Here is a 274905-nt window from a genome sequence, read left to right on the forward strand (position 1 = left end):
CAATTCTAGTGTGTTTTGGTGGAGTCATCTGAATGTTCTATATATAGTATTACGTCATCTGCAAATAGAGTTGTATTTTATCCTTACCAGTTTGGATGCCTTTTATTCCTTTTTCTTGTCTGATGGGTGTGGCTAGAACTTCCAGTACTATGATTAAATAAAAGCAGAGAGACTGGACATCCTTGTCTTATTCTTGACCTTAGGGGAAAAGCTCTGTTCTTCCCCGTTGAGGGTGGGTTTTATATAAGACCTGTATTATATTGAGGTATGTTCCTTCTGAATCTACTTAGATAAGCGTTTTTACCATGAATGGATGTTGTACTTGTTGAAATGCTTTTTCTATATCTATTGAAATAATCATATAATTTTTATCCTTTTTCATATTGATGTGATGAATTACATTGATTTTGTGAATATTGAACCACCCTTGCATTCTTGTTTAATAGTATGCTATTTAATCTCCATTTATTTGTGTTCTTTCCATATTTTTTCTTGTGGTTGATTTCTAGTGTCATAGAATTATGGTAAAAAAAAAAAAAATCCATGGTAGGATGTTGATTTTTTTTTAATTTGTTGAGACCTGTTTTGTAACCAAATAGGTGATCTATTCTAGAGAATGTTCCATGTGCATTGAAAAGAATGAGAATTCTGCTGTTGTAGGAAAGAATGTTCTGAATATATCTGCCAAATCCATCTATTCCAGTGTGTCTTTCAAAGCCATTTTTCCCCTGTTGATGTTCTGTTTGAATGATCTGTCCATCTGTCCAAAGTGGGGTATTAAAGTCCCCTACAGTTATCGTATTACTATCAATTACTCCCTTTATGCTTCTTATCAGCTGTTTTACGTACTTGGGTGCTCCTGTGTGTGCATAAATATTTACAATCATTATATCTTGTTACTGGTTTGTTTCCCTTATTTTTATATGGTGTCATTCTTTGTCTGTTGTCACAGTCTTTGTTTTAAGGTTTATTTTTCCCAATACAAGTATTACTACCCTGGCTTTCTTTTCACTTCCATTTGAATGATAAATGCTTCTCCATCCCTTCACTTTGCATCTGTCTGTGTCTTTAGGTCTGAAATGAATCTTTTGTAGGCAGCATTTAGATAGATCTTGCATTTTTAAATTCCATTCTGTCACCTTACATCTTTTAATTGGAGCTTATAGTCAATTTATATTCAAAGTAATTACTAATAGCTATGTATTTACTGCCATTGTTGAATTTATTGCATTCCTTGCTCTCTTCTCTCATGGTTTGCTGGCTTTCTTTAATGATATACTTGGATTCCTTTCTCCTTTCTCTCTTTATTTTTTGTGTACCTATTACTGGTTTTTGATTTGTGGTTACCATTCAGTTTGTATGTAATATTCTGCATATAGGAGTCTATATTAAAGTTTATAGTTGCATGATATGATGAGTACTAGGTGTTTTACGCAATTAATGAATCATTGAACACTACACCAAAAATAAATGATATACTCTATGTTGGCTAATTGAATTAAAACAAAAAAAAGTTGATGGTCACTTAAGCTTGAACCAATTCTTTACTCATCTCTTCCCCATGTTTTAGGTTTATGTTATCATACTTCACATCCTTTTATTTTGTGAGTCCCTTGACAAATTTTTTTTACAGATACACTTTTTACAGGTTCACTTTTTTACTGCTTTTGTGCTTCCTACTTTTCTTATTCTTACTTATGGTCTTTTCTTCCCACTCAGAGTGTCCCCTTTAGGAATTCTTGTAGGGTTTGTTTAGTGGTGCTGAATTCGTTTAACTTCTGACTGATTGTGAACTTTATAATCTCTCTTTTTCTAAAGGATAGCCTTATTGGGTAGAGTATTATTGTTTACATGTATTTTTCTTTAAGCATTTTGCACATAACATGCCACTCCCTTCTGGTGTACAAAGTTTGAGCTAAAAAATCTACTTATAACCTTATGGGGCTTCCCATCTATGTAACTATCTCCTTTGCTCTTGCTGCTTTTAAATTCTGTCTTGATTACTAAATTTGCCATTTGAATTAGTAGGTGTCTTGGCCTGAACCTCCTTGCGTTGATTATTTGTTGGGGGATTTCTGACTCCTGGATCTGAACTTTCATTTTCTTACTCTGATTGAGGAAGTTTTCAGTCATTATTCCTGCACATAATTTTTCTTCCTCCTTTTATTTCTGTTCTTCTTCTGGGGTCCTTAATGTGAATGTTACTATGCTGGTAAAGTCATTGGCTTCCTAAGTCTATTCTCATTTTGCAGAGTTTTTTTTCTTTTTGTTTTTGTTTTCTCTCTCTCTCCTATTAAACTTGATTATATTATTCTGTCCTTCAGGTCATTGATTTGTTCTACTTTTGCTAGTTTACTTTTTCCACCTACTGTATTTTTCATTTCATTTATTGTGTTCACCTGTGACTGCTTCTTTTTTTTTTTTTTTTATCTCTTTGTTAAGGGTCTCACTGATGTCATCCACTCTTTTCTCAAGTCTGGTGAGTATATTTATGACCATTACTTTAAATTCTTGATGAAGCATATTACTTATTTCTGTTTCACTAAAGTCTCTTGCTTTGGTTTTTTCCTGTTCTTTCAGTTGGAACATATTCCTCTGTCTCCTCATTTTGTTTAACTTACTGCGCCTGTTTCTGTGTGTTAACTCAGCTGCATCTCCTGCTTTGAAAGTAGTGGAGTAATGAAGATGATGTTCTATAGTGCCATGCAGTGCAGTGTCTCCTATTTACTGGAATCTGGTATTTCAGGGGTATCTCCTATGCATGTTGCTTGTACCTTGCTATTGTGGCTGAGTCCCTTTTTCTTCAATCCAGTCATGTGCAATCATTCTTAAACAAATGAAGCCTGAAGAACAGAAATAAATACCTTTGATGGGATCATTAGTAGACTGGAAATGGCCATAGGAAAAAGTAGTATGGAAGTGTTGAATCACTATATAGTACATTAGAAACTAATATTACACTGTAAACTAACTGAAATTTTTTAATTAATTAATTTATTTATTTATTTTTAAAGATTTTATTTATTTATTTGTCAGAGAGAGAGAGCGAGAGAATGAGCCCAGGCAGAGAGGCAGGCAGAGGGAGAAACAGGCTCCCTGCCAAGCAAGGAGCCTGATGTGGGACTTGATCCCAGGATACTGGGATCATGACCTGACCCGAAGGCAGCCGCCTAACCAACTGAGCCACCCAGGCATCCCTATTTATTTATTTTTAAAGATTGTATTTATTTATTTGATAGAGAGAGAGATCACAAGTAGGCAGAGAGGCAGGCAGAGAAAGAGGGGGAAGCAGACAACCTGCTGAGCAGAGAGCCCGATGTGGGGCTTGATCCCAGCACCCTGAGACCATGACCTGAGCCGAAGGCAGAGGCTTTAACCCACTGAGCACCCAGGTGCCCCCTAACTGAAATTTAAATAGAAACTTGAAAAAGAAAAAAGGAAAAAATAGAATCAGTATGCTTAGATAGGTCAAGAAGCAATATACTCAGAGTTAGGTCTAAGCAATGGATAATTCAGCTTTTATTGAGAACTGATGAAGGTAACACATCACTACCTAGTAATTTCTAGGGAAGAACCATTATCACTTCTAAACAAAAGTGATAGTGCAATGGAGTGAGTGAAGTTAAATTGGGCACTTACATGCAATCATTACATAATCTCTGAGGTTTATATTAGGCATTAATAATTTTATGTAAATAACATTGCTACATTATCTCCTTTGGAGTATATTTGTATTGAAAACTTTATGTAACTGTGGATTTAAAGTGTTGACTCAATTGAAGGAAGTAACAGACTCTAGGGAGTAAATGGAAGATGTGGGCATTCTTATTAACCCTAGAATTACATCTCTGCCCCTACTCCTAAGGCTGTCTAGCTGGGAATGTCAGGTGCACACTGCTCTCTAGACATAGAACTGAGATTGGAAAATAGCAGTATCTGGAACGTAAGCACTAGGGGAGTGCACAAGATAAGGGGCAGGCTGAGCCTTGGGGACTGAGCCAGGCCTCCTGTGGTATTAAGGCAACTTCATTAAGTTTTACATCCCATGGTAGGAAAGAACCTGGAGAGGGTTTCAGGAAGATTATCAGTGTAAGTTCAGGGTTAAAAAAAATAAAATCCTATGTGAAAAGGTTACACAAATTTGGAATTGTTCAAGCTGAAAAAATAGATGGCAATAAATATTTTTAACATCATTAAGTAAAAAAGAAAATGATGACCAGCTGGTTGTTTTCCAGATGACAAAATTCAGAAAAAGGTTTCAGAATATAATGGAACAGATTGAGTATACATTGTTACACATCTAAATGGGCTGCCAGAGAATTGTGGAAACAGAAGCAATTCTTATTAGCTCTGGGTGATTTCATCTTTTACTAAAGGCCAGAGGATATATAAACTAGATCCCAGTCCTTGATTAGAAGATGTGTCCTGGCCTGCATTCTGTTAATAGTTTGCTTTTATTTCATCAAAAAATTTGCCAACTATTTTGTTCATCTATAAAATGCAAATAGAATAAAACCTCTTTCCAAAACCATTCACTTCAGTATCATTTTCATAAAGAAGTTCATCTGTCAAAGAGTATGTCAATACTAACAAATCAGGAGTACTACATTATAAGAGGTTCTTACCTCTTAAGCATTTTCATGGCACACAACTAAAGGATGATGATACTGTGTTCCTGCTCTGGAAACATCCTACTGATGTAAATAGAATCACTACTTTGTTGCCATGTTCTTTGAAAAGAGAAAATGTTTTTTCCCTAGACAACCAGTCCCTATTTCACAGCATTTAGCTAGCTGACTTTCTAGACAAGTTTCAGCTATAATATCTCCTTAGTGTGTTCAGAAGACCAACAAGCATTTATCCAGTAACTGTTGAGGATAACTGTTTCTTGCACAAGAAGAAGAGGAAGAGGAGGAAGGTTATAGACCCACTCAGGTTTCACTTAGTGACTTTGTCTCTTAAGAAATGTGATGAGCACTGGGTGTTATACTTAGCTAATGAATCACTGAACACTGCATCAAGGACTAATTATGTACTAAGCAGTGGCTAACTGAACATAATAAAAAAAATAAAAATAAGGGGTGCGTGGGTGGCTCAGTGAGTTAAGCCGCTGCCTTCGGCTCAGGTCATGGTCTCAGGGTCCTGAGATTGAGCCCAGTATCAGGCTCTTTGCTCAGCAGGGAGCCTGCTTCCTTTCCTCTCTCTCTGCCTGCTGCTCTGCCTGCTTGTGATCTCTCTCTGTGTTAAGTAAATAAAATCTTTAAAAAATAATAAATAAAATCTTAAAAAATTAAAAAAAAAAGAAATTTCTCATCTTGTTTTTTGTCAGTCTTCTAAAATTGTTGAAATTGGAAGGCCCATTTCAGTTAATAAGTAATATCTATTCATATAGAATCCAAGTGTTTTTCAAACATGAGTGTTATTAACCTCAAATCAATACATGTTTTATAAATACATCTTAAGACTCTTAGCCAGATTTTTTTAAATCACAAATTCTGATAAAATGGACAATTGTGCAAGTTTTACAAATCCTATACTTGGCTCAAAAAAATCTATTCAACCCTTATCCTTCCACAGTAATGAGAATAATATATCAAAAGGACAGTAAAGGTGAAAGAAAGTCATTAAACTTCAACATGAAGCAAAAGATAAGATTTATGAAATATTCATAAACACTACAAGGAGCATTGACTGGGAACAAATGATGATGAGAGGCAATAACTGAAAAAAATGTAGAAATAATTTAGGAGAGTTTAATTGAATATTTTTCTCCATTGCTATCTATAATTACATAGTGGCAAGTAAAGGATATTAACAGTAAATCTGGTTTTATTTACCATATTCTTTTGTTAGTCACCATACAGTATGTCCTTGGTTTTCGATATACTGTTCCAAGATTGATTGTTTACATATAACATGCAGTGCTCCATGTGATAGATGCCCTCATTAATACCCATCAACAGGCCAACCCATCCCTCCACCCCTCTAAAACCTTCAGTTTATTGCTGGGAGTCCACAGTCTCTTATGATACATCTCCCCTTCTGGTTTCCCCCACTTCTTTTTTCCCTTCTTTCTCCTAATGTCCTCCATGCTATTCCTTATGTTCTACAAGTAGGTGAAACCACATGATGGTCTTTCTCTGCTTGACTTACTTGACTCAGCATAATCTCCTTCAGTCTCATCCATGTTGATGCAAAAGTTGGGTATTCATCATTTCTGATGGCTGGGAATATTCCATTGTATATGTGGATCACATCCTCTTTATCTGTTTATCTGTTGAAGGGCATCTTGGCTCTTTCCACAGTTTAGCTATTATGGACATTGTTGCTATGAACATTGGGATACATATGGCCCTTCTTTTCACTATATCTGTATCTTTGGGGTAAATACCCAGTAGTGCAATTGCCAGGTCATAGGGTAGTTCTATTTTTAATTTTTTGAGGAACCTCCACACTGTGTTCCAAAGAGGCTACACCAACTTGCATTCCCACCAACAGTGTAAGAGGGTTCCCCTTTCTCCACATCCTCTCCAACATTTGTTGTTTCTTGCCTTGTTAATTTTGGCTGTTCTAACTGGTGTAAAGTGGTATCTCAATGTGGTTTTGATTTGACTTTCCCTGATGGCTGATGATGATGAATATTTTTCATGTGTCCATTAGCCATTTGTATGCCTTCTTTGGAGAAGTGTCTGTTCATGTCTTCTGCTCATTTTTTGACTTGATTATTTGTTCTTTGGGTGTTGAGTTTGAGAAGTTCTTTATAGATCTTGGATATCAGCCCTTTGTCTATAGTGTCATTTCCAAATATCTTCTCCCATTCCATGGGTTGCCTCTTTGTTTTATTTACTGTTTCCTTTGCTGTGCAGAAGCTTTTGACCTTGATGAAGTCCCCAAACTTCATTTTTGCTTTTGTTTCCTTTGCCTTTGGAGACATGTCTTGAAAGAAGTTTCTGTGGCCAATGCCAAAGAGGTTACTGAAGATTTCTACCTCAAATTGAGGTCTTTCATCCATTTTGAGTTTCTCTTTGGATATGGTATAAAAGAATGGTCGATTTTCATTCTTCTATATATAGCTGTTCAATTTTCCCAACACCATTTATTGAAGAGACTCTTTTTTCCATTGGATATTTTTTCCTGCTTTGTCGAAGATTATTTGATCTTAGAGTTGAGAGTCCATATCTGGGCTCTTTGCTCTGTTCCTTTGGTCTGTGCGTCTGTTTCTGTGCCAGTGTTATGCTGTCTTGGTGACCACAGCTTTGTAGTAAATCTTAAAATCGGGCAACGTGATGCCCCCAGCTGGTTTTCTTTATCAACATTTCCTTGGTGACTCAGGGTCTTTTCTGGTTCCATACAAATTTTAGGATTGTTTGTTCCAGCACTTTGAAAAATGCCGATGGTGTTTTGATTGGGATGGCATTGAAAGTACAGATGGCTCTAGGTAACATAGACATTTTTATGTGTGTGTGTGTGTTCCAAAATCCATTGTTTATGCACCACACCCAGTGCTCCATGCAATACGTGCCTCTTTTTTTTTAATTTGTTTTTTATTTTCAGCATAACAGTATTCATCATTTTTGCACCACACCCAGTGCTCCATGCAATCCGTGCCCTCTATAATACCCACCACCTGGTACCCCGACCTCCCACCCCCCCCCCACCACTTCAAAACCCTCAGATTTTTTTTCAGAGTCTATGGTCACCAAACTGTGGAAACAACCAAGATGCCCTTCAACAGACAAATGGATAAGGAAGATGTGGTCCATATACACTATGGAGTATTATGCCTCCATCAGAAAGGACGAATACCCAACTTTTGTAGCAACATGGACAGGACTGGAAGAGATTATGCTGAGTGAAATAAGTCAAGCAGAGAGAGTCAATTATCATATGGTTTCACTTATTTGTGGAGCATAACAAATAGCATGGAGGACATGGGGAGATAGAGAGGAGAAGGGAGTTGGGGGAAATTGGAAGGGGAGGTGAACCATGAGAGATCTGTACCCCAATACGTGCCTCTTAATACCCACCACTAGGCTCACCCAACCTCCATCCCCCTCCCCTCCAAAACCTTCAGTTTGTTTCTCAGAGTCCACAGTCTCTCTTGGTTTGTCTCCCCCTCCCATTTCCCCCAACTCACCTCTCCTCTCCATCTCCCAATGTCCTCCATGTCATTCCTTATGCTCCACAAGTAAGTGAAACCATATGATAATTGTCTCTCTCTGTTTGACTTAATTCACTCAGCATAATCTCCTCTAATCCCATCCATGTTGATAAAAAAGTTGGGTATTCATCCTTTCTGATGGAGACATAATACTTCATTGTACACATGGACTATATTTTCTTTATCCATGCATCTGTTGAAGGACATCATGGCAGCATAGACATTTTAATAATGTTTATTCTTCTGATCCATGAGCATGGAATGCTTTTTCATCTTTTTGTGTCTTCAATTTCTTTCATGAGTGTTCCATAGTTCCTCAAGTATAGAGCCTTTACCTCTTTGGTTGGGTTTATTCTAAGGTATTTTATGGTTTTTGGTGCTATTGTAAATAGAATTATTTCTCTAATTTCCCTTCCTACAATTTCATTGTTAGTGTATAAGAAAGCAACTGATTTCTGTGCATTGATTTTGTATCCTGCCACACTACTGAATGCTGTATGAGTTCTAGTGATTTAGGAGTGGAGTCTTTTGGGTTTTTCACATAAAGTATCATGTCATCTGCAATAGAGAGAGTTTGGCTTCTTCTTTGCCAATTTGGATACATTTTATTTCTTTCTGCTGTCTGATTGCTGTTGCTGGGACTTATAGTACTATGTTGAACAGTGGCGAGAGTGCCCACTCTTGACGTGTTCCTGGTATCAAAGGTAAGGCTGTCAGCTTTTCCCCAAGGAGAATGATATTCGCTGTGGGTTTTTCATAGATAGAATTTATGAAGGTGAGGAATGTTCCCTCTATCCCTATACTCTGAAGAGTTTTAATCAGGAAAGGATGCTGCAACCCTGTACCATTTTATGGGTGCATTTAGGTCATTCACATTGAGAGTGATTATTGAAAGATACGATTTTATTGCTATCATGTTGCCTGTGAGGTCCTTGTTTCTATAGATTGTCTCTGTAAAATTTCTGTTCTATATCACTCTTGGGGTCTTTCTTCTTTTGAAGAACCCTCTTAATATTTCTTGCAGGGCTGGCTTTATGGTCACATATTATTTCAGTCTTTACTAGTCTTTGAAGCTCTTTATCTCTCCATCCAGTCTAAATGACAGCCTTGCAGAATTAACTATTCTTGGCTGCATGTTCTTCTCATTTAGTGCCCTGAATATGTCTTGCTAGTCCTTTCTGGCTTGCCAGGTTTCTGTGGACAAGTCTGATGTTATTCTGATGTTCCTCCCTCTGTATGTAAGGAATCTCTTCCCCATAGCTGCCTTTAAGATGTTTTCTCTGGTTTTAATTTTGCAAGTTTCACTATCACATGGTGAGGGATGAGTCTGCCCTCCTTGATCTTGGGAGAGAGGGGTGTCCTTTCTGTCTCTAGGACAGGAACACTTGTTTTATTCTCCAGATGAGGGAAATTCTCAGCTCAGATTTCCTCAACTATATCTTCTGGTCCATCCTCTCCCCCCCCCACCCCCCGCCCCAGGGATCCCAATAATTGTGACATTGGAACTTTCCATGGCATCATTTTTTCTCTAATTTTGTTTTCATATATTCTAAGCTGTTTGTTCCAGGCTTCCCTCTGATCCTTCTTTTGATCAGTTTGTCTTCTAGATCACCAATTTGATCTTCTGCTTCATTTACCCTAGCAGTTAGAGTATCTAGATTAGATTGGATCTCATTGATAGCATTTTTAAGTTTTGCCAGGTCAGCTCTCACTTCTGCCCCTTCTGCCCTTAGAGAATCTATGTTGCCATTAATGGTTTTCTCCATCCTAGCTATTGTCTGCCTAACTGTTACCCTGCAGTCTCTTTCTGACATCTTGCTTATGTCCATATCCATTAGTTCTGTGGCAGAGGTCACAGTCTCTGAATTATTCCTCTGTTGTGGGTTCCTCCTCCTAGTCATTCTGGTGAGAGATGGTTGAGGGAATGTACAGAGTCCAAACTATTGACCACAATCCAAGCAAAATGCAACCATTTCATAGGGACCTTAGGGCTCTTGGCCTCTTGTTCTTTCAGCCTGTCTTCTGTGGGGAGGGGCCTGCCCCGCTGTTACTCAGGCAACCCTGTTTGGGCAGAATTGCCTTGCCCCCTGTGGTGGGGAATGGGTTCAGTGAAAACCAGTTGAGGGGAGGAGCTTTTGTTCTCTGGCGGCTTTCCCTGGCAAGTTTCTGTGTCCCTTCCAAGAGTCAGAGCAGAAGTGACTGTGTCCAAATTTCTGTCTCAGAACAGGGAGATTGCAGTCTGTTCTCCAGAAAGCCCTCCAGATCACACTGACTCTGTTCTTGTCTGTACTGCTAAAAACCACAGCGACCTGGGTTTTGCATCCCACATCAGCACTCCCAGCCCTCGCTTCCAGGTCCAGGCACATCTCTGCCCTTTGTGCTTCTAAAACCACCAGCCACCCCCAGTTCACATACACACTCCTGCAGCTCCAGGTTTCAGTGTGGGGGGCTGCCCTATAGTCCTCTTCCCGTGGCTACCAGTCTGCGAGTCTGTGCCTAGGCTCCAGAGTGGGACTCTTTTGTGCTCCTGTGCTATTTCATCTTTCTGGCACCAGCACTCATGGCAGCTCCCTACCCCTTCCATTGATATCTGTTCACAGAGTCTCAGCTTCCTACTTCATACCTCAAAACCAAACACCGGAGATATACGGTTGGTATAGATCCCGATATATCTTCTTACATATCAAGCTGATTTCATGGTTGTTCAGAGTGGTCGGCAAATACACAGCTCAATTCAGGGAACCAGTTGAAATAGGGTCCCCTACACCTCCGCCATCTTGCCGGCTATGTACCGTATTCTTTTTTTTTTTTTTTTTTTTTTTAATTTATTTGACAGAGATCACAAATAGGCAGAGAGAGAGAGAGAGAGAGAGAGAGAGAAGGAAGCAGACTCCCCGTTGAGCAGAGAACCTGATGCGGGGCTCGATCCCAAGACCCAGGGATCATGACCTGAGCTGAAAGCAGAGGCTTTAACCCACTGAGCCACCCAGGCTCCCCTAGGTACTTATTCTTAAAGGCAGTATTAAGTAGTAGGACATTGACTGCTCATAAAGAATGAGCCATGCTTTCAGAATACACAGGGACTGAGATACCTGTTAAGTTTGCTCAGATTATTTAAACCATAGTGTTCCCTTATTGGGTAGTATAAAGATGGCAGGTGTAAACAATATAGCCAATATTGCTACTACTGAGTTATTAGATACTGACTTCAAAACTACACCTACCCAGAATACAAAAAAAAAGGCATATTTTTTTTATAAATTGCATTAAATTTTCTTTCAGAAATAGATAAGATAGACATAAAAAGTTAAGCAAGCCAAAACAAGGTAACCACCCAAATCAATTCTTCCAAAGGCTATTGAACAATATGAAATAATGGAAAGTACATAAAGAATGGGATACTTACATCCCATCCTAACCCTGCTGCTCTGGGCCTCTGTTTCTTCATGACCTTCACTGGAGTTGTTGTTAGAATAAGGATCCACAAAGAAACTTCAGGCTGTAAAATTCCATGGCCATAGACACTGTTGTGCTAAAGTAATTAACATTGGTTCTGAGTTTTCTCATTTACAATGACCCCTTACAACTATCTTATGAGACTAGAGTTAACCTTCCATGTGTCCATAATTGTAGAGAGAAGACTTGAACTCAAAACCAGTGAAGTCAAATCCCATGTACCTCACAATGCCTCACTCTGCATACCTGGCATCTCTTAATAATATAATGTCTGATTTCAAAGCCCTGATGTGATCCCTAAAATGCTAATCAACAGAATGAGGGTTTACAAACCCTTCACACTGTGTATATGATCAACTGTAACTTTCCTGACAGAATATAAACTTGTAGATGGAAACTCCCCCAACTTCTTTCTATTTAAACCCAAATTTGTCTACACTCCCCATTTCAGTGGCAATCCTATCATTCTCTTTTCACATTTTCACTTCTCAATACACTTAATAAAATGTTCCAATTCTGTCTCCTTACTTTCCACCTGTTAAAAAAATTTACATACAATGTTACATTAGTTTAGGTGTACAATTTAGTGAAGACAAGTTTATACATTATGTAATGTTCACAAGTATAGACACCATCTGTCCCATTACATCTCTTTTGCAATACCATTGGCTGTATTCTTATGCTCTGCTTTTTATTCCTGTGACTTATTCATTCCATAACTGGAGTCCTATATTTCTCTCTACCCTTCACCCATTTTGCCCAACACCTTCCTCATCTTCTCTCTGGCAACCACTCATTATTCAACCCATGACAATCTGGCCTCTATCCCCACTGATCAAATAAAACCTTTTATATTAAAGACCACCTTTGAGCGGTTAACCCCAAACTTTTATATTCACCTTTGACCTGCCTCTGAGTTTGATTATGACATTGCCTCAAATCCGTGGCAAATTCCCCAAAACCTAGTGGTCTTCCAGTATTGTCCAAGTAAATGATGGAATGAACAAGTTATACAAACCAATAGCCTTAGGGTCATTCTTGACTTCTAACTCTGCCTCACCCCTCCAGCCATCACCAGATCCCAGAAATCTGATGAGTCCCTTCCCTTCTCTTTATTTTCACTATAAAAACATGAGAAGTCTTAGCTACCATTGTCTCTTCCTTCAGTTACTGAAGTGGTTACCCAATCAGTCACTTAACATCTGCTCTTAATACCCTCAAACAGAAGGCCAAAGTGGTTCTCTTAAAATGTAAATCTTAACTACATTCACTTTTCCCAAAGTATAACCACATTGTCCTATTGGTCTTAAAATGCAAATGAATCTCCCTTTTATTAACTACAGTGCGACATGATTTGGCCCTTGCCCATCTCTCCAGCCTCCATTTATAACACTGTTTCCTCTCATCCTCTGCATTCCACCACCTCTGTCATTTTGTTGTTTGTGCCATGCTCTCCCAGCACAGGACCTTTGTAAAAGCTGTTCTTTTGTCCTGGAACGCTCTTTCATCTTCCTCTAAGTACTGAATAACTACGTGTTTTCATCTGTCAATGATGTCATGGATGTAGAATATTACGAAAACAATAGAGGAGATATAGAACCTCTTTTGGGAGGAAGCCAAAGACTTCCTAAAAGTCCTGGGCCATTAGTCTGATGCATAACAAAAGTGAGTCAGGTGAAGGGGTAAGAAAAAGCATTCCTGGCAAGGGAGTAATATGAGTAATGGAACAGAGATATTGGGGTTGTTGGCACCAAAAGTTAAGGGAGAAGCTGAAAGGCCTTGGAGGGGATCACTTCACATAGGGCTAAAAGGGTTAAACTGTCTGTGTTATGTAGCCTGTGGGGGGAAGTCTTAGAGGATTTTAAGAAAGGGAAAAGTATAGTAGATTTGCTTTAAGGTTGGTGAGCTGCCAATTGTCACCCATTAGTTAAAGAAACTCAAAGACTTCAGTTTACTGACATTCGGACCAAGTGGTATTTCACAAGCCTAGTACATCCATGTAACCTAAGGGCTTGTTAACACACAGATTGCCTGATCCTCCTATCAGAGTTTGATTCACCAGATCAGGGATGGGCTCAAGAATTTGTATTTCTAGTAAGTGTTCAGATGCTATTGATACTGTTGGTCCAAGATATATGCTTTGAGAATTCGTGCACTAAACCCTATCACTCAATAAATAGGGCCAAAGAAGTTTGAGTATAAAAAGCCAGTAAAACCTCAGGCATACAAACAGCAAGACAGTGGTGCCTGGGTGGCTCAGTGGGTTAAAGCCTCTGCCTTCAGCTCAGGTCAGGGTCCCAGGGTCCTCCTCTCTCTTTGCCTGCCTCTCTGCCTCCTTGTGATCTCTATCAAATAAATAAATAAATATTAGAAAGAAAAAAAAGAAACAGAAAAACAATGTATTACCTAAAAATCATTTTTATTTAGTTGGGGAGCATTGTTTTTCTTAGTAGCAAACACAACATTGGGCTTCAAATTAATCTCCTTGATTTCCATCCCTTACCAATAAAATATCGTCATTGAACCAGATGAGCTCTAACATCTCCTCTTAGAAACTTCTACAAACTTAAAATTGGGCTTCTTAATTGTATTTTGCTAAGGTTTTTGTTATATTACTTTTTGCTCCTTAAATATATATGTGTGGGTACAAATAAGGAGGGAGAAGTCTAAAAGATTCCTGGAAAGTAGGTACTTAAGACTGAGGTGTTTTTCATGACTGACAAAAAGAGGCTGGACTATCATATTAAACACACACATTATGAAGGATGGTCATCAGTGAAATGCCAAGACAAAATTATGTGATTTGCTAAAATTCTTGAATTTTGAAATACTTAAAAACTCAATTTTTTGAGGCATCCTAAATGATTCTTCATCTGAAACATAACCCAAATGTTATTTTCCTTTTAACAAACATCTCAATATCCTTCTTCACCATCTTATTAGCTAAGATTCCCATGGTGAGACAAATTTTCAAGTACCACACAAATCATAAACAGCGTCCAAAGTCGATGGAGTATTACTGGGTCATTTTCTCTCCAAAAGTAACATAAAAAAAATGTTGTAATAGGATTTTACATAATAGAAACTTTATTATTTTTTGCTGCTTGGCCCAGTTTCACTCCTTTTAAGTTGATTGTTTAAAACCATCATATCTCTTTGTTAAATTTTTATTTCTTACTGATTGTGTATTGGGAATTAAGTAATATCCAATGTTATCACTGTACATTTTGATTTTTCTTTCCTCCACATAATTAGGTGTTAATCACATTAACATTCTCATTTAGATTATTAACAAATGATATTAACCTTATCATAGCTCTAAAATGTGAAAAAAGAGATGCAAGACCGGAGAAACTCTGATGTGGTTGGAGACTGGAACCAGAGGCCCAAGCACAATCTGTTCTCTCTCCCTTCCTCTCTGATCTATGCTCTTCTTTGTGCAACTTCATTCTGGCCTACTGCAAGAAGGCTTTCTCCATGCTGTGGGAACAGGGCCACAGTCTACTTGCTAACCTAAGAGGAAAAAGGGTTTTCTTCCCTCCAGCTCCAATCAAATATGTGGAATGGACCAGAGTGTGCTTGGTCAGGTCACATGCCATCTCTTGGTCCAATCACTTTTTAGCAAAGGTCACATAGGGTTATGATTGGCCTAGTCTAGGCCATGTCCCACACTTATACTGGAGTTCACCATAGAACTGTGCTGTGCTGGCAACAGCAGTGCTCCAGAACCCTTTCAGTGGACTTGTTCACAATGCCCCAGGATTACCTTGGCAGAGTCTGCTCATGAAAACACCTGGTGTTGGACCTTAGCTGCCTCCTCAGTGTTCTCTTATTGTGCTCTGAGAGAGGTCCACATTGAGATCCTTCAAATCCTTAAATGCACCCAAAGCCTGGAGTGTTGGAAGTAATGTTCCACAGAAAGAATCTGTCTACATCCAAGTTTCCAGAATACTCTCCCAAAGTAAAATTTAGGCTTCATTTTTCTCCACATAGGCAAGTGGATTCTATTTTTCCAGTCCAAGATTAGTACATCTGATGTATTTCTGGAAGAGCATATTAGATATTAATGCCATGCTAAAATTCCAGGATATTTTTAAACATTGTATGTCTTTTAATATGCAAATATATTTAATAAAGACTGAAGGTAGCAACATATGAGTACTTTCAAAAATGCTTTAACTTGAGGTGCCTGGGTGGCTTGGTGGGTTAAGTCTCTGCCTTCAGCTCAGATCAAGATCTCAGGGTCCTGGGATCAAGCCCCACATCAGGCTCTCTGCTCAACAGGGAGCCTGCTTCACCTTCTATCTCTGCCTGCCTTTCTGCCTACTTGTGATCTATCTCTCTTTCTGTCTCTGTCTCTGTCTCTCTCTCTGTGTTAAATAAATAAATAAAATCTTTAAAAAAAAAAAACTGCTTCAACTCATAGCAAAGGTATTATCTTTAAATCAAAACCACGAAAGGTATCTTGCTGCTATTAATGAAAGTAACAATGAAACAATAGAGAGGAAAACACTAAGAAAATTGATGACCGCCTTCAGAGATGATGACAGACTACGCCAAACCCAAGGGCAGTGAAGGCCAACGGTACGTTCATTTCTTTGATGTGTTCAGCAATGAGATCAGATAGTCAATTATTAATGGTAGTACTGAGAAGAAAGGCCTTAAAATTCCTTAATGGTTAAGCATTATTTGGTGTCGTGTTATCTCAAGTTGATTTTGTGTTGATTGCTTAGCCTCTTATTACTATACTAAATAATCATGAATTTCTAAAGAAGAATTCTAAAGAATTTCTTGAACTACATGATGGAGGAAAACATCTCCACGTGCCTCTTTGAATATAATTTTATGTCCAGTTTGCAAAATTGCTAACAGATACATCATCCCACAAAAAGGCAAATTCTTCCAACCCATCTTTTAATGATGCAATATGAAGAATGCGTATTGGCCTGTTAAAGACTTCATCAGGGATGCCTGGGTGGCTCAGTTGGTTAAGTGTCTGCCTTCTGCTCAGATCATGATCCCAGGGTCCTGGGATCAAGCCCTGCATCAGGCTCCCTGCTCAGTGGGAATCCTGCTTCTCCTTCTCCCACTCCCCCTGCTTGTGTCCCTCTCTCACTGTCTCTCTCTCTGTGTCAAATGAATAAATAAAATCTTTAAAAAAAAAAAGACTTCTATTAACAGCAGTTAGATAATGTCATTAATGCTCTATAATATTAAAATAACTCACCATTACTAAATTTTTCTTTTTGAGTGGCCCATCTTAATCTTTATCCTTTAGTATTCATTTGCTATACTGCATGCCTTAATAAGTTCTAAACGGTGCTCTGGCTTTTATGCTTATTGTTATTTGGTGCTCTCTCATTAAGAAGTAATACAACACTAGTGCTATCTAGTTGTAGTTGCGATTTTATTTCTCCCATAATGAATAACATTGAACATCTTTTCATTTGCTTGACATTTGTATGTCTTCTTGGCCAAAACATCTGTTCAAATAGCTTGTCCATTTTTTGCTACATGTTTTTATTATTACTAAGTTACTTACAGTGGGTATATGTTTCAGGTACAAAACTTAAAATATTTTCTCCCAGTGGCTTGTATTTTCACTCTTAAAAATGCCTTTGAAGAGTGGAAGTTCTTAACTTTTGATAAAATTCTATCTATATTCTCATATTGATCATACTTTTGGTGGTGTATATGAGAAAGCTTTGCACTAACCCAGGGTCACAAAATTTTTTGTCTGTTTCATGAGTTTCAGGCTGTACATTGGTATTCTGCAAAGTTAAAAAGTTCATTTCTTTCATATGACTTTCCAATTCTTCTAGTAACAATTGCTGAAAATCTTTGCTCCACTGAATTGCCTTTGCGCCACTGAAAAGTAGTTACTCATTTTAGTGTGGACCTATTCTGGAATCCCTGTTCTGCGTTATTGAACAGTTCCTCTTTGTGGCAATATCACATTAGCTTGCTTATTGAAACTTTGTAGTATGTCTTGAAGTCAGGCAGTACTCATTTTCAAATTTGTTCATCTTTTTCAAGGTTGCTGGGGCTACTCTAGTATCTTTGCATTTCCATGTAGATTTTAGAAACCAATTGTAAATTTATAAAAAAAAGTTTGACAAATTGCATAAAACTGTAATGGGAGATTAGGATTGGGAGAGAAATGGAGTATTTCTTCCCCCTCAAGAACACAGTCTAATTCTGCATTTGTTCAAAGCTTTTAAAATTTCTCTCAATGTATCTGACAAGGGGTGTAAGAGAGGTAAAAAGAGGCATGATGAAAACACAATAAAGGGAACACTAGACACTGGCCAGTCACATCAAGGACTTCCAAAGGGCCTGACATTCAAACTGAGTCTTTGAGGATATGCACAAATTTTCTAGTTGAAGCAGAAGACGTGGGAATGGGCAAAGCATGGCAGGCATTGTGTAACCCTGCCATCATTTGCACCTGTGTTCACAGTCCTAGAACAGCTAGCCAATACTTGAACTACAGTGAACTAAAGGAATAAAGTCAGAGGTACAATTTATAAACATTAGAGTTCTGCCATGTGAAGACCAGACAAAATGAGTTATGTGAACTCTAGTTTCATAAAAGTTCATATAAAGAAAAATAACAGGAGAGTAAAGTCATACACCCCATAGCAAAATGGGCACTTAAATCCAAAATGAACCTGCACCACTGCAGTCAGAACCATGTTCACATTGCAAGTGGTAATTTGGTTTTAACCGAATTCTGGCACATTGAATCAGTGCTCTTAATTTGATCTCATCCAGAATTATAGCTCTAAATACTGTCTATCTATAGGCTATCTCTTCCAAGATTATATCACTACCGTAGATATTTATTCTGATCTCCAATTAGGTATATGTCCCAATAGGCATCTCAAATAGAATACCCCCAAATAACTACTTTTGTTTTCTTCTCTACCTGTGTCCCTCCAACCTGCCCTTCCCCAGATCTCTCCATCTCAGTAAATGGCGACTGCACCCATTTGTTTGCTCAGCCATCGGATCATCATTGAGCCTTCTCACTCACACCCATAATTAGATCCATCCACAAATTCTCTACCTTTAGCATATACTCAGAATTTTACCACATCACACTATCTTCATTCTACCGTGCTGGTCCAAGTAGTTGTTATTCCCTGCCTCCCTGTCCCTTGCCACCCCTGCAGTCTCTTCATTAGATAATCCTCAAAGCGATCTATTTAAGTATGTCATGTCTGATTCAGAAGAGTGTGTATCATATATATATATATATAAAATATTAAAAATATATAATACATAATGTATAATATATATTATATATATTATACACACTACTATATATATTATATAATATAAATTATATAATATATATAATATTATATATTATAATATTAGCGATCTATTTAAGTATGTCATGTCTGATTCAGAAGAGTATCATATATATATAAAAATATTAAAAATATAATATAGTACATAATGTATAATATGTATAATATATATTATACACACTACTATATATATTATATAATATATATTATATAATTATATAATGCATAATATATACACATATATATGTATATATACATATGTATATATGTATAGTTATATAATACATATATACATATAATATAATAATATAATATATATTATATATATAATAATGTGTATATATATTATATCTATTATATAATTATATATTACACACATGACCCTGAATATATACATACATAATTGGAGTCACTTATGTAAATATGTAGTTCACTGCAAGGCCCTTTGTAATCCCTCCTTAGCTCTCTGAACTGTGTCCTCCTACTCTCCACCATTCACTCTGCCCTAATGCTCCAGCCACACAGTCTTCTTAATATTATTAATGTTATTCAAACAAACCAAACAGCTTTCCGCCCCACTGATTTTTTGTTCTTCACTGCTTCCCTCATGTCCCTTTGGTCTCAAGGAGAACCTCGTTGGCCTTATCTAAAATTTAAATGTCTCACTCACTCCCTATCTCCCTTCTCAGCTTTATTTATTTTTGTAAAACTCCTGATTTACCATATACTGTGTTTATGTATTTCTTGTCAGTCAGTCTCCCCGACGATTCAATGAAGGCCTAGATTTTTGTCTATTTTATTCACTGCTGTATCTCCATTGCTAACATCTCTGACACACAGAAGCAGCTCAACAAATACTATTTAACTTTAAAAAAATTTTTATGCAGCTTTTGATTACATACTAGCAGTTGGAAAAGCATATAATTAAAATAGAATTCCAGAATTCATTAAGCAAGTATTTATTGTGGCTTGAAACCAGAAGGGGGCAGCAAAGCTTCACCAGCTCAGTAGGTGGCCACCATGTTGGGTCAGCAATTCAGAAGGAAAGGCAGAAAATTAGACCCAGCTCACGCTAAGAGTCTGAGTTGAAGAGAGTGAGATAAGAGAGCTGGTTCCGACTGTGTCCCCACCAAGAAGTAGGGAAAGAGGCAGGAAGAGAGGAAGATAGATCGTTTCTAGGGTATGAAGCCCATACTGGGGGTCTGTGGAACGAATGGCTCCTTTGATAGGAAACCAAATTAGGTGTCACAGAATTAGGCAAAGTATCACAATAATGTCACACAAAACTGTTAGTAGTGGGCACAAAGAGGTACCCCTCCCAAATACAAGCCAATTTATCTCCATAGCCAGAGTCTAGAATCGAAATATACCTACCTCTACAAAGACAGATGGAGAATTATGCAGGTCCCAGCACATGTGGCACCTCTTCCCTGAGAGCCAAGTTTCTTTTAATCATTGAAATGTTTGACATCTAGTATTTTGTTAAGTAAAAACAATAATAGCAAGTCCTTGGGTCCACAGTGTTGCAGAAGAAAACCAGATACTGGTGCCTCTGCACTATCAAAATAAGTCAAAATAATTGTAGCCACAAATGGTCAGAAAAATACAAGGACTTTTCTCATTATTCACTCAGACTCTTGTCATTTACCCCCTGAAAAATCCTCATTCCTCCAAGGAGGGGGGAAAAATGTACCATAGGGGTGCCTGGGTGGCTCAGTAGGTTAAAGCCTCTGCCTTTGGCTCAGGTCATGATCCCAGAGTCCTGGGATCGAGCCCCTCATGTTCCATTCAGCATCCTTCTTGTCTATCTTGCATGAATTAGTTACTCGGCTTAATATGGAGGCTGTTAAGCATTTGAAATGTGGTTAGTGTGACTGAGGAACAGAATTTTAAGTTGTATTCCCTTTTAATTAAACTACATTTAAAAACTCATACTTGATTCCGTTATTGGGAAACTTTTAAATTGTATTCCCCTTTAATAAACTACATTTAAAAGCTTATGCTTGATTCAGTTATTAGGAAACTTTAAAGTATGTTTTGAGTAACTTGAGTTATATGAATCTACTTTTGAAGATGATATGGAATGCAAATATATACTTATTTCCAATGAAAATTTAGCATCTGAACTAAGATGTTCTATAAGCATAAAGCACAAACTGAAGAATGAAGACTTAGTATAAAAATATGTAAAATATTCTATTAATAGTTTTCATGTTGTTTGGTGAAATGTTAATATTTTATATATCTTGAGTCAATTAAAATATAAAATTCATCTATTTCTTAATGTGGCTGCTAGAAAAAAAAGGAAATTGCACATAAGTTTTATTTATTTATTTATTTTAAAGTATTTATTTATTAGAGAGTGCATATGAGCCAGGGGAAGAAGAAGGAGGAGGCTCAGCCTGATGTGGAGCTTGATCACAGGACCCTGAGATCATGATCTGAGCTGAAGGCAGACACTTAACCAACTGAGCCACCCAGGTGTCCAAGGTCTTATAATTTTATTATACAGCACCACTGCAGTGGAGAGTCTTACTGCTGAAACTATGGTCTGCATATCAGCAATAAAGGTGTCAGCCAGGAACTTCTGAGAAATGCAAAATGAAAATCTGCATTTTTTTTAAAAACCCCCAAGTGACTTATTCACTCATTAAAACTTGAAGTGCATTGATCTAGACTGTAGCCACCAATTGTCACTCATCCACTCTTCCTCTGTATCTCTGGCATATGGAAGCTGTTCAATCAATAGGATTTAATTTTAAAGCAATTCTGCAGCTTCTCATTACACTCTAGCCATTTTCTTCAAAAGGCCACTGTACAAGACCCTGGTAAAGATATCTGGCAAACAGCACTGATCTCAAGAAATTGTTGCCCATGCTTCCCTTGGCCTTCCCTGCCCTTCTGCTATCCGTAACCTAATCTGAACTCCATGTTCCCTCCACCTGGTAGAATCATAGATTCCTACTGTGCTGGAACTACATAATGACTGTGTAGGTAGGTTCATAGTCCTGAGAGCAGAGCCTGAGACAGGGATTTCTGTTCAAGTGTTTTACTCACAGAGTGAGCTCAGATAAAAGATGAGTGTAAGAAGCAGAATAGGGGAGAGGAAAATAACACTGTATTGTATGGTTGGAGGCTTCTGTGATGTATCTTGCATAACTGACCACCCCAAAGTTCAGGTATACAGGCAGGCTAAAGAACGTTGTTTGCGAGACTTGTGCTACAAAAGGGATCATGGGAGCTTGATTGGTTGCTATAAGCTGGCCTCCAAGTCAGAATTTGCCCTTCAGGTATGGAGGCCTAGATCTATAAATTTTGCTTTGCATCCCCTCTGGCTCCAGCCTGGGTTGGCCCCTAGAATGGAATCTGGGGACGGGTGGTAGGGGGATTGGGGGGAGGCAAACATACCTAGCCTGAGCTCCTTGAAGATGTAAAGACACAAGAATGCAGCTACCTACAAACTGCATATAGGCAAGCAAATGTTTTAACTTCAGACCCCATCACTTGCCCTATAAATATGGCCCTTATGGGGTGGTCAGATGGAAGAGTCACCTGAGGGAAGGATGCACCACCAGGCCTCTGAATCAGAATTCCAGCCTCGTGGTCTCCATGGGGCATCCCCTACTGATGAGGTTGGATCCTTTAGGTATATGGTTTGATGTAACTCTGACTTATTCTCCTTTACTGCTTACTATTGCCCTCATCTATAAAGATTTCCTTTATTTCTTTCTGTTCCTTAGCGGAAAAGCTTTCAGTTTTTCTCCATTGAGAATGATATTTGCGGTGGGTTTTTCATAGATGGCTTTGTGTTCCTATTAGATTTTTATAATATCAATAAAGAAGTGTTCCCCTTTGAAACTGAGAGTATGACTGCCGTTGATTCAAGACAGAAAATGCATTCTGAGGACGGTAAGTCTTGCTGACATGGTATGATTCCGAAGCTGGCAACTCAGTTGCACATTCAAGAAGCCATTCCTTTGCTTTATCCTGAGTGAGAAGATGAGAGACCCCTAAAAATTTTGCAAATGCAGGAGGCCCCTGAATCTCCCACCCTTTGGGGCATATGAATCGTAACATGCTTGCCTCATGTTTATCAGATCTAATTAACATATCATCAATATAGTAGACTAATGAGAAATTTAGCAGAATGACCAGATGATTAAGGTCCCTTCAAACTACTTTAGAAGAGGAGTGAGAGAATTAACATAGCCCTGAGACAAGACTACGTGATGTATTCATATGCAAACTGCTTCTGTTCCTGCTTCTGATGTGGGCCCTCCCAAAGGATATGTTCAGTTAATGGCTTTTCCGTTTAAAAACAACAACAACAAAAAACCCTTCAATCATTCCCACTTCTCTAAGCCTTTGGATCCCTTCCTCTACAGATGGCCAACCGGGCTCCAACATCTCCAAAATATTTCCTGCATGTCATTCCAGAAATGTAGTATAATCATCACTTACTTCTATTGCAAAGGGCTTAAATCCTTATCACAGGAGAGTGCTCCTATGTCATTAAACTGCCCTAGCCAGTTGATCATCCTACCCTCATGATTCAACATCAGGATCGATTCTCAGGCATCATTTCCTGGTTGGGTTTAGTATGTGTCGTCTAGGAGCTGTAGCACTTTGAGCGCATAGTCTCTCCGCTCTCTCTCTCTCTCTCTTTTTTTTTTTTTTTTTTAAGATTTTATCCAGTGACTTGGCAGAGATCACAAATAGGCAGAGAGGCAGGCAGAGGTGGGAGGGAAGCAGGCTCCCCGCTGAGCAGAGGTCCCGATGCAGGGCTCCATTCCAGGACCCCGAGATCACAACCTGAGCTGAAGACAGAGGCTGAACCCACTGAGCCACCCAGGCGCCCCAATTTCTCTGCTCTCTTAAACTTAGCTACCACTTGCCTGCTTAAGAGATGCTGAGATTTTATTTTCTGGTGGCCAATATAAAACACAGGGCAGATTGTCAGAAGATTGGGGGTTCTATAAGGCATCCACCTCCTTTGAAGTTTCTGCATGGGCTTCAAGCAAGTGGACTTTTATTTTCAAATACAAAGAATAAGCCAATTCTGCAGATTCAGAACATTTAAGGGGATCCAGGAGTTCATCTTTCTCAAAGGTTCTCATGTACATCTACCCAAATACCCTCTTCCCATGGCTGACAGTCACACTCCTATCTGGGCACACTGACTTAGATCTAAAACACTTGCCAGGGTTGAGAGTTCAATCTTCTCTGAATTTCTACTACTTTTACAATTAGGTTCTCAGCTATGTCATCAGCGTGTGGATGTGGATGATAAGAGTCTCTTTCAGTGGTGCCAAGGAGGCCCACTGATCCTCATTCTTTGTTGTATATGGTTGATGAATAGATATGTTTTGTTATCTCTTAAGCATTGCTCGCACTTAGTGAGAGCAACCCAGTGTCAGTCCTTATAGTTATCTCCCCACATTGCTCAACCCACTGATCACTGAACCAGGTGACAGATCCCTTTTCAGCTCTATCCCATCCCACTGCGCCATGGTGAACCATTGCTAAGTAATGTCTTAGCAATTATTCCACAGCGTCATGCTAGGGACCATCAGACTCTACCTACTATCAGTGTGATAGTATCCTCACTTAATTATCTTAAGTATCTCACTTAACTGTCTAGCTGCAGAATAATCCAGAATGAATGAGGAAACTATAGAAACCCATCCTTTGATGTCTTTGAGTCTGCAGCCCATCCTTTGAGTCTGTATCCTAAAACCATTTCCCAGAGCTCAAAAATGCTTGTCTTACTCTATTTCCCTGGAAGCAGAGCCTAAGGCAGGGATTTTTATTCAAGTGATTCTTCGGGAATACTTTGAAGAGAAGAAAGAGGGAAGGAAGATAAGACTTGCTCAAATGGCACCAGAGAAGTGATCCTACCCCAAGATTTGCCTCTCGACCACATGCCAGTCAGTCATTGCTTGAAGTCTCTCCTGCCTTGTGTCAGGGATTTGGGGTGGTGGTTTAGACAGCCATCCAGGCAAGGTGGCGCCCATTTCCCTGAGGACTTTCCCTGAGGCAGGAAGGCATCTTGAGTTCTCTTGACACTGACAACATCTCACAGGTGAATGGACCAGCCTGTAAAGGGAATCTAGACAGGCACCAATAAACAGCATTTATTACAAGGCCTTTAAAAATACCTACATCAGGGGTGCCTGGGTGGCTCAGTGGGTTAAGCTTCTGCCTTTGGCTCAAGTTGTGATCCCATGGTCCTGGGATGGAGCCCCACATCAAGCTGTCTGCTCAGCGGGGAGCCTGCTTCCCCTTCTCTCTCTGCCTGCCTTTCTGCCAGCATGTGATCTCTCTCTCTGTCAAATAAATAAATAAAATCTTTTTAAAAAAATACCTACATCAGTGATTTTTAAAATTGTTCCCCTTTTGTATTGTATGCTCCTTTAAGAAGCTATTGGCAGCTGCGAATCCTCTCCCCTTAAATATATGCATGCATTCAGATACTTGCATATATTAAAAGGAGGTTGACAGATAGGTTAAGACTCAAAGAATTTATATGACTCACCCAGAATTTATGCTGCAAGTTAGAGCAGAATGAGATGACCAGACAACCAAAGTTATAAGCACCAAAACTTTTTGATGAAAAAACGTGTATAATATATAATGCACGATTGAGGTATTAAAGCCAAATAACTGACAAGTTAACCATTGCATAAATTCACAGATATGTTAAAGCCATACATGAGATCTTTGGTTTCTTGTATTTGAATATTGGTATTGTAACTTTAAAACAATCATAAAGATCTACTTAGAAGGAGGGGGTATTGTGCTAATGGAATTAGGGGAAAGGATAAACATTAAAGTATCATCGGGGCTCTAAAGTGCCTTGTTTTTACCAAAAGCACAAATCTTAATGTTTTTTTTTTGCTTCCATCTTCATTAAGAATAGCTAAGTATGAATTAATGTTTACAAGCTCAGATATTTTAAGAATACCCATAAATTTTATATTCCCTGTCCTCTCATTGGGGGTGGTATAAAATACTAAGATAGAAATATTGTTATAAGACAAGAAATCTTTGGTTTTTATTTTATTATTTTTTTTTTTAGACAGTGGTGGGGGTTGAAGGGAGAGAGACAATGTTAAGCAGGCCAGTGTCCAGCATGAAACTCAACACAGGCCTGAATATAACAACCTCAGATCATGACCTGAGCTAAAACCAATAGTTGGATGCTTAACCAACTGAGCCACCCCAGTGCCCCAAGGAAGTTTGGGTTTTTTTAAAACATTTTAAATAGGTTTTATTCTGTGTTAAAGTAATTTTTTATTATGGAAATTTATTGACTAGTCCTTTAAAAATGGTTTTCAGATGTCAACTTGCTACTTTGGGAGTTAATGGGTGAAGATAGAGAAAACACACATTATATTCCTAAAATATTGCTGATTTCAGTGACAAATTGAGCTCTTCAGGATCTTAACATGTCTAGTGTGATGTTTGACCTCAAAGTAAATAATTTACCTGTTTTTAATAGGTAATACAGATTTAGGAAGAGGTGATAGATTCAGTTTCAGAATGGTGATTGAGGCCCAGGAAAAATGGTTCTAGTTCTGGCATTTAAAGTTCTAAGCTCTGGAGGCGCCTGGGTGGCTCAGTGGGTTAAGCCTCTGCTTTCGGCTCGTGTCATGGTCTCAGGGTCCTGGGATTGAGCCCCACATCAGACTCTTTGCTCAGCAGGGAGCCTGCTTCCCCCTCTCTCTGCCTGCCTCTCTGCCTACTTGTGATCTCTCTCTCTCTGTCAAATAAATGAATTTGACATTGAATAAAATGAATGAATTAAAATCTTTAAAAAATATATGAATGAAAATGAATGAATAAAATCCTTAAAAAAAGAATAAAATGAATAAAATCTTTAAAAAAATAAAGTTGTAAGATCTGGCCAGCTATAAATAACATGCATACCTAGTGGCAATATTTACAAGCATATTATATACACACACTTGACTCTTGTCTTTTGTAGCCTTACATACCTCAGGCTTACGCTGAGTTCTTTAAATTTTACCTTTGAGGATGCCCACATGTGTAATACAGTAAAGGCTCTATTCTCTGTAGCACTTTTCAGAAATGACCTCCAACGCAAGCTTGTCCTGCTGAAGGATGCTCTTGGGAGACTGACCATCTCATCATTTTGTTTTGCAGCAAATCTTTAGGAATGTTCTTGGGTTGTTCTCCCCCAATTACCTCTATCTGGTGGGTCAACAGGCCCAGAACCCTAGGAAGCAGAGGCAAGTCTTTGCATTGAAGGAATCCTTACTCTGCACCGGCGGCATCATCCATAGCTAAAGTCTCCATGGGGCACTCTCTTACTTTAAGAAGCTGTTGCTACATCTGGATGGGTTTTGTGATACCTCCTGTTTTTTTTCTAGATTGTTTCCATCTTAAGGAAATGTACATCCTCTAAAAGTGCCAATTTTATCTTTCCACCAGTCTTACTGCTTTCCTATTACAATGAACTTGCATATATAAGCGAATCATATGTGCTTAGTATTGAGCTGAATAGTAAGGAGTTAAAAAATAAAGGTACTGTTTTTTCAAAGAGCCTAGCACATGGTAATGTTTAGTGAATCAGCTCGATATATGTTATTTTATCTCCCAGCAGAGAAAAGCATTCATTTTTTTTCCATTACTAGAAAACAATTAAAAATAATTTACACTTCAAAATTATAATTTTAAACACTTAGACCCAAGGTAGAGATTTTGTAGTGGGCACTTATTTATTTCATCAGTCTGAACTTGATCATTTCTTTTGTCTCCAATTCCTATCATGTTTGCTTCCTTTGGACAACATTTTCTGTTTGATTTCTTGTAATTCCCTCTCTTTGTTCACCTTGGCTCCTCCCTGGGCTCTTTCTGAATTGTAATAATAATGCAGAAATGAAAGGTTCCTGTCCTAGAACAGGCACAGCATTTGTAAGAGAATTTCTCCTGTGTGCCCCACTGCGTTAAGCAATGAGAACACCTGCAAAAAAATTAACCTTGAAACTAAAAAATCATTTTTCTATGTATTTGTGGCTGAAAAGTCATATTTCTAAAAGGCTGAATCCAAACTCTGACTCCATTTAGATATCAAAAGCCTAGCTCTAAAGAATTGCTTAAAATTATTTTATTTGGGAAGTAGTTTTGAAATAAATGAATAAAAAATAAGAATTTTTTTATTGTTAAAAATTTTCCTACTTGACTGTAACACAACTATTCACAGAATATGGCTACATTTCTTCTAAAAAGTGGTTTATAATCCTGAGATTTCATAAATAAATAAAGATGTTGATAATATTTTATACTAAACACTAATTAACTGACTTAAGCCAATTTGATCAATCCTAATTATTAGATACTTTTGGTAAATAGCAATAGTCTGGTTCAACAGACATAAGTAAGGACTCTTCTCCTCCCCCAAAAGTCTTGCTACCAGATGGAGTATTTCAATGAAAACAAGTCTCAAGCCAAAATTTCTCCAGCTATAAATCCTAGAGGAAAAAAGTGGGCCAAAAGGAAAAAAAGTGACAGTGGAATAATATCCAGCCTTATAAAGGAAGGAAATTATGACATATGTTATAACATGGATAAAGCTTGAGGACATTATGTTAAGTAAAATTAGCCAGTTGAAAAGATAGAAATACTGTATTATTCCACGTACACGAGGTACTCAGAGTAGTTAAAATTATAGAGATAAAAAGTTGAATGGTGATTGCAAGGGACTGGGTGGGAAAAGGAATAATAGGGAGTTATTTAATGGGTACAGAGTTTAAGTTTGAAAAAAAACAGAAAGTTCTGGAAGTGGATGGTGACGATGGTTGCACTCTATTATGAGTGTATTTAATATCATTGAACTGTCCACTTAAAAATCATTCCAGTGGTAAATTTTGTTATGCATATTTTACCACAACACACACACACACACACACACACACACAAAAATGGGGACAAAAAATGACTAACCTATTGTGTAAACTCAATGACATCAATGTCTTCTGTCCTTTAAAAAGACTTTGTGCTTGTCTTCTGTCCTTGTCTTTCTGTCCTTTAAAGGACAGAAGAGGGTGCCTGGGTGGCTGAGTGGGTTAAGCTTCTGGCTTCTGCTCAGGTCATGATCTCAGGGTCCTGGAATCAAGCCCCTCATAGGCCTCTCTGCTCAGCAGGAAGCCTGCTTCTCCCTCTCACACTCCTTCTGCTTCTGTTGCCTCTCTTGCTGTGTCTCTCCATCAGATTAAAAATCTTTAAAATAATAATAATAATAATAAAGGACAGAAGAAAGATTCACCAAGGCAAAGGCAGTAATGTTCTAGTTATAGGAGTCTGTCAACTTTCCAGTAAGATCAGATAAGAGACACTTCCAGAAGTACCTATACACATGACCCAGTGTCTTCCATAGGCTTAGGGTTAGGGTACTCTCAACAGCATAGTCTCCTGGGATTAGAAGATTTTTATAAGCTGTTTATGCAAGCCTGGAGGTAACTGTGAAGTGTTTTGTTTTGCTTTGTTTTGTTTTTGCCAGTTTTTACACTTTAAACCTGACAACATGAATAAAGAATCATTTCTAACATCTATATACTAATTTTCAAAATTTCTGGTGTGGATCACTGATAAAGCTAGTCATTCTGATGGATCTTTCACACATCTCAGGAAAGTGGATTCCTTCTTAATTTTCTCAGTCATTAGCCAGTTGTGGTAGAGTATAGATTCAAACTAGTAGGCATATTTATCACACTATTTCTCTACTTGAAGATCAATTGCCTTACTAGTTACTGGATTGCCCGTCATTAACTTTTTTCAAATAAAACATAGGTTGTTATAATGCAGTTCTTTCTGGGTATAAATTGTCTACATTTCTTACAACCTCTCCAAATAATTCATCCCCTCCACCCCTCCTAATTTCCCGGATTTCTTACTTTCCCCTCCAGTCTAAGGTTAGAGTATTTTTTAGTGAATACCCTCTATAGTAATTCCAGTTTAACATTCCTCCCAAAAGTACTCTTTACCCTGGGGTGGCTTTGAGACACAGAAAAAGAGCCTGATTTTCCTTCTGTGTGGGAGGAATGAGAAAATGTCATAAATATCTCACGGTTTTTTTTTTTTTTTTTTAAATATTCCATATGATTCACCATCTCCCACTGTCCTCAGAGATTGGGCCCTAGTACCTGGAAGGTCCTTTGTTGGTGAGTTCTGGGAGGTGTGAAAAGTTAGAGCTAGAAACTAGGAAAACACTAAATAGCTCTATAGAAGAAACATTGAGAAGCAGAGATAGAAATTCCTGAGGAAGGAAGGTCTAGGAGCACAGAAACCAGGGGGTCTCAGCTGAGACCTGTGAGATGGGAGTGTCTAAAGAGGAGTCTAGTGATGGTGTGGCCAGAAGCAGAGACTTGGGAAGGGACAGCAGAATCAGATTTTGAGGGGCACCTGGGTGCCTTTGGCTCAGATCATGATCCCAGGGACTTGGGATCGAGCCCCGAAAGGTCCATATCGGGCTCTCTGCTCAGTGGCGGGCCTGCTTCCTCCTCTCTCTGCCTGTCTCTCTGCCTACTTGTGATCTCTGTCTGTCAAATAAATACATAGGATATTTTTTTTTTTAAAATCAGATTTTTGAAAGAGATATGCTGGGGTGGGGATTAGCGTGATCTTGCCAGGATCCGCAAAGCTGCAAAGTTTGCAGTATGCTTGGTGAGCTTTGCCTTGTAGAAACAGAAAAGAGCTAACGGAGAAGAAGACAGACAGTTGACCTCTGGGTTATATAGAGATGTGTAAGATGCCTTAGAATTCAGCTCTGTGTATGAAAGATTGGGATTTGGAACATCATCTAGGACAGTGGAAAACATGGAGCCATACTCTACATATAACCAGGGATATTACAGCTAGCTGATAACTTTATACTAAGTACCAGAATAGACACACAATGAATCAGTAAAAGGAATAGCCTAGATTTACCAAAAAGCAATAAACACACATGGTTGCTATGTAATGTTCTTCCCTTAGTCATTTTTCAAGTAAACACTTAAAGCTTTGATACCTTAAAAATTTATTCTTTTTTTCTCTACTTTTTTAGCTACCCATTTCTATCTTTTGAGGCTATCATGCCAAAAGTACACAGCAGAAATAGGAAAGACACATATACCAAAAAGAAAGAAAAGAAGGCACAGGGCCGGCCAGAAATGTAAAATATATGCTAATAACCCAAAGAACACACACAGCTTGAAGAATGCTGTTTCGAATCACAGTCAGTATCCATTTGGGATTTAAGGTTTCCAAACTGAGGTCTTGATAAGGATTTAACACTGTCTGGTTTAATAGTCACCAAACTGGAAGAGTACATAGAAAGTACATTACCAAATTTCAGAGGACTCAGAAATAAAAACAGCTAGAAATAGAATCAGGATTTTTGGAATTTTCTTAGCTATGTATCAGAAAACCAGTATGATGATGACAAGCTATATAGTTGGCTGGTTGTATGGAGACCTGTCTTTGGAGCCCCAGACCTACATTCCCATCTGCCTGCTTGACTTTTCTTCTTGGATATCTTTATGAACAATGTTAGATTTCCTATATCCAAATTCACCACCTTTCTTTCTAAAGCATGGGTCTCTTAAAGTAGTCTACTTTTAATCTGAATGCTACTACCATCTAGCCAATTATGCAAACCAGAAATAGAGTACAGTCGTCATAGGCACCAACTTTCTCTTTTGTGACAATTTCACCTCAAGATCTCTCAGAGAGGAAGGGTACTCCATTCCTTCCGTAATCCCAACATTTCTCCTCCAGGTTACTAAAGTAGCCCCTAATTGGTATTCTTGAGTCTATTCTTAACTCCTTCTGATTCATTCTGCATGCTGTTACCAGACAGGTATTTTCAAAACACTTACTTGATGCGTTCACACAGCTGCTAGAACTCTTCAGTGGCTACTCACTACTTTGGAAATAACAAAATATTTACCATAGCTCATGAGGCCCTGCATGATCTAGCCATTTTTTATTTTGTTAGCCTCATTTTTCCTTATACATTTATTCTCTGGATCTGTGTCAAACCTAAGGGCTTCTTTCCAGTTTCTCAAACTGACAATTCATGTTCATCTCTAGAGCCTTTACAGACTCTTTCCTTCTTCTAAAATGTTTTTAATTTCCCATTTCACCAAATTGCCCACTTTCTTTTTTCACTTTTATCTCAATCATCATTTTTCTCAGATTTTCCTGAACATTCATACTGCAGTCGAATTCTTCAGGTATGGTCTCTCATACTACATTGTACCTTCCTTACACGGCACTTAGGATTTTAATTTTACTTTTATTTGTGTGATTATTTGTTGCCTACCCTAGGCTAAAACTTCCAGAGGAGTAGAAACCACTCTTATGTTATTGACCACTGGATTCCCAGTAAGTAGCATGACATTTGACATAGTGGGTGCCTGTTAAAGATAAGTTTAATGAAAAAAAAAAAAAGGACAAAAATTGATACACATGTATAATCCTGTATTGGTTCTAAAATATTAAAAGAAAAAAAATTAAATAAAACCTTAAAAGAATCAGATTAGAGTTATAACAAAGTTATTAACACAGAGTATGGCTACAACCTTTGACTACACCGATGGGCATATAATGCAGTGGTCAAGGGAGATGAAATGTCTTCTATACTCTGCACTCCCAGACTATGTGTGTAGCAACATGGCTTTGTACCAGCCGCTCCTGGAGTGTGTGTGTCCTCAGGTGTGCACTGGCTTACCTCTTCCACATCTACTCTGATAGCACTGTATCAGTCAGGGTCCCAACAGGAAGCAGCATCCTTGGAAACAGAACTTCAAGGGAGGTTTATGACATGGAACCCCACCCCTATCCTCAGAACGTCTTATTTGCCTTCCCTGCTTTGCTTTCCTCCATAGCGTATTTTACTTTCTGACACACCAGTGGGTTTTACTTATTTGTTAATGCTCCTTATGCGAATGTAAGCTCAACAGGGGAAAGATTTTTATCTGTTCTGTTCACTGCTGTATCTTCCCACTCTACATACACACAAGAGAGATTCTTAATAAAAATCTCTTGAGCGAATGTAGGCTCTAAATCTGGGTTCTACATTTTTTAAGAAGGGTATCAAATATTAGAGGAGAGCTCTAGAGCACTGACGTGTATGGCCTGTGTGTACCATAAATAGCGGAAGGCCTGATCACGCTTAGCCTGAAAATGAAACGGCAGTGGATTGCCTGCAGATCTTTAAAGGTTAACCTTATGAAACAGGTATTCTATTACTTTGTTCCACCAGAGGACAGAATTAAGGGTAGTGAACCAAATGTCATGAGGAAGATTTCAGAATGATATGGTAAAGAAAATTTGATTAATTAGAGCTGTCTACTAACAAGACAAAGAAAATTTTGCTTTGTTCACAAGTAAATTGCTCATCACCGGAAGAGCCCTAACAGAACTGAATAGCTTTCTTCCAGGATATTATGGAAGCAGTTGCTGAGTTGCATGGAAGGTTTAACTAAATCTCCCACTGCAGTGCACCAAATATGCATTTTGTTTGAATCGTATTTGAATCCTATGTGGCCAAAGTCAAGGCCAAAACTGAAAATCATCTGTGTAGAATGAATTCTTGAGTGTCCGAATAAAGCTGAAAATTTATTTTAAAGGGTGCTGCAATGTTGGCATAAATTATATTAATAATTTTAAAAGTCTGGTATTATAAAACAATCATTAATCATTGCTAAGCGCCGCAGTGATGAGGAGCTCATTACAGTACACGTTGGTGATCCTCCTTGCTTATCTTTACTCCAGATTGGTAGATGTGCAAGGTACGTTTCAGCTAGCTCTGTCAGTACGAGGTACTGCCATCATGCCCTCAATCTTGCCTTCCTCTCTGATCTTATGGTTATTCGTTCTTAAGTTTCCCAACCTATGCCCTGTTCATGATCTAGACCCAAAGATTCTCAGAAGCCTCATCCCCTGACAAAACAAAATGCTTCCTGAGGGCACGCATATTAACTTTCTTTGCTTTCTTTCTTTCATGGACTCAATGCTTCATGAAATCAGTTCAGATAATTTTTTTTCATTCAACTTTGGATATAGCAACACCACAAAATAGTAACGTAGTTGGTTTTCAAAATAAAGATGATGTCTGTGTTACACAAATGACCCTCAAATCAGCATTTGGCTTTTTGGCCCTGGAAGACGAAGGCTGAAGCTACGGCCAAGGAGTCTGTGCCGGAGCTAACGCCCTCTCGCTGTACGTGGATAAACCCTGCAGAAGTAGAATCCGCCTCATGACCCCGACTGGAGAAGACAGGACTAAACTATCCCCAGTATTCAGAGCGCCTTCAGGCATCACAGTGGCATTCATTCCGTTCCTGTGAAATATCTAATTAAATGGCCCAATTTCGGGGTGCCTGGGTGGCTCAGTGGGTTAAGCCGCTGCCTTCGGCTCAGGTCATGATCTCAGGGCCCTGGGATCCAGTCCCGGGTCGGGCTCTCTGCTCAGTGGGGAGCCTGCTTCCTCCTCTCTCTCTCTCTGCCTGCCTCTCCATCTACTTGTGATCTGTCAGATGAATAAATAAAATCATTAAAAAAAATTTTTAAAAAATGGCTCAATTTCATGAAGGCGCTGTATCTAGAACTTTGCCCTCTAGGTAATACTCTTACAGCAAGCCTTTAACCATAACCTTTCCTTTTCCCTCTCTTTTCTTTTCCTTTCTTCCCTTTTTTTCTTTTCCCTTCCCCTTCCCTTTCCTTCCTTCCTTTATTTCTTTGTTTGTTTATTTATTTCAAGAATTACTGAAATGGGCATCTTCACTTACTGGATAGCTAACAGTAAAGTCTGCAAATGAAGCTATAAGACTGTAAATTTGTGACTCCTCCATTCAAGGACAGTAGTAGCATTCACTTTGAACATATATAGTTTATGGGACAGAGAGGTATATGAAATGATATATACCAATATAAATGATGCTATTTTGGTAAATTTGTGAATTTCATGTCTTCAGGGCCCAAGACAGTAAACTTAAAATTTAGGACACACTGCAAGTTGAGCCTTTTGCAGGGAAAGCAAGAGTAGGCAGTCTGATAGATTCAGACCCACTGCTGCTAGAGTGAGCTAGAATAAAAACTGTCACAATATTTAAGTGGTTATATTTGCTTGAATTATTTTGGCAAGGCAGCACATGTAAATCACATTTTTTTTGCGTTTTCTTTTCTCTCCCTCTTTCTTACTCTCTGATGAAAAACAACTGCTTCCGTAAGCCAATTTCATTTAAATTCTAAAACCAGGGGTTTCACCAGGGTGGCTCAAAGGATGAGCTTCCCACGCTAGACTTTAGCTCAGGTCATGATCTCAGCATGGGATGGAGCCCCACATTAGGTTCTGTGCTGAGTGAGGAGTCTGCTGGAGAGTCTCTCCCCGTCCTTATGCCCCTCTGCTCATGTGTGTGCTCTCTCTCTTTCTCTCTCTCTCTCTCCTCCCCACCCTCCCTAAAATAGATGAATAAATCTTTAAAAATGATTAAATTCTAAAACTGAACAAATAACTTTTGGAATGGGTCCCTTAACATTTGAAGGTGGAAAGGATATGTAACCTCTTTGAAACTAGTAATAGTCTCTGTTTCAATAAATGAATTGGTTGTATTGATTCCGATAAACAAATTGATTGAACAACTACTTTAAATTATTACCTGAGAAAATACAACTCAGGTGAGGGGCAGAAGACTGTATAATAATTTGTATAATTTGTATTATATTTTTTATTATTTTATTATATTATATAATAATTTGTATAATAATTTGGAAGGAAGTACTTAAATGAAGAGTTAGTCTTAAAATGTGTATCCTTTATGAGTAGGCTAGAAATTAATGTTGTCTATCTAATTTTGTATTAATCAAGTACGTATCTAAATTGTAAAATATTTCTAATAAAAAATGACCTATTTAAATGATTTTGTTGTTTATAAGACATTGTCACATAATGTTCATATCTGATAATCAGAACAGGACTGATTCTGATCAGGTTCTGATAATCAGAACAGAACAGGACTAAGACATACCATTTAAGATCAAACTGGGGGCACCTGTGTGGCTCAGTGGGTTAAAGCCTCTGCCTTCGGCTCAGGTCATGGTCCCAGGGTCCTGGGATTGAGCCCCACATCAGGCTCTCTGCTCAGCAGGAAGCCTGCTTCCTCCTCTCTCTCTCTGCCGGCCTCTCTGCCTACTTGTGATCTCTGTCTGTCAAAGAAATAAATAAAATCTTTTTAAAAAAAATCAATCTTAAGTAAGTAGGTGACTTGCGCAAGATTATGTAGCTAATAAATCATAAATCTCAAGTCTTCTTTGATATTTTCATAATATCATGCTTTTCTTTGAAAGAAGATTTTTCCTATTAGTGTTTTAAAGATTAGGGAATGAACATAACCTGGTTAAAAAAAAATTCTGTCCTGATTTTAGTAATGCTAATTTATTTAACCTATATTTATGATAAATATGTTAAGTATTTTAATTAGTATATATAACTGTAGTATATATAATTATAATTTAATATAGTAAGTAAATAAGCCTCTGATTTAGTGTCCCTAGAGTGTTTTGGATGGAGTCACATTTCATTCCAACAGTAATAAAGTACAAATTTGTATGTATTGATTACTTGTAAATACAAAATCAGATTTATTCAGCTTTTTCAGATTTCAGTTGATTTGAGTTCAAATTGCAGTATGTTTAGTCTTCTACATCATGAAGAAAGAGTGTCCAAGGGAAAATACACAACTACTTTTTCCTGAAGGCTTTTCCCATCTCCATTCCTGTTACATACCCATCTCTAGGAGCATTGCTTTGCTCTATAGCTTCAGCATTAGTTGTGTAATATTCCTACTGCAGGAACATAGAGATTACTTTGCCAGTGTTTTTCTGGCCTTGTTGCATCCCTGCCCAATCTGGGACCCACAGATTCACAGATTCACAGATTCACAGCACTTCTTTTAAGAAACATTCATTCCTTTGATCCTTGTCCTTTGAGCATGCTAACTTTCCCAAGTCCCATGTAAATCATATCATTAGACTGCTTTTATTTTTCTTCCTGAGATGATGAACATTTTGAAGAAAGTCTCCAAACTTACATACAGATTTCTACCATCATTCAAGCTTCAGCCTGGCTCTCTTTATCTGATGTTCAGTAATCTTTTATTCTGTGCTCATTTAACCATATATTCACCCCTTAAAATAGAAATTTTATTTTTGCCTGCCTAAATATCCATCTCCATATTCTGATAATAATACCCATCATTCTTTTTGGAAATTATACCTCTTCCACTTTCAACCTTTATGGCCTGAGTAAGGAGACTCATTCCTCCCAACACCCACATCTCAATACACTCACGCATGAGTTTTATGGATGAGTAAATGATACTCACTTGGCCAACCTGGTAGTTACCTCCTTCTTTTCATAGTGATTGATGAGAGTGGGCATGCAGTCAAAGTCTGTATACTAAGCCTCAGTTCTAGAACTTTGCTGCGACTAGTGGGAAAGAGGTATTCTTTTTCCACTGCAACTGCTAAACAGCTTGAATTTCAGCATGGAGTTACTGGAGGCCAAATTTGCCACTGCATAGGCTGATCCTGCCTAAAAATAAAGCCAACACGGAAAAATAATGCCAAAAGATTGAGATATCCTGCTGATGGCAACATCTGAGCACTTAGATCTGAATACGCATAAAACTATCATAGACTTATTCCTGTGAATATTGTCCTTGGGTCAACTTGAATTGGATTTGCGTCATTTCACTGAAATGAGACCCAACTAAAGTATTATTCTACACAAACTGTTTTCTTAAAGCTTGTCAATAATACTAGCAATTAAGAACTGGTATTTTCTAAGTCCTTAGTCTATGTGAGATGCCATTTTAAGCACTTTATGTAGATAAAATCATTGAAACTTCATAATAACTCTACATTATTTCCTATTTTTGAATGAAGAAACTAAGGCAAAGAGAGATACGGAAACTTGTCCTAAGGTTTTATGATTTTAAGTGGAATTCAAGCCAGGGGCCTCTGGTTCCAGAGCCCAACAGCTGAGCTATCCTGTACTGCCTTGTGAGTCATCAAACCCAGTGGCCTTTCCTCTTCCTCCTTCACCTCTTTGCCATGTCCGACACTATCTACTTGTTCTTCACACTTCCATGGAAGTGTGAAGCCTTTGCTTTCTACAACATGATTTTCTTACAGTTCTTTCCAGTCTTTCCAACAGGAACCTCTTTAGCTCTTTTTCTGCTATGGTCCTAAACCTAGAATTTTCCTAAGGACTCTCTGTCATGGTGGTCTCACAACTTCCAAGATTGCCTCTGCAAATGACGCCATTAACTCAAGTTTTTCTTTCTAACTGCCTGCTGTCTCCAATCACCTAAAAGCCCCTGCTCTAATCTCAAATGACAGGAGTTGTGGCACACAGTTTTGGGTCTCTAGGCATAAGTTATAATTCCCTTGTTATTGATCTTAATTTTGAATGGTAATTGTAACTGAAGCCAGAAGTTAGAAACCTCAACTCTTAGGTAGTGCGAAGACTACTGACATAGGGACTTTGAGATGACTTCATATTCTGCTAGCCATTATATCTGGTAGGGTGCCATATACTATCAGTAAATATTGAGATACCAATTACCTAGCAGTTAACTTAGTATTTATTTGGTACCTTATAACCATGAAGTGGAGCTTTTATCTGTCTGTACAAAAAAAAAAAAAATTAAAGCTCTTCTGCAAAGTATTGAAAATCATAGTCTTCATTGAAAATCATAGTCTTGAAAATCATAGTATTGAAAATCATAGTCTTCAAAATCAAGTCTTCATGAAGACTATGATTTTTTGAGACTATTATTTTTTGAGACTATGAATATTTGTTAGAAAATTCGTTAGAATATTTTTTTACTTACAGGTTGTAAACTGGCAGGGGAGGGTGGTTTCAGTTTACCAGACCTGTATACCTTAACCCCTTTAACCTTGATCGTACACTGGACTCAACTGGGTGCCCACCCCAGGGAATTCTGATTCAGTCATACCAGGGTGACAGTGGGCATGGGTATCCTCACCAGCCCTTTAGGAGCTACCAATGTACTGTCAGTGTTGAGGACCATTGTTTTCAGGGCTCACTTTTTAGGTCACTATGGATAACCAGTTGAATTTGAACTTACAATGAAAGATTTTTTTAGTATAAGTATTTTTATACTAAAAATTTGTCCAAAACTTGATTTTAACTGGGTATCCTGTTTTTATTTGCCAGATTTTTCAACCCTGTCATTTCTCTGACTATATTCTATGGCTTCATAGTAAATAAGAGACTAAATTACATGGCTTATTCAGAAAATGCTAAGACTTTTTGTCTTGTCTGTCTTCTGCCAGGCCTGTTGGTAATAAACTTTGTACTTCTAAAAATTTATTTCTTAAAAAACAAAACAAAACAAAAAACTGTGAATCTAGCCAGGCTTCTGGTTCTATGAGCTTCCTACATTCTTCCTTGTGTTTTTTGTATGGTTTCCTCTAGCACTGGGAGATTCTATCAAGTTTCAGGCCTTAAATCTCTCTCATATTCCCTTATGTCTCATCTTCCTGATTCCAGCTGGAGGTTTTCTGCTTCTAAAGAATCATGTGATTACATTGGGCCTACCTGGATAATCTAGGATAGTCTTCGTATTTTGAGTTCCTAACTCTAATGACATCTGCAAAGTCCTTTTTGCTATGTAATGTAATATATTTACAGGTTCCAGAGATTAGGATGTGAACATCTTTTTGAGAGCCACTGTGCCTACCATAGTTGACTTGGGTATAAATTTCACTTCCCTCTTCTGGCAAACCATTTGTTATAATGGAGCACATTCTCTGATTGTTTTCTGAGAAAGGATGCATGAAAAAAAATACTTAAAATTTTGCATATCTGAAATACCTGCTTTTAACCTCATGTTATTTTTTAGATTAGAAATAATTTTCCCTTAGAATTTGTTTTTATCAAAAAGTCCAATATCATTTTAATTTCTGAAGGTTCATAAATGATCTATATTTTCCTTTCTTGGAATCTATTAAAATCTTTTCTCTGACCGTTATATGCTTTGAAACTTCACAATAATACACCTTGGTATAGATCATTTCTATCCATTGAGCTGAAAGCTTGTGTCCTAATGCCCTTCAGTTCCAAGGGCACTTGTCTTGGTTTTCCTCAATAATTCTTTATCTTCTATTTGCTATATTTACTGTTTGGTATTTAACTGTTCCAGCCTAATTGTCCTAGCTAAATCCTGCAGTACAAAGTTGAAAAGAAGTAGGAAGAGAGGACATTCTTGTCTTATTCTTGATTGTAGGGTATACTATTCATTTTTGCCCCCATTAGGTATGATCTTAGCTTTGGGTTTTTTATAGATGCCTTTTATCATGTTGAGAAGGTTCCCTTTTAGTTGAATGTTTTTATCATGAAAATGTGTTAGATTTTATCAAGTGCTTTTTCTTCATTTATTGAGATGATCCTGTGGCCTTTGCCTTTTCTTTTTTTTAATTAATTATTTTAATTAACATAGAATGTATTATTTGCTTCAGGGGTACAGGTCTGTGAATCATCAGGCTTACACACTTCACAGCACTCACCATAGCACATACCCTCCCCAATGTCCATTTGCCTTTTCTTCTAAGAGTATTACTTCAATAAACCAACTTGCATTCCTCAGGGAAGTCCTTCTTGGTCATGTTATAAAATGTTTTATGTTGGATTTAGGTTGCCAGGTTTTTATTGTGGAGTTTTGTATTAATATTTGTAAGGTATATTGGTCTGTAGTTTCCTGTACTTTTTGACGTCTTTGGTTTTGTTATTGATTGCCTTAGATTCTCTGGTGGGAAATCATTACATGCAACCCCAGTCTTGCACAGGAGTCCAAATAAGCCACTTCAGGCAAATGGAAATTTCTATCTAGCAGAAAAGCCGATACAGTCTTCAGAAGCTCCCTCCTTAGAGCTTCCTCCCCTTCCTCAAACCAACTAATAAAACTTGCTTTTTATGTGCCGGACCTTATTTATAGTCTCTGGATCATCTGTCTTCATTATTTTGATATGCTGTTGACAAGGCAAGATTTACTCCAAGAGGACCCTCTGCCCCCACCCAACACTCCCCGAATAAGCACTTTTGATTTACTTCTGGTCCTCAACTCACAAAGGAACCGTAATTCGTCAAGAATGAAGTCAAGAACACTTTAGTAATGAATCCCAGCTGAACAAAGGTGGAAATTCAGGCACAAGAAGCAACAGACCCAGCAGGTGGGCTCGGAACTCAGACCTCCGGTTGCGACTGGGTGAGGCCGAGGTTGCAGGAGGCCCGGGACGGCAAGAGAGAACAACTTGGTCCAGGTCCCGCCGAGCCCCGCACAGCTGGCGCCGCTCGCTCGGGTAGGCAGTGGGTCAGGGCGGGGCGTCGCCCACACTCAGCCGGGGCGGAACCCACCGAGGTGAGTGAGCTGGGCGCTGTGTAGCGCGGAGCGCCGGGGCGCCGAGACCCAGGCGAGCCGGAGCGCTTTCCGCGGGGTTTGGCTCCTGTCGCTTCCCGTCTCGCAGAACCGGCATCGCGGCCGCTAGAGCCGCGGCGCTGCGAGTCCTCCGAGCCGGGCTGCGGGGCGCGCCAGGAGGGGGCGCGGAGCCCACGGCTCCCGGACACAGACGCAGGTAAGGTCTGGCGGCTCAGAGCCCGGCGGGGCGCGCCTCCCCGACGGTGTCCGGCCTCCGCCGGCCCTGACCCGCTGTGGTGGCTCTGCCGGACTCCAGTCGCGGGGAGCTAGGACTGCGGGAGGGCTGGGCTGGCCTGGGCTGGGCTGGGGCTGGGGCTGAGGCTGGCCTGGCTGCCTCTCGCCCCGGCCTCAGGTGATGCGGCCCCCGCGGTTTAACTTGCGCCCTTGAGGCTGTCTGCGGAGCCTTCCGGGCGCGACCCTGGACCGGGTGGAATTACACCGGGTCTGGAGATGCGAGCCAGGGCCGTGAAGATCGGGGCCGTGAAGATCGGGGCCGTGCTTGGGGGCAGGGGGAGCAGGGTTCCGGCGGAGGGCAGGGAGCGGGTGGTGGGCGACTGGGTCGATTGTCGGACGCCCTCCGGGTCGGAGCTGGGGAACTGAGTCCTGTTTCATCTGAGAGCTTCTGGGAGGAGTCGGCACACACCCCCCTTCTGTGGCCCGCTGCCTCCGCTCAGAGCCACTTTCTTTTGTCTGGTCCATTTTGGTGTTGTCCTTTTAGCTGCTTTTGTTGCAGTCGTGGATCCAGAGTGTACAGACTTGGCTAGGCTGAGGTTATAAGGACGCTTTGTGCAGCGGGGCGGAGATGAGGAGAGGGTTGGGGGCGGGGGCTGTTATTCTTACTGCCCTATTTAGCACTAATGTGTATGTATTACCCCGTGTTCTTTTCCAGATAGTACTCAATACTTTAGTAGCATCTGATCGTTTCAGGTGCATCCAAGAGAGCATTCATTAGTTAACTTCAAAGGAGCGTTGTATGGACAGGTACCTATTAAATTACCCCATTTTATAGACCAGACAGCTGAGGCACCCACGCCGAAACATGATTTTATCAGAACTAAGCAGCCAGCCGTTGTGGGAGGTGTGATTAGAACTTGTCTGGCTGAGAGTTATTCTTGGTCCAGTCACTTAACCCCGCACAAAATGTAGGGCTCAGGATGCCCATTGGATACTCTTTATGCTTTGTAAGTCCTTAATTACTAAGACCTCTCATTAAAAATGGAGTTGAGTTTTTTTCAGACTCTGGGAATATTACCCCTAAAAAGTGTTGCTTAAAAGACTGGAATCATTTTGTGGGGGAGACCTAAGTTCAGCTTCCTGTTGCTGGAAAGACCAATATCCAAGAGAGGAGGGTTTTGTTTGTTTGTTTAGTTTTTGTTTGTTTAGTTTGTTTGTTGTTGTTGTTTTTTATGTGTGTGTGTGTTTCAAGTTATGTTCAGTTAGCCACTGTATCGCACATAATTAATTTTTGGTATAGTGCTTGGTGATTCATTATTTGAGTATAACACCCAGTCTTATCAAATGCAGGTGCCCTCCTCAATACCCATCACCCTGTTTTCCCTACCCCCATCCCTCCTCTCCTCAAGAGACGAGTTTTGGTTGGAGAAGAATATGAGCTTTATTCAGAAGACCAGCCCTCTGGGGGAGAAGGTAGACTTTTGTCCAAAGACCTTCCTAGGTTTCTGTGTGGCCCAGAGGTTTTTAAAGGGGTTTAATCAGTTAAGGGAGTATAGTACTCTATAACATTTATTGATTACATGTAGACTTGTGATACCAGCTACCGAGTTATCTTGGTACTTGGAGGCTGTGCAAGATCTGGTTCCTTGGTACCGGGGTGGTTGTACAAGAGTACTCTGTTCTTTATGCAGTGGAGGGCAAGATTTACAGATGGACAAAGAGAGATCAGTGGAGTCATTTGTGTGGCCTTAAAACGAAAAAAAAAAAAATGGGCTGAAAGATTGCTGGGCTAATCAGAAAGTTGAGGTGGCTTTAAGCATACTTGTGGGCCTCTGTGCCCTGGGAGGGTTCTAGTCTCTTAGTCCAAAGCCAGTGGTCTGCAGATCTCAAAGAAAACAAATTAGTTTTATTACAGATCAAGGGCCTTAAATCAGCAAACAAGGAGTGTGTTAACTTGAAGCAAGTTAGCCCTTAAGACCAGCTGGAGCGCTGTTACAGTTTCAGTTGTTGAATAGGATCAGGGAGTAACAGTGAGGACTAAATTTGTCTTTGGCCTATCAGATCTTTAATATCCTATTTAAATATGGTGCTGCTGGGAGCCCTAAATATTTATTTAATGAATAAATAGAATGGAAGAAGTGGGCACATAGGTGTTCTAGAATATTGAGCAGCAGGTTTTTTCTCAAACAGAAGAATTAAAAGTTTAGGAGAATAACCATTTCAATAATTTCAGTGAAATTTGACTTGTAATCATGCATTTATGTTGTTTTTTAACTCTCCACAACCAGCAGCTGTTCACCAGTTTCCCTAGGGTTTGCTGCTCTTACATGAGTTTGCTGATCTTTTACTGCCCATTTTTCTTCCTCTCTTTGATTTGTATTTTTGGTTTTTCAAAATGAAGATATTTTTCTTTCTAAAATCAAGTAGCATTCTTTTTTTTGATAGAGTAGACTCCAGCAGAATGCTTATGAGTGTATTTTAAGGTAGACGCCAGCCTCTTTAATAAGTAGCTGTCATACATGAAGCAAGAATTCTTTCAGGCAAGTGTGCAATGAATTAATAATCACTTTAATAGATCTCTGTAATATTTTATGACACATCTACCTCATTTAATGCCTTTCTATCCAGCAGCATAAAGCTAAAACATTTCATTTACATTTTGCTAACTATATAGCACAAATGTTAGGGCACAGTATGCCTAGACCCATTTATCAACTCGTGAAATAAACAAGATTCTTTCCTTATTCAGCCTTCATTCAGCTACCTGGGGGGGAAAAAGAAATGATAATCTGGCCTTTCTCTCATAAGGGATATTTAGAGAATTAATGAAGTAAATATGGTTAACTACATGGAAAAAAAGATGCCCTGTGACTTCAAAGTGTGACTGTGGAGTCATGAAACTCTGCCCCTCCCTGCAAACATGCTGTTAATAAGTTTTTGAAAGAGAGTGGTCATTCTAAGTAGTCACTTTAGGAAGCTAAACACTTGTAACAGTATTGCTGCGAGTCACAATTATTTCAAATCTTTTGCAGTTTCTAGTCCATTTATAAGTAAAAGAAACATACTTCAAGGATCACTTTTATAAGGACTGGTTTGTGTTTGTAGTTTTTCAATTAAAAAAAAACTAACTCATTTTGAACCCATATTTTATTTGAGAAACTTGATAAAATGATTTCTACATAATTGTGAAACTCATTTGTACCTTCAAGATTTTACCACTATTAAGGATGTTTAAAAGATTATTTGAAAGGCTATGAAAGCTATTTGAAAAGGGTAACTTAGTAATAGTTTTAAATAATGGCAACATTGTTAGAATAACTGCATCCTTCCCAGAGGGAACATTCTGAAGGGGGCAATGCCTACTTGAAGGCTAAAGTTCTATGTCTGTGTGTATTTTCGTACATAGAAATATTTATTTCTATGTGTACATTTGCATGTTTGTTAAGTATTTTGAAACTAATAATTTGTTTCATACCCTGACAATTGATTGTAGTCCACAGTAAAATGGGGACACAAAAATACCCACATTAAAATGTGTTTGGGAGCATCTTCATGGCTCAGTTGGTTAAGCATCCAATTCTTCATTTTGGCTCAGGTCATGATCTCAGGGATCATGAGATGGAGCTCCATGTTAGGCCTCATAATGGGCTGTGTGAGTACAGAGTCGGCTTAAAATTGTCTCTGCCCCTCCCCCAGCACACAAGCATGGGCACCATCTCTCTCCCTTTCTCTCTCAAATAAATCTTCAAAAAATATCTTTTTCACCCTAGTATATGATAAAGTATATTAAAATAGAATCATATTGATGAAATCTAACTATTCTTGTACTGTAAACATTAATTGTTTAACAAGGTGTTTTATTGCTTCCTTAGATTTTGAAAAAAATGTAAGGAAATGGCTTGAGTGGCAAATCTTTTAGAAAAGTGGAAAAGCTAAGAAAATCCATTGCATTTTTTTAAATCCTGATAAATTTCTCTATAGCAAGCAGAAATATTGAAGAAGGTTATATTAATAATAGAACTGGTCTCAAATTCTATAATCTCTTTATCTGACTAATTCACTGATGGTGTGATAGCTGGAAGACTTTAGAAACAATCAGTACATCATTAGCACACATTTTTAAAGCAGCTTCAAAGCATCCTTCATAAAATGGCTGAGATAAGCATGAGAGGTATTCTGGTTGAGAATTGCTTGTCCTATTTAGAAGCCTATTAAAAAAATTCATCCAAGGGGCTAGAATTGAAGTATGGGCACCAAAGTAGACAGCTTTTAATGAATAGTGTAGACAGTTGGGCCAATGGTACAATGAGTAGATTGAGGACTGTTTAAAGTTTACTTAATAGAGATAGAAATTAAAACTGAGGTGTATTTTTCTGGCCATACTTTCTTTTAATTTTTGGTTTTATGGCAAAACCCATTTTTTCTCAGACTACTGGTCTTTAGGATAATATATAAATTGTATAATAAATATTTACATGGCTACACCTATCTGACTTAAAACCAGCTAAGGCTGTATAGTTTTAAATAAAGATTTCTCTCTTTTAGTCAGGCATTATACTGTTTGCTCACCAAACAACCATATCCTTTCCCAATTTAGTGTTTTGGCTTATTTTAGTTTTCTTGCTCAAAGTATCCGTTTCTCTCCACTCTACTTGACTAACACTCTCTAAATCCTCTCTATTCTTTAAGACCCCACTGTAATACCACTGTTTTCCACAAAGCTTTCCCTGACTTCCTAGTTCTTGTTTATAGTTTACCAGATAGTTCTATGTGTTGGTTACTTTCTCTGTCTTTTATTATTTCACTTTCTATTTGAACTTGTTCTCCATCTTGATTTTTTTTCCCTCAAAGGCACAAGTCATACCTTAAATATATATTTGTTTCTGAATCATATATATGAACTAGAACACTGGATAATAGGATCACCAGCTTATAACATTAGATCTATGAAATAAATTTATTAATCAGATACTCAGGTACAATTTTTTCATGCTTCACAATTATATCAGTTAGTATTCTAGTAGAAAGTAGGTTACAGTCTTAAGTGGGATAATGGAGAAGAGTTTAACTTGAAAGGTATGCCTGGATTAAAATAAGCCAACAATGGATGGTGAAGCATGCCAGGACTAGCAGTGGTGGGAGCCATTACTTTCCCTAGGCCTGAATGGATATTAAGAAGAGAACCATGACTAAAGCCCAAAGAGGGTAACTATGTGGAAGGCAGCTATGCTCACCACTATACCACCAACGCCCAAAGAGGGTAACTATGTGGAAAAGTCTGTCCAACTTACAGCTCTGGCCTTTCTGTGACCAGGCAAGGAAGGAGCTAGGGAAATAAGTACCCCAGCTTCACTCTCTTACAGTCCTGTGATGTCCTGTTTTTGTTTTTGTTTTTCTAGTCTAATTTAGTTACTGTCATGTAAGAACACTTCGTTTGTGATGATGCATTTCATTTGAACTACTCTTTCTTTTTTTCCCCTCGTGATGCTAGCTGTTATGAAATTATTATACATGCCTTCTTAATTATTCTCACGTTTTATGTTTTTCTTGTACAGTGCATAGGTGGGAGGCATAGAACTGTCTGCATAGTCATTGACAAACCTGTCCCTCTACCATTTCAACCATGTGACTTATCTTAATCAGGATTGCTCATTTTTCTCTTTGTGCCATGTTGATAGATCAGTGGTTTTCAGTCTTAGCTGTATGTGGTTCTCAAAGCAATGATTCTCAAGCAGGTTTAGGATAAGGCTTGAGCATCTGTCCATTTGTTTATTTATTTATTTACTGAGCATCTGTTCTTTTAAAAAATACTCAGATATTTCAGATACACAACACGTGAGAAGCACTAGCAAAGTTAATCTCTTTGACCCAAAGATTATGGTCATAGCCTCTTTTCTCTTCATTGTTTATGTAGGACTGTAAGTAAGCCTCAAATGCAATTCTAATGTTGCTTTATGTACTCTTGAAAGCAAAATAAATGTTTTAGATATTAACATTGAGAAATGCTTATGATATAGGGTGTAGAATATGTGGTTTCCATGTTACTAAAAATAATTTGTAGTTTAGAAAAAATCATAAAACATTTCAAATAGTGAATAATAACATGAAGAGTCATGTTTTCATTACTTAGTCAAATAAAAATTAACATTTTACTATTATTTCTGATTTTTAAAAATATGATTTAAGCCCCCTATATTCCTTCTTAGTGGTTACAATTATCTTAGACTTGGTGTCTTTTATTCCCATTCATATTTTTAAACTTATACTACCTCAGGATGTATCTGTTAACAAAATTTAACATTGTTGCACATGCCCTAAAAGTTTTGTTCGTAACTGTCACTATGCTGTGTATGTCATTTTTTAATATTTATGCAGCCTTTTTTCCTTATTTAACATAATTTGGAATTTTTTCTAGATACATGTCCCTCTAGTTTGCTTTTATTGCTATACAGTATTAAATTGTATCAATGAACAGAAATTTATGCGTCAGACCTACTGCAAAGTGTTGCTAAGGTGGATGTTCTTACATATTTTTTATGTACATAAAAACCTAGATGGGGACGCCTGGGTGGCTCAGTTGGTTAAGCAGCTGCCTTCGGCTCAGGTCGTGATCCCAGTGTCCTGGGATCGAGTCCCACATCGGGCTCCTAGCTTGGCAGGAAGCCTGCTTCTCCCTCTACCTCTGCCTGCTGCTCTGTGCTCGCTCACGCTATCTCTCTCTCTCTCTCTCTCTGACAAATAAATAAATAAAATCTTTAAAAAAAAAAAAAAAGACCTAGATGTAAAACTGTAAATCAGTAGGTAAACATTCTCTTTTACCACAGTTTGGCAGATTGCTTTCCAAAACAGTTGTGCCTACTTGTACTTCCCCATAGCAGTTGATGAGACTGTTGGTGTAGCTTCATATCGTTTTTTACATGGGATATTGTGAGATGTTTAAATTTTCCCCAATGTAATGGTCATAAAATGGTATCTTATTTTAACTTTAACTTTCCCCATTTCTGGTGAAATTGACCACTTTCCATATGATTGCTAGCCATGTGCATTTCCTCTTCTCGAAATAGTGTTTTCCCAAGTTTTGCAGTTTTTTACCTTACTGATATAAATTATTTCTAGGTAAGAAGAAAACATGCCATATAGCTTAACACTGGAATATCCATAAAATTATTAATCTTGTAACAAGTTGTACAAATGTTTCCCAGTTCAAAATTGGTATCTGAATAGTTGCCTCCAGTAATTTTTTCTCTCTCTCATGCGGTTCCTATGAAGATACAGAATAAAATGAAAACACGACATAAAATTTTAAAAAACCAAAAACCTCATAAAACACAAAAACCAGGGGAAAAAGTGACTCTAAGAGTAGGTTGTCCTCTGCTCAGAAGAATTTCTGTACATTTCCTTTCCACCCTTGTTGTTGATACAGACTGCCTGATAAATACAGACTAAGAGGCTTCTTTCTGTCCTTCAGTCAGTTCCCTCAGGTAGGTAAGTCCTCTACCAACTAGCAAACTGCGAAGACATCCCTCTCAGCCTCTCAGACACTGCCCTGAAACTCCTGGATGTTCTTTCACTTGCTGTGTTCCACACAAGTAGCAGCAAGTGCACAGGCGGGAATTGTAGGGGTTTGTGGCACGTGCCACAGAGCATTCGGAGAACTGAAATGCAAAGAACCCTGTTGACAGTGTAAGGCAGAATTGCCGTTGTATCTGGGTTTGCATGGGTCCTGTCGGTTTCTCTCCCAGGGAAATGGATGGACAGTAAAGGGTGGGGCATGATGCCCCGTCTAAAGAACAGAAGGGAACAGGGAACCAGTTGGTGAAAGCCTTCTAGAGACAAGAAACAGGATTGAGTGCTTTTTGTATTTTTGCAAGCTCTGCCACCATAGATCTGAGTAGGTGGGTAGAAGAGTGATCATGGTAATTTTTTTACTTTGTCTGTTTCACACAAAGTCTAGTCAGGTCTTCCTGTGATTCATTCCTAAAATGAAATCTCTGAAATACTGTGGAACAGAGGAAGGTTTATTATTGAAAGGAACCGTGATGTAACATTAATTTCAAAGGCTTCATAGGTAGTAGTTGCATGAATAATATGTTTGTATCCTGAGTATTCAATTTATGCTTCAGGTGTTCGGCAAATAGTGAAATATTTAAGCTCTTCTTTTCTTTTGTCAAGATATTATTTTGGAATCCCTTACAAGCTTTTGTATGAGGGCAACAGTGCTACTGCCACTTTCTTAAATACTGGCATTCTCAAAAGAAATTTTAAAAATCGAATCTGTTTCATTAGACAGTCTAACTGATTATCATTAAATGTTTTGTTGTGAAATTATGCATATTAGATGCACTGAATCATGAGTAACTGCTTGGAATGTGGGATAAATTAGCGCATCACAGGTTGAGAAACATTTAAAGAAGGCAAGCCAAACGGTACATTCTTCAGTAGCCTCTGAGGGCCTCAGTGAAGGGGAAGACAGAGAGAATCACTAGTGCAGCATGGCCATTTCAGGATGATCATAAGCCACATATTCTTAGTTATGAGCATTATTGAATTTCAGAGTGATCCATGATGAAGGGCTGTCTATGTAGGATAGCACGGTTCTACGTAGACAAGCACTTGCTTGCCAGGCAGTGGTAAATGGGAGAATAAATGATAGGTTTGTCATGATGTAAAGTACACCAAGTCAATGCAAATGTTAAAACCAAAAAAGTACCAATATCCAGATGGTAAGCTAGGAGTGTGTGCAGTTTTTGCAGGCTCTGTTGGCTTATTGGGCCCTGTTTTATTGTTAGAATGGCTAAAGGATAATACTTCTGATGCCACCCAAAAGCTGATCAAGACTGAAAGTAGATCTTGATATTGTAACTAGTTGCTGTTTCCATGCCTTACCATCTGCTCTTCTTAACCGTAGTCATCTAAGATGCCAGCAGGTGGGGGAGTGGGGGTGGGCAGGCTGTGGTGTTTTTGCCTCCTCTATCCCAGTAGATAGCTTAACAGAGAGGACTTTGCCCCATCCCAACTTTAAACTGTCCATGAGGGCTTCAATCCACTTCACTCCTCCTATCCTTATAAATCTTAAGACTCAAGAAAATAAGAACTTTGCCTTCACAAAGTGAAGCTTGCAACTCAGCAAGGAAGATGGACCTGGAACAAGTAATTAAAAGTGTGATGAATGTTCTGAGGGAGAACAAGAAAGGTCTTCAGTGGAAAATAATAGTTTATTATCCATACTCCCTCAGAAAGGGGTATTTAAGCTGAGACTTGAAGAATATGGAGGTACCCCTTAGAGGCTAGAGGTGAGCTCTCCAGGGATCCAGCGATAGGAGTCGGAGGAGAGAGCCAGTAGAGTGGAGGATCTGCAAAAGGCTGGACTGCTGGACTATAGGGCAGACAGGGACAGAGCTTGGGCAGCAACCTGGTCAGCAAAGTACGAGGAAGCCTCTAAAGAAGCAGGAAAGTGAGGATTGGTTTTGCATTTTCAACAGACTCTTCCTTCAGTGTAGAGAATAAAATGTCTCAGATTTTCATAAAGTAAAATTTTGGTGACTAGAACCATAATTTCTGGCCTAGAATTCATGAGGCCGCACATTTATTTGCGTATTGTTTATAGAGCGTATGGAATGAATTGTCTTCCTTTCTTCACAGTTCGCCCTTGGTCTGCTAGAGAAATTCTATTCCATCCTACACTTTTTATTTTATTTTTTTAAAGATTATATATAGAGAGTGTGTGTATGTGTGTGTAAGTTGGGGAGGGGCAAAGGGTGACTGAGAAGGACAAGTAGACTGCCTGCTGAGCACAGAAGCCAATGCAGGGCTCGATCCCAGGACTCTGGGATCAATACATGAGCCGGAATCAAGAGCCAGACGCTTAACTGACTGAGCCACCCCGGCTTCCCTCCATACTATCTTTTTTGAAAAAAATGGCAAGGAAGCTTTACCCTTAATTCACCTTAATCCTCTTCCCTCACCTTTCTTTCTGGGTTTTCAAGTTTTCAGAACAAATTCTAAGAATCATGGCTATAACTCTGAGTGACACTGCTAAATAACAGGAATAATAAGAAGTTTTTCTTGCACAGGAGAGGCTACCAGTTACGATAACCTGAAACCTGTGCTCTAGATATCTAGGACCTGTTTAGAAATGTTTGATTATGTATCATGTAGATTCATAGATGAAATTGTAACAAAATAAAAGAAAGCAGCGGAACCAAGGACAAAGGCGGGGAGAGCTTGGAAAGTAGACCCAAGACAGAAAGTGTCCTTGCTCTTGGAGTGAGGTTGCCTAGGTTCAATGACATAGGGGCTTGTTTCCTTTGTTTTTACTTAGGGACACGGATTTTAATACCTCTAGTCATCCAGGATACCAGAGTCCTTGGCTACACATGAGGGCAGAGAGGTGGCAACAGAAACTTCCCAGTAAAACCAGGATTTAGAAAGGGCAACATTCTCAATAAAACAATAGATGAGGGGGAAAAAATTGCTGACCCAGAGAGATTATAAGAAAGTCTATATTGACCTAGTCTCTGAGCAGAATACAGAGAAAAGTCTCATTTGAAAATTCTCTTTATTAACTTTATTTATAAAAAATTTCAAACATACACAGAAGTAGAGAGAATGGCATAATGAATCCTTATGTATCCATCAGCCAGCTTTAATAGCTATTATTCTTTCATTTTTCTTCTTCCTACATTATGTCATTTGTTTCTCTATTATATAGTTTTGCCTATAAATAACCAAAGTTACAATATTTCTCTGTAGCCTGAGGACCTTTAAAAAAATATTAATGCATTATATTCTCACATCCACAAGGTTAACCATTTTTTAGTATGATCCAATATGTAGTTCATGTGTACTTTTCCCCATTTGTCTCAAAAACACATTTTTTAGAGCCAACTTCTTCAAATCAGGATTGAACATGGTCTACACATTGCATTTGATTGATATATCTCTTAAAGTCATTTGTGGAATTTTTCACATTCTGTATATGGCCATTTGTATGCTTATTGTTGTCATTTAAAATGTCCCCTTATTCTTCATTTAGTAAAGAAAAATGGTTCTCAGATTTTGATGCTCGATTTGGTTCCAATTTAATTTTTTTTTAAAGAATATAGATGGTGCTGAGTACTTTTAATTGCATTATCTCAGGAGGTGCATTATTTTTGGTTGTTTTTATGGGCTGAAATGTGTCCTTGCAAATTAATATGTTGAAGAGCTAATTCCCAGTATCCCAGAATGTGACTGTGTTTGGAGATAAAGTCTTTAAAGAGGGGCTTAAGTTAGAATGAGGCTGTTTGTGTAGGCCTCTATCCGGTCTGATTGTTGTCCTTATAAGCCGAGGAAATTTGGATTCACAAAAAGACATCAGGATGGGTGCCTTCAGAGACCATATGAGGATCCATGAGAAGGAAGCCATCTAAAACCCAAAGAGAAAGAGCTCAGAGAAAACCAATCCTGATGGTCCCTTGATTTTAGACCTCTAGCTTCTAGAACTGTGAGATAAATTTCTGTTACTAAAGCCATCCAGTCTGTGGTACTTTGTTATGGTAGCCCTAGCAAACTAATACAGTTGTCCTCTATTTACTTATGGTTCTTTAGTGATGATGTTAGGGTTGATCTTTGAGTTCATGTGGTACAGCCTTGTGTTTATATTATAAAATAATGTTAATTACCCTTTTTTCTAATGTTTCTTGTATCTTTTGAGGGTCTTTTCCCATAAATATATCATTTTATTAGGGGTTGAAAAATGGTGATTGTATTAATCACCCTATATTTATTAGCATGATGCCTCATTGAGCTTTTCCTCACTAACTCTTTGGTTATCCTAAAATAGTCTGTTTAGCAAAGGTAGAATAAGTAAGTGGTTGATTTGATTCTTTTCCTTTATCCATTTTCAGATTCTCATGTTTCCTCAATCACTGAGAAGCCTTAACTTCAGATTTTAGATCTTGGGGGTGGCTCAGTGGGTTAAAGCCTCTGCCTTCAGCTCAGGTCATGATACCAGGGTCCTGGGATAGAGCCCCGCATTGGGCTCTCTGCTGAGCAGGGAGCCTGCTTCCCCCCTCTCTCTGCCTGTATCTCTGCCTACTTGTGATCTCTGTCAGATTTTAGATCTTGAATTTATACTACCAAGATGAGCCAAGGAGCCCCACCATACACACAATATACACAAACTGAGAAGCTTCCCTAACAGGTATTTTTGTTCTGGTGATGTCCTTTCAGCACCTGTTGAGTGTGAAGCTTCTTTTTGGAGAGACAGGTCCTCAGACAGGGCCCCATACTTGTCTCATGGGAGAGTTTATGTTCTAAGATTATAAAACTCAGGAGGAACTGAGTGAGAATGAGGGGTCAGTATTTGGTTCTTTTCCATACTTAAAAACTTGTAGATCTCAACCATTGTCTGGCTTTAGAGAACCATCCCACATTTAAATCTCCTGCTCAGACACTGTTTACTAGTCCAGATTCCTGAATCCATCTGTGTACTTAATTGTTATACTTGCAAGTCAAGGGGTGCCTTGGTGGTTCAGTCAGTTAAGCATCTGCCTTCAGCTCAGGTCATGATCCCAGGGTTCTGGGATCGAGCCCCCTTGGGACTCCTACTCAGCAGAGAGCCCGCATCTTCCTGCTGCTCTGCCTACTTGTGCTCTCTCTCTGTCAAATAAATAAATAAAATCTTTTTTAAAAAAGAAAGTTAAATAGGCCTCTCAAGTTTAATGTGTCCTAAACTGAACTCCATGCACCTGCATCCTTCCCCATATCAGTTGATGGCAGTTCCATCCTTAAAGTCGTTCATACTAAAAAATTTGGAGGTATGCTTGATTCTTCACTCAGACCCTATGTTCACTCTGTCTGGAAATCCTGTTTGCTCTGTCTACAGTGTGTATCTGGAATTTGACCATTACTTACTACCACCACTGCTCCCACCCTGATCAGAGTCTTGGCTTTTGGCTGAATAACTGCAGCAGTGTTTTTCATTATGCTTTATACTTAGAATTTTATCTAAAACTTGGGGCACCTGGGTGACTCATTAAGTATCTGTCTTTGGCTCAGGTCAGGATCTCAGGGTCATGGGATTGAGCCCCACACTGGGTTCCCTGTTCAGTGGGGAAGTCTGCTTCTACCTCTCCCTCTGTCTCTCCCTCCCCGTGCTCTTTTTCTCTCCCTCTGTCTCAAATAAACAAAATCTTCAAAAAAAAAAAAAAAAAAGAATTTTATCTAAAACTAAATCTTACTTTTTTTTTTTTTACTTACAGAGTACAGGAAGAAATAAATGTATGCATTAGTGTCATCCCTGGTGGTACAGTGACTTGAGTACTAATCAGAGACTTAAGTAACTCACGAACTATTCACAATTAAAGACTGCTCAGGAAAGAGCAAGTGGTAAAATACCAGGAGCTGTAAACCCTTTTGGGGGGGAAGATGATGGGATAATTAAGTAAAGAAGCCCAAGGTTTTTAGCTTCCAGGTCAGTGCTTTACCCACTGGGACATACCTACTGGTTTTTTATTTTTTCTTTTTGAATCTCAATTACTGACAATCTTTCCCAGTAACCAAGTATATAGTTGCCTCTATAGCCAACAAAAAGCCTCTCTGTGTAACTGTTCCTTTTGCTTAGAGGAAAACTGGATTTTGAAGCCAGGTTACTGAGCTTATCTTTGCTGCCACTTTCGCATTGGAATCATTTCTTGGTTGTGGATACTTGACCCATCGAAAAGAATATAGCCATCCAATAAAAGCATGGCAAGTTAGACAACTACTTAGTGCCACCTTTTGATTAAGACCATGGCTCATATCATATTAAAATATTTAACATAAAGTAAATACCTTATAGCTCTTACTTACTTTTCTAGAAATCAGTCTGAGAAAGATTTGGGGGAAATAAGCCTTTGTTGAACCTCAAGATCAATTCTTCATTGAGATGTTTCCCTCCCAGAACCCTGATAATTTTGTGTACTCTCTCTCACCCAGCTGGCTTAGAACCCCTCTTAACGTCTCATATGTTTTCACAGTACATGTGTTTGTTATTCTTCATATTCCCTGACGAAATAGTAGATGCCTGGCAAATACTTATTGAATGAATGAGTATCTGTAGCTTCAAAGCACAACTTAAAATTGAATTTAAACAATCTCCTGATTTTATTTTCTTCTTTCTGCTGTCTCTTCTCAGTCCAGTTAGGGATATTATTGGCAGTTTTATTTAAAATACATTAAACATATTTTAGATGCCTCAAAAATCTCCAAAATGACTAAATCTATTACTGAAACAAAAAATGGCAGACCTTTATGGACATCAGGGAGGGTATGTGCTATGGTGAGTGCTGTGAAGTGGATAAACCTGGCGATTCACAGACCTGTACCCCGGGGGATAAAAATATATTATATGTTTATAAAAAATAAAAAATTTTAAATAAAAAAAATGGCATACTTACTCTGTGGTGATTTCTAGTATTTACATGTGAATACAAAAGCACACCATTTATTTTTAAAGTGTATTTTGCTCTCCTTACAGTTCTGTTAATTCTGTATGTAATTTCTACTTTTTCTTATATTTCCCCCTTAGAAAGTAGCATGAAGAAATTAGTGAATATATGGGTCCTACACACTATTATTTCCATTCATCTTTAGAATTCATTCCTTCTTTTTTAATTTTAATTTTAATTTTTTGACACAGAGAGAAAGAGCACATGTGCATGTGTGTGTATAAGTGGGAGGAGTGTGGGCAGAGGGAGGGAGAGACTCTTAAGCAGTTTTCATGCCCAGAACAGGGCCAGTTATGCAGCTCAATTTTATGACCCTGAGTCACCATCTGAACTGAAATGAAGAGTCATAGACTTACCTGACTGAGCTGCCCAGGTGCCCCAATTCGTTCATTCTTTTACCAAAGAATGGTAGCAGTTAAAATGGACAAAATTAATCAAAATACAAAAGTTAACAAAATGTGCTACTTTAACAATTTTTTTTTTTTCAATTCTTGAAAGTATGACTTGTATTGAAAAACTGCAATGAGCATTCAGGACTGAGTGCCTGAGGTATATGTATGAGAGAAAAGGAAAAAAAAGAGAAATTTAAAAGAATAAAGAGGTGGTATTGCATTGTAGTATGTAACTGTATGTAGTTACAGGAGAAGGTAGGAAGTAACTGGGTAGCTACTGCAACTTCAGATTCATACTGCCTTTTCTTCTTGAAGTTAAATATGCTTTGCATCATGCCTAAGAGTTCAGCTTTTCCAGGGGAGGTAGCAGAGAGGATGGGTGAAAGGTAGGTAGATGGAGAGGAGGTAGCGTGAACTCCTTAGTACTTGGCTATCAACAAAAGTTGGATGATTTTCAAATTCAATGTTTCTGGATGTGAATACATAAGTATGTGCAGCACCATTTAAATAAAGCTGTTGAAATTGACTTTATCATGTTTGAATCCAGAAGTGTGTGACATCAACAGTTACTAAAGAAAATTGAGTTCTCTTTCTGTGATTTGTGACTTAGATATTTTTAGAATTAATAATTTGCTGGCTCTAACTGCTGTTTTAGTCACTATAGCTACTAAGTCTAGAATTGCAGAATTGGCAGTTTAGAAGTCAGCCAATTCAGTATCTTATTTGTACTTATACAGGATCTGATACCCTTGAGAAAGACTGGAAACTAATGGAAGAGGAATGCTGAATTGTAAGCTAGCTTTCACCAAATAACGTGTGTTCCAGAAATTACTACAGATCCCCATAAGGCATATACATTCCATAGGGATCTGGTCATATCTATAAGACCCCTTTCTAATTTTTGCTTAGCATAAGGTTACTTTTGGGTCCTGATGTGTTATTACACAGGTCACAAACAAATATAGTGGCTGTTTATTACTTTGAAAACTCAGTCATTTGTATTTTTTAACTTTTTACTGACAATTGATTACAATGTTATTCTTCTTTTCATTGGCTTGCTTGGATTTGGGCATATTTTATTCTTCTGTGTTGACAACACTTATCAAGATCAACCATCAGCAAGGAGAGCTGACCTGACGTCAGTGTACAAAATAATATCTGTGCAGGTTATTCTCACTAGAGTTACTACATTAGGTGTTCTATTCATGTTCACAATCATGTTTCCAAAGCCCACTTCTGTAAAATAGTCATGGATTACTCCTGGGATTATTGTGTCCTATGTAACAATGAGATTTCTTTTTCATTAAGAACAGTCTGCATTTTATATTGCAAAAGGAATAATCCTTCTCATTTTTTGGAGGCAGAATGTACCAAACACTGCTAGTATATACTAGTATATACGACCTTTAGTTGACAAACTACGCTTTAGTCTAAAAGCTAAAAATACACCACTATGTTTTAAGAAAAAAAAAAATCATATACACATTTTTTTTTAAGATTTTATTTATTTATTTATTTTGACAGAGAGATCACAAGTAGGCAGAGAGGTAGGCAGGCAGAGAGAGAGAGAGAGAGAGAGGAGGAAGCAGGCTCCCTGCCGAGCAGAGAGTCTAATGCAGGACTCCATCCCAGGACCCTGAGATCATGACCTGAGCCGAAGGCAGAGGCTTAACCCACTGAGCCACCTGGGTGCCCCCATATACACATTTTAAATTTAAGCCCCAGAAGGTATGACCAGTGTGTTTCTTAACCAGTAGTGGAATATACCTATTATGTAAGTCATTTTCTCTCTGATTTTAGTAGTCATTCTCTAAAAAATCATGCTCTAAAAAATCATTTAGTAGTCATTCTCTAAAAATCCTGCCAGACATCAATATATTTTTTGTTAACCTTATATATACAGGAAATAAATACATATGTATATGAACTACTTGGTGCCTGGTGGCTCACTGTTAAGCATCTGCCTTCAGCTCAGGTCATGATCCCAGGGTCCTGGGACTGAGCCCCAAGTCTGCCTCCCATCTCAGTAGGGAGTGTGCTTCTCCTTCTCCTTTGCCCCACCCCTGCTCATGCTCTCTCTCCCTCTCTCAAATCAATAATTAAAATCCTAAAAAAATAAAAATACTCCAATTTCTTTTAATAGTTCTGATTTTTTACTGCTGTCATCATTACAAATGAGTAAGACTGACTTTCTTCTTTCTTTTTCTTTCCTTCTTTCCTTCCGTCCTTTCTTCCTTCCTTCCTTCTTCTTCATGGAATCATTGCTTTATAAGAGCTAATGTCTGTTTTGGTTGTACATTAAAGAGGAATCCTATCTCATCAGCAGAAAATAGACGCCCGCCGACATGTTTATCTATAGACGTACTGCTTCCCAGCCAGTCTAAAGCAGACCTGAGGGGTATAGATACTTCATTATTATATAACGTAATAGCAACATCCACTCTGCTGAGTTAACATGGTATTGAGGGTTGAGGTTGACATCAACCTTTACTATAGCTTTTCCTTTAAAAAAAAAAATTAGAAATATTATTCCCTCTGAGATGGTTTGAATTGGCTAAATCAGTTTAGTGTTTTATTTTCTAATTTAGTATGCAATACTCATGTCACATTTTTACCAATTTTACATCCTTTGGTGCTAATTTTTAAGAAATTCATAAATAATAGATAAGACCTGCAAATTCTTTGGCCATATTTCTTTCTTTTTCACTAGCAGATAAATTTTACCTTTTAAGGAGTTATGAACTAAATATTTTCTTTTATGCCAGAACTTTACTTTTACACATTCTTTAACAGGAAACACAATAAAACATGAGCATTCTAATAATGTGAAAGTTGAGAAAACTGGCGTGGTATCGCTAGGTACTGTTGTGGACTGAATTGTCTTCCCTCTCTCCCCATATCTATATGTTGAAGCCCTAACCCCTAATGTAATTTTATTTGGAGTTAGGCCTTTAAGGAGGTAATTAAGGTTAAATGAGGTCAAGGATCAGGCCCTAATCCAATAGGAATCTAGTCCTAATTCCTCCAAAAGAGATTACCTTTGGATCTAATTAGCCTTTTCAACAAACACAAAGAATAGAGATGAGATCATACCAGCAGAGACATTGCCAGTTTGAACTAAAGAGGGCAGAAGAAGGAAAGGCTTTTAAATTTATGGGATCTTATAAAACAGGATAAAGAGCTATCCAGCTATGAACACATCTTATCCTTCAAGAAAAGTGAACAATAACCATGAGGGTAACTGAGATTAGCAGGATTGCCATTGTCCATCCAGGCCCTGAATACACAGGCCTAGAGGGCAAGGCTTTCCTCTCCCGAGCTTCATAGTGTGGGGCCACCTTTGCAGTTTGTCCGGGCTGTCATTGCTCATAGCTTCAGGGGCAAGACTGCCTCCCATGGCCAAGGGTGCTGAGCAGCCTGCACAGTGGACAGAAGACAGAACCACCACCTTGGTGGGCCCTCAAGGGCAGAGCGTTGAGCCCAAGAAAATTATTGTTGAGCCTTAATATCCAATTAAATTTGGCTTGATAGGTTTTGAACTTGCCTGGGACTTGTCTCCTCTTTTCTTTCAGAATTTTCTTTTTCCATTGACTTTTTCTTTTTTTTTTTTTTAAGTTTAAAACACCAGACAACAAAAAGTCAGTTTTATATTTCATGCATAGAACTGTGTCTATCCTCTGCTTGTCCCACCATTTTATTTTAGAAACACATAATTACTCTGGTATCACAGGTTCACAGCTGTAGAAGAAGTTTGCCTCAGGAATACTTCAAGTGTCACCCATTCTTGACTTAGATGCTACTTGGGAATGGGAATTGATTCTGGAATAGGTTAAGATTTTTGGAGCTGTTAGAATGATAGGGTGAATGTATTTTGCATGTGAGAAGGGCATGTGTTTTGGAGACCAGAGGAAGAAATGTAGACTGAACTCTGCCCCCAAGGCTACCCTACCAAATCCATGTGTCCAGATGCTTACCCCCAATATGATTGTATCTGGAGATACAGCCTTCAAAACTGTAACTAAGGTTAAATGAGATCATAAGGGTAAGGCCATAATCTAATAGGACTGCTATCCTAATAAGAATGGAAAGATGCACCAGAAATGTACATGGATTGTAGAAAGTCCATGTGAAGATACAGGGGAAAAGCAGCTGTCTGGAAGCTAAAAAGAGAGACCCAAATTTCTGGCACTCTGATAGTGGATTTCTAGTCTTCAGAACTTGAGCAAATAAATTTCTGTTGTTTAAGCCACCCAATTCTGTGGTATTCTGTTATGGCATTTCAGTAACCCTAAACAGGTACCATACCTGTTCTACAATGTAGAAATTTTTTGTATATTTTCCAATATTGTATCAAATTTCAGAGGAAGAGCTATTTTGAATTATTTAAATAACCAAGGCAAAAATAAATTTACCCTGTTTTGTTAATGAATACTAATAACTTTGAGTAAATAATGCTATTACTAGACATCAAAATAATTATATATTTTTAATTAATACACTTTATATTTAGAGCAGTTTTAGCTTTATAAAAAAAATTTGAGCAGAAAGAAAACTCCCATGCATTCCTCTCCCCCTGTACAGTTTCTCCTATTAACATCTACTATTCATGTGAAACACTTGTTAGAATTAATGAAAGGATATTGATGTATTATTTTTAAAGTCCATTGTTTACAGTAGGGTTTGCTCTTCATGTTATATATGGTTCTGTAGGTTTTAGCACACATATAACATCATGTATCCACTATTCTAGTATTCCAAACTGTAGTTTCACTGCCCTAAAATTCCCCTGTGTTCCACCTATTCATCTCTCCCTCTCTCTGCCCCAATTTTAGATAATAATATATAAAGATGATGAAACTGCTGGAAATCACTGATTTAAAACTGTCTCTTTTTTGTACTATTATGATACAAAATTAGAATACAAAGTTCTATGCATGAAACATGAAAGTGTATTTTTTTGTTGTTGTCTCCTGTTAGATTTGAAGTTGGTGTGGAAAAGTAGCACATTGTGAACTATAATGTTTATGTGAGAAGCCTTAACATTAGCTTTTTCTATCTTAACCCACCGCAACTTGTTCAGGGTTTGAATTACAAAAGTCTCCTTTAGCGTTTAACCAGTTCTTTGGTGGTGAAAGGGGCTTGGACTGTCTCCATGTATGAACTGATTTTTGGCACATTGGTTTTATAATGAGAGGCCAGCAGGGGCACATTGTTATATTTTCTGCATTCTCCAGTTTTCCCTGGTAATGTAATCCCCTTCTAAGCAGAGGTAGGAAAACATCTCTGATTCCTTGTCTCATTCACGTTGGAATTCCTTGACTTCCATCTATCATAAAAACTGACCTCATAACCAGAACTAAATGATGAAAGTTACCACTATAGACATTGCTCCATATTGAGCATTCTTTACCCACTTTTCTCAAAATAGAGGCAACCATGGGATTTTATGATAGGGGAGAGGGCAACAAAGACTGACTTTGAAGTCGCTACAAGTTTTTAATGTAATTTTTATATTGAAAGTTATTACATAGAGAAGAGGAAATGGATCGCAAGTGTACAGCCTGATGAATTTTCACAAAGTGAGTACATGTATCCATAAATAAGTACTTAGACTGAGAAATCAATTCTAAAGGAGAATTAGTATATTACTAGCACTGCATTACCTTATTTTTAAATGTAACATTGTGTCCTAGAAGATTTCTTTCAATAGCGCACTATGTCCTTCAAATAAGGAAAACGGTGTGGGAAAGTATTTCCCATGATTTTTATTCTTATCATGTAAACTGGTAAGAAATGTACTGGAAGGGGGTGGGAGGTGTCTCTCTGCTCATTAATAATACTGGAAGTATTGAATGTAAATCAGAAAGCTGAATTTAGGGGTGCCTGGGTGGCTCATCTGTTAAGGGTCTGACTCTTGATTTAGGCTCAGGTCATGATCTCAGGGTCATGAGATCAAGCCCTGGGGTCAGGCTCCATGCTCAGTATAGAGTCAATTTAGGATTCTCTCTCTCCCTCTTCCTTTGCCCCTCCCCCACCCACAAGCTCATGCTCTCTTTCTCTGTCTTTAAAATAAATAAAATCTTTTTTAAAAAGTTGAATTTTAACAGCTTAAGGCAAATACATATACCAGTATATAAAAGTTTTATATACAGTACCAAGTACATGAAAGTGATGTAGTTGAGCTGAAAATCAAGAGAATGAGCAGTGTGGTAAGGGAACTGAGAAATTGTGTGTGTGTGTGTGTGTGTGTGTGTGATAGAAATGTTTATCCATACATGTTTGCTCCTCAGTATCATGGAACAAACTTGCTAACCACTGTGATTTACGTAGTCCTAAGAAGTTGGAAATATCTGCAGCCCAAAAAAGGAAAAATGATGTCATGTATTAGAACAGAAATTTAGTTTCCTTTTCACTTATTAACTCTTTTTAGTCCTTGAGCCTTTTCCTTACTTTCCTTCAATTGTGTTAGCTAATAGTTCTGCTGTGAAGTTGAATAATATGGTGAATAGTGAGCAAAATTGTCTTCTTGACTTTCAGGGGATGCTTTTAAAGTTTTGTGATCAAATATAATAATTACTGAAGTTTTCAATAAATTCCTTCCTTGTCAAGTTAGGTAAACTTCCTTCTGTGTCTACAATGCTAAATATTTTCATTTTTTAATGATGAGTAAGTGTGGAATTTCACAAGTTTTATTTTGCATCTTGTAAGGTGGTTGTGTGTTTTTTCCTTTGAATCTTTTAGTTTGTTGAATATATTGAATAGATTTCTTTTCCATTTTATACATTCCTTGAATTTCTGAAAATAATCTTATTTGGTCATAAAACTTTGTTTTAATTGTTGGGTTCTCTTGGCTAGTATCTTATTTAGGCTTCTAGCATCCATGTTCACAAATAAATTGGTATATAATTTTCTTATATCCATTTTATGTATCCTTGTCTACTTGGTATGTCAAAGTTGTATTATATTTTTGGAGCTAGTTTTTCTTTTATATAAGTTATATCATTACATAAGTTATAAAGACTACCCGTTTCTTTTTTTTTAATAAATTTTTTATTTTTTATTAACATATAATATATTATTAGCCCCAGGGGTACAGGTCTGTGAGTTGCCAGGTTTACACACTTCACAGCACTCACCATAGCACATACCCTCCCCAATGTCCATAACCCAACCACCCTCTGCATATCCCCCTTCCCCCAGCAACCCTCAGTTTGTTTTCTGAGATTAAAAGTCTCTTATGCTTTGTCTCCCCCACAATCCCATCTTGTTTCATTTTTTTCTTTCCCTAGCCCCCAAACCTCGAATCCTGCCTCTCAAATTCCTCATGTGAGGGAGATCATATGATAATTGTCTTTCTCTGATTAACTTATTTTGCTCCGCATAATACCCTCTAGTTCCATCCACATCATTGCAAATGGAAAGATTACATTTCTTTTGATGGCTGCGTAGTATTCCATTGTATACAGATACCACCTCTTCTTAATCCATTCATCTGCTGATGGACATGTAGGTACTTTCCATAGTTTGGCTATTGTGGACATTGCTCCTAGAAACATTCAGGTGCACATGCCCCTTTGTATCCTTACATTTGTATCTTTAGGGTAAATACCGAGTAGTGCAACTGCTGGGTTATAAGGTAGCTCTATTTTCAACTTTTTGAGGAACCTCCATGCTGTTTTCCAGAGTGGTTGCACCAGCTTGCATTCCTACCAACAGTGTAGGTGGGTTCCCCTTTCTCCACATCCTCACCAGCATCTGTTATTTCCTGACTTGTTAATTTTAGCCATTCTGACTGGTGTGAGGTGGTATCTCATTGTGATTTTGATTCGTATTTCCGGATGCCGAGTGATGTGGAGCACTTTTTCATGTGTCTGTTGGCCATCTGGATGTCTTCTTTGCTGAAATGTCTGTTCATGTCCTCTGCCCATTTCTTGATTGGATTATTTGTTCTTTGGGTGTTGAGTTTAATGAGTTCTTAATAGATTTTGAATACTGACCCATTATCTGATATGTCATTTGTGAATATCTTCTCCCATTCTGTCAGTTGTCTTTTGGTTTTGTTAACTGTTTCCTTTGCTGTGCAAAAGCTTTTGATCTTGGGATGCCTGGATGGCTCGGTTGGTTAAGCAGCTGCCTTCGGCTCAGGTCATGATCCCAGCATCCTGGGATCGAGTCCCACATTGGGCTCCTTGCTCCACAGGGAGCCTGTTTCTCCCTCTGACTCTGCCTGCCACTCTGTCTGCTTGTGCTCGCTCTTGCTCTCTCTCTCTCTCTCTGACAAATAAATAAATAAAATCTTTAAAAAAAAAAAAAAAAGCTTTTGATCCTGATGAAGTCCCAGTAGTTCATTTTTGCCCTTGCTTCCCTTGCCTTTGGCAATGTTTCTAAGAAGAAGTTGCTGCGGCTGAGGTCGAAGAAGTTGCTGCCTCTATTCTCCTCAAGGATTTTGATGGATTCCTTTCTCACATTGAGGTCTTTCATCCATTTTGAGTCTATTTTTGTGTGTGGTGTAAGGAATGGTCCAGTTTCATTCTTCTGCATGTGGCTGTCCAATTTTCCCAGCAGCATTTGTTTAAGAGGCTGTCTTTTTTCCATTGGACGTCCTTTTCCGGCTTTGTTGAAGATTAGTTGACCATAGAATTGAGGGTCTATTTCTGGACTCTCTATTCTGTTCCATTGATCTATGTATCTGTTTTTGTGCCAGTACTGTCTTGATGATGATAGCTTTTTAATAGATCTTGAAGTCTGGAATTGTGATGCCACCAACTTTGGCTTTATTTTTCAGCATTCCTCTGGCTATTTGGGATATTTTCTTGTTCCATATAAATTTTAGGATTATTTGTTCCATTTCTTTGAGAAAAATGGATGGAATTTTGATAGCGATTGCATGAAATGTGTAGATTGCTTTAGGTAGCATAGACATTTTCACAATATTTGTTCCTCCAATGCATGAGCATGGAACACTTTTCCATTCCTTTGTGGCTTCCTCAATTTCTTTTATGAGCACTATATAGTTTTCTGAGTACTGATTCTTAGCCTCTTTGGTTAGGTTTATTCCTAGGTATCTTATGCTTTTGGGTGCAATTACACCCATTTGTAAATGGGATTGATTCCTTAATTTCTCTTTCTTCTGTCTTGCTGCTGTTGTATAGAAGTGCAACTGATACCTGTGCATTGATTTTATATCCTGACACTTTACTGAATTCCTGTATGAGTCTAGCAGTTTTGATGTTTTGGGTCTTTTGGGTTTTCCACATAAAGTATCATATCATCTGCAAAGAGTGATAGTTTGACTTCTTCTTTGCTGATTCAGATGCCTTTAATTTCTTTTTGTTGTCTGATTGCTGAGGCTATGACTTCTAGTACTATGTTAAATAGAGTGGTGATAGTAGACATCCCTGCCATGTTCCTGACCTTAGGGGAAAAGCTCTCAGTTTTTTCCCCATTGAGAATGATATTTGCTGTGGGTTTTTCATAGATGGCTTTGGTGATACTGAGGTATGTAACCTCTATCCCTTCACTTTGAAGAGTTTTGATCAAGAAAGGATGCTGTACTTTGTCAAATGCTTTTTCAGCATCTACTGAGAATATCATATGGTTCTTGTTCTTTCTTTTATTAATGTATCACATTGATTGGTTTGCAGATGTTGAACCAACCTTGCAGCCCAGGAATAAATCCCACTTGGTTGTGATGAATAATCCTTTTAATGTACTGTTGGATCCTATTGGCTAGTATTATGATGAGAAATTTTGCATCTGTTTTCATCAAAGATATTGGTCTGTAATTCTCCTTTTTGATGGGATCTTTGTCTGGTTTTGGGATCAAGGTAATGCTGGCCTCCTAAAATGAGTTTAGAAGTTTTTCTTCCATTTCTATTTTTTTTTTGGAACAGTTTCAGGAGAATAGGTATTAATTCTTCTTGAAATGTTTGGTAGAATTCCTCTGGGAAGCCTGTCTGGCCCTTGGCCCTTGTTTGTTGGTAGATTTTTGATGACTACTTCAATCTCCTAACTGGTTATGGGTCTGTTCAGGTTTTCTATTTCTTCCTGTTTCAGTTTTGGTAGTTTATATGTCTCTAGGAATGCATCCATTTCTTCCACATTGTCAAATTTGCTGTGTATAATTGCTCATAATATGTTCTGATAATTGTTTGTATTTCTTTGGTGTTGGTTGTTGTCTCTCCTCTTTCATTCATGGTTTTATTGATTTGGGCCCTTTCTCTTTTCTTTTTGAAAAGTCTTGTCAGGGGTTTATCAATTTTATTAATTCTTTCAAAGAACCAGCTCCTAGATTCATTGATTTGTTCTACTGTTCTTTTGGTTTCTATTTCATTGATTTCTGCTCTGATCTTTGTTATTTCTCTTCTCCTGCTGGGTTTAGGCTTGCTTTGCTGTTCTTTCTCTAGCTCCTTTAGGTGTAGGGTTAGGTTGTGTACTTGAGACCTTTCTTGTTTCTTGAGAAAGGCTTGTTTTGCTATATACTTTCCTCTCAGGACCGCCTTTGCTGTGTCCCACAGATTTTGAACAGTTGTGTTTTCATTTTCATTTGTTTCCCTGAATTTTTTCAATTCTTTAATTTCCTGGTTGACCCATTCATTCTTTAGTCAGAAGCTCTTTAGCAACCATATATTTGAGTTCTTTCCGTCTTTCCTCTTTTGATTGAGTTCTAACTTCAGAGCATTGTGGTCTGAAAATATGCAGGGAATGATCCCAGTCTTTTGGTTTCGGTCGAGGCCTGATTTGTGACCCAGGATGTGATCTATTCTGGAGAATGTTCCATGTGCATTAGAGAAGAGTGTTATTCTGTTGCTTTGGGATGAAATGTTCTGAATATATCTGTGATGTCCAACTGGTCCAGTGTGTCAATTAAGGCCTTTACTTCCTTGTTGATCTTTTGCTTAGATCTGTCAATTTCAGTGAAGGGGGTGTTAAAGTCCCCTACTATTTTGTATTATTGTCAATTTCTTTCTTTGATTTTGTTATTAATTGGTTTATATAGTTGGCTGCTCCCATGTTAGGGGCATAGATATTTGAAATTGTTAGATCTTCTTGTTGGACAAATCCTTTGAGTATGATATAGTGTCCTTCCTCATCCCTTATTTAGTCTTTGGCTTAAAATCTAATTGATCTGATATAAGGATTGCCACACCAGCTTTCTTTTGATGTCAATTAGCATGGTAAATTGTTTAACCCCCCATTTTAAATCTGGAGGTGTCTTTGGATTTAAAATGAATTTCATGTAGACAGCATATCAATTGGCCTTATGTTTTTATCCATTCTGATACCCTGTGTCTTTTGATTGGGGCATTTAGCCCATTTACATTCAGGGTAACTATTAAAGATTTGAATTTAGTGCCATTGTATTGCCTGCAAGGTGACTGTTACTGTATATTGTCTCTATTTCTTTCTGGTCTACTACTTTTAGGCTCTCTCTCTGCTTAGAGGAACCCTTTCAGTATTTCCTGTAGGGCTGTTTTGGTCTTCGCAGAGTCTTTTAGTTTTTGTTTGTCCTGGAAGCTTTTCATCTCTCCTTCTGTTTTCAATGGCAGCCTAGCTGGATATAGTATTCTTGGCTGCATATTTTTTTCATTTAGTGCTCTGAATATATCATGCCAGTTCTTTCTGGCCTGCCAGGTCTCTGTGGACAAGTCTGCTGCCAATCTAATATTTCTATCATTGTATGTTACAGACTTCTTGTCCCGAGCTGCTTTCAGGATTTTCTCTTTGTCACTAAGACTTGTAAGTTTTCGTATTAGATGACGGGGTGTGGACCTATTTTTATTGATTTTGTGAGGGGTTCTCTGTACCTCTGGATTTTGATGCTTGTTCCCTTTGCCATATTAGGGAAATTCTTAACTATAATTTGCTCCAATATACCTCTGCCCCTCTCTCTTTCTTCTTCTGGAATCCCAATTATTCTAATGTTGTTTCGTCTTATGGTATCACTTATCCCTTGAATTCTCCCCTCATGGTCCAGTACTTGTTTGTCTCTCTTTTGCCCAGCTTCTTTATTCTCCATCATTTGGTCTGTTATATCACTAATTCTCTCTTCTGCCTCATTTATCCTAGCAGTAAGAGCCTTCATTTTTTATTGCACCTCATTAATAGCTTTTTTATTTCAACTTTGTTAGATTTTAGTTCTTTTTTTTCCTCCAGAAAGGGATTTTATTTCTCCACACTAGTATCTTCCATACCTTTTTCAAGCCCAGCTAGCACCTTGAGAATTGTCATTCTGAACTCTAGTTGTGACATATTCCAGTGTCTGTATTGATTAGGTCCCTAGCTGTCAGTAGTACCTCTTGTTGTGTTTTTTTGTGGTGAGTTTTCTGCCTTGTCATTTTATGCAGATAAGACTATTTGAATGAGAGAATAAAATACCAAAGGGTGCCAAAGACCCCAGAAAAATGTACACTAACCAAATCAGAAGAGACCCCCAAACCGGGGCCAAAGAAAAGGTTTAAAAAGAAATTTATATATATGTATGTATGTATGTATGTGTATGTGTGTATGTGTGTGTGTGTGTGTGTATCATATATATATATATATATATATATATATATATATATATATATGACTGGTGAATAGAACAGAGCCACCCACTTGATTTTGGGTGTGTTTTGGTCTCTTAGAAAAAACTATATCCCAAAAATTTAAAGAAAGAAAGACTTATATATATACCAAAATAAGGGTGAACATGGTGAAGGGATAGAAATTGCCTGTAATGATGAAAATTTTAAAAAATTCTGAAAAAGAACTTGATAAGATCATTTGGTTGGAAAAAGAAAGAAAAGGAAAAGAAAGAGAGAATGTGCTCAAGTTGGAGACTAGAACAAAGCCATGTGCTAGATTTAAGGTGTAAATTTAGATTTAGGGTGTATTTTGATCTATTAGAAGAAATTGTATCTCAAAGTTTTTTTAGAAAAGAAAAAACCTATATGTATACAAAAAATAAGGTTAAATACAATGAGGGATAGAATATGACTATAATAATGAAGGTTTAAAAATATTTTTTTTAGAGAGGTATTGTTAAGATAAACTAGTTGAAAACATTTAAAGAGGAAAGAAGAAAAGTTAAAAATAGAATAAGAAACATAAAATTTTAAAAAATTTAATTTAACTTTACAAGACTAAATGATCATGGAGGAAAAGCCATGGATTCTATGTGTTGCTTTCCTGAGCTCTGGAGTTCCACAGTTCTCATTGATCAGTGAACTTGGTCTTGGCTGGATGTTCTTGCTGATCTTTTGGGGAGGGGCCTGTTACAGTGATTCTCAAATGTCTTTGCCTGAGGCAGAATTGCACCACCCTTTCCAGGGACCTGGCTAAGAGATCTGATCAGGTTCACGCTCGGTTCTTTTGTTCCCTGAATGCTTTCCATAGAGCTCTGGAGGATGGGAGTGAAAATGGCAGTAAGAGCTGAGAGCTTGGTGCTCCACTCCTCAGTGCGTCCTCAGAGAAAATAGGTCAGTCACTCCTGTCTCCCTGGTATCTGATCACGTTCCAAGCTCACCTGGCCTGTGGCTGAGCATTTCTATCTCTGGCACACAGCCCCCTTTGGAGTCTCCAAACCCAGCCAATTCCTGCTCCATGCTGCTCCTCCTGGGGGAGGAACGTGAGTCTCCCCAGATCTGCCACTTGTGGGGTCCCTGCTCAGGGGTTGCCCAGCTGTGCCACAGATCACAGTTTAAGGTAACCCTGAGCTGAGAGCTCACTCTCTGGCTCTGTCTCTGTAGTTGGCTTCCCCGCTTCAATAGCTGGGAGCTCTGCCACACTCAGACACCCCCAATCTTTCTGTGATTCTGCGGGACCTGAGACCACACTGTCCCTGCGAGGGCTCCACCCCCACTTAGCCTCGTGAGCAATGTCCTTCAGGGGAGCACACTTCTGAAAATTCTGATTTTGTGTTCTGCTGCTCCCCTGCTTGCCGGGAGCCAGCCCCTCCTCCCACAGTCTATCTTCCTGTCACTTCGGATGCACTTCTCCGCATGTTCTACCTTTCAGAAAGTAGTTGATTTTCTGTTCCTAGAATTGCTGCTCTTCTTCTCTTCGATCTCCTGTTGAGTTTGTAGGTGTTCGGAATGGTTTGATAACTATCTAGCTGAACTCCTGTGACCTGATGTCATTTCAGTCTGCTACTTCTCTACCGTCTTGCCTACCTCCTCCATTGTTGATTCTGATAGGACTTCTTCTTGGAGTCCCTAATCTTGGCTGAGAACTATTTGTGGTTAAAAGGGAGATGGGGACATAAGATACTAAGAGAAGAAAGGAGTGCCAAATAGAGAGGGTTTCAACAATGAAGAAAGGCACATCAAGCAGGAGGAGATAAGACATTTGCAAATTATGATATTCTTGAGATTATTGAGGACATAATTTAAATGAGATGAGCTCTGATGATATCTGTGGAGACAGAACTGGAATTAGCTACCTGAAGGTCAGGGCTAGATGGGCTGCAAGAGGGGCATGCTGTGCCCTCCTATACAGGATTCCTTAAATCCTTAAATGTGGTTAGGGTTCATCAGTTTTCCCTCTTCTATAGTTCTTAGAGCTGTTGCAATTTAGTTAATAGTTTGTGTAATACATCTCTGTCTTCAACCTGACCATACTTTAAAAAGTTATCCAGGATTACCTGGGATAATTTTTTTAAAAGTGCCCACTCCTAACTCACTCCCCACCTCCAAATAAGTTAAAATTTCTAGGAGTGGGGCCTAAGTATCATTTTTTAAAACTTTCCAAGCACCTGTAAGACAGAAAATAAGTGTTACTCAGCCTATTGCCCCCTGGAGTTTGACTTCACTGTATGGCATTTGGTTAGCTGTCAGTTAATGTTGAATGAACGGATGAAAGATGAAGGAGCTAACAAATGAGGAAATGTGGCCAGGGAAGTTAGTCAGTCCCTTGTGGATAGCTTAGTAGACATTTCCTTTCTTTCTAATAAATGGTTACCAGACAAGTTAATAAATATACTCCACCTATTTTGGGATCATTATTCGTGTGAAACTCTTCTGCCCAAATGGTCTAATTTCCATTATTTACATAAAATCTCAGGTGTAAAAGTAGACTACAAAATTGGTAGGGCTCTTCTATAAGTCTTTTTGTTTCATTGAGTACAATATACAAGAGAAATTACTGCATTCAGGTTAAGGGATTTTGCCATCAATTTAAAGTACTTCCAATTTTCACATAACTAACTGCAACTCAATAAATTCTATTGTATTTCAAATTTAATGCTGTGGGTATTTAAAACTTCCTATTTAGAAGAATATTTGTAGTTCTTTGTTAGGATTCATTTAAAACCACTGCATTAACTTATTTAATTGACCCTTTAGCAGTTGCCTTTTATGACTTTTAGTGAGAGAAAGATGGAAATAAACAGACACAAAATGTTCTGCAAAAGTAAAATAAGCTGGTAATCACTAACAAAACGCATCATCATCATAAGTAAATGGAATTTTCAATCCAGGACATAGTTTATAGAGTCCTGCTAAGCTAAGACCTGATTACTAGTAGGTACCTCATTAAATGATAATTCTCTTTCTTTTGATCCACGTGTAACTAATGTGGTAAGAGTTACAAAATCGCACTTAATCTGATACAGTTCCAACTTTTAAAAATGTGTTAATTTTTCCACAGATGAAAAGAAGCAAAGAATTGATAACGCAAAATCATAATCAAGAAGACATAAGTATTCTTCGTTGTTGGAAATGTAGAAAATGTATAGCAAATTCTGATTGTTTGATGAATTATCTTGAGAATCAAGTTCTTAAGGTAAGTACTGTGAACTCCAGTCTTCAAACACTTTGCTAGTATCTGAATGCTGTGGGCGGACCCACAGGTGCACACCTATCTCTTTAACACTTGTCTTAGATTCTTTTACTTTATTTTGCTTTACCATTGAGAACATTTCAAAGCGGTATTCACAAGCCGTCTCATTTTCCATGGCTAAAATTAACTGTACATTTAGCTGCTGACATGAACATGCCCTCAAAGTTTGAAGTGCAGTATCATAGATGTAAGTTTAAGATAATGGTTAGTGTTTTTCATATCCCCACCATGAATGAGCCTTAGTCACAATTAAGTTCAAGATCCTAGTAAGAAGTGGAAAACCTATTTTTATATATATTTATAAATACATATATATTTGTGTGCATGTATAGAGGTGTAGATCTATATATGTATGTGTGTATGTGTGTTTGTGTGTATAGTTAGTATTCAATATGAACCTAGAAGAGCAACTTCATGTGTAATTTGAAAGTCATTAGGAAAATCTAAGTAATATTTAAAAGCTCTTAATTAGACATCCTGGGGAAAATAAGTGGCTTTTAAACAATAAAAATAAAATCCCTCAACTGCTCTAAGAGCATTAGGGAAGAGGCAGTATGAAAGAAGTACAACTCGACAGTAATTCATAGACTGTAGGGAGTTCTTCTTTCAATACAGTGACTATAATCAGCTGTCATTGTTTGTTTCCCCTTCTTTGAGAGACACTCAGGTTTTGGTTCTTGTTAGTTTGTGGGTTTTTTGTTTTGTTTTGTTTTTCGCCTCAACCATATATAATGATTATTTCCTCACCACTCTAACAAAGTAGCCAGCTAGAATGGCTAATAGTAGCTAATTTTGTTTGCATACTTACTACATATCAGATACTTCTTAAAAATGGACAAAACATTTTAATCGGGGGTGGGGGGAACTTATGCTAAGAGTAATTTGTTGGGTATTATTTACACAGAGTAAAAAAAAAAAATGAAGTCTACAATTTGATAAATTTTTTCACTCCTTTCTGCTGTGAATCAGATCAATATATAAATTCCCATCACTCCAGAAAGTTGTCTTGCCCTTTTCCAGCCAGTTCCCTCCTCTCCCTCTCATAGGACAATCACTAGACTAATGTCTATCACCGTACACTAGTTTTGCCAGTTCTCCACCTTCATTCACATGGAAACATGCAGCATGTCACTTGTACCTGACTTATTTTGGTTAGCAAATGTTTTAGAGATTCATTTATGTTTTGTATTTGTAGTTTTTTTGGGTTTTTGTTGCTTTTTTTTTACAGAGTAGAATGCCATTTATCGTTTATGTATATATAATTTATCAATTTTTTTTCTTGTTAGATATCTGAATTTCTAGTTTTGGGTTATGAATAAAACTACTATCAATATTCTTGCAAAAGATTTTCTGTGTTTCCGTTTTATTTTTTCTGAGGGCCCACAGAGTAGGTATTTTTTTTAACTCTGTCTACTGGTATAACATTGCTATTCAGGCATTGTTTCTAAATGCTTTAAAATATTAATTCACTTTATAAGCATGCTTGTCTCAACTGCAATCCTAAAAGACAGTAATGAGACCTTCTCATGCCTGCCTTTTTCTGTCACACAGAATCGAAATTAGGGAGCTTTCCAGGGTTCTGTTGGGAAGTCAGTCACAGTCACCTTCATTCATATTCCAACCTGCATCTTCCTAAACTTCACTGGTCAGTATTCCTTCCTGGCCGTCAGAGCAGGTGTATTTTAATGTTTTTAAAAGCTGCTACCAGTTTTCCAAAGTGAATGTAAATTTCATTTGCTCTACATCTTTGTCAGCCCTTTTTCAGACTTTGTAATTTTAGCTGTTCTGGTAGATGTATACTGGTATATCATTATAGTTTTAATTTGCATTTCCCCACTGATTAATGATGTCAAGTACCTTTTTATGTGTTTGTTCATTAGGCATTGTTCTAAATGTCTTATGTTATTCCCTATACGGTAAGAATAGATTGTCTTGAGGAAGATAATCTCTACTTCATAGATAAGGAAACTGAGGTACAGACAGTTAAATAATTTGCTCCAGATCATACTTTTCCTAAGCAATGCAGCTAGAGTTGGACCTGACACTGAAGGTCCAGAACAAGTACTCTAAACTCCACCATCTCTTTGCTCCTTTCGTTCCTCCCTCAGGACAGCATGCAATTTCACACCTTCTCAGTAGAGAGGCTGATACTTTTATTTAAGTGCAGAAATCCTGGTTATTAATTCATTTAATAGTTATTTAATGAGCAAGAAAACATTAAGTGCTACTTTAGTAGTGACATGGGTTGTGCAAGAAAGTGATGCAGAATACAAAAAAGCATTCTACTTCTCTAGGGGCTTTATTTTTTATTTTTTATTTTTTTATTTCATTTGATTTTATTTTTTTAGGGGCTTTAAACCTAGATGAAGACAGGCCAAGCAGTATATCCTGATTTGATAAGTACAGTAACAAAGGGAGGTAAACTAACTGCTGCCTGGTCTAGTTATGGAAGGCTTCCCAGAAGAACCAAAACAGTAAAACACACACACACACACACACACACACACACACACACACACAAATAACTTTTTAAGTATAATTTATAAGCCATAAAATTCATCCATTGTAAGAATATGGTTACATGACTTTTAGTAAATATTTGAGTTGAGCAACTGTCACTATAATAGAGTTTCAAAACCTTCCATCACTCCAAAAAGTTAGGTTAGGCCCATTTGCCCTGCACCCATGCCCAGACCCAGGTAACCACTGAACTGCATTTTTGTTGCCGTAGCTTCATATTTAAAATAAAATGTATATGTATACACATATATATACATTTTATTTATTGTTTATTAATTATTATTATTAATATAATATAATAATTATACAATATATAATTATATAATAATATATTAATTATGTATTATATTATTTATTATATTTATTATTACATATATTTGTGTATATATATACATATATATATACACACACATAGATGCATATATATACCTATTAAAACTGCCTTATAAGTTAAAAATATATAAAATAATTTTTTAAATATATATTTATAGAAATAAATCTATATTCAATGTTTGTATTTCCATAAAATATTAAAATATATGCATGTAAAATAAGATATACATATATACATACATATATATACACATACATATACATACATATATATACATACATATATAAAAACCTCTTAAAAGCTAATCTTCAGAATTAGTATCATTGTTAAGTCTGGGAGAAGTCTGTAATCAGGGATCCTGAGGGGGCTTCTAAAGTACTGGTTGTATATTAGTTAAACTGAGTAGTGGATATATTGGTATTTGCTTCTCTTTTTATCTTTCTTTAACTATAAAAACGCTTTACATTTTACACATGGAAGCATTTCATAAAAATTATTAACGATGAACAAAAGATCTGGGTTTTTTTTTTTCTTAAAGAATGTATTTATTTATTTGACAGAGAAGGACCACAAGTAGGCAGAGAGGCAGGCAGAGAGAGAGAGGAAGGGAATGCAGGCTCCCTGCTGAGCAGAGAGCCTGATGCAGGACTCGATCCCAGGACCCTGGGATTATGACCTGAGCAGAAGGCAGAGGCTTAACCCACTGAGCCACCCAGGCACCCCGCAAAAGATCTGTTTTAATGAAAGGAAACTAAAAATACTGAACCTAAACATAAACATAATTTTATCAGATACTATGCTGAAAGAATGCTTAATTTATCACCTCTTACCTTTATTGCCTATTAAACTATACAGTTAAAAAGTCATGTGTATAAAATAAGTTTGTTTCTGAAAGTGTTGTGTTGTTTTAATTTCTATAAATGAAATCACACTGTAAGTGGGTCTTTTTCCAGGAATTGTTGCTTTCACTGAAATCGCCATGTTTAGTACAGTTCTCACTGATTCTTACTTTGGTATAGTGTTCTGGCGCATTAATACTTCACAGTGTATAATGCATTCCTGCTTTGTCAGACACCGGAGTCTTACAGTGTTTTGCTCTTACAAACAGTGCTATTATGAGCTCTCTTGTACATACCTTGGCACCCATGGGCAGGAGTGAATTTCTGAGAGTAAAGGCAGCAGCCTCCTAAGGCATGTGCACGCTCAGCCTTTGCTGGGTAGCCCTGAACTGTTTCTGCTGACAATGCTAGGAGCAGTGCTTGAGCATTGCTTATCACCCCCATTGTCACTGTCACTAGCATTCCACATCTCATCTCTCAGGCTCTTGGTGTTTTCTGTCAAATGGCTTTTTTTTCTTACCTGTTTTTTAGTAGGTGCTTTTCCTTTGGGGTTTTTTTTGTTGTTGTTGTTGTTTGTTTTTTGTTTTTTGTTTTTCTTTATGTGTTCTAAATACTAATCCTTTATTGGTTTTCCTATTGCAAATATCTTTGGCCAGTTTTTGTAACTTATATTGTACTCTTTGTGGGATTTTTAAAAGAACAGGAGTTCATCACGTACTGTAGTTGACTCTTAGTCATCTCCTTCATTTTTTGTACTTTTTGTTTAAGAAATTGTTCTGCGACCTGAGGGGAAGATTTTTTCCCTTTCCTTTTACTGAGTACCACAGTTGACATTAGCAAGTTTCCTTCTGTCTTTCTTTGTACAACACATTTACTATTCGTTCACCCTTGTACTGAGATTATAACCCAAATTTATGTAGGGGGTCCCCCTTAGAATCTCCTCACCTTGAGTGAATCTCAGACTATGTCTGCTGACCTCAGCACCCCACATGGACTTGAAATGACCCTCAGAAAAACACAGAGGATCAGGAAACTGGGAAGATGGCATCCATAGCTTTTGGCTCAAGGACCACATTTCTTTAGCCCTGTCCATGCCAGGAAATGGAGGTCCCACACTCTGCTTTTTAGCATCAAAAACTTGATACTGGGATCACAGTGACTTGGTGCAGAATAACCAAATACCTTCAAAACCGAGCCTATTAGAAAAAAAGAGCACAGATACAGTCATTGCTTCTGCTTTCATAATACTGAGAAGGTATATCAGCCTGGTGGAAGCTAGGTCATGTGTGGAACTTGAGCTGTAAGGCAATCTAGGACATTTGAACTTTAGCTTTCCAGCCCCTGGCTTGTAGTAAGGCATGCAAGAAGGAATTTGGAAGGAAATTTTGAGACAGTTTACAGTGTCCACAAGGAGGACAGGGGCTCCTACCCCAGCTTTTAGGCTTAAGATCATGAAATATGAGCAAGAACCAGAATCAAAATCAAACTAACAAAAACCTGGGGCACCTGGGTGGCTCAGTGGGTTGGGCCTCTGCCTTCGGCTCAGGTCATGATCTTAGTGTCCTGGGATCTAGCCCCACATCAGGCTCTCTGCTCAGTGGGGAGCCTGTCTCTCCCTCTCTCTCTGTCTGCCTCTCTGACTACTTGTGATCTCTGTCAAAAAAATAAATAAAAATAAAATAACAAAAACCCTGAAAACATAAAAATGCAATGACAGAAATGCTCCCCATTTGTGAGGTTTTGGCCAGTGATTAAGAATGGTGTCCTCAGTTTTAGATTTTTAGTCAATTAAGATTCAGTTTTGGACATGTCAAGTTTATGTGGCTCATAGAACATTCCAGTAGAGATTTCTAAGAGGCTACTGATTCTAAGGATATGGGATTGAGAACAGAGATCTGAGCTAAAAGTGGGATTCTGGGAGTCATCAGCATGCAAGTGGAGAGTACAACTGTGACAGTACATGAGATCGCCATGTGCAATGTGAATGGAGTGAGAAAGAGAGCCAAGGAGTGTTGAAAGGATGGACAGAAAAAACAAAGCACACACAGTAGGAAGAAAGATGAGCAAGAAAGGTAGGGCTAAAAATCAGGATACGGTGTTACACAATTCAGTGGATGGGTATCTCCTAGGAAGAGGGGTTGGTTAGTGGCACTGGGTCTTCTAGTGAGATGTCAAAGACCAGACACTAGCTTCAGTGTACAGGTTGTACACCGCACAGTTCTGCAGGGTGTGGGTCTGTGAAGGGTGCCCTCCAGATTTGTGTTGAACTGGCATACAAACTGGACATGTGTAGACACCCTACATGACAGTGTACATTGGCTTTAGCAAAGAGGAGGTCAAGGTTCGTTGTAGTTGAGAGAATTAAAGGCCAAGTACCAGGTTTTAGTGAATGGAGGAAAATGAGGACTAAGGAATGGTCCAACATTTATTTTAAAGCATTATAATTACTGGGTTATGACTCTTTTTCAGTTACAGACTGTGGAGTGTTTCAGTTTTCAAACTCCATTCCTAGAATCAAGGTGGCCAAGATATGATTACTGAACGTTGAATTGAGTATTGGATTATACAACTTTTCCACCTTTTTTTGGCTAACATATTTTGCTCATTTTCTCTCTGACTTTATTAACCTGATGGTATCTTTTTTCTAGTAGCTACAATAATGAGACAAATCATACTTATATTGTTTATTTTGAAATATTTCTATGTTCTCTTTTGTTAGTGTCAGCATATATTTATTTCATACCTAATCTTTCCACATGCTTAGACTTAATGGTATCTCCTCTATAAGCTCATGGTGAAGTTTTATTCCCTGGTGTGTTTGCATCTGGAGATGGGTCTTTAGGAGGTAATTAAGGTTAAATGGGATCTTAAGAATAGGGCCCTAACCTGAAAAGACTGTGCCCTTATAAGAAGAGAGAGGTCTCTCTTTCTGCCCACCATGTGTGGTCTCAGTGAGAAGATGACCATCGCAAGCTAAGAAGAGCGATCTTTCTGGTATTTGAGCATGCTGCCACTTTGATCTCAGATTTCTAACCTGTGCTGGAGAGAATATGGGCTATCCATGGAATTAGAAGATTTCCATGATTGGAGTTCAGAGATCAAGAGGGAGTGTGGCAGGATTTAAAACTACAAAGAAAGGTATTAGTTAGATCATTTATGGCCTTGTGAACCAAATTAAGGGCTTTGATCTTTATTCTAAAAGCTGGGAAGCTAATGAAAAGGAGTGATATGACCATTGAATTTTAAAAAGATAATTTTTGTTGTGTGTGTTGTGTGAAGAGTGAATTTTTGGAAAGTTGACAAGGTTGAATGTGGGGAGACCCTAAGTGAGGCTTTAAATCATTTTTTTATTCATTCTGACCTTTTGAGTAAAAAAAGTTTTCATTCTCAAGTACCTTCTCAGAGTACAAATAGGAAAAAAAAAGGGGAGGGTCAGGATAATAGAATTTGATTCCTTTATATTTGTAACACTCTAATTAATAATGTAAATGACATATTTTTTTACCCAGTCTTTTCCCTGTTATGTTTATAGCCATGTAGTTAAATATACAGTTGGCTCACTTTTAATGAATTAGCTGAGGGAGTAATAATGCTAACATTGGAAATGCCAAATGTTAAACATCTTTCAAAAATATCATATAATATTAAATTGTCTATGTCAACTTCTTACATTAAACCTGTCAGCTTAATTAAAAATCTTAAAGATCATTTAGTGATAAAATGATAGTGCATAACATTTATAATTTTAAAATTAAATGAAGTTCACCCTATACATAGCAACCAGAAACATTCCCTACCCTTAAAGAATAAATAAAAAAAAAATAACAATGCTTTGGCTCCCCCTGCTGCTTGAACAAATTATTTCAGTTACAAAATATTTTGTCAGTATTTCTCAATAGCATTAAGTGAAATTGGCTGTTAATTCCTCCTTCTCTTCCTTCCTCCCCCAAATATAAATTTGAGACCTGAAAAAACTGTCTTGTGAGGTTTTTTAAGTCCTAATAATACTGCTTTTGTAATTTTCAGTTTAATTTTTTCCCAAAGGAGATAACCATTCATGCTATTACTTTAAAGGCTTTAAATTCCTAAAATCGGGTTGCTTCCATTGTAGTCATTTATCTTAAATACATCTGTTAAAATTTGTCTTATCACATATGTTTTTGATTTTTAAAAGTAAGTTGACAAGACAAACCATTAGAGACTCTAAATCTCACAAAACAAACTGAAGGTTGCTGGGGGGAGAGGGGTCGGGAGAGGGTGGTGGGGTTATGGACATTGGGGAGGGTATGTGCTATGGTGAGTGATGTGAAGTGTGTAAACCTGGCGATTCACAGACCCGTACCCCTGGGGCTAATAATACATTTTATGTAATAAAAAAAAATGTTATAAAAATTAGTTGACAGTAGACTTATAAACTTCATAGTGTGATGCCCTGCTTTACCTGTTAAACTATATTGGAAGTAAATACCATGAATATTACATATGTTTTCTAAGACTGTGTGTAAGTACAGGTGAAGTAGTTGGCAGTCTCATTTATAATTGAGTCTACTTTGTTGACCCTGGCTGTCTTTGTTTGCTATACCTAAGTTTCCTGAGGAAAAAACAGAGAATACTGTACATTCTTCACCTAGCCTTTCACATTCCCCTCACGTGTATCCGTTGCTGTAATTGATTTTCTTCTTCCTCTGTTGGCATGAAACAATGCTTTAACTCTTAACTATTTAGAGAAAAATGTGTGCTTGCTTCATATTAATAGTTGTCAAATAAAAATCAGGTTAGGTCCCATTCAGAATCAGTTGTAGAATTTTTTTCTAAACCTACCATTCATCTTCTATAAGTTAGTGTATCATTTGTGGTTAATTTAAAAATAAGTTATGGCTCAGGTTTTGGGGGTTTCTTGTTTTGTTTTTTTGTAAGGGAAAAGTAGTATCATGACTGAAAACATACTCATGCTAATGATATCAGAAGGTTGATTGCCTGAAAACGATAGTATTTATTTGATACAGGAAGTAACACTTGTGACTGAGGCCACTCTGTCCTCAGTGACTGAAGACGGAAGTTCTGAAGCCCGACTCTCTGCTGGAAATCCTTGCTTCTGTGACCTTGGACGAGTTACTTAAAAGTTACCTAATTGCTCTTGTCTTGGTTTCCTTCTCTGTAAAATAGTAAAAATCCTTAAATCCTTAAAACAGTCCTTACTATGCCTGGGCATAGTAAATATAGCATAAATATTAGTGAGCTAGTAAAAGTAAGTACCTTCTAAAATACCCTTCATAGTTCTGAGAACTGTGATTCCAGTTTATTCTTGTAAGAATGTTCAAGAAGCATCTCTACAATTTATAGTCGATGATGGTTTCTTTGTTATTATGGCCAGTCTTACAAGATTAAATATGATCACTTTATTTGATTACATAATATAATGGAGTATGTACAATGAAATAACAAAATGAGATAATAAATGTAATGTACCCAGCATAGTCCCCGGCCTGTGTGTGTGTGTGTATAAATTTTATCTCCCTGTATATGGTAACATAGTGTCTAGTAATCATTCAATAAATATTGATAGATTGGGAGGGAGACAAACTATAAGTGACTCTTAATCTCACAAAACAAACTGAGGGTTGCCGGGGGGAGGGGGTTTGGGAGAAGGGGGTGGGATTATGGACATTGGGGAGGGTATGTGCTTTGGTGAGTGCTGTGAAGTGTGTAAACCTGGTGATTCACAGACCTGTACCCCTGGGGATAAAAATATATGTTTATAAAAAATTAAAAAATTTTAAAAATAAAATAAATAAATAAATAAATAAATAAATAAATATTGATAGAATGACTGCCATTAATTTACTTTGACATTAATATGCTACTGCTCTTTGTACCAGTGTAGAAATATTTACTTAGTCCATATATAGATAAAACCTTGAAAACTCAGAGAAAGTTTTGGACCTAATGTCAAAGTAAAAATGACTTTATTTGTGCATTCCAGCTTGTGTTCTCAATAACAGTCTTTTAAAAAAATTCATCACAGGGGCGCCTGGGTGGCTCAGTGGGTTAAAGCCTCTGCCTTTGGCTTGGGTCATGATCCCCGGGTCCTAGGATTGAGCCCCATAGCAGGCTCTCTGCTTAGCAGGGAGCCTGCTTCCTCCTCTCTCTCTCTGCCTGCCTCTCTGCCTACTACTACTACTACTACTACTCTCTGTCAAATAAATTTAAAAAAAAATTCGTCACAATTAGACTAATCTCAATAAAGGTCAGCTCCTAATGTAAGGGGCTAATGTGTATGAGGCCAGACGTTTGTGAGATTAATTCTGTTCTGGTTTGTGAGATTAATTCTATTCTGCAAAGATGTTATCCATACCTTTGTTTCGTTTCTAAGGCAAGATATTTAGGTAAAGCTAGACTGCTTATTTTTATTGAGTCATTTTCAGTAACTTTCCCAAGGTTCTTTAACAGACAGATTTGTATAGTCCACTTAAATTTGTTAAGATGAGCTTTGGCTCATATATGACCAAACTGTTAAAAATTCACATTTTTAAAGGAATTTTCTCTAAGAATACAGGAAGTAAAAGCAAGCACACTTCAGATTGAATCATGTTGTTGCATATGTCAGTAGTTGATTTTTTGTAACTGAATATTACTACATTACGTGGATCCTATGGTTGTTTATCCATTGTAGGGATGCCACAGTTGTTTTGGACGTTTAGAATGTTTATAGTTTTGAGCTATAGTAAAGTTGTTATGAATATTTGTATACAAATCTTATGTGGACATCTATTTTCATTTCTCCTGGTTATTGCCAGCTACTGCTAGGTCTTAGGGTTAGTGCAGCTATTATTTTTAAGTGACTGACTGAAGGTTTTCTAAAACTGTACCATTTTGCTTTCATGCTGGCAATGTATGAGATTTTCGGTTGCTCTTTGTAAGTACTGATACTGCTAGTTCTTTTCTTTTTCTTTCTCTCTTCATCCTCCTCTTTTTCTTCTTTATGAACTTTTAAAATAAATGTACAGTGGAATCCATTGTTGTTTGAATTTGCATTTCTGCAGTAACTAATGGTGTTCTACCTTTTTTTAAATGTGGTTTTGAACATCAGTATGTGCCCTCTGTGAGGTGTCTGTTAAAAATCTTGTACTCATTTTTAAAATTGTGAGTTTTTTTTTTTCTTATTAAGTTGTAAGAAGTTTTTTTTAATATTCTGGCTAAAAATTTCTTGTTGGATACAGGTTTTGTGAATTTTCTTCCAATCTGTGGTCTGTGTTTTTATTTCTTTACTGATACCTTTCAAATAGTTGATTGTTTTAATTTTTACGAAATCCACCTTATCATTTTTTTTAAAATGAATTGTGTTTTTCTACTCTGAGAATACATTTCCTATCACAGGGTTTTCTCCTCTATGTTTTCTTCTAGACAGTTTGTACTTACAGTGTAACCTGTTAGGACTCAGATCTATTTTGAGTTATTTTTATGTATGGTATATGGTAAGCATCAAGATTTTTTTGTTTAGCATAATACCCTCTAGTTAGTCAATCAGAGAAAGACAATTATCATATGAGCTCTCTGATGTGAGGAATTTGAGAGGCAGGGTGTGGGGTCGTGGGGGAAAGGGAGGGAAAAAATGAAACAAGATGGGACCAGGGAGGGAGACAAACCATAAGAGACTCTTAATCTCAGGAAACCAAACAGAGGGTTGCTGGAGGGGAGAGGAATGGGAGGGATAGGGTGACTGGGTGATGGACACTGGGGAGGGTATGTGCTATGGTGAGTGCTGTGAATTGTGTAAGACTGATGATTCATAGACCTGTCCCCTGAAGCAAATAATACATTGTATGTTAATTTAAAAAAAGATTGTTTGGGACTTTTTTGTTTTCTTTTAGCCTCATATGGTTATCAAGTTGTTCCATCACCACTTTTTGAAGAGTGTATCTTTTCTCATCACCTTGGCATATTTACCAAAAATTAATTGAGCATGTATACAGGTCTATTTGGATTCTATCCTGTTCCACTGATCCAGTAAGTGTTGAAAGTAGGAAGTGTATGGACTCTGCCTTTCGCCTTCTGTTGCAGAATTTCTTGGGGTGTTTCAGATCATTTGCATTCATGTAAATTTTGTAATCTGTCAGTTCCTACAAATAAGCCTGCTAGGATTTTGAGTGGGATTGTGGTGAATCTGTAAATTAATCTGGGAAGAACTGATATCTTAAAAATATGATACATTCATTGGTTTAATTCGGTCTTCTTTAATTTCTTTGTGTAGCGTTCTATCGTTTTCAGTGGACAGGTCTTAAATATGTTGCATCAAATTTATACCTAATGAGGGCGTATTTTTGGATACTTTTCTAAGTGATATTTTAAACATTTTTGCTTTCCCATTATTTGTTGTTAATATACAGAAATGTGATACACAGACCTTTGTATACTGAAATTTGACTTTGACTTTGTATACTGAAATTATGCAAACTTTTTAATTTAAACAGCCATTTTGGTGAATTCCTTAGTAGTATTTTCTTCATACTATGCTGACTACAAATAAAAGAGTTACATTGTTCTTTTTTAAAGATTGTGCTAAAATATACCTAATATAAAATTTACTACTAGTGATATTTAGTACATTTACAGTGTTGCACAGCCATCGTCACTGTCTAATCCCAGGACATCTTCATCCTCCCAAGAGGAAAGCCCATACTCATTAAGTTGTCACTCTCCATTTACCCTTCCCTCAAAACCCAGGCAACTACTGATCTGCTTTATGTCTATAGATGTGCTGGACTCTGGATATTTTACATAAATGCAGTCATACAATATGTAGCCTTCTGTGTCTGCCTTCTTTTACCCAGCATAATGTTTTCAGTATTATCCATGTTCTAGCATGTATCGCTGTTTTACTTCTTTCTTCTTCACTTAATGTTCTTTTTTCTTTATTATCCATCTTATTTGATGAGAAGTTATATCTTGTTATTTTATTTTTAATCTGTGTGTCTCTTTTCCTTTTCTTGCCATACTCTGCTGACTAGGACCATCAATATAGTGTGGTATAGAAAAAGTGAGAATGAATTGTATATGTGTACCACATCTTTATCAGTTAGATTGCTTCTATATCTTGGCTATTATAAGTAAGACTGCAGTAAGTGTAAATGTGAATCTGCCTTTTCAAAGTAGTGTTTTCATTGTTGAGGGGGCAGGCAAATTACCCATTAGTAGAATTATTGGATCATACTGTATTTCTATTTTAATTTTTAATTCTATTTAATTTTAAAATTTTCTCTTCTTCTCCTTTTCTTATGTTAGTCACCATACAGTACATCATGATCAGTGTTCCATGATTGATTGTTTGCATGAAATATCCACTGTTCCATGCAATCTGTGCCCTCCTTAATACCCACCACCAGGCTCACCCATCCCCTCCACCCTCCTCCTGTCAAAAACCCTCAGTTTGTTTCTCAGAGTCCATAGTCTCTTTTGGTTTGTCTCCCGTATTTTTAATTTTTTAAAAAACCTCCATACTGTTTTCCACTGTGACTGTACCCATTTATAGTCACACCAAAAGTGATTGCCAATGACTTTTTTCTCCACATCTTTGTCAACACCTGTTATTTTTTGAGCTTTTTACTTTAGCCTTTCTGACAGGTGTAAGTTATTGCTAAGTGTTATCTATTAAAATGCTTGCTGAGAGCATGTCTAATACCAGTTACTTTTACATTGCCAGAATCAGAAGTAATCAGTTTCTCTTATTTTTACTTGAATCAATTTTCAAATTAAATTTTAATTATACAAGTATTATTTAATATATTCTCCCAGTAAAGCAATAATGAGAAAGTTAACATTTCCTTTTAGTAACTCCCAACCTTCGTCTTTCTTCCTTCAAATCTAACCAATGTTGTCAACTCGGTACATGGCATCTTAGGTACTTTTTATATTTATATTTGTTTCCTTAGAAAAGTTGTAATACTACTTATTTTTAGGTTGAGTATGCTTTTAATAGCATAGCTCAGAGTGCATTTTTTTCTAATTCACTTGACTTTTTAAAAATAGCAAGCGGTAGTAGTAGAGGTGTATCTTATTAGTACAAACAAATCTAGCTCATGTTCTTTATATGTCATGGTACTATTTTCAGCAAGAATAGAGACTGATCCTTAGTAACTCATCTTCTGGAGTTCTGTAACTGCTTTCCATTTTTTTCTAGGCATTTCCAGCTACCCTAAGATGTTGCTCTATTTCTCTCTTCCTTAGGTACACCTCTTGCCTGGAGACAGACAGACATCCATTCCACCCCTGATAACCATCAGGGCTTTTTGTTTGTTTGTTTGTTTCTCATTTTCACCACATTGATATGTACCATTATTTGTGTTGTTCTCATCTATTATGTACTTGGAACTTGAATACATTGTGCTGCTATTTCCTCATTGATCTTCCAGAGGCTCCTCATAATTTCTGGTTCATGGAAATCTCCCCAGCTATATTTTTTAGTTCAGCTCTTGGTTACTTTTAGAATTGTCATCGATAAATACTTTGTTTTGAGAGGGAGGATACACCAGATTATGTGCTTACTTTACTATACTGGAGCCAGTAATTACTTCCCTCTACCTAATTTTTCCTTCTTTGGTTTTGTGAGAATCTAGGATAAAATAAACCTTTGTACGTCCACCCAACACTCTTGTGAGGACATATATATTAGGGAGCAGTAAGATGATTGAGCTAGAGACTGTTTCTAGTATTTCCTCCTTTCTTCCTAACTTTGCTTTCATTCAATAATACCTTCTTCATTTTGACATGGATTAGCCTTGCCTTTTCTTACTCTTCTTTTTTTTTTTTTTAATTTCTTTTCAGCGTAGCAGTATTCATTGTTTTTGCACCACACCCAGTGCTCCATGCAATCCGTGCCCTCCATAATACCCACCACCTGGTTCCCCCAACCTCCCACCCTCCGCCCCTTCAAAACCCTCAAATTGTTTTTCAGAGTCCATAGTCTCTCATGGTTCACCTCCCATTCCAATTTCCCTCAGCTCCCTTCTCCTCTCCATCTCCCCATGTCCTCCATGTTATTTGTTATGCTCCACAAATAAGTGAAACCATATGATAATTGACTCTCTCTGCTTGACTTATTTCACTCAGCATAATCTCTTCCAGTCCCATCCATGTGGATACAAAAGTTGGGTATTCATCCTTTCTGATGGAGGCATAATACTCCAGAGTGTATATGGACCACATCTTCCTTATCCATTCATCTGTTGAAGGGCATCTTGGTTCTTTCTATTCATGTCATAAGTTGCAGTCTGTTAGCCAGATTTAGAGTTTAGGCATCATTAATAAAACTATAAAATTTCTCTTTGGCCCACTATATACCCTTCTCAGAGGACTTTGTATTTGTCTTTGAACTATTTTCAGCCTGTGTTGTTGATTCAGACATTAGAAATGGAAATTTTTTTCAGACCTTTTAACAAAAGTATTTTTCCTCTGTTACAATCTTGAATTTGGCTTAGTGCTCTCATTTATAGTATATCAAATACTGTTGTGTACAGCATATGAAATAATGAAATGTGGTCTAACATACAACAATAGTTCCCTTTCGCATTTTAATTAAGTTGTGATCTTTTGGGAGCCTGACAGAAATTAGGTAAAGGTGGTTTCTTTATAGATCTTTCTGACATGTAAATAAATCATACTGAAACTTTTCTTGTATACTGGGCCACCATTTAGTATCTTAAGATGTATTCATGGAAGAGAAAGTGATAGAGTGCCCAGAGGCGCCAACTTGGGAAATTAAACCTAGAAATTTGGTGATCTTGGTTCCACATCATAATCTAATGTAGATTATTTGGCAAAAGGTTCTTACAGAGATTCTGTCTTATTTCATTCTTATCACTGTGCATACAGACTTTGCAAGTATGTTTATGTAATTTCCTTATTTAGTTTGTTAATGTAATTATAGTACCTAATAGTGTCACTGCTAGGGAAGTCTAAAAAAAAATTATGCTTTGGCAACTTGGAAAAGCTACTGCTGTGTAAAATCTGATGCTGGGAATGGGTATATGGACAGAAACATTATTTTTCCCTCTTCTTCTCAAGAAACTCTTTTCTGCCATCACAGAATGCAATTTTGTATACCCAGAAGGGATCTTAGCAATTATCAAGAAGTTTTTTACAGGTGAGAAAACTGAGACCCAGAGAGGTAAAGGTAAATTGGTCTAAGGTTAATTAAGCTTATAAAGAGTCCTGTATCTCCATTCTAGCCTGCTCTGCATTTTTCTGATATGTGTACAGTTTCACCTGTATATCACATATTTTCCTACACATCTGTTTCAGAAAGCCAAAAGTATCTCTCTCTGAAATTTTCTTCTTCTAATACAGCTGAAATTTAGTTGAGGCTTTTCTGGTTGCCTATGAATTTATTCTTCTCCCCCATCCTCTTGTACTTTTCTTGAGTACCTCAATAGATTGTTTGGCAGCTTCTTTATTCTATCTTAGTAGAGTCCAGATGGAATCAGGGATTAAAGACCTGGGAAAGTTGTCATGAATAGCATTATTTTTTCCTCACATTCAGGAAAAGGAATAGGGTGCCAGATTTGTCTATTATGACTTTTTGCTAAATTTTAAATTTAATTTGATAAAATCAATGGAATGGAGGCTTTTTTTTTTTTTTTTTAATTCACAAGCAGCTATTCCTTGAAAATTTGTTTTTGTCTTTGTGGGTTTGCTTTGGAGTTGGGAATGAGAAGAGGAATGCAGGGGTTATTTTCTTCCTGAAATAAATTCAGATAAAACTGAATTTATATTTTTGTGTTTTACTCAAATAGGAAATTTGTTAAATAAATCCAGGACTGGTAATAACTAATATCATGCATTTTGATACAACAGGACAGATATGATTCTGCTGATGATCAGAGTATTTGTCATGTGTGGCACATGGATATAGAAGCTCTTCCAGAATGGATAAACTGCCTAATACAAAAAGTAAGTTCCTTAGTTTCTGAGTAAAATTGGGAATTTACTACTTCCAGGATTTTTTTTTGGAGCTATTTTTCTTGAATTCATTCTTTCAAGAGATAAGAAAGGGTTTGTAACTCTTGATTACACCTACTGGCTTCTTCATTATTACTAGAGAGCTCCAGGTACTTTTCTATCTCAGACTTTAAAACATGGTATTTCCCCTTCCTTGATTGCTCTTCCCACAGTTATTTACTGCTTCCCTTATTTCCATGTATCTTTACTCACAATGAGGCATTGCTTCTGCAAACTGTCAGTTCCCCTACTCTGATATTATCACTCCACACTTCCTTTCTCCTCCTCTCTGATTTAAATAGCTATGTTTTACATACACACATACAATATGTAATATATAGTACTCGTAAGCATGCATGAGCATATATAACCTATATAAATATAGACATAAATACACACACACACGCGCGCATGTATGCACATGTGCTTACCCACATACATATATGGCTTACTGGTCTTGTTAATTGCCTAGCTCCCCTACCAGAATAAAAACTCCATAAAGTCAGAAATTTTTCTCTTTTGTTTATTACTGTTATCTCCAGCACCTAGAACAATGACTACTGAGTAAATGAAATATCCTATATTATTTATGTATGCATATGTGTATAAAATAAACTGGATAATAAATGATTCTCAGTACAATCAATATCAAATTACCAAATTTTTAAGGCTCCTTAATGAAATATTATAAGAGCAAGAACTCACCTTGTTAACAGTATGATATTATTATTTCTCACATTTTGGGTGAAACACGCATTGAAAAAGTGTTAATATGATTTTTGAAAAATATATAGTTGCCATTCTCCCCTGACTTTTTTGTTATTGTTAAAAAATAACATTTGATAGATATCCTCTGCATTCATTCTCACATTGTAATGATTTCCTGGGAACAAGCCAGTGCCCTGGCTTTCACTGTCCTGAACTTTACAAAATGTATGAGGGTGCTGCAGATATTCCACTGTCTCTCCTGAAAAAAATAATTTTAAGCCAGTTCATTATTAATTTCGCACTTACATATAGAAAATGCACTGTTATGTATGCAACCAGTATCTTTTGGTTGTATGTAAAAAGGCAGGAAGAGCTTTATTCTGTTGGTTGGGTAAGGTTCCCTCCCACAGTGTTTGGTATGCAAGAAGGGTATCAAAACAGACACTTTTCTGTGAGATTTTACTTGCAAATTAAGCTCTGTAGACTGATTTGCTTCCTGGTTCCATAGTGTATTTTTCTTTTCATTAGTTCACACTGTATCTATATTCAGCCGATTGTTTGAGAGATTCTTTTAGAATGAATGCTTGGGAGTATTGTTGGGGTGGGCTGATGTGCAGTATGTTATCATTCTAGAACTTTGGAGTTGCTTATCTCTGTTTATTAGAAGGCTTGTTTCCCTTTACTATTCTGTCTACCAATCAGAAAACAGAAAGCTAGCCTTTTCTGTGGCATAGAAAACTTTCATGTGGTTGGCTTTAAAAAAAAAAATACAGCTCACATTCTGTTTGATTACTTTACAATGAAAGCATTGTCTTACTTTCCTTTATTACCTGTAGGCCCAGTGGACAGTTGGAAAACTGAATTGCCCTTTCTGTGGGGCCCGTTTAGGGGGCTTTAATTTTGTCTGCACTCCAAAATGTTCCTGTGGCCAGCTTGCAGCTGTACATCTCTCTAAGAGCTGGACCGATTATCAGCCAACACGGGCAGAAATAATGAGACCATCGCTGAAATACTTGTCACATCCTAGAGTTCAGTCAGGTTGTGACAAGGAAACTCTGCTGACAGGTGGTGCCTCCAGAAACAGAAATCACGGGGTTTTAAATATGGCCCAAAATAATAATGGCTCTGGAAGATTAACAGAAGCACTCTGCCTGGAGGTGCGGTCAACATATTTTCAGATGAAGAATGAAAAACTGCTCTTCAAAGCATCAGATCCAAAATACCAGCTTTTTGTTCCTCAGCTTGTGACTGGCAGATGCACTACAAGAGCTTTTCATAGGAAATCACATAGTTTGGATCTGAACATCAGCGAGAAACTGACTTTGTTACCTACTTTTTATAAAATACATAGTAAGACTGCTGCCTGTCCCAGGCTAAATGAAACACAGCCTATTCACCTTTCAGGCTTGCCTTTAGAATCTAGTAAAAATAACTGTTCCTTTCAGATTTCATCCAATTTTGATCCTAATATGCTGCTGCTGCACAGATTTTCAGTGGCTCCCCGTGAGACCCAGACACAAAGAGGAGGAGAATTTCAGTGTGGTCTAGAAGCTTCTGCGGTGTACTCTGACCATGCAAGTTCTAACAACCTGACTTTCGTGATGGACCTGCCCTCAGCTGGCAGGAGCATGCTGGAGGCCTCGGACCAGGAAGAGCCCCTCTCAGCACTGGACTTTCTGCGCTCAGGCAGTTTTTCCCTGGGGGCCATTAACCAGAGGCTCAGTAAGAGAGAAAGGAGCAAATTGAAAAATCTGAGAAGGAAACAACGAAGGCATGAAAGATGGCTACAGAAGCAGGTAATTTTTTGAAAAGGTTTACTAAAAATTCTGTGTGGTAAAATCTTGGGGTTTGGGGAGAGGAGCTAACTTTGAATACCTATATTATAAAAACATGGTTTTAATGAGTGTTGAAATGACATTTCTGTCTATGTGAACTTCATAATCATGCACCTCTCTTAAAATCAGCAAGTGTAATCCTGTCTCTGTTCACATATGGTTAGGAAATGTCCTTTCAGGAAGTTTTCCTAAATCTTAGTATTTTACATGAATACTAATCTCATGATGTTGAGGTGAGATTGTCATATACATTTAAAATTTGTTCATGTTGGGATTGTTTGCAGTGATTTTATTTCAGGTCAGTTTGAAACAAAGAAGTCTTTCTAATTTAATTGAGTGACAAGTTAGTTGACTTTCATCACTTTTAGCTTAAATGGATATTTTTAAGGAACATTATGTAATTATGTGCTCATATGATCCAGATATGGTTAAATCTACTGATTTGTGAAGTTTATCTTAATAACAATTGACCCTTATTGTAATTTTACAGGAAAGAGTGCTTCTCTATGGTTTAAACTCCTGTATCTATAATGATAGGTTCAAAAATGATTATGCAAAAGTGCTGAACAATAAATTGCAGGTGCTCTGGAGACCAATTAAAGCCAGTGGATGAGGTGCTCCTGAAAATTTGGAAGTTTGAGGACCAGTATATTTCTATGTACATTTTTTTTTTTTTTTGCAAATTGTCTTTGTTACCTACTTGTTTATAGTAAATAGCAATTCTTATTAATCAGTATGTTGAATATTAACATCCATACAGCTTAAATATAGAAAGCTGCAACTTTGCATAATCATTTTTTTAAACAATTCAGCAAACTCATTGCTTATGATCCTAGTCATAGACTGAATAGAATAAAATTACCACATTGAGTACTTCAATCAGGTTAATTATTTTTCATCATTTGGTTAGAGAGTATAATTATGGGTAATTATTATATTTTTGATTGGATGCTGAAAAGAGCATTGTAGTTCGGTTTATTTGCAGGTGATGGTGTAATGTGGCATCAAAGCATATATTATAGAATGTAAAAAATGAATATATTTTAGCACCATTATAATATGCTTCATGGTTAATATATTGAAGCTATGAAATCCAATATTTTTTATTGAAAATTTGACTTAAACCCATAGATTAATTGGAGATGGTCATATGCTAAGTGAATATTAGAAAGTCTACCTTAAAAACGATATAGAGGGCTTCAGATAACTCTCAAACAAATAGAACTTTAAAAGAAGTATAAAAATTATACTTGCTCTGTATTATAAATTTATGCAGGTAACATCTTCGCAATTTAAAAAAATGTGTTTAATTCTTGAGCTGGGTACTTCTGAAAACTTAAACTATATTACTGATTATTTTTCAGTATAGGAACAGTATTTTTATACAATTTAAAGCTAAGCAAGACCAACATCAGTGTTGTTGTTGTTGTTGTTTTAAAGGGTACTTTTGTTCATTCACATACATGTGGTTTAACCAAACTGCTTGACTAGTGAACCAGAACGAAGGAATTCTAGTCAGACCTGTGGCAGGTCGGTATAGGGAGTACTACGGCAGGGTCCTAGGAGGACTGTTTGGTTGCACGGGAGCTACTGGCAAACAAATGCCGAATGTCTCCTTAGCAAAGAAAACGTAAAAGTCTGCAGAAGCTTGGAAGTGGCATATGAGTTAGTGATATGAGTGCACACCCCAGTTAGAGCCCTAAGAAGAAGAATTTTTAACGGTTTTGTTAATTCAAGCCAAAAGATAAGTCCCGGAAAGATTTCATCCCTGAGATAAACTAATGGCTTAGCTATTCAGCTCATTCCATCTTCAGTAAAGAGTAGTTAATTCTGTAAACATTTATCAAATACGTGTTTCATATACCATGCCTTTGAGTAATGACTTCAACGTAGATCCTGCCCTTCTTTATTTTTAAAAGATCCATTTATTTATTTTAGAGAGAGAGTGCTCACACAAGTGGGAGTGACTGAGGGAGAGAGAAAGAGGAGGGGGGAGAGAGGGAGAGAAGCAGACTCCCCACTGAGCACAGAGCCAGACGTGGGGCTCCATCTCAGCACCCTGAAATCGTAACCTGAACTGAAACAAGGGTCTAACACCTAGCCAACTAGGCCACCCGAGTACCTCCTGCTTTTTTTTAAATAAGGAAGATAAACATACAAGATATAAAGAAAAGGTTACCTATTGTTAATGATAATATTTTTTAAGTTTAAAATAATTGGTTGGGAAATCTAGATTTAGGACTTTCATTTGATATTTTAGTAATTTTTTCCCCACAAACTAGACATCCTTATGTGGCAGATACCATAATAAAAATGTTAATGACACTATAAAAAGTTATTTAAATTTTTGAAGCTTAAGGGTATAAGTGGGATTAATATTGAAATAGAAACTAAAACTAATTTTCAGCGTTTTATTCAACAGATATTAATTAAACTTCTATTTTGGGGGAAAGTGCTGAACAAACCTCTTTTCTTATTCACCATAACCTTGTTGGGTTTCTGTTTTCATTTTTTAATTACTATGTGATAAAATATATTCTTGGCATATAGCTCTATGATCTGAACAAACAGATTGATATAACAACCACCACAGTGGGGTTACAGAGCAAATCCATCACCCCCAACATCTCCCTTGTGCCTTTTTGATTGTGCTTTGATTATATCTTTGTAATTATATCCTTGTCCTATCTCTAATCTCTGAAAACCATTGATCTGTGCTCTATTACTTTAGCTTGTCTTTTGGTGATGTTGTAAAATAATAATGTAATTCTATAAAATTAGAATCATATAATATATAACCTCTAGAGACCAGCTTCTTTGATACAGTACAGTTGCCTATGAGATTCATTCAAGTTGTTGAATGTATCGTTTGTTCTTTTTTGTTGCTCAGTAGTATTCTATTATACCAATAAACCGCAGTTTGTTCATTGTCCTGTTCAAGACAAGGGAGTTGTTCAAGATTTGGACAGTTATGAATAGAGCAGTTCAAACTATTCCTGTACAGGTTATCCTGTGAACCTAAGTTTTCATTTCTCTAAGGTAAATACTCAGGAATGAGAATACTGGATCGCACAGTAAGTATTTATTTAATTTTGTAAGAAACTGTCACATTGTTTTCCAGTTTGGAAAATGGTTATACCATTTTGTATTTCAAGACCTGGTATATGAGAATTTCCTTTGCTGTGAGTCCTCACTTAAACACCTGGTATTCCCAATATTTTTTAAATTGTTGTAAGTGGGTATGTAGTCACATCATATTGTGGTTTTCATTTGCATTTTGCTGATGGCATTTTCCTAATGATGTTGAACATTTTTCATATGCTTATTTTTCCATTTGTATATATTGTGTAGGGAAGTGTCTGTTTAGATATTTTGGCCATTCTTAATTGGGTTGTGTTCATTGTGTTGAGTTGTGAGAGTTCTTTATATATTTTGGATGTAAGTTTTTCATCGCATATGTGATTTGTAAAGATTTTCTCTGAGTTTGTAGTTTGTCCTTTTTGTCTCTTATTTTTTTTTTCCCTGTGGAGCAAACATACTTAATTTTGATAAAGCCTAATTTCCCTTTTTTTTAAATGGATTATGTCATTGGTGTCATACCTAAGATCTCTTTTGCCTAACTCTTAGGTTATAAAGATTTTTTCCTAATGATTTAGGTGCTTTTAGGTTTCATCTAAAAGTTTCTTTATTTTGGGACACCTGGGTGGCTCAGTGTGTTAAGCCTCTGCCTTTGGCTCAGGTCATGATCCCAGGGTCCTGGGATCGAGCCCCGCATAGGGCTCTCTGCTCAGCGAGAGGCCTGCCTCTCTCTCTGTCTGCCTCTCTGCCTACTTGTGATCTCTGTCAAATAAATAAATAAAATCTTAAAAAAAATTTTTTTAAAGTTTTTTAATTTTAAGTACCACATTAAGAATTATGATTCATTTTGAGTTTATTTCTTTTTGATAAAGTGTGAGGTTTCAGTTGAGGTTCGCTGTTTTACATAGAGTGCTTGATTGTTCCAGCACCATTTGTTGAAAACACTGACCTTTCTCCATTGAAATGCTTTTGCAACTTTGTCAAAGACCAATTGGCTGTATGTGTGGGGGTTCTATTTCTGCATTATCTATTCTCTTCAGTTCATTTTTGTGTCTCTCTCATTGCCAGGAGTCCTTTCTCTTCATTTTTGTAGCTATAATAAATCATAAAGTAGGAGTCTGTGATTCCTCTAACTTAACTGTTCTTTATTAAACTTGTTTTATTTATTGTAGTTCCTTTACCTTTTCATGTAAAATTTAGAACCAGCCTGTTTATTTACCAAAATAGTCCTGTTGGGATTTTGATTGTAATTATATGAAATCTGTAGATCAACTTGGGGAAAACTGAAATCATTACTGTGTTGATTTTCCTAATCCTTGAACATGGTATGTCTCTCCATTTGTTTAGGTCTTTGATTCCTTTCATCTATATTTTACACTTTTTAGCATTCAGAACCTATACATGTTTTGTTAGCTTTATACCTATTTACTTTTTGATGTTGTTAATTTTTTAAATTTTTATATTGCTATTAATTGTATGTTGCTAGTGTACAAAAACACAATTGATTTTTGTTTTGACTTTGTATCTTGTTATTTGAAAGTACAGATCTTTTGACATCTTGTCAGATTTATTCCTAAGTATTCATATTTTTTACTGTTGTAAAATCATACTGTTTCCTTAAGTTTGAATTTCCAATTGTTCATTGATAATACATAGAAATAAAATTGAGTTAGTATGATCTTATATCTAACAACCTTTCTAATCTAACATAGTAGGAATAGTAGTTGTTTTTTAGATTCCATTGTATTTTCTAGTAGATGATCATAGTGTCTGCAAATAAATACATTATTTATGTATTTATGTAATACATTATTAAATACATCTTCCTTTCCAATCCAGAATCTTTTTTCCTTTTTTCTTTTTCCCTCTTTTTTTTTTTTGTTGTTGTTTGTTTTTTGTTATTGAAGTAGCTAGAGCATCCAGTACAGTATTGAGTAGAAATGAGGAGAACAGACATCCTTGTCTTTTTCCTGATATTAGGAAGGAAGCACTCAGCTTCTCACCATTAAGTATGTTAGTTTTAGGTGTTTTATAGATGCCCTTTATCAGGTTAAGGAAGTTTCCTTATATTCCTAGTTGGCTGGAAGTTTTATTATAAATGGATGTTGAATTTTGTCAAATGCTTTCTCTCATCAATTGATAGAATTGTGTGTTTTCAGTGTTAATACTGATTATTAAACTGAGTCAGCCTTTTCAGTCCCACAATAAACACCACTTTTATTATATTGTATTTTTCTTCCTATATATTGCTGGATATTATTTGTAATAATTTTTGAGAGTTTTTTCCTAACCTCTGCACATGATGGATATTGGCCCAAGGTTTTCTGTATTTTTGTGCTGTTCTTGTGTGGTTTTGATATCCAGATAGTACTGGTCATGTAAAATGAGTTAGGAAGTAATCTTTCCTCTTCAGTTTTTTGGAAAATATTTTGAAGAATTGATGTTATTTTTTCTTAAATATTTGTTAATGAAACTTTCTGGGCCTGAAGATTTGCTTTTTGGAAGGTTTTGAACTGAATTCCATTTCTTTAGTACTTAATAGAACAATTTATGTATCTCTTTAATTTTGGCTAAGTTTTGATAGTTTGTTTTTTTCAGTGAATTATCTAAGTTGTTGAAATTGTATATTAGTATTGTTCGTAATATTCCCTTATAATTCTTTTAATGTCTTGGATTGGTAATGATACCCCTTTAAAGGCTTATAATTAATGGTGATTTGTATCTTCTCTCTTGCTCTCTTTTTTTCTTTATTCTTCTTTTTTTTTTTTAAGTTTTGCTAGATTATCAATTTTATGGATCTTTTCAAAGAACCAGCCTTGGATTTCAATTATATTTTCCATTGTTTGCTACTTTTAAATTCTTAATTTCTGCTCTTACCTGTAATATTTTCTTTCTTCCTTCATTTTCTTTCCTTTTAGAAAAAAAATACTTAGCAGCTTATTAATTGGAATCTTAGAAGGTTATTGTTTGGCAATCTTTCTTTCTCATCTAAGCATTTAATGCTGTAAACCTCCCTTTAGTTACTGCATTAGCTACATCCTATAACATTATGGTTGTTATATGGTTTTTATTATAATTCGGTTCAAACTATTTTCTAATTTCTTTTGAGACTTTTTTTTTCTTTTCTTTTCTTTTTTTTTTTTTTTTGGCCCACCTCGTTTGTCTAAGTGGTTAATATAATCATGATAAGACTGGAATACTAGCATTTTGAGGAAATTAATCAAAAATTTCTTCCTGGAGAAAATATTTCTTCCTCTGGATTGAGGGAAAGTAAAACTGTCCCTAGTATAATTGCATAATATTTTTAAAACAATTCTTTGTAAACAGCATTTCATTCTATTATGTTTTCATTTTTTAACCTTAAGTCTATTTAATATGAGTAAAAGAAAATGTCTCTTTAAAGCCCTCAGGAAACTATTGTGAAACAAAGAATTTACCTCATTTTTCTCTGGAGTGTTGTGCATGAGAATATAAAGTAATTGACCTAATATCATGGTTTGTAATAAATCACTGAACCATTTACAATGACTATATTATTTTGTTCTCAGTGAATTAAACGAGTTAAGACTACTTGTATTATTACAAAGGTGTGATTTAGGCCCTGGGGAGAATAGGACCCAATTAATTATAACAAAGACCTGCTTATTTGGGTTTATCTAGAAAAGATACATATCTTCCACAAAGGCACTAAATTTCATTTCCATGGACTTTTACATAGTGATCATTTTGAACTTTGTGTAGATTTTAAAGGAGTTCATTTACTCTTTTATCACTTGATTCATCATCTTCAAATCATGCAGAGATCATATTCCAAACACATACTCAGTTGTCCCTTTAAAAGAGGAGAAATTTTTTTATATCTGAACTATAATAGTAATCCACATATTGAACAATTATTCCTCATTTTTTCTCTGCCTCCAACAGAAAATTAATGGTTTATTGAAAGAAAAAGCCTTAGCAATGAAAATCTGACAATTAAAACAACACAGATTTTACTGGTTTCATTAAACACATAAACTTGGTCATGAAACGGTCTTCTTTTAGGAAGAACGTCATGACCTTTGGTCATATATGGAGACAGAGTGGTATTTATTTCTCAATCTACTTTGTGTCAATTTATGGTTTCAGTTAGTTCATTACTCTCTTCATTTTTTTTTATTGAAGTATAATTAGCATACAGTGTTATTTTACTTTTAGCTGTTAATAAAACAATTAACCAGTTCTGTGCATTACTCAGTGCTTATCAAGATAAATTCAGTCCTAATCCCCTTCACCTCTTTCACCCATAACCCAACTGACCTCCCCTCTGGCAGCTACCAATTTGTTCTTTGTATGTAAAAGTTGTTTTTTTGTCTCTTTTTTTCTTGGTTTATTCATTTGTTTTGTTTCTTAAATTCTACATACAAGTGAAATCATATAGTGTTTGTCTTCCTTTGTCTGACTTATTTTACTTAGTATTATATCTTTAGTATTATAGGTCCATCCATGTTGTTGCAAATGGCAAGATCTCATTCTTTTTTATGGCTGAGTAATATTCCATCATTTGAATATGTGTGTGTGTATATTAATATGTATGTGTGTATTTACACACTTATACATATACATACGCACCACATTTTCCTTACCCATCTATTTATGGATGGATGAACACTTGGTGCTTCTCTGTCTTCTGTAAGTAATGGTACAGCAAGCATAAGGATACATAGATCTTTGCAAATTAATGTTTTCATTTTCTTTGGGCAAATAGCCAGTAGTGGAATTACTGGATAATGTGCTAATTCTATTTTTGCTTTTCTGTGAAACCTCCGTACTGTTCACCCATAGTATCTGCGCCACTATTTGCATTTCCACCAACAGTCCACAAGGATTCCTTTTTCTACATAATCTCATTAACACTTGTTATTTCTTGTTTGTTTGTTTGTTTTTTTATTGTAGCCATTCTGACAGGTGTGAAGTGATATCTCATTGCATATTTAATTTACATTTCTCTAATGATTAATGATATTGGGCATCTTTCTTTTTTTTAATAATTCTTTTATTTTTTTATAAACATATAATGTATTATTAGCCCCAGGGGTACAGGTCTGTAAATTGCCAGGTTTTCACACTTCATAGCACTCACCATAGCACATATCCTCCCCAATGTCCATAACCCCAACAACCTCTCCCTACCCACCTCCCCACCGCCCGGCAAACCTCAGTTTGTTTTGTGAGATTAAGAGTCTCTTATGGTTTGTCTCCCTCCCGATCCCATCTTGTTTCATTTATTCTTTTCCTACCCCCCAAACCCCCCACATTGCATCTCTACTTCCTCAAATCAGGAGATCATATGATAGTTGTCTTTCTCTGACTGACTTATTTCACTAAGCATAATACCCTCTAGTTCCATCTACATCATTGCAAATGGCAAGATTTCATTTCCTTTGATGGCTGCATAGTATTCCATTGTGTGTGTGTGTGTGTGTGTGTGTGTGTGTGTGTGTGTGTGTATCACCTCTTCTTGATCCATTCATCTGTTGATGGACATCTAAGTTCTTTCCATAGTTTGGCTGTTGTAGACATTGCTGCTATAAACATTCGGGTGCACATGTTCCTCCAGTTCACTACATTTGTATCTTTAGGGTAAATACCCAGTAGTGCAACTGCTGGGTTGTAAGGTAGCTCTATTTTCAACTTTTTGAGGAACCTCCATGCTGTTTTCCAGAGTGGTTGCACCAGCTTGCATTCCCACCAACAGTGTCAGAGGGTTCCCCTTTCTCCGCATCCTCGCCAGCATCTGTCATTTCCTGACTTGTTAATTTTAGCCATTCTGACTGGTGTGAGGTGGTATCTCACTGTGGTTTTGATTCGTATTTCCCAGATGCCGAGTGAGGTGGAGCACTTTTTCATGTGTCTGTTGGCCATCTGGATGTCTTCTTTGCTGAAATGTCTGTTCATGTCCTCTGCCCATTTCTTGATTGGATTACTTGTTCTTTGGGTGTTGAGTTTAATGAGTTCTTAATAGATTTTGAATACAGACCCATTATCTGATATGTCATTTGTGAATATCTTCTCCCATTCTGTCAGTTGTCTTTTGGTTTTATTAACTGTTTTCTTTGCTGTGCAAAAGCTTTTGATCTTGATGAAGTCCCAGTAGTTCATTTTTGCCCTTGTTTCCTTTGCCTTTGGCAATGTTTCTAAGAAGAAGTTGCTTCTGCTGAGGTTGAAGAGGTTGCTGCCTCTGTTCTCCTCAAGGATTTTGATGGATTCCTTTCTCACATTGAGGTCTTCCATTCATTTTGAGTCTATTTTTGTGTGTGGTGTAAAGAATGGTCCAGTTTCATTTTTCTGCATGTGGCTGTCCAATTTTCCCAGCACCATTTGTTGAAGAGGCTCTCTTTTCCATTGGACATTCTTTACTGCTTTGTCAAAGATGAGTTGACAATAGAGTTGAGGGTCTATTTCTGGACTCTCTAATCTGTTCCATTGATCTGTGTGTCTGTTTTTGTGCCAGTACCATACTATCTTGATGATGACAGCTTTGTAATATAGCTTGAAGTCTGGAATTGTGATGCCACCAACTTTAGCTTTATTATTCAGCATTCCTCTGGCTATTTGGGGTCTTTTCTGGTTCCATATAAATTTTAGGATTACTTGTTTCATTTCTTTGAAAAAAATTTATGGAATTTTGATAGGGATTGCATTAAATGTGTAGAACACTTTAGGTAGCATAGACATTTTCACAATATTTGTTCCTCCAATCCATGAGCATGGAACATTTTCCTGTTTCTTTGGGTCTTCTTCAGTTTCTTCCACAGTACTTTATAGTTTTCTGAGTACGGATTCTTTGCCTCTTTGGTTAGGTTTATTTTGAGATATCTTATGGTTTGGGCTGCAATTGTAAATGGGATTGACTCCTTAATTTCTCTTTCTTCTGTCTTATTGTTGATGTAAAGAAATGCAACTGATTTCGGTGCATTGATTTTATATCCTGATACTTTACTGAATTCCTGTACAAGTTCTAGCAGATTTGGAGTGGAGTCTTTTGGGTTTTCCACATATAGTATCATATCATCTGCAAAGAGTGATAGTTTGACTTCTTCTTTGCGATTTGGATGCCTTTAATTTCTTTTTGTAGTCTGATTGCTGAAGCTAGGACTTCTAGTACTGTGTTGAATAGCAGTGGTGATAATGGACATCCCTGCCATATTCCTGACCTTAGCTGCAAAGCTCTCAGTTTTTCCCCATGAGAATGATATTTGCTGTGGGTTTTCCATAGATGGCTTTGATAATATTGAGGTATGTGGATTTGGGGCATCTTTCTTATGTAGCCTGTTGGCCAGCTCTTACATTTTATTAATGAAACAACATTTAGGGCTTGTTCATTAAGTCGAGACTTTGGAATTGATTCTACCTTGCAGGAAGTCACCATCTCATGAGATAATAAGATATCAATAAGCAGTCAGTTTTAATAGACATCACCAAATACCTTAACTTTGTTTTCCCGCCATTTCAATTGATTTCAAAATATAGATAACTAACTGTGGACCAAATTACATGGAATTGCTCATTCCTTTACCTTAAGATCTAAATTTTCTAATGCTTAGCACAATACTCTGTACACACAGTAAGTGGTCAAGAATTTTTTATAATGAAAGCTTTTTTATTTTAGAATAATTTTAGATTTATATAAAAGTTGTGAAACTAGGTCAGAGATTTCCCATATGCCTCCACCTAGTTTATCATATTAATAAGTTATATTAGTGGGGATCCTGAGTGGGTCAGTCAGTTAAGTGGCTGGGTCTTGATTTTGGGTCAGGTCATGATTTCAGGGTCCTGGGATTGAGCCCTGAGTCAGGCTCCATGCTCAGCAGGGAGTCTACTTGAGGATTCTCTCTCTTTCCCTCTGTCTTTCTCCCTGCTTATGTGTACACACACTTTCTCTCTCTCTTTCTAAAATAAGTAAATAAATCTTAAAAAAAATAACTTATATTAGTATGCTACATTTATAAGTAATGAATCAGTATTGATATATTAGTATTAATCAGGCTCTACCTTAGTCACAGTGTTTTAGTTTTTACCTATAGTTTATTTATTTATTTATCTATTTTTTTCCCATTCCATTTTATTTCTTTTCAGTGTTCCAAAATTCATTGTTTATGCACCACACCCAGTGCTTTATGCAGTACGTGCCCTCCTTAATACTCACCACTAGGCTCACCCAACCCCCACAGCCCTCCCCTCTAAAACCCTTAGTTTGATTCTCAAAGTCCACAGTCTCTCATGGTTCGTCTTCCGCTCTGCTTTTCCCCAACTCACTTCTCTCCATTTCCCAATGTCCTCCATGTTATTCCTTATGCGCCATAAATAAGCGAAACCATATGAAAATTGACTCTATCTCTGCTTGACTTATTTCACTCAGCATAATCTCCTCCAGTCCTGTCCATATTGATAAAAATTGTTGGGTATTCATCCTTTCTGATAGAGGCATAATACTCCATTATATATATGGAGCATAGTTCTTTTCTCTGTTCCAGGATCTTATCCAGGGTACCATGACTCCTTAGGCTCCTCTTGCCTTTAAGAATTTCTCAGATTTTCCCTGTTTTTGATGACTTTGACAGTTTTGAGGAATGCTGCTGAGCTATTTTGTAGTATGTCCCTCAATTAAGATTGACAAATACTTTTCTCATGATTAAGCCAGGGTTATAGATTATATGAGTCCCCAAGACCACCCCACATTCAATGATTCACTAAGAGGACTCAAGAGACTCACCCCATGATCATACTCAAGACTTGTATTATTACAATGCAAAGATACAGACCAACTCAGCAAAGGGAAAAGATGTATAGGGCAAATTCTGGACAAAACCATGTACATACTCCCAAGGTTCTGTCCCCATTGAGTTATATAGAATGAACTTCTTACATCAAAAATTGTGACACCATGTTCAGTATTGTGTGCTAGGAAAGCTTAATATAGACTCAATGCCCACAGTTTTTATTGGAGGGTTCCCTAGTCCCATAGAAGTGATATGTGGCAGAGAGATCCCAGAATCCATGCTGTTAACCATTATACCATGACCTCTGAAGAAAGATTCTCCTCACATGTTTTATCATTCTTAGATGATTAAGAAAATATCTTATTACCACATACCTTTATATTTTTGCATCCTTTTCTGCATTTTACTAATATCCATGGGGTAGAACACTCTTGGTCCATAACTATGCAGAATATTGAAGATACAGCAATGAATGGAATAGGATTCCTCTACTCATGGACCTTCCAGTGAAGAGAGGAGACACATATGAACATCAGTGATCTTTTTCTTAGGTATTTGCAGAGGTGCCGTATTGTAGAGAATCTTGGCCAAGAGCTTATTTGATCTGGGGTTGTTTTGACCAAGACGTGAGATGCACTGGAGAATTCCAGAGAATTCACAAAGAATCAAGCTTGATTGGGAAAGGGTAGGACGATTGTGTGGAAGTGGTAAGATTAATGACAGAGAAAAGAGGTTAGCTGAGAAAGAATTGTGATGGAGTAGTCAGAAACATATATTTGATTATGAGGATGCCATATAGCTGCTGAGTAGTTTTAGGCTAGATCCATGGTGAGAGCTCAATAAGTGGTTGCAGAGTATATGAATTGAACAGATAAATGGCATATCCAATGATTCAGGCATGGAAAATTAACCAGTTCTGGCTAACATTGGTTCCTTAACCTTAGCTACAGGTTGGAATCCTCTGAGGAGCTTCTAAAAATGCGACTGCCTGGCCTCGATCAGGTTATATTTCACTTGGTCTACACTGGACATCAGTACATGTGTTTGTGTTTATTAATATATGTATATATATGTATATATGTTTATATGTATATATATATATATATGTATATACATACAGTATATTTTAATTTTCAAGTGATCCCAACATGTAGCCAGAGTTGAGAACTATTGAAAAGAAGGAAGATCAACAAAAAAAGCAATTAAAAGTGGGTTAGAAGTAAATTTCTGGAGTCTTTGATGAAGGATTTATTTACAAGAGCAATGAGAATTTATTCTGATGGATGGTACAGAAGAAAGGCTAGAACCAGGCGGAGAAGGAATTGGATGAAAAACTATACTGGAAAAGACAAGATACTTTTATCTTACCTTCTAACACCTAAAATAGCTCCTTACATGTAGTAAAAGACAGTACGAATATTTCTGCCCAAGTAATATTTGGTATATTCACAAAGCTTTTCTTAGTCTGGCATTAAGAGAATGAGTTTTGACTAGGCAAGCCCGAGGGAGGGAATGGAATGGAGAGTTTGTGGCGGTGGGAGTGATGGAAAGAGCAGCTTAAAGTTACTGAGCTCCGGCTTGTGCTAGGTGCAGTGCAAGGTGTTTGACTTGGATCAGCTCTTTCCTGTGAGCTGGTAGCTTGTGAAGCAGGAGGAAGCGGGAGGAAGGCAGGCTTTGGACATTACAGGGAAGCGTGAAGGCAGTCACTTCCTCAGGCACTGAGGGGAAAAGGCAGTGGGTGTAAGAGAATGGCAAGGATGTGTGCTGTCCTGTCCCAAAATGTGGAAAAGGCTGATTTGTTTGGGGAAGAGAAAAAACAGAATCATCAGTGAGCTACTGCCAGAGAGACGCTTGGAGAAGATTGGAGCTTATCAGGTGAGACTGAGCTTAGTGCTAGGTGTGTTAGATGAATAGAACTAGACTATGTTTTCAGCTTTTTTGGCCTTGTGTGCTCTGGGAAGACTGCCTGGTTTTCATTCTATAACTCTACATTTGACTTCATTTACCACACCGACCATTGTGGTATATGCTGTCCACCTGTCATCCTTCATTGTCCCATTTCTGTACTAACCTATTTAAAAAAAAAATCATAGTCGGAGTCTTCTTGTCCTACTCAAACCTCCTTGAAACTGTTGGATGCTGAGACGTAAGTCTCGCCTGCTCTTCTCATGCATAATAACTGTACAATATCAGCTTCCAGATGCCCCCAAACTGGGGAGGTAGCTGGAACCTTCTCCCTGGTTCTGCATGACTGGTTATAACTGCTGTCCCCTGGGCTTTCTTGAAAAAGCAATAATTAAAGGGAATTTTTAATTTTAGAATCAGCCTAACAGTGTTAGAGAAAGTTCAGGAAACTGAAAAAAAAAATACATTTACACATCAATTATTTAAACATCAAATTGAATAAAGTCGATATTTCTCAGAGGAAGGAAAAATATGATTTGGAGTGCTATATGGGGGGGCTCAAACTCTTTTAGTTATATTCCAAAGATAGTATTTTTCACAGGTGTTATCTTAGGTTTTATTCTATTTTTTTAATGCCTTTCACATTGTATAATACAGTTGAAGAATTAATTATAAATCCTATCATCCTAATAATGTCACCCTTTCTATTCATTCCTTTTATGCAAAATCTGAAACCATTCACCTTTGTTATCCTTTTTGTAAAACTAGGGAGGCTCCAACAGGTAGTGTAGGCAAGGAGTCTTCTACCTATGGGCTCAGGTTTTTTTAATAGTACTTGTCTAATATTCTATCAGAATAAACATTGATTAATAAACCAAGAGCAAAACTTCCCATTAAAAAATAATTCTATATCTTTATAACTAAGTAACTGTATATCTATATATCTTTCCACTAAAAAAGAACTGTATGTCTGTGTTGGGATAAGCTGTTCCAGTCTTTAACTGTATGCTTTTATGACCCTCCCTGGAGTGCTAGTTTATAAAGGTGAGGTGGATTAGCTAGTTTTCCAACACCAGAGGGCACCAAAATTCCTTCTGCAGGGAAACAAAAGCATTTCTTTCCATCAAAGAATTTCATATACGGGGGTGGAGTATGGAATGGTGTAAATTTTAGTCTCTTATCAGATTTTAACAGTAAAAGAATTTGTGCTTTGTGAGAAGGAGTTTACAAAATAATAGGCATGCTTCCCCTTGTTACCATGAGCTAAAAATCTGTCAGTGTTTTTACTACGTTCCTTTCCAGTGGCATTTATTATATGGGAATAAAACAGCTACACTGTGATGATATTTGGGATACCGTAATTTGAAGGAGCAATAAATATTGCATCTATTTTGGTTTAAGGTTCAAGTGACATGTATCGTTTTCTGGAAACTGGCCTGTCCCCTAAGTTCAGGATAAAACCAGTGGCAGATGTGTTTCAGTGTGGGATGGGTGCTGGCAGAGGCGAGTGAAATGATATCAATTTATAGATCACAATGAACCGTTTACACTTTGATGTTTAGCAGAGTTTTGTTAACTCCCATCTGATAAACCATCCTTCCCCTATTCTTTTTTATTTTTTAAAGATTTTATTTATCTATTTATCAGAGAGCGCACAAGCAGGCAGAGTAGCAGGCAGGGACAGAGAGAGAAGCAGGCTCCCCGCTGAGCAAGGAGCCTGACATGGGACTTGATTCTAGGACCCTAGGATTATGACCCGAGCCAAAGGCAGCAGCTTAACCAACTGAGCCACTCAGACGTCCCCATCCTTCCCCTGTTCTTGAATAAAAGAATATTCAGAATAACGCCATACCAGCCAATGAGTTCTTTTCAGTAATTGTATTTTTTTTCCCAGTTGAACATTTCAAGACATTTTTATGGTGTAAGGGGAATTATTTATAGTTGTTCCATCTTTCTTTTTCCCTTTTATCTCGAGGCACAACAGTTGATCATCTGCCCATGCTGTCTAATTACTAGCAAATACAAATGAGGCAGCTTCTATCAAGCAGCAGCATAATCCTGTAGGAAAAATCCTAAGCATGTATTTTAAGGAAATTAGAGTACTAGCTCTCTCTGTGTACTTTGGTGGTATATTCATTTCCTAATGTTACTATAACCAGTTTCCCCACATTTAGTTACTTATAACAACACAAATTTATTATAGCGCTGGTGATCAAAAGTCTGAAATGAGTCTCACTGGGCTAAAATGAGAAGTGTTGGCAGAGTTGCATTACTTTCTGGAAGCTCAAGGAGAGCAACCATTTTATTTGTTCGCCTTTTCTAGCTTCAGAGTCCACATTTTTTGGCTCATGCTTACCTTCCATCTTCAAAGCAAAAAACAGCTGGTTGAGTCTTTCTTATGATGCCATCTCTTTGGTTCTGACTCTTCTTTTGTCCTTTTTCCATGTAATGACTCGTGATTACGTTGGGCCTTCCTAATTAATCCAGGCTAATCTCCTTATTTTCAGGTCATCTGATTAGCAAACCTAATTCCATCTAAAGTCTTCTTTTTGACCTTTTTGACCTACCCACAGAATCCAGGAATTTGGATGTTGGCATCTTTGGTAGGAGGAGATTATTCTGCATAAACCACATACAGTTTTAGTGAAATTTATGAGTTAAGCCAATCTTGAGAGAAAGAAATAGCTATCATAGATCTTGAAAGCTCAGGGGAAAAATGAGAGTTTTCTCTGACCTTCCTTGGAATTTTCCATTTTTGTAGTTTTCTTGGGTTTTTCTGAAAATAAATATGTGTTCCAGAGGCATAATTAATTAATCCTGTATTGGACATTAGCATCATAATTTGACAGAAGTAATTCTATTAGTCCTTCAGGTCTTACCTAAGTAGGTTAAAGGGCAATTAAGTTTGGATGGAGGAGCTGATTCAGAAAAAATAAGAGGCATAAGGCATTTTTACAAAGGTTTAGTGGGCTCTGGACAGAGACAACAGCTTGAGAGCAAGGGCTGTTGGATAAAAGGTAAGGTACTGAAGGTAGTATTGGTCTAACTTACAGTATAGCCTGGAACCAGGACTCTGGGTAAAAGGGATGCTGAACAATAAACCACACCTTCTTGGCACATAAATAACTCCCAAGTAGCACAAGACTATACCAAGACTGACTGCTAGGTCCGTTTTAGTACATAGAAATCCTAGTCAGAGACCACAGGTGTATTGGTGATAAAAAGGATAGCTTTCATTTAGGATGTCCATGTTAGTTTTTAGTACTTAGTGACATCCTAGGTACCCTAAAAGACCAGTCTTAATGTTATTTTTTAGAATACTTTGAAACAACTAAGTGCTATATGAAAGAAAGACTGTATGACTTCTTCTCTGATGGTATAAACTAAATGGGAAAGAGTTGCCACAAACTTGCTTAGTTAAGTGAGTTCTTTTCAGTTAACTCAGTAGTTATCTAAGTCTCTAATCATTATGCTAGATCTAGAAGCTAGAACTTTGAGTTAGCCTTTAAACTAATTAGTAGTAGGTTGGCAGAATAGTGTATGTTGTGATAGGATCAAGAGTCCCTGCTTATCCAGAACTGAATTGCTGAATTCCACGCTTTTAGCACGTTCTGAAGCATTCTTTGGCAGTCCCTAACTTGCATGCATTGCGATCATGTGATCTATATTACATGAATGGGTTTACTCCTGGGGTTAAGCCTAAAGAGGAAAGAAAAAAGAATGTCCCAGCTCATCCAAGAGAATGGATAGCCTTTGCAGCCACAATAGGTAGGTGTAAACCAAAGGAGAGTGCTCATTTCAGCACACATGAAATGATAGGAACTAATTCCTTTATTTTATTTTTTTTTAAGATTTTATTTATTTATTTTGAGATCACAAGTAGGCAGAGAGGCAGGCAGAGAGAGAGAGGAAGCAAGCTTCCCGCTGAGCAGAGAGCCCAATGCGGGGCTCGATCCCAGGACCCTGGGATCAGGACCTGAGCCACCCAGGCACCCCCAATTCTTTTATTTTAAAGTGACTAGTTTCAGTGTTAGGATATTTTGCTTTTTAAAAACACTTAGATTTTATCAAAGTTCGGGGCTGCATACTTGAGAACAAAACAATCTTTGTACACAATGTTTGACTGGCACCTGGTAGGTGATTGTTGTTATACCAAATGCCAAAAGTTTCTTTCCCACAAGGCAGTAATAAATACTGAGGATATGATGGCTTCCTTTTCACAAGGTTTCCAAAGCATGAAAGTTTCTATTTTTAGCTTTCTGATACAACCTGATCTCAGTAACATGTTTAGGGAAGAGAGGGAGATTTTTAATCTCTCCAGATAAATTTTCTTGATGCCTCAAGAATTACACGGTATGGTGGTTGTCAAATCCTCGGCTCTGGACCGGCTGCATCAGGATCACTAGGGGAGCTTTTTACAATCCCTCAGCGATTCTAGTGCCCTAAGTCTGGGACAGGCCCTAGACAGTTTTTTTAAAGCACCCTAGTTAATTCCAGTACACAGACTTGCTAACTCTTAAATGCTTGTTCTAACGTTGACTGAAGTTGAAGTTTAAACATCTCTCCTTGATGTTACTAGACTACATCTATCAAAAGTCATAAGACCAATATTAATGAAAACAAGTGAACAAACCTTCTTAAATGGTATATCACACAGAATTGATTTCAAGTTGGTAACATGCTTCAGAATCACATAATGGTAATGATAATGATAAACAACAACAATAACAACAGTGAACACTGACATAGCGCTTACTCTGTACCAGGTACTCTTCCATTCCCTTTCAATATATTCTTTACTTAATCTTCATGGCAACCCCATGAGATAGTTACTGTATTGTTGCTGTTTTACCAGTAAAGGTTAGGGATCTTGTTCAGGGTGACCCACCTAATGGTGGGTATCCACCACCCAGCTAAGTGGTAGAACTAGTGGTAGAACTAAGTGGATCAAACCCAGGTCTTAGGGCTTAGGAATCTGTGTTCTTAATCACTGTGCGCTATCCACTGCTTTCCATCTTATCTCATGATTCTGTTAGGCCTTGGAGCTTCATGCGTATAATGGGAAGTAATGTAGTAATGTGGTTCAAACTGTGGGCTTGTGGGCAGACTCTGTACAACACTGGCTAGGTAATCACTTACATGGATTACTTACCCTCTCTGGGCCTTGATTTCCTCATTCAAAAAATAAACTTTAAAATATATTCTTCGTAAGGCATGCATAAGACTAAGTTAGGAAATGTTTGCACTGTGTCCAGCACATGCATTTTACATAAGGAGCACCCAATAATTGGTAGCTTTACTATTTTACTATTCACTATTTTAGTAATACTTTTACTATTTTACTATTTACTATTATTACCATTATTTTAAGTTTTGAGGTATCAAGCAGTCAAGAAGTCCAAAAAGCAAAATATTTTGGCTAACATGACTGTCTGGAATTGATTGGGTGGTTAGATCTTAGCAGTTTCAGCAGTATATAGATCATCTAGCAAAGAGACACAAAAAGTCTATAGTTTTCTGTGCAGAAAAATCTAGGCCAGTTTAAAGCATCAATATTTTTAAAGGCTCTTGATGGTGTGTCATGAAAGCTAAAACGAAAGATCTAAGCACCAGGGCACAGGTGGTTTATTCCTAGGGACTCTGCTTCAGGGGGCATGGAAAAGGCGTGGGGGAATTCTTTGGGGTACCAGTATTATGTCTTCTAAGAAGATTATAGTAATCAGTGATTGAGGACTCCCAAGGAGCAGATGATGTAACTTAGAAATACAGCCTTTGGGCATTTCTTGGTGTCTTTGGTGATAAACTGCCTACTTTTCCTTTACATGAAGTTGTCTTGATCCTGAGCAGTAAGGAAGAAAAAAAAAGCTGCCAGGACTTGATATCTTATTTAAAAGTTACTTTTCTGAATTCTAGTGAGTCTGAAGAGGCACGCACAGCCTCATCACACCGCTACCTGTGGAAAGATTTAGGATTTCCCTTTCCCTTAGGATTTCCCTTTGCTTTTTCCACATACCTTCTGTATCTGCTTCTTTCTCTTGTTACTCCCAAGACTACTGTTTATTACAGCAATAGATAAGATTCTTCACATCTGAACTATTTCAGTGGCCTCCCAGCAATCCTCTTTTTCCAATCTCTTTTATTTTGTTTTTGGCTCCACATTTTTTCCTTTTACGTCTTCCCAAACCTCTTTGACTACAATTGCCTACAGGATAACTAACTATCTAGGATGCCATGTCATGTCTTTGCAGGCCTACGGTCAGTTGTATCCCAGACTTTGTTCCAGCCAGATTGGACTGCTTACTGTATCTGAAATGTTTCACCTCTTAGCTTAATTATTCTGTGGTTTTACTTACATGAATTGTCATCCTGGAACCAGAGCATCCTTTTGAAATGCTGATCATCTCTTAAGACACAGTTAAAAGAAGATTTTTTTTTCTCAGAGTCTTTCATACTTACTTAGTCTATGGAATCTGAAAAATAATCTGAGGGTTTGGAAGGGGCGGGGGGTGGGAGGTTGGGGTAGCAGGTGGTGGGTATTATAGAGGGCACGGATTGCATGGAGCACTGTGTGTGGTGCAAAAATAATGAATACTGTTATGCTGAAAATAAAAAATAAATTAAAAAAAAATTCTAAGTAGGACAAAGCTTACCGCACAATAAACAATTCCGTTCTTACAAAAAAAAAAAAAAGAAAAAGAAAAGAAATGATTGTGCCTATAGCTCTAACTCCCCAAATTTGTCTTATTACCTCTACTATGTGGCATATTCCTTAAAGTCACTGAAAAATTAACCAAACCAGCGTTCTTTGGATCTTCCTTGGATAACAACTAAGACATGCTTTTTATATAGACACTCAGTGACTAATTATTGTATATAGGCACTCAATAAGTAATTGTTAAATGAAGTGAATTTTTGCAAAAGCAATATACTGAAAACTGGACATTTGGGGTAATTTATAATATAAATATTATATACTTTGGGTTAGGTGATTTTTAAAAAGTTTTGAGACTTAAAAGCTTTCTCCTATACAAAGTGAGAAATTGACAATTTTTAAATGTTGAATGTACATGAAATGATATAAAATTATTTTTAGGGGCACCTCAGTGGTTTAGTCAGTTAAGCATCTACCTTCAGCTCAGGCCATGATCCCAGGGTTCTGGGATTGAGCCCTGTGTTGGGCTTCTTGTTCAGTGGGTGAACCTGCTTCTCCCTACTCCTCTCCCTGCTTGGGCTCTCTCTTTTGCACTCTGTCAAAAAATGAATAAAATCTTAAAAATAAATAAATAAATAGGGGCGCCTGGGTGGCTCAGTGGGTTAAGCCGCTGCCTTTGGCTCAGGTAATGATCTCAGGGTCCTGGGATCGAGCCCCACATCGGGCTCTCTGCTTGCAGGAGCCTGCTTCCTCCTCTCTCTCTCTGCCTGCCTCTCTGCCTACTTGTGATCTCTCTCTGTCAAATAAATAAATAAAATCTTTTAAAAATAATAATAAATAAATAAATAAATATTTTTACAGAAGATTTTTCTCTGGTATAAAAGGTCTTTACTTGGGGCACCTGGATGGCTCATTTGGTTGAGCGACTGATTCCTGATTTTGGCTCAGGTCATGATTGGGGGTTGTGGGATTGAGCCCTGGGGCAGGCGCTGTACTCAGTGTGGAGTCTGCTAGAGAATCTCACTTTCCCTTTGGCCCTCCCCTGTCTCATGCTCTTTCTCTCTCTCTCTCAAATAAATAAATCTTAAAAAAAAAAAAGTCTTTGCTTATTTTTTTTTTAAGATTTTATTTATTTATTTGACAGATAGAGACCAGAAGTGGGCAGAGAGGCAGGCAGGGAGAGAGAGAGGGGGAAGCAGGCTCCTGCAAGCAGAGAGCCCAATGCGGGGCTGGATCCCAGAACCCCGAGATCATGACCTGAGCTGAAGGCAGAGGCTTCAACCCACTGAGCCACCCAGGCGCCCCCTTTGCTTACATTTTGATCTTATATTTCAAGTTCTAACCTAAATATATGTTACTGAATTATTAACAAAACGAAAGACTGTCTGCAAAACGGTCTTCTGGGTTTTTTTTTCCTTCTCTTTTTAAAATATACAAGCAGGTATTTACAGCACATAAGTATTACTTTTGGCAAAGTAGAACAGAACGTATTATTTTGTCTTTAATATTTATTATGTCCATTAAGACTACTATATTAGTTATCTCTTGCTATAAATACTCCCTCAAATTTTACTGGCTTAAAATAACATCTACATTATTTGTTTCTAAATCTTTTGGCTAGCAGTTTGGGCTAGGATCAGCTGGTTACTACTCTCCCACATCATTTGGCACTTCACTTGGCCTAAAAGGTCCATGATGACCTAATTCACTCATAGAGAGGTTGATGGTGTTTGAGTTTTTTCTCTTTGTCCGTGTGATCTTTCATCCTTAAGAATTTTCATAAGGCAACATTGCCTTCTAAAATGGATAGAGTAGAAGCTGTATACACTTGAAATCTAGTCTTGGACATCATAGAACATGACATTTACTATATATCATTGGTCAAAGTAGATCATGAGGATAGACCAGATTCATAGGTGGAGAAACAGATTCTTCCTCTTGGTGAGAGGAACAAAAAAAGTCACATTGAGAAGGAGCATGAATACAGCCATAGAAGGAGTTATTACGACCATTTTGCAATCTGTATTACAAGTGCTGTATACTTCAGAATGTTAAGAATTAATCCTCATTTGTCTTTGATTGATCCAGAAAACCCCATGGAAAACTTGTTGTAGCCAAGGTATTTACCCCCAGTAACTTTTCCCTTTAACTTAAATGGACTTTTCTGGGGAGATTTTTTTTTTTTTTTTTAAGATTATTTATTTATTTATTTATTTGACACAGAGAGAGAATACAAGCAGGGGGAGGAGGAGAGAGAAAAGCAGGTTCCCACTAAACAGGGAGCCTACTGCAGGGCTGGATCCCAGGACCCTGGGATCATGACCTAATCCAAAGGCAGATGCTTAAATAACTGAGCCACCCAGGTGCCCCTCTGGGGAGATTTAAATAATACCATATTTTCAACTCCCCTCCCTAGGAGTCCTATTAAATTTATCGGGAGTTGTCCTAGTCATTAAAATATTTAAAAAGCTTTCTGTGTTATTTTAGTGACGTACAGCCAGGATTTTGAACCACCATCTTACTGTTCACTGAATACTGTTCATTATCTCGTTTCTTTTTTAAGTGAGCAGTGTTTGTGCTAGTAGATCAGAAATTAGGTGAAACAACTGATAAAGAGCAATTTGTTACCTTATTGATTTTTAAATTATGCCTCTAGTTTAAAGCAATGTGAAGTAGTAAAATAGGAAATCAAACAGCCAACATATGATTTCTTAAGGAAACTGGAAGTGAAAAACATTTAAAAAATCAATGCCATGAGAAAATAATCATGATTACCATTAAGAAGCACAGAGGGTCAAGTTTTGCTTATGGGTTCTTGTGTACACTCTCCATGAACTGATAACAAGATTGCGTGCAAGCCTCTGAGAAGAGACTAGATCTTCTCTCTCATCCAATGTATATTGGGTGATACTCACCAAATTCTGTGAAGGAAAACTAATAGAATTGGGAGCTGGAAGAAAACAGTTCAGGAGCCCTAGTGAAGAGTGCAGTCACAGATGTTAGAACTGAAAAGACCCCCGGAAATTATGTTGTCTACCACCCCACCTGTCTTGTTCTCATTCACTGCCACTAGAATTGAGGCTGACTCCCCTGAATAATCTCCTTGCATTAAAAATGAATACGCTCAGCCTTTGCAGAAAACATGTCATTCTTTGTGGCTTGTATTGAGGGGGACAGAATAGCATACGGGAAAGACAGTCAGAAGAACTAACAGATTGAGGTTTGAATCCTGGCTCCACTGACAATTTAGCAGTGAGGTCTTGTACAGGCCATGAACTTGTGTACCTGAGCCTTAATTTCTCCTACATGTTTAGAGCCTCATTCACAGAAAATAAGAATTTGACGGATAGATACTATTTACATGTCTCTTCTTCCCCATTTGTTATTCAATTAGTAAGGAATTTAAAGATTAATAGCATGGTCAGTGGCAATACTTTATTAAGCTTTCTAACTTTATGGTCTTATATGTCTAGGTTTTCTAAATAGCAATAATCCTTTGTCATTTTACCGTAATACTCAGAGTATTTTTGTTGGAGTCATTCCTTTAAAATGTTATGCCAGGGGCACCTGAGTGGCTCCAGTCATTAAGCATCTGCCTCAGGCTCAGGTCGTGATCTCAGGGCCCTGGGATCCAGTCCCACACTGGGCTCCTTGCTCAGTAGAGAGTCTGCTTCTCCTTCTCCATTTGCCTGATGCTCCCCCTGCTTGTACTCTCTCTCTGTCAAATAAGTAAATAAAATCTTTTTAAAAAAGATTTGTTCATATATACATTTGTCACAGGTAGCCACACTGAGCTAGGTTTATGCACTTACTTTGTAAAAGATACCTATTGTTATAGGGACTGAATCCATGTACAATTCTGAAGTTTTCTAAGACAGACAACCCCAGCGTTGAATTTCTTGCCACTTTTCATGGATTTTCTATCTAAATTTATAGCATCATTTAACCAGTTGCCAAAGCTAGAAATTTGGGAATTATTCATGATTCCATTTCCTTTGTTACCCACATATTATTTGTTATCCCACTTGTAATTGGTTATTAAAATTAATACCTCCTGCCTTTAAACTATCTCTTTTCTTCTGCTCCCATTATGTGAGGCTCTGTTTTCAAGCCCTTAATATCTTCATGAATTACAGCTAAAACGTACCTGGCTACAACAGTTTCTTACCTAAAAATCCATGGTCCTTGTTTCTGAAATTAGGACCCACACTCATTCAGTTTGCTCCCATCCCACAATTCTTTTTTTCTTCCTCCTCATCCCCCTCATCCTTCAACCCTCATTTTTTATTTTTTTTTAAGGATTTTATTTATTTATTTGATGAGAACGATCACAAGTAGGCAGAGAGGCAGGCAGAGAGAGAGGAGGAGGTAGGCTCCCTGCCAAGCAGAGAGCCGGATGCAGGACTTGATCCCAGGACCCTGAGATCATGACCTGAGCTGAAGGCAGAGGCTTAGCCCACCCACTAAGCCACCCAGGCGCCCAGCAACCCTCATTTAAATGTTAATCTTTGGTCAGTTTACCCTAGCACATTTAGCTGCTTCCCAGTCTCTTAGGCTCTTTATAAGCCCCCGCTTATAACAGGGAGCAGCCTGTAAGGTTCTGTGTATGCTCAGACTAGACTGTGAGCCTCTAATGGGCAGGGTCTCTGTATCTTTCCTCCTGATGCTTTGTAGGTTCAGCCAAGGTAGGCAGTTACTAACTGTTGGGTGAATATGATAGAAGGTGTTTTCTAATTTCCTCCTTCTCTTCTTTCATAACTGAATTGAATAGTTTGTCAAAGATCACTCACGAGTCTTAAATGTTCATATAATGAAAGATAAAATAACTGAGAACAAGTATAGCTGAGTGTATGCATGTTGGTGTGGGAGGGAGAGCTTTTTTATATGGAATATTTACTCTTAGTTTTCTTATATAAAAAAATCCCACATTCTTTATTTGAAAACCAGTATTAAGACTTAGGATGGTACTGTACTTGTACTAATGGTAATAATTTTGCTTTTGACTACATTCAAACCCCTAAATCCTGAAACTACTGATTATTAGCTGTGTGATTAAGCAAAGAGTATGGGGCACTTTACATACATTGTTTCTAATTTGTACAGTAACCATATCACATAGGAATTCTTATTTTATAAAACGGGTGAACTATTTTAATCTAAGTCAGGTAGCAAGTATGTGGTAGTGTTGAGATACAAAAGAACCATTGTTAATGTTTTAAAAGAAACATTAGGAAGAAATTTAAAAGAAACACAGGAAGGTGTTGTATAATTTAACAATGTGTTGCAGTTGAATAATACTTTAATTATGACATATTAAAAATATTGTTACTGTGCTCGCTTCGGCAGCACATATACTAAAAATATTGTTATTGACATAATCTATAAATGAGCAGTTAACTTAGTTCCTAAATACTTCTCTATAAGAGTAGATTCTTATCTATAAATTCATGATCTTTTTTTAATCCAGCCACCATTCCTACCCCCTGCCCTACACGTGCACATAGATTGGCACTTAACAATGCTGTTAGTTCTGGTGGGCCTCATTTGGCAGGGATCTGTCTTGTATCTACTAACTGCTAGAATGTGTCTTCTTTTGAGTCACTTGTATTTGGAGTAAAAAAAAAAAAAAGCATATGTATTACAAGTTTTTACAGGTATTTTGCATCTGTGTTTCTTTTTTTGTGTATCAGCATGTGTATGTAAGAGTTTCTGACTGTTCACATGTTTCTGATGTTCTGACTTGATAAAGTATTTATTTTTTAGGTCATTTGCGTATTACACAAATAATAATTCACTCATCTCATCAAAAATTTTATTCTTACTGCTAAAGAAGCAAAGCATACTGAAGAACAAGTACCCTTCCAAATTCTCCTTTTAAATAAAACTTCTTTTCTCATATTTTGAGGGTTTATTAATATATATGCTCTTATTAAGTTTGTTTATATGTTTTATAGTTTTCTTAGGAATGAGTTGATTCTTCCTGGAAAATAGCTAAGACTCTGTTCAAAATACCAAGGTGACTTTGGATGTGAAAGGTAATATTTGAATGACTAAATGAAGTGAGCTTTTTGTTGTTGTTAAACTGGCAATCAGTGCTCCTACTTATTAAAATAAAAATATTCAGTGATGTATAAAACTAAGACTATCTCAGGAAGGTGAAGTTTGCTTAAAAATTAAGTGTTCAGAAATAAAAACTTGAAAGAACTCTTAAGGGGCAGTTAATCTTTACCAAAAAAAAAAAAAAAAAAAAAAAAGAAAGAAACGAAATATAAATACATGTATGTGTGCATATCTGTGTAAACATAGTTTTTATGCAAATAGCAAATAGTATTTTCCATGAATTGTTTACCAGGTACCATTACTATAGCATAAAATTCAACCTACTATCAATCATTCACATTTATAAAGAAAATCAATTTCATTGAAGCTTTTAAAGTAGAGCTTTAGGGGCACCTGGGTGGCTCAGTCATTAATCATCTGCCTTCAGCTCTGGCCATGATCCCAGGGCCCTAGGATCAAGCCCAGCATGGGGGTCCCAGCTTAGCAGCCTCTGCCCCTCCATCCCAACAGTGCTGTCCCTCACTCTCTCTCTGTCAAATAAACAAAATCTTCTTTAAAATTTAAAAAAATAAAGTAGAGCTTTATTCTTCACTGCAACTACATTAATTATAATATTTGAAACAGTTGCAGATCTTTCAGTAGTTCCTAGAGAACCAAAATTAATAAATACCCATATCCTTTACACTGGTGGAATTTGACAGAATAATATCAGAGCATACCTGAAGAAAAGTACATCCAATGAGTAGATTGGCATAGCTGGGATAGTAACATTATACCCTAGACAACAGCATAGCAGAATCCATGTGAAGTGGCAGGTTATCTAGACAGTCTCTTCAACAGGCGAGGCTGGGTTAAGGCCAGCAGTAAGCCAAGCTGGTGTGTGGTCACTAATGAAAATGGTCCAGAAAAAAATTTAAAAGGAGGCAAGGGTGGAACTTGGTAGGGAAAGCTGGGTTGCTTGGGGGTCTGGTTGCACAGGAGACCTACAGAAAAGACTCAGCTTTCAGCCCTAGGGTCCCCTTTCCCAAGAAGATTGAAGAGAAGAAGGCAACATCTAATATGCCAAAGGAGTGTGGTAGGGATCCTGGCAGATGGCAGTGGGAAGGAAATGGGTCATGGCCCCAGTTAGAATTTGAAGTATGTGTAAGAGCCCAGCCTGTTGATTTAAGTGATTTTTTTATTGCAGTCATAAAATAGTATTGCTCTTAGCTCAGGGCTTGGAGGTATTCTTATACTCTGCATGCATAAAAATGACTAAAATTAAAGGAAGAATTTTTTTTTTTTAACTGGAGGGTACATGGTCACTGTCAGAATTGTTTTTCAGGGCTCTCTATACTATTTTGACATGCTGAATTCATTTCTTGACTCCTTAATGGGTCAAAACTCACAGTTTGAAAAACACTGCTTTGAAGGTTGTTGATGGATAGTGACTGTACCTCTTCATCTTGGAGCCTGCATCTCCTGCTCAGACTGAGTCAGTCAGTTTGTGAGTGTTGAGAGCCATCTGATTGGGCTGCTGCTCTTGTTGCTTTTCCTCAGCATTGCACAGCAACATTTCTTAGCAGAATCATCTCAGAAAAAAGAAGAAAAGAAATAAGCAGTTGAATTGAGGAATTCAGTTCAACAGACATGTGTCAGGCACTATACTAGGCACTGAGGAATAAATGAAGCATGACCTTTTCATGGAGAACCTAGGTTACTGAAGGGAGAAAAATGGAAATAAAATGATAGGTATTTTATCAGATATACTGGGGGTACAAAGGAGGAAGTTATCAGTTCTACCCGAGAAAGACAAAGTATTTCACAAGAGACGTGGTGCTTGAGCTGTCCAGTATAATGAGTAGATATTTAGTTACCTTAAAAGAGGAAAGGTTTTTTGCTGGTTATTCAGGTTGGTAAAGAGCAATCTAGGCAGTAAGAGTAACGTAAAGAAAATTACAGAGACATGAATTAACCTGGTTCTGTCTTTGAACCTTATATAGTTCAGTATGACTAGACAAAAGACTGATCAGCTTGTGGCGGGGCTGGAGGGGATTTGGTGACAGATTCCCAGGCAATGCTGAGGAGACCTTTGAGAATTAGGAGGCACTGACAGCAGTTTACATTTTAGTGAGATTACTCTTGGGGGTTCATTGTGGAGACTGAGGCAAGTTGTCTGGAAATTAGGAGATCAGAAGGAAGACTATCAAATAATCTGGAGAGGGCTTTAAATAGATGACATCTGTAGGTATGAGGAGAAACAGAAAAGAAGTGGCAGAGGAAAAAAGCCAAGGTAGAATTTAAAAAATGTCCTCCTAAAGACTCATATTTCAAACTTAAATTATGCAAAAGGGATACTAATTGAGTATAGGAGAACTGAAAACTGATCATCCTTAACAATCCATTCAAGTACCATATTACCCAGAGTATTGTCTTAGCCACAGATTATTATAATTTTTTCTGAGTTTTTATAGTAATCTGTTTAGGTCTTCTGATTATTTCCTAGAAAGATTTGAGGCATCCAAAAGATTATATTTTTTAAAAGATTTTATTTATCAACTTGAGAGAGAGCACGAGTAAGGAGAGAGGCCGAGGGAGAAAGATTATATTTTTAAATAAGGAAATATGGAGAAGGATAAGCCCAAATAAAGAAGATGAAACTGGGAGTGAAGTTAGCACAGAAGATCAACACAGCCAGGACAAAGAGGGAAAAGACTAGGTACATAATACATAGTGCCCGTGAAGTAAAAACCATTGGGGAAATGAGTATTTTTGGTATTGCTGAAAAGTCATCTCCATTAAGCTCCTCACAAAGAGGATATTTGAAGTGCTGACCCATGTTCTTGGTAGCTTTCCTTGTAGTAAGTAGAAAAATAAATTTGGGAGAGATGTTTTATGATGAGCCTTAATGTAAGTCGATGCCAGATCTACAAAGAACCAAGGTGCCATCAACACATATAGCTCTCGTCCATTCATCCACGTAGTGTTTAAGTTCCTATGTTATATCAGCCTGAGTGCTAAACCCTGGGAATCCAAGAGAGTGCAGAACAACCCTTTTCCCTGCCCTTGATGGAGCTCACAGTCTATTAGCGAAGATAGTAAACCAGTAAATACTGTATGACATGAAAAATGTTATAATGAAGGAGCCATAGTTTGCCTGTTTTGTTTTGTTTTTTAATAAATTATTGGTATTTATTTATTTGGCAGAGAGAGATCACAAGTAGGCAGAGAGACAGGCAGAGAGAGAGAGAGAGAGAGAAAGCAGGTTCCCTGCTGAGCAGAGAGCCCGATGTGGGACTTGATCCCAGGACCCTGAGGTCATGACCTGAGTGGAAGGTAGAGGCTTAACCCACTGAGCCACCCAGGTGCAGAGTTTGCCTGTTTATATATAGTGGTGAAGTTTAGGGGTCCCAAACAGAGACCTCGAGGAAATGATGTCACCCTGAAGGAGGTGGTGTTAACGAGTGGAGAAAAAAAAAAGTGTTGCAAGCAGAGAGTGGCAGGGAGTGTAAGAATATACTCTCTTGCTGATATTATAGACACCAATTAAACACAAAACTATATGGGCTTTCATAGTCAGCTACCTGGAGGTAGGTAGTTTAGTTTAGTTTAGTTTAAAACATGAATAATGTAACATTTGATCAAGTAATCTCATCTTTTAAGGTACCTGTCATTATCTTAATTTCTTCTCAGAATATGTTCCAACATGTCCTTATTTTAGAAAAGTGGAATTTAAAGCTGTCCTGATGTCAAAATGGTGTGCCTTATTTTCCATGTGCTCTAATGACCATAACTGCTTACAGGACGTATCTAGATAGGCAGACATATCCAGATGACAATTTCCCAGGAACAGGGAACACGAAATATCATAGATGGTACTAGTTGTAAAGTATTTACCTCATTTTTCTACCTTGATTTACTGTTACTGTGTTTCTCCTTGATGACATTTCATCCTCCCATTCTTCCTTTTCTTATACTAGTTTATGCTTAAATTTCCTGCTAAGGTGCTTTTAGAATCTATACATATTTTTCTGTCTTGGACTCTTTCTCCCTATATCCATATAATAACTATCAATTCTTATATATATTTCGTTATAACTAGATTTACATAAACTGTTATCTAGTTTTTATTACAACATAGCAAAAATATGGGCTTATTTTTAAAAAAGAGAAAATAAAAAGATATAGAAATCAACAGTAATAACTGCTATTAACATGTGTTTTTAACTTTTTATTTTAATGCCAACTAATTAAATTCAGGTGTACAATATAGTGAGTGATTCAACACTTCCATACGTCACCCTGTGCTCATCACAAGAGCATTCCTTAATTCCCATCTCCTGTTTCATCCATGCCCACCCACCTCCCGTCTGTTAACCATCCGAGTGTTCTCTGTAGCTAAAGGTCTGTTTCTTGGTTTGCCCGTTTCTTTTTTTCCTTCCATTTGCTCATTTCTTTTGTTTTTTAAATTCCATAGGAGTGAAATCGTAGGTGTTTGTCTCTACCTTATTTCACTTAGCATTATACTCTATAGCTCTATCCATGACGTTGCAAATAGCAAGCAAGATTTTAATCTGCTTTTTATGGTTGAATAATATTCTACTGTATGTATATACCAAATCTTTTTTTCCCCTCAGATCTAGGATTAGGGTTTGTTTTAGGACTAGAATAAAGTTTAGGGTTAGGGCCAGGGTGAGGCATGTGCCTATCCTGTAGTTCAGGGACATCTCCAGAGGGATAAGTTTAGGGTTAGGGCTAGGGGTTCGTGGTAAGTCGTTAGGGTGAGTGTTTGTGTTAGGATTAGCTTTAGAGCTAGCATTAGGGTAAAGGTATGTGCCTAGTATCCTACTGCTATTAATGTATGTATAGATTTCCTATAATTCCATCTTCTTATACATTTTCTGTCACTTCTTTGTACAAAATGAAAGTCAATTTGTATGTTATTTTCAAAACTGCTTTTCTTTTGGTAATCTTATGAGATCTTTCCATGTTAGTACATATACCTCTATAATGTTTAAATAACCAAATAATATTAAAATGAATTATCAGAACATATGAAAATATATTTAATTGTTGGACAGTTTTGGGACATGTTTAGATGACATACCTCAAGTTACTTGTGTTTATCCAGGATTATTTCCTTAGAGTAAATTCTAGAATTAAAATGATTCATCAAAAATACAGTTTTAAAGTGTTGATACTTATCACCGAATTACCTTGCAGAAAGACTGTCATATGCTGTCTAACTATATGTGTCTTTATAGAGTGTGAACTATTAAAACATTTTAAGTCTTCCCAGTTGGTAAAACATCACCATTTTGAGATAATATTAGAAAGTAAAGCTAAATAGGGTTAAATGATCGCAAAACATTAAAATGGCATTACAGAAATCAGAATTTTTGGAAGTGTAAAATATGTGTGGCAGAGGCTTATTTATACAATGCCTATCCTATAAATGGTATTTCTAATTTTGTAATATTCTGCATTTACTCTCCATTTGCATATGAAACAACTGGAATACAAAGAGACTCAAAATGTGCCTAATGTCCTACAATTGCTATATGGCAATGCTGTGATTCCAAACCAAATGTGTCCAATTTCAAGGTCTCTGTCTCTTCAACAGAACAATGCAGAGTAACTGCCTGGCAGGTTGTTGACGTGATTAAATGATACATGCGCTATGCATTAGCAGCCTTCATTAGCTACCATTGAAGAAGAGAGCAAAGTAATTGAGTAAGCCCCTAACAGTTGAGAGAGGTATAGAATGCTGGGAATTTGAAAGGCAAGTGTTACCAGCTTGCTTTTATTTTGCCTCTTTTACCTGCCATCTCCCAAGTAACACCAAACAGTGTAAATTACTCTCACAACCTTGGCGTCTGGACACATTGTTTCTGAATTTTACCCTTGCCAATGACTTTGAAGACTTTGAAAACACACTGAACCCAGTTCACTAGACCCAGAGGGGAGAATTCACAGATCTCTTTCAGGTGATTTGCACAAAAATAAGAATATATGACAGAATCCCAGAAGTAACAAAAGCAGTCCTTGTGCAACTGGTGCTGTATGCTTTATGTCTACCTTAATATTACCTGTGTGTTACGTAAACAGCCATCATGATGATGGTAATCGTTAGATAGCCTGGGCCCTTTTATGCCAGGTCCTGCTCTGACTTTTTATACGGACTGCCATTTAAATGGATTTGCCTTTAGGTCTGTTGGTAATAGATATTGTGGAAATATTGTGGGAACTACAGTGGATAGGGGGCTGGCTGTTTGTTTGTTAAAGGTCAGCATCTGGCCCCAGCAGACTGGGGCTGTATTTTGTTTGCGCATCCTAGTTTTCCTAACGATTCATTATTGAGCAACTATCTGTTTACCTAAATATTTTAAGCTCCTGATGGTTCCATATGCTTGTTACATTTGAAGTACATTAATCTACTCATGCTTTAATTTGTGTCTTTCATTTTAAAGAATGACCTCTAGTTCTTGTTTTTAGTGGTCAGAATGAGATAGTGATAATAAGCATGGGCTTTGGACTCTGACTATGGGCTTTGATCTTAGTCCATCATCTATTATTTAACTAACTTTAAATATATTTAAAATCCCTGTGCCTTACTTTCTTTGCTAAAATGGCTGTGAGGGTTTATGCCTAATAAATGCTAGGTACTTAGGGCAGACTAAAACACTTAACAAGAAACACTTAATAAAAGTTATCTATAATAGCAATAGATAACCAATATAATATAATCAATATGACAATAATGGAGAATCAATAATAATCCTTAATGAAAAGTGGCTCTCAATATTATTTCTCTAAGGTTTGTTACTCTTTTTTTTTTTTAAAGATTTTATTTATTTATTTGAGGGAGAGACAGTGAGAGAGAGCATGAGAGGCGAGAAGGTCAGAGGGAGAAGCAGACTCCCCATGGAGCTAGGAGCCTGATGCGGGACTCGATCCCGGGACTCCAGGACAGTGACCTGAGCCAAAGGCAGTTGCTTAACCAACTGAGCCACCCAGGCACCCTAAGGTTTTTTACTTTTTAAGTAAATGTTTATTTTGACTATCTGAAAGAAAGCATTAATAAAGAAACTACCATTAATCTCTGTCTTGAACAATGTGATAATACTTCTGAGGAAGCCTAACCAAGAGAAGGACTGCTGAGGGAGGAAATGCCTAAATATACTCCTTCTCCTTTAAATGGAAAAAAAAAAATGAGTGATTTGAGGAAGGAATTTGAGATAATGAAGTCTACAATTCACACTTAAATTACTTAACATATATGTGCTCTAAATTATATTTTGAAGTTTACATGTAGATAATAAACTTAATTTGTATGGTTATAGAGTGTACACTCAGAAATTTAGTTTGGGGGGCACTTGGGTGGCTCAGTTGGTTAAGTGTCGGACTCTTGGTTTTGTCTCAGGTCTTGATCTCAGGGTCATGACATCGATCTAGCCCTTCGTGGGGCTCTACACTCAATGGGGAGTCTGCTTGAGGTTCTCTCTCTCTGCTTCTCCCTCTCTATGCATGCTCAATTGCTTGTTCTTTCTCTAAAATAAATAAATCTTTTTAAAAAATTTGATTTTGTTTTATAAAAACACACAGAATTGCTTGGCACTTTCTCCCTTTTCCGTATAAATGCCTGGTCTGAGCCACCATAGGGAGGCATCATGTATCATTTTGTGCCAGCTTTCACTACAGCTCCTTGCAGGCAGTGACTGTTTTTCCTTTATACCTGGCTTCTAGTAGAAGCCGAATAAATATTAAGCAGATCTGGTGATGGAGAAAAGCACTTGAAAAGCATTGGAATGTCACTGTTGAGAAAAGTAAAATACATTATTACTTTTCAAGTACAGGAAACAATACAGCATGTGTGAAGGAAGTCTAACAGTTTGATTTTTAGATGTGTTAGTACAGTTGCTGCATATATCCCAAATGAGGCTTAATAAAGACCCAAATAAATGCAGCTTTATTTATACCTTTATTTGGGGATATAAACTGTCTCCTGAATACCCAAATAAAGGAAATATGTCTGACACAGAATTTTCTTTTAAATATTATGTCTTTATTTTTTCTTTTAAAATACTGAGTTCTGCTCGCTTCAGCAGCACATATACTAAAATATTGAGTTCCCCCAAACTCTCCTATCCATATTATATTAAAAATCTTTAAGTTAATGTTGATTTTCTAGTCTATCTTGGGTTCTGTATTCAGATGTATTGTTTTGTTTTTTTTCTTTTTAGCTATATCCCACTGTTGAAAACTTAGATTGTGAACAAATTTTTTTTTAATATAAACTGACCTCCTTGAATCTCAACTCTTTGTGTTCTGAATATCACTGCTGTCTTCTTTAGGCTAAGTTCTTAGGAGCAGAATTATTAAGGTTTTGGTTTAAAACACACTACCAAATTATATCTTGGAAAGATTGGAGTAGTTTATCCTCTTACTGGCAGTTTACAAGTAGTCCTTCTGCACGTTGAAAATTGCGGGTAGTTATGTCCAGAGTTCTGCTTTGCCTGCTGTTTGACCACTTCAGGGTATTTTTTTCTCTCATTTACACTCTCCTCTGCCAGGAAGCTTGAAAGGTCCCAGAATTAGCATATCAACTCAGGTGCAAAAGCAGATTTGCTAGTGATAATCTCATCTCAGACATGGGATCAGCAAGAGACTAAACATTTTTTAAAAAGTAAGAGCCACATTTGATATAGCCCTCACTGTATAAGGTTCTTTTTTAAGCACTTTACTTCTATAAGCCTATATTCATGCTTGCAGCCAGTCTATAAAGTTTGTACTGTTAGTATGCCCGCTTTATAGGTGAGGAAACTGATTTGCATATAAAGAAGTTAAGTAGCTTACTCAAATTCTGAATTTGTGGGATATAACTCTAAATCCCAAATATTTGTGCCAGAAAAAAATGCTTATTCATTTTCTTTTATTAAAGTAATCATTGTTTGGAAAAAAATAGAATATTCAGATAAGCAAACAAACAAGCAAAACCTCCCAACTAACTCATGACCTACTATTCCAAAGTTTGCATTTAGTTAAGAGGCACAATTTTGCACACAATATATTCTAGCTTTTTTTCTTAACAGTGTTCTGTAAACATGCTCCCATTTTGATAACCATAGAGCTATCTCAACATTTTACTGGCCACCTAATATTTCGTTTTATGGTTATACCATAATTTATTTAACCAGTCCCCTTCTTTGGTAACTTTGTTAGTTGACACTTTTTGGCTGATACAACATATTCTAAATGTATACCTCCAGTCTTGTTATTTCCTCAGGATAAATTCCTCAGGATAAGTGACTGTTGGTAGGTATGTGTTTTTTAACTTCGTACTCTTGGTCCTGTCCAATTGCTACACTGTCATTATCCTGTCAGGGTATAACAGGCCTTTTAACCCAATATTCCCAGCCTTAGGCTGAGGGAGTGACATCTCCTCAGTAAGAAACCTCAGAGTTCTTAAAATCCAAGTTGGTCTCTTTTCTCCTAATCTCAAGAATCAGTTAAAATTTTTATAATTTTGAAGAGCAACTTTATAATGGTGATTGGTGCTTTCTGGGTGTTTTGTTTGTTTGATTTTGTTTTTAAAGAACTTACTATTGCTTCTCTTGCCAGTAAAACATAACAGAATGTTTTAAAGAAAGCCTTTGAGTATTACTTTGACCCTTGTAGTATAGTTCTCAAAACAGCATCGCAGTTGTCAGAAATCTATAAAACAGTGTATGTAAGGGTTTGCTGCAGAAGTGGAGTCCATGAGCAAGTAGCACTAACCTCACTCAAGAACTTGTTAGAAGTATACTACCCTACGCCCCACTCTCCCTACTGAATCAGAATCTGCATTTTAATAAGTTCCCCCAGGTGATTCATGTGTTCTTTAATGTTCGAGATTCATTGCTTTCAGCTATTTTGTACCCAGCTCTCATTTGTCATTTATAGACAGCTCACTTTGCTCCTTGTACTAATTGCTTTTGCTGTGTGTTGCATTTTCCTGTCTGCTAGAAAATACTGCCCTTTCTTTTTTATGTGTCTGGCTCAAAACAAGAATGGAATCTATTTTATAAGGCAATTGTCTTTTAAAGTATTGTTGCTCACTTGAGTTAGAAGCTGTTGTATTGATTGTGGCATTTTAGAGCAAACTAAATTATTAATTTGGCTTCATTTGGCAAATGGAAGCATTTTTAAATCAGTGATCTTATGAAACATGGTGCCCTCTGTCATGGAACTGTTATCTTTCTCTTAAAGATATGCTCGCCCTTATGAATATTTTATAATGTGTCTGCCTGTATATAAATAAGTCATCTTAAAAATAAGCATTATATTTATCTGAAAATGCTTACCTTGCAAATCCATTGTCTCAAGGACAACAAATGTGCATTTAAAATAAGAAACTTGATAAAAGTTGTACTTGAGATTACGATTTTCTGCTGAATATAACAAAATATATTTTAATGTTATCTTTTCAAAATCATAGATGAAACCGCTAAAGTATTATTCAGCCATCAAAATATACAGTTATCTCTCACTCTTTAAACTTAAGAAACAAGTAGACTTCAGCAAGTTTTAGAGATACACATTTTCTTTGTGTACTTTCACTCCTCACCCTCTGAACTCAGGAACCAAATAGGTCTGAATAGCAAGTGCTACTGTATCTCTCTTGCACATAAGCTATCAGCACAGTGAATACACATAGAACTATAATACATAGAAGTATTCCACAGTTAGCTTTCCACAAAATGTTAATCTCTGTTTCAATAGTATATTAAATATGGAAATACTCTGTAATTTGTGCTCTCCTTTTGGGTGGTCGAAATGCAGATTAGTCTGGATGGATCCTCTATGTAAGAAGTCTGTTAAATCTTGCTTAATCCAACATTGCTGACATAGTAAATGACAAGGACCAGCAGTCCATGTGCCAAAATGATGAGGCCATATTGTGTTTATAATAGAGACTGTAAGTGCCTTATCCAATGTGAGCCTCAGATCCCTCATTTATAAACTGGATTTTATGCTGATTTGTATTGGAGTGCCTGGTACACTGTCACTGGTTTTACATTTCCAGTAGAAACTGGGTGACAGCTCTGCTTCAGCCAATGATTATTCACTGAAACTGAGACGGACTGTAACATTCTGCCTTCTCTGATGGTATCAGTACTCATCCCTTCATCCACTGAGCTATAGCCACACCAGTCACTTGGTTCTTTTATTCATACTGAGGGCTTGAACCTTCTGTCTGGAAGGAACTGCCCCCAGGTACCCACGTGAGTCTCTCATCTCTTTCACATTTCTACTCAAATGTTTGACTACCCTAAGTGACCCTACACATATATTCTTTATTTTCCTAAAGGTACTTTTTCTTCACAGTACTTATTATCACCTATATATATGTCTTATTGTTTCTTTATCTCCACTAGACTCCAAGCACCGCAAGAATAGAGTCTTTTTAGGTTGTGTTTACTACTATACGTAGGAATTCAATATGAACAAGTGAATGCATGACATTTTATTAAGTACATAGAAATAGATTTCTATTTGGGCCTCTTCCAGTTGTTGTTTTTAACGTAAGATATATTATTTTGGAACTATACCAAGTGTAATTGTGGCACACATTGTTAGTTCACTAATTTAGCACCTGTTTCTAGCCTCCTCCTTCTTCGCCTGCCTTTACTATGGAGGACCCTCCCCCAAAATAAAACAAAGCAAACCCTAGGGAAAAAACTTAGCCATTCTGCCCTGTATCTAGGACTGACTGTGTGGCATAATTGCAATTAGTGGAAAAGAAGCAGAATCTTCCAGGACCTTCTAGGAAAAGCTTTTTCTTGTGTGCACAAGGAACCAATGTGTCTGGTCTAGACACTTGTCCTTCCTGTCTTAAGAACACAAGGCCCAGAGCTATGGAAGTTTGCAGCCCACAGTTTCAGGCTTCTTAGTGCCTAAGAAAATAAAACTTTATTTGTTAAAACTACATATAATCAGTTATTGTGTTTATTGCATTTGGAAGGTTTCTTAACTCATACAAAACTCTGCAGAAGGAAGAGGTAAGGAAGCTCGTTGCCTAGCACCACATAGATGATTCTGCAGCAACTATTATTATATTAATTTATGCCTTCGAATGTTAAGGTTGAGGAATGGTCACATTCTAAATACTTTTAACAGCTTAATGAACTGGATGTTCTTAATTCTCAATGCTATACTACATTGTAAATTAAGGATGGAAAAAAATTAACTTTCCTAGGGCTGTAGTTATCAGTTATAGAATTTAAGAAGTACAGAAGTCTCACTGAAGCAGATAATCTTATGAACTATTAACTGACGCTCTCCTCCATTGTGCCTCTCCCTGTTTCCCTCCACTGTTCAGCTGGCTGTGTTCTGTACCTGCATTATCCGTGACTAGAGGGCAAACGGTTCAGAAAAAAAACAAATTAATGAAGTAGAGTGTCTGGGTTTTTTGCTTGCTTATTTATTTTGTTGTTGTTGATGACACAGTGTTTTTAATTCTTACAAAAACAATTGTTTTAGATGGAAATGTCCTTGATTTGTGAGAACTAGGCTTCTTGACCAAAGAGTTTTGAGAGAATCCAGATAAAGTTTTGAAGGTGTTAAACATGAATTTTATGCCTTAAATAGTTGATTGGAAAGGAAACTGATAGAGAAGCTTATTTTTCTTGTAGTTAGCAGATGATAATCTTTCTACACTCTGGGAAGGAGGCCTGCCCTCCCCAGCTGAGAGCCAGTATTCGCAGAGGACACCCTCCTGCCTCCCACCTAAGATTCCCTGTTTCATATGAGCTGTGTGACTCCCCAAGTCCTCTGAGGGATCAGGGATGGATGAAGGGCAAGAAATGATAGAAGGGTAGAATTCTGACTATTGACCACAAGAAATGAAGCTTTAAACTGGAGATGAATGCTTTTCCCTGAAGATTGTTGTCCTTTTCTACACAGAGGAAATGAGAGCTAAATAGACAGGTTAGATTCACTTGCGTTCTTGTACATGTCAGTTTAGTGAACTTAATATTTATACTTGCTGGATGATAAACATGAAGCTCTAGAGTCTCCTTCTATAAGTTTTTTTCTTAATGCCAAGAGTTTAAGGTATGTCAGTGGATTTTATGTCTCCTGTAGATATTTTATGATAAATTTGTCAGTTGAGCCTTCAGTTTCTAGAAATATTTACATCATCTATATCCATCTTGTCCTCTGACCATCACAACTGAAGTAATATTCTCTCTAAATTACTGGAATACTAACATTTCTTTTTCTTCAAAGAAAAGAATTAAAAACTAGACATTTTCACAGATAACTCTTACAGTTTTAAAGAAAATGAGGTAAAATTTGCTCACCTGGAGTTTAGCATTTTTGTTACCAAACTGTTACTCAGGGTACTCTTTTTCAGTCTGAAAAGTTTCTGACTGAGGCTTCTACTGTGTTTTATTTATTGCATCAGCCTGGTAAATGCAGTAGAGTCCTAGAAGCTTTGTGGGCAGGGTAAACTAAGAATCTATAAGATCTTAGAGTAGAAGGTAGAGTTAGTACTGGCATAGTTTTCACTTTTCTCTCTAGTCTATATCCTCAAGGTGCTTCTAGTAAGAGATGTTTCCTCATTATAATGCTTGTGTGCCCCTGTAAAGGTAGGGAAAAACCCTGAGTTAAAATAATACAGACAATTTTCACTTTTAAACAAATGAGATATGTCAAAATCTGAATTTATATTATGGCTGAAATGAGGACAAATTCTTTCTTTTGCAAAAGTATTTCCCATAGGTTTCCTTGAAATAGCAAACTTCTGTAATCTAACAAAAATAGACATTTTCTATCAACCAAGTATAGTTGTTTTAGTATGTCCTGAATCCATTTGTTTCCACTTTCCAGCAATAATCATATCATCACTGTCACTTGCCTAGACCACAGTACAAATTTAATTTATCTTCCTGCTACTGTGCTTGCCCCTACACCTTCTCACTCCATCCTGTCCCCAGCTAACACAGATCATGTTTCTCCTCTGTATCAAAATGTCCTATGGCTTCCCATTGCCATATAATGAAAATGCCAGAGAAGAAAATAAGAATTCCTCATCACAGTGTCAGGACCCGAATGATTTGCCCCCTCCCCCAGCCTGTGTTCTTCACCATTCTTCTACGTCTCTCCCCCTTGTTCACTTCATTTTGACTGCACTAGCCTTGTTGATGTTTCCTGGTTATATTCAAACATAGGCCCACCTTCAGACTTTGCCTCTGCTCTTGACTCCTTCTCTAGATGGGTGGTTGTGCTTGTTTTTGAACAAATGCTTCATTCTCAGAGAGGCCTTTTCTAACCACTGGTAGAGATCTCAAGGATCTCTGTTTTATTTTCTTGACAGTACTTATCTTACGTGCAAGTGTCTTATTTTTTCATTTGCTTACTTGTATATTATCTCTCATTTCCATTAGAAGAGAGTGTTTTACTTTTTTTATCCTGTAACCCTAGTGTGTGGAATGGTGCCTGATATGTTATAGCACCTGGCCTGATAAATATTAGTTGAATAAGTAAGTTCTCGTTATGTGGCTGAAAAGAAAAAAAAAAAAAAAAAAAAATATATATATATATATATATATATATATATATGCAAATGACTACTTTTAAGTCAAATAATTTTGCAAGCATTAAGTATAAAGTCTATTGGTTATTCAAAATGCTATTTACTTTATAAATCTCTGCCTCCTCTTCTTTTTCCACTTTGCCTAATAACATTAGTAGCATAGCATGATCACCTGGGAAACCTCTTGGCCTTCCAATCTTTCCTCCCTGTTGCAGCCAGAGTGATCTTTACAAAACACAGACACCTTCTCCCTTCTTGGAAACCCTCCCTAGATACCTTGCTCTTAGGATGAATATCAACATTCTAACATGGCTGAAGAAGCCCAGCCTGGTCCATGTCCATGTGCCTCTCTAGCTTCATCCTGCTGTGTTTTCTGCTAGATCTGTGCTCCTTCCACTCCCACTTGTAACCTCTGTCTGAGGCCCCTTCCCACTTCCTTCCCCATTTTGCCTTTTTTTTTTTTTTTAAGATTTTATTTATTTATTTGACAGAGAGAAATTACAAGTACACTGAGAGGCAGGCAGAGAGAGAGAGAGAAGGAAGCAGGCTCCCTGCTGAGCAGAGAGCCCGATGCGGGACTCGATCCCAGGACCCTGAGATCATGACCTGAGCCGAAGGCAGCGGCCCAACCCACTGAGCCACCCAGGCGCCCCCCCATTTTGCCTTTTTAATCCTGCTCATCCTTCACAAATCAGTTAAAGCATCCCTTCCTTGGAAATTTTTCTGTACCCATCAGATTAGATCAGGTTGCTTTGTGATTCGTCTCCATGACTGTATTTCTTTCAGGGCATTTATCTCAATATTTATCACTATGTATAGTTAAAATTTCCTTCTCTTGTGATATGAACTTTCAAGATAGATTCTCTCACAACTTTCAAATACACAATTCAGTCTCATTACCTATAGTTAATGTGGTACATTATGTTCCCAGCGCTTGCTTATTTTTATAACTGAAAGTTTGTACCATTTGACAACCTTCACTCATTTTTTTTAAAATTATATGTCACATGGTTAAGAATCTAAGAGGTTAAGCAGCTTAGCATAGTGTCAGCCCAGAACCTGGGCTCTGGAATCAGAACAGTTTCACTAAGTCCTGGCTTTTCCTATTAATAGCTGTCAAATAACTCAACATCTCTGGGCTTCAGTGCCCATGTCTATAAATTGAAGATAATATTGCCCACACCTCAGGTTACTGTGGGGATTAAATAAGATAATACACTTTAATTTTAGAACAGTACTTTGCATATAGTAAGAATTAGAGAAATGTCAAGTATTATTAATAAAGTTATTTTTTATGTTAAATTTGCCTTTACCATTAGGTGTATATCTTCTCTTCTTAGACTTTAACATTTTCTTAATACTTATACCCCAGTGTTTTTGTAAAGGGTAAGATTGAACACTTGGATGTTCTGAGCCTAAAAACCAGGCCCAAATTCTGCCACTTCACCTTTGAAAAATGGAAAATATTTAAAAATTCTATATAATTACATAAGATAAATAAATACAGAGAGATTACAAATTTATAGATCTACTTATATATCTACAATATTTTATATGTATTGATTTTCTTTTAAAATCAAGATGATAAAGGGTTACTTTCTAGCTTAAAGAGAGGTTACTCCTTAGGCAGCTAAAACCTTTGGAGAACTAAACCCGTCTGAAGTCTGTCCTTAGCTATTTTCTAGGAAGTTGCTATTTAAGAAGCAGGGTCAGAATGGCGATGAATAGGGCCTGATGACAAGATGAAGATGAAATTCGTAGAGATGGTGTTTCATTTAATGATTCCTTCTCCTCGGGGACTGACAGAACCATACTGTTGTCTTGTTTCTGGTAACGTATGGCTCCTCAGACCAAAATTGTTTACTTTATTTCCTCTTTTGTTTAAATAGTAATAAAGAATTTTATACCTTGGGGGCACCAGAAAATCTCTGGAGTTTTACAACATGCTTTTTGTAATGTGTCATGTTACAGAAAGCATTTAGGAGAGTTTGAGCTGGAAGAAAATGCATTTATAAATAGACTCATCAAATAAAACTAGGTTTTGTAATAATGCAGTCATAAAGCAAGCCATAGTAAAAATATAGGACAGTCTCTTGTGATTATCCATCCTTCTTATATAATCTTTTTGTTTGGATATTGTACACTGTAATGGACCTAGCTAACTATAGAATATGGCAAGCTTCGAGCATACTGCATAAAACAAAATGCCTAAGAAAATGTACAGAACATTAGCGAAAAGAAAATTTAATTCCCATGTTTTTCCCTAGACATTAATAGATGTCCTTCCCTGGACTCATGTAATGTACCTTAGAAAGTCATTTGGTAAATGTATCTGAGCCATCTGAAATGATACCTGATACTTTGATATTAGGGAAAGAGAACCCATACTATCAGAAGTCAGCTGCTACTGTTCTATGCTAAATTTTCCCATAAATAAATCGTGTTTTCCACATTTCTAAAGGAAGATCACAATTTTTGAACTAAAAATTTTTTAAGGTTTTATTTATTTATTTGACAGAGAGAGACAGTGAGAGAGGGAATACAAGCAGGGCAAGTGGAAGAGGGAGAAGCAGGTTTCCCGCTGAGCAGGGAGCCCAGTGTGGGGCTCCATCCCAGGACGCTGGGATCATGACCAGAGCCAAAGGCAGACACTTAATGACTGATCCACCCAGGTGTCCCTTGAACTAATTTTTTTTAAAAACATTCCTCAAAAAAACTAACCAGCCACTAGACAAGTTATGGATCCTTACTTTTAAAAAATACTTAAACCGGTCATCTAAAAAGTAAATCAAATTGACAATGGGTAAACTTAAAAATTTTTTTGATTTATTTCATTTATTCACTAATGCTGAACACTTTTTATGTACAGAATACTCTTAGGTTAGGAAAATAGATAAAGAAAAGGCACAGTGGAGTGGTCGCTCTATAGGAATTCACAGTCTAATAGCTGAGATGGAGATAAGGCAGTGATGTCCTTATAATTTTGACAAGTGCCATAAAAGAGATATAGACAGGACCCTGGAAAGACAGGCAACTGCACAGGAAAGTTAAAGGGTTAGAAGATATTTTTGCCTGGGAATTCTTACATGAAGTCTTGTGAGACAGTCAGTCAGGAGTTGAGTAGGAGGTGAGGCAGAGAAGAGTGAAAGGGGAGAGCACATTGCTTATTCAGAGGCTAAACAAGAAAATGGTAATGTTGGAAGAAGAGTATAAATGGGAGCACTTCTGACCAGGAGTCAAGGTGGAAGAATGTGTAGAAGCCAGAACTAAAAGACAATTTTATGCCTTGCTAGGAACTTTAAAACAAAATTAAGAATGACCTTATAAGGCTGTGTTTTAGAAGCCAGTATAGCAGAAGTGTAGAGGAGGAAGGGAGGAAGATAAGATTTAGAAATGATAATCAGAGAAACTAGTTTAGGAGGTTGTTACAGAAAGCCTGGTAAGGGAGCTTAAAATAACATTGGATATCAACAAATTTGAGAGAAAATGAGTGCCAACAGTACTGAAGAACTAATTAGATGTGATGGTGAAACAGAAAGAATAGATTTGGTGGTGAATGAATTGAGGATGCTAATTCCTTCAATTATAAATGCAGGTTAAGGAGCAAGTTTGGGAGGGGAGTGACGTAAGGAATAGGTAGACATGCCAAGACTGACATGTTTGTGGGATATTTAGGCAGATGAATTCAACAGTTGATTTTGTATATATGGTTATATGGTTATATAAGTTTGAGTTTTAAAGATATATTTGGGGGGCCATCTGGGTCATGTAGTCAGTTGGGTGTCGGACTCTTGGTTTTGGCTCAAGTTATGATCTTGGGATCATGGGATCAAGCCCCGTGTCAGGCTCCATACTCAGCAAGGAGTCTGCTTGAGGTTCTCTCTCCATTTGCCCCTCCTGCTCATGCTTTCTCTCTCTCTCTTTCAAATAAATGAATAAATAATAAATTTTTTTAAGGTGTCTTTGGGCTGAGATACAGTTTTTATCTCTTCTCAGGTAATTGATTAGATATGGAAGACTAGTTCTACAGAAAGAGTGGATAAAATGAAAGGGAGAAATGTTGTACATGCAACCAGAGAAACACCATCTTTAATGAAGGGATTGAGTGTCAGAGTGGGTTTTCTGAATGTGAGGGTACAGAGGTGGGATTCTTCTAAGTGATGGAGTAAGGCGGACAGCAGTGAGTAGAAGCAGCAGCTTCGGTAGCCGTGTGTGTGAGTGTTATTGGTGGGATTTTTTTGCTTGTTTGTTTTTCTCAAAAGTAGAAGAGCACTACTCTGTAAGAGGGATTAGGCCTAGAGAATACCAACCCCACTTGATCTTACTGGGAAGAATGTATTGTAGGAGGAGCACTCTTTTATGAGAAGGCTGTAGAAGTGATGTGCTGGGTAAGAAATGTTCAGGCAAGGAAGGAGGTCTCTGTAAGTCTGTGAAGAGGCTGAGGAGACCGCACTCCCTGTGTGAGTCCAAGGACAGAGAGGACTGTTCTGTGGGAGAGCCACAGTAAAAGCATGAGTTGGAGAGAGATTGCAGAAGATGAGGGTGTTTGCAAGAGATTAGTATCTGGAGGAGCAGAATACTTTTCTTGAAGCTTATTCTGATTTAGAGATATTTTCTTGGTCCTAAGAAAACTTAAGCTAGTTATTCAGCTATCAGCCTTGTAATTTTTAACATTGCAGATACACCTTTGCTCTGTATCTACTCACCAAGGCATCTTAGAGATGTGGTTCTGTTTTCTGACCTTTTAACATAAACACAATCTGTTTCTTTATGTTTGTTTATGATTATAAGAGTTCTCTATGCTCATTATAAAAATTCAAACACTGAAAAAATAAACATCTCTGATAATTCTATTTATAGAAGCAAAAAACAATTACTTGTAACATTTTGGGATAAGAGATCCATATCTCTTATAGACTTACGTATATACAATTTAATAAACACAATACATAAATATATGAATGTAGTATTATGTCTATTACACATTATGTAATGCCTATATTTACACATACAGAATTTATGTATATAGACATTTTCCCAAAAAGATTAATTCTGCATAGACTCTTATAAACTGCTTTTTCTCTAACTTAAACTCGTGACAATTTTTCCAGGTCTGGGATATTCATCATCATTTTTAATGGTTACAAAACATTCCACTGTATAGTTAGGCTGTAATTTCTTCCAGTTTTAGTATATGTGCTGCCGAAGCAAGCACTAGGCCGTAATTTCTTTAGTCATTCCCCTATCAATGAAGTTTTATTGTTTTCTATTGTCTTTTTATAACTGATTCCAGAGGTGGGGTTTTTTTGGGGGGTGAGTATAGTTGACACATAATGTTACTTTAGTTTTAGGCGTATGATGTCATGATACAACTTTTCTCTGTTATGCTTTGCTTACCACAAGTGTAACTACTATCTGTCACTGTACAATTATTAAAATATGGTTGACTATATTCCCTCTGCTGTGGCTTTTACTCCTATGACTTTCTTATTCTGTAACTAGAAGCCTATATCTCCCACCCGATGTTCATCCCTTTTGCCCATCCCGCTAACCCTCTGGCAACTATTAGTTGATATTCTGTATTAACAGGTATGATTCTGCTTTTGTTTGTTTGCTCATTTGTTTTTTTAGATTCCACATATGAGTGAAATCATATGGTGTTTGTGTTTCTCAGTATGACCTGTTTGGTTTCAGAGAGTTATTTATAAAAGAATAGTCTTTCTTTTAAAGTGAATTACTTTGTATTTAAGTAAGGAAAAAAATTAATTTCTGCAATTTTTGGTTAAAAGCCTTAGGTTCCACTACTAACATTTTCTGAGTTATCTCATTTTTAAAATAATCTGTTAATTTAGAAAAATCAGTTCCTCACTGTCTTGCTTTGGAATCCTTTCATTTTAGGATTGAGCCCTAACCACATAATAAGTAGCTGTATGACTAGGTAAGGATTATTTATCATCTTTCTGAGCCTTAGTTTCCTCATACATAAAAAATTTCATTGTTCCTAATAGATTTATTTAATACATGCAGAAATATTAGATTTAACAATTGGCTTTCTAGTAGTCCTCTGTAAGCTCAGAAATCATTTAATCACTTAGCGTATCATGCTTCTGCCCACAAGAGCAACCTTGGATAGAAGTGACTTTATTTGTTAATTGTATTCTTTTACATACTTCTAATACCAATATTTTTTGTTCATTGATTCTCAGGGTATTATAATACATGAGATTATAGGACTTTTTCCTTTTTTCTAAAAAAAAAACAAAAACACCTTTTTAGGCACAATAACCTCATTGAGTGCCCTTCCCCCAATTCTTTTTCTTTCTGAAAATGCCATTATCTGATTAAATATTTCAAATATATGTTTTAAATGGCAAATTCTTTTGAGTCTTTTGTTAATGAATACCACATGGAGATAAATGAAGATCATGCAAATGTGAATAAGCAAAAGCTATTTATTTTAAACTTGCTATAGCATGTGAGTTAGCCACCATCACTTGCATTTGGCTGACTCAAGGCTGGGAGATGAATGGGAAACCTTTTTTTTTTTTTTTTTTTTAAGTAGGCTCCTTGCCCAGTGTGGAGCCCAGCAGGGAGCTTGAACACATGACCCTAAGACATTTAACTAACTGAGCCACCCAGGCACTGCAAATGGGAAGTTTTTATGGTAGGAAAAAGGAAAGGCTTCAGATGTATCCTTATTAGAGATTGTTGGCATGGAGAAGCTATTGGGGACTTAACTAAAAGCAGGGTGTCCCATGTGATTGGTTAGGAGTGAGTGTTTGGTTTTCTTCAGTTCATCCTAATTTGAAAGTGGGGGCACAAAGTTAGGAGGCTGTTATTAATCAAGCCCTGGCCATTTGGAGCCAGTTGTTTCAAGGGTTATTGCTTGGCTTTGTGGACTGGTTGATAGAGATAGTAGTCTGACCTCCAAGACTGAGTTGATAGTAGATAATGAGTTGCTAGTTCATGCTGTCGGTAGTACTTAAAGATGTATTGTGGTAAAAATATAAATTAGCAAAATATGTATTCCATTATTTACAATGCTAAATATTAAAATAACTTCTTATTTTTCAGAGAGGTTGGTAGTTAGGTACATATAGTGAACAATAAAAATTTATGTGCATTGTGATTTAAGCATATCATGTTTAACATATATTTATATTCTTAGCAAATTTAAGGCAGTATCCATAAATACAAATATCATGATAAAGAAGTAAAAATAATAACACATGTAGGGACACCTGGGTGGTTCAGTCAGTTGAGCATCTGCCCTCAGCTCAGGTTGTGATCTTAGGGTCCTGGGATCAAGGCCTGCATAAGGCTTCTCACTTAGTGGGGAGTCTGCTTCTCCCTCTGCCTGCCGCTTCCCCTGCTTGTACTCATGCTTGCTCTCTCTCGTTCTCTCTCTGACAAATAAATAAATGAAATCTTAAAAAAAATAATAACATAACTTTTACTGACTTCTGGGCTCTCATCTAAACTCCATATGAGTATTAGTTAATTTAATGTCAAAACAGTTCTATGAGGAAGATTTTTTGATTTTTTCTTCTTTTACAGGTGACAAAACATAAGCATAAAGAAGTTAAGTCACTGTTCATGATTACTTGTCTGGTAGAGATGGAGCCAAAAGTTGAACTTTGGAAGCTTGGTGTTTTATCTTGGTGTATTTATACTGCTTGAGAATAGGATTATGCTACTTAGCTGATATAATTTGAGAGTCTTATTGACCAGAAAACAAAATTATATTCTTATTGACCTCATAGCCAGTTTTACCAGTATTCTTAAGAACATCTTTTGAACTGTCATTTTATTATTATTATTTAAAATTTTTTTCTGCATTTAAGTTACCTTAGTAGCTTTTATATCTCAGGTAGTAACCCCCTGGGATATTCCTTCACTTACAGTGGTAAATGTCACTAAGGTGACACAAACTATTTTAATCAAATAAATAGAAAAATAAAGGCAAAAGGGATACATTCATTTCAAACCTAAATATGAGGTTGTTGAATTACCCATTCTTTAAGATTACTTTCTTCCCTTTGCTAGATGCATAAATAAATAAAACCAGTCTTGGGGAATCACTTACTGAGTGTCACCTATGTGTTGGGCACTGTGCTATATGCCAAAATAAACCATTCACTTATATATTACTCTTTTCATGTTTCAAAATTGAACAGCCAAACAAAAAAAAAACCAAAAACTGAACAGCTGAATTAGCACCCCTAATCTAAGGTATTTGTAGAAATTGATGACTCATTCCTATTACCATACCTGAGTGTTGAAACAACCAATGAATATGAATTTTAAATATATAGTTTACTAGTAACTAATTATCATGAACAAAAGTATCAATTTTTTAAAAGTATCAGTTAATTGCTTCATATTTCTTAAATAGGGAAATAGTTAACATTAATTTTTAGAAACACAATGGCATTGAGATACAGTGTTCAAAGACCTTTTCATAAGTAACAAAGGAGTTTTGTTTATTTCATATGTGTCATAGAGAAAGTTAATTTTAGCCTTGAGTGGTTTATTTTGAGCATTAAAACCCTTAAAAAGAATCCTCCAACATTTATGTGAGCAGCAGGTACCTTTCTTCCTCTAACAGTCTCCCGCCGCAACCTTCCAAAGGAGTGTTTGTGGTATACCGACAATGTCTCTGCCCAGCCAAAACTCTCACTACAAACTAAGAGATTCTGCCTAAGCTGCTAGTTCAGATACCCTATGTTACGGGAGTCCCAGCAAGTAAAACTGGGAAAAAGATAGGATGGCAATGAAAACAACATTGTATAAGAACGCTGTAGCTAAGTCCTGACTTTGAAACTTACTGTCTCTGTGACTTTGAGTAAGTTCCCTGCCTGAGAATGGGTTTTCTAGGAAGAAGAATGAGAGGTACTTCAGGATGTTAGTAATGTTCTATTTCTTCATCTAGATAGTGGATACACAGGTGTTTTCATTTGGTTAGAATTCATGGTGCATTTATGAATTTTCTATATGCCAGTTATACTTGAGTAAAATTTTTCTCGGTGCAGGGAGTAGGGGTTGGTGAGGAGCCCTGACTTGTAACACTTGCCTAGTTATGTAGTATAAATACTCTCACTGAGGCTGATTTCAAGCAACCAATATGAAGTCAGTGAAAGAAGAATTGAAAAGAGATATGCACATTTGGCTCTTTGAGCTGGTTCCGGTATATCCCTTAATAAGATGTAACTGAAATAGGTAAAAAAAACCTTTTAACCACTGACAATTCCTAATTTATCCTGTCATATTTTGGTTAACAGCCCTGAAGTAAGTAGTTTCATTGAAGACCTGTTAACTTTTTTTTTTTTAATGCAAAATACTTAGTATTTTCCCAGTTGCTCAAAATTGGCTTTTCTTATAGAACATGAAAAGAAATCATTCACTTATGCACATTTACTTACTTATTTGGGTTTCTTTTTTTTAAGGTATTAATGATTTGATGAATTCTCAGGAACCCAATGTCCAATGCAGAACTACATAGAGTATCCTCTGTTAAATGTATTTCTGGTTTGTTTTAGTTCTATAACACATATACACAATGTGTGATCAGTATATTATTTAGTTTTATTCATTTTGAATTTTATATGGAGAGCTTATTGTTCTGAAATTATATAATGTTTTGTTTTAATTATATAATATTTTATAATTTAATTATATAATGTTTTGATTTAACCTTGCATTGCTAAGATTCACCAATATTTTTTCTAATGTAGTTTATGCATTTTTAAGATATAAATATACATACTTTTTATTCAGTGTTTGCCAGGCTAGGTTTACATCATTATTGGTATACTAGTTTAACTTCCCAGCAGAGCAAACACATTGTGCCTTGTTTATTTATTTTACATGCCTTTTTTTTTTACAAGTTGATGGATTATAAAGTGTCTTCTGTTTTCTATTCTTGCTTTTTCTTTCCAATATCTGTATTCTTTGGTAAATGAATGTGTTTTCCCCAAAATGGGTCATACATCAATAGAACATCTTAATATGTGTTGTTGCTACATAGAAGAAAAATGCAATGAAAATTTCTATATAGTTACTAAAAAAGCTCTATTAATAGCTAAACTTAGAGTTGAAGTTCACATTTCAGCCTCCAGATGGTTAAGGATTGTTATAACTACAGTGGTTATAATATACTAGCTCCTCATTATAAAGTTACTATGATTATAATGTATATGTATGGCATATAACTGAATGAATAATTTGTTGCTGAGAGAATGAAGCCAGAATATTATAGATGATGAGTAGCCAGAAATACCAGAGTCCTCACTAAAAGAGACGTTGCTCACTGCTCACTCAGAGTAACTACCGATTATCAGAATTTCATTACCTGATTTCTCTGAACTGTAGAAAAAGACATGATGGCTTTCTACTACAAGCTTAACTGCTGCAACCAAACTTCTAAGAAAATCGTATTACTAACATTCAAAACTTAAGGGGAAACAAGATTATTTTAAAATTATGGAGTTGAAAAGTAGGTGTAAGTAGGGAAGAAGACAGAGTAGATGGGTATTTATTTATCCATAACAAATTGGACCATAATCCCTTATCACAATTCCAAAATTCAAAAAACTCTGAAAACCAAATTTTTTATTTCATTTTCTTTCGCTCACAAAACCTGTCCTGATTAGAATGCATTTGCAGTAAGACCTGGCTTGAAGTAATGGGAAAGTATTTACTGCTTTTATTTTTTCCACTTGGTGTGTATTTTCATCTGTTTTGCTGAATTATGCTTGATTCCAAGATGCTACCCAACACTGTGCTGGCACATTACGTTATATGCAGCTTCTCCACCAATCTGAATGTTTTAAAATTCTGAATTCGTAAACCTCTCTGGCCCAAAGAGTTCTATTAATAGATTGTGAATTGCGGCAAAATGAATTGCCTTTATCTTACATTTAGACTATGAGTTTTTCACCATTCTTGTACCGCAGACCTCTTTGGTGAACTGGTAAAGCCAGTATACACTTCCTTTTAAAAAAAAAAATTTTTAGATGTATAAAATAAAATACATAAATAAGAAAGTAAACATATTGAAAAAGTTACGAACATGATACACATTCGTGGTATAGTAATATATATGCTTCTTTATTTTAAGTCATTAAATAACAGAATCTAGCTGTGGGTCTGAATGTTACTGTAAAGTCATCACAGTAATAAGTATAAATGCTATTTGGGGATATCTGTAATAACTGTCATGTCATATCAAAATATCTTTAATTTCTGTTGGTGACAGTATCACAGGTACCACTAATATGGCTGAGGTTTGTCTTCCATTTTCATCATTGAAGGAAGTGATAAATTTCAAATAGAGGTTAGAGAAGTACTTAATTCATGGCCTATTCTAGTTCGTTTTACCCATCCCCACCCCCATTCTGTCCATGATCATAGTTTAAGAGATTTTGGTTACAAATATTAGTCACCAGGGGTGCGTGGGTGGTTCAGTGGGTTAAGCCTCTGCCTTTGGCTTGGTTCATGATCTCAGGGTCCTGGGCTCGAGCCTAGTTTCAGGCTCTCTGCTCAGCAGATCCTGCTTCTCCCTCTCTCTCTGCCTTACATCTGTCAAATAAATAAATAAAATATTTTTAAAAAAACAAATACCAGTCACCATTAATTTTTCTATCTTCCTTATTAGCTTTCAGTATTGATTCATTTTGGTTATGAGGTGATGAAGCTGGAATTCGCATCATGCCCTTAACTTTCAGCTAGCATTATTTTTTAAGGTTCCTACTGTATTTCAAGGGCTTTTTTTCACACAACAGACAAAGCATCTGAGTGTTCTTAATTAAGAGATGGAATTCTAACTACAGTACTAGATTTTAGGGTTTTCTCCCCTCCAGCCACATTGTAAGTTAGGAAGCAATGCAGGATTTGTATTAAAATCTTTGCCTTTTTTTTTTTTTTTTTTTTTTTTTTTTTAGTGTACTTGACATTCTGCTTTTCCTTTTTCTTTTTCTTTTTGATTTTATTTATTTGTCAGAAAGGCATACAAGCAGGGGGAGTGGCAGAGGGAGAAGCAGGCTCCCCGCTGAGCAGGGAACCTGTTGTGGGGCTCAATCCCAGAACCCTGAGATCACAACCTGAGCCAAAGGCAGATGCTTAACCAACTGAGCCACCCAGGCATGCTTTTTTTTTTCTTTTTTTTTTTTTTTCTTTTCTGTTATAAACTTTCAAATGTCTTAGGTATGGAGAATCTGCATGGAGGGGACAAAAACCTATCTGTATATCCTCTGCTGACATTTCAACATTGGTGTTTCTGATACTACCATCTAAGTAACTTCTTTTTAGTTTTTAAAATCAAAGTACATCTTATATATGAAGGAGAAGAATATACCAAAGTAAGATTTTGAATTTTTCCACTTCTGAGAAGCATTTGGTTAATTCCAAAAGAACTGGTATATTCTGATTTACTGACTTAAGAAAAATGTATCATCTGCTGTTGCCCATTTGTCTATAGTGCTACAGCCAAAAACTCAGTCCAGCCTGTTGTCATCTTATATTTGGACTGCAGCAACAGCCTTGGGGAATGTGTCCTGCCTTTAGTCCCTCTTAACGTCTGTCACTCATATGCAGATCTGGACCCCTCTTCCTTAAGCACTTTTCTTTATCACAGGAACCATTCCTTGAAACCTATCCTGATTCATAGCACAGCATCAAAATCCTTGATTAGGAAACCACCAGCCCACAGTGATCTACTGTTACTTCCTCTGCCATCTCTATCTTTTATTGCATACCCACATCCAAATTGCTGATTTCCAAGCCCATAGCCTTGTTCATACCATTCTTGGCTCTCGTGTGCCAGTTCTTTAGTGGTTGATATCTTTCAATTCCTTTGAGGGATGATTTCAAACAACCCATCCAATGAAACACTGTTAAATTCACTAGTCACTTTTTTTACTTTACTTTGCTTTACTATTTTTATGCTGTCTTTATTTATAAATCACTACCACTTACTGAAAACTATCCTACCTCTCTGTCACAATTTTTAAGAGGAAATGCACGTTGGTTTTGTTTTTCCTAAAATTTCTGCTGCGATAGCCTGTCATATCCAGCAGCACCCCACATGTGACAAATTTGAGTTGCCTTCTCTGTGTTTACTTGTGCCTCATAGAGAGCTACAGTCTTTCTTTAGTATTCTCATGTGCCCAGATAAAAGCCTGAAAATTATTTGTGTGTTCCTTTCCAAGCAAAATTGAAAATAGTTTTCAAAAATTCTTACAAAGGCCCTGATGTGTTCATCTAAGATAAAAATTGCTCTTCTAATATGGATACTGTTCAGCTGAGCTGTGGGGTATCAGAGTAACTCACATGTGCCTTTGGAAATTGGAATTAGTGTCACAGTTGTTCCCCTCTGACTTTTTTTCTAACTTCTAAATCTATTTTTGAAATAAAGCTGATTTTCCAATGGAGCATGAATGGTTTTGTCATATATGTGAAGTAATGACCTACTTTTAAATCTTAGGAGCTTGGAGGCACCCATCACTTTTCACTTATTAAGGGCTTTCAGTGCAGGCAACACTGCCTAGTTGAAACCTATGGGCCAGGTAAATCCTGCCCACTATGTAATAGGCTGACAAGAGTTTCCTCTGCTCACCTCTTCCCTTCTGAACACTGGCACAAAAACAAAAGATTTCTTTAGTCTTGTTTTGCTTTGTTTTCCTTTTAAGGAACTAATATATTTCACAGAAAGACTTAAAAAGATACTTTGAAATAAATGGGCAAACTACTACATTTGTCCTGTCTTATATCTATCCCATTTTAGAGGGGAGTATCACTATTGATAAGCCGTCTTGCCCAACTGAAGAGAAAATAAATGGATTATGCCACCAAGGCAGCATCTGCTTCTCTCTTCAATTTGACAGTAAATATCTGGGCAAGGAAAAGGGAACTTAACTTGTAAATGCATTATTCATTTCCCTGTACACATGTCTAACTATAAGCAAATTATAGCACAATATTCTTTTCTTTCTTGCCTAAGAATTTGAGGGCAGAGTCTAGATTATATTTGCTGAGTATGCCCATGGCTGTAAAGGGGTCATTTATTTAATGCGCACTTGTGTTAGGCTCTTTATTGGATGCTTTATATGTAAGATCTCAGTTAAACTTTATGACAAATATGTGAGGTTAAGTGGTATTAGTCTCATTGTGCAAATGAATAAACTGAGACTCAGGTTAAGTAATTTATCTCAGAGTACAAACTATATTAAGTGGCAAAACTGGGAATTGAACTTAACACCTTTCTGAAGCATAAGTTTTTAAAGATTTTTTTTTAAAAATGTTTGTATAGGCAATGCCTGGGTGGCTCAGTCAGTTAAGACCTGACTTCGGATCAGTTCATGATTCCAGGGTCCTGGGATCGAGCCCCACATGGGGTTCCTTGTTCAGCAGGGAGCCTGTTTCTCCCTCTCCCTCTGCCTGCTGCTCCCCCTGCTTGTGCACTCTATCTCTAGTAAATAATTTTTTTTAAAAAATGTATATCCCTGTAATGGATTTTTTTTTTTTTAGCTGTTCATCTATTTTGCTTCCCCAAATTAGATTTTGAGCTACTGAGGAAAGGATATAACTTAGAAATTTTGTTCATACAAAACAATTATCTGAAGGTAAAGTCAGATAATTTTGATGAATATCAAGAACTTAACATGTGACCACATCATAACTGATGTACTTTTTTGTTGATGTTATATCATTGAGATATAAGCTAATAGTCTTGTAGATACTTTCAACTGACTTCTTTATGTGTTTGTTTTATTATCAGGTTCAATTAGCCAACTTATAGAACATCATTAGTCTTTTGTTGTTTTTTAAAATTATTTTATTTTTCAGTGTTCCAAGATTCATTATTTATGCACCACATCTAGTGTACATCATTAGTTTTTGATGTAGTGTTCAGTGATTCATTAATTGTGTATAAAACCCAGTGCTCATCACAACACGTGTCCTCCTTAATGCCCATCACCTGGCTACCCTATCCCCTGACACCCGTCCCTTCTGTAACCTTCAGTTTGTTTCCTGGAGTCCAAAGTCTCTCATGGTTTGTCTCTCTCTGTGATGAATGGACTGGAGGGGATTATGATAAGTGAAGTAAGTCAAGCAGAGAAAGACAATTATCACATGGGGTCACTCATTTGTATAACATAAGAAATAGTCAGGAGGACCATAGGGAAGGGAAGGAAAACTCAACTAACTTCTTTCAGTATGATTTCTGGTCTTTGATCCCTAATAGAGTTGAAAGAGACAAAATTGAATAATAAAATACTTAATTTAAAGGAATCCACTTAATTTGAAGGAATGTACTTGGCATTCAACATCTGTATATTAATCAGAAAAAAAGAGTAAATAGATAATGGGCACCTGGGTGGCCCAGTTGGTTAAGCATGTGCCTTCGGCTCAGGTCATGATCGCAGGACCCTGGAATTGAGTCTGAATCTGGATCCCTGCTCATTGGGGAGTAGGTTTCTCCCTCTACCCTCCCCTCCTGCTTGTGATCTCTCTCTCTCAAATAAATAAATAAAATCTTCTTTTCTTAAAAAGAGTAAATAGATGAATTAGTGAATGGAGAAGTCAAACTATTACTGGGTATGAATTACATTATGGTGTTAAGTCATTCATAAAAAAAAATCACAGATTGTAAGGTGTGCGAATACATGCTGTTGGTGTTTTCTGCCATTTTAACTATGTGTAACCCTCCTTTTAATGTTGAACATTTGACACAGTAAATGTGTATGCTGCTTTTGAATATTAAGTGCAGTTAATACACATGACTTTCATTTTATTTATATTTATAATTTCTTTTGCTTATGTAACCAAAGTGTAAAAAGTAATTACTTCATTGCACTAGTTACTACTGTTATTCATTCCTTCATCTAACATTTAAGTTTTGCTATGTGTAAGGCCTTGTGCTAGGAAACATAATGAGGAAAAAAAACATGGAAGTTGTAATTTAGTGGAGGAGATACATAAATCAATGTGAAATTACATTGTGAGAAATTCTAGGAAGGAGAGATGCAGAGTGCTGTGAGAGATGTATATGCTGAGTTAAGAAATTATACCTCTATGACTGAATATTAAAGCATTGTTTGAAGGATATTTCTTTGCTTTTTAAAAGCTACCCAGTAGGAATACATCACAAAGAGTTTTAGGAATATTAAAAGAGACTTTATGCATCCCACAGACAAAGTACAGTGGAGATTTAGTAATACTTCTTCAGAAATTAGTGACAGTGCCATTAAGATTTGATTTCACCTTCCATTGATTGCAGCATTTAAAATGCACTGCGCACTAAAATAGGGTTTCTCAACCTTGTCCCTCTTGACATTTTGGACTAGATGATTTTGTTAACGGGGCTGCCTGTGCATTATAATATATTTAGCAGCATTCCTGGCCTCTAAACACCAGATGCATAGACACTAGTAGCATTTATACATCCCCAGTCAATAAAAATTATTTGCAGACCTTGGCCAACGTCCCAAAACATCAACTCAGTTAACAATCACTGCTCTGGAATATTTTGCATCTGTTATGAGGATAGAAAAGAATACAAGTTTACAAAATGTTTACAGTGGGAAAATACATATACCATGATCTTATTTTTGTAGAAAATCATACATATACACACCAAAACCAAAATTCAAATAACAAAATATTAACCATATTTATCAAAAAAAATGTTATTTAGGATTTTATTTCCTTTGTGTTTTTCTTGTATTTATTACCTCTTTAATTAGAACAATAATGTACTTTGTATAATATTCAGCCTTTAAATGGATGATACAATGTCTGAGTCTGCTCAGGCTGCTACAACAAAATTACCATGGGCAGACAGATTTTCAAAAATACATTTCTCACAGCTCTGGAGGCTGGAAATTCCAAGACCAAGGCACAAGCAGATTCGGTGCCTGTTGAGAGCCTGCTTTCTGGTTCATAGAAGGCTGTCTTTTCATTGTGTTCTTAGCTTGGGGAAGGGCAAGGGAGCTCCCTGGGTTCTTTTTATAGAGATGCTGATCCCATTCATAGGGGCTTTACCCTCATGGTTTAAGCACCACCCAAAGACCCCACCTCCAAATACCATCATATAGATTAGGATTAGGATTCAGTGTATGAATTTATGGAGTACACAAACATTCTGTAATATGCAGTGATTTCCACAGATAGGTCAACATTTTAAAATTTAGCTTATACACAGCATCATGCTTGAAGAGCTTGATCAAAGTAAATATTATGTATGTGAACTGAATTTTTTGTTGATGTCTGTAAAACTGGAATAAACTGATATCTTCTTCTTTTGTGTAACCATCAGTATAAGGAACATAATATCCTGTAAACTTGAAGCACTATTTTGGAAGACTGGATTGTTCTACTTTCTGCCTATTATAGTTACTTATCAAAAAAACTTGCTTATTCCCAGAGGAGAGGTTAAAACTAGGACACCACACAGTGGATACAACAGAGTGAACAAAATGTGACTTCCCTTAGTCACATGTTGCTGACTAGCCTAAAGAGGCATGTCTTCAGATGTCTTAAAATTATTTCTCTTCTTCTGAGAGCTTTAGGTTTATTTTGAAAAATAAGCAATTTATTACTTGGCAGTCTAGAGCAGCAGTTATCAGGTGTGTGTGTGTTTTCCCATACTGTGACACAAATGAAGAAGAGTATCTCTGGGTTTATACACAGCTCTCAACTCCCCAGCTATAATCCTCTTCTTTTTACCCAATCAAGAAAGAAAATAAGGATGCAAATAGACTTAGAGGGCAGGGATTATAAAATAGAATAGTTTAGAAACGAAGAATTTAAAAATTAAATTATTTTAAAACACTGGCAATTTCTTAAACCCACAGTATTCCACAGATGTAATTCAATGGCTAGTGCATAACAGGAAACGTATGAGGCACAGAGGTGAAAGCCTAGTGGGTATGGCATACCTTAATCAAGCTGTCATACACAAAGACTCACTGTGCAGTGAAAGGGAAGAATATGTTGCTATAAGAGCATGTCATTGGTGTAAAGTTTTTTCCGGCGAGATAAACACAACACCAGGCAAAGTGGGTGCAAGGCAAGATTTATTAAAAACGCTCTCCGGCGAAGTTTCAGGGCTCAGGAGAAGGGGAGCCAGGAAAGTTGCGCAGGGAGGAGGTGGGCACCCTCGGGCGAGGTTCCGCCACTCTGGAAAGCAGAATAGTGTAGTGGAAGTCGCACCCAAGGCAGGGAGGAGGGGGCTTTTAAGGGGTCTCGGAGGAAGCTCAGGGGTCTTTTGGAAGTTTCCCTTATTTGGATATCCCGCCTGCTCATCGGGATCCCATTGGTCCACAGGAGCCCGGGGCGGGGTTCTCAGATTCCTGCTTGGGCCTTTGTTCTCCTGTCCGAGCTCAGGTCTTGTGGCGGGAACTTTCGCCATCTTTGGTAGCCCCCTTCCTGCCAGCCCAACATTCCGACCTTTTGCTTAATATAATGGTGTCAGGGGCGTCGACTCGGTTCTGGCTACTTCCTGCTGACAGGGGGCGTCGTCGTAGGGGTAGTCGGAAGTGGGCAGGCGAGAGTAGGGCTGGAGGAGGAGTTGATTGACAGATACTCAGGCAAGTTCTTGTAGGCGACCCTGCAAGTACCGGAAAAGACAGGGAGCAACTGAGATTAGGAGGAGGATTATGCTTACAGGTCCTGCCAGAGGGAGCAGCCAGGTTACCCAGTTGTAGGGGTCCAGGCCCCAGGAGGATGTGTCTCGCCACTGTGCTTGGATCCGATCCCTGAGTTCTTTGATCCTGGAGGTAACTATATGATTGGTTAACAAAGTAACAACATTCTTCATTTAATAATAGGCAGGTCCCCCCTTTTTCGATGGTCAGAAGGTCTAAGGCCCGTCAGTTCTGTAGAGCTAAGGCTGCCAGGCTGGTGACTTGCGTCTGTAGGGCTGTGAGGGAGTCAGCAACCCGTTCCGTGTCATCATTCAGGGCTTGGGAGAGTTTGTAAGAAAAAGTCTATGGAGGTTCCTATCCCCGCTGTTCCAGTTGCCACCTCTGTGGCTATTCCTGCCCCTGTTATGAATGGGAGGTGGGCAGCCCTTCCTCCATGGTGTTGAGGAAATAGGATGGACAGCAGCGGGGATTCAGAGTAGATGGTGGTAGGAGATAGTAGAATGAATATACAGCCCAGGGAGTCATTAGTGGTCAGGCAGCGATAGATTCCCTGAGGGCACAAGAGAAATATTCCCGAGGGAGTACAGTACAGGAGGGAGGAATTAGTGATATGGCAGCTGCGGTGGTAAGGGAGGACACATTAATAATAGGTATGTTTCCCCCGATGGGGCCCATATGGACCGTATTATTTGTGGCCCTGAAGTTGGGGAGTGGCCAGTCAATAGGGAGGGGTATCCCTAGGACAAGGAGTGAGGTAAGGTAGATAGGATAAAAAGAGGCGGGGAAATGGCTGGAGGGCTGTGATTTCTAAGAAAGGGCCGGACGTATAGTAATTCAAATGGGCTTAAGCCTGAAGACCCGCGGGGCGTAGCCAGGAGTCTGGTGAGAGCCATAGGCAGAAGTGTAGGCCAGGAAAGACGGGTTTCTAGAGTAGGTTTGGTGAGTTGGGCTTTGAGCAGCCCATTGGCCTTTTCTACCTTACCAATGACTGTGGGTGGTATGGGATGTGAAGTTTCCAGGTTATGTTGAGGCTCTCAGCTACCTGTTGGGTTACACTGGAGATGAAGGCAGGTCCGTTGTCCGACTGGAGGGTCTGGGGCAATCCGAACCTCGGGATGATGCGCTCGATGAGTATTGTAGCCACTACGTCTGCTGTTTCCTGGGCAATGAGGTATGCTTCGATCCAGCCTGTGAATGAATTTTATGGCAAGGCATGGGAGTGAAGTCCAGGTGTCAGTCTTCCCCCGGCTGATGACCTCGGAGCTGTTGGTTAGGCCCTGGTCTGCAGATTCCTTCTTGTGAATTCATGGCAGAACAGGTTTTGCAAGCCCTGTGGACAACTTTGATTACCTTAGATAGGGAAGGATGATAGAACAATGGCTGAAGAAATTAGTGGAGAGCCTATGGGCCACTATGGAGGGATTGGTGGAGGTCAGTAATCAAGGTGTGCACCAGATTGCCTGGCAGGGCAATCCTGTCCTGGATCCACCCCTTATCTGGCAAGGGTTTAGGCAGTAAAGTTGCAGGGTTTAAGCGGGGGGAGGTAGAGAGAGAGAGATGCGGGTTCTCTAGGAATAGCAGATGGAATAGCTGGAGACGGAGTCAGATGGGCCAGGGATCGGTGGCTAAGGAGCTCTGTGAGTCAGCAGGAGAGTAGACCGTGATGGGCTGCCCTAAGGTCATGTTGAGGGCCTTAGAGGGGGGTACTTGATATCCCTTGGCCCCCAGAAAGCTAAGTAGGGTGGAGGTGTCGTCTTGGGAGACCGAGAGGGAGGGGCTACAGAGGAGGAGGTCATCCACATATGTAGTAGAGTACTGGCCTTAAGGACGCACTGCTGTTAAGTCTGTAGGCCTGGCCGAAAATGTGAGGGCTGTCCCTGAACCCCTGGGGTAGAACAGTCCAAGTTAATTGTCCAGAAGCATGCGTGTCAGGATCCTCCCAGGTGAAGGCAAAAAGAAAATAGGAATCAGGGTGCAAGGGGACGGTGAAAAAAGCGTCCTTTAGTTCCAGTACAGTAAAGTCATAGGTGTTTGGGGGAACGCGAGACAGTAGGGTTAGGAACGACTGGGTGGAGGGGGACCACGACCTCGTTGATAAGCCTAAGGTCTTGTACCAGTCGATAAGCCCCTGAGGGCCTGCGTACTGGGAGGATGGGGTGTTACAGGGGGAAATGATGGGGATCAGGAGTCCCTGACGTTAAAGCCGTTCTATGATAGTTTCAGGCCCTGGCGGTGGGCTAAGGAAATAGGGAACTGAGCTTGAGGGAAACTTAGAGTTATCCTTAAGCTGTACTTGAACCGGGGTAAGGTGGGAAGCAATGATGGGTTCTGAGGTGTCCCACACCTGAGGGTCTACAGTAGGTAGGTCATCTGGAGCGGGGGTCGAGGGAGTGGAGAGGTGTAGGATGAGACGGGTTGAGGTGGATAGAGGGGAGGAAGGGGAGAGGCAGATAGTTGCCCTTAGTTTCTGGAGACTGTCCCTACCCAGTAGAGGGACCAGGCAGGAAGGAATCATAGGAACGAGTGGGGGAAGGGAAACCCATCCAGGCTACAGGTAAGGGGAAGGGTCACCCTAGGATTGGAGGAGGTCCCATCGATCCCCATAACAGTAATTGGTGAGGTTCGAGTAAGTCCCGAGTAGGAAGGCAGAACAGAGTAGGTAGCCCCCGTGTCCAGCAAAAAAGAGATGGACTTACCCGCTACCTGGAGCATAACCCTGGGCTCGGCCTGGGTGAGAGGGGTGGCTGAGTCTGGGCTTCATCAGTCGTCCTCCAATCCAAGCAGTTGAAAGGCCAGACTTACTATCTCGGGGGGTCCCCCACGTTGAGGCGTCGAAGATACCCCGAGGTTAGGGCAGTCGGATTTCCAGTGGCCCATCAAATGGCATTGAGGGCAAGGCCGAGTTGGCGGCTTTGGATTGGGGCACTGGCGAGCCCAATGTCCCTCGGCCCTGCATTTGAAACAGGCCCCCCGACGGGGTGCGATTGGTTTCCCCTCTCTGCTGGCTCCCAGAGCCGGCCGGCCGCAGGGCTGCTACCAAGGCTTGGGTCTGCAACTGAACCTTTTGCTGGAGTCTGGCTTGTCGTTTAAGCTCAGCCGCCTCCTCACGGGAATTAAAGACCTTAAATGCCATTTTCACCAAGTCAGAAATGGGGGTCTGAGGGTCCTCCTCAGCCTTCTTTAACTTTCTCTGTATATCCGGTGCCGATTGAGAGATAAAATGAGTAGCCAGTACCGTGGCCCCCGCAGGAGAGGCAGGGTCCAAGCGAGTGTACTGGGTTAAAAGTTAGGTCAACTGGTTAAGAAACATGGTGGGGTTGTCGTAGGGGCCTGGACAATATCCCTAATCTTGTCGTAATTAACGGCCTTATTAGAGGCTGCCCTCATGCCAGCTATGAGACACTGGACCATGCGGTCGCGGTGCCAGTGGCCATCTTGGCCATCCTGATAATCCCAACCTGGTTCTACAGCTGGGACAGCCCGGGCTCCAGCATCAGTGAGCTGGACCTGATCCGCGTGCTCCTGGGCAGCAGCCTGGATGCGTTCCCTCTCCTCTATGGTGAGGGTGGTGGTCTGGACCACATGTAAATCATGCCAGGTGAGGTCATAGGCTTGGGCCAGATACTGGAATTCTTTAATGTAGTTATCAGAACTGGCCGAAAAGGAGCCCAAACGTTTCTCAATTTGGGAAAGGTCCTGTAGAGAGAAGGGCGCATGAACTCAAACTTCCTCAGCTCCAGCAACCTCCCTTGGGGGTCAGACTAACTCAGCGGGGGGCTTTCGAGCCCTAGTGCAGCTGGAGCCACACAGACACATTCACGCAGTCAGGCACTCTTCAGATTCAAACAGATTGGACACCCTCCCCTTTGGGTATCCCTGGCTAATGGGAGGTGATCAGTCTCCCCTTCCATTCTTTACGAAAGCATCTAGCTCAAACAGTAGCCCTGCGGCTGTTACAACAGAATTCAATTAAGGGGTAGACGAGAGCGCTGGTTCAGAAATCCTGAATTTAAGGGACCTTGGGGTGAAGGATCGCGGTAAAGAGGAGGAGGAGGAGGAACCAGAGGCCCTCTTGTCAGTGGATGGGTGAAGCTCTCCGGGGGTTCAGAGAGAGGAGACGGGGAGGAGAGGTCCGAGTCTTTGGGAGCAGTGGGTGGCAGGGTAGGGGGAGGGGAGCGGGCCAAGAGGACCTGTGAGGTGGAGCAGTGAGAGCAGAGGAAGGGGCGAGAGTGCAGAGTCCAGAAAGCTGGACATAAGGGACCTTGGCCCATCTGCCTTGGTGCCTGCCGAGGTTATTTAGGTCCATGAAAGTCTGATAGTTAAACGTGCCTTCCGGAGGCCATTGGGACTGATTGTCTAATCGGTATTGCGGCCAAGCGACAGTACAGTAACGTCGTTTTCGCAGGTCCTGGTCCAGTTCCAGGGTTTTAAGATTGGCCAGCAGGCCTAAAACACCCCCGGGATGTTTTAGGGTCGAATTTGGATTGGGAGGTCCCCACGATTCGTTGCCGGGCAACCCGAGGGCTGGAGGAAGGCGTCCCCTCGTCCACCACTGGGTTGCAGAAAAACTGTGTTGACTGCCGTAGAGGTTAGGACGTCTCCCAGCCTCTCGGAGTCACGGAGGTCACCTGGTGACCGGCGGGGTCCACCCTGACGCGGCCGCGATTAGGGCAGGGCTTTCCGGAAGGAGGCGCGGAATCGGGGAAACTCACCACAGCTTTGGAAGTGGCGTTCGGAAAGGCAGGTCCGGTTCAGCCAGGGAAAGGAGAGAGCCTCCCCATTGTGTGGGGGCTCAATCTCCTTCCCGGGTCTCGGCACCAAATGTAAAGTTTTTTCCGGCGAGATAAACACAACACCAGGCAAAGTGGGTGCAAGGCAAGATTTATTAAAAACGCTCTTTCTATTATATGTTTTCATGCTTCTCTGAGATTAATGGTTATATTAGTTTATAAACAATGTACATTTTTACCTTTAAAGAGTATTTTAAGAATATATTCTATCAGCACTCTAGTGGGTACTATAGGGAGGGTTTTAGAGTCAATGTACATTCTATTATATATTGTGGGCATAGATGAAAGTATTATTTCTGGAAACAAACATGTAAATCTATACTGAAACTGGAGATAAATAAACTTCCTACAATAAAAAAAAAAAAAAAAAAAAAAAAAAAAAAAAACGCTCTCCGGCGAAGTTTCAGGGCTCAGGAGAAGGGGAGCCAGGAAAGTTGCGCAGGGAGGAGGTGGGCACCCTCGGGCGAGGTTCCGCCACTCTGGAAAGCAGAGTAGTGGAAGTCGCACCCAAGGCAGGGAGGAGGGGGCTTTTAAGGGGTCTCGGAGGAAGCTCAGGGGTCTTTTGGAAGTTTCCCTTATTTGGATATCCCGCCTGCTCATCGGGATCCCATTGGTCCACAGGAGCCCGGGGCGGGGGTCTCAGATTCCTGCTTGGGCCTTTGTTCTCCTGTCCGAGCTCAGGTCTTGTGGCGGGAACTTTCGCCGTCTTTGGTAGCCCCCTTCCTGCCAGCCCAACAATTGGGGGACCTATTTTAGATTAAGGAGTCAGGAAAACTTCCCTGAAAAAAGTGTCTTTTTAGCCAAGATCTAATAAGTGAGTAGGAAGTAACTGAAGAGGTATGAGAGCCCAACATTCCAGATAAATAAACCAACATGTGCCAAGATGTGTATCTTGTAAGGAAATACAAGAAGGACAGGCTAGATAGAGCTGATATCAGAGTGCAATAACTTGGATAGTGAAGGATGAAGAGTAGGAGGGAGAGTGGATAGATATTTGTTCTTTAGCCTGGGAGCAAAAGGAAAGCATTGGAGGTTGGTTTTTGTGGTGTTTTTTGTTTTTGTATTTGTTTTTTAAGTAGGCTCCATGACCAGCATGAACCCCCTCGTGGGGCTTGAAATCACAACCTTGAGATCAAGATCTGAGCTGAGATCAAGAGTCAAAGCCTTTACCATCTGAGCCCCCCGGGCACCCCCTCTGGAGGTTTTGTAAACCATGGTGTGGTGTGATAAGAATTGGAATTTGTAAAATTATTTTGGCAAAATATGCAAAAGTTGTTAAGATACAAAATGGATATAAGGACGTGTGAGTAATTCATTGGAAATACCCCTGCTGAGGGATTGTAAAGAATCCTATCTTTATCTTTCTAAGATAGAAGTAGATTCAAGAGAAATTCAAGGACTAGTAAACAGGATGTGCTGATAAATTAGGAAGAAATATTAAAGATAACAACTAGAGTACTACCTTATACAGCTGGATGGGTTCAGTAAGTTAAAGAAAATCAGAGCTGACTCCGTTACAGATAGAAGGTTGTGAATTCAGTTTGAGACATATTGAATGGAGTTGCTTTAAGAAATCACAACAAAAATACCAAATGGACACTAGATACATAGTTATAGAGCTCAAAAGAGAGTCTAGGACAGAGTTAAAGAGCTGAACGTCATCTTGATACAGTTATTAGCAAAGGCTGTAGGTCCATTGCCGAGGGAAATTATATATATAGAAAAGAAAAATTGTGAAGACAGTTTAGGACTAAGCCTTAAGGAGCCCCCAGTTTGTGAGAGGAAAAAGGAAGATGCACGGAGGAACAAGCAGGAAGATAAGAAAAAAAGTTGTATTGGATTTTTTATTTTTTTTGTTTTTCTTTTCTTTCCAGTTAACATACAGTATTATATTAGTTTCAGGTTTGAGAATGTTGTATTTAAAAATCAAGAGAAGTGACATATATTGCAAGACATTAAAAATGTTTAAGAAGAGAATAATCAGTAGTGTCAGGTGTAGCTAAGAGATCAAGAGATGAAAACAGAAATATTGGTTGAATCTAGTAACAGTAATCCAACAGAAAGGGGTTAAGGAATATTTGCAAAAGTGAAAAAAAAAATGAGGAAAACAAGTAGAGGCAGTTCTTTAAAGTTTTGCTGTGACAAGAAGGAGAGGGGGAGCACAAAATTCAAGACCGAGAGAATTCTGTGCAGAGTGTGTGTTTAATGTGAGAAGCCATCAGAGAAAGATAAATTGTAGACCCAGGAAGAATTTGAAAGGAATGGTGAAGGTTTTAGAAGAGTCACAGGAGAGAGCCAGGCAGTGACTTAGTAAGGGGCAGGAAAAACCAAAAACAACATATTAGAACTGTTCCCACAGATATGACAGTGAAATTGGAAACCACTGGACTAGAAAAGTATAATAAAATTATTTGAGAAATGTATGGAGTATTATTTAAAAGAACTCTTTAGAAAAGCTTTGAATGTAGTACTGAATTAGGTTATTTTCAGAAATCCTTATAGCCCTATTTTCTACTTGGAAGAGTTCAAGGAAGAGCCTACTTTCTCTAAACTTAGTTGAGAATATTTAAGATTAGCTGTTCTGTATGTTTCTTTTAGCACTTTTTATTGGTTTGGTAATTTTATCTTTTTTAACCTTTTTTATATTTACAGTCTCCATTTAGGTCCAGTTTCGAATTTGCTTTTTTTTTAATCATATTTTGATGGTAACCTGTTCTTGCCTTATTGATGCTGTTCTACTTTTAAAATTTCCTTTCAGTGTAAAAAAGAAAAATAAAATAAAATTAAAAATTTTAAAAATTAAAAGAAATAAAAAATTTAAAAATAAAAATTAATAAAATAAAATCTCCTTTCAATGCACTTAAAATTTCTTGTAAATTTCTCCATTCTGTGTATTTGTCCAAGTTAGTTCTTCCATTCATACATGTACTTATAATTTTTAGTTACCAGTTTTATGGCATACTTAATAATTTTTTTATTATAAACTAACTTCAGTAGGAGTTGGTTCTCTGTGACTCTCAAGTGCCCTGAATTGTGGAAGAAACCCCTTGTAGTCAGTTTTGTGTTTGGCTTTGTTGTCATCATATTGCTTTCACTAGTACAGGACTTAACTTTATGTTATTTTCTCTATCCAGGGTTTCCAAGGTTCTTTGGAAGTGCTAATTGAGATCTCACACCAACAAATAGTGTAGGTTTGAAGTCCAGGTATCCTTCTGCTAACTCTTTGTCCAGTGTAGCTGGCTTCTGTACCACATTCCACAGACCAAAGAGGCTTTCTAGCTTGCTTGCTCTATATAGAGCCTAGAGTTTTGACTCCTGACCTATATTCTCAACATAGATACTAGGTTTTTGAACATTTTATCTAGCTTTTTTATTTAAGTAGCACTGGAGGGAGGCTTACTGCCTTGACTTACTTCCCCATATTGACCAAAAACCTTTTTTGACAATATAAAAATCTTTTCCAGTTGTTTCTTAAAATATATTTTTGATGACTGATACAGGAGCTAGCATATGTTAGAAATCCAAAACTGTCAAATTTGGAATATGTATTATGCAAATTTAAAGTCATATTTTGAGACTAGAAATACAGTTTCTTATGACATAATAATGACATTTTAAAAATGTATATTTCTTTAAGAATCAGAAATGAAAAGAGTTCTGTAATATGTCTATATATTTGAAGTAGCTTCCATGTTTCATTTCTTAATCACTGCTATTTTCTGATAACTTTAATATCTTGGTGTCAGGCGTAAAAAAAATGCAAAAGAGTAAGATTAGAGAAAGGTAGACATATTTAAGTTTTATTAAAAGAGATTAAATGATATAATGAAAAGATGAGAGAGGGAGAGATTTACTCTAGGATTGAATCATAGTCCACAAAGTCACATATACAGGAAATGTAATTTTCCTTATTTTTTAAAGAAAAATTATTCACATATAATAAGTACCTAGTGGATATTTGTTGAATAAATGTATGAATGAATGATTTTCCATTTTGAGCATTTTTCTATTGAAGGCCACAAACCAGATCTTAATCAGTACAACCTTTCTCCCTTTCTTTTCCCCCTAGTGTCTGCATCTTAAAATTTTTAGAACCTTTCAAGTACAGCATGTTGGCAGATGGGATGGATATTTGGCCTGCTGATACCTTCTGAGCTATCTACCTGGTCACTTTACTTTTTCTTTGTATTGACTGAAAAATCTTTACGACCCACTCTGCTAAATAAATGCCAGCCTCTGCCACTCCCTTACTGCACTAAGCAGGAAAGAATTCCGAGACCTGACTTCCTCCTGAGACTCCATTCCGGAGATGGGAGGTTGTAGGCTTCCCTGTTACCAAAACTCTAAACCTGATGGATTTTCTATCCTGTCTGACCTCCTCCCACCGGTTTTAAGCCTGGGTGAATGTATTGCTGAGTGCATTCTCAGAGATCCACCAGATTCTTGCCCAGTCCCATAGAATCTTTGTCTAGTATATCTTGAGCTAACGTAACAGAGATAAGAGGAGCGGGGGGGGGGGGGGGGGGGGGAGTCCATTTACACTCAGAATCCCAGTCTCTTAAAAATCAAATGCCAAAAATTCAGTAATTATTTTGGGGCACCTGGGTGGTTCGGTTGGTTAAATATCTGACTGTTGATTTTGGCTCAGGTTATGATCTCAGGGTTGTGAGATCAAGCCCCACTTCATGCTCCATCCTCAGCAGGGAGTCTGCTAGAGATTCTCTCTATTCCTCTCCCTTGACATGCTGTGGCTTAGGAGTAGCTGGGTTCAGTGGCTCAGGCACTGACTGGCAGGCATAAGGATGGTTGCTAGAGGCTGAAGAATGACTTGTTTTGGAGCTGTGTTCTTTCTCTTTCTTAGTGGTAGCCCCATGGGATTTGCACCTGCCTGGAAGTTGGGAAATAATACTTTGGACTTTTTTTTTTTTCCAGTCTTCCTTCTTGGACTTCTTTTAAAAAAAATCTTCAAAAGAAATAGGAACATGCAAATCAAAACAAAAATGTAAACTCAAGAGATTTGATTATTTTAAGGCTTAAGAGGAAAAAAATCAGAATTTTTCCTTATAAAACCAGTGTATGTTCCTCCACTCAAATGAAAAATATCTCCTACTGATTTTGGTTTCAAAATATCTTAAATTCCCAGTTCAACAGCTCTAGATCAGGCCCTTGGTGTCCCATTCCTTAATTATTTCCTCTTTCTGCTACTTAGCACTCCAATTCTTGAAAATACCTCCTCTTGACACTTCTTCTTTTTTTAAAGAATTAGTTTATAAGTCTTGCTAGATATGTTCACAGCTGCATCCATAGTGCCTTTTGTATCTCTGCTATGGGCTAAATTGTTCCCCTCCCCTTCCTGGCAAATCCATGTGTTGTAGCCCTGATCTGCAGTGTGACTGTATTTGGAGATAGGGCTTTTGGAGGGAATTAAGCCTAAGTGGTTATAAAGGTGGAGTCCTGATCCAACAGGATTAGTGGCCTTATAAGGAAAGGAAGAGACACTTGTGAAGGAGTGTCATGTGAGCACAAGGGAAGAAGGCAGCCATCTGCAAGTCAGGAAGACAGCCCTCACCAGAACCCAACTGTGCTGGTATCCTGATCTTGGATACCCACATCCAGAACTGTGAGAAACATTCCCGTTGAAGGTACCCAGTTCATGGTATTTTATCATAGCCCAAGCTGACTAAGAAAATCTCCAGGGCCTGACGTAATTATTTGTTGACTCAACAAATATTTGTTGGTTGTGGTAGAAATTAGTATATTACATTCAGAAGCATGATGAGACTTCTTAGCCTAGTAGGTAATGGCCTGTACTGTAGAGTTTGCTGAGCAAACAGTCTCTGTCACAACTCCTTAGTAGCAGCACACAGAACATGCAGCAATGATCATGGCTGTGTTCCAGTGAAATTTTATTTACAAAATCAGGCAGCAGGCTGTATTTGACCCAGAGGCCAAATAGTTTGACCACTCCTGTCCAGTTACAGTAGTCTATACCTAGAAGGATCTTAGAAATGTCATAGAGGGATCATATAGGTATTATGAAAGGTGTGAAAAGAATAGTAAGGGCACAACAAAGGAATCAGAACATTTTGCAGAGTAAAATGAGAATGATCAGGCCTCATAGAGGAAATGAAAAGTATAAGATGGAATGCTGTAAGAAATGAGATGGGGAGACTGGGCAAGGGATCAGGGCGACAGAGGGGAGGGAGGGGGAAGGCAAGCAAAAGAAAAAAGAAAATCTGAAATATCAAAAGAGGCTATGAGATGATAATATTTATGTATGTAAAATAGGTTTAAAAAAGGTTAGTCAGGCACTAGGTTAGACAAATAAGAGGAAAATAAAGATCATTGTCTACTAACATGATATATTGATAAGTGAAAAAATTGGCAGCAGAATATTTATGTGTACATGTGCTTTTATATGTGGTATGAGCCAAAAAAAAGTCATGAAAGGATTCACCAGTGTTGCCTCCAGGATGGTTGCACCAGAAAGATAGGGAGTGGGGAGGCAGAATGGAGATGCTTATTGTGATTATAGCCATAAATGAAATAAACTTGACAGACAGAGAGCTTAACAGGTCAGTGTTTATTTTTATCATGTAATAAATAAGTCTAGAGATAGTTTCTGCTATCAAGGTAAGAATCAAATTAGAATCAAGATAAAGATTCTAATTTTGCCTCCACTTCTGTTCTCATGTGTGTTGCCTCATGTTGTAAGAGGGCTGGTAAGATCCAAATATTGGGATCATCATGTTCAAGGAAAGGGCAGGAAGAGTATCAGCTATTTCTGCCCTTTTCATAGAGAAATCCAAAGTCTTACCAGGAATTTTCAGCTTATTTTCTTTATTTCTCATTGGCCAAATTTGGGCCAACTCTAGCTGTAAGAAATCCAGGGTAAACAACTACTTAAACTTTCTGGCTCCTGTAATGACAAATAATTCTTATAAAGGAGAAAGGGGTTGAGAAAAGTATTGAGTTATCCAGTCAGTAGCGTCTACCACAGTGTGTTTTGCCTTTATGACTTATTGCATCATCTTTTCTGCCTTGTTACCATAAGCATGGATTCCTTTTATAATTAGAAAATAAAGCTCCAAATTTAAACTTGCCACCAGGCACCAAGCTAGTCTCTTAGCCTAAAATCATCACGTTTCTAAGTATTTTAGTATCATGTGAAAAAGGAAAAGAGGATGGTGGCAGAGCTTGTATTCTTAACCTAGTGGCTTCATCCACCAGTTAGTAATAGTTGATCGGTTGATTGGTTACCTCTAAACTGATAGAGGTAACTGAGGCTGGACCTAAGTTTCTCTGGACTGAAAAGAATGGCAAAAATTTCTCTTCCCTGTATGAATACAGAAAGCAATGTATTCCATGTTCCATTTAGAAGGATCTGTCTGGCAACAGCATAGAGCATGAACTGTAGTGATCATGAAAGAGGAGTAGACTCTAAGACCAGGCAAGAGATAATGAGGCCTGAACTGAGGAATTAACAGTGGGAAGGGAAAAGGGGAATAAACACACAGGTTTTAAACAATCTATGTAAACTGGTTGCTGGTAAGATATAGAAAATGAAGATGAGGGAAAAATCTAAAATGATTACTAAATTTCTTTCTCGGATAAATAACAAGTGGATTATGGTAACAGTCACTAAGATTTTGCAGGTTTGAGGGAAAGTTAAAAAAAGTTAAACTGTCTTTGACCACACTGTTTTCCTATGCCTGGGTAGCAAATACACAAAGACATAGATATCTAATAGATTCGTGGATAACTATAGACTCACTGATTTGGGGTTCAGGAGAGTGATCCGAGCTAAAGCTAGAGACTATTGAGTGATCAGTTTAACAGGTAGTAGCTACAACTATAAGAATGAAAGGTGAGGTTTCTTAAGGAGAATAGGTAGTTTTTAAAAAGAGAAGATCCAAGGCTGAGCACTACAGAATACCAACATTCTGTGGGTGGTGGTCAGTGGAAGCCAGAAAAGGAACCAGGGTAAGAAATTAAAAGCAGACTTTGTTCAAGTGGCATTCTTGATAATGACGTTTGTAAGAGAAGAAATTGGCTGAGAATGTTTAAATGTTTAATGCATTGTTTTATGCATGACAGTGGAACTGTTATGTGTAATGAGAACTAAAAATCTATTGGGTATGGCAATTTTGTCGTAGATGACTTTGGCTGGAGCAGTTCTAGACTAGTAGTGGGTTGTGGGAAAGAATAGACAGAACTGATGTTCTTCTCTTTCCAGGGACTTGACTCTGAAGGGAAAGAGAAAAGTGATTATAGCTAGATGAAAATATAGCATTAAAGGAGACATTTTTATGTTGTGTTTAATGGAAGACATTTATGTATGTATATCTCCTTTAGGGAAAAACAAGAGAGGATAATCTTAATTTTTTTTAGAAAAATTTAATGGTATGTTTATACATAGAAAAAATACTAGTTATATATAATATTAGTGATTATTCTGGCAAATGGGTGGTTTTCATCTTTACTGTGTTTTTTTTTCTATATTTTGTAATTTTCCACAACAAATAATGGACCTTAAACACATGTGAAATGACTTAGAGTTACCTAAACTCCTAAACTCCTACTTCTACATTCTGTTGGTAAATTAATGAGTGTTGACTGAGGCCTTTTCTTAATTTCTCACCTAAAATATAGTCTGTCTTCTATGACAATCTATCTTTTACGTTCATTCATTCAGCCAGTATTTATTATTTCCTGCTACTTGTCAAGCAGCGTTCTTGGCACTTGGGATTACATCAGTGAGTAAAACAGATAAAGTCTGTTGCTCTCTTGGATCTTCCATTCATGCATAGGGGTCATACAATAAACATAATAAGTAAATTTATGTGTATATTAGAAGTTGATAAATGTCATGGAAAAAAGTAGAGCCAACTAGAAATGTCAGAGTATAGGAGTTAGGCTGTAGTGTTAAGTAGGGTTAGTCAAGGTAGAACTTACTGAGAACATAAGAATTGATCAGAGACTTGAAAGAGGTGGGAAGACTATCTGAAAAAAACATTCTAGACATAACAGTAAATGCAAAAGTCTTAACATAGGAGTATTGAACTAAGATAATAGTAGGACCAACAAGCAGGTCACTGTGGCTAGAGCATGGTGAGAAGTAAGTTGTGGTAGAAGATGAGGTCAGAGAAGTAAGGGTGGTTGGGAAGGATCATGCAAGACCTCTAGGCCATTGTAAAGACAATATAGTTTTTATTCTGAGTGGTTTTATGAACCTTGTAGATTTGAGCAGTCCAATAACATGACGTGACATTTTGAAATGATCCCACCCACCCCAGTTTCTGTGTTAAAAATAGACCTTGGGGTTGGGACGCCCAGGTGGCTCAGTCAGTTAAGCAGTCACCTTCGGTGCAGGTCATGATCCCAGGGTCCTGAGACCCAGTCCCACATCGGGCTTCTTGCTCAGTGGGGTGCCTGCTTCTCCCTCTCCCTCTGCCCCTGCTTATGTGTGCTCTCCCTCTCTCTCTGCATCAAATAAATAAATAAAATCTTAAAAAAAAAAAAAAAAAAGGATAGACTTTGGGGAATACAGGAGGAGAGAGAAAATATGTGTACCAGGTAGTAGGAAAAGCTATTAGGAGGCTCTTGGAGCACCTTAGGCAAAAGATGATTGTACCTTGGACCAGGATGAAGAATGTGTATTACATAAAAAATACAGGAAAAACTTACAGAGAATAAATGTGATTCAAAGGATAACTTTAAATTTCATGGATGCAATATAAAGAAGTGGTTCAGAGTTAGTTTTTAGGTTAAACAGATCTGTGGCTGAAATAAGTTATCTTGACCTTAAGCTTACTCAGTCACTCTGAGCCCCCTTTCCCTAATCTCTGCAAGGGGGATTATCTTAGTCTGCCTGTGCTGCTGTAAAGAATACCATCCATAGAATGGGTGGCTCAAACAGCAGACATTTATTTCTCACAGTTTTGGTGACTAGGAAGTCCTACATCAAAGTGCTGGCAAATTGGGCTCCTGGTGAGCTCCCACTTTCTTGGTTAGACAGCTGCCTTCTTGCTTTTTTGCATGGTGTTCTTTGCTTGTACAGGGAAAAGAGAAACTTTCTCTGTTTTCCTCCTCTTAAAAGGACGGTAATCCCATCAGGAGAGGGTTCCACCCTCCTGACCTTGTGTAAACCTGATTACCTGTCAAAGGCCCCCATCTCCAAATACCATAACATTGAGGGTTAGGGCTTCAACATATGAATACTGGGGGGACACTACAGTTCAGACCATAACAGGGAAGATAATGGTTGTTTTGAGAGTTAAATTTTATATTATATGTATGTAAAAGCATTAACAGTAGGCCTAGAACATACCAAGTATAAAATGAATGTCATGTTCCATAGCCCGTAACAGCTGTTGAGTTTTTTGTTTTTTCTGTTTTTTGTTTTGTTTTTTTCTTTGGTTTAAACTTAGGGGCAAATTTGCCTTTTTTCTTGAATTTTTAAGACACTGTGGATTGACAGTTTAATTAATACGTTTGGAGAGAAGTGGGAAGATTTTCAGATGAAAGAACTGTATCTGGTTAAAATTACGTATGAATTTCAGAAATGTTAAAATGCCAAGAGAAACCAATTTACAGTCAAAGATACATATAATCAGACTATTTTGATTGGAATCCTATTTGGTATAAACATCTATAAGGTAAATCATTTCCTGCCCCAGCTTTGCCCAACTCAGTCTCACATTTCATCTGAACCCAACCTACCTAAGCTTGTTAACTTAGGAGGTGCCTGAGGACAGGTCAGAAATTGTCCTGCTCCCAAGTATGGCCTGTGGCCTTATTTCCACTGTGTTTCAGCTTGTACTGGAGCTCTAATTCACTTAGATGGTGCTGTAATAACTTTGTAGCTATCTTTTCTTTCTTCTGGGTGTTACATGCTTTCACCTTGGCCTTAGCTTGACTGAAGGTTTACCTCAGAAATTCTGAAATGTCACAACTGCCTTGTTTAAAATTACAAATGCCTTCTTTTTCTTTACAAATTAGATGTTTGAGAAGTTCAGATATAAGGGACTTAATACAGACCTGAATTGTGGAAATTTTCATAACATAATAATCTGTTCATGTCTTTTCTAGCTCCACAATGCAAGATACATGTCCTCTACTTGTTGGAAGGGTTGAAAAATATAATATTTTATTTACATTGCACCAAGTCATATATAAAATCTTTCTAATGCTTTCTATTAAAATGAGATAACCTCTTTCCACCTGGATAGTAGAAATGGAAATAATGAGACTAGTAAGTGCATTATTCATTCTGACACAGTCAATAATTACAGAAATGCTTTATATCCACATAAAATTGAATGGCAGAAATTTCAGACAGGAAGTTTGATTGCTAACATCAGAAAACAAGTGCACAAGCAGAAACCAAGATGGAAACACCCAAGAAAAGAAACAACCCATATTCATAAAATTTTTTAAACTTTAAAATATATGTGAAGATGCTCTTAGCTAACCATGTCTTTAAAATACTAAACTGGTTTCATCAACATAATTTTTTATGAAATAAGATTCAGAGACACTAATAGACCATTAAATCTTAAAATATCAGAATGCAAATATTGCTTAAATGTCACTTAGCTCTTATGCCACATTTTGTAAATGAAGATATTTGTGAAGTAGGTATAGTTAAATTTTACAGTACTTTCTAGAAACCATATGAAAATTTAATTTTATATATAATTAAGTTATAATTTATTGTTTTGTGATATTTACAGTAAAAAGCTAATTACCAGCCAAACTATTGAGTACATGAGTGTGATTTCTAAATTATAATACAAAAGTTTCTTTGTTGGTATAGATTTTTTTTCATAAAAGTAGACTTGACACACGGCATTACATTCATTTCAGGTGTTCAGCATAGTGATTCCACAACTCCGTACCTTATGCTATATTTACCACAAATGTAGCTACCATCTGTCACCATACAACACTATTACAGTACCATTTGAAATTGTATTTTCAATTTCAATAATTTCATCCCCATGATTTATTCATTCCATAACTGGAAGCTTACACCTCCCACTCCCCTTCCCACATATTACCCATCCCCCAATCCCCCTCCTTTCCAGCAACCATCGTTTTGTATTCTGTATTTATGGATCTTTTTCTGCCTTTTTGTTTGTTTGTCTGTTTGCTCATTTGTTTTTTTAGATTCCAGATATAATTGAAATGACATGGATTTTGTCTTTCCTGGTCTGACTTATTTCACTTAGCATAATATCCTGTCCCAAATGGCAAGATGACTTTCTTTTTTTCTTGTTGAGTTGTATTGTATACAATGTGTTTATTACATGTGACATCTCCTTTATCCATTCCTCTGTTGGTGAACATTTTAGGCTGCTTCCATATCTTGGCTCTTGTAAATAATGCAGCAGTAAACATGGGGCTGCATATATCTTTTCACTTTCTTGGGTAAACACCCAGTAGTGGAATTACCGGATTATACAGTATTTCTATTTTTAACTTTTTAAGGAACATCCATCTCTCTTCCACAATGGCTGTATCAGTTTACATTCCTGCTAACAGTACATGAGGGTTGCTTTTTCTCCACAATCTCGCCACCACTTGTTTTTCATTCTAGTCATTCTGACTAGTGTGATGTGATATATCATTATGGTTTTGATTTGCACTTCCTTGATGATTATTGATGTTGAGCATCTCTGCATGTGTCTTTGGCCATCTATATATCTTCTTTGGAAGAATGTCTATTCAGATCCTGGGCCCATTTTGATCTGCTTATTTGGGGAGTTTTTTGTTGTTATTGAATTGTAAAGTTATTTGTATATTTTAGATACTAATGCCCTATCAGACATATCACTTACAAATATTTTTCCCATTTAGTAGATTGCCTTTTCATTATGTGGATAGTTTCCTTCATTGTGAAAATGCTTGCACTGATTGTTTGACTGATGGATTGGTATAGTTCCCAGTAGTTTATTTTTGCATTTATTTCCCTTGCCCCAAGAGACATACCTAGAAAAATGCTGACAGGGTGGTTGTTTAACAGAATACTATGAATGTTTTCTTCTAGGGGTTTTATGGTTTCATATCTCTCATTTAGGTCTTTAATGCATTTTGAGCTTATTTTTGTATATGGTATAAGAAAGTGGCCCAGTTTCATTCTTTTGCATGTACCTGCCCAGTTTTATCAACACCACTTATTGAAGAGATTGTCTTTTCCCCACTGTACATTCTTCCCTCCTTTGTCATAATTGACTATATAAACATGAGATTAATCCTGGGCTTTCTATTTGTTCCATTGATCTTCATGTCTTTTTTTGTACCATTACCATACTGCTTTGATTGTTACAGCTTTGTAGTGTATCTTGAAATCTGGGATTTATAATACCTCCAGTTTGATTGCTTTAGCTACTAAAGGTCTTTCGTGGTTCCAGTGTAACATTAGGATTATTCTGGTTCTGTGAAAAATGCTGTTGATGTTCTTCTAATCCATGAGCATAGTATGCCTTTCCATTGTTTTCAGTCCCCCCCCCCCACCTGCATGGTTAAGTTTATTCCTAAGTATTTTCTTCTTTTTGGTACAAGGGTAAGATAATTGCTTTTTTAGTTTTTCTTTCTGCTACTTTGTTGTTATTTTTAGAACTGAAACCAACTTCTATATATTAATTTTGTATCCTACAACTTTTTTGAATTCATTTTTACTTCTAATAGCTTTCTTGGTGGAGTTACAGTCTCCTGTTATCTACAAATAGTGAAAGGGTTACTTCTTTATTACCAGTTTAGAGGGCTTGTATTTATTTTTCTTGTCTTGTTGTTAGGGCTAGGACTTCCAGTACCATATTGAATAAAAGTGGTGAGAGTAGACACTTCTGTCTTGTTCCTGATCTCAGAGGAAAAGTTACCAGTTTTTCATCACTGAATTTGATGATAATAGCTATGGGTTTGTCATCTATGGGCTTAAGTATGTTGAAGTATGTTCCCTCTAAGCCCCCTTTATTGAGTTTTTATCATGAATAGATTTTGAATTTTGTCAGATGCTTTTTCTGCATCTATTGAAGTGATCATATGGTTTTTATTTGGGAAGTTTTTTTGGTTTGTTTTTGGTTTTTGGTGTGGCATATAATGCTGATTGATTTGCAAATATTGAGCCATCCTTGTTTCCCTGAGATGAATCCCACTTGGTTGTGGTGAATGGTCCTTTTCATGTATTGTTGAATGTGGTTTGCTAATATTTTTTGAGGATTTGAGCATTTGTACTCATTATGGATATTAGCCTGTAGTTTTCTTTTTTGTAGTGTGTTCATCTGGTTTTTGCACGAGAGTAATGCTAGCTTGTACAATTCATTTGGGACGTTTTCTTCCTCTTCTATTTTTTAATACTTTGAGAAGAATATTTATTAATTCTTCCTTAAATATTTGGTAGAATTTACCTGTGAATCCAGCTGGGTCTGGACTTCAGTTTATTGGGAGTGTTCTGATTACTGATTCAGTGTTGTTACTAGTTATCAGTATGTTCAGATTTTCTTTGTCTTCCTAATACAATTTCAAAAGGTTGTATATTTCTAGGAAACGTGTTCCTAGGCAGTATTTTTTTGTTTTGGATTTGTTTTTTGGTTTTTGGTTTTCTTTGTTAGTTTTGCTTTCATTTCCATGGGGAACATTTCTTCCATCCCTTCACTCTCAATCTGTATGTGTCTTTAGGTCTGATATGAGTTTCTTATAGGCTGCATATAGATGAGTCTTGTGGGTTTTTTTTAATCCATCCCATCTTTGGTACAGACTTCCCATGGAGATAAACCAAGCTGTACCAAGCTGTACCAAGCTGTTGTCCTCATATCTTTTAATAGCGGAATCTCAGGCTGTTTTGATTGCCAGGAGCAGGAATCTACCCAGATACTAAAGTAAATAAACAAAGAAACCTGGGTTAGAAATGTTTTTGTCCTCAGCCCTGCTGGACAGAAATGGTGTGTGTGTGTGTGTGTGTGTGTGTGTGTGTGTGTGTTGCCTTCCATAAAAAGACCATAATAACATGCTATACTGATAAACAATTTATATCACCTAAACTTTTCACATATTATGTATAATATTGTAACAACCATGAATATACTAAGAAGTAGATTAGGCAAAAACTATTACTCATATATAGAGAAAATGAAACTTAAGTGGCTTGACATTATTTTCTTTTTCTTAAAATTTTTAAAGATTTTATTTATTTGAGAGAGAGAGAGAAAGAAAGAGAGCACAAGCAGGAGGAGGGGTAGAGGGAGAGGGACAAGCACACTCACCGAGGAGAGGGGAACCCAACAAGGGGCTCATTCCCAGGACCCTGAGATCATGACCTGAGCTGAAGGCAGCTGCTTAACCAGCTGAGCCACCCAGACACTGCTGCCCATTATTTTCTAAACTCAGTGATAAAGTGTCACATTTGGTGTGTGCATTGGGAGATGGTGGTGCTGCTTTAATTTAGATAGCATCTTATGGGTAGGCCTCTTTGAAATAATATTTACGCTGAGACCTAAAGAAATAAGAAAAGAGTCAGCAATTCACAGACATAGAAGGGAGCATTTGAGGCAGAGTAAATAGCTAGCACAAAGTTATATAAAACAGTAAAAAAGAGAAAGGCAAGTACTCCAAATAGCTAATAATTGGAGCTTATTTAAGCAAACCATATAGTTATATTATTATACAGTCTTTAAACTGTTGTTTATTTTGAGATTTAGTATTATGGGAAATTCTTAATCTAACATAGTAAATTAGAATGTAAAACCATAATTCTAAATACCAGGTAGTTATAAATATTATTTAAAATTAAAAGAAATAGAAAGTGTATAAAATATTAGCAGTGTTTCATTGGGAAGTGGGGTCATAGGTGATTTATTGGTGATCTACTTGCCATTTTTCTCCATTTTCTGCATTTTCTTTCTCAACTTCATTTCAAAGGAAGTTTTCAAATGTCTATCATCAAAAACAGCATTATTCTGGGGCACCTGGGTGGCACAGTTGGTTGAATACTGTTCTTGGTTTCCACTCAGATCATGATCTCTGGGTCCTGAGATCAAGCCCCATGTCGGGCTCCCTGCTCAGCGTGCGGTTTGCTTAATATTCTCTCTCCCCTTTCCTTCTGCCCCTCCCACTCGTGCTCTTTCTCTCTTTCTCTCTCTTTCTCTCAAATACATAATCTCTTTTTTAAAAAGCAGCATTATCCTAAATACTGAAATTCATTTAAGTATTGGAGTGTCTTGAATATATTTTTCTGGAAAGTGAATATATTAGAGAGCAAGTTAAAGTATAATATTGCTACCAAGGATCATCCAGTGCATTGTTTTATAAAAAAAACTTCAATATTATACATGATCATATTCATTTTATAAATACATTTAAGAAGATTGTAGCTATGTATGCACCACGTACACACCTACATACTTCACACCACCTGGCGGTATTAAGTGGAAGGAGTTTCAAAATTTGTAGACCTCTCTTAACCACCTGCCAGCAGTTTCAGAGTTTCTTTGTTCTTAACCAGTGACATTTTTAAATTCTGTGTTTCCGACAAAGAAGTAAAAATAGTTTGGGATACAAATTGCCACATTGAACTTGAATCTATTTATATTTTAATATAATTTTTAGATTTCCTATAACAATCATGTATTACTTCTATTTTTCTGTTTTTGAATGATTAATATAGATACTGACTTAGTTCATTTTTAACTAAAAAAAATTAAAATATTGTCTTTAAAAAAGCATAAAAAGTTGAAGACCTTTTAGTTAGTACTCCCAATCCAGATCATTTTCCATTGCCAACAGAAAGAATCAGCCTTTGGAGTTTATTTTATAAACTTCTGGTCTTTTAAAGGAAAAAATAATACAGAGAGAGAGTGAGAGAAATATATATATATTTATATATATTATATATATATATATATATAAAAATAGAAAGATATATATGTCTAGAAATATGTATAGAAAGATACATATCTAGGAATATATACCTCCATATAATACATGGCATTGTTCTGCCTATGTTATTTCTGTAAAAGTGGTGTTATCCTGTATTAAATTGTGCCACAGTAGTTTGTTCCTGTTGAATCATATTCTGTTGCATGAATATGTCACATTTTTTGGTAGTTTTTCTTTTGATATGAATTTTACATACAGTGAAATATAGAAATCTTAGTTGTTCATTTACTATTTTAACAGATGCACATGCCTGTGTATATAGTCTCCACTAAGGTACAAAACCTTACATCATTCCAAAAATTTTCCTCTTCCCCTTCTCAGCCATTTTCTGTTTCATATCTTGGAGCCAACTACTATTCTGATCAGAGTAATCTAACTAATTACGGAATTTTACAAAAATAGAATCAGGTGTTATGTCCTCTTCGGTGTAAGGGTTCTTCCGTTAAACACTGGTTTTATGATTCACTATTGATGTTTTGTATGTAAGTAATTTATTTCTTTTTTATTGCTGAATAGTATTCCACTCTATGAATACAGTAAAGTGTATTTATCTGTGCCTCCACAAATCCCCTCAGCAGTATTTGTTCTTGCCTAGCTACTGCCTTGGAGAACAACTCCACTTTGGCTCTGTCCAACAGCTACTCCAGCAAGCAGGTTAAGAGCTTTTGCCTCAGGAGGCTTCTCTGTTGTCACTGAAGCATTAGATGCAGTGAGGCCTACTCAGTTCTCATGTGTGTGTAACCTGGAGATGAGGGGGTGTTAATGCCCAGTGGAGCACACTTTGGATCAATAGGAGATGGGCACCAGCAGATACCTTTTTCTCCCTTCCTCCCTCAGCAGACTATAGATCACACTACATGTAGTTGGGACACAGTAGTTAGTAATCCTCTCCTAAGACTCTACTTGGTACCAATTAAAGGCCTACTCAGGCCTCTCGTATTTTCTCTTCCTCTTTATCTCACTCACCCTCTTTTCTCTCACACCTGCATTCCCTAGTAAAATAACAGCATGTAAACTTCTGCTGTACTTTGGATTCTGGAGAACCCCAGATAATGCATTCTCATTGTATAAAGTGATTTTATTTTTAATTTTTTTTCTTGTATTCATCTGAATGGTTTCTCTGGGGTCTTTCCAGTACAGCAAGTACAATTTTCTCTTCTACCAATCTTCCTATTCTCAAATATAAGTTGTACTTACTGAGCATCTTTTATGTGCCAAGCATTGTTCTAAGTAATAGGAATACAGAGATTAAATATATTAAACATAATATTTGTGATTCCTTTTTGATGGCCAGAAGTTATACAGAAATGGTTTGAAGGCTATTTATTAGCCATTTCTAGTCACTTCTATTACCTTGCCTCCCTTGCCTTGCTCTGACAATAGCAGAAATAATAGTAGTTTTAAAAAACACAAATATTGGTATATTTTTAATAATTTCAGATTCAAAATCCTTTATATCTAATGTGATCACAAGCTACTTTAGATTCCTATGACAGGGACTTGCAAATGGAGAGTAGATGTCCTGTATAGAGAATCTGGAGGACACTTTGTTTCACAGATAGTACAGTCTTTCCAGTAGGGCTACTGATATATCAGGATTAGCCTCCTGGTAGTCCTCCCATATCATTTCCCCTGAATCACTTAAGGCCAGCTGGAACACATAGTTATGGCTATAAGTGAGGAAGGATGAATTTCCCAATTAAAAAAAAAAAAAAATCAATAAACTGTTGGCAGAAGATGGGTGGAATGAATGCTAGAGAGGTTTTCCCAAATGTCTCCACTAAACCAAACCAACACAGGTCTGAATGGTATGTAGGAATTAGGGAAGAGTAAAAGTGGAAGAGTAGCCAGAAGGAATAGCTTATGCAAAAGTTCTAAATTTGTGAGGAATTTGGCCTGAGAAAGAAAAAGATAGTTTTTAGAGATGTTGTTTAGGGTACTGAGTCAATTCTTGCCTAAAGCTAGATACAGTTCTAGATTTTTCTATTACTGGCACCAGTAGATTCCATTTGAACTTTTGAGCAATTTTAACCTGGATTTTCTGTCATTTATAACAAAAAAGATTTCTAACAAGAGGTTAACTTAAATACCACTACCTCAAAGAAGCCTTTCTAAACCCCAAACTAATTCAAGTTCCTCTGTTTTATGCTTTCCTAGCATCTTTTTATTCTGTGCCACAAGACTAGAAGCTCCATAGTGTATCCTCAGAGTCTGGGAAAGTGGCTGGTACACAGGAGGCACTCAATAAATATTTTTTGAGAGAATATAAAGATTAAAAAGCTTAATTAGGAAATGGCAATGAAAATAAAGGGAATCATCAGGGAGTACAGGAAAACACTGGAACAGTTTAAGAACTAAACTTGGCAAGGATTGGATATAGGAGGTAAGGATCAAGAGTCACATCTGGGGGAGAAGTGAATTCAAGTTAGAATATATTAAGATTGGAGTCCTAGTGTAGTCATTTACAAAAGGCAGCAGTAAATTTGTATTTGGAGATGAGAAGAGGGATAAGATTAAACAAAGATTTTGCTGGCATCAGTACTAAGGAAAAAGATTTTGAGGACAGTAAGAAAGGGTAAGCTTACATAGGGAATAGAAAGTACAGAACACAGTTTTCTTAAAGACCATTACTAAAAGGCCATTGGCAGAGAATACATATATAAGAAGTCAGGAACAGTAAACCAAATGAGGGATCTCCATACAGTGAAATATTACTTGATCATAAAAAGGAATGAAATGCTGTTACATACTTTAACAGAGATAAACCTTGAAAACATTAAGTGAAAGAAGCCAGATACAACAGGACATGTTTTATATGATTTTGCTTATATGAAATGTTCAGAATAGGCAAATCTGTAGAGACAGAAAGTATGTTTGTGGTTTCTAAGGGTGGAGCTCCAGGAGGAGGGGAGAGAGGGAAATGGGAAGTGACTGATAATAGGTATGCAGTTTCTTTTCAGAGTGAGGAATTTTTTCTGATAGTCAATGGTGGTAAATGGCTGTACCACCTTATAAATATACCAAAACCCCTGAACTGTACACTTTAAAATGGTGAGTTTTAGGGTACATGAATTATATGGCAAAAAAAAAAAAGGTCAGTAATAGGCAGAAATTGTACACAAGACACACTTGAAGAGAAAGGTAAATAAAGCAGATGGATAGTTACAGTGAAGCCAGAAAAGACCAAGGGAAGTACATTCTCTATCCCTCTCCTCTCTCCAACATCGAGACAAAATAATGTGTTTCATAGACTAATGACTGCATTTTGTAGTCTTTAAGAAAATGGTAACTAGTGCCTTCTAACTATGAGGTTGTGTATTACCAACTATAAGCATAAATAAAGATATAATATCTCAATATTTTCCTTTTTGGAGCTAACCAATGACCTAGAATTCACACTTTTCTACCCTTAAGTAAACATGGCAGAAGACTTTGTAAATGAGGTGAAAACTTTCAGAATCACTAATATGTTAGAAATGTTATATAACAAAACACTCTTCCTTTAATTTCAGACAGGATAGTAATTTTTTAGTGTATGTAATTATTAAATTTAAATGCTTCCATAAAAATATGCATAGGATATATACTGCAGCATTTATCATTTTATAAAGATCTAATAACTTGTGCAGAACATGCAGTATTTTTAAAATAACTGCTAGCACATCCTTGGTTTTCAAACTAAAAACAGAAGATACTTTGAAAAAGTGACCAGCATTGCAAAATATTGCAAACATTTTATTTCAAATGCCAAAAATGGGGGTGGTGAGCAATACAACTTATATAAACCAGAAGTCATAAGTTTTTCTATTAAAAAAAAAAAAACAGTAAATTTTAGAGCACATATGTACTCTAAAGTAAGCCAGAAATGGCAGAAATATATTCTTCGAATTTTGCTGAAGAAGAGTTTCCATTCTAATTCATTGCGTTTAGTCCCCAGACCCAAGTAATCTGGGGAAATTTATAAATTCTGGGCTGAGCATTTGCAATTATTTACTGTGAATGTGGGTCATTTTCTGTTCTTTCAAGGCAAGGACTATTTCCTTAGTTTTTTTACTTCATTTACTTGATTTTTGCTTCATAAGTAAATTGATTACTGCTGTGGTTTAATATTCATATTTAAAAGAGAACAAATAAGCTCCACAAAATTGCATCCCCCGGAGCTTTTAATGGGATAAATATAAGTCTTCCCATAGCCAGTATAGGGAAAGTGACCATATGTACTTCTTTGGAATGTTCTATTTTATACACATATATAGTTTCATCAGTATACAGAGTGGAAGCCTGAAGGGATTTTTATTTATGAAGTAACATAATGAATAAATGGTTTCTGGATAACTCTGTATCTGATGGCTTGGGCAATACTCAGTATGGTAATAACCTACAAACATACGGAGAAGTATGATGGTGTGGGAAAAAATATTCTCAGCCATCATTGGTCACCTCCTAAAGGTATGCGGAGACTTCATTTAGTCTCTTCCTTTCTATGGGTATGCTGGAAAATTACAGAAATAAATACTGGGAAATTTCCACTCAAAATTTTAAATTATAACAGCCCCAGTATTCATTTGAGGACCCATGAATTTTGTTTTTCCTTTACCACAGGTTGTAGGGATTTGGTGTGTTTCTTCTTTTGTAGGTACTAACTACTGACATTCACTCTACACCTTGGGATGTTATTTTGGATTTTTTTTAAGTACAGGATATTTAGATTATTTTGACATAGATTCCTAGAATTAGCTCTAATCTAAAGCCGTATTTCTGTTTTGCAAAGTGCTATAAAAAACGAGTTCAGATAAAGTAATTTGCAGTCTATCTAGAATAGCTTATTAATGAGGTTTTCTGATTAGGTGAATATTTGTATTAAGCAACCCCATATGAGTTGCCAGTTATCAAATAATTATAACGTAGAAAGTATAACTAAAATCCTATTGAAGATCATTTTATCTTTCCTTGATGCTTTAGAGGCCACCTCGGAGTATTATAGTAGCTCTTGCTTTTCATTTATTTTTAAAGATTTTGCTTATTTATTTGACAGAGAGAGAGAGTGAGAGAGGGAACACAAGCAGGGGAAGTGGGAGAGGGAGAAGCAGGCCTTCTGCTGAGCAGGGAATCCGACGTAGGGCTCAATGTGGGGCTCGATACCAGGACCCTGGGATCATGACCTAAGCTGAAAGCAGACACTTAACCACTGAGCCACCTAGGCACCCTTACTTTTCATTTTTAAAAAAAAGATGTTATTTATTGAGATCCTGGGTGGCTCAGCTGGTTGATTGTCCCACTCTTTATTTTAGCTCAGGTCATGCTCTCAGGGTCCTGAGGTGAGCCCTGCATTGGTCTCTGCAGTCAGTTTGGAGTTTTCTTGTCCCTCTCGCTTTGCTCCTCCCATTGTTTGCACACATGCTCTCTCTCAATAAATAAAATCTTTAAAGAAATAAAAATTAAAAAAAATAAATGAGGTTATTTGTCATCTAATAGAACTGTAAATATTAAGCGGATTGATTTTTCTCTCTATACAGTGGTGTATCTAGGTATGGCTTTCTGAAGTAAATGCTCCATACTTACTTCCTCTCTCCTTACCTACTGTGTGCTGCCATTCTTTTCATACTTCTTAGAGCTTTATATCTTTAGATCTCAGATAGCAGATACCTGACCATAATTTAGACTCTGCATTATATTCTTTGCCTAAATCATCTTGCTTAGTAAGATGAGATTACTGTTAGTATTGCCAATTCACTAAAAACATACATGCTTCAGTACAGTATCTAATACAGGCCTATGGCCCAACTCACCTTTGCTTTCTACCTCCTAGTGTATTTGTTCTCATACGTTTGGGGCTCAAGATCCCTTTAAAATCTTAAAGGTATTGAGAATCCCAAAGAACTTTTGTGTATATGGATTATAAATATTTACCATGTTATATATTAAAACTGAGAAGACATTCTAAAGATTTATTAATTCATACACAGATAATTTCATTATATGGAATTATAACATATATTATGAAAAATAATTTATTCAATGGATAAAGAAGATATATATGCAATGGAATACTATGCAGCCATCCAAAGAAATGAAATCTTGCCATTTGCGATGATATGGATGGAACTAGAGGGTATTATGCTTCCCAAAATAAGTCAATCAGAGAAAGACAATTATCATATGATCTCCCTGATATGAGGAAGTTGAGATGCAATGTCAGGGGTTTGGGGGGCAGGAAAAGAATAAATGAAACAAAATGGGATCAGGAGGGAGACAAACCATAAGAGACCCTTAATTTCACAAAACAAACTGAGGGTTGCTGGGGGAAGGGGCTAGGGAGAGGGTGGTGGGGTTATGGACATTGGGGAGGGTATGTGCTATGGTGAGTGCTGTGAAGTGTGTAAACCTGGTGATTCACAGACCTGTACCCCTGGGGATAATAATACATTATATGTTAATAAAAAAAAAAGTTTTTTTTCTTTTTTTTTTTTTTTAAATTTTTTATTTTTTATAAACATATATTTTTTATAAACATATATTTTTATCCCCAGGTCTGTGAATCACCAGGTTTACACACTTCACAGCACTCACCAAATCACATACCCTCCCCAATGTCCACAATCCCACCCCCTTCTCCCCAACCCCCTCCCCCCGGCAACCCTCAGTTTGTTTTGTGAGATTAAGAGTCACTTATGGTTTGTCTCCCTCCCAATCCCATCTTGTTAAAAAAATTTTTTAATTAAAAAAAAGTTCAGTTAAATGTGTTAATTTTTATAGATATGGTTTACATATTTACAATCTTCAACAAAAATTTCACACATAAATAAAAAATAATTTATTCAAAAAAATTGAGAATGGTATTTGCTTTAATTTTTGCAAATCTCTTTAATATTTGGCCTAAGAAACAACATATGTATTCTCACATCTGTTTCTGCGTACAATCTGTTGCCATATGTTGTTATTTTTCTGTTTATTATTTTATTTTGTTGTTAGTCACCATGCAGTATGTCATTAGTTTTTTTTAATTATTTTTATTAACATATAATGTATTATTTGTCCCCCAGGGTACAGTTCTGTGAATCATCATGTCATTAGTTTTTGATGCATTATTTACATATATTACCCAGTGCTCCATGCCATATGTGCCCTCCTTAATACCCGTCTCTGGGCCAACACATCCCGCCACTCCCCTCCCCTCTAAAACCCTCAGTTTGTTTCTCAGAGTCCACAGTCTCTCATGATTCGTCTCCCCCTCTGACTCTCCCCCGCTTCATTTTTCTGTTCTTTCTCCTAGTGTCCTCCATTTTATTCCTTAGGTTCTACAAGTAAGTGAAACCATATGATAATGATCTTTCTCTGCTTGACCTATTTCACTCAGCATAATCTCCTCCAGTCCCATCTATGTTGATGCAAAAGTTGGTTATTCATCCTATCTGATGGCTGAGTAATATTCCATTGTGTATATGGACCACATCTTCTTTATCCATTTGTCTGTTGAAGGGCATCCCAGTTATTTCCACAGTTCGGCTATTGTGGACGTTGCTGCTAAGAACATTGTGGTACATAGGGCCCTTCTTTTCACTACATCTGTACCTTTGGGGTAAATACCCAGTAGTGCAATTGCCAGGTCATAGGGTAGCTCTATTTTTAATTTTTTGAGGAACCTCCACACTGTGTTCCAAAGTGACTGCACCTATTTGCATTCCCACCAACAGTGTAAGAGGGTTCCTTTTACACTTTTTCATGTGCCTGTTAGCCATTTCTCCATTCTTTGGAGAAGAGTCTGCTCGTCTTCTGCCTGTTTTTTGACTTGGTTATCTTTTTTGTGGGTATTGAGTTTGAGAAGTTCTTTATAGATCTTGGAAATCAGCCCCTTGTCTGTAGTGTCATTTGCGAATATCTTCTCCCATTCCGTGGGTTGCCTCTTAGTTTTGCTGACTGTTTCCTTTGATGTACTTTTGATCTTGATGAAGTCCCAAAAGTTCATTTTCGCTTTTGTTTTCTTTGGAGACGTGTCTTAAAAGAAGTTCCTGTGGCCAATGTTGAAGAGGTTGCTGCCTGTGTTCTCGGGGATTTTGATCGATTCCTGTCTCACATTGAGGTCTTTCAAACATTCTGAGTTTTATCTTTGTGTATGGTGTAAGAGAATGGTCGAGTTTCATTCTTTGGTATATAGCTGTCCAATTTTCCAGCACAATTTATTGAAGAGACTGTCTTTTTTCCATTGGATATTTTTTCCTGCTTTGTCAAAGATTATTTGACCATAGAGTTAAGGGTCCATATCTGGGCTCTCTGCTCTGTTACATTGGTCTGTGTGTCTGTTTTTGTGCCAGTACCATGCTGTCTTGGTGATCACAGTTTTGTAATAAAGCTTGAAATCCAGCAATGTGATGTCCCCAGCTTTTTCTGTTGTTTTGATTGAAGTATATGAAGAAAATCTAGCTAGACACATAGAAAATGGAATTGTATTATAATAGCTTTTCAAGATGATTTTGGATAGATGTCTTTGATATTACACCAAAACTTAACAAGTGCTAGATTATTAAAAGTTAGTTGCAATATGGAATCTGACACTTGATGTGAACTTTGCTCTGTTACATTGAAATCCATTGGTCTGTCTTTACACTTTGAGTACTTAACTTACTTATGCATAGTTTTATAATATCATGCATTTTAACTCTTAGTTCACTGAATCATACAGCTCTTCTAAATGTCTTATTTCAGTAAGCAATATCAAAAAATTGTTAATATCATCTCTTCAGAGAATTCTGTAAGTATTAGGAAACTATAAGCATCCAGAAGATTTCTAAAATTTTGATTTTTGCTTGAAAGCCCAAATTTTATCATTTTATTTGGCAACAAATACTATCAGTTTTTTCCTTTGAAGTGACGGGTTTGTTTTGTTCATTTTTGTAAAAATGCCTGTCAAATAACCAGATCTAAATAGTGAGTTTTCCTGGCCATTGTTTATTACATAACAATGGTATTCAGTGGGAAAAATAGCTAGTTAAGCTCACAACTAAAACAATAACAAAGGAGATTTTTCTTAAAAAAAAAAAAATGCTTCGATATACAGCAGAAATGCTTTCTGTGTACGTCCTGTTTCTCTTGCATGGTGTATTAAAAATAAATAATTAATAAAAATTAATCTTTTTCCTGCTTCATCAAGGTCATTCTTAGCAGAAACTGGCTTTTGGCTTTTTTTTCTCCCCTGCATGTGGTAGAATACATATACACAGAGAATAAATTAATTGGGTGCAAATCTTAACTTATTTTCATTATATTTGTTACTTTCTTTGGAGACAGCTTGAAGCAAAATCAAATCATGATATTGATTTCAACTCATACATTTAAAGAAAATAGAATTATAAAGATAAGTTTTTGAAAAAAATATAACAGTCCTAGAAAATAAAATAGCCTGCTATCACTGGACCACAGTCTTTCAGGAATATCCAAAGGGTGGAAGGCAGTTTGCATTTACTTAGAAAATGAAGCAAATTTATTGCTTTTCTTAAAAGCCAAGATATTAACTGATGTAGAATTAAGAGCAGTTCTCATTAGCGACCTGGAGTAACTTCAAGATCAATTAGGAAGAACTTTGAATGCATAACACTAAGTGAAAGGAGCCAGTCTGAGAAGACTACATCCTGTGTAACTCCTATTACATGACGTTCTGGGAAAGGAACACTATATAGAGACCAGTAGTTGCCAGGAGTTGGGGAAAAGGTAAAAGGGATGAATAGGGAGAGCATGGGGCTTTTAGGACAGTGAAACAAATCCTATGTGATATTGTAATTGTGGATAGATGACATTCATTTGTTAAAACCCATAGAATGTACAAAGCCAAGACTGAACCCTAATGTAAAGTAGGGACTTGGGCTCGCTTTGGCAGCCTATATACTAAATAAACTAAGGACTTCAGTTAATAGTAATGTATTGGTTATCAACTCCAAAAATGTACCATAATGGTAACAGAAGGTGAAACTATGTGCGCGCGCGCGTGTGTGTTTGGTGGAAGGAGGTATGTGGGAATTCTTTATATTTTCTGTACAATTTTTCTGTAAACATAAAACTCATTTTTTAATACAACATTAAATATACAACATTAAATATAATGACAGCAGCAAACACTCTCCAGGTTTTATGTTTTATATATATTACCTCGTTTAATCCTTTTAGCATCTATGAGTTAGGTACTTCCAGTATCCCCACCTTACAAATGAGGAAAGTGAGACTCCAGGGAGTGAAGTGATTTGCGTAAGGTCTCACTGGCAGTAGTGGCAGAGCCCAAACAGGCTCTGGAGTCTTGCTCTTACTCTCTGCCCTCCTATCACTTATTTAAAAACAGTAAGTTGGAGGAATAAGACCAAATATAGCAGTAATCGCAACATGGTAAATGAGCTAGAGGCACTGCTGTTTTGTTGTCATTATTACTAATAACAACTCTTGGTCTGTTAATTTTGGGGCTAGTTTTTACTGGGTTTTTTGGAAACATTGCTTTAGATTATTTATCAGTTTACTTTGTCCTTCTGAGACTGGAAGCCCCTAGAAAGGAGTTTGAGAGCCTACATGCGTGTGGTTCTTTGTGGAATAATTCCCTTGGAGCCAAAACTAGTTGTACATTGGACACCTATTATATTCATTTGCCAATTTTAATAACTGTGCCTTAACACTTACTGCCCTGTAGATCCTATCTAAATTTGTCTTTCTCTTTTAACCTACATCATAATCATCAGACGTTAACATTTATTTTTTGCTAGGACATTTCGAAGTCCCTAAACTCACTTAAGAATGTGGTAGTGAAGAAGAGTGCTGCTCCAGATCCGGACGGACTGGATTGAAATCCCAGCTGCACCACTAGCCATCTGAGTTAATGAGCTCTCAGTTTCTCAGTTTTCTTTATTATAAAAAATGCTGATAGTAATACTACCTACTTCATAGGGGTTTTGTGGTAAGGAAATTAGTTAATATGTACAGCTTTGTCTTATTTCTAGTCCCAAAGTATTTCCTGGGGAACACAAGATAAATGTTTAGCTCCATGACAAGTGTACTGTGTAAGAGGAAAAATGGTATTCTGTGTTCATGTCATTGGCTTGTAAATAGGTATTTTATAATCTACTTTCTCTTAATACCGTTTGTTTTTAGATCTATTCATGAAAACGACACAGGAAAATTAGGATCACTTTCATGCAGATGCTTGTTTATCTCATCGCCTCTTAATATTTTTCTGAATGAATGTCCTCCATCGTTTTTTTTTTTTTAATTTTTTTATTTTTTATAAACATATATTTTTATCCCCAGGGGTACAGGTCTGTGAATCACTAGGTTTACATACTTCACAGCACTCACCAAAGCACATACCCTCCCCAATGTCCATAATCCCACCCCCTTCTCCCAAACCCCCTCCCCCCAGCAACCCTCACAATCCATCGTTTTCTTTTTAAGGTTTTATTTATTTATTTGAGAGAGAAAGAGCTTGAGAGAGAGATCACCAGCAAAGGGGTGTGGGTTGAAGGAGAAGCAAACTCCCCTCTGAGCACAGAGCCTGAATCAGGACTTGATCCCAGGACCCTGGGATCATGACCCCTGCTGAAGGCAGAGGCTTAACTGACTAAGCCACCCAGGTGCCTGAATATCCTCCATCTTTTAACAGTTCTTCCAAGGAGGTAGTTTCAGAAGTCATGCTGCTGTGGCCCTCAATGTTTCTATTGATAACTCTAGTTTGTCTGTGTTCCTCCAAGTAACTACAAATCTGTTGTGATCTTTATACAGTGAGAGGCACATAAACCCACCCTATCCTGCGCTTGAATTTAGATTTGCTTTTTAAGTAACCACATCATATATTGAGCTTAGTTAAGTCAGTTAAAATCCCTAGGTCTTCTTTACATAAATTGCTTTTAGCTAAGTTTTGTTCATCTTCTACATGTGCAGTCCATTTTGGAGCCTTCAATTAGGAATTTATATATATCCCTGTTAAATTCGATCTTTTTTAATCTTGACTCTGCCAACTGGTTTAGCATAGTTTACATTTTTAAATTATTTCCTAACGGTATACCTTGTTCCAGAAAGGATTTTCGTTCTTGCCAGCTCTCTTTTCTGTCCTCTTTCCTCCACTTCTGATAAACATTTCTGGGGTCTTCATCTATAACAATTGAAATATTGAGGAGTGCCTGGATGGCTCAGCTGTTAAGCATCTGCCTTTGGCTCAGGATGACGGAGCCCTGCATTGGGCCCTGGGGGAAGCCTGCTTCTCCCTCTCCCACTCACCCTGCTTGTGTTCTCTCTCTTGCTTTATCTCTCTGTCAAACAAATAAATAAAATTAAAAAAAAAAAAAAACTGTCGAGGAGATAGAAGATGAGTTCATAGACACACCTATTAAAAACCTCTTTCTAGGTCGGTAGTACTCCCTTAATGAGTAATTAATTTTTTAAATATAATTGACTAACTAATGAGAATTTAAATAAAAAACTTTAAAAAGTGTAGTTCTCCATCCAACAGCAGATTTTCTATTATACAACCGTATATCTCTGCAATTTGGAGAAAAACCCAGTAGAACTCTATCCTTGAGGTACTTTGTTGTCTTCTTGTATAACTGTATTTATTGGCAGATATAAATTGTTCTGAATTAATAAAAACTCTTAAACTGTTTAACTCCTTAAGACATAGTGAATTCCACATTTCTTTATTAATGTTATTTCTATGGGGAGTGTTGCTTCACTTAGCTTAAGTAATAGATGAATAGTTGTGACCTTACTTTCTGTTTTCAAACTTACATCAAGTTTATTTTTAAAATATTGTTGTGTTTTTAAATAACAAAGATTTTATTTCTTTAATGTGTATTTTACTGAAATCTAGTTACTTTTGTTGCATATGTAGAGACAAAAAGTACTTCATAGAAATAAAATTCTGTGCAAATATTTGGGTCACAATTTGAAATGCTTTAAGAGGTTCTACAAATTATGGGGGTTTTTTAATGCCCTGGGTTTCTTCAAGGTTAATTAGTTCAAATCTCAAGGCACAGTCCTGAGCATCTAATGCAAGCAGAATAAGTTGGCATTATGAAATAAAATTTAGGTAAATCAGCATCTAGGTCCTTAGATGTTTTTATTTGGGATGCCCAATTCAGTACTAATTATTTACTTATGCCTTTTGCTTTGCAAATATCTTAGAAGTTTAGGAGGAAATATTCATACGTCAATAATGAGTGAAAATTATGGATTTTGTTGCCTTTCCTGCAGATTTTTCTTTATTATTGTTCAGATCATAGCCACAAGCTTTCTGTTGGCGAGAGACATTTACTTCATATCCTCTCTGTATTAAACTTTGTTTTTTATATGGGATTTCACAGAGTGCCTGTTATCTAATGGATTACCTTGTGTCATCCTCACATCATCTTCACAGATGGGGAAATTGTGAGGCTAAGTCCCAGGAATTCTTTTACCAGATCTCATGCTGCTAATGTCTAAGCTGCCTCTTTGCTAAGTACCTCTTTCTTACCTATTTTCTTTGGGAGGCAGGAAGGGACTCATCTTATTTCCCAGCACAAGGCTCATCCCGGAATTACTGCAAGTTTTTTTGCCTTGTCTGCTGCCTGACGTACATTAGGCTTTGGCCATTTCTTGGGGCCTTGAGGTCCACAAAGGGACAAAATATAGAGAATGCATGCATGGTATGAGAATAAATATGATATCCTCTTGCCCTCACTTTTCATCATCTGCACGTGCCAATACAAGGCTCCATAACCTTGTGACATGCACTTTATTTACCCTAGTGGGAGTAGGATAGATGGGGAATCTGTCTATAATCCTGGGACGGACATACCTGATACTTACTTAACTAGTACTGGTTAAATAGAGATACGGGTATGCTTCAGTATTTGGGGTATATTTTAGCATTCAGCATTATATTAAAAACTAAAAAGAAAAATTAAGACTTCTGGCTTTTTCGTATATGTTTTGAGTTTCTTCTTATGTTACAAGGTAACCTTTCTGTAACTTTGAACATATCACAAAAACAGATATAATGTGCTTCTCATAAATATTTTTATTCATTTTAACAAAATATAAAGGTACTCACTCTTAAGGAAACCAATCTCATACTGAGCCAGGAAAATTATTTTTGCTTATGTTTTGCAGACTTTGAATAATGAGATGAGTACAGATGATGACAATGCATATGCAGAAGAAAAGGAAAGTTACATCTGTGCAGTGTGTCTGGATGTTTATTTCAGCCCATACATGTGTTACCCGTGCCGCCACGTCTTTTGTGAGCCCTGCTTACGGACTCTTGCCAGAGACAATCCTGCAAGCACTCCTTGCCCATTGTGTCGGACAGTTATTTCCAGAGTCTTTTTCCAGACAGGTAACTCTTCTGTTTCGTTAACATAATTACCTAAGTATCAGTAAAGATGGAATATGACATACTATTTATTCTTTTCTTTTTTAATTTAAATTCAACTAGCCAACTTATAGTAGTATATCATTAGTTTCAGGTGTAGTGTTCAATCATTTATCAGTTTTGTGTAATACCCAGAGCTCATCACATCTTGGGCCCTCCTTAATGCCCATCACCCAGTTAACATACTATTTAAAACACACTAATGGAGAGAGGAAAAACTAATGAGTGTGGAACATAGAGAATTGCTGAAGAAAAAGGGAAGAATGATAGAAGTAAGCAGAGCTAGTATTTACTGAGTGCACTACTGTGGACCAAATGTTAGGGAGGAAAATGCTATCTCCACATTCTGCAGGTGAGTGTAGATGGGCAGATACATAAACCATATGACTGTATATAGTAACTATAATTAAAGGAAGTGTTTAGTTTTAGATATTCTCCCTTCTAAGGAAAAAGAAAAGTAAGTGTACAATTAAGTGATTCTCATGGTTCGTTAAAAGAAACATCCCACTTCCTAAGAATAAGCGAACATTTTTCTGGCACTTGAAAAGGAATTCTTATGTGATTTCTCTTCTAGGGCATATTGAGAAACAGAGTAGGCAGTGTCCTCAAAAACATCCTCAGAGCAAATGCAGTATCAGGTTTCCTGACACTGTGTCTTTCGGTATACTCGATAAATGCTTAGGAAATACCAAAGTATAATTTAGGGCAAGTGACATTGCTAGTAGCCAAAACATTATTGTCTAGTTTTCTTATAGAAATAACTTTTTAAATTATGTAAGTAATACAATTTCATTAGAGAAGAATTGGAACGTCCAGATAAAATTATAAACTCAAAATCCTCCGTAGTCCTAACATTTAGAGACCACCTTGACTGTGTATCCTTCTAGAATATTTTACATATGTGAACTTAATTATTTTTCTTAAAGAAAAAAATGTGATCATATTGTACATAGGGCTTTTTTTTAACCTGCTTGGCTTCACTTAAAAATGCTTGTCATTATGTCATGATCTACTTAAGTTGTCTACTATATGGGACATTTAGTTTAGTTATTTATTTGTTATTATTTGCTGGTATATAGGGATAAATATTTTGCACACATCACTGAGTATTTTTTTGCAAGGGATTTGCAGAAGTAGAACTGGTAGTTAAAACCCTCTGTGTTTTAAAGCTATGTATATGTTGCAAAATTATGTTCTAAAATTATTGTAAGCAGCATTATCCAAGGGTTATTTTCTCTACACTCTGGGCATTTTTTGTTTGTTTTGTTCTGTTTCTTTTTAAATCTCTGACCCTGACCTTTGCTGATTTTTCTTATGGTTTTTCTTGCTTGTTAACAAGAAGACTTTTTAGGGGCACCTGGGTGGGTCAGTGGGTTAAGCGTCTGCCTTCAGCTCAGGTCACAATCTCATGGTCCTGGGATCAAGCCCTGCATCAGGCTCTTAGCTCAGCAGGAAGTGTGCTTCTCCCTCTCAATCTCTCTCTGTGCTTGCTCTCTCTCTCTCTCTCTTGCTATCTATCTCTCAAATAAATAAATAAAAACCTTTAAAAAATATTTTTTTTAATTAGTGTCAACTTTTGTCATAGACAGTAAATCATTTTCCTGTTTGTCCTTTGTACGTTAGTTATGTTTATTATGTTTTGTGATTGTGCAGAACTTTTATATTTTTATGAGGTCTCATGTAGCAACCTTGGTGTTTATTATTTCTAATTTCAAAGTTAGGTATTAAAAGGCCTTATCCACTAAAGAATAATATAAACATTCTCTTAACTACATTTACTTTAGGTTTCCATTTTGTCTTTCTATCCCCACGTTTAACTCCATTTAACATCTTTATGGTGCCTGGTTTGATTAAGAATGGAGTGCTTTTTTTCCATGTCCTTAGACATTTATCCTGGTAACATTGTTGAACAGTCCATTTTTCCTATTCTAATTGAATTTCCATTCTTTAAAAAATAATAACAACAATTACTAAAATATAAATGTATTTCTTGGCAGCTGTTCTTTTCCATTCATATTTCCATCTTATCATATACTGTTACTTTATGCTTTTTTAAGATTTTTATTTATTTTAGAGAGAGAAAGTACACCTGTGAGCAGGGGAAAGGGCAGAGGGAGAATCGCAAGCAGATTTCACACTGAGTACGGAGCCCTTAGCAAGGGAGGCTCCAACTAAGGACTCAGAGATCATGACTTGAGCTGAAACCAAGAGCTGGACACTTAGCTGACTGAGCTACCCAGGTACCACCCCCATTACTTTACTCTTTTTTTTTTTTTAAGATTTTATTTATTTGACAGAGAGAGAGAGATAATAAGTATGCATAGTGGGGGGAGGGAGCAGGCTCCCTGCTGAGCAGAGAGGCTGACATGGTGCTTGATCCCAAGACTGTGAGATCATGACCTGAGCCGAAGGCATAGGCTTAACCCACTGAGCCACCCAGGTGCCCCTACTTTACTGATAAAGTTACTATATCTTGAATGTTTTAATAAATCAAAAGTACATTAAAATTATAAGTTATATGGGAATAATTCATATTTTTAATTTACATTGATATAATATTGAGTAATTGTTATTATGGTATATCACCTCTCAATACATTTCTGCAATCTCCTTCCTAAAGTCTCTGCACAATTCTTACTAGCTTTCTGCCTGTATATTTTTGTTGTTGCTATTGTAAAAGAGACTCTTTTCCTTTTCTGGTTTCAAGTGCTTTTGGTGATACTTTGGAGAAGTTAGTTTATTGTCTTAGAGTACTTAGAGACTGATGAATCACAGACCTGTACACCTGAAACAAATAATACAGTACATGTTAAAAAAAATAAACTAAAAACATTAATAAATAAATAAAACATAAAATGGTGAAGTCACTTTGGAAAAAAGGAGGGTCCTCAAGTTTGGACAAGGCAGATTCTAAGCTTGCTTGTAAGATTGGGGAAATTCTGGTATGTCCCAAATTAATTAGAATACTTTTTTTTCTTTGAAGATGAGAAGGACACCAGTGTAGGCAGGTCTGAGGAGGAAGACTGGATAGGTGAGAACCTTCCCATTCATTGACTGGCAACCTCACATCATTGCTGATGCAGGGTCCCCACATCAGTATCCCAACACTTAGTCTATTCAGGGAGGGGCTATATGCTTCATAACAGGATCTGCAGGCCATCTAAAATCAGCACATCAAGGAAAGGAAAAGGCCATGGTTTACAAGCATTATGTGGAGTGGGAGTTGTCAAGGTGACAGAGGAGGAATACCTCAGACAGGAATATCATGCTTTTGTTTGAGGGAACGTGTCATATTTTCTTGAATTGACTTTCTGACTGAAGCCTTCAAACCAAGCATGTCACTTCCCCTATTGTGGACTGACACTGAAGGATCCTACTATAGGCAGTCCTACTACAGACATAGTATCCATGTTTGGAGATCCTAACCCATGGTTATATAGTAAATGTGAGTGTCTCAGGTATTGATTGCAAAAGGAGCTAGGGTCAGTATGACCTCCTCCCCAACTGCAAAATCACTGAGCGCCATCGCTCCTCCCCATTCAGATGCACCAAACCTCAGCAAGAGTGACTCCCCTGTTCCACTGTTTGCTTCCATTCAAGCTCCATCTCCCTTTTGATGTCCCTACCCCTATACCCACTATTTTCGGGCCTTTACTTAGCAGAACATGCTGATGAGCAGATATACTGGTAAACTGTATTGGAAAAAAGAAAAGAAAATTTTACCGAAGTCCTTAACTAAATAAGGAAATGACATTTAAGCTAATCCAGGACTTTAAGCATGGAGGAGGCCTATGATTTTTCACTGGGGATATTTTGGCTGTCGCAATAATTGGGGGATGATACTGGCATCTAGTCAGCGGGAGCAGTGATGACAGTTATCCTAGTGTTTTGGGGCTAGTCCTACACAGTTGAAAATTTTTCTGTGTTCCGTCTGACATTCTCATGTCCTGCTGGGCTTTATCCAGGACATGCAGCTCATTCGAAAGAATATCACACTTCTCTTTTTATCTGCTCTATAATTGGTCTTCATCTATTATCCCTATTCCCATTAAGAGCATTTCACACTTCCTCTTATTCTCTACCAGTAAGCCCAGTCTGTTAATTCTTATGCTAATGGTGGTTTTGTTCTTGTGTCCATCCATGCCTCCACTCTTTTATTTTTTGGTTTGTCTTGTACAGAATAGTCACTGAGCCTGAAATCCAGACTCATTCTTTTTATCAGTAAGAGTATCTGACTGTGTCATGATATTTTCTAGTGCAATCATTCTCAAGCTTTAATATGTGGAAATAAATATTTTTATTATAAAGAAATATCAAAGTAAGCATATTTAGAGCAGTGCTTTTCAAACAATGAAAGTGCACAAAGTATCTTAAAATCTTCAGGGCCTCAAAGGCAGTGCTTACTTTGCACCTGTGTAAGAGGGGCAAGAAAGTGCCATTTGCAAGGGATCTTAACTCTCTGGGGAAACTCATTTTGTACCCATGTGAAGCACCCATCCGGTACCACCTTTACAATTTTTACTGTAGCCATGTGCCACCTGAATTACTTTTTTCTTAAGAATTTTCTTTATATCACCATTTTTTCCTTAAATACTGACATAAGCCTCATCCTTAGCAATATATTTGTGAATTTATTTGATCTAGTTTATACATTTCTTCTACACATTAAATAGGTAACTTTGACATTTTTAAACATTTTCATTCAGTATTACCCTGATCATTTCACATATTGCTAGTGCTTTGTAAACCAAGTCTTAAAAATGACTGACTTTTACTTGAGGAGGTTGATCTCCAGGAAAAAAAACTAACAATAGGAACACTTAAACAGTCCTTGGGGATTGGAAGTGGGGGTACACATGATTGTTTTGTTTTTTGTATTGTTTTGGTTTTGCCCTCTATACTATTGGATTTTTAAAATCATAGATGTGTGTGACTTTGACAGTTTTTAAAAGTGATAAACCAGACTGTAGCATTGAATGTGATGCAATGGACAGGGAAGAGAGAACCCAATTTCTTTACACACAGAAGACAGAATTATGGATTCTTAGAAGCTAGGAATGGATGCTGTGATAGTCTTTTGAGGATCCAGTATTATATCTGTATCCATAGGACTTCAAAAGCCATTTTCTGAATCTTGAAGTAGAACTTTACATACAAAAGAATAAAAGTATGCATCATCACAATATAAAGTACTTAACATTTCCTCTTAATCATAGTAAGAGCTCAGTAAATGTGATGGTTAAACTGGGCTTAATTTACTAGATCTCCTCCTCCCCTTATTATTCCTCTAGCAGAGAGTAAACTACTTATTCTTGGGTGATGAAACATTGACTAAAATGATTCTTGAGTGGTCCAAAGTCATTAAAGAACCTCAGCAAGTACAAAGTGAACACACTGCTTGAGGTGAAAGCTTGGATAAATGCTCTAACTTGAAAAAGTCTTACAATATTAATTGAGTTCTTCTGGGACTGAAGGGTTAAAAATGATAACAGTTCATTTACTATTCTGGAACAAAAATTATATTATGAGTATAAAGTATTGTAATAGAAATAAATGGAATTATCAGATTAAAGTGGATAACTCTTGGGGTGCCTAGGTGGCTCAATGGGTTAAAGCCTCTGCCTTCGGCTTGGGTCATGATCTCAGGGTCCTGGAATCGAGCCCCGCATCAGGCTCTCTGCTCAGCGGGGAGCCTGCTTCCTCCTTTCTCTCTCTGCCTGCCTCTCTGCCTACGTGTAATCTCTGTCTGTCAAATAAATAGATAAAATCTTTTTTTAAAAAGTGGATAAATCTTTAACTATGGCTTGCCTAGCTAATAAAATAGGAAGTCCTAAATACAAACATGAGTTCAGCATAAATTATGTAATTATCATGACTCACAGGCTGTAACACCCATAACTCAATTTTGGCACTGTCAAATAAACACTCCTTGGTTTGTTTTTGTCTCTGTTATATCTGCCTTTGTCATTAGGATGCATATTTAGCTGAATAATGGGACTTCCTAAGCCAGATTTTAGCTTTGAATGATTTACTAGTAAAGAATGTGAAAATAAAGTTTAAATTTATTTTCATAGGATGTACAAATAGTCATCAATACTGAGTGAGATATTCCTGACTGGCCTCTCTTTTCCCAGCATGCAGAACTCTTCTGAACCCCATATTCTATAGGGTGTGTACTTACCAATGGACCTGAGGGTGAGAAACTGCTAGGTCAAAAGATTTGGTTTTAAGACCTACATTACTGCATTAAGGAGGGTACTTGGTGTAATGCGCACCGAGTATTCTATGCAACTGAAGAACCACTAAATTTTACCCCTGAAACTAATAATATAGTATATGTTAATTAAGTTGAATTTAAATAAGGAATTTTCTTTAAAAAAAATTTATATGACTTGTATTTCAGTGATTCAAACTAGCCATATTCTATTGAATGCAGGCTGTAATAGCAGATTTAACTCTTTCCCTGAGTTGTGTTTTTCTCCTTAAATGTGACCATTTCTTTTCTATGTCCTCATGCTTTCTGTGGCTTATATAGAGTTTGGATATTTTCTAGAACTTAAAATAAGTATCCTCCTGCCTTTTCACAGATTGCTCTGTGTTTACTTCAACTGAATTATTTTCTTTTTGGCTCATAAGCAAATCTCTGAAAGGTTGAGAATTTGATTCCGTATTTTTTAAACTCCCTCAAAATCAGTAGCATTAGATTCAGTAAATGCTCGACCACCACATATAGAATGAAATAGAGATTATGAAGTAGGAAAAAGTACTCAAGAGGTTTTTCCTTTTCGTCATACATCCCGAGCCATTATTGCACTCAAGTTGCTCTTTCACACATCTAGAATTCATTTTTCTCCTTTTTTGTCTGTTTATTTCCATCTTTTACTCTTCAGTCTTCTTGAAGACAGGGACTGTGTCTCACTCTTGGCTGTGTCTGGCATAGCAGAGGACATAGGAGATAACCCAGTAGGTCTGTATTCTATGTATAGACACATCGAAGTTGTATGAAATGTGAATTTGGGAGAATTAGGTTTGCTTGAGTTAAAATTACAATGTTGACTCCACTTTTCCTTCTCTCTTCAAGTGATCTGAATTGATTATCAAAATACTACAACAATAATTTTTCATATTCTTGTCACTGTATTCAGATTAATGTTTAACTACTGTTTTCTTTTGCTTTACTCTAGAACTAAACAATGCCACAAAAAGATTCTTTCCTAAAGAATATTTGAAAATAAAACAAAGCTTTCAGAAATCCAGCTCTGCAAAATGGCCACTACCAAGCTGTAGAAAAGCATTCCATCTTTTTGGAGGTAAGGAAACTAATGCAAAAAAGTTTGGTAACTTTGTCCAAGGTCTCTTTTTGAAGCCATTTTTTACTAATTAAAGTGTTAGTGGAAACGTGTTTCTGCATTGATCAGTTTTAAGGAAGAATTTTGCTAAGTATCTTCTGGGTAAATCTTCAATATATATATGAAGAAAATAGAAACTATATATTAAGAGCAAAAATTGAGAAAAATAAGTGATTAAATTTACTTTGCCTTGCTGTCAATAATGTTTAATATGTGGATAATGAACTCATTGCAAAAGTATCAGATTTGACAAAAGTCGTATTTGACCAAAGCACTAGTGTTCCTTATAAGGATCCTGAATAATTCATTATCATAGGTAAGTTTATTTAATTTTATATTTTACAATTGTCTCCAAATTTAAAACAAGTAGAAAATAGCAGTGTCTTGGTGTACTGAGTGTTGCAGAGATATTACAGTGGAATAGGAATACCAGTTTCTGGGTTCAGGTCTGACTAGTGGAATGACTTCAGACGTGTCATAGGAACCCATTCTTCTGTTTCTGTTTTCCCATATGTAAAATGGGAGCATGTATATATATGCAATCTAATTAATATAGTTGTAAGTATCAAATGAGCTAATGTGCAGTCACATCCTAAATTAACAAAATAAGGTCGAGGCAATCTCTAATACCTTTTTGACCTTTGAGAATTTCTTTCTGTAGAATGATAATCATACAATATGGACATAATGTGTAATCTCTCCTTTTATAAAACCATGGTCAGTGCATGAACTACTGTGCAGTTTTAGCATTTACAACTTGTGATATTATGATATTTACAACTAGAAAGCTGCAGGTATGGAGAACTCTGATCTTCAAGGAGCCAGGATGTAGGGGAGCTTCTACAGAAGACCTAAAAAATCAGTACCACGATGACTTGAAACCAAAAGGAGATAGAAATGGGGCCTCTATGGTTGAGGCAAAAAATAAATTGATTTATGAAATCCCTGAGGCATGAAGAAAGTAGTTTAAGGACAGATATAACTTTATACAGTGGTTTGAACCAAGAAAATAGTTTAAAGACATTTTATAAACATGTACTATTTTATAAAGTAATAACTAGCTGTAGAGACTCATCCCCAGATTTGGTATAGATACACTTAAGCATAATATGAAAGCAAGTGTAATAAAATCAGTCTTATTTGAAAGATTTTGTACCAAAGAAAACTTAAAATATGAATTAGATACTTTAGAAGATTCCTTTGTATCCTATCATCTACTGTACACCCAAATTTTAAAAAAGAATGGTGCACCTTTCAGATAACCAAACAATTTCCTTCACCTTATTGTATCCCAAGATACTGAAACTATCATTTAAATACTTGGTTCTTTGTGATTTTGTATTTGTCTTATCCATATGATTTCACAGAACTTGTTACAAGCTTTTCCTAAATGTACTGATTTATCATCACCTTTGTCTATCACATTTGGTATTTTCAGTCCTTTAGATTTTCCAGTCTGATAGGTATAAAAGTGGTATCTCATTGGGTTTTTAATTTCAATTTCCTAATAACTAATGGGGAATAATCGTACCTTTATATGAATATTGACTATTGCATTTTTTTCATCTGTGAAATCCCTATATAAATTTTGTCCATTTTCTTATTGGTTGCATTTTTCTTACTGATGTTTGAGAGTTTTAAAATATTTCCAGGTGACTCCTTTTTCTCTTAATTGTATGAATGAATAGCCACTACCATCTCCCAGTTGTGGTTTGTTTGTTGTCTTTCTGGAATCTTCTGATTAATTGTGGTTTTGCATTTGTTTCACCATCTTTCTGGTCTGTATTATCTGCCTCGTGAAATTCTTCTCTATCCCCAGTGTCATTAAGATATCTTCCTGTGTCTTTTTCAAATAGTCTAAAGGTATTAGGAATTGATTGTGTTGTTGTTTCCTGAGTTTTGTGAGGGTTGTTTATTTTGCTATATTGTAGGTAGGGATACAATTAATTTGGGGTTTCTTCCTATTTAGCTTTTTTCAGTTATCATTTATTGAAAATAATTCATCATTTCTCCACTGATGCATACTAGTCTGTCATATTTTATACTCCAATGTATGTGGGCCTATTTCTGAGGTCTTTATTGGGTTCCTTTCATCTGTTTGTCTAATTCTTTTCCCAAACCATAATTTTTAATTAAGTTTTTAATTAAATATTTGAAATAATTTTAAAAATTAAAAATATTTTTAAGTGAAATACAGTGTTATATTAGTTGCAGGTGTACAACATATTGATTTGACAATTTTGCTCTAACAGAGTATTTTCGTTGTAGGATTTTTTTCTTCAGCACTTTAAATATATCATGCCATTTTCCTCTGGCTTGAACAGTTTCTGCTAAAAAATCAGATGTTAGCCTTATGGGGGTTACCTCGTATGTAACTGTTTTCTCTTACTGCTTATATGTTTTCATTTTTTTTTAAGATTTTATTTATTTATTTGACAGAGAGAGAGATCACAAGTAGGCAGAGAGGCAGGCAGAGAGAGAGGAGGAACCAGGCTCCCCACTGAGCAGAGAGCCCAATGTGGGGCTCGATCCCAGGACCCTGAAATCACGACCTGAGCCGAAGGCAGAGGCTCAACCCACTGAGCCACCCAGGCACCCCATTTTCATTTTTTTATTACCATATAATATATTATTTGTTTCAGGGGTACAGGTCTGTGATACATCAGTCTTACACTATTCACAGCACTCACCTTAGCACATCAATGTCCAGCACCCAACAACCCCATCCTTCCCACCCCTCTCCGCTCCAACAACCCTCAATTTGTTTCCTCATATGAAGAGTCTCTTATGGTTTGTCTCCCTGTCTGGCTTCATCTTGTTACATTTTTCCCTCACTTCCCCCATGATCCTCTGTCTTGTTTCTCAAATTCTTCATATCAGTGAAGTCATATGATAATTGTCTTTCTCTGACTTATTTACTTAGCTTAATACCCTCTAGTTCCATCCATGTCATTGCAAATGGCAAGATTTCATGGGCTTTTGATAGCTGCATAATATATATTTGGAGGCTTTTTGATGGCTGTATAATATTCACGTGTGTCTGTATACATATATGTATATATACATATATACATATACATACACATACATGTGTGTGTGTGTGCATATCACATGTCTTCTTCATTCATTCCTCTGCTGGTGGACATCTAGGCTCTTTCCATAGTTTGGCTATTGTGGACATTGATATGGACATTCGGGTGCACATGCTCCTTTAAATCACTACATTTGTATATTTGTATCTTTGGGGTAAAGACACAGTAGTGCAGTTGCTGGGTCATACGGTAGCTCTATTATCAACTTCTTGAGGAAATTCAAAACTGTTTTCCAGAGTGGCTGTACCAGCTTGCATTCCCACCAACAGTGTAGGAGGGTCCCCTTTCTCTGCATCCTTGCTAACACCTGTCATTTCCTGACTGGTTAATTTTAGCCATTCTGACTGGTGTGAGGTGGTGTCTCAGTGAGGTTTTGATTTGTATTTCCCTGATGCCGAATGATGTTGAGCACTTTTTCATGTGTCTTTTGGCCATTTGGATGTCTTCTTTGCAAAAATGTCTGTTCATGTCTTCTGCCCATTTCATGACTGGATTATTTGTTCTTTGGGTTTGAGTTTGATAAGTTCTTTATAGATTTTGGATACTGGCCCTTTACCTAATATTTCATTTGCAAATATTTTCTCCCATTCTGTCAGTTGTCTTTTGGTTTTGTTGACTGTTTCCTTTGCTGTGCAGAAGCTTTTTATCTTGATGAAGTCCCAATAGTTCATTTTTGCCTTTGCTTCCCTTGCTTTTAGTGATGTTTCTAGGAAGAAGTTGCTGTAGGTGAGGTCACAGAGATTGTTGCCTGTGTTCTCCTTGAGGATTTGGATGGATTCCTGTCTCACACTGAGGTCTTTGATCCATTTTGATACTATTTTTGTGTATGGTGTAAGGAAATGGTCCAATTTCATTTTTCTGCATATAGATGTTCAACTTGTCTTTTCTCCATTGGACATGCTTTCCTGCTTTGTCAAAGATGAGTTGACCATACTTGAAGATCCATTTCTGGGCTTTCTATTCTTTCCTATTGATCTATGTGTCTGTTTTTGTGCCACTACCATACTGTCTTGATGAGTACAGCTTTGGGTGTTGAGTTTGATAAGATCTTTATAGATTTTGAATACTAGCCCTTAAGAACTAGTAAGAACTTAAAGTCTGGAATTGTGATGCCACCAGCTTTGGTTATCTTTTTCAACATTCCTCTGGCAATTTAGGATCTTTTCTAGTTCCATACAAATTTTAGAATTATTTATTCCATTTCTTTGGAAAAAGTTGAGGGACTGCATTAAATGTGTAGATTGCTCTAAGTAGCATAGACATTTTCATATTTGTTCTTCCAATCCATGAGCATGGAACATTTTTCCATTTCTCTGTGGCTTCCTCAATTTCTTTCATGAGTATTCTATAGTTTTCTGAGTACAGATTCTTTGCCTCTTTGTTTAGATTTATTTCTAGGTACCTAACAGTTTTGGGTGCAATTGTAAATGGGATTGACTCCTTAATTTCTCTTTCTTCTGTCTTGTTGCTGGTGTATAGAAATGCAACTGATTTCTGTACATTGATTTTATATCCTGACACTACTGAATTCCTGTGTGAGTTAAGCAGTTTTGGAGTAGAGTCTTTGGGGTTTTCCACATCAAGGATCATATCATCTGCAGACTGAGAGTTTGACTTCTTCTTTGCCAATTTGGATGCCTTCTATTTCTTTTTGTTGTCTGATTGCTAAGGCGAAGACTTGAAGTACTATGTTGAATAGCAGTGGTGATAGCGGACATTCCTGCCATGTTCCTGACTTAGGGGGAAAGCTCTCAGTTTTTCCCATTGAGAATGATACTTGCTTCAGGCTTTTCATAGATGGCTTTTATGATATTGAGGTATGTACTCTCTATGCCTACACTGTGTAGAGTTTTGATCAAGAAAGATGCTGTACTTTATCAAAGGCTTTTTCAGCATCTATTGAGGTGTCATATGGTTATTGTTCTTTCTTTTACTAATATGTATCACATTGATTGATTTGCAGATGTTGAACCAAGCTTGCAGCCCAGAAATAAATCCCACTTGGTCGTGGTGAATAATTCTTTTAATGCACTGTTGGATCCTATTGGCTAGTATTTTGGTGAGAAATTTTGCATCCATGTCATCAGGGATATTGGTCTGTAATTCTCCTTTCTGATGGGCTCTTTCTCTGATTTGGGGATCAAGGTAATGCTGGCCTCATAAAATGAGTTTGGATGTTTTCCTTCTATTTCTGTTTTTTTGAAAATTTTCAGGAGAATAGGTATTAATTCTTTTTTAAATTCCCTTGGGAAGCCATCTGGCCTTGGACTCTTGTTTGTTGGGAGATTTTTGATGACTGCTTCAGTTTCCTTACTGGTTTTGGGTCTGTTCAGGTTTTCTGTTTCTTTCTGGTTCAGTTTTGGTGGTTTATACAACTCTAGGAATACATCCATTTCTTCCAGATTGTCAAATTTGCTGGCATAGAGTTGCTCATAACATGTTCTTCTAATTGTTTGTATTTCTTTAGTGTTTGTTGTGATCTCTCCTGTTTCATTCATGATTTTATTGATTTGGGTTCTTTCTCTTTTCTTTTTGATAAGTCTGGCCAGGGTTTATCAATCTTTTTAATTCTTTCAAAGAACCAGCTCCTAGTTTTGTTGATCTATTCTATTGTTCTTTTGGTTTTTATTTCATTGATTTTTGCTCTGATGTTTATTATTTCTCTTCTCCTGCTGGCTTTAGGCTTCATTTGCTCTTCTGTCTCCCACTCCCTTAGGTGTAGAGTTAGGTTGTGTATTTAAGACCTTTCTTGTTTCTTAAGAAAGGTTTGTGTTGCTATATACTTTCCTTTTAGGACCGCCTTTGCTGTGTCCCAAAGATTTTGAACTGTTTTTTTTTTCATTTGTTTCCATGAATTTTTAAAAATTCTTCTTTAATTTCCTGGTTGACCCATTCATTCTTTAATAGGATGCTCTTTAGCATCCATGTATTTCAGTTCTTTCCAACTTTCCTCTTGTTATTGAGTTCTAGTTTCAAAGCATTGTGATCCAAAAAATATGCAGAGAATGATCCCAATATTTTGGTACTAGTTGAGACCCAATTTGTGACCCAGGATGTGATCTATTCTGGAGAATGTTCCATGGGCACTGGAGAAGAATGTTATTCTATTGCTTTGGAGTGGAATGTTCAAATATATCTGTGATGCCGATCTGGTCCAGTGTGTCATTTAAAGTCTATTTCCTCATTGATATTTTGCTTAGATGATCTGTCCATTTCAGTGAGGGGGGCGTTAAAGTCCCCTACTATTACTGTATTATTGTCGATGTGTTTCTTTGATTTTGTTAATAATTGGTTTATATAATTGGCTGCTCCCATGTTAGGGGCATATTTAAAATTGTTGGCTCGTGTTGGACAGACCCTTTAAGTATGATATGCTGTCCTTTCTCATCTCTTGTTATAGTCTTTGCCTTAAAGTCTAATTTATCTGATATAAGGATTGCCAGCCCAGCTTTCTTTTAATGTCCATTAGCATAGTAAATTGTTTTCCACCTCTTCACTTTAAATCTGGAGGTGTCTTTGGATCTAAAATGAGTTCCTTGTAGACAGCATATTGATGGGTTTTGTTTTTTTATCCATTCTGATACCCTGTGTCTTTTGATTAGGGCATTTAGCCCACTTATATTCAGGGTAACTATTGAAAGGTATGAATTTAGTGCCACTATATTGCCTGTAAGGTGACCATTACTGTATATGTCTCTTTTCCTCTCTGGTCATTACTTTTAGGCTCTCTCTCTGCTTAGAGGACCCCTTTCAATATTTCCTATAGGGCTGGTTTGGTGTTTGCAAATTCTTTTAATTTTTGTTTGTCCTGGAAGCTTTTTATCTCTCCTTCTATTTTCAATGGCAGCCTAGCTGGATAGAGTATTCTTGGCTGCATATTTTTCTCTTTTAGTGCTCTGAATATATCATATCAGTCCTTTCTGGCCTGCCAGGTCTCTGTGGATAGGTCTGCTGCCAGTCTACCTTTGTAGCTTACAGACTTCTTGTCCTGAGCTGCTTTCAGGATTTATTCTTTGTTCTGGAGACTTGTAAGTTTTACTATTAGATGACAGGGTGTTGACCTATTTTTATTGATTCTGAGGGGATTCTATGTGCCTCCTGGATTTTAATGCCTATTTCCTTCCTCAAATTGGGGGAGTCCTCCACTATAATTTGCTGCAGTATACCTTCTTTCTCTCTCTCTTTTTCTTCTTCTGGGACCCCAGTTTTTTAATATTGTTTCATCTTGTGATGAAACATCTTATCTCTAGAATTCTACCCTTGTGATCCCGTAGTTGTTTATCTCTCTCTTGCTCAGCTTCTTTATTCTCCATCATTTAGTCTTCTGTATCACTAATTCTCTCTTCACCCTCATTTACCATAGCAGTTAAGAGCCTCCATTTTTTATTTCACCTCATTAATAGCCTTTTTGATTTTGACTTGGTTAGATTTTAGTTCTTTTATTTCTCCAGAAAGGGATTCCCTAATATCTTTATAATAGTTATTCTGAACTCTAGTTCCAACATCTTACTAAAGTCCATATTGATTAGGTCCCTGGCAGCTGGTACTGCCTCTTGTTGTTCTTTTTGAGGTAGGTTTTTCCATTTTGTCATTTGTCCAGAGAATAATAGATGAATGAGAGAACCAGGCACTAAAAGGGTAATAATGACCCCAGAAAAATATACACTGAAAAATCAGAAGAGACCCAAAATGGGGTATGGGGGGGTGGTGAACAAACATGTGTGTATGTGTGCGTGCGTGTGTGTGTGTGTGTATTTGTATTATATTTTTATAAATCCATATACATATATATATATATATATATATGTGTGTGTGTGTGTGTGTGTGTGTGTGTGTGTGTGAATATGATCAGGCTGGTGAACAGAGGCACACACTAGATTTTGGGTGTATTTTGGTATGTTAGAAGAAACTGCATCGCAAAATTCTAAAGAAAGAAAAACATATGTATACAAAATTAAGGATATATATGATGAAGGGATGGAATATGACTGTAAAGATGAAGATTTTAAAAGATTTTTTAAAAAGACTTGATAAGTTGGTTGAAAAAAGAAAGAAAAAAATTTAAGAAAAAAAAAGGGATGTGATCAGGTGGGAGATTAGAACAAAGCCATACACTAGATTTAGAGTATATTTTGGCCTGTTAGAAGAAACTGTATCCCAGAACTTTTAAGAAAGAAAAACTGATATATTTACAAAAAATAAGGTTAAATACAATGATGAGAGAGAATATGACTGTAAAAATGAAAATTAAAAGATTTTTAAAAAGGAATTGATAAGATGTTGGTTGAAAAGGTAAGGAAGAAAAATTCAAAAAAATTAGAAAAAAAATAAATAAAATTTTAAAAATTAACTTTGAAAGACTAAAGAACCATGGTGGGAAATTCATGAATTCTATGTGCTGTATTCCCCCAGCGCTAGAGTTTTACAGTTCTTCTTGATCAGTAAACTTGGTCTTGCTGGATGTTCTTGCTGATCTTCTGGGGAGGGGCCTGTTGCAGTGATTCTCAAGTGTCTTTTCCTCAGGTGGAGCTGCATGGTCCTTGCCAGGGGCCAGGTTGAGTAATCTGCTTGGGTTTGCTCTAAATAGATTTTGTTCCCTGAAAGCTTTCTATACAGCTTTGGAGGTTGAGAATGAGAATGGCGACCTCCCCATCTCTGGCCCTGGAGGAGCTGAGTGCTCAGGGCCCCCACTCATCAGTGTGCCCTCAGAGAAAAGCAGTCAGTCACTCCTCTCTCCCTGGTCTCCAGCTCCAGTCTCTGCTCAACCAGCCTGTGATGGAGCATTTCTATCTCTGGCACACAGCCCCATTTGGAGCCTCTAAACCCAGCATATTCCTGCAATGTGCTCCTGTGCTGCTCCTCCCAGTAGAGGAAGTGGGGGGTTTTGCCTGGATCTGCCACTTGTGGGATCTGTCTCAAAGAGTAGTGGCCCAACTATGCCTCAGACCATGGTTTATGGCAACCCCAAGCTGAGAGCTCACTCCTTGGCTCTGTCCTTGCAGCAGGCTTCCCCTCTCCAATACCTGGGAGCTTTGCTACACTCCGAGCTCTGCTACCCCTGAGGCTCCTGAGACCACACTATCCCAGTGAGGATTCCACCCCTTGCTAAGCCACTGGAGCGATGTCCCTCCATGGAAAAGACTTCTAAAAGTTCTGATTTTGTGCTATGCTGTTCTCTCACTTGCCAGTAGCCAGCCAACAAAGGCTCCCTCCTGCCATGGTCTATCTTTCCGTATATCGCCCTGGATTCACTTCTCTGCATGTCCTATCTTCCAGAAAGTGGTCACTTTTTCACTCATAGAATTGTTCTATTCTTCTCTTCTATCTCCTGTTGAGTTTGTTGGTGTTCAGAATGATCTGATAAATATCTAGCTGAATTCCTGGGACCAGAAGAAATTTAGGTCCCCTTCTCCTCTGCCATCTTCCTCCCAGCCCTCGCTGCCATTTTTTTTTTTTAAGATTTATTTATTTATTTATTTGAGAGAGAGAGAGAGAGAAAGAAGGCATGAGTGGGAGGGGGGGAAGATGGAGATACTCTTCAAGCAGACTCCCTACTGAGCACAGAACCATACGGGGGCTCAATTCCACAACCCAGGAGATCAAGATCTGAGCCAAAACCAAGAGTTGAATGTTTAATTGACTGAACCACCCAGGCACACCTTTCATATTGCTTTTAAAATTCTCTCTTTAGCATTACTTTTTGTCACTTTTATTATTAATGTGTCTTGGTGTAGACCTTATGGGTTCATTTTGGTAGGGACTCTCTGTGCTTTCTAGACCAGGATATTGGTTAGAGACGTTTTTGGTTATTTTTTCTTTAGATAAGTTTTTGGTTTTTGTTTTTTTTTTAAGATAAGTTTTATAACCCTGTTTCTCTCTCTCTCTTCTCCTTCTAGGATCCCTATAATGCAAATGTTATTACTCTTGATAATATCATAGTTTCCTTAACCTGTTCTCATTTTTTTGTTAATCTTTTTTCTGCTCTTCAGCTTCATTTCTGTCTAGTACCTGTCTTCCAGATTGCTGATCCATTCTTTGGGATCTTTTTTTTTCTTTAAATTTGATATATACTTTCTCATTACTATCAAGTTTATTTGAAGAATATTAGTTGCTTGGGTTTTTTTATTATGCTATGTTAGTAACTATACAGTATTTCATTAGTTTTTGATATAGTGCTCCATGATTCATTGTTTGCATATAACACCCAGTACTCAGTGAAATACGTGCCTTCTTAATACCCATCACTAGGCTAATACAACCCCCATCCCCTCCCCTCTGAAACCCTCAGGTTTTTTTTCCAGAGTCCATAGTCTCTCATGGTTTGTCTCCCCTTTTGATTTCCCCCCTTTATTTTCCCCTTTCTTCTCCTAAAGTCCTCCATGCTATTCCTTATGTTCCACATATAAGTGAAACCATATGATAATTGTCTTTCTCCATTTCACTTATTTCATTTAGTGTAATCCCCTCAAGTTCCATCTATGTCGACAAAAATGATGGGTATTCATCCTTTCTGATGGCTGAGTAATATTCCATTGCATATATGGACCACCTCATCTTTCTCCATTTGTCTGTTGAAGGGCATCTCTCCTCCTTCCACAATTTGGCTCTTCTGGACATTGGTGCTATGAACATTGGGGTGCATATGCCCCTTCTCTTAACTACATCTGTATTTTTGCATAGTGCAATTGTAGTGCAATTGCTGGGTCCTAGGGTAGCTCTCTTTTTAACTTTTTGAGGAACCTCCATAATGTTATCCAAAGTGGCTGCACCAACTTGCATTCCCACCAACAGAGTAAGAGGGTTCCCCTTTCTCAACATCCTCTCCCACATTTGTTGTTTTCTGCCTTGTTAATTTTTGCCATTCTAACTGGTATAAGGTGGTATCTCAGCAGGTTTTGATTTGAATTTCCCTGATGGCTAATGATGTTGAATATTTTTTCATATGTCTGTTAGCCATTCATATGTCTTCCTTGGAGAAGTATCTGTTCATGTCTTCTGCCCATTTTTTGACTTGATTATTTGTTTTTTGGGCTTGAATTTGAGAACTTCTTTATAGATCAGTAGAACAGAATAGAGAGCCCAGATATGGACCCTCAACTCTATGGTCAAGTAATCTTCAACAAAGCAGGAAAAACTATCCAATGGAGAAAAGATAGTCTCTTCAGTAAATTGTGCTGGGAAAAATAATGAAACTTGACCATTCTCTTACACCATACAAAGATAAACTCTAAATGGATGAAAGACCTCAGTGTGTGACAGGAATCCATCACAATCCTAGAGGAGAATGTAGGCAGTAACCTCTTCGACATCAACCACAGCAACTGCTTTTAAGACATGTCTCCAAAGGCAAGGGAGATGAAAGTGAAAATGAACTTTTGAGTCAAGATAAAAAGCTTTAGTACAGCTAAGGAAATAGTCCATAAAATGAAGAGGCAACCCTCAGAGTGGGAGAAGATATTTGCAAATAACATTACAGATAAAGGGCTGGTATCCAAGATCTATAAAGAACTTTTCTGCATCATCTAATCTGCTGTTGATGTCCTCTATCATGCATTTTATTTCAGCTTTATTTAAGCTTTGACTGGTCTTTTTAATATTTCCTGTCTCTTTGTAGATCTTCTCCCTGATTCCATCCACTTGTTTCTCAGTTTCCAATGAGTATCTTTATGACCATTTTTTATTGTTTTATTTTAACTCCATTGTAGTTAACATAGTGTCTTATTAGTTTCAGGTACACAATATAATGATTAAACAATTCTGTGGTCACCCAGTGCTCATCTCGACAAGTGCCCTCCTTAATCCCCATCATCTCTTTCATGCATCCCCCACCTAGCCCTCTCTAGTAACCATCAGTTTGTTCTCTATAGTTAAGAGTGTGTATCTTGGTTTCTTTTTCTTTTCCTTTGCTGATTTGTTTTCTAAATTCCACATATGAGTGAAATTATATGGTACTTGCCTTTCTCTAATTTAGCATTATACTCTGTAGCTCTCTAGCTCCATCCATGTTCTTAGAAATGGCAAGAGTTTATTCTTTTAATGGCTGAATAATATTCCATGATATATACATGTATGTATATACATACATGTGTGTATATATATCACATATATATACATAGACATGTATATATGATATATATATCTCTCTCACATCTTCTTTATCCATTCATCTATCAAGGGACACTTACGCTGCTTCCATGTCTGGGCTGTTATAAATAATGCTGCTATAAACATCAAGGTGCATATATCCCTTTGAATTAGTGTTTTTCTATTTTGGGTGTAAATGCCCACTAGTACAATTACTGGGTTGTAGGGGAGTCCGATTTTTAACTTTTGAAAGAAACTCCATACTGTTTTCCACAATGGCTGCCAGTTTGCATTCCCACCAACAGTGCAAGAGGGTTCCTTTTTCAGCCCATGCTTGCCAATATTTTTTTCTTATGTTGATTTTAGCCATTCTGACAGGTATGAAGTGATAATTCATTGTAGTTTTGATTTGCATTTCCCTGATGATGAGTGATGTTGAGCATCTTATCTTGTGTCTTCTGGCCACCTGTATGTCTTTGGAGAAATATCTGTTAATGTATGACTATTATTATTAATTCTTTATCAGAAATGCTGCTTATCTCTGTTTCATTTAGCTCTTTTACTGTGATTTTGTCTTGTTCTTTCATTTGGGACTTATTCCTTTGCCTCCTTTTTTCTAACTCTCTGTGTTTATTTCTGTATATTAGGTAGTTCAGCTATAACTCATGATATTGAAAGTAGTGGCCTAGTTTAGAAGAGGTCCTGTGATGCCCTATAGTTCAATTACCCGTGGTCACCAGAGCCAGCTGCTCCAGAGGTATCTCTTGTGTGGGCTGCATGTGCCCTCCTGTTGTGTCTGAGCCATGATTGTCTTAAGCCCAGCCAGCTGCAATGACCAGCTTTACTTGCTGTCAGCACACTGGGCAGGGTTTGCTCCCTCAGTCTTTGAAAGGCCCTTCTGCTATCTTGGAGCTTATTGGTGGGTGGGACAGCACTGAGCCTACTTGTCTAGAGTTAACCTTTCTACCATAGTTGCAAGCATACTGAAGGGCAGGGCTGTTCCTTATGTAGCTTGCTAAGAGGCCCAACTGCAGGAACTACAGGCATACTGGTGTCTGGGATTATCTCCCTTTTCCCGGGACAGGATTCATTTTGGAGTGGTGCCATTCCAGCAAGGGCCACCTACAGGAATTGTTAGGACTGGAGCCACTTTAGAGGAATGCCTGCTAAGGTAGGTCGGTCAGAAGGGACAGGTTGGCAGGGAAATGCTAGGGCAGGATACACAGTACCAGCAAAGTCAATAGTGTTACCACTGACTCTGGCTGTCTAGGCCAGGGAAGAGGAAGAGAAATGGTACTCACCAGTACTTTTGGTGGAAAAATCCACAGATCCCTGCCCCTCGGAAACACATTCTTAGAATAGTCAATAAAGCTTCTTCATGTATATCCTAGGCACTTTTCAAAGTGCTGCTTCTGTGCTTGTGTCTCAAGGTAAGTTACTTAGTATGCTGGCCCTTTATGTTTGGGGACTCAGTTTCTTATCACCCCATGGCTCTCTGGGAATTAGGCCCACTGATTTTTAAAGTTCCCAGAGTTAGGCCCTGCTGGCTTTTGAAACCAAATACTATGGGACTCATCTTTTCAGTGCAGGTGACTAGGGTGACTGGCATGTAACCTGATCCTCTTGTTTCTCCCATTTGTGGTTAGTCAGGCAGGAACTTTGGTCCCAACAGTGTCCACTCCTCCTACCTTTCTCTATGTGACTTTCTTTCTAGGATTAGCTGCAGAAGGTCTGGTAGTCCTCAGGTTGTTTTCAAGGACAGTTGCATTGATGCAGTTGTTATCTCTTCCTGTCCACGGAACAAGAACTCAGGATTCTCTTACTCCATCATCTTTCCAAAACCTCAGTACCATATTGTGTTAATTAGTAAAGCTTTATAATAAGTCTTGATGTCCCCTTTCAAACTAATTGTGCTGTAAGAGTGCCTTGGTTTTTGGGTTTTGTGTGTTTTTATCCTGGCTCTTTGAATTTTAGAATCATCTTGTCAAGTTCTATGTAAAATTATACTGTATTGAAATAAAGAGGTCTTATTCAATGTATGAGTCAATTTGGAGAGAACTGACATCTTACAGCAACAATTCTTCCTGTCTACTAACTAGTTTTTAATCTTCTTTTATATAGATCTTTTAAATCTTTAATGCCTTATAATAAAACTTTATAATTTTCTTTACAAATTGCCTTAGACATCTTTTGTATAGATTTATTTCTATATACTTGCTATGTTGTTGTCCTCTTTTCTCCATTTCTGAACCTTGAGTGCAGAGTTGGACAAGTCCTGTTTCTTAATTTATGGCATACCATCATTACTAGTCCACACTCACTAGTTTCCTTTTATCCCCATACTCTACTCTCCATTATGTTTGGTTTATTTAATGTGTATCTTTTTGTTAGTATTCTTATATAGTATTTGTTATTTTCTTTGCATATATTTTAATTTACAGAAATATATATTGCACTCTCTTTTTTTTTAAATTTTTATTTATTGTGCTCGCTTTGGCAGCACATATACTAAAATTGGAAAATTATTTATTTATTTATTTATTTGACAGAGAGAAAGAGTGTACAAGCAGGGAGAGCAGGAGAAGGGAGTAGGAGGCTCCCTGCTAAGCAGGAAGCCTAATGCAAGGTTTCATCCTAGGACCCTAGGATCATGACCTGAGCTGAAGGCAGAAGCTTAACCAACTGAGCCACCCAGGCACCCCCATTTCTTACTTTTTTACCTAGCACCAAGCTTTTAGCTCCATCCAGGCTGCTATTTGTACCTCTAATCTGTGGGTTCTAATTAATGCTCTACTTCAATAAGCATCTACCACATTTTATCTATCTATTCACTGACTGGAACGCAGGATGCCTTCCAGTCCCTGACACCATACATAACACTAATGAATATCTTAATGTGAACCAAGTGAATATTTATTTAGTGTGTAGACTTAGGAGCTAATGTCTACATCATAGAATATGCATACACCTAACTTGACTAAATTAGTGCCAGCAGTTCCCAAAAGACTGATGTAGGTACCTATTAACAGTGCTTGAAGGTTGGGAAGAATTAGAATTTTGGAAATTGACATGTGTTAGAGAATAAGACTTAGGAACCTCCATTATTTTAATTTGCATATATCTGATCTTTAACAGGTTGAGATTCTGTCAAATGCTTATTAGTCTTTTGGATTCTTATTTTTTAAATCCTTTACTCATTTTTCTAAAAGGGTTTTTGCCTTTATCATTCTTCCCACATTTCTTATATAGTCTCTGTATTAATCCCTGACCAACTTTAGACATTACAGATTTCTTATCCCACTTTATCATCTGTATATTGTTTATGTTGTCCTTCATTGAAAGAAATCCTTAACTTTGATATAATTAAATCCACCTTACTTTTGCCTTACTGTGTTTTGAAGTTTTGAGAAATTCCCAAATCCAAAAATTTCCTCTTAGATTTTTTTTATATTAACTTTATAGTTTTACCTTCTCGTTTAGGTCTTTATCTAGAATCAATCTCTTAAGTTACAGAAGTTCTTTCTTTAAATAATAGCCTACTCTTCTGAATATTTATTATGCAGTGATGCTAGGTTTTAAAAATTATTCCATAATTATTGTTGTATAGACATGTAATTATGTGGGATAGTGGTCTAATATTTAGCAAGTTTAATAAATTATATTCACTCTAATTATAGAGTTTGAAGAGCTTTCAGTGAAGACCATCATATCTGTCTTATCTGAAATTAAGACAGTTTTATATCTTTCAGTGTAATATACTTTTTTCTGTTTTATCTTACCATACTTTCTGAGCTAGGGCTTCTATTTGATTTTGAATTGGAAAAGTGATAGCATATCTGATATTAAAATATACACTTAATATTTACCATGGAGTAGACTGTTGCTCTGTGTTTTCAGTGAATACTCTATATCAGGTTTTAAGAAAGTCACCATCTGTTCCCAATTTGCTAATTTTTTCTTGAATAGATTTTTAATTTTGTGATTTTTTTTAGCATTTCTTGAGGTGATCTTAATAGTTCTACTTCATGAATCTGTTAATGTACTGAATTGCATTAATAGGTTGTAATAGATTTTCTCATGTGAAACTACTGTTATATTCCTGAGATAAACTCAATTTGATCATTTTTGTGCCCTGCTAGATTTGGTTTGCTAATATTTTGAGACATATATATGTGTCTCAAAATATATGTATATATGAGTAAAATTGTCTCCATTTCCTTTTTTAGAATATATTTGTTTTATCAATTTCTTCTTTAGTTGGTTTATGTATCATTTTGCTAGAAGTTTGTCCATTTTTTTGTTTTAAAATTTGTTAACAAAAAGTTGTTTATATCTTTTAATCTATCCCATATCTAAAGTTATGTTTTCTTTGTATTCTTATTATTTATTCATACCCTGGGTGGTTTTTTTTTCTGATCTTGCTAGATACTTCTCAATTTTATTCTTTTTAATCAAAAAATAAAAAAAATTTTAAACAAAAAACATTAAAAAATTTTTTTGGAAATTGACTCTATTATATCTTTACTTTCCACTTCATTAATTTCTGTACTTTATTAAATCCTTATTGCTACACTCCTTGGGTTTATTCTGTCCTTTTTATGCCATATTAACATGGCTTTTTAGGTCATTAATTTTTATCCTTTTTACTTATTAAAAATTAATAGTTAGGTCATAAATTTCCTTCTCAGCAATCATATACATTACATGTAGTATTTTTCTTCATTTCTTAATATTTTTATAAGAAATAAACCACATTTAGGGCACCTGGGTGGCTCAGCTCTACCTTCAGCTCAGGTCATGATCCCAGGGTCCTGGGATCAAGCCCCGCATCGGGCTCTCTGCTCAGCGGGGAGCCTGTTTCCCCTCCTCTCTCTCTGCCTGCCTCTCTGCCTACTTGTGATCTCTCTCTGTCAAATAAATAAAATCTTAAAAAGACAAAAAAAAAAGGGGGGCACCTGGGTGGCTCAATTAAAGCCTCTGCCTTCGGCTCAGGTCATGATCCCAGGATCCTGGGATCGAGCCCCACATCGGGCTCTCTGCTCAGCAGGGATCCTGCTTCCTCCTCTCTCTCTGCCTGCTTCTCTGACCACTTCATGATTTCTGTCTGTCAAATAAATAAAATCTAAACAAAAAAAAAAAAAGAGAGAGAGAGAGAAAGAGAAAGAAAGAAACCACATTTAATAAGATATTGATTGAATTATCTTCCTGAAAGATAATACAGTTGCAGGAAATGAGGTCATATTTGAAAATTGGGGTCTGTGATTCCCATAGTTTTACTACCATACTCAACATACCATGCCACCTTTGCCATGTTAATTGTTTTCCTAAGAAAATATTCTTTACAGCCTAGTTTTCTGAGGTTGGTAGAAGGAAGTAAGGTGAGAAGGGGGATGTTGTATGAAACAGAATGGATATTCCCATAGCTGCCTTTGGATCCACAAAATTAGTGTTCTACAGAAACAAAACAAAACATTTTAACATAGTTTTAGATTTCCAAATCAATAAAGTTCACATAAACTCTTAGAGAACTCATTTAGCCATATAGCTCACTCACACTAGAAAAGACCTATTCCTTTTACCCTATTAAATAGTATCTTGGAAATACTGAAGAGTCAAGCAGACATGTTTTCTCTTTTTCTTTTCAAATTCTTATTAAGTTCTAGTTAACATATAGTGTAATACTGGTTTCAGAAGTAGAATTTAGTGATTCATTACTTATATACAACACCCAGTGTTCATCCTAACAAGCACCCTCCTTTATACTCATCACCCATTTAGCCCACTCCCCTTCCCTCTTCCCTCCATTAACCCTCAGTTTGTTCTCTGTCATTAAGTCTTTTAGGATTAGCTTCCCTCCCTCTTCTTGTGTTCCAATGGGCTCATCTGTTTTGTTTCTTAAACTCCACATATGAGTGAAATCATATGGTATTTGTCTTTCTCTTACTTTGCTTAGCATAATCCCCTCTAGCTCCATTCACATCACTACAAATGGCAAGATTTCATTCTTTATGATGGCTGAGTAATATTTTACTTTGTGTAAAAATATGGGTGTGTACATGTATATGTATCTATATATTTATATATAAATATACATAAATACATACTACATCTTCCTTATCCATTCATGAGCCAATGGACATTTGGGCTCTTTCCATAGTTTTGGTACTGTTCACAATGCTGCTATAAGCATCAGGGTGCGTGTCAAATCCATATTTTCATATACTTCAGATAAATACCTAGTAGTGCAATTGTTGAGTCAGAGGATAGTTCTATTTTTAACTTTTTGAGGAGCCTCCATACTGTTTTCCAGTGGCTATACCAGTCTGCATTCCCAACAACAGTACAGGAGGGTTCCCCCTTCTCGTCATCCTTGCCAACATCTTTGGATTCCTGTGTTATTAATTTTAGACATTCTAACAGGTGTGAAGTGGTATCTCATTGGGGTTTTGATTTGTATTTCCCTGTTGATGAGAGACTTTCAGCGTCTTTTCATAATTCTATTTTCCATCTGGATGTCTTCTTTGGAAAAGTGTCTATTCATGTCTTCTGCCCATTTCTTAACTGGATTATTTGGTTTTGGGGTGTTGAGTTTGATAAGTTCTTCACAGATTCTGGTACTAACCCTTTATCAGGTATGTTATTTGCAAATATCTTCTCCCATTCCATAGGCTGTCTTTTAGTTTTGTGGATGCTTCCTTCATTGTGCAGAAACTTTTTAGCTTGGTGAAGACCCAGTAGTTGATTTTTGCTTTTGTTTCCCTTGCCTCTGGCAATGTGTCTAGTAAGAAGTTGCTACAGCCAAGGTAAAAAATGGTGCTGCCTCTGTTCTTCTCTGGAATTTTGATAGTTTCCTGTCTCACATTTAGGTCTCATCCATTTTTCATTTATTTTTGTGTATGGTATAAGAAAGCGGTCCAGTTTCATTCTGCCTGTGGCTGTCCAGTTTTCCCCAGCACTATTTGTTGAAGAAACTGTCTTTTTTTCCATTGGATATTCTTTACTGCTTTGTTGAAGATTAGTTGATCATACACTTCTGGGTCCATTTCTGGGTTTTCTATTCCGTTTCATTGATATGTGTGTTTTGTGCCAGTACTATATTGTCTTAATGATCACAGCTTTGTAATACAGCTTGAAGTCTGGAATCATGATGTCCATAGCTTTTCCTTTTTTTCAGGATTACTTTGGCTGTTCAGGGTCTTTGTGGTTCCATACAGATTTTAGGATTATTTGTTCTAGCTCTGTGAAAAATGCTGGTGGTATATTTACAGGGATTGCATTAAATGTGTAGGTCGCTTTGGGTAGTACAGACATTTTAACAATGTTTGGTCTTAGAGTTCTTGATGATGGAATGTTTTTCCCTTTCATTGTGTCCTCTTCAATTTATTTCGTGAGTGTTCTATAGTTTTCAGAGTATAGATCTTTTGCCTCTTTGGTTAGGTTTATTCCTAGGTATCTTAAGGGTTTTGGTGCAATTGTAAATGGGATTGATTCCTTGGTTTCTTTTTCTACTACTTCATTATTGCTATATAGAAGTGCAACATATTTCTGTATGTTGATTTTGTACCCTGTGATTTTGCTGACTTCGTGTATTAGTTCCAGCAATTTTTTTGTGGAGTCTTTCAGATGTTCTACATAGAGAATCATCTTCTTCCAGATGGTGAAGTGTGATTTCTTCCTTCTCAGTTTGGATGCCTTTTGTTGACTGATTGCTGAGGCTAAGACTTGGAGTATTATGTTAAATAGCAATGGTGAGAGTGGACATCTCTGTCTTGCCCCTGATCGTAGAGGAAAAGCTCTCAGTTTTTTCCCATTGAGGAGGTTATTAGATGTGGATCTTTTGTATATGGCCTTATGATGTTGAGATATGTTGTCTGTATCCCTACTTTGTTGAGGTTTTAGGATGAGGGCAGGCTTTATTTTGTCAGATGCTTCTTCTTCATCTGTTGAGAGGATCATATGGTTCTTATCCTTTTTTTATTAACGTGGTATATTGACTTGCAAATACTGAGCCAGCCTTGCAACCCAGGAATAGATTCTACTTGTTTGGGGTGAATAATTCTTTTAATGTAGCATTGAATTTGATTTGCTAGTATCTTGAGAATTTTTGCATCCTTGTTCATTAGGAATATTGGACTAGAATTCTCCTTTTTAGTGGGGTCTTTATCTGGTTTTGGATTGAAGGTAATACTGGTCTTGTAGAATGAGTCTAGAAGTTTTCCTTCTTTTTTTTTTTTTTTTTTTTTTAGCAGTTTGGGAAGAATAGGTATTAACTCTTATTTAGATGTCTGGTAGAATTCCTCTGGGAAGCCATCTGGCCTTCTCTGTTTGTTGGAGATTTTTGATTACTGATTCAATTTCTTTGCTGGTTATGGGTCTATTCAAATTTTCTATTTCTTCCTGTTTCAGCTTTGGTAGTTTGTATGTTTCTAAAATTCATCCATTTCTTCCAAAATACTGTTTGTTGGCATATAATACTCATAATTTTTCATATTTCTGTGGTGGTGGTTGTAATCTCTCCTCTTTAATTCATGATTTTATTTATTTGGGTCCTTTCTCTTTTCTTTTTGATTAATCTGGCTAGGGGTATATCAATTTTAGTAATTCTTTCAAAGAGCCAGCTCTTAGTTTCATTGATCTGTTCTTCTGGGTTTTGGGTTTGGGGTTTTGTTTTGTTTTTTTCTGTTTCTGTATTGGTTTTTTTCTGCTCTAATCTTTATTTCCCTTCTTTTTCTGTATTTGGGCTTTATTTGCTTTCTTTTTCTAGCTCTTTTAGGTGTATTTGAGGCTTTTCTTGCTTCTTTGAGGTAGACCTGTATTGCAATTTATGTCCCTTTTAGGACTGCCTTTGCTGCATTCCAAAGGTTTTGGACTGTCTTATTTTCATTTGCATTTGATTCTATGTATTTTTTTATTTCTTATTTAATTTCTTGGTTAACCCATTCATTCTTTAACCTCTGTATATCTGTGGTCGTCCCAATTTTTTTCTTGTGGTTGACCTCAAGTTTCATAGTATCAAGGTCTGAAATATGTATGGTATGACTTGTCTTTTAGTACTTGTTGAGGGCTGATTTTTGACCCACAAGTGATCTTTTCTGGAGAATGTTCCATAAGCACCTGAGAAGAAGGTATATTCTGCTACTTTAGGATGAAATGTTCTTATTATACCTGTTAAATCCATCTGGTCCAGTGTATCATTCAAAGCCATTATTTCCTTGTTTATTTTCTGCTTTGATGATCTCTCCATTGATGTAAATAGGGTGTTAAAGTTCCCTACTATTATTGTATTATCATCACTGTGTTCCTTTAGTGTGTTATTTTTTTTTAATTATTTATTTATTTGACAGAGAGAGAGAGAGATCACAAGTAGGCAGAGAAGCAGGTTCCCTGCTGGGCAGAGAGCCCGATGTGGGGCAGTGGGGCAGGGGGCGGTGGGGGGGGAGGCTTGATTCCAGGACCCTGAGGTCATGATCTGAGCCAAAGGCAGAGGTTTAACCCACTGAGCCACCCAGGTGCCCCTCCTTTAGTGTGTTATTAATTGATTTATCTTTTGGGTGCTCCCAAGTTGGGAGCATAAGTATTAATTGTTAGATCTTCTTGATCGATGGACCCCTTAATCATACTGTAATGCCCTTCTTCATCTCATTATAGTCTGTGGTCTGAAATCTAGCTTGTCTGATATGAGTATGGCTATCTGGCTATCTTTTGACATCCATTAGAATGACAGGTTCTCCACCCTCTCACTTTCAATCTGCAGGTGTCTTTAGTTCTAAAATGAGTCTCTTGTAGGGTCCATTTTTTTTTTTAATCAGTTCTGATAACCTTTGTCTTTTGATTGGAGCAATTAGTCCATTTACATTCAGAGTGATTGATAGATACGAATTTAGTACTATTGTGTTCCCTGCAAAGTTGGTGTTCTTGTAATGCTCCTTCTTCTAGTCTTGGTTGCTTTTGGTCTTATTTTCCCCCAAAGAGTCCCCTTCATTATATCTTGCAGGGGTGGTTTAGTGGTCATGAATTTCTTGAGTTTCTGTTTGTCTGGGAAACTCTTTTTCTCTCCTTTTCTGAATAACAGCCTTGCTGGATAAAGTATTCTTGACCGCATATTTTTACCATTCAACACATTGAATGTATCTCTCTTCTGGCCTGCCAAGCTTCTGTGGACAGATCAAAGCTGACATGTTTTAAATGTTTTTCTTCTTATAAATTCATATTTTATACATAAAATGGGTGATGTGGAAAGGGATGGAAATATTCTAGGTAAACATGAGCTAACACTTTCTATTTGTTATCAGGTACTATTTTCACTGATGACTCTGTCAGTCTTTGTTCTCTTACCTGAAGTATCCACCATTTCCAGGCATTGTATCCTCAGTTTATCAGTATCCAGTTGACATGATTTCCACTCACGTCATGTTGGTTGGTTCTCGAAGCAAACACTTTTACATAATTATGCATGTGAAGCTAACTAGCTAAGAAGTTTTACCAAGATCTTTTGCAGTAAAAAAAAAAAAAAAAAGTTCCATGTTGAATTTTTTTCTGACTATACTCTCAAGTCAACGAAATTAAAAAAAAAAAAAAAAAAGGGTTATGATTTAAAACTCCATGTCTTAATTTTCCTGACAGTAAGAAAAAGCATGGAGCTGATTTTCAGGCATCTGAGATCTATTTATGACAAACTCACTCATTTCTTGTGAAAGCCTGGGGAATTGTTTTATTTGGACATAATATTATCTGAAGGTGTTAGAATAATTCTGCAAGTTTATACATGCTCAATATAAATGAAGGAATATCCACATGGAAAAGAATGCTTATCTCTAATAGAAAACAAAACAATACATGCTCAAACAGCAGGAGTCTGAATATAAACCAGAAATTTGCCTTCTCACAGAGCTGGAGATAAGTCAGAAATTTTCAAATATGCTACAGACTTCATGGTGCCTCTTAGCAGAGAGTGCGTTAACCTTTACATTTCCTCTGAAACTGGAGCAATTTTATTCACAGGATAATTTTTTGAAAGGGCTTACAAATTCCATAGTACCTTTTCCTTTCTATTTATTTTCCAGTGACAGAATCAGACTTTATTTTTGCTGTAGGATTTACTTAGGAGTTTAAATTTTTTTTTTCAGAAGCCAACCACGTATCAAAGCCTGACAGTATCATAAACTACATTAAAAACAAGTAGTTAGATGCATTCCCACTAAAATATAGAGTATAGATTATAAGGAGCTACAGAGGATACGTAATGTAACTGCTCCAACAAGTACACAAACAGCCTCAATGATCCCACTCAGAGAAGGCTTCTATACTCTGCTTATCACATGCAGTGTTAGGGAGTTCACTACCTAAAAAAGGAAGTTTGTACATTTTAACAATTCTATCAGACAAATCTCTGTTGAATAAAATCTGCCTTCTCACAAGTTTTCTTTTATTGGTATGTCTTTATCTTCCTAGATTATACAGAGATTTTTCTTAGAATATACAAAGACACATTTGATGTTCTTTGCAAGTCTTCATTCCATACATGAAATATTCACATTCCTTCAACTGTTCCTTATGGAATCTGGTTTCTAGATCCTGTTTCAGAGATAGTAACAGGGCTGGGAACCATGTCAATTGGAAATTGGACACTAATAAATTGAGGATGAAATGTCTAGAAATAGCAGTTACTTAAGGGAAAAGAACTAAGATTGACAGAGTCATAGCTGCAACTAGTACCTGACAAGAGGTTTAAAGTGCTAGCTCACATTAATTTAGAGTATGTCCATCCCATTCATGTGACTCAGTGTTAATCTGGTGTTGGGTCATTGAATCCATGGTCTCTATCTAAGGCAGAATAGTTCCATTAGGCACTGGACTCAAAATTAGAATGCCTTTTCTTAAGTTTATGATCCAGATGAATTCTAATACAAATTGTACATTTTTGCAAACATCACCACTCCAAAGCTCTTAAAAACTACCAGCACTTTCATTCTCTCCCACTCTGTCTCTCATATACATACTTATAGACTCACACACACAAACTCACCCCTTTATTATTTTGCATATATAGAACTTGCTTTATTAATTCCATATGAAGTTGGATGTTGGCTGAAAATACATTTCCAGACACTTGGATATATAACATAAATGTATCCATATGCACATTAATTTAAAACCCACCCACTGACCACTGGCATCTGAAATTAGCACTGGAGACAAATCCTTAGGGTGAGAGAGAGTGGCTGCATCTGACATTGGCCCTGAGCTGATGATTTTAATTGCTTTCCCTAGTACCAGTACATTCCCTAACTACTCTGTACAATGGATGACACAAAGTTAAACTTGCTGAAAAATAGTAAGATGACTCTGGTACTGGATGGACACTGAATATTTTGAAAGAATAAAGAAACTCAGCACAGGATTGGGAGGGAGACAAACCATAAGTGACTCTTAATCTCACAAAACAAACTGAGGGTTGCTGGGGGGAAGGACTAGGGAGAGGGTGGTGGGATTGTGGACATTGGGGAGGGTATGTGCTATGGTGAGTGCTGTGAAGTGTGTAAACCTGGCAATTCACAGACTTGTACCCCTGGGGATAAAAATGTATGTTTATAAAAAATAAAAAATTATAAAATATATATTAAAAAAAAGAAGAAGAAACTCAGCACAGCCAAACTCAAACTGGACTGTCATTGTCTAGTAAATGGTGTTATTTAATTTTTTAAAAAAAGTATTTCAGCAGTGTTCATTTATTCTAATGTCTGACCACTATGTTGGGGCAGTGAGCAATACATGTATTGATTATGAATCATCCTGGGAAACTGTGGTCAGTTTTGGAATGAAAAATGAAGATTAAGGAGATGGACCTTAAGAGAAGAAATGAAAAACTTAATCCACCACTGAAACACCTAGTAATCATTTTAACCTATTCTATGATTAAGGTGTGTGGCGTACTCTTGTGAGTAATGACAGGTAAACAGGGAACATAAAGGTTCTCTGATGAGGATTCTGGGTCTGTGCAGTGGCTGCAGACTATTGTTTGTGCTATATTACACCTTTTATCCCAAATGATCAGAAAACATGAACAATTTTAGTAAACCTCCACTGTGTTGTAGACTTATTACATATTTGAGATACAGTGATAAAATGGGATGCAGGGCTGTTCTTTCTTGGTTCAGCAATCTCATTTGATCATCAGCAAAAAAAACAAAAACCAAAAACAAAAGATGGATGTGCTGGATGAGGGAACCAGATTAGAGGGGTACATGGGGCCTGATTCAGACCACGACAATGAGAAAATAGCCAAAGAACCCTGAAAAACAGCAGGAATAAGTACATGTCAAGCTACTATATCTGGGAGTAACAGTGGAGAGTTCTTCCTCCAGGATATATAAGATATAGTAAAATATAATAAATGATGGGAAGAATCAGTATCGATGCCCCTGTCTTAGGGGGAAATAATAAATTACAAAAATCATAGTAATAAAGAGATATGGAAATTTTAAAATGTAAACTGAATTAAAATTCCAGTGTGGGGAAAGTCCCCAAGGAAAGCTAATATTGCCAGCTATGTGCTTCTTTGGGAGTATTTTCTAAGGCTGGGAATTACCTCAGGATTGTTCTTGCCATAGGGAGAGAAGTCTACTAGGAGTACGAGAAATGAGCAGAGGTTTCAATAACCATATGGACTGGCATGTCAGATTGGAAGAGTAATCCAAACATGGCAAATTTCCCCTCTAAGACATCTGCTAAGAGCTGTGGCAAAACTAGAGATTAAGTAGTTGGTGCCAAAAAAGGAATTTCCTGCAGTCTTACAGAGTTTAACTATCAAGTCATAATATAGAAAGGGGCCTACAACAAATATATAGTAAGAATTCTCCTTAAGAAATTTCCCTTATTTTAATTTCTGTATAGTTAACACAGTGTTTGTTTCGGGTATATAATACAGTAATTGTACAATACTATATAACACTCAGTGCCCGGGGCACATGTATTCTTGATCCACCCCCTCCCACCTTCCCTCTGGTAACCTCACTTTGTTCCATATAGTAACAAGTCTGTTTTTTAGTTTGTCTCTTTTTCCTTTGTTCATTTTTGTTGTTTTTTAAATTCCACATATAAGTGAAATCATATGGTATTTCTCTTCGATTGGCTGTCTTATTTCACTTAGATTTATATTCTCTAGCTCCATCCATTTTGTTGTAAATATCAAAATTTCATTCCTTTTTATGGCTGAGTAATATCCCATGACACACACACACATACACCACATCTTCTTATCCAGGCATCTATCAATGGACACTTGGGCTGCTTCCATAATTTAGCCATTGTAAATAATTCTGCAATAAACAGGGGTCCATATATTTTTTCAAATTAGTGTTTTCATATCTTTTGGGTAAATATCTGGTAGTGGAATTTCTGGGTCAAAATGTAATGCTGCTTACAGTTTTTGGAGGAACCTCCATATTGTTTGCCACAGTAGCTATACCAATTTCTATTCCCACCAGTAGTGCACAAGGGTTCTTTTTTCTGTGCATCCTTGCCAACCATTGATATTTCCTTGTTGGTTTTTGTAGCCATTCTGACAGTGTAAGGTGATATCTTATTGTGGTTTTGATTTGCATTTCTCTAATGGTGTTGAACATCTTTTCATGTGTCTGTTGGCCATCTGTATATCCTCTGTGGAGAAATGTCTATTCATGTTTTCTGTCCCCTTTTTAATTGGATTTTTGTTTTCAGGGTGCTGAGTTTTATCAGTTCTTGATATATTTTGGATACTAACCCTTTATCAGATAAGTCATTTGCAAATAGCTTCTCCCATTCAATAGGTTATCTTTTAGTTAACAGTTTCCTTTGCTGTGCAGAAGCTTTTTATTTCAATGTAGACCCAGTAGTTTACTTTTGCTTTTGTTCCCTTGCCTCAGGAGACACAGCCAGAAAAACATTGCTATGGCCTATGTGAAATTACTGCCTGTGCTCTTTTCTAGCATTTTAATGGTCTGATCTCACATCTTAGGTCTTTAATCCATTTTGAATTTTTTGTGTATGGGATAGGATAGTGGTCCAATTTTGTTCTTTTGGATAGAGCTATTCATTTTCCTCAACACCATTTGTTGAAGAGACTTTTTCCCATTCCCAGTCCTATGTTAAATAGAAGTGAGTGGAAATCCTTGTCTTGTTGCTGATCACAGGGGAAAAGCTCTTAGTATTTTACCATTGAGTATGAAGTTACCTTTGGGTTTTTCATACAAGGTCTTTATTATGTTGACGTATGTTCCCTCTAAATCCACTTTGTTATGGTTTCTATCATGAATGGATGTTCTAATTTGTCAAATGCCTTTTTAATATCTCTTAAAATGATAATGTGGTTTTTAACCTTTGTACTGATTTGTGATAGGCCTGTATCGCTATAAACTTCCCTCTTAGGACAGCTTTTGCTGAATCCAAAGACTTTTTGGACCATTGTGTTTTCATTTTATTTGTCTCCATATATATGTCTTTTCCCTCATTCTCTGCTAGCTTTATTTAGTGATGTACCTGGGTTTCTTTTTCTTCATTTTTTGCATATCTATTTTTCTTTTATGGTTACCATTAGGTTTGTATGTAATATCTTATTAAGTCTGTATTAAGTTGATGGTCGCTTAAGTTTGAACTCATTCTTTTACTTCTCTCCCACATTCTAGGTATAGGGTGTCATACTTTATATCTTTTCATTTTGTGGCTCCATGAACTTTTAAAAATAGACTTAATTTTACTGTTTTTCTGCTTCCTGCTCTTCTTACTCCTACTTTTATGGTCTTTCCTTTCTACTCAGAGACTCCCATTTAACAATTCTGGTAGAGCTGATTTAGTGGCGATGAATTCCTTTAACTTTTGTTTGGGAAACTCTTTATCTCTTTCTATGCTGAATCATAGAAGTATACTTGGTTGCAGGTTTTCTTTCAGAATTTTGGGTTTATCATGCCAGTCCCTTCTGCCTTGCAGAGTATCTGCTGAAAAATCACTATGTGTCTTATGGGCTTTTCCGTGTATGTAATTTTTAAAATTTTCTCTTGTCACTTTTAAGAACTTGTTGCTGTTTTAATTACTATGTGTCTTGGTGTGGAACCACGTGGGTTGATTTTTGTTGAGGGCTCGCTGTGCCTCCTGGAACTGGATTTCTGTTTCTCTAGACTCAAACTTATAGCTATTATTTCTTCAGATAAATTTTCTGCCCCCTTTTCTCTCACTTCTCATTGTGGGATCTCTATAATGTGAATATTATTAAGCTTGATGGTGTCACTGAGTTCCCCATATTTTTTCTGTCTCCTGTTCAGCTTGATTTCTTTCCTTTACTCTGTTCTCTAGGTCATTTAGACATTCTTCTGCTTCCTCTAATTTCAGTTATTGAGTTCTTCATCTCTGATTTGTTCTTTATTGTTTTCTCTTTGCTTAGGGTCTTACAGACATTCTGACCATTACTTTAAATTCTCTATCAGGTGTATTACTTATCTCTTTTATTTAGCTCTATTGCTATGGTTCATTTCACACATACTTGTCTTATTTTGTCTAATTATCTGTGTTTGTTTTTAAGAAAGTCAGCTACATCTCTTGCTCTTGAAAGTAGTAGTCTTATGAAGAAGAGGTCATTTAGTGCCCTGCAGTACCATGTCCCCTGTTCACCAGAACCTGGCACATGAGAGGTATCTCCTCTGTCCCAGTGTTGTGGCTGAGCTGCCTTTATCTTCAGTCTGGTTCTCTCTGCCTGTTTTGGGGAGCATTTGGTCCCTGTGCAGTTAGTGGGCTAATCTGGTGCCACACTAGGCTTGAGTCAGAACACATGTTTGCCGGAGATATGGTAGCACCCAACTGCAGAGCACTTTCCCTGTGTTGTCCCCTAAGAAGCTTCCACTGGTTGGTGAGACCTGCAGTCTGACCAGATGTCTGCCCCCAACTCTCTGCCGGGGCCATAGTCAAATTAGTGTTTGTGGTTGTCTCCCCTGCTCCCCAGGAAAAGAGTCACTTTGGAGTGACGCACCAGGTCTTTTGTTCTGGGAGAAGTCTCCCAAAGATCCCTGCCCCTCCAGCACAGACTACTCTGAGTTTAGTAAACAAACGCCCTTCTCATACACCCCATGTGTTTTTCAAACTCCTGCTTCTATGCTAAATCTCAGTGGGGCTCTTTGTTTTGCTGTCTCTTTAAAGGTGGGGACTCATTTTCCTTGAGTCCTCGCAGGTTTCTGAGAGCCAAGCCCACTGATTTTTGAAGTCCCAGGTATTAAGTCCTACTGATTATAAAAATCCAAGAAATTATGCCCCTCTGGTTTTCAAAGCCAAATGTTGAGGGATTCGTTCTTCCTATGCAGTTTCCCCGTATATAGGGTGTCTGGTGTGAGGGTCTGTTTCTCTTCACTCTCCAAGCCTGCAGCATCCTCCCCTCCCACAGACAGCCCCATGGGTCTGTTTAGCTTTCCACCATATCTCCACCCTTCCTACCTTCTTTGATGTGGCCTCTTCTCTACATTTACCTGTGGACAGCCTGTTCTGCCAGTCTTCGGGTTTTTTTCTGGGTTATTTGCACTGATGTCAGTGTTACCGAGTTGTATTTGTGGGATGAAGTAAGCTTAGGATCCTCCTTCTCCACCACCTTCTGCAGAAGTCTGACATTTCCCCTATTTTAAACCTTATAGGATGAATACACTTCCATTTACAAGCTCTGAAAAGCAGACCTTTCAGATTAGAGAAGATAGAGACCTACTAAACTCTTAAATAAAAACCCAAAGGACGATGCTCAAGAAGGAGTCAAGACCTGAAAAACAGAGTACAAATCTCCTGTGGTCCCATTGTGAACTCCATAGGGCTACAGAGATAAAGTCCCATTAAAGGACTGCAAAAAAACATAGGATAGGCTGTAGAGTGAGGTAGACTGAGTGTAGTGAAATCTGCAGCCTTACTTTACCTCTACCCCAGCTGATTAATTATCAAGTTCAGGTGATCAGGCTCTCACCCTAGCTGTCTGACAAAAGAGTCAGCCCTGTCTTGGGAGGAAATAATATTTACTTCTATTTGCATGAATCATTCATACAATAAAGAATTATGAGACAAGCAAAGGTTAGGAAAATGTGACCAATAATTGAGAGGAAGCAAAAAATAGTAGATCCCCAGTGATCTAGATGTTGGAGTTATAAGAGTAGGATATTAAAATAGCTATTTAAACAAATGCTAATGAAGAGAGAAAAAGATGGGCAACATAGGTAAAAGAGTGGACAATGTCAATAGAAAATGGAAGCTGTTAAAAACAACAAAAAGGACACTGGGAATTAATAGTCACTGAGCCCTATAGTATCAGTGGCTCAGGTCTCTGGGTTCACAGCCATTGCCTTGAATTGACATGCCTTGTTCTCCTCCCACTTCTACTTCCTGAACTCAAGTATAATGGGTGCCTTGCATTCACCAGAATCTAGATAATATATTTTATACAGTGTAGCTTACTCTTCCTTAGCTTATTCTAGGCTACCTCATCATAGAGAATTATCTACCTGAGTTTAACTCCTAGACTATTCTAAAAGCAATCAGAGCTTTGAAGTCAGGACTGCCACACTGCAGTCCTGGAAGGACCTTTAAAATTGTCATGTTTTTGAAAGGTGCTCTCTGGAGTTCTGCAGTGCACAGCATAAGTGAACACTTGTAGTCACTCCAAATCTTATTTCTTTTCATGATAAATAGGATTTATATTTACAGGTGTGGCTGCTTCACCCTTCGGACAATCTCTCCAATGAAAAGATAACTATCCACAAGAGTGTTTCATGCCTCTTATATCTCTATATACTCATGCCTCCATCCATAACTTTATTAGAAAGCACCATAATAACCTCAACATTTATCTAAGAGAAAAATAAAGTAACAAGGAAGTGCTCATTAAATAAAATGTGTTAATTATAGATGGATTGAAGAGATGGAATCTATAGTCCAACAATTTCTTAATGAAATGATGCTAAGTGCTCAGATACAAATGATTTGAAAACTAGAATTTCTCTTTAAGATAGGGACATGTCCAACCAAAAACACTCATACCACCTGTCATGACAGATACTAAGTAGAACAAATTATAGTTTGCATTTCCTCATATAAGATAGTTATACAATCTAACATTACTCATATTTACTGACCAGAAGCCTTCAAATTGTTAGTAAGTTATGTTAAGTATATATAAATCTAAAAAAAATATTATTTTAGACTAACAAAAATTATGACATTATGGAAGGAATTTGGGGGGTTTTTTCTTTTTGTAGAGTATTATTAAATTTGCATAGTAAAAACCATTTTTTTCAGAATGACATAACCAGCTTCTAAGGAATTTGGTTTGCATCATGTATCCCTCATAGCAAGTAAAATGTAAACTACTCATACTCTTTTCACTCCACTTAGGTGAGCAGTTAGCTTGATCACACTAATAAAAAGATAAAGAAACTTCCAAGAGAGATAATCATCAGCATTCATAATCTTAATCCAGAATTTCAGGAATTAACCTTCCTAAAATAGAGCAACTACAAAATAAGACCATTATTATGAAACAGAACTTCTCATCTCGGAAAGTTTCCAGGTCCTCAACTGACTTTAACAGATGGAAAATAGTTTTTTTTTTTCCTGTATTAAGGAAGGAAAGAGCTAAGGCTTTGTTTTGTTTTTTGAAGCAAAACAGTTTCTGGGTATTAATTTGTTATTTCACACTGTGACCATGAATGAATCCTGGTGCCCTAGCCATATCCCAGACCAATTAAATCAGAATCTCTGGAGATGGATCCCAGATGTCAGTATTTAGAGCTCCTCCAGAGATTCCAATGTGCAGCCAAAGTACCAAAGGTGAGGTACATCACTCTAGAAGCTGCTAGGACTTGTAGTTATACAGCAATACAGAAATGTGGACTCAGAATGGAAAGACCTTAAAAAAACCTTTTATTTAATTCTCTGACTTCCAGGCAGTAACATATTCATAATATTATGAAGAGCAGATTAATTAGATGGAATTCAACGCTATAGATAAAGGAGATGGTGTTTGTTTTACACTAAAATGAAATTAACCCTGGCTTAGTGTAGCGATAGTTTAATAGTGTGTGACAGTTGTCCATTTGTTTTGGATAGCAAATACAAACAACTGAAACTACAGTGCAAATTTAAGAAATCTACAAGTAATTGCACAAACTAGAGTTTAGCCAATATGCTGTGAACATTTCTCTGAGCAAAATGCCAGGACATTTGGGGAGACCATGAAATGGTATTATATCCAAGGCACTAAGTATTTGTCTGTTCATCTGTAAATACATTAAAAAATATATCTGTTAAAAGAGGAAATTGGATTGAATTGGCTATCAAGGTAATCTCAAGAGATAAATTCTAAAAAGGATTAAAAAGTAGTAAGTATCTAGGGAAGTCCCAGCTTGTTTCCTTTGGGGACATGAAGAGTATGCTAATAATCTGAAGACATGCTTAGAAGTTCTAGATCCTTCTTGTCAACTAGCAGAAAGACTATGATTAACTATACCATAGCTGTAGCTGCGTCTTTTATTTTTGCAGTGCACATGAAGCAGAAGGACTTACTTATTATGGCTTAAAATAGATTAATATTAAATGAGATGTATACCTACAAATTTTAATAGCATTAGAGTATTAGCTCACTAAAGTTAATAGGATAATATGAAGACATTTTCATGTTTCCAGATTTATAATTTGGCACTGAAAACTTTCAAATGCCTGAACAGATAAAACTTCAAATTTTCACCTTTCCTTAATTAGGCTTGTGTTAGAGTTAACCAAAACAGCCTGAGATACTTAAAACAGAAAAACATCACAATTGTACCAGTGTTGAAATAGCTGAAATATTTTATAGCTACACTAGATATAATGCAAGGCTATATACATAGATGTTATAATAGAATATGATAATATAATCTAACACCATTTAATTTCTATCCCATTATTTTTTTCATTATTACATTTAAATTTCCTTTTTCTTAAAATTGAAAAGAGCGAATACAGTAATATTGGCACAGAGACTGCTTTTTCTTTCGTTGCTTTCTCTAATCTGGGAAAATGAAAGACTATAAGGATGATTTCTCAAAACATACCAAACAGAACTTAAAAGGGCTGATTACATGTTTCTAGAAACTCAAAGTTTCTAGTCATTTATGTTTTATTCTACATTGCTTATGTGGTATGTCCTAAGAGTTCACACAGAACAGAAAATAATAAGATTACTAGTTCATTATTCTTAATTTAATTTGCACTTAACATGCAGTGCAATGTTGGTTTTAGGAATAGATTTCAGTGACTCCTCACTGACATACAATATCCAGTGCTCATCACAAGTGCTCTAATATCCATCACTCATCTAGCCGTTCTCCTACTCTCTTCCCTCCATCAGCCCTCAGTTTGTTCTGTATCCTCAAGAGTCTCTTAGGGTTCCCCTCTCTCCTTTGTTTTCCTCTTCCCATATGTTGATCTGTTTTTTTCTTAAATTCCATATATGGTTGAGATCATATGGTATTTGTCTTTCTCTGACTGATCTATTTCACTTAGCATAATACACTTTAGCCCCATCCACATCATTGCAAATGGCAAGCATTCATTCTTTGTGATGGCTGAGTAATATTCTATTTGTGTGTGTGTGTGTTGTATGCATGCCACATCTTCTTTATCCATTCATCTGTTGATAGGCATCTGGACTCTTTCTATAGTTTGGCTATTGTGGACATTGCTGCTATAAAAAATGGGGTGCATGTGCCCTTCGAATCAGTATTTTTGTATCCTTTGGGTAAATACCTATTAGTGAAATTGCTGGATTATAGGTAGTTCTATTTTTAATTTTTTGAGGAACCTCCATACTGTTCTCCGGAGTGGCTGCCCCCGTTTGCTTTCCCACCAACAGTACAAGAGGGTTGCCCCTTCTCTGCATCCTTGCCAACACCTGTTGTTTGCTGTATTAATTTTAGCCATTCTGACAGAAAACCATAAAACTCTTTTGAAGAAAATACAGGGGCAAATCTTCATGACCACTGGATTCTTGGGCATAATACCAAAAACATGAGCACTAAAATTAAAAAACTGAACTTCATTAAATGCAGCCTCCATACGAGAAAACATTTACAAATCATATTTCATAAGGGCTTAATACCCACAATATATATAAAGAACTCAGTAAGACAACCCAATTAAAAAATGAGCAACAGACTTGAATAGACATTTCTCCAAAGATATACAAATAACCAATAAGGATATTTTAAAAAGGCTCAACATCATTAGTCATTAAGGGAATGAAAACCACAATGAGATCACACCTACTAGAACAGCTCTAACAAAAATTTTTAACAGAAAACAACTATTTACAAAAATGTGGAGAAATAGGAATCCTCAAAGATTGCTGGTAGTGAAGTAAAATGATGCATCCCACTGCAAAAATATTTTGGAGTTTCCTCAAAAAGCTAAATATAGAATTACCATGACTTAACAGATCTTCTCCTGGATATATACCCCAAAGAACTGAAAACAGGGACTCGAAGAGATACTCGTATCCCAATGTTTACTACAGCATTATTCATCATAGACAACAAATGGAAGCAATCCAGGTAGCCATAAAGAAATCAATGGATAAACAGAAATGTGTTATATACATACAATGGAATATTATTTAACCGTGAAAAGAAATGAATTTATGATACCTGCTTACAGTATCAGTGAACCTTGAAAATGTTACACTGGGTAAAATAACCAGACCCCAAAGGATGAATATTTTATGATCTGACTCCTATGCCATAACTGGAATAGACAAATTCATTGATTAGAGGTTACCAGAGACTGAGGAGAATGGGAAATTACTCCTTAATGGCTACAGAAGTTGTCTTTGTGATAATGGTTGTACAACTTTGTAATTGTAATTAATGCTATTGAGTTGTATGCCAAAAAATGGTTAAAATGGCAAATTTTGTGTTATATATTTTTTTGCCACAAAAATATCTTTGAAAGAAATCATGGTGTTCATTTTTTACCTTGTTAACAGAAACAAAACATGAGAATTTTTTGTGATTTTTGCCTGAGAATTTTATAAACTACAGTTGAACCTTGAATAACACACATGTTAAGGTTGCCAATACCCCTCCATAATTAAAAATCCGCACTTAAATTTTGATTCCTTCAAGGCTACTTATAACCAACTGCTGACCAGAAGCCTGGCTGATAAGATATACAAGACGGGAAGCCTGGCTGATAAGATATACAGTCTACTTGTATATGTATTATATATTGTATTCTTACTGTAAAGCAAGAGAAAAATGTTAAGACAATCATAAGGAAAAGGGAATACATTTACATTACTGTGTATGTATTTATTGGGAAAAAATCCACTTGTGCGGCACCTGGGTGGCTTAGTTGTTTAACCCCCCGACTCTTCAACTCAAGTCATGATCTCAGGGTGCTGAGATGGAGCCCCTGCATGGGACTCTGTGCTCAGGGGGGAGTCTGCTTGAGATTCTTTCCCTCCTTCTGCTCCTCCCCAGCTCACATTCTCTTTCTCTCTAAAGTAAATAAATCTTAAAAAAAAAAAAAAAAAAGAATCCACGTGTAAGTGACCCCCCACACAGCTCAAATCCATGTTGTTCATGGTTCAACTGTATACTGAAAATTAAACAGGTGTTATAGAATTATAAATAATCCACACATAGTTAATGTATTCATTAGAAAAAAATTAAGTTTATAGGACTTATACATTTGACTCTGGTATCCTAAAAATACAGGAGAAAATGATGACATTTAAAATTCATTTTGTATTAGCTTTTCAAATATATTAACAGAGTAACTCTATACCTACTTTTGACTATAAAAATATCACTCCACCTCTGCTAAGGCCTACTTAGATCAATCAACTTGGCACTATAAATGTCTTATGTAATACGAAAAAGACAGCAGTAAAATACTGTGCTTCAGCCTTTTGTCTGTCTCATCACACATGAAGGATATCGCATACATCCTTTTTTGAAAGCACCTAACTACATGTAAGATTTAAGATGGGTAAGGTTGGAAAGGATCTTACTGTCCTGTCCTCATTCATTATCTCCAGAAACTCAGTAAGAAAGGTGAAGTAACTTGCTCAGGATCGCACAGTTGTTAACTAGCAGAATTGGGAATCAAATGGTCCCCAGATGAGAGAAAAAAAAAATGGGTTCAAATCTTAGTAGAAGTTATCCTACCTCCATCAGCCTTAATTAATTCCCTTATTTACAAAGTGTTGATGAATTTGATACTTATTGCAATGACTATAAAATAAGAATCAATCAGTAATAGTCTGTCATCGTTGTTCATTCCACCAGAGTTTAAGCTCTGAGCATGCAGTGTGTCTGTCTTGTTCAGTGATATATCTGAGGCTTTGCCCAATGCTTGGCATATACAGATGACTCTTTCCCTTTTAATACTAATTTCAGTGCTCTCTGAACTAACTTCTAAAGAATATTTTTTCTTAAGAGCTACAAAATGCATCTCAAATACATTCATAATAATATTCCGTTCCTGCTAAAAATATATTTGGGAGGCCTGATTTGAAACATTCTGGGAAAACAGGCTAATTATTCATTCTATTTTCTGCTGTCTTTCCTTATATACAGGCACTCACTCATCCATCCATTCAGCAAACGCATTTAGTACCCAGTATAAGCACTGTGAAAGTTGCTAAAATTGAAAAATATATGAGATAATTGTGCACAATCTTTATGTCTCTGAAAGAGTCTTCAAAATAATGGAGCCTACCTTATTTATAGTCTCTGATGGTGAATGTAAACTTAAACCATACAGAGGGGCAGGAGTGATGGCCTTTATATTCTAGGATAGGAGAAAAATCCTTCAGAGGTAAAATTGTTTTTAGAAAATAGAATTTATAAAATTCTAGAATGTGGTTTCTTCTTTGTATTTTTCTCTCAACCTAACTCTGACTTGGAGATTTTCTCCACAGTCCTTTGTCACTCTTCAATTTCACACAATGAAATTTCTCCAAGAGTACTTTCACACATGAAGAAAAAAAGGGGGGGGAGGGGAGTCAGATTCAACTTGAGGGATTATCATCCTTTTCTTGAATAGCTTTATAGATTACTTTGTGATTCTCAACCAGAATGCCTAGTGATGTTGAAATAATTTTCCCTTACCTGCTGAGTCCTCTGTGCTACATCATCTTAAGCCTTATGACCGAAGCGGACTGAGCAGTCTGTCTGGTATTTTGGTAGTTGCTAGGGAGGAAGGGAAAAGACTGCTGCAGCCTTTCAAACTGATAAATGCTCTACCCAGAAGCAATGCAGAATATTTTGTTTGAACAGTCATCTTCATTGGTCAAGTCTCATGGCCATGCCTAACCTTCTCAGCAGCAGAGAAGTACAAAATAAACCATGTACTCAGAAGACCAGATTATTTGCGTGGAGCACTAAATGTACCACAGTTATGCAAATTTTAGTCCAATGTGTTTAAAAACTTGGATTGAATGGATAATGTATAAAAATGCCAAAAACAACTTAAGAAAACCTTAGAAAACATTAACAGACTAGCAATTAATAAAGAAACTGATACAACTAGTAAAGAATTGGAATTTAAAAATTTACCCCCAAACTTGAAAAGACAACAGGCCCAAATGGTTTTATAGGCTAGATTCACCAAACCATCAAGGATTGTAATTTTATGCACGTTGTTTCATAGAGTAAAAAGGACACAAGACTGTAAATGTTGAGAACTCTTAAGGGTCTGAGATTTTACCCTATTAGCAAGCTAACAAATTAGTCTTCCACTTTCAAGGATGTTTGCAAAAAGTGTAAGATTCCTGGGGCAGAAACAAAGGATGGTCTGTTACTAACAACATTAGCCAAAACAGCAGAATTGATGATGGATACCTGATCCTTTTTTCTCCTAGGACATTACAAATAGGGTCCGGATGATACCTACACACACACACTGGGTTGTGTTACCTGGAGAGCTCTGAGCTCATAAAATTTAGTTCTTTTTCTAAGTTTTATTTTATTTTTTTTAAGAGAGAGAGTGCAAGCAGAAGGTGGGGGCAGAGAGAAAGAAAGTCTTAAGCAGGCTCCATGCTCAGCACAGAGCCCAATGCGGGACTTAATCTCACGACACTGAGATCATGACCTGAGCCTAAATCAAAAGTCAGATGCTCAACCATCTGAGCCATCCAGATGCCCCAAAATTCAATTATTTTATGATTATTTTATATATTATAATTATTTGATATATTTTAAATATAGTTTGTTCCCAAAGGGGAACATCCTGTCTGCCAAGATTGTATGCTATAGGAATATCTTTCAAGAAACAGTACAGAATAGAAGCAGTCATTAATTCTGTTTACAAGATACACAGACACACAGAGACCAATATAGAATTGTCACCCATTTGCCAACGTATTTTAAAAAGCCAATAAAATAATGATAAACCAGGCAAAAATAACATAAAACAGAAAATTATACACCAATCTTCCTTACAAACATAGGCATAAAAATTCCATATAAAATATATAAAGCTGAATTCATCAGTATATGAAAATGAGTATCATGAATACATGTAATTTGTCTTAGGTATGAAGGAATGATAAAACATTGGAAAATCTGTCACTTTAATCCATCACTTTAATAGATTTAAATTATTCAACATTTTAAAAAAATCTGTGTGAATTCATCACCTTAACAGATTAAAGAAGGAAAACCATATGAACATCTTGCAAGATACAGAGACACTATTTTGACTCGACCAAATGGTTATGTTTAATATTGGCACAAGAATCTAAATTTTCTGATCTCTTGATGAGGATGATTTTCCCTGCACAGTGCTTTTTTTTCCCTGTAATATATTGGGGGGTGGGGAGGATGAAGTTTATGTTTTTACTGTGTTCTTTACTTTAAAATAGCACAGGTAGAAGTACTAATATTATTAGATACTTTTTAAACCATGTCTGAATACCAGACTAATTATTATTGGTTGTCACCAGTAATAGGTTGTCGTTAAGTCCATGTAAAAGTGAATTCCTGGTGCAGAAGTTTTCACTCCATTAATTCCAATCCAAATGCTCTTGGAATAAAGTAGTTGCCTATATCACTATATATGTATATATTTCACTATTATGATAGTTTTAGGCATACTGTCTCCTAGGCCATCCTAGGATTTTAGGGGGCAAAGATTGGTTTGGGGAGCCACCAAAAAATCCTAGACAATACTTTGGTTTGTGGCCCTCAAAAGTTTAACTGTACCTGACAAAATCTTATTCTTTCCTACTTATTTTCTCTCATTAGGAAGAAAGTAGGTTTAAGTTAATTTATTGATTAGAATACATAAATTTAAATTTAACTTATTTTTCCCCTTATGGGGGTGCTAATTAAAAAAAAAAAATTGAGAAACACTGTTCCAGACTCCTACTTTCCTAAACTACCTTAGCTTCTTAGTATATATTATATATATAATATATAATAATATTTCCTAATAGTTTCCTAAAATACCTTAAAATCCTCAGTGACTAACAGATCGTAAATATGCCTCTGTAAATGTTGAGTAGATCTCATAGTTTCAGTGTCTGATTCTGAGAGTGTACTTAAAATTAGCCACTGCCTTGAAGAAATCAACTCATACTTAAACAGTAGAAACCATTTTGTTTGAACCATCAATGGTCAACTCATTGATTTATCCAGAAAAGATAGACATAATATGAAGAACAAGCTCTGGCAAGAAAAGGTAGCTTCTTTCACATATTAATAGTAACAATAGTAATAATAATGTAAGAAGAAAAATCTGACATGCACTGAACCTCTATAATGGACCAGACCTGTGCTTTATATGTATTAATTCATCTAATCCTCATGGTAGCCCAGTGATTAGGTCCTTTCATTGTGATCATTTTACAGGGGAATCAGTTACTGATTACTGGAATTAATCACTGGTTAGTGTTCTTGCAATTCTTCTGACGTCATAATCTAATACATACCAAGTAACAATATCTGTGAGGTGATTTTCCTTTCATCAGATTTTGATTGAGAAATTATGATCCTCCCATCCAATTTATAGCTTTGAAAATCCCAAAATATTTACAAAAACCTACTTACTAACTCCCCACCTAGAAAAAAATGTAAGGGACACCTGGGTGGCTCAGGGGGTTAAGTGGCTGTCTTGATTTCAGCTTGGGTCATGAGATCAACCCCTCATCAGGCTCCATGCTGGGCATGGATCCTGCTTAAGATCTTCTCTTCCTCTGACCCTCCCTCTCTCTCCCCATCTCTCTTTTTCTTGAAAAAGAAATTAATATTAAACAACCAATGATTCTTATCTACCTTACCTATAAAAACTTACTGCCTGAATCTTTGTGGTGGTCAGAGCTGAAAATTAGCATTAATGAGAACACTTTTAGAATGAGAGGCACTCTATTAGTACTTCTACCAGGACAACAAAAGTAAACTGAGATTGTCCTGGGGAAACCAGCACATATGATCTCCCCACCCATAATGCTTTGTCTTTTGTGCCATGTCTTCTCTTGGCCCTACTTTTTTCTAGGGCTATTCCATTAATACCATCGTTCCTTTGACCCAACCAACTGAAGCTTACATCTGAAACATCTAAGGTTTATAAATAATCCTTTAGGTCAGAAAAATCACTTTGTTATATAATAACAATTTCCAATAATAGTGCTACCTATTCTCCAGCCTCTATTTGTGAAGAAGCTTTGGAAAAGGAATATCAGCTACTTTGGAAATATTTGTGTTTGTGTATTAGGCTAATCTTTGAATGTGCGAAAAACTCTTCCCACTTCCCCTCCCTCCTATACTAACTGAAAGACCCCCTTTTCTCTTAAAATAATGACTACAGTTTAGAGAATGGTGGTTAGATAGTCTTAAAAACCTGTTGGGATGAAATTCCCTTAATATGCTCTCCAAAAAAGAATACCTGCCCAGGTGGGTACAAAGCAACCCACTGGAATGTGGGAAGAGAACATAAAAGAATATATTCTACTTATCTAAACAGAAGTTAAGCTTCAGTAATATTGAGTAAAGACTAACAGTGACATTCTTACTTAGAGGTTATGATGGTATGTAATATTGGCTGAGGAAAACTGGAAGTCGAATAACAGAAGGACGGACTTCGTTGGTGTGTTTTCTATCTGTTAAAATATGTTGAAGTTTGCATATGCCCAGTTAAATGGATTTTACATTATATTATCTAGTTTTAGATAAATATTAGTGCAAAGTACACAAGAGACTTAATACTAACAAAGCAAACAAAAAAGACGGGAAGAAACATCATCCTATTGTAAACCTTTTATAAGCAATAAAAATTAATAATTTAAAAATAAAATGTGATAGGAAGTCAGCCAAAAACATTATGAATTATTAAAAACCTATTTGAAATATGGCCCTCTAATTTACCATTTCTCCTTTATCTCATCCTTTTTAATTTCATGTTTTACATCTACATAATGTAAGTAAATATAATTTACTGAAAATTATAAAATATTGATGAAAGTAATCGGAAAAGACACAACTAAATGTTATTTAAAAAGTTATTGCATGTTCATTGATTACAAAAATTAAGATGTCCATATGACTTAACTATGAACAACTTTTCTTAAATATAAATCCTATAAACAGTTATCTAGAATTATCCTTGATCAAAGAAGTTTGACTTTAAATACTACTACCCAAGTGAGTGTAACCTTGCCATCAGAATAAGCAGCTTAGTCTGGAACATGTTTAGTGTTCTTCTATTGTTAAATTGGATGAACAAGAATCTGCTTAAAGCTTGAGCCTCACAGAACCTTTATCACTGGAGTTGCTAGCAGCTACCAAAATTATAGCTTTTCCATAGTTTATTGTATTGTCCCCACTAAAACTAATAAGGACAGAAATACTTAAAGTAGGCATTAGTAAGTAAAAACCAAAGATTACGATCAGATTATCAGTCCTTTAAAATTTGGATTTTTTTTTTTAGAAGACTCTGAAACTATGTATTGGTCAACCAAGAGATGTTGCCATTGGGCAAGCTTATGTTCAAGCTCTAAATAATTAGCCGGTACCTATTACCGGGAAAAAGTGCAATATATCACAAGGAGATGTAATATTTCTCAGTAATACTTTCATTTGGTCATACAAAACCACCACTTTTTTTTTTTAATATGCGTGCCAGCAGTTTATTCCTTATTTTTTTAATTCTGCCTCAAAATATTAACATTTTACCCTGGGAGATGAGAGATTTTGGATTTCCTCATTTAAGGCCCACTTTCCAACACCTTTATGTTCAGAGTCTGCAAATCAGAAAAGAATTCTATTTGCCAGTTAGACATATACACAGATACACCTGTATCTCCATCTGCATTTGCTCCATAGGTTCTATCTTATGTCTCTTTCTGTAGATACATGTATCTGGTCCTAAATTCCTCCATCTCTCTCCTGCTATACTCTGTCTTTCTTCCAGATTGCTGTATGTATAGATCTACCCATAGCTGTAACAGAGTGGAAAGGTCTACTTTACTGCCTGAAATTGAGGGCTAGAACGTCTGAAACATGACTAGCAAGGTCAGTCTCAGGACAGATGGGATTTTAGCTTTGTCCAGGGAAGCCATAGGAAAAATGGCTCCCTTAATAAGGTGGGAGGAAGGCTGTGTTAGAGTGTTTGGAAGGCCTCTATACCCTTGGGGGTGGCACCTATGCACATATTACATAGAGCTAATTTGGGGCTGCAGCAGCCACTTTGGAGTCCAACACCAGTCACCCCCAAGGAGTCCCAAGTCCAGAGGTCTGTACTGTCAGTGAGTGGCCTGTGCAATACACAACTGTGAGCTTTTGGGGGCACTGGCTTCTGTGTGAACAATAGACACCACTCTGGAAAATAACCTGTCAGAGAAGGAGTCCACGTGGAAGCTGGCACAGCGATGGGCTGCTGGCAGTAGTGAGGCTGAAGCTGTAGGCGCTTTGATCTGCAAGGATATCCTCACCCAACTGTACAGCCACGGGGGTCAAGCAAAATGATCCTATCACCCTCTGATCACCCTGGCCTGAGAATTGGGCACCAGGATCCTAATGTCTCCAAGATATCTGCTTGGGACTTGTAGGCTGCTTCTGATCTTGGTCACCTTCAGGCACCGACTGGTGATTACCTTCACTATAGGGACCAAAAAATCCACAAACACATAGCAATGCAAGTGGACATTTGGCCTGACCAGCTTAAATCAGGACTCAGCACTTGGACCATTGTGGCGGTTTTATGGTTTCCTGAAATGCTCTGCATTTAGGACCCCCGCCAGGAAAGTTCCTCCCTGCACATGTGTTCCTGCGCTGTAAGGCAGCTCTCAAACACTTCAGCTAAAAACTGAGATCAAAGAGCCACCAACTGCCTGAGAAGGATCCCATGGTGGTGCTTCCTCTAGATGTTCCCTTTATCCATATAGATTTTGTTTTCTTTAGCTATGGCCAGTAGTTTTTCTGGTACCAAAACGTAAGCACTGACAAGTATACACTCACATACAAAAAATTTCACACCTACTACTATTAAATACTGAGTGCATTAATTTCTGGTAAAATTAGTCCCTTTACTAAACACTTCTGATCAGATCTAGTTGGCTTCTGTAGTATACTAGTTGAGTTTCAGAGCCCTGAGTAGCCAAAGGATACAGTAGGGCATTTTTGGTCCGTTTGTATTTTTGTTTGATGGCTGGTTGGTTGGTTGGTTTTATAATTTTCTGGCATGTGGAGTCTGATCAAATGACCGACTGGTTGCATTTTTCATATCCTTTCAACCACTGATGTGACTTTTACCATAGCAAGAGGGCTTTTTACAAACTAACGTCTCATAGTGAAATATCAATTGGCAGGTCCAGGTTCTATGTTGTTTTCAATTTAAATGATTTTATGTATTCCTGTGTTCCTGTTACGGTTTTTCCTTCTCCGATGTTCTTAAGCAGTGCTTTCGTTTTAGAGCTTCATGTCTCTCTTGACATCATCAGCAAAGAGCAGACAAGGGCATGAAAAACCAGCTAGAGCCAATCTAAACACGATATGACAGAATATAACAGAAAAAAAAACTATCTGTATGTGAAAACTAGGGAGGCCTGGATCATAATCAGGTTGGGAATAGAATTATGTCCATTGCAGAAGTACCTGGTAGCATCTTGACTTACTGCTAACATTCCACGTTCACATACCCCGTGCATTTTCTTCAAGGTTGTTGCTAGAGATTTTGAGATTGGCTTTTTACATACCAATCTCCTTAAGTAAGCCCATGCTTTAAAATTTATAAAAATTAAACCTAAATTTCTTCAAAGGTATACGATTTTGTCCGGTTTTTCCAGTGCTAAAACGAGATATTTTCCTTATAGAATTTTTTTTTTTTTTGTAAAGTATGAGCAGGGGAAGAGGTAGAAGGAGAAGCAGACCCTCTGAGAGCCAGACGTGGGGCTTGATTCCGGGACGCTGGGATCATGACCTGAGCCGAAGGTAGACGCTTAACAGACTGAGCCACCCAGGTGCCCCTCCTCATAGAATTTTATTCAAATACCAATAAAATTCTCGAGGTATGAGATAAAGGGTTAAGTTGGTGATCACTAGTTACAAAGAGCAGTTGTGACAATACAACCTGAATCGAGTTCAAATGTAGAAATTGCTCACCTGTGAAAATAATTTAAAAATTTGTGAGGATCTGCTGTGATTAAGTCATTGGATGGTATAGATGAGCAGGCAGAGACCCAAAGAGATCAAATAGCTTGCCCAAGAAGGTGACAGAACAAGAATAGGTCTCCTGACTCCATACCCCATACTCTTTGCTAATTTTACTGATCCTGCCCTTAAAACTCATAACTAAAAGAGACTCTGACTATTGTTTATCATTGGGGGAAAAAAAAATGTCAGGAATACAACATATCACTCAGTGACATCAAGATACGCTCTGTTCACGGTCCCAGTGTTCATAAACAGCTTCCTCTCTGAGCGCATACCTGAATTCCATGCGCTTTACAATAACGTTTTGATGCATCTTGTAGGTTTCCATAGACGTGCAGCTCCAGTTACAAGAAGGCAATTCCCACATGGTGCACACAGGATGGATTATCTGCACTTTGAGGATGATAGCCGTGGATGGTGGTTTGACATGGATATGGTGATCATCTATATTTATTCAGTGAACTGGGTCATTGGATTCATTGTTTTCTGCTTTCTTTGCTATTTTTTCTTTCCGTTTTAGGAATTTTCATATCTTACTACAGTTGAACAATCACAAATGATGTAGATAGCAATTAAACCTTTTTAAAATGTGCTTTGAAGTTTTTATAATGTTGCATTATATAAATTGTCGGTGTTTATAGGTATGGGAATAATGGACTTATTTATTAATGTTTTTCATGTAACTACAGTTTACTGAGAAGCTAGTCTGTCTAGCACTTAGCAACAATGCACTATTAATTTCATAATTCCTCCTGGTTTAGGATTTATTGGCTCTAATTTTACAATTCTGCTTTTATACTTAATTGTAAAGACAGGTTTTCTCTCCACTGAAAAGTAGGAAAAAGCAAAATGAAATGATAATCTGGGTAGATAGTATCTTTGCTGAAAAAATATTTAGTCAATCACCACTTATTCTTGGGCAAATTATGTGCATTAAACATAAATTATACTTTCTGGGAACTAATCTAGCAGGGTATATTCAGTTTTGGTTTCCAATTATCTCTACTTATTTTCTGTTCTATTATCAAAAAAGCTGGCTGTTCTTTAAACAGACCTAATAATAGCATTAATGCAACATTTTTATTTATTGTAAGAACAGAATAGTAAATGTGAAAGACCCCCAATAGAAAGAGATATATTAATCCTTTCCAAATTACAGGATTACTCACCTGAAGAATTAAAATACTTACTGACTTTCAGTAGTTTAAAGAGCAATGCATGTCCAAAATGTAACTACTTTAGTGATTTGTTTAACACAGAGATTGTTAAAGATATTGTACATGTGCAATAAAGAGTGGCTTTTACATTTTTTTCTTTCTTATTAAGTACTTTAATATCTGGAATAAGGAATTTTTGGAAGTAGGCTTGTGAGTATATACAAAGAAAACCTGGCATTTCTTTTTATTATTACAGTATTATAAGCCTTGGAATTGGTTTTTCCCTTAATTTAAAAAAAATAATAAGGAAATCTAAATTATTCCAGAATAGGAAACAACACTAGTACCCCACTTTCACAAGTGAGAGAACTAAGGCACAAAGAAGTAGGCTTATTTCAGTCATTAAGGTGGCCTTTGTGTAACCTGTGGGGAGTGTTTTGATTATGAACAACATTCCTACACTGTGCTATTATATATCTGATAAAGCAGTGAGCATACTCTAACACGAGGAAAGTGAAACTGTCATGGCACTAAAAATATCACCATCAAACAAATTGTCACTGTCAAGGCCTCAAGAGTTCAGTCTAGGAAAAGTCCAAATTTGGCCTAATTACAACTAAGTGTATTCGAATAAAAGCACCTATCTGATGAGACGGAATGTTCTAAGAAATATGACAGACTAACAGATTTTTATTCTACACTGTTACTGTTTTTAAAATTATGTCTCTGAAAGGAAACAGCAGTGTGCACTAGACACTATCAAATCTAGAAAGCAGAAAACTAAATACATTTTACAAACATCAGTTTTTCCTCATGTATCAAAATAGACTAATAGTGCTTAGTCTAGTGGTATATAACTAATATCTTATAAAACAATATTTTTACAAACCTCAGTATTATCTTACAGAAATAAAAATAGGTATTTACAATTTATTGCTCCAAGTGTAGGTAATGTGTGTCAGGACTGAAAAATTAACAAAACACAGATTGGTGGGGGGGGGGGCAGTATCTTAAGAACTTTAAAATGAACTGCAGCCATTTCCCAAGCAATTCCTGGATTATCATCTCTAGCAAATATGCTTTTACTCATTCCTAAATTAAAAAGTTAATTAAAGGGGCACCTGGATGGCTCAGTCAGTTAAGTGTCCAACTCTTGAGCTCAGCTCTGGTCTTGATCTCCGTGAATTCAGTCCCTGCACTGGGCTTCACACTGGGCTTGGAGCCTACGTAAATAAATAAATAAATGATTCTAACTATACATGAGCAAACTTAATAGTATAACAGATAAGAGAGTTCTCAGAGTAACAAATTTGATTCCCAATATGATTATAGTAGCTCATTGATGATAATATCAGTTTATAGATCTGTATCCACAAACTAAGTACAAATAAAAATAATACCTTAAATACTCTTTAAAAAAAAAGGGATAGTCTGGAGGAACATTCTAGATGGGCTATATGAGTCTTAACAGTCTGAGAATAACATCATTTGGCATATTAAAGTAAATTTAGAAATATTATAAATTTCTAATTTTACTTTAAAATATTTAAATTGTATGCAAATGAAGATACAAGCTGCCAAATATTAAGAAGTGCAGTATTTCCTAGAGCTCCCAGTTTATTGGAAGCCAGAGAAAACCTGAGATAAGAAGAAACCATTTTCTTCTGGAATCTGTCATGCAGTCACCATTCAATAGATAATAAATTTATGAAGAAAAATAAATTTATAAATACATGAATGAGCTTTAAAGTGAAACAAATTATATGTTGTTCTTGTTTAGTGTTTTTCACAGGTCCACCACATAAAAACTCATTTTCCGATAAAGAACAAAGGAAAAAAAAAAATCCTGAAACTGATGAAGTCCAATATATGCCCTAATTATTATTATTTAATAAGGTTTAATTTTCTAAGCTATCTCTATCAACAATTTCTATTTCTCCAGAGCTTAATTACTGTGAAGGTTATATACTCACACATGCGTTTAAAAAATGCCCCAAGTTAAGTTACATTTCTGAATTCTTTCAGCAGGTGATTTATTTCTTGATTGTAAAAAAACAATTTCACAAACTGAAATCATTCATTTTATGCTAAGTAGAAGCTAGGGGAATCTAAATTAGACAAAACATAGAAAGAATCAGAATTTGTTGTACAAAGGATCACCAAAATCAAGCATGAAAAAAAAGCACTTAATATTTCTCAGTCTGCTCTATTACTAATGTCACTCTGGTAATAAACACTCAATGTAACAGCAAAGCCACTATTACTGTTCTTTCTGCCTTGGAGTCTTGCTTCCAAGGTAGTTGAAATGATATGACCCAAAAAAAAAGGCCAATTAATAATAAGTTATCACTTAAATGCCTTCTCTGTGACTAAATGAAGATAGAGATTTTTTTTTAAAGATTTTATTTATTTATTTGACAGATCACAAGTAAGCAGAGAGGCAGGCAGAGGGAGAGGGGGGAAACAGGCTCCCTGCCGAGCAGAGAGCCCGATGCGGGACTCAATCTCAGGACCCTGGGATCATGACCTGAGCCAAAGGCAGAGGCTTTAACCCACTGAGCCACCCAGGTGCCCCAAGATAGAGATTTTTAAACAATTGGTTTTTCTCTGGATCATTTGTTAAGGAATGCCTTAGAAAAGGGAATACACTGATTAAATGCAATGAGAGTCAGTTTTCGACTCTTCACAGATGCTGCAGTTGAATGCAGAGGACACCATCAGACAGCCCAGTGGGCCTAAGACCTGAAGATTTTAACACATTCAACTTTTTAAAAAAATTTTATTTATTTGACAGAGAGATCACAAGTAGGCAGAGAGGCAGACAAAGAGAGAGGGGGAAGCAGGCTCCCTGCTGAGCAGAGAGCCCGATGTGGGACTCGATTCCAGGACCCTGGGATCATGACCTGAGCTGAAGGAAGCAGCTTAACCTACTGAGCCACCCAGGTGCCCCAACACATTCAACTTTGACTTTCATGTAGTTTCTAACTTTAGTAATTCTCACTATATGCGTTCAGTAAGTTCAATCAGTGTATCCTTTTCTCCAGGATGCCTTGGTTTTCCTTTTTTATTGAAGACAACACCTATAGTAAGAATTGCTTTTATACATTTTTAGTTCTTACACAGATCTTATGAGAAACATCATTAAGTATCTTCAGGCCATGGTATTAACAACCTGTGAGAACAGTACGTGTCTACTACAATATACATGTATCTATCTAATAATCGTGCTTCTGTTATAGGGTCAGAAAAGCAAATACTTTGCCATTCCCACCCTTGTTCAGGATCTCTCACATGGTGCAATAGATATATTGTGAGAATCATTTTTCTTATTTCAACACTTCTCAAGATAGTTTTTGGACTGTTATCACCAAGTTTATGGCTCCCTCTCCTTACATACCTGTCAATAAATTTAAGTGCTGCTAAGACACAGTCCTGTTTCTCTTACTCTTTCACACTTTTATAAGCCTTGTGAGCCTCAGCCAAAGAGTACCTACTAAGTACATGGACTTCCCAGTAAGTTCCATTTTTATTATTGACAGCAGAGTGAGAGAGGTTATTGCTCTTGTAAGAACTAGGTTAATATTTTCATTGCTTTACATGTGTCACCTCGTCTACCAACAAAACCATTAAGAGGAAAAGGGAAGTGAGAAAGGATAACACTTATTTACATAACTGTTCTATCTTAGATTCTTAGCTGGTCCCATTAACATATTAACTAATTTAATCTCCTCAGTACACTTGGAATAAGATGATGTTAACCTCCTGTTATTGGTGAGGACGAGAAGTGATGCGACCAAAGTCACACAAAGTTAAAAGTAATTGATTTATCTTCATTTATGAGGGGTTTCAAGACCTGTGATTTTACTGTCTGTGGCATCTGATAAAATTTTATGAAGCTGGGATATTTGCTAAAGACTGTTTGGTCCTAATACTGCTAAAGGAGCTTTGAGAATGTAAGAGATGATCTGAATCAAGAATGCAGCAATTAACTACTTACAATGTGTAACAATTTTCATTGCTTATACCAATGAAAAACAGTATCTGAAGGACATGATATAATATGCAATATTACATTTGATAAGAGCTTCCATTCTGTTTGCAAACTTAGATTGGTTTGTTGTGGCTACCTTTATTGAGAAGGATTCTGAGGTTCCATCTTGGCTCCAAGAAGAAAAGTACTCTGGTCCACTGGTGATGTACCTCAAATATGGGGGAAGGAGACTGATGAGGAAGGTATTTGGATAAGAGTGCATAAAAGCATTCCGGTTTTGGAAGCAGGTCTTACCATTTGTTGAAAGAAAACAAAAGGGCAGTTAAGTGACTATAATTAATAACACCATGATATATATTAATGTAGGTATGAGATCTAACTAAGAGTAAGCTACAGTCCTTGATTTTCATTTCCCTTACAACAGAAGATTAATAGGTACCTAGTTGTGAATTCCATAGAAGATTTTTAAAACATAATGGTGTAGCTACAATGCAATTTAATTTTCTCATTTCAAAAAATTTTAACATGTCAAAAAAAAAAAAGTATGTAGTCCTGTTTCACAAATTCTGCAGGACTAAATGGATGCTGCCAGTATTATCTCTTCTGATCTCAATATTTCCGTGTTAAAATCAACCTCGGTCAAAAGTGAACCGCATTACTTCTTAAACCTTCATATGCCCACATTAAGTCTTATTAAAATGCATATTTTTCAGAAGGGATGGGGTAGGCTTGAGTTTCCTTATTGCTGATAAGCTATCAGGTGCTGTGGATCTCCTGGCCCATGAGCCACCCTTAGGAAAACCAGGAACTCAAAAACCTCAAATGGATCTTGCATCCCTGTCACTACAGTAACTGTTCCCAAAAGATAAACTTCTCATTGTTTTGGCACTTGAGAATTGTACTATACCAGTTACCCAATATATGGGAATTACAATGAGTTTTGGTATAATTTTATATAAATCTATTGAATAAGCTTCTGAAATAACTTGGCGGCATCAGTATGTTAGTATTTAAAATCCACAAATCAGACTCCCCCCCCTCCTTTTTTTTAAAGATTTTATTTATTTATTTGATAGACAGAGATCACAGGAGGCAGAGAGGCAGTGAGAGGAAGGAAGCAGGCTCCCCGCTGAGCAGAGAGCTCGATGCGGGGCTCGATCCCAGGACCCTGGGATCATTACCTGAGCCGAAGACAGAGGCTTTAACCCACTGAGCCACCCAGGCACCCCTCCCACCCCTTTTTTAAGGAAAAAACTATTTCTCCTCCTTTCCCTATTTTTTCCCCCAATACCCAAACTTTGGCCTTGATATCTTTATCTAGAATCTATCTGAAGAGAACAAATGTGAGATCATCCTTATCACTAATATCACCACTTCTGGAGATATATAATAAAATATACTGTGACATTTCTTCTTACCTCAAATTTTTACTATTCATTACAACTGCAAGAATCAAGAGAACTCTTTACCATCCTGAGCTATAGGACTAAGATTTACTTAACCTTTCTTTCCTCATTTTCCTCACCTGTAAAACTATGCTCCATAAAACAGATCTTCAGAGGATTTCTCTGGGGTAAAATTCAGTTCACAAGAAAATGATGAAACAGATCTAAAAGTTCTTTGACAAACAATTTATGCAAAGACAAAGCAGTATTTACCAATTATTTAGCAACAGCCAAGTTATTTAACCTCTCTACTTTTGCTTCTTCTTTTGTAAAAAGGAAAAGGAAAAAATAGTATTTGTGGATTAAAAGACAATGTTAGTGAAAGCAAGCTGTTAGTAAATGTGTTCTTTTTCTTCTCGACTCTTTAAAATCTTACTTTCAAAAAGGCCCTAGGAGAGGTCTTATTTTTTTAAAGATATTAATAATAAGGTACAAATACCTTTCATGCATGAGTAGAGTTCTTAATTACAAACAACTAAATTTTACTTTGCCTGAAGCTGACAAGCCATAGTATAGCAAAAATTAAGTGGGCCATTAGGCAACACCGAATTATAAGTCAAGTGTTCTAGCCAGCAGGATGAAGAGTCACTTCTCTTCTTTCATGGGTCCCAGTTCGTTTGAACCCAAGATTTAGTAGCATCGTGGCACTTGGCTCCTGGCACATGGCCACACTGAGAAAAGCATCCTACTGAGAACCAAAAGCAAATACTTTCTGCTGTATTTATAAAACTATTCAGAGGGGCGCCTGGGTGGCTCAGTGGGTTAAAGCCTCTGCCTTCGGCTCAGGTCATGATCCCAGGGTCCTGGGATCGAGCCCCACATCAGGCTCTCTGCTCCACGGGGGAGCCTGCTTCCTCCTCTCTCTCACTCTCTGCCTGCCTCTCTGCCTACTTGTGATCTCTTTCTGTCAAATAAATAAGTGGAATCTTTAAAAAAAAGAAAAGAAAATAGACATCCTTATTTCCCTCGGAAAACATTTCCTTAAAAAAAAAAAAAAACTATTCAGAAAGTTGAGGAATAGGAGTTCCTATTTTCGATGTTCTCCAGGAAGTTTTACGTTTGATAAAATAAATACCGTTTTGGGCATTTGTTTTCTTAACATTTAAAATTCTATTGATGATACCTCCCTACAAAATTGGAATTACAGTGTTATTTCATAAAAGCATCTAATATAATAAGTACCTCAAATAGTGCTCTGAATCATTTTTTTGCACTCCTGCCGTTTAGGAGCAGCATGCCATTCCATACCAATCCAGAGAAAATGGGGCCTCCTTTTCCTAACAGTTATGGCTCTGTATAATAGTCCTATAAACTTAATCATCTATCCAGCAAATCGTAACATTCACTCAGTACATTACTGAGCTCTACCTTTGGTCATAAACCTGAGAGTATCCTATCAAATTATCCTTAAGCTCAAACATCTCCTACTAGATCTGTTTCTAAAATATTTTAGACATTACTGGTAAGACAAGAAAGGAGTTATAGACTACTTATATAATTTTCAACTACAATTAAAATATTCTTTACACAGGCTATGCTTGATATAATAATAAGAGCAATTTTTAAATATTTGGCAGTCCGAAGCTTATATTTTACAGGCACTAAATAATTTACAACATATTCTTCCGTGTTTGGTTTCCTGATATAGTAACAGTCTTCAACTAAGAACAAATTGTTTTCACTAAACCTTCCTTCTAAGTTTATTTTTCTTGGGAATTAGGATATGTTTCATCATAGAAAAAAAAGAATTATAGTAATATTTGGATTCACACATTAATCCACAAAATTTCATACAAACCTATATATTAGAGGCAAAGCACTCACATGGCTTTTCAACTCCACCTAACCACCACCAAACCTGGATTCCTTCCACCTAGCTCTAGATGCCTGGAAGATGTTTATTTCATTCCACAGCAACACCTACCCCGGATATAATAAGATGATGGATAAAGAAAGGAAAATTATCCTTGTAGCCACCAGCACATAAAAAGCATCTCTATATAATATAAAGACTTAGATTCAGGGCGCCTGGGTGGCTCAGTGGGTTGAGCCACTGCCTTCGGCTCAGGTCATGATCTCAGGGTCCTGGGATCGAGTCCCGCATCGGGCTCTCTGCTGAGCAGAGAGCCTGCTTCCCTCTCTCTCTCTCTGCCTGCCTCTCCATCTACTTGTGATTTCTCTCTGTCAAATAAACAAATAAAATCTTTAAAAAAAAAAAAAAAGACTTAGATTCATGCTGTCAGAGAAATGTAAATGTGAGCCTGTATGTAATTTTAAATATTCTAACAGCTACATGTAAATGTGACAAGAAACACATTTTAATAATGTGCTTAACCTGATTACATTCAACATGTTATCTTTTATTTTAAAGATTTTATTTATTTATTTGACAGACAGAGATCACAGGCAGGCAGAGAGAGAGGGGGGAGCAGGCTCCCTGCTGAGCAGAGAGCTCAATGTGAGGCTCCATCCCGGGACCCTGGGATCATGACCTGAGCCCAAGGCAGAGGCTTAATCCACTGAGCCACCCAGGTGCCCCTCATGTTATCATTTTAATATAGAATTAATATCACATTAGTTTTAGAATAATAGATACTATGTTTTCTGTATTAAGTCCTTGAAATCTGGTATTTATTCCACACGGTGTGTCTCAATTCAGACTAGCCCCTCAGGGCTCAATAGGCACGTGCAGCTAACACCTGGCCACTGTACTAGACAGCAGAGTCTTTCAGTCAGGGAAGATAACTCAAGATATATATTACATTAAGGAATAAGGACCCTAGCTAGGAATGAGGCCTTACACAAACGCTGGAAGAGCTGGGAAAGTAAAGGTCTAAAAAGGAGAGTTCCAAATCAGAGAGAAATCTTCCTAAACATTAGAAAAGGCAAGTTTCAGGAAAGCGTGGTAGCTCAACCAATCCGGCCCTTAAAGTGGGGCCACAAAAAGAAGCTTGGGCTCTGTAGAGCCACTAGCTCCATGCACTGACTCCTGTGAATACCTAGCCCAAGAATGGGGGGGGTGAGTCGGGGCCTCCTGGTCAGAGAACCACCAGTCAAGCCGAGATGAATGCAGATCAGGAGAAAACAAGCACAAACTGCAACCTGCTGGCCATCTCCATCAGCCTCTCATTGCCTCAGACCTCAAAGACCTTCAGAGTGTAATGGCAGGAAGTGCTTCTGCTTTTCAAATCTCCTGAAAATCTCTGTTTCGACAAACTATACCTGACACCATATAGGAAAGGAATTCTGGGAAAAGTATCATAAGCTGAGCTTACCAGGCAAAGTACAAATCCACTATGATAGGACCAGACAGAAAAAGGACTCTGGGCAATATAATAGCAGCTGAGCCAAGTCTACACCATAAAAATTCCCATAGCCAACTAGGTCTAACTCATGGCAGAGTCGGTTGCAGACTGAAAATCACCTGTTACCCAAACATCTGCATGCATGATTCCGTATAGCAAAAGGAGGAACTAACATCTTCAGTGATAAATGTGTACCACATACTATCAAGGTGTTTTGTATATAGTATCGTATTTCTCACAACAATCCTAGAAGACTTCTGTTACTATGTCCATTTTGTAGACGAGAAAATTAGAGCTAAAAGAGGTTAGGTAACTTTTCTAATGTCACACAGCTACCAAGTGCTACAGCCAGAAGTCAAAGCTAGACATGCTTACTTCTTGAGGAAGTATTCTTTTCACTACCCCTAAGAAGACCAGTTCGTAATATAGAGACTTTACCAGTAACAAAACAATTCAGAGGCATCCCTCCTCAGTGACATTTTTAAGGGTCCAGTTTTTGTAGCATGTCAAAATACCCCTTCCAGTACTGAGCAGTACTAGAATAAGAGAGGGTTCTTCAACAGGTCCACGCTACCACACAAACTGCTCTGTCATTTGAGCCACAACATCCCACACTTCTGAAGGCGTCTAATGGTCAGAGGTAGATGGGACTGCCGTTTGAAGCTTCTGGTAAGCTTCCATAGGTAGATCACAGGGCAGAGCCCTACAGTTTTAGACTAACGCCACACCATCCTCTGGAGATAACTCTTCTTTTGAGAAACAGCTTTCGGGCCTTCTCAGAGATTGAACATGTGCCAGTGGGCCATGAAGTGGCCATAATCCCTGAGCTACCCGTTATGAATTGGATATTGTCTGATCCATCACCAAGCCATGACGTCAGGCATGCATAGCAGCATTTCATCCTCAAATGACAGTGGTGTGTATATAAAACCAGGCTTGAGGGGTGCCTGGGGTGGCTCAGTCCTTAAGCATCTGCCTTTGGCTCACTTCATGTTCCCAGGGTCCTGGGATCAAGCCCTGAATAGGGCTCCCTGCTGGGCAGGAAGCCTGCTTCTCCCTCTCCCCTCTCCCACTCCCCCTGCCTTTATTCCCTCTCTTGCTGTCTCTGTCAAATAAATATTTTTTTAAATAAATAAATAAAATAAAATCAGGCTTGAGGAAGCCCTGAGGGCCTGAGTGACACACATGAGGAAGCAGACCAAGTGTCGGTGGTCACTATTCCTGCTACGTTATCTTCACCCTCTCAGCTCATAACTCTGTCTTCCTGTCTAAGCCACGCTGACTGAGCAAAACACTCGGGCATGATGGGCCAAGGGTTCAGCGTGATCTACAGGTACCATCCAAAGGTACTCTACAGCCTTACTTACTTACTCTACAGCCTTACTCTGGTCATCCCTGAAAGACAATGGTAAGGGGAAATCTCCCAGGGTTCCAAAGTTCTAGCAGTCCCCTAGGCTGTCCGTTTTTCTTGTAAGAAACTAAAAGTCTATACTGATTAATAGTGTGTGATTTGTGATTGTGGATATTAATATTACTGAATATTTTTATCTTTGCCTTATCCTACGATCATCTAGCATAAGTTGTGTTCATAATAGCTAATTTTATATCACAAGATGTACTGATGCTAATGAATCTCGGGATTTACATTACAAAGGATTAGGGGAACATCACCCCAGGACTTTGTATCCTGTTCTGGAAAGAACTGGCATGTTCGCAATAGAAACAGCTTTATCATGTCAGGCAGTATGGTTTAAAGAGATCAGTTTACCCAGGTGACAACGGGGAGTCAAGGTGTGATGGCTTTGAGGGGTGTCAACATGGCTAGGCTAAATTACATCCCAGAAAGCTCTTTCTCCAATGTACGGTCAACCTGGCAAAGGGCTATGGATCCCTTTAGGGGAAGACTGGGAGACAGATTAACACTAAGTATATTTTTGGCAGTGTAGCAGGGTGTGGGGGAGCCTGGGTTTGTAACCAGCTCAAACCCGGAATTTATAGAAGGCACTGACTGTGTTTCGGTAATTTAAGTCAGACTTCTGTTCAGCAGACTTAGAACTCCTCTGCTTATACAGATAAAGTAAGAATTCAATAGACTGATCATCTATTTCTGCTCTGGAAATATCTTGATAATTGGCTAACCGCATAAATCTCTGTAAATAGGACTAATCTGATTACCATTTTGACCGTACTGTTCATTATCTTAACCATGCCGACTGTGTCTTTGGCAATGACTTGCCACCACCGTGTGGCTCCTGCCATCCCAGGATCCTGCTACGGCCACTGTGTTTAGTGATCCTAGATCAATGGCAGTGGTCTCCCTTCTAATTTCTGACCTACCAAGAAGAGAGACCACAGAGTTTTCAAAGAGGCTGAGGCTCCCCCCATGACTTCTTTGTTTTCACAGCTGTTGTAAAAGGTGTGTCCTTCCATGGTTGGAAAGCAAGTCTTACAGAATATATATATACTATACCATTACCATCTCCTTAAGCCATTGGATACCATCCTCTACGATATAATGCATTTTGACTTCATTTAACATAGGTCACGGTTTGGGTCCAGCCAGCTGACCAACTGCCCAACCATTTAGAACCCTTCTTAACTCTTTCAGGTTAAACACTGAGCCCAGAATCTCTGATGAGTCAGCCGTATCAACAAAGTGAGCATGATCTAACTTTATAGCCCTTCCAGCTTGATGACGTACCTATAATACCCATTCTCACATACACCCTCTGGCTTTCTGTCTATAAAAGTTTTTCAAATCTTTCAGTTCTTTTTGGTGTGTTTCACCCCTCCTCCTGAGCCACAACTAGCACCTCATTTTTGAGAGTTGCTGTGATTTCAATCTAGTTGTAGATCTAGACACAAAAAGGGCTGCTGGGTTGTAGGTTCTGAGAATGGCCAGGTGTTCCCTGTTGGCAACTACTTCTGCTGAGGCCAGTCCAGGCTGTTCAGGTCCCCAGGTAGAGGTAAAAGGGCTACATCTACTGGCAAAGATGATTCAGTTTTATTAAGGAAGTTCAGATCCTCACCTTTATCAGAATCTACCCGTAAATTTTCACTTCAGTTTTAGGAACCTATTCCTTCACAGTCAGAAACCAAAATTTAAAATCATTGGCTGGGAATTGAATTTGCATTGTGAATGAGCCACGCCCAGGAGGACCTTCTAACTTTGGTTCTCAAAAACCCTATAGCTCTGGCCGCACCAAATACAGTGGTCAGCCACAGAAAAGCGTTTCTTGGAGGACAGATGTTTTCAGCTCATCCTTTTCATCCCCCACTTCGCCCTGGACAGGAGGAAGTAACTAACCAATGCCATCGTGCACCTTATTTTGACAGAAATGTTCTCGAGTAGCTCATATGTAAGCACCGACCTTCTACGGGTGCTCAGTGCCATGTAGCCAAAGGTGAGACTTTGAGCAGTTCTTGACCCACATCATGCCAGGAACATTCAATGTCCCTTTTTGCTCCTGGGAAGAGGCCCATTTGTGCCTTTAAATATTATCAGATTCAAGAAACAATTCCAGAAAATCAGAACCCACTCAGAGGATTCATCCTTAAGTTCCATTCTCCAGGAAGCACTGCTGGAATCAAAATCTGTGTCCACGCCAACCCAACAAGCTAACCCAGCAGGAAGAATCTCCCCATTCCTGCAGACATAGCTATGTATGCATTTACACCTCCAGTACAGATGTGTGTGTGTGTGTGTACACATATGCATAACGAGGAACTGAAATGGCTTATACACTTTGGGGACCTGGTCAGACAAATCCAGAGTCCATAGGGCAGGCAGTCAGAAATGGAAGATCACAAGAAGGCTAGAATTGCAATGACACTGGTCCAAGCTGCTGTCTTTTAAGAACTTTCAACTGATTAAGTCAGGCCCACCCTAGTAATTTTCCTAATGACTGATTACGGACTTCATATCTGCAAAGTCTCTTTAAAGTACCATTTAATGTTTTACTGAATAAGTAGGAGTACGTGTGCATGTGTTACAAACAGCTGCTATTTCCCTTCCATCTCCCAACTCCTAGGAAGAATAGCTCTTACTCTTTATCTAGAAACATACTGCAAAGACAATTCTAGAGAATGCAGTTTAGTCTAGCCAAACTGACATACCACAAAGCCATCACAAAGAGTATGCTCAACTAATTGCCCTTCCACTAAATTTTATCTCTGGCCTATTTAGAGAAAATGACCAACCTTAAAATGAGGACTAACTCACAAGTTTATTGCATCACTCTTAATAATAATTCCCTGGTACCGTAGAAGTGTTTAAATGTCCTACATAGATGGCCTGATTATCTACGGCTGGACAACAAACTATCCCAAATGCAGTGGCTCAAGAACACAATCATTGTATTATCTGTCACAGCTTTGCGGATCAGAGCTTCAGACGGGTCTCAGCTGTATGATTCTTCTGCTGCACATGGCAATAGCAGAGGTCAGCTGGTGACAACTCTGGGGCAGGAGACTCTTCCAGAGGGCTAGAGTCTTTTGGGGTGGGGGGACGTGCAGGGGTGACTGAAAGGTGGGCTCAGGTACAACGGTCAAATGCAGTACCTACACATGTCTCTAGCCTGGCAGGCTCAGAGCGGTCAGACACCTTCCACGGTGGCTCACAACTCCCGCAGGGCACGCTCATGAAAGCCAGGCAGAAACCACACAGCTGCTCCTCACCAGCTGATCGCCACAAGTCCTGGGATGGTATTTGGGGGGCTTTCCATTCATCAAGAACGTCACTTAGTCCAGTGCAGATTCAAGGCAAGAGAATTAAGATTCTCAACAGAACAGCATAAATCTATCACCCCGGGAAATCACTGTGCAGGGTTAAAATAGGAAAATAATCCTTGGTAAAAGGAGTATAAATTCTAAGTCACTAAAGGAAATTATCAGGGAGCTCAATACTTACTGTCATCAACATAACATGTGTCAGTGCTTCTCCCACTTTACTATCCCTATGAATCCCCTAGGGATCTGTCTTAATTAAAGATTTAATTTATTTATTTGACAGAGATCACAAGTAGGCAGAGAGGCAGGCAGAGAGAGGAAGGGAAGTAGGCTCCCTGCCGAGCAGAGAGCCCAATTCAGGGCTCGATCCTAGAACCCTGGGATCATGACCTGAGCTGAAGGTAGAGGCTTTAACCCACTGAGCCACCCAGGCGCCCCTCACATCCTGCATTTCTAACAAGTTCTCATGTGATCCGAAGCCTTTGTCTGAGAAAACATGATAATCTATATTGTGGGCCAAATGGCTTTTTCTGTCAATGGCTGTACAGTAAATATTTCAGGCTTTGGGGCCACATGTAACAGCTATCACATATTAAAAAACAAAACAAACCCAAGAGCCCTTTTCAAGCTGGAACAGGTCACTGGTTTTCAAATTTGGCCACAGAGTAGACTCACTTGGGAGGGTGTTTAGAAATACTCGTACCTAGGGGCGCCTGGGTGGCTCAGTGGGTTAAAGCCTCTGCCTTCGGCTCAGGTCATGATTCCAGGGTCCTGGGATTGAGCCCCGCATCGGGCTCTCTGCTCAGCAGGGAGCCTGCTTCCTTCCTCTCACTGCCTCTCTGCCTCCTGTGATCTCTGTCTGTCAAGTAAATAAATAAAACCTTAAAAAAAAAAAAAAAAAAAAAAGACTCGTACCTAGGGTGCCTGGGTGGCTTAGTAGGTTAGGTGTCTGCCTTCAGCTCAGGTCATGATCCCAGGGTCCTGAGATCAAGTCCCCACACTGGGCTCTCTGCTCAGGGGGGAGCCTGCTTCTCTGCCCCTCCCCCGGCTTATTCTCTCTCTCTCTTTCTCTCTCAAATATATAAAATCTTTAAAAAAAAAAAATCCTCTTACCTAGGTCCTATTCCTTCCTAAATGTTCTGATTTAATTGGTATAGCAATAGGGATTCTCAAAAGTTCCCTAGGTTGAATCTAAGAGGTGGTAAAATGTGAGAACTAATCATCTTGATCACTTTCTATTTGTACCCCTTGTACATTTTGGTCATTAAATCTTTTTCAATACATCTGAATGACTTACTTAATAAAGATCTTTTTCACTTCAGTGCAAAGCCTGACTATCTAATTAAAGGACAACAACCAAAAATAAATGTTTTCATCAGCACACCCTAGCTCCCAGTAGGAAGCCTGCCCCCTATGGACGTTATTTGTCAGTGAAATAAAACCAAATTAGATGCTGAAAGGAGGGCCGATAGAAAATAAGTAGGTTGCTTAGGGAAAAAAAGGAAAACACAAAAACCTTGAGGTAAGTATAGTGGCAAATTCCAAGGCTATAAAAATGATAAATTACCATAAACCTCATCAATTCAAGGTAATTGGAGGAAACCCTAAGAGGCCTCAGCTAGTTGAGTTCTGTTTTAAAGACTGAAGATTTATAATCAGCATGTCAATATATAAATGGCTTCAGAAGCTGGCTTAAAATGTTCTCGTATTTTAAACTCTTGTATTTTTATACTACATATTTTCATTATAAAGAGTCTATATATTCCAAAGAAACTTCTACATTCTTATCAGCCCTGTCTAAATTAATATGCATTTAAATTAATACTTTTTTTAAAGCAGCCGACGTGCTGCCTTTCTAAGCATGTAATTTTAACTGTAAAAACTTGGACACAATCTTAAAAGTCATTTTATATTTGCTATGTTTATCGAGTAAAATTATGTGATCTGTAACATATAAGGTAGATGTTCAGAGTTCATATCAATAAATTATTGAAGAAAAATACTAAGCTAGAGGGTAGCCAGCTAATATTCCATTTTTTATTACCTGCTACCTTTCCTCTTTATCCTTTCTGATGCTCTTGTTCTACTTTGTCTCTGTGAATTAGTTCCCTTTGGTTTTAACCTCCTGAATTGCATTTCCCTCTACTCTTAAAGCTTTCATATAAAGTAGTACATATTCACACAGCAAAACTCAATGATAACACCTAGATATAAGATCTGGTTATTCACTTGTTGACTCAACAAAAAACCAAATATGCTCAATCACTACTTAATGAATAAATGCCCACTTGTTCTGTAAACAGTGTTCAGGTTTGCTCATGATTTGAACTCCACTTAAATGCTCATCACATAGCCTGAGAATTTCAGAACAAATTCTTATTACCTAGGAGTCTATATATTCCATCTAATTTAAAAATAGAGTTTGGAAATCTACCTGGTATCTGATTATTCACGTAAAGGCTAAAACTGTTGCTGCCAAGTTTTACACTCCTCTCTGCTTTCTGTTATCATGGATTGATACAACATCATCACTTTATCTATGTATATCAGCACATGCATTTTGGCTTTGGTGGGATAAAAGTAGAAGGAAATTAAGTGAAAATTGTACCACCTCTACCAGATAAAGCCCCACCCAGGTTAACAGACGCTACCGTACAGAGCTGGTGGTCATTGCCAGTCACTGTTCCTAATCCAGGTAGTAATCGTGTGTGTCTTTTTCCTTCTACCAGCTACGAAGACACACACACGCCCTCCCTGGGGAAAAATGTCTCTTTCCTGGAATCATATACATATGTACAGCTTATAGCTAAGAAAAAGGAGTTACATTTTACTTTCATAAATTATATACTTAGAACTATCAGATATGTTTAGGAAAATGATTTTATCAACTAGTCTATTATAAGCCCTTTGTAAATTTGGCCCAATCTCATTTTTAACTATTGCAAGGTGAATTTTTGGACATAGTTCATTGATGAATTTGGCAATAATCCCTCCTTTCTTCCTGGTGAGAACAAAAAATGTCTTTCAGTCACCTCTGGCTATGTTTGCCAAGCATTTATAGAACCATATTAATAAGCATAAATTCTGGATGTTCTATACCTTAAAATCTAATACCATGACAAAGAGCAACAATGAAATCAGAACTGCACATAGTAGATTAGTCAAATTCATGAATAAAAAAAATACAGTGGAAAACATTTATTTAAACCACCAAGGATCTGAAACATTCAAAAGAAAACTTAGGTGTGGATGTGGGCATGTGCATGAATGCACCTGTTAACACAAAACAAGGAATTTATTTAAAACATTTTCAAAGGAAATCAATCTCACTTTTGCAATGTACTCCTTAACAGCAAGAAGATAAGCATTTTTTTCTCCCTAAGAACTGTCCTTGAACTTTGACAGTATCTCTTTATAATTCGATGTCCTAGCACTGCATCTGGATCCAACCCAAATTCCATTCCATCCACTCAATGGAAAAATCTATGCTTGGATAATTCTACAATATATAGACTAGTGAGAGGTAAAATCAGGTGTGAAAATTTAAATGAGCACATTCTATTTTGCTACACTAGAAAAGTGAGAATGCATCCCTTCATATCACCAGACAAGCTCTGTGTGGGAAAGAAAGGAAAACAAAGAATATTTTAGAACCTCCTCTTTAGGGCCTCGGACTTGCCCACCCCCTGCAGCTCTGAAAAGGAGGACTGGGCCTCCGAGCACAGAGCAGCACAGCCAGGACAGCAGGTGCTAAGGGCAGGGCTGCGGAGCTACTCCCCCACTCCTGGCTCGCCCTTCCACTGCTTATCGGAAGTGCACAGATTTCTTCAGACAATATATAAGCATTTATCACCACTAACCATAAACCATATGTGAGAATAAAGCATATGCTACACAAATATGCAGTCAGACAACAGATACTTTATTTGGGAATGTATCACTGGGCTTACCTTCTGCTCCTATCTACCCATGTTTCAATGAACATTTGTGATTTTCCCTCTTCCCAACTTACAAAGCCTGAGTCCCACGTAGGTGATTTATATTGGTATTTCAATTCTGTGTAGCACAAAGCATCAGAGTGCACTAATTGTCACCAATATACATTATCTCCAGTACCAGTACATCTCACGCTTTCATGCGACAGAATAAAAGGAAAAGGAAATCCCTTTCATTTCTTCCTAACCTCTTTATTTTTAATCTCTATTTTATTATATCTACTTCCAAAAGTCTAAAATCTTCTTGGTTCCTGCATTAAGTAATGCCCCTGATGTCCAACTCACCATTAAACATTCCATATATTTTCACATATTCACTTAGATTTCAATCCTTATCTTTTCCTTCTTTCATAGACCCTGCCTTAATAAGCAGGTAATTGGGTAGGTAAGTAGTCAGACAGACAGACAGACAATTGTTCTTTCTTTTTCTAGGAGACAAGCTTTTCTGAGAGGTGAGAAGAACATTAAGGACTAAATAAATTACTCTGTTTTCCTGATGTGTTATTTGCTTCTATCTGCCTGCTTCTCATTAAAACACAGTTAAGGGTAGCATCAATTTAAGAACAAGCACTTCATCCAAGAATCTCTTCACTATTCATTAGTCTACTGCTCTGACTTAGCTACTATTCTTTCCCTGTTAATTAAAAGATGATCACCTGATTTTTGGTTCACTTCACATGTGCCACAATATATATGAACCTAGGAGGCATTACACAAGGGAAATAAGCTAGAGAAATAGTGTATGGTGTCATTTATATGTACAATTTTTAAAAAATAACAGAAAGTCACTGAATTCAGGAAAAGGGAGTGCAGTCATGTTTGCCAGAGGCTGGGATGTGGGGAAGAGAGGGCGCTGTGGGTCAGAGAGAGAAAATACGTGCAAACCACACAGCTGACATAGGACTCCTATTAGAATATATGAGGAACTCTCCAAACTCAACAGTAAAGAAATGAACAAGACAATTAGAAAACCCCAACCCCAAAAAACCCATGAAGACACATTTTGACAAAGAAGATAGTTAAACACACTTCAAAAGATTGTCAACATAACTATCCAGTAGAGAAATTAAAACTACGATATTACTACATACCTATTAGAACAAATAAAATTAGAAATGATGCCATCAAATGTTGGTGAGCATGCAGAGAAACTGGGATCTCTCATGTGCTTTTGGTGTACAGCCTGAGCCGAAACCAAGAGTCAGATGCCTAACTGACTGAGCCCCCCAGGTGTCCCAATGATAGACTAATTCTATGTCTCAAAGGCAGTGGTGGTTACTCAAATTTATACAATGCAATAAAATGGCACAAAATCATAAGCACATACTATACCAATGTCAATTTTCTGGTTTTGATCATGTGCTATAATTATGTAAGATTTAACCTTGGGGAAAACTAAGGAAAAGGGTATAAGAAAACCCTCTACTATTTTTGCAACTTACTGTGAATCTAAGTAAACTATTTTTAAAGAGAAACTGAAAAAAAGATGACTATTTCCATTGGAGAAGACATTATATAGAGAGATTCTTACTTTCTCCTTTAATATTCTTTCTGTATTTCAAAAACATTTTCAAAGACATAATGAAAAGGAAAACTACCACATAAATTGCATATTTAAATTCGAATTAATCGATGATTGTTCTCCATAAGTGGTTCTCAATGAGATGTGAGAATGTCTGTATTCGTGAGCTAGGGTTGCTGTAACAAAATACCATAAAGTGAGTGGCTTAAGCAACAGGAATTTATTCTCTCTCCGTTCTGAAGGCCACAAGGCCAAGGTTACCATGCTCATTGTATCAGGTCCTTCTGAGTGCAATGATGGAGAGTAAGTCCCTATGTTCCATGCCTCTCTCCTAGCTTCTTCACACAATGTTCTCTTCATATGTAGGTCTGTATCCAGATTTCCCCTTTCTGTAAGGACACAGTCATTCTGGATGACAGGCCCACTTTTCTCCAGGATAACCTCGGGAACAACCCTAGTTCTAAATAAAATCCCCTTCTGATTCTGGCCATTAAGATTTTAATGTGAACTTTGGCAGAGTAATACAATTAAACCTGAAACAGTGCATTATCTCTGGTTCAAAGATAAGTAAAAAATTAGAAGAACAAAAATATATATATATATAAGCAAATGTAATGTATTTGGACCATGTGTTACAGTCCGGGTTTTTGGCTTTGACATTTTAAAATGAGACTGACCATTAAAAGAAGAGATCTTCATAGCTGATAAAATTGTATCGGTAAGTTTCATGGCATTACAGAAGAATATATGCCCTTTATTCTCCTTCCTTCCTTCCTTCCACAAGTATCTGAGAATGAAAGGTCCCCCAGTAATGGGTCTGTGATTAAAGGAGCAAGACTGATACAAAGCGAAGGTCAAGCAAAGCTTTATTTCCTCACCAAGCATCGAGAATCAAACCCACCGTTCGGGGCCGCACCTCTTACAGACAGCGCGACCTCTCTCTGCCTTACAGACTAGCTTTTAAGGGCAAAGGCCATGTGGTTGGGCCTGGCCATGCACAGGTGGCCAATGAGATTGTAACACAGAGAGAAAGCTGCACAGTCCTGCTAGGTCACACATAAGTGACCAATTGAATTACAATTTACCCTATAGTAGATATTTGAACTAGCCTATCACCTTGGTCAGAATTGGCACCCAAAAGGTGCCCAAAGGGCAGTGCCCATACTCCTTGGTAACTAGGGAGACAGTATGTGCACCCCACTGATTGGATGTCTCCACCTGGCCTGACCCACCCTTGTATTTGGGCTTTGTTACCTGGGACTGGTTTCCAGGACTTGTTTTTAAGTAAGTCCCCTGACGGATGGGGGTAGGGGGGGTGGAGGTAGGGTCAGTTTAATTTTACTGCATAAACAACAAAATCACTGTTTAATCCAAGATGGAATCACTCTGGCTAAATAAGCCCTTACAAGAACACCTAATGTGTATAGCCGGTGTTATTACAGGAGCTGGAAATAGAAAAGAAATAAAAATCTTTGCCCTCATAGAGTTTCCACAACAGTGGAGGAGATACGCAATAAAATAAATACATTAAACATACCGCACGTCGGACAGTGAAAAATGCTAGGGAGGAGGGACGGGGTATGAAATGCTGGAGTTGTATTTTGTACAGGGGAGACCAATCAAGGACTCGCTGAAAAGGTAACTTTGGAGTAAACACTTGGAAAAAGTGAGAGAATAAGCCTTCTAAATATCTGGAGAAGAGTACTGGAAACAGGAATGCTGGAAGGGCAAACACCCTGAGGTAAAAGGAATTTCTTATTCAAGGAATCACACTGACAAAAAGACCTGTGTTGCTGGAACAAAATAAATAGGAAGAGCGTAGTAAAAGATGGCATCAGCAAGTGGAGAGAGAACAAGGCATGAGAGGATTCTGGCATTTACTCTGAATGCTGTGGGAAAACACGGGAGACCTTGAGGCAGAGAAATGATCTGATCTAACTTCCGTGGCAAGAAGACTCACCACAGATCACACCTTTGACAGCTTTACGACCCTGAGGATATAGATCTATTTGCTCAAAGGTTTACAACTTCTAGTCCGGTGAGCGCCACTAAGTCGAGTCCAAGTTCGAAACAGGCTGACTGCTCTTCCTCAGGCTCATGCTCTTCCTCAGGGAAGTGAAAGCCTTCCAGGTAGAACATGTCAGCATAGCCAACAGTTCTACACAACTGTCCACCATTGATTATGTTTTATTCACCCTGTTCCTCTTTCAGTGTCTCTTGTGTCCATTCCAGGCCATAGGATTTGCTGTGATAAAGGCTGTCATCTTCAACTCGATCCTCTCGCTTGCCGTCGGAGTGGCACAGACTTGTCTTGTCTGCATGTGTGCAAATTCATTCATCAGATAGTAATTTTTAGTCTAATTCTAAACAGAATAGAAGATGGGGAAATTATTTTTCAAGAAAAGTGGCCGACTGCGAAGGAAACAGCGCAATATCTAATCCAGGAAATGCCATGAATGTCAGTCCAAAGATGTGTAAAGTAAGTTTAAGACTAGTAACACATCCTGCAGAATAATGGAATCCTTAACTAAAGACCGATTTAATTGGCCCCCAAATACCATCTTTCCTGCCTCAAAGCAATTTAAAGGTATCTGACACTATCTCTGCATCTAAATCGACTCAGATTTCTGACAACATCACTACATACAAATCAAATCAATTTTTTAAAAGATTTTATTTACTTATTTGACAGACAGAGATCACAAGTAGGCAGAGAGGTAGGCAAAGAGAGAGAGGAGGAAATCACGCTCCCTGCCAAGCAGAGAGCCCGATGCGGGGCTCGATTCCAGGACCCTGAGATCATGACCTGAGCCGAAGGCAGAGGCTTTAACCACTGAGCCACACAGGCGCCCCATCAAATCAAATTTTAATGGGTGTTGATTATACCTGGGAAATATCTCCCACATATATCCTCTCCAGCCCCTCAACAACTTATTTTCCACCCTGTCACTGCCACTGGTTATTTTTCTAAAATATAAATCAGATGTTGCTCCCCTGCTTAATATTAAATGACCGTTCCCCTTAACCCACAGTGAAAGGTCTCAAATATTTAGGACACACATTCCCAAGGCTGGCCCTACGTTGCCTTTCAAAACTCATACCGCTATCTCACATGCAAGATGTACTCCTGCTCCTCCATGTACAAAGAACGGCTTTATTCCAACTCCCAACATGTCTTATGCCCTGGCGAGCTTCACTCCCCCTTGGTGAGAAAAAACACAAACAGCAACAATGAAACATTTATTCACTCCCAAGGGAAATATATACCCAAGAAACACACACCCAAGAGAAATTAAAACCTAAGTCTGCAATAAAAAGGAACCAACTAAGGGTGCACGCGAATGTGATGTGTCCTGAAAATATTTGCTGTGTTCATAAATGACACATATTCCATGATTCCATTTATACAAAAGATCTGTACTAGACAAATCTATAAATTTGGGGGTTTTGAGGGAAAACCAACTGAGCCACCCAGGTACCCATCAAGAAAGCCTTTTTAAAGGAGCTGACCTCCAGGCAAACAACAGTGCTGCTCAACTCTTTCAGGGTCGTTTCCCTGCTACAACACCCACTAACCAGATCCCTAAGAAGGATATAGAAACCATCTCTATGTTGTAATTATCTCTTTTTCACAGCTTCTTCCTTCCTCCTATCATCTTCCCCCTACCTATTCAACATGTCAGTATTCAGCTAAACCCAGTTAACCACGGTAAAGTCTAAAATACCCTAAAATAATTTTTACATTTTTAGTTCTGACTTCAAACATTCATTCTGCTCCTGCGATGTGCCCCTCCCCTACCCCACCACCAGGCCCTTATTCTAGGGAAATAAGTCAAAATATGATTAATTCCTGTCTACTCCTCATTTCATACTAGCCTATAAAATTAATGAAGAATGTCTAAAATGCCTTACTGGGTGCAAGATGCCGTTTTGGGTATACTCAAAAAGGGAAATGACACGGAGTGACTTTATACTAGGAGAACTCTGAAAGAAAGGGAAGTTGCCTCATAGATCAGAATATACATGGAAGCCTCATAGAATCTATTTCCACCCATCTGTAGGCTTTTTCTGAAGCAAATGACCAACCCAAAAGGAGAACACTGGATAAAAGCCTACTAGGCCAAGTAATACAACTATAGTTTGAAGAAAAACCAATAATCTAAATAAAGTAAGGGCAAATAAATAAATAAATAAAGTAAGGGCAAAACCTAGGCCCAATTAAAATCGTGTGTGAAATCCCCTTGTGGATGTACCTAACAACACTTAATATCAAGAGGTGAACTACTTACAAGGAAAAAAAAAACACTACTGGCTATAGCTCAGTCTTAACTGCACTTACTGTGGGAAATAAGCATTTCTAACTTTGGGGGAAAAGGCACTTTCTCTGCACTTCACCTTCAACTGTACACACAGGTAGCCAGTTAACTTACCTTAAGTTTCTTGAGTTTATTCTCCATGTTAGCATCAGATCAGTTTGATGTTAAAATGTAATTTATTTTGATGTTAAAATGTCATTTATTCAACATACCAAAAACCAGTAGGATGGATGAAACTTGAAAATATGATAAGGGCAAGAAGACAGTAAAAAGGTAAAAAAAAAAAAAAAAAAAAAAAAAAAAACAGTAAAAAGTAAAAAACAAAAACACACAAACAAACCAAACCAGTTTAGTGGTTACCTAGAGCTGGGTCAGGGGTGGGAAAGAAATGCCGAAAATGACTGCCAAGGGCTATAGGGTTCCTTTTGAGAGTAATGGAAATATTCTAACATTGACCATGGTGATTGTTGTACAACTCTGTGAACATACTAAAAAAAACACTGAAAATTGTACACTTTAAATGGATGAGCTATATGATATGTGAGTGATATCTCAATAAAGTTTTTTAAACAAAACCTAATTGATAACAACATTTTGTAAAAGCAAAAAAAAAAATTTCTCTAAGCTTTCTCTACAAATAGCTGGTCTCACTCTATTTCTTAGGCTCTTATTAATGCCTGCTGCTAGGTACCCTACAATATGTACAGTAAAAAACAGTATAGATCACAAAGTTGAGTTTCTGCCATGTCATATATTTTGGTTGAAGGGGAAAAGGGAGGGAGAAAAGATCCCAAGCCGTAAGCCTACTGTTCCATCCTCATTTACTTCAGAATTCTATACTGGGACTCGGTATAAAGCTGGTTTTAAAAAAAAAAGTAGTATTTCTCAAATAAGAAAGAAAAAAAGAATTTTAGGTGGTTAGATACTGAGATTAAGGGCCCACTCATGTATACCCACATACAACTAAAAATTATCTGAGTTTTTAACAGAAAGTATAATTTTTACTGACCAATATTTTGACAAACTTGTGCTATTTCTTAAAAAAAAAATAATTTGAGCTACTCCTAAACATCCTTATGCACATTTAAAAATTTATTAAACTAAATTTTTAAAATGTTAAAAGCTATTTAAATTCAGAGTTTTCATTCAATGTCCATGATGGAAAAAAAAAAGTACAGAATACTTTAATTAGTAGACACTTACACACAGGGCACCTGAGTAGCTTGGTCATTTAAGCATCTGTCTTTGGCTCGGGTCATGATCCTGGCGTCCTGGGATGGAGTCCCATATGGGGCTCTCTGTTCAGTGGGGAGTCTGCTTCTCCCTCTGCCTCTCACCCCTGCTTGTGTGCTCTCTCAAATACATAAAATCTTTTTTTTTTTAATTTTTAAAAATTAAAAAAAAAAGAAACTTACACACAAAACTCCCATCTACACCTAGGTATTTGGGGAGAGGAGAAGGGTGTTGTTTCTTTTTAAGATTTATTTGAGAGACAGAGAGAGAGAGTTCACAAGTAGGAGGGGCAGAGGGAGAGGGAGAGAGAATCTGAAGCAGTCTGTGCTAGGCACAGAGCCCGACATGGGGCTCCATCGCTTGACCCCGACATCACAACCTGAGCTGAAACCAAGAGTCGGGCCTCAACTAACTGCCCCTCCCAGACGCCCTGTCCAACTGGGTACTTGTACACCCCACTTTCGGCTGCCTCAGGCAGCTGTGCACCCGTTATTCTCACAACTGAAACAGGGTCCACTGTGGGAAGGAGAGCCACAAGATCATGCAAAGTGAAGCTCCCTGCTTGATGTATTTGTATTATCGGAGAGTGTCTATAGTTATCTCAGAGGGAAAAATACATATGTTGATTTATTTTTTCCATTAAGTGTCACCTATATAACTCAATCTTGTGTTCAAAACTTCAAAATTCAGCATCACACTGACAAAAATGTTCTCCTGCATGTTTTCCCATTCCTTACCCCATATTTCAATTCCTGTCCTCACACTTACTTTTATCTTAAGCTATAGCTGTATCTAGAATATTTATTTTTGGAAGATTACTTTCATGTTAGCCAATATTCTCTTTTTAATTACAGACGGCTTTCCCATGCTTTCTGACATGATCATGCCTCAGGCATCTCAAAGCAAGGGTCTTCCATTTCTGAAGATCTCCATGGGGGCCACCCCAAAGAGGTACTATGGAAAGGACTTGAGAGTTTACTAAATCTCCTCCTTGGGAAATATCTCCACAATCTCATGTATATTATTCATGTGGAAGATTAAGATCACTTGGGTTACCAGCAAAAATGTCATGAGAAGAGGTTGGGATGTTAGATGACATTACATTCTAAACTTTTGAATAATTAATGTGACAGTGTCTGAAGCTCCAGATTATGGCATATGAATCAATGTAGGTTTCAAAAAAGGATTAATCTTCTTTGGCCTATAAAGACTCTTAATATCTTATGACTCATTACAAAAATGGTTGGGTTAGAGGGCAGTTTTTTTTGCCACTCACCCTACAAGATGTCTTTTACCACATCCCTTTACTGCCCAGGTAAGAAAGGAAAATTAACAGAAGAGCGAGAACTTGAGTGAAAGATTTCATTGCACTGTTTCTCATATAATCAAGGCCTGAATGAACACTGAGTTTAAAGTAGATAAAAGACTGCTTCTGTATCTTGGCTCTTATAAATAAATTATAAATAATTGTTATTATAAATAATCATAAATAATTATAAATAAATAATAATTTATAAATATTAACGGCTCTTATAAATAATACTAAAAATAGTAAACATAGGATACATATATCTTTTCAAATTAGTTATTTTTCCTTTTTGAGGGAGTAAATAGTAGTGGAATTCCTGGATTATATGGGATTTCTATTTTTAACTTTTTTGAGGAAGCAACCAAAGCGTACACCAACTTGGGGCACCTGGGTGGCTCAGTGGGTTAAGCCTCTGCCTTCAGCTGAGGTCATGATCTCAGGGTCCTGGGATCCAGCCCCACGTTGGCCAGAGAGCCCGATGCAGGGCTCGATCCCAGGACCCTGGGATCATGACCCCAGCCCAAAGCAGAGGCTTAACCCACTGAGCCACCTACACCTCCCTCAAAATATCAAAGTATTAAAGAGATATCAAATTACTGTGTATTTCTAATCATTAACTTCTCAGATTCATTTAAGGGGCTACGTTATCATAAATTTTAGGAGCCTGTTTCAATAAATTCTAGAGCCAGGAAACTGTTAACAAAAATATTTAACATCCCTGATAGCAAGCTGATCTGAATATAAAGTCATCCATTAACACTAGACCAAAATCAGAACAGATAGCGCCTTTCCTACTGAAGGAATCTAGCTACCAGAGGGTTATATGAGATAATGCATGTACAGATGTAAACAGAACCCAGACCATACTTCGCATCAAGCTCTTGCAAATGTAACACACAAACACACCCGTAGGGCACAATTTTGCAGAAGACAAGATCTGGAACAAAAGACAAGACTCAAGATCTCAAGGACATATAAAAGTTAATGCAGACTGATTATAAACCACTCACAGTTTGAGGCACTTCTATAGGGAAAAAAAGAGGAGGGAGCTACTTTTCATTACAACTGATTTAAATTCACCTGCTCTTTCATTAATTTAGTGCTGCTTAAATTTGAGTGGCAATCCCTTTATGAAAGTTATAAATTCTTCCATAATTTGGAGTGTTGAGAAATATTGTCATAATGGTAGCTAAAATAAGTTCAAATATTAAATTAAGTATAAATCTTTGTTGCTTATAAAACCGAAATGAATTGATAAACTGATCATGAAAATTAAGGTCCAATGAAGTAAACACCATCATTTATTTATTGTGATGGAAGAGGACATGTGCTATGTTGGTTTTACACTTGAGTTATTACCTTACACCCGTCAGAATGGCTAGAATCAAAAAGAAGTAACAAGTGTCTGTGAGGATGTGGAGAAAGGGGAATGGAACCCTCTTACACTGTTGGTGGGAATGCCAGCTGGTAGAGCCACTCTGGAAAACAGTATGGAGACTCCTCAAAAAATTAAAAATAGAACTACCAAATGATTCCATAATTTCACTACTGGTTTTTACCCAAAGAGTATGTTTTGAGTCCTCAATAATAAATTATCCTTTCCTTATCATTTCTCTTTCTTTCCCGGTAACTTTGTAAATAGTCCTGTTATTAAACTATACACTATAGGTAGTCACTACTAAACCTAAAAGGAACTACAGTTGAGTTTTGTCTTTCTACAGAGATCAGTAATGAGAATAATCATCCACTTAAACCTTCATATGCTATATTTAATTCTGAAATACATTACTATAAAAATAATTGATTCTAATTTGGATTCTAATTTGGAATGTGTACTGGATTTAAGAACCAAAGAGATGTTTATGATTTAGCTCTGTGACAAAAGTACAAAGCAAACCATATATTGTAAGAAGCATAGCTCAAACTGAGAACAAAATTAAGGATTTTGATCATGCTAGTACATATGCCTTGAAGTCAGATATCATAATACGCTTACACCATTTTTAACAGACATTCATTTCTTGTATAAATTAGTGAAAGAAAACATCCTATGTAACCTTGTAAGTTTCCCATCTATCAAAAGTTTATCAACAAATGCCTCAGACTAGGTGCACTTTTTTTTTTTTTTTTAAGATTTATTTATTTGCCAGAGAGAGAGAGAGAGAGAGATCACAAGAAGGCAGAGAGGCAGGCAGAGGCAGACAGTGAAGCAGGCTCCCCACTGAGAAAGGAGCCCAATGCAGGACTCGATCCCAGGATCCCAGGATCCTGACCCAAGCCAAAGGCAGCTGCTCAATCGACTGAGCCACCTAGGCGTCCCAACTAGGTGCACTTTTAATGAGTAGAATTAGGTTTTTAAATGCTCTCCCATTTCAAAATGAAATTTACTACTTAATTTCACCATTTTGGCAATATCAAGTTCCATTAAGATGAACTGTTATCAATTAATCTCTCAGAATTAAAGCAATAAATGTAAACAAATGAAAGAAATTCAATGGGCTAAATCCAAGCTGTGTGCCCTACTATCAATGATAGACAAAGACTAATCCTACATAAAATGTTACTTTTAATAATGGAAATAAAATAGGCAATATAAAAATTCTCAGTTTGCAAATACTTTTTTAAATTTTTTAAAAGACTGTATTTATTTATTTAAAAGCAAGATCATGAGCAGGGGGGAGGGGTAGAAGGAGAAGCAGACTCATCATTGATTGGGGAGCCTGATATGGGACTCAGTCCCAGGACCCTGGGATTGTGACCTGAACCAAAGGCAGGCACTTAACTGACTGAGCCACCTAGGTACAAAATTTTCAAATTCTTGAGTACACTTTAAAAATCTCTTATCCAGGGGCGCCTGGGTGGGTCAGTGGGTTAAGCCTCTGCCTTCGGCTCAGGTCATGGTCTCAGGGTCCTGGGATTGAACCCCGCATCAGGCTCTCTGCTCAGCAGGGAGTCTGCTTCCTCCTCTCTCTCTGCCTACTTGTGATCTCTCTCTCTCTCTCTCTCTCAAATAAATAAACAAAATCTTTAAAAAAAAAAAAAACTCTTATCCATAAATTGCATGATTGCTATTCTAATTCAAAAACTCAGTTTATCATTTATATAAAATCGAACTATATATTCAAAATAATTCCCATAATCCAATTACATCATAACTTTACCCAATACTTCCACAGTACAATGTCATACATTAAGTGGAATGTGTAGTCCTTGAAACTTATGTTTGCAAAGCCTTTTAATGAGTTATTATACTTCATATCTTCAGAAGGCTTTTCCAGATTCACTCTCTGTCTCTGCCCTGCTTTGGGCTTAGGTAGGCCAAACCCATGGACTATATGAACTGGCTCCCTATTGGGTTTAACCCATGGTAGATACAGCCAGAATTTGAGAAAAGGCCTGGAAAAGAGAACAGGGGGCAAAGTATTTATCACCCAGACTCTTTTCCTTTCTGGGTCCATGTACGCATTGGTTACAACCCTCTACTGAGGATCATGGTTTTTATCAGCTTATCTTTGAAATGTACTCCATACTAGTATTATCTCAGAGAAATATAATCCAAATAATGCATATAATTTTAATTTTTCTACTAGCCACATTTTTTACAGAAAGAGATATAATTATTGTCAATGTATTTCATTTACTTATCACAAGGCATCCAAAATGGAATGCAATATGGAACCAATATGAAAAATGATTAATGAGGTATTTTACATTCTTCTATTTTCATACTAACTCTTAGAAATCCAGTCTATATATTAAACTTATAGCACCCCTGAATTCAGACCAGCCACATTTTAAGTCCTCAATACCATATTACCCTTCACTTATGTCGCCCCTTTCTCTTCCACAACTTTGTAAATAGTTCTTTTATTAAACTCTCGTCAATAAAACTATGGTAAAAACAGAGAGAGAGCCAAGACATAAGAGACTGTTAACGCTAGGTAACAAACGGAGGGTTGCTGGAGGGAGGGGGGAGGGGTGGGTAACTGGATGACAGGCATTAGGGAGGGCACGTGATGTAATTAGTGCCGGGTGTTCTATGTAACTGATCAGTCACTCTACGTCTGCAATTAATAAGACAGTGTATGGCGACCAAACAGAATTGATATTAAAAAAACAATTCTCCTCAGATTACCCACAAGTGTGTATCATCTATATTCTGTCAGAATGAAAATTATATACATGGGGAAAAGCTTGATATAATGGTTAAGAAAAAGTAGTGCCGGAGATTACACAATTACAGTTCAGTCTCAACTACGTGAAAAATGCACATAAAAGAAACTGCAAGGAAGTAGCCCAAAATGTTTACCTAAAATAATGAAATTGCCAGCATTTTCTTTTTCTCGATGATTTACTATACTCTTCAAATTGTATAAAATTCGTAAAAGAGAATTTTAAACGTCAAAACAAAAATTCAATATTATACTTAGCAAAACTGAGAAGATGAATACAACTCAGAGAGTGACTATTTGTGCTCACCTTCTTCCAGTAGCAGAACCCACCCCTAAAAGGCCTCTCAAAAGAAAACTGAAGTCCATCATATATAGATTTACGGCATAAACAGAATGTCAAACAAACTGGAAATAAACATCACTTTCAGCATATCTATACATTTCTCAGAAAGGAGAGCCAAACACTCCTGAGTTCAAAAAAGGCTGTCAGTACACTGAGTTTTCAACAGAGTTCCCTTCTTTCACAATATAGGTACAGAGAACAAAGTCAGCACAGAAAGCCCAGTGTAATGCTGAGACTAAAATTAGTAATCAAATATAAACTGGATTTAAATGTGGAGCATTTCTAGATTTTTACTTCAAAATCTACATGGTAGTGATTTCAAAAATATTCCTTAGTGTGTGTCAAGACAAAACAAAGAACACAGAAAGTACGTGAAAAAAGGGTACCTCGGGGCACCTGGGTGGCTCAGTGGGTTAAAGCCTCTGCCTTCAGCTCAGGTCATGATCCCAGGGTCCTCGGATCAAGCCCTGCATCGGGCTCTCTGCTCAGCAGGGAGCCTGCTTCCCACCCCGCTCTGCCTGCCTCTCTGCCTACTTGTGATCTCTGTCAAATAAATAAATAAAACCTTAAAAAAAAAAAAAAAGAAAGAAAGAAAGAAAGAAAGAAAAGAAAAGAAGAAATGGTATCTCAATACCAGTACTGATTTGTGTCTTCTTCAGTCATTATCCTCTCTGTTGCCCCAAGAAACAAAGCCCATTCAGAGTTGGAAAAACGGAACAAATGATTTATATAATCGTTTCCTCCTTTAACTATTTGGCTTTGCCACCATAGCAGGCTTACATTAGACATGCCCTAAGAACTGTGTAAAATACCTCAACATCCTTTTGTTCCCCACATCTGCTGCCTCTGATGTCTTTTAATACCAGTTTTATTGTAGTAACAAAAATAATCAGAAACGATTTAAATATCTATTAAAAGATTAAATAATAAAACATCCATTAAATGGAATACTGTGCAACTATTAAAATTAATGTTATAAAAGATTATTTCATGCACTACAATGCGAATGTACTTAATGTTACTCAACTGTACATGTAAAAATAGTTAAAATGCTAAAAATCTATATTATATATATTTTACTATAATAAAAAAAGACAATTTGATAACATGGGAAATGCTGACAAGGTATTGTGGGGTGGGTGTGTGTATGTGTGTGTGTTTTGAAAGAGAGAGACAGAGAGAGAGCACAAGCAGGGGGAGCGGCAGGCAGAGGCAGAGGGGAAAGCAGACACCCACTGAGCAGGGAGATGATGCAGGTCTTGAGCCCGGGACCCTAGGATCAAGACCTGAGCCGAAGGCAGAGGCTTAACGGACAGAGCCATCCAGGCACCCCTGTATTGTTGGGGTCTTTTTAGTTAAAATATTAAGGGAGGATGAACCAATATAGTATGGCAACTAATCATTAAACAAAGGGAATTGATCTCATTTGTCTACTGTATAAAATTTAGAAAAGCTCACAGAAAGTATTTAAAACCTCCTTTATCATCCAGCTATAACAAATGCTAATCATTGTATCCCTAAGATGGGATAGAGTGATATTGATTTTGGTCCCTACTAATGTCGTCCTCTATCTATATTCCCTAATAATCTCTTCACCGCAGGCAAATAATGCCCAGACAATTATCTCCTCATTTCTCATCAAATCCACACATTTCAAGGCCCCTGGGTGGCTCAGTTAGTTAAGCACCAACTCTTGGTTTAAGCTCAGGTCATGATCCCAGCCTGAGATCAAGCCCTGCCATCAGCCTCCACGCTCAGCAAAGAGTCTGCTTCCTCTCTCCTTCTGCCCGTCTTCCCTGACCCCTGCTCGTGCACTCTCTCAATTTCTCTCCCTCTCTCTCTCTAAAACAAATAAATAAATCTTAAAAAAAAAAAAAACACACACACACATTTCACTAATAGTTCAAACATCCTTTTTCCCTTAGTCATTATTTGTCTGAATAAAAACAGATAAAATGTAACTGTGTGCTTACTATTTTACCATTCTATCTATCTTGTTTAATCCTTACAAATCCCGGGTGAAGCACGTACCATTATTTTCTTTACGTTGAGTCTGATAAAACTGAGGTTTTGAGAGATCAGCCACTTTTTTCAAGATCATTTAACTAAAGGCTGGTGGAACCACATTTCAGGTACATGTCAGCTAACTCCAAAGCTAACTCCAAAGAAAATACTTCTGACTTTTGTATAGGCACAAATAAAAATCTAGCCTCACAATCTAATAATAAAATCAAACCTAAGTTTAATTACAAATTTTCAGATTCTTTCAACAGTCCTGTTGATCAGTTCCTAAATGCTCTGTCTCAGTGAGTAAAACTGGTAAACAGGATTACTCAACCTCACCATGGTTGTCGAATTAGAAAGACTCTCTAGGGATGCATGATGTATACTCTGAAAACTTTAAAAAACTGATGAAATAAATTGAATACAAAAATAAATGGAACAAATTGGCTGATGAATAGATAAAGAATATGTGGCATATATATACAATGGAATACTAAGCCATCAAAAAGAATGAAATTCTGCCATTTGCAACGATGTGGATAGAACTAGAGGGCATTATGCTGAGCAAAATATGTTAATAAGAGAAAGACAATTACCATATGATTTCACTCATACATGGAACTTAAGAAACAAAACAGATGAACATAGGGGGAAGGGAAGGAAAAATAAAGTAAGAGGAAACAGAGAGAGAGACAAACCATAAGAGACTCTTAAGCTATAGGGAATAAAGTGAGGGTTGCTGGAGAGGTGGTGGCTAAGGGGATGGGGTGACTGAGTGATGGGCATTGTAGAGGACACTGGATGTAATGAGCACTGGGTGTTATATTTAGGTTATGAATCACTGAATTCTACCACTGAAATGAATAATACAGTATATTAAATTGAATTTAAATAAATAAAATTATATTCCGTGCTCATGGATTGGAAGAATTAATACTTTTACAATATCTGTACTACCCAATCTATTGATTTGATGCAATCTCTATCAATGGCATTTTTCACAGAAATAGAACAAACAATCCTAAAACTGGTATGGAACTATAAAAGATGCAAAAAACGCCAAAGCTTTCTAATATAGGAACCTATAGTAATCAAAACAGTGTGATGTTGACATAAAAACAGTCACAGAGGGGCTCCTGGGTGGCTCAGTGGGTTGACCTCTGCCTTCTGCTTGGGTCATGATCCTGGGGTCCTGGGATCGAGCCCTGCATCGGGCTCTCTGCTTAGTGGGGAGCCTGCTTCCTCCTCTCTCTCTCTCCCTGTCTCTCTGCCTACTTGTGATCTCTGTCTGTCAAATAAATAAATAAAATCTTAAAAAAAAAAAGTCACAGAGATCAATGAAATAAAATACTGAGCCCAAAATAAAGCTACACATATACTATCAATTAATTTACAACAAAGCAGCCAAAAATAAACAGGGTAGTTAGATTCTTCAGTAAATAGTGTTGAGAAAAATGGCCAGCCACATGCAAAACAATGAAACAAGACCCCCATTTTGCAACATGTTTAAAAACTAACTCAAAATTGATCAAAGATTTGAATCTGAGACCGAAGACCATATAACTGCTAGAAGAAAATGTAGGTGGCAAGCTCCTTGATATTGGTCTTTAAGATTTGATAATAAAAGGAAAGGCAACAAAAGCAAAAATAAATAAGTGGGAGTCCATCAAACTAAAAAGCTTCTGCCACAGCAAAGGAAACCTTCAACAAAGGAAAAGGCAATGCACTAAATGGGAGAAAATATTCGCAATTCTTACATCTGATAAGAGCTTAATATTCAATATATATGAAGAACTCCTACAACTCAGCCAAAAAAGAAACACTCTCATTAAATAGTGGGCAGAAGATCTGAATAAACATTTTACCAGCAAAGATACATGA

At 37.3% G+C, this 274905-nt stretch overlaps 1 protein-coding gene across 2 annotated transcripts; it reads left to right on the forward strand.

Annotated features, from left to right (window-relative positions):
* Positions 1–41279: 41279 nt before the first annotated feature.
* On the forward strand, positions 41280–240813 carry RNF180 (ring finger protein 180). 2 transcript variants are annotated; one of them, XM_059175084.1, is made up of 7 exons: positions 41280–41387; positions 72112–72246; positions 88846–88941; positions 90534–91493; positions 187037–187262; positions 194483–194608; positions 239825–240813. In XM_059175084.1, exons 2-7 carry the CDS (start codon positions 72112–72114, stop codon positions 240022–240024), a joined length of 1743 nt encoding a protein of 580 aa, XP_059031067.1. In that variant the 5' UTR covers positions 41280–41387; the 3' UTR covers positions 240025–240813. The 2 variants fall into 2 exon arrangements, with proteins under 2 accessions (XP_059031067.1, XP_059031069.1); XM_059175086.1 differs by lacking the exon at positions 41280–41387 and adding an exon at positions 41548–41601.
* Positions 240814–274905: the final 34092 nt, after the last annotated feature.

This window comes from Mustela lutreola, chromosome 5, assembly GCF_030435805.1.
Source record: "Mustela lutreola isolate mMusLut2 chromosome 5, mMusLut2.pri, whole genome shotgun sequence".
Classification (NCBI taxonomy): domain Eukaryota; kingdom Metazoa; phylum Chordata; class Mammalia; order Carnivora; family Mustelidae; genus Mustela; species Mustela lutreola.

Coding starts and splice junctions, on each gene's coding strand:
- RNF180 (XM_059175084.1), top strand. CDS start 72,112: ATGAAAAGAAGCAAAGAATTGATAACGCAAAATCATAATCAAGAAGAC. Junction 91,494..187,036: donor AAAGATGGCTACAGAAGCAG/GTAATTTTTTGA, acceptor TATGTTTTGCAG/ACTTTGAATAATGAGATGAG. Junction 194,609..239,824: donor AGCATTCCATCTTTTTGGAG/GTAAGGAAACTA, acceptor TGCATCTTGTAG/GTTTCCATAGACGTGCAGCT.